Here is a 244,261-nt window from a genome sequence, read left to right on the forward strand (position 1 = left end):
TGATGGTGCTGGTCAGTGATTTTTACCATCATCCACTGAGCCAGGGTTGCAGCCTGTCTGGGTGGGAAGCTGCTGGGCTTGGGGGGGCGGAGCGTGAATAGCAGATGATTAAACCATCTTGTCACGCAGGTAGGAGACTGTATGTAATCCTCACCCTTTGGAAAGGAAAAAAAAAGCCTTTCTTGCAAACAACGCACCACAGAAACATACCCCGTCCCCAGCCCCCAGCCAGCTACACAGGGAATCAGAGTCTTACGACTTTTGACTGTAATGACATCTGGAATGTAAGGAGAGGTGGGAGGTTTAATTCCAGAAAAATTACAAGGTCCTTAAAAAGCCTTCACATGGAGGGCTCAGGCTAGCGTAAACAGGCTTTCTCCAGTTCAGTGGAGCAGTGAGCAGCCGACTCTGAAATTAGCTGGCTTCTCCACGGCTGTCCTATAGAAGGGATTTCTAAAGCTCAAAGAATTCTGTGTTTAAATGATCACAATAGGCTGCTGCTATCAGATTTTAAAAATAAATGCAGCTTTACCATGAACCTGCTCCACTGAGAAAAGCCAGGCAGATCAATTTTTAGAAGAGATCAATTTTTACAGTGCTGGCAACTTGGTGGTGTGGGCTGCTCGTGGGGGAGAGGGCTTGTTGCTGGGAAGAGCGTGGGTGTGTGTGGTTGCAGGGGCCGTGCCCGGGGAAGCCAGAGTCACCCCAGCTTCTGGTCCCCTCTGCCTCTCTCCAGCAAAATGTGTCCTCTGGTGATTGATTGGAGAGGAATGGTGGGAGACTTCTGCCCCATGTTGCAAAAAGAGCTTGCTTCCCTGAGCCTTAAGAGATCCCTGGCTTCAAGCAAGGGAAAGCAGGCCAGAGCATCCCTGGCTCCTGAACTGAACTATGTTCTGGTGCCTGAGCACTGGGGTTTTTAGAGACTGAATAAGAGACTGTCCAGTGGCTGGTGGGTCCCAGGAGGGCAGCTACTTTTACATCCCAGGAGGTGGCCCTTCCCAAACCCACCAAGGCATGTGAGCAAACTGAAGGGGTCACTCCAGCCCCTGGCCCTCAGTACCCAGCCTTTCTGGACCAAGTTGTGCCGGTGAGGCTGAAGCATGGTCCGCTTCAAAGGTGGTCTGGGGTGAAAGTCATTAACAAGGCCAGACATGAAAAGGTGCCCTGGGTTGCAAGTACTTACAGGGACAGACCTGTAGGTACTTGCAAAACAAAAAGAAGGTGAAGGTTTTTAAACCACTGTGAGCTAGTTGCCCCCTGCAGCCTCCCCCGGCCTGTCTGTCTTACCCAGACGCCTCTCGCCCTTTGAACAGAGGCAAAACAGAATTATAAGAAACCAGAAATCCCCCCTTCTATCAGGCTGGAAATGTGGCTCTAGCACTTGAAAATATTTTTTCCCCTCCAAATAGTGCATCAGGGACGTTATCTGAGGGGCAAAAATGCCTGCCTTGAGGTCTGTGATTTGGGAACACTGAGATGTGGAACTTGGACTCTGGCAGTGGATGGTCTGTGAAATATCTTTGTTCTTTTACTACCAACTTAGGGAACTGTTTGAAAGGGCCCCCCAGGGCCTCAGTCAGCAGGCAGAAGCCACTGCCTTCCTCTGATAACAGCCTCTGTGAATGTTCAGATTTGCTTTTCAGCTAAAGACACAGAGACATTGTGGATGTCACACACTTTCATCTTCCCTTTCAGTCCTACTGAACCCTCCCGGGGCTCGCAGCGTAGATGAGAGGAGCCTGAAAAATGCAGAGTTTGAAAGCTCCCATTTGTAAAAACAAAATGCTTCTAAAGACTCCTTTCCTCTCCCCAGCCACCGCCCCCCCACTTCGAGGACAGAATTGGACGCTAGAAAGGGGACTCCCGGTCTCCCATCCTCCCACTCCCAGTGAGTCTTAGTGGTGAGACTTGCTCTGGGCACGACTGCATCTGAATGTGCCGGGAAGAGGGTTGGGGGCCAGAGGGCAGGCAAGGCCTGGGACAGGGGCCCCAGGGTGTGTGCTCAGACCAGTTGTGGGAAAAAACTCCTTCCCTTCCCCTCCTCCCGACTTCCCCAGTGCGGCTCCTTCTGGCTGGCTTCCCTGTGCCCAGGGCAGCACACCCTTTCCCCTTCACTCTCCCTTGGTTACTATGGAAACAAGGGTGTCATTGATGTGGGCTGAGCTGGGGAACATGTCGGCGCACAGCTGAGAGTCAGCGATTATGCCGGCGGGTAGAAATGTACCAGGGTTAAGGTCCACAGCTCCCAAACTGCGGGACGGACGCCGTCCTGCCCCCTTCCTCCCTCCCTCTCGCTTCTCCCTCTCCTGGCTTTTGACGAATTCCTTTATTCCCTTCCGGGCTAAAGCAGTGGCTATTTTTGCGCCACTCCATGCCCCACCCTCGCTGTCGGCCGCGCCTTATCCGGCCTGGCCTGGAGGGTGACACCATGTCACCCTCGCCAGGACTCGTCCCTTGATTCCCGTCAGAGTTTGCTTTGATTTCTCTTTCCTTCTCAGGGGCCAGTTCTTACTTCCTTTTATTTTTAGCTCTTGCACTCCATGTGGTTTCAGGGTTCAGTCTGCTCATCGAAAAGTTCTTTTTTTTATAGTCTCTTTTGAAAATGATAGTCAAAGGAAGGGACGTGGTATTTGGTCATGTGGAAAATTCAATGTATAATTTAGACGTCTGTCAAAAATCCGACAAATAAAATTTAGCTGAAACCAAGGCAGCCTGGAAAGTGTCGTGTCCTTTGCTGGAGAGGGGAGAGGGCCTGCGGTGTGCTTGTCCTTTCAGAGGTCAGCATCCCTCAAGGTGCTTTCTTCAGAAGGATGTAACATTAACACCACGACCAACAATAAAAATAACCCTTTATTAAGCACCTCCTACATACCAGACCTCTCATCTACATCATGGGGCAGTATTAGTCCCACCTCACAGTTAAGCAAACTGAGGCACGGGCCTGGGTTAAGGAATTCACCCACTATCACAGAGCCATTAGTGCCGGCAGGGCAGGACCCTGGGTCTGAAGGCTGCGGCAAGTTGCCTCCTATGAAGGACAAAGACAATAACGGCCCGTTTCTCAGCCATCTCAGTCCCTGGCCTTCCAAGCCCACACCAGGGGTCTCCTCTGATCAGTGAGTGCTGCTCCTCAGGGAGGCGGGTGGTGGGGTGGTGGTGGTGTCTCTGTCCCAAGCATTGGGTGTCCTCCGTCCTCACGGCAGCACAGCTGAAGATTTTGTACCATGCTTTGCACAGACAGAACAAAGGGAGAAGTTAGGAAAACTGCGGTTGGCAAGGATGTTGGCAATTACCTAGTACCTAATACTGAATTTTCCTTTTAGAGAGGGTGCAGAGAGGGGAGCAGACTTGCCCAAAGCCACACAGTAGGAGGCAGAGTGGGCTCCGGTCCAGGGCTCTGCTCTCAGGAGAAGAGCTTGTCTTCCCTCTGGCAGCCTCACTTCAGTGGCCTTAGAGACATACCAGCCTGGCTGGCCCCACGGGCCAAGCTGTTGGCAGAATAGAGGGGAGCTGGAGGCAGGAAGAGAGAGAAAGTCCAGTGCTGCCAGGTAAATGGCGGGACACGCACACCTGAACTGCAAATAAACAATCATTTTTAATGTAAGTATGTCCCATGCAATATTTGAGACATAGGGACTTCCCTGGTGACGCAGTGGTTAAGAATCCGCCTGCCAATGCAGGGGACACGGGTTCGAGCCCTGGTCCGGGAAGATCCCACATGCTGCGGAGCAACTAAGCCCATGCGCCACAACTTCTGAGCCTGCGCTCTAGAGCCTGCGAGCCACAACTACTGAGCCCACGTGCTGCAACTACTGAAGCCTGCGCACCTAGAGCCTGCGAGCCACAACTACTGAGCCCACGTGCCGCAACTACTGAAGCCTGCGCACCTAGAGCCAGTTCTCCACAACAAGAGAAGCCACCGCAATGAGAAGCCTGCGCACCGCAATGAAGGGTAGCCCCCGCTCACCACAACTAGAGAAAGCCCACACGCAGCAACGAAGACCCAACGCAGACAAAAATAAATTTAAAAAAAAATTTGAGACATAATACTCATCAAAAGTCATTGTTTATCTGAAATTCAAATTTAACTGGCCATCCCAGTTTTTGTTTTTGTTGTTTTGCTAAATCTGGCAACTCTACCCAGAATGCTCTGCTGAATAAAGGCACAGTGAGATACAATTAAACTGTGTTCTCCGGAGTCAGACCCAGAGATCTATCTTTGCCCATCCATAAATCAGCTCTGTGATCTTGGGCAAGTTGCTTCCTTTCTTGGAGTCTCCCTGCCTCTTCATCTGTGAAATGGGACTAAAGTGGTAGGGAGATTTAAAAGAGATATAATGTCGATAAAGGTAGATGTAGGGGGCTTCCCTGGTGGCACAGTGGTTGAGAGTCTGCCTGCCGATGCAGGGGACACGGGTTCGTGCCCAGGTCCGGGAAGATCCCACATGCCGCGGAGCGGCTGGGCCCGTGAGCCATGGCCGCTGAGCCTGCGCGTCCGGAGCCTGTGCTCCGCAACGGGAGAGGCCACAACAGTGAGAGGCCCGCGTACCGCAAAAAAAAAAAAAAAGGTAGATGTAGGGCAATAGCTAGCACACAGTAGGGACACTGCACCTCAGTTTCTTACCCGTAAAATGAGGTAATCACTTACCCTGTGACGATTAGATGAAGTTATGGATGTCCAGTGCAGAGTAGGTGCTAAATCGTTTGTAGCTATTATAATAACTGGCAGACATTCTGGAGTCCAGGCCTTCCCAGGCCCCAAGACCTCTGTCTCCTCCCACCTCCCCTCCCACAGGTTGCAAAAGGGCCGGCAGCCTTCCTGGCAGTGCTGGCAGCCCCCTCCTCTCTCTGGGGGCTCCCAGGGCCGCTGCAGCCACACCTCCTGCAATTAGATTTGTAAGTGGGAACAGGCTCTTGTCAGAGGCTCCTGATTGGCTCCAGGCAAAAACACAGTTTAGCACTCAGTCAAGCTGCATTTCAGGGCCTCTGTCTCTCTCCCCTCCACCTCCCCCTTTAATTGCAATCTGTTCGGTAATTTTCTTTTCCAACACTGCAGAACTCAGAGAAGCTGCAGCGCAGGAGCCGGGCAGGGAGGAGGGCAAGAGAGCTGCTGCTCCCTGCAGTGAATCTGCTGGTCCAGCACTGTGTCGTGTGTGTCGTGTGTGTGTGTGTGTGTGTGTGTGTGTGTGTGTGTGTGTGTCTAGAACCAGACACACGTGGGTATGTGGGGATACAGCCAACAACCAGGCCCCTGCAGGGTCAGACCAGGGCACCCACTTGTACCAGGCACTTGGCAGTTATCATTTATTTAATCCTTGTAACAACATGGATAACTGTAGGCATTACCACTCCATTTGAGGACAGGGCTCACAGAATCTGAATCACTTGCTCAAGATCACACCAGAAGAATGGGGCGGAGCTATAATTTTCACCTGGGCCTGTTTGACTGCTGGGCCCCAAGCTCATACCATGATACCTTTTCCCCTTCTGGCTTCTGAGGTCAGAAAAGGAGCTGAGGAATCCTCCTGAACACAGGAGCAGGGAGAGGTTTCTTTTCCCAGAGTGAGTGGCGGTGTCCCAGGGACAAAAAGCCTTCGCTAAAGAGATGAAGTCCTAATGACAGAAATGCAGAGAGCAAGCTGAGTCAAGGAGGGGCAAGTTTTGTGAGATAACTTGTGTGGATACCTGAAGCTGAGAGATGCAAGGGTCGGGGGCAGAACTACCCCTTAGCTCAGGGAACTGCTACTCCTGTTACTCATTCACTGATTGGATCCCTTCAGCAGTCCTACGAGTTAACCATTTCTACCCCTTTCCCAGTTGAGGAAACCAAGGTTCTCAAAGGTTAAGTCACTGGGGCTTCCCTGGTGGCGCAGTGGTTGAGAGTCCGCCTGCCGATGCAGGGGACACGGGTTCGTGCCCAGGTCCGGGAAGATCCCACATGCCGTGGAGCGGCTGGGCCCGTGAGCCATGGCCGCTGAGCCTGCGCGTCCGGAGCCTGTGCTCCGCAATGGGAGAGGCCACAACAGTGAGAGGCCCGCGTACCGCAAAAAAAAAGAAAAAAAAAAAATAGGTTATGTCACTGGCCTAGAATCACACAGCTAGGAAATGGCTTAGCTCGGGTTCCCATCAACTGGAAAGACCATCTTTCCCCAGGGCACCATCTTGACTAAACACAGGGCCCCAAACATCAGGGAGCAGCGGGGACCGGGGCTCCCGGAGACCAGGCCAGAGGCCTACCTCTCCCTCTCACTTTGCCACCCGCCTCTTCACGATCCACCAGACCCTTCTGCAGAGCCCAGAGGTGGCTGCTGCTCTGGAGGCCACCAGCAGGGGGGGCAGGTGGTGGCTGGCTCCACCCTGGCAACAAAGGAAAGAGGTTGGGGAAGCGGTCGCCCTTTGGGCCTCCCTTCTCCCCCAGGGCTCTGCGGCCCCCACCAGCGCCCTGGCCCAAAAGGAGGAGAGGGAGGGCTGCAGCGAAGGGGCGGCAGCCCTGGGAGCCCACTTACACTGCTGGAGGGGCGAAAGAGAGCAAGGGCCAGCTGCCGAGTCACACACCGACAGCGCCCGCCCTGTCTTTCTTTGCCTTGTTAACGAAATGCATGTTCCTAAGACTGGACAAGCCTGCCACCCGGGCCACTGCTGACCCACATGGGAAAGGATGCCCCGCACCGGGGTGCACGCCGTGGCACTAGCTGAGGGCCCCTCAGCCCGGTGCCTTTGTGTGGGGCACAAGCTGTCCAGCCATACTTGGTGGCCCTGCCTATTACATCAGCCAGACCTCTCCCCGGGCCCGGCTCTCAACACTCACATCCCCAGCCCCGTCCCCAGTCCCTCCTGGACGACCTGCTCTGGAGAGCTGGTGCCCACCAGCCTCCTTTCTTCAGCTTCCCTTGCCGCCCAGAAGGCAGAATCCTGTGCCATTGTGCTGGCACGCCACTCCCAAGCCCCTCAGATTCTGTCTGGGGGCACAGGGCTCTCCAGTATGAATGGGGGCTCCCCTGCAGCCTCCAGATGACAGGGCCGAAGCACTTTTCCTGCCTGGATGCTACAGATGGCCTTTGAAGAGGAAGGGATAAGGAGCTTTGGCTTATAAGCAGCAGCCCATCCCGGGGCCAGCGGATGCAATACAGCCCAACCTTCCCCTCAACTCCCCCAGCTCCGGTGTGGGTTCAGCCTGGATTTCGTCCTGACTCACTCCCTAGGCCCCTTTCCTACCCTGAGACCTCCAGATCTGCCAGAGCAGCAGGTTGGGAGGAAGGAAAAGAGGGAGGAAGGGGCATCCAGGGGCTGGGATGCTGATCCAGGCCCGGGGGGAGGTGTCTGCACAGCTGCAAGCAGCCCCCCTACCCCCGGTCTGTGAATGGGCACATCACCCCCTCCCACCCGCCTGCCACCGCTCCTGAAACAGTTGGTCCTAATGAGCGCAAAGCAGGCAGGGCAGCTGTGTGCATTATCCATATGCATGGGGAGGTGTATATTTATCCTCACGTCCCACCCCACCCTGCAGCTGCTGCCAACCCCTATGCCAGGAGGGTGAGTGGGCACGAGCGCCCAGGCTGCTCAGGGCCCTGGGCCTCCTCTCCTTCCAGCCCTCCCTCCCCAGCCCACGCCCACAGCCTTCACTTGACCCATTTTGGAGGCAGAAGTTTGTGTGTGTGTTTGAGAGAGAGAGAGAGAAGAGAGTGCACACATCATTTCCCCAGTTGGTGCTTTTGATTTCCTCTGAAGTATCTTGATTGCGGACGTACAATGGCATCTTGCTGCCAGTGCTCCCTCAGCAGCTTCTGGCTCTGCGCCGCCTCCTCCCCAGGGCCGGGGTTTTCTGCTGACTCCGGGGCCCGCGGCTGGCTGGCAGGGAAGGAGCAGGCCTGATCCCGGCTTCCATCCCTCGGCCTGAGCAGCAGGACCTGGAAGCCTAGCCATGGTCCTTCCTGCTCCTGGGGCTGGGGCCAACCTGCACCCTGATCCCCCCACTCAACCTCCTCTTTCACTTGGACCTCCCGTTGCCTCCTAGCTGGTCCCCTTGCCCTCCACTGCCTGGCCGCTCAGGCCCTTAATGCTCAGAGCCATTGTTCTAAAACTCAGTTCCCCTGCTCAGATGCCTGCAGAGGCACCGCTGCTGTGGGACACGAAAGGTCAAACTGTTTATCCTGTCATTGAAGGCCGCTCTGGTCTAACCTCAAATCTTTTTTGTGGACCTGTCAATCGTGGGCTCTCACACATACCCTGAGCTCCAGATGAGCTACCCTCGCTGTCCCCCTACAAGTCCCCCACAATTTTATCTCCCCACCTGCGCTCATAGCCACCTCCTCCCTGGGGTGTCTACCCTCCCTCCTGTGCTTTGCTTACCCCTCCTTTAGGGCATGATTCAAGTCCTACCTCCCCAGGAAGAGAGCCCGGTAGCCTCTAGCCCACACGGCTCCCCTGTAAAACTCAGAGCCCCTGACAGCCCAGGCATTTGGCATTCATTCATCCATCCATCATTCATTCCTTCGGCAGATATCTCTTGAGCAGAGGCAGCGCCCCTGCAGTGCCTCATGTCCTGGCCTGTTCACTCTTGCCTTTCTGACCTCACCACTCCCTGCTCTGCCCCTCACCCACCCTTCCAGCCACTTGCCCACTGCTCTTCCTGAAACAAGCATCTTCTGGCTCCAGCCTTCGTTGTTGTTCCCTCTACCTGGCACACTCTTGCTCCAAATATCCCCAGATCTTGCCTCCTCACATTCTTGAGGTCTCCACTCAATGTCACCTTCTCAGCAAAGCCTTCCCCGACCACCTCCATTTATAAAAACTGCCATGCCCCCTCACCCCTACTGACAAGCCCTATCCCCTTCACCCTGCTTTACTTCCCTTTATAGGACTTATCATCAGCTCACATTTATTGATTTCTTGCTTGTCAGCTGTCTCTTCCCCACCAAGTTATTAGCTCCAAGAGGGCGGAGTTTGTCTGTTTTGTTCACCAGTGTATCACCAGCATTGGAATAGAGGCCAGCATTAGAAGGACATCAATAATTATTAGTTGAATGAATGAATGAAACAGGTAACGTCTTACGCTCTGAAAAATATAAAATGACTAATATTTCATGTCCTCCAGGGGCACACAGTCTAATTGGGCATGCAGCCTGTAACCTGACACAATTAGTTAAAATACCAAGTGAGAGTGTTAAGTGCATGGGAGTGAGGCTGGCCCAAAGGAACACGAATATCGTGATAGCTGTCAGTGCCCAAAAGCGGCCTACGCCAGCACCGTCCTGGCATCTCACATGCATCATTCATTACTCTTCATACCCCCTCTGGAGAGGGGGGGGGAAGAATGCACAGAGGAGGTGAGACTCTGAGGTTCAGTAGGCAATCCAGGCAGAGGGATCAGCAGAGCCACTGGGGCATGGAACCACACGGGCTGCTGGAGGACTGACTCTAAGCCTATGATCTGATGGGTGGAGCCCGGGGAGCTGCAGCTGGTAGAGGTGGCGTTTGGTGTGGCTGGAGAGTCCCTATCCATTAGGCCATGAGCTGCCCATTTGCTCAGTGCCCTGCAGCAGGCACACATATGGAGAGTGATGACAACATCCGATTCACAACCAGGCAGCCAGGGCACCCACGTGTCAAGTGACTCACTGCCATTTTTTCCAGGTGGGCTAGAAGTTCACACCACCCTTAATGCTTAGTTCTTGGAAGCCTGCTCCCTTGTTCCACTTCTTACCTGCAATTCTGAGATGTTGCCCATACCACCTCTAGACCCCATTCTACAAACTGTTGAAAACTATGCCACACCCTACCCGCCACGTCACCCTCTACTTGCCTCAATGTAAATAGTGAGAAATAACTTATGGCACTGAGCCGATGGGTTCTCTCTCAAGAAAGACCCAATTGTTGAAGATGTAGTGCAAAGAGAAGTCATAAATATCCCAGTTTGCTGCAGTTGAGAGGAATTTACCACACAGCAATTAAGGAAAACTGGTTCTCTGTAGGGGAAACATTCAGACTCCCAATGCAGAATTCTGGGGTAAGTCCACTGCCAAGTCCCTGAATCATAAATGCCAGGGACAGGGGATTTTAGGGAAGAAGTCCTGGGCTCGTAAAGGCCTCCCTCACTCAGGGGATGTGATTCTCATACACAGAAGAATATGGTAGAGGCCAAAGCTCTACCCACCAGATTTCTGTTGGTTCTCTGTAAGAGCTTTCATTGTGGAAGGGGTGTCTCGAGGTTGTACGTCACTGGAGGAATTCAGACAGAGAGTGAATACATCCTTCCTTGGAAGGGAAGCAAGCCTTTGGGGTGCAGATGGACAGGGTAGAGTACTGGGGGGAAGAAAGAGAGATATCGAAGGAGAAGCTGATGTGCTTAAGGCCAGGTCCCTTCCTGACCCAGGGCTATAAACCTCTCACCAGGAGCCCCCAACCCCAGCTGCCTCTGCCCTCACACTGATCTGTTTCCCATTCCCTGCAGCTTCCAATGAAGTTTCTAGACTCTTAGCCCTGAATCCCAGCATGCTGGCTCTTGTCCCAGCATTTTGGCAGAGTATAGGGAAGAGGCAATCCAAGGGTGCCCTCTATTTCCTTCCTTGCCCCTTTAAATGGAAGAAACTGGATTCAGAGGGTTCTAGAACCAGTGCCAAGATCCTAGGTTCCAGAGCCCACTGTTTCTAAAGCACCTCCAAGGAAGAGATTTCCAGCATCCTGCAGGGAGAGCCTCACCTCGGAAGAGGGCTAGAGTGTGGTGGGGTCTGTCCAGGGATAATTTTCTTCCCCCCCTTACCCCACAGCCCCCATTTCCTTGTAGGTCTAGAGCACTAGGTTGGGGAAGGACATGTCCTAGACCGTCCCCCAACCACACACCTAATTTACATAAGGCAGAGGTGGGATGGGGTAGGAAATCCCCCAGGGGGCTAGTCTGGTCCTGAAAGTGTTCATGGGCTCTCCCCACCCACCCTCATATGGGAGCAAATGAAGGTGTCTGAGGAAAGGCATGGTGACAACCACAGGGTCCGAGTGGGTGGATGTGAACGGGGCCTGGAAGAATCCAGAAATTAGGTTAGAACGCGGGAGCTCGACCTCCAGAGAGGGCCCTGGGGCGCTGACACAGCGGCCTCCCCGTTCAGGGTGTTCCCCGCTGCCCCATCTGCCTCCCCCGCCCCCAGGGTGCCCTTTGAAGCCGGGAGGGGGCTTTGATCTGGGGTCTGCCCGACTCTCAGCTGGCCGGCCAGGTGCGCTGGGGGAGGGGCGGAGGGGCCGACCATCCCCCCGGGCCTCACCCTCCCCGGGCCTCACCCTCCCCCGGCCCCCTGCACCCCGCCCCCTCCCCCCACCCCGGGCAAGGAGACTGTTTCCGGCTGTTGCAGGAGGGCACCCGAGCACCCCGACTCCACGCCTTGCAGCTGTTCCCCAGCTGCCCGGCCCCACCCCAAAGACAGCTGGGAGAGAGGCTGGGGGTGGGGAGCGGGGCGCAGCTGCTCGGCTCCGGGGCTGGGACCGGGGAGGGCGGCGACATGAAAGAGCCTGGACCCGCCGGGGTGGCGGGCGAAGGAAGCCCCCAGGCGGTTGCCTCCCTGCGGGTTCCGCACATCTGGCCCACAGGAGCCAGGGAGGGGGGAGACGCGCTCCGCTCCTGACCACCCAGCCCTGCCTGGAATGGGGAGGAGCGTCGCCTGCCCGGAGGGCGGGGGACGGGAGGGCACAGCCGGGCGGGGGCTGCGAGAGCGGTATCTCGGAGTCTGAGCGGTTAGCCGAGGGAGGGACAGGGCGCGCCTGTGGCTGTGAGGTGTCTTGAGTGTGCAGGGTGAGGAAGGCCCCCACGCCTTCTCCAGCTGGCCCTGTTCCTGGGGGCACCTCCAGCTTTCCTGGCCTCCTCTGCCCCTGACCCTTTTGGGAGGTGGGTGACAGCTGCTCCTACAAAGCCAGGGACAGCTGGGTAGCTGGGGACAGCTGGATGGGGTGAGCGTCTCCCGGCTTCCCTGGCTGCCCAGGCACTCCAGGCCATACTACACAGTTAGCTGCTTGGCCTACAGCCTATGTGCCTGGGTGTCTATTTGCTGGGATGGGCTTTCAGAGCTGGAACCTGGTGGGATTCAAGCTCATCCCGCTACCACCAGTCTCCCCTCCATATCCCAGTTTCATTGATGTACCTGGAGAAAGAACCTCTTCCATCAGCTAAAACAAAACCAGGCCAAGTGGGAAAGAAATTGGGCAGCTTTCTGTCTTGGCTCCCAACTCCTGGCACAGAAGATGTCCCAGGGGTCCTGACAACCAGAGAAAGCGACAGTGAGTCAGGAGCAGATGTGAGTGGAGTTAAATGTCTATCTGTCCACCAGCACCTGGCCGCAGGCATCCTTCCACCCTGGGTTGGAAGGGCACTGTGCTCCAGCCATCTGCCTCCCCTCAATAGCCCCAAACAGGTGCAGGGGAAGAGAAAGGGGCAGGCCAGCTGTTGTCATCATGCTCCTGGCTCTGGCTCCTTGCCAAAGTGGAGAAGGGGGAGAAGTGAATCAAGGGTCCACCCACCCCCACACTGAGTCATTTTCTACTCCCACAGGATGGGAAGATGGAGGCACTAGACCAACACTTTTGTCTGGCCAGCCCGACTGGCCGGTGGACATGGACAGACCATGTCCTCCAATTTGAGCGCTTATTTTTCTGAGAAGAGGGGTGACTAAGAGTCGGTGAGGGTTGGACCCCTGATGCAGGACTTACCCATAGTTCCCTGTCTTGCTCTAGGCTTTCTGGGGTGGGAGGCATTCCGGCTCAGATTCTACCCAGACAAGGGGAAAGAGAATTAGGCACCCAGGAAAGGTTGACCCTCCTACTTTACATATAAGCAGATCCATGCAAAGTGTTAGGCAACAAACCAGAGATCCAGCAACCCCCTCACACCGCTCCTGCTCCAACAGAGGAGGGCTTGGTGTGCCCCAGCCCCTCCTTCCAGCCCACGGGTCCCTGAGACAAGCAGGTCCCTGGCCAGTCCCTCATGGCAGCACTTCTGAAACCCCAGGATGTGTCAGAATTACCAGGGGGTTAAAAATGCAGATTAGTGGAAATTCCCTGGTGGTCCCGTGGTTAGGACTCCGTGCTTCCACTGCAGGACTGCAGGGAACATGGGTTCGATCCCTGGTTGGGGAACTAAGATCCTGCATGCCGTGCGGCGTGGCAAAAAGCCAAACAAACAGGTTCCTGGGCCCTCAGTGATTCCCACTAAGTCCAAGTAGGGCCCCAGGACTCAGCCCTAACAAGCTCACAAGCATGCTACTCTTTGAGAAGCTCTGCCAAAGGGGATGAGGGTAGGATGTCTTTTTCACCTTGTTACCCTAGCACTGTGCCTCCCAGAGCACAAGATTTTCCTGCCTGCCCTCCATCCATGCTCAGGGGCAGGGGCTAGAGCCCAAGTTACCAAAGGAAGCATGGAGCTGAGTGACCCTCCCCGCTCCCCTCCCCCAGTGGGGGCCAAGGCTCAGTTAGACTAAATTCCAAGAAGATAGGGTCTGCTCCACTTCTGTGCCCTTGGCCCTACACAGTGCCTGACGCTTAGCATGTGCTTAATAAATATTTGTGGACTGAAGGAGGTAAACTCTGCAAGACTCATAGAAAGGTATTTCTTCCTTTGTCTGTCCTTGCTAAGAGCATGTTGGCAGAAACTCAAAGGGATGCCGGGGCCCATGCGGCCGGGGGCTGGGCCTAGGAGGCCCTCAGCAAATATTTGCCAAATGAACCCAAGGCTGAGACAGACGTAGTTAGTGCCTGATGAACTGACATTCACAGGCCTGGAACAGGCTAAACCCCGGAGAGAATCAAGGCAAGGAGGGCAGGGGCTTCCATCCCTAGAGGGGCCCCTCCCCACACCAACGCCTGAAGACCCCAGGCCTGGGGGAGTTAGGGGTAAGAGGCGAGGCAGGGAGTGGGACTGCGCCATTATGTTTATTAGAAGGTTGGATTTCGGTGTGTGCTCTAGACAGATTACAGAATAAATACCTGCGCCTTGAGAACAGGAAGTCCACGATTCATACAAAGTGCTCACTACAGGAAGTCGCTGTGTCAAAATCCAGGCAAGGACCCAACTCCAGGCAGCCCCTCCTCTCCCGCTGACCTCAACAAGGGCTGTGCTATGGTTTTTTATTTTATTATTTCTTTTATTTCTCTTTATTATTATTAATATTATTATTATTTGCTTTTGCTGTGGTCACTATCATTGGCAAGTTTCCTTTCCCCTTTCCTGGACATGGGGGTTCCTGTCTTTAAGATTCCATTCTGAGGCTGAAGGTGCCAAAAGCTGCTTGAGAAGTGGCCTTTGAACTCCGTCTGGGAGGATGGTGAGAAGGAAGCAGGAGAAATCATTCTTGGTTTAAAAAAAAAAAAAAAAAAAGCCCCACAATCTACAGGTCATTCCCTATTTAGTCAGTGATCAAACTGCCCAAAAGAAAAACAAGAGGAGAAGCAGGCCAGTGGACACTGGTCCCTCCTCCCAGGGCTGGCTGAGGAGAGTTGGAAACTGCCCCTACCCCCAAGGCTTTAGGGGAAGCTGAGGCTCCTTCTAGCCACGGAGCTGGGTAGGGGAAGGAGTGGAAGAAAAAAGGAGAGACAGAGAGAGAGAGAGAGCTCAGCGCCTTGAGGTAGACGCTTTCCCAACTCCAGAGCCACCTGTGGCCCCGGCCCAGGCCAGCTCCCACTGTCACCTCTGAGTCCAGGAGATTCGTGATAAAAAAAAAGATCAAAACAAGCCCCAAACAAAACAAAATCCAAAAGGAAAAGACTTGGGGAAATGAAGGAGGAAGGGAGGGAGGACAGGAAGGTAGAAGGGCAGGTCTCTGGATGCGTCATTCCCGAGCCACTGGGGGCTGAGGCGGGGAGATTCCCCCAGCGCCCCACCGCCCGCGTAGCGTTAGCTCGTCACGTAGTGTTTGGTGGACGGCTGCCCATACACCCTGTAGAAATCCTGGTGGCCAGGCTGCTGGGAGGCATCGAGCCAGTCTCTGACCGCCAGGCTGGGAAGGGACTGGGGGACGGAAGGTGTGGGCGGGAGCGCGTGTGAGTACTCCTGTGAGGGCACTGTCCAGGGGAAGTGGCCGGAGCGGGGGTAGGGCTGGTGGCCGCCATGGTTGGCCACGGAAGAACAGTAACAGTTGTCCACAGAACAGACGAGAATCTTGCGGCCCCCATACTGGGGGAGCATGGGCTGCTGGGTGGCGGAGCCATTGGGATACTGCGATGGGGGGAACACAGGACTTGAGTGCACTGGTTGGGCGCCGCCCGGCAGGGCCACCAAGTGCTGCGTGGAGCTGCAGGGGCCCAGGGGCTGCCCTGACTGGCCCTCGCCGCTGGCTGTGCTCGCTGCCCCATACTGGCTGCCCACAGGGCCCGACGACGTCTCTAGGAAACTGGCCTCAGGGAAGGCCGTCGAGTGCTTGCGCTTTTCCGCCCCAGAGCTGCTCACACCACAAGGGTACAGGGGGATGCTCTGCAGGAAGGGCACCGGTGTGCTGAAGGGGCCTGTGGAGAGTTTGGGCAAAAGTCGGTAAAGCCCCTGTCCCAGGCAACCCAGGCCTCCTCTCCCCCGGGGACATTTTCCATCTGTAGGACCAAGCACAATACATCATGCACCATCTTGATGCTTGCTACTCCGTTAGAAAGCAGATACTACTATCATTCCCATCTTACAGCTGAAGATGCTGAGGCTCAGGGAGGTGCTACGGCTTGCCCAAGGTCCCACAGCTAGAAGTAGCAAAGCAGGGATATGAGGAAAGGTCTATCTGACTAGGCCAGGCTGCCTGTCAGAAGGAAGGTTCTGGCATTTACCCCTGCCCAAAGGGTTCTCTCCCTTTGATTGAGGATCCCACCCTCACCTTCTAGCATCTTCCGTAGCTGCTTCTCCTTCTTGGCCACCTCGTTCAGGAAGAGCTTGGAGTTCAAGTGGCCGATCTTAGGGGGAGAAAGGCTGCTGCCTGTGCAGGTCTGGGTCCTGGGGGCAGTGGACGGGGCATCTGCTGTGAGGAGGTATCACCGGTAAGCCCGCCCTACCTCCCCCCAGTGGGCCTGGCCCTTCCTGCCCTCCCGCACATGTGTTCCCCTGAGGGCTGGTTGCCATCTGCTCACCTGTCCATTAGGATTTTCACAGACTTGGTGTTCTAGAGGGAGAGAAAAGGGTTAGTCAGTGGGAAAGGCAGCATGAGAGAGCTGCCCCATCCTCTCTCTCCCCAGGCAGGGCTGACCTTCTGATTCTGGCCGGAGCGTGGCAGGGGCAGGAGGTGGGGTGCCTCCATTTTCAGAAGATTGAGCACTTGCTATGTGACAGACAACACTGTAAGTGCTTTCTATACATCTATCATCTTATCTAAACAACTACCCTAGGAGGAAGGTTCTGCAAGCACTCAATCTTTTACCCAAAATCTTTGGGGCAAGATGTGTTTTGGAATTTGGAATTTGGGGGACTTTAGAAGGGAAATATGATGCCCCTATCATAATATGTGATTACAGTGTAGGACACTGTAATCTAACACATCAGTGTTTCTGCAGCGATATATATATATATATATATATTTTTTTTTTTTTAGCCACGCCTCGTGGCATGTGGCACCTTAGTTCCCTGACCAGGGATCGAATCCCTCCCTTGCACTGGAAGAACAGAGTCTTAACCACTGGACTGCCAGGGAAGGCCCAGCAATATGTTTCAATATTTGTATCAAGTAAGGTCAATAAAGGCCATAAATTGCCAGCATCAGTTCAGGTCAATTTTTGCTGTTAAATGAGCTGCTAGAACATTTTTCTTTCAGTTTTCAGAGATTTTTAAAAATGTGGCATTGCGGGGAACAGGTAATAGATCTGTACTGTCAACCCCACCTTATAAGTGAGGGAGCTGAGGCCTAGGGAACATATATGACTTGCCCAAGGTCACAACGCTAGAAGGAACCGGGTGGGAGGGTTCTGAATCCATGAAGGCTGGCTCCAAAGCCCTGTGAGCATACTGGTGGAGGGAACCAGTTGGGGAGCAAAGCATCACAGACTCCAATTTAGAAATGCCCCTTGGGGCTTCCCTGATGATGCAGTGGTTAAGAATCCGCCTGCCAATGCAGGGGACACGGGTTCGAGCCCTGGTCTGGGATGATCCCACATGCCGCAGAGCAACTAAGCCCGTGCGCCACAACTACTGAGCCTGCGCTCTAGAGCCCGTGAGCTACAACTACCGAAGCCCGTGTACCTAGAGCTCATGCTCCACAACAAGAGAAGCCACCGCAGTGAGAAGCCCGTGCACCTCAACGAAGCGTAGCCCCCACTCGCCGCAATTAGAGAAAGCCCGCGCACAGCAACGAAGACCCAATGCAGGAAAAAAAAAAAATCTTAAAAATGCCCCTTGGGTCCCACCAACCGGTCCCAGGCCCAGCCCACCTTCATGAAGCTGACGTCCTCCGTCTTGTCGAAGAGCAGCTGCAGGGAGCCCAGCAGCTTCTTGGCCTCCTGCATGCGCTCCCCGAGATGCAGCGCCTGCGCTGCGTTCTCGCTGCAGAACTTGGCCTGGGCCTTGTCCAGGACCTCCACCGTCTGCCGCAGGTCCTCATCCAGCAGCTGGTGCAGCTTCTCGTATTGCAGCCGCACTTCCTCCTTCAGTTGGCTCACCTTCTCCTGCGGGCACCGGGGCAAGAGTGGGTGGGCAGGTAAGTACTGGGGACTTCTGGCTGCTGCTCCTGCCTGTCTCACATCCTGGATGGGGGAGTCTGGGACCCCAAAGCCCCAGGCTGCCCAGGGCTCCCAAAGGCAAAGTCTGACCTGCCAATCCCCCACTGGTAGCACAGGGCTCTGGACAGGTACCCTGGCACCAGTGGGGGGCTCATCCACTGACGGTTCATTGAATGACTGACCAAGGGATTCCTGCATAGAGCCGACCACGCAACAGATCCTAGCCCAAGGCCCAGTACCCAAGCCGCCCCCACCCTCATACCATGGGCTTGGGCTTAGCTACCTCCACCAGGCGCTTGTCTGACTCGAGTTTGTACAGTTGGTCCTCAATGTCCTGCTCTCGCTCCTCCAGCCGGTCCTGCTGCTTCATCAGCATCTTCTACAGAGACAGTTGGGGTCGGGGCATCAGAGGAATGGGTGAACACCATCCCTACCTCTACAGAACAGACTCATCCTATGGATCCTTTTTCCCAGATGACGTAAAATTTCTGCCCCCCAACCCCTTCTGGCTCCCATGCAATCCCAGGGGCCTGGTGATAACTGTCTGGCCCGCCTGTTCCCAGGACGAGAAAGCCTGGAATGCTTCCCACACATATCTAAACCATAAACTTTCTGAGGGCAGGGTCAGGCCTGCCTCTGTTGTAAGCACTTTTCCTGTATAGACTTATCTAATCATTCCAGTAATGCTATGAGATACATACTATTATTATCCTCATTTCAGAGGAGAGGAAACCAGAAAGGTTAAGTAATTCATCCAAAGTCACACAGCTAGTGTCAGAGCTGGAATACAAACCTAAATGACCAGGTAGTAGGGTCTGTTCTTATCCAAGTCATGCTGCCTCTCTCTGGGGAGCACCATCTTAGAAATGATGCCGAGGGTCACACAACCTTCCCGGGTCTCACAGGCCCTCTGGCCCGGTCCAGAGATCTCACCTGACGTTTGCCTTACACTTGGGGGGCATCAAGCCAGCCAGCTGCCCCCTTGCTTGCTCTTGATGCTGAGAGCTAAGCCTCTGAAGTCCTTGCTAACTCCCTCAGCCCCCCAGTTGGACCTGGGTGGAAAGGAAACTCTGGCTCTCCTAAGACCCAAGGTCAGTCTGCTGGAAGGTTCTGGACCATGCTGCTCTTCTCAGCCCTTAATCTTCTGTCTCTACAACCCCTCTCTTCCCAGACCTGCCTATCCCAGCTGTTCCAGCCGCCCTGTCATCCTCCCTTGCCAGACACACCTCTTCAAACAGGGTCTCTCTCCTGCCCAAGAGCCCTCGATGACCCCTCCTTCCAAACTCTGTAGGCTCTCTTACTTACAACCTGATTCTCCCAGCCAGGTGGGCTGGTATCCTGTCCCTGACACTGCAAATCTGAACTCCCTGCACCCAGCTGATGTTTTTCTGCAGCCCACAGTGCCTTCTCCCCATCCCTTGTCTATCCTTCAAAGCCCAGCTTAAGGCCCTGCTCCTCTAGGAAACTTTCCATGGCCCCTGCTCGGAGTCTGTGCAGGACCCTCCCTGTCCTGGCCATACGAGGGGCTGTCACATTCTGCTCTCCCTCTGTAGCTGTGCTGTCCAATACAGTAGCCACTAGTCACATGTGGCTATTTCATTTTAAGTTAGTTAAAAATAAATTAAATTGAACATCAGTTCTTCTGTTGTACCAGCCTCATTTCAAGTGCTCAATAGCTACATGTAGCTAGTGGCTAATGTACTGGACACCACAGACACAAAACATGACCATCTCACAGAAAGAGCTATAGGACAACAATATTCTATAGTCTGACCAACTGCAGTCTAATCTCCAAACAAAACTCAAGGCCTCTTGAAAACAAGGCTTTGCTGCTGTATTTTTCCACTTCCCTTCCTAGCCGGGACCCACAAAGGCCCCAGCACCCTACAGATGCATAATGTGTTTCCTGAATAAACCCATGGGTTTTGCGCACAAAACAAGGTTTGCAAAGCAGATTGCACAGAACCTAGCTCACAGTAAGTGTCCACTCAACAAGAAGTGGTTTTCTTCCTCTGTGTGGACCTCAAAGTGACCCTCAGGTTTGACCCATGACCCCCACTCCTGTCCACACTCAGCTGGCTTCCAAAAGACAAGCTGCCACCAATCCCTTCCTTATTCCCCCAAACCCCTTTACACATGGGGAAACCAAGGCCAGCCAAGAGAGTTCAGTGACCCTGTTTTGTGTTGGTGGCTACCCTAGAACCAGGGCCGTGGGGACAGGAGGAGGTAGGGGGTGAGGCTCTCAGATTCTGAGCTGGGAAAGCCTGGGGCAACCCCCCCAACAATTTGACCTTTCAGTGACCCAGGACAGTACCTTAAGAGACAGCCCTAGGAGATGTTGCCCTGCCCCGCCCCCCCAGCCCAACATGCACATGGATCTGCTGCCAGCCTGAGAGTCAGAGCCTGTAGAGAAACACAGCTGGCTGGGCGCAGGAGCAGAGGTAGTCACACACCCTCCCTTCCTGTGAAACTGCCCCCAGTCATGTGAAAAGGGCAGGCGGCACCCCACAGTATGGCCCACCTACACGCATACAACTGCACGCACACACACAAGCACATGCCATCACCTGGGTGAGACCCCCTCGGGCACACTGTCACACACACACAGCCCTGCACAGTGAAGGCTGGCCCTCCTGAAGGCCCCCGACGACTAAGGGAGGCCTGCCTGAAGGCAAAGTGGCCAGGGTACCACCAAAGGATATGACACCTTTTTACCTCCCCTGTTACAACTGGCCCTCAATTTTTTGCCTGCTGGCTGCCTCGTCCCCACACTCGGGAAGCAGTCCCTCCAATCTGGATGCATCTCAGGCTCCAGGCCACTCCTGCCTTCCCAGTGCCCAGGATATCCGAGAGCCCAGGCCCCAGCCACACACACACATCTGTGCACCAGGGTCTCCCGGCCCGACTACTTTTCATGACCAAACCCACTGGTATCAGAGTAGAGGTGCACCTGGAGCTAAGTCCCAGACGAGGGGCAGGAGAGAGGCAGCCCCAGAGAGGATCTCAGCCCCGCTTCCCTCGGAGGCCCGGAATGGGGCTGTTCACTCCCACCCTCCAGACCCGTGGGAGGCCGCTGTCCCATTCCCCTGCAACCCGGTCAGGGAGTTCATGGCTGACCCCTCAGGGCACAGCCAAGGGAGGCACTTCCTGTCCTGTCCTGGGGAGTGGGGCTCAGCCCCTTCCGCCATCTAGGCTTTTCTCAGATCCTTTCCTGGCAGCATGGCCACCCCGGGACCCTGAGGTGTCTTCCCTTGGCTTCCGGGTCCAGGTCCTGGTTCCTGCCTGCCCAGAGCCCTCTGGGGTGGAGCCCAGTCCAGGTCTAGCAAAGGCAGTGGCCACACTGCCTAGCAGGTGGCTGGGTTTCATTGGCCCTCCCCCAGCTCAGAGGCCATCGGGCTTCTCTCTCCACTACAGGGGGAAGGGAAGGACCAGGAATAGGAAGGAAACTGGCCAGGGAATGCCCGCCAGGGAGGGCTGGGAGGGGGGCCCACCATGGCCAGCTCGCCCTTGCAGGAATGGCGCTCCCTCGGGGCTAGGTGATCTTAATCCTGCCGCAGCCAACACCGGGGGGGGGGGGGAAGCAGGGGGCGGGGGGACACTGCTACCTCAGGCACTGGAAAATCGGGGTGGTGGGGAAGAAGGGAAATATCCACTTGCTGCCCCTTTATTACCCCTCACCTCGATTCCACCAGTGAATGAATCAGGTTGCTGAGAAGCTGGGAGATGGGGAACAGAGGAAGCAAGGACCCCTCCCCACTACCAGCAGCCTCCTTTCCATCCCAACCTCCCAGAACTACTGAGAGCTGAGGCTCCACTGTCCACCTGGGAAAAACCCACAGCTGAGAGATTTCCCAGCTTGATTCAGGGCAAGGCCTCTCAATGTGGGGGAGGGCACCTTACAAACTGCTCCCAGCCCACAGTGGGTCACCTGGATTGTGGCACACCTCAAGTGTGCAGGTACAGAGTGGAGACTAGAATGGTCTAGACTAGGAGCACTTGAGGGACCAGGCCTCTAGCAGGGGCAGGGGCAGTTGGAGGCCCAGCACCACGCTACACCTGCTGACCCAGGTGTGACCTGCTTACTCCTGTCCCTGTCCTTCCCCAAGGACCTAAGGCCTTCCACGGTCTGCTCCTGGGTCTGTGAGGGCAAAAGCATCAGGAAGACTTGGGGGCACACCATTCCCACCCCTCCAAGACCCTCATATCTGTCACCTAATGTTCTAGACTCTGCTTTGAGCTGCTCCCTCCAAAGCCCCTCCCAGCCTGGAGAGGGGGCAATCATGAGCCCCTTACATTCCCGCCCTGGGAAAGCCTCACTCACAGCCCTCTGGAGACTGACTGGCCAGGCCCAGCTGGCATTTTTGATGCCAGACTGGACTGGGCAGACGGGTAAGGCCATTGGGACTCTAGGCTGTATAAAAGTTAATAAATGATAATAATAAAACCCTCAAGTCAACCTTGAAGAGAAGCAAAGTCAGGAGGGAGCAGGGCCCCAGGATCTGGGCCAGAGGCAGACCTCAGGTTTGTAGATGGGACCAGAGCTGGGGCCAGCAGCCCCTGGGATGGGGTGGAGGCGGGAAGAGGGCGCTGGGCTGCTGGAGTACCTCTGCCTGCTGGGATCCCTGCCCAGATGACTCTCATGCCAGCTCCAGCTCTGGATGAAGCCCCAGCTCAGAGCTACCCCCTCCTAACCTCCTCCCCAGCTGCCAAAGCCGCCCCCCACTCTCCCACATAAGCCCTTGTCCCAGGAGTACGTCAGCCTCCCCTCTCCCTGGGCCACAGCACTCCCTCCTGGTCTCAGCCTTAGTTGTCCCCATGCCTCAGCCCCTACCTGGGGCTACCATGTGGACCCCCAGGCTGCGGGCAATCACAGACCGAGAGAGAAGAGGCTACAGAGAAGGAACCAGGGGCAAGGAGAAAGGCAGCACCTCGGAGGCAAGCCCCGGCAGACCCCAGAGAGGGTTTCCCAGCTGCAGAGTGGAATTAGCTTTTGCCATGCAGAGAGCACTGCTCTGGGGCAGCAGAACAAAGAGGCGAGAGAGAAAGCCCCCCTTTGTCTGTGTTTGAATGCCAGGCCAGCCGGGAAGGAAGGCTTTCCCAGAGCCAGGGATAAGGCCAGCCAAGGCTGCCTTCTCGGTCCAGGGCTGGGGCCCAAGCCGGGCTCCCCTTCTTCCTATGACCACCCCGAATGCCCACAACACAGCATCGTAGGATCCATCCGGGCTTCCACCTCCAAAGCCCACCACAGGCAACAAGCTCGGCGAAGGTGAGTCCCCTCCCCTCCCCAACACCTCCACCAGGTGAGAAAGTCACAGAAGACTCACACCCACCAACCAACCACCATCAGGCAGGCAGTCACACACTAGCGCCGTCAACGACAGGTATGTGTGCACCCTCAACTTCAACTCGCAGGTGAACGGCAAGCAGGGCACCCTCCTCTAGCTCACACACACACACGTGCACGTCTTCCCGACCCCAAAGCCACACACAAGACAACTCTGTAATTAAGTCAATCACTCACACTGCACCTTCACAGAGATACACACGTTGAGATACAAAAAAGTAGTCCCATGTGAGATGCACAACCAGACGCACTGGTTACACATGCGCACACACACACCTGCAGACAGACCTGGATGCAGAGGCACCCAGAGCTGCAGCAGGCAGAGTCATCAGCAGGGCGTGCATGACAGGCGTCTGGTCTGGCTGTGTCAGCAGGATCCTGGGGTGGAGGTGGTGGGCTGGGCCTCCGCCTCAGGCTCCTCTGTCCGGGGCCAGGGAGGAAGGCCAAGCCAGGCCCCCTCTTCCCAATCCTTCAAGATGGTCAAGGAAGGAGCAGCCACTTGACCCTCCCACCTCCCACCCCACCTCAGACCTCAGGATTATGGTCGGGGGCAGCGGAGAGCGGTGGGGTCCGTACTGCCTGAGTCAAGCTGCAGCCACAGCCTGGCTATAGCTGGGCCAGGGCAGCTCTCACTCCCAGAGCCCACTCGGAGACAGACACATGGGGTAGAGACCTAGGATCCCCTCCAGGGTCCCAGGGCAGCCCCTCCGGCCATGGACAATGTGAGCAGGATGACTTCACCCCCAGCAGCTGCAAACCCCAAACTGGTCAAAGAAGTGGGATCCTGTCCCCAGAGAACATCTCTTCTCAACTCTAAACCTTCGAGAATGCAAGGAACAGGGTCCTGGGAACATTTCCAACCTCAGTCTGGGGTACTAGGAATGACACAGAGGCACAGCTATGACCTGAACACACACACATACCCTGCATAGCCCTTCACAGATATAACTAGGCCTTATCTTGGATCTTCTTTCTATGTTGAAGGAGGTCATGAGACAGAGGTGCTCCCAGCTCATACCAGTCCCGAGTTCCTCACATGAACCCCTAAACCCAGGGGCTGGAAGAGGGTTTGACTACCTAGGGCCGCCACACCCGAGTCCACCTGGATATCCCAATCTTGGGCCCTTAGCCTCCCATAGCCCCAAGGGAGAACACATTTGGGGTCTAGGCATGTCTTAGAGTGGTCTCTGCGGTCTACCCAATGGGCATCCAGGCCTCATGGCAACGTGGCTTACACATTGGCTTCCCAAGGGCAGAGTGGGGCGAGGACTTCGAAGGCCTGACTCTGAGACCCCCTGCTAGTCCCCTGCTGGGCGGAAGCCCTACTTGCATTCCTGCTGGGCCCCAGCTCTAGGCCGCTGCACAGGTGGGTGCTTTGAGTATGCGTGTGGAGGACCACCAGGGGGAAATTGATCAGCGTTTCCTATTCCTAGCCAGTAGGGCATTTCAGCAGCCCCTGCCCCTCCCCGGGACAACGGAAGAGGAAGCACAAGAAGCAGAGCTGTATCTTAAGGTGTGTGCCAGGTTTCCATGCTTCTGCTCCTGCATCTGGGATAATTCTGTTGCCTTCATCCATGGTACCAGCAGAGGCCCTTTAAGACAGACTCCCTCCCACAAGGGAAAAGAGGCCCAGGAAAACACCCCTCCCCATGGCTAGCCTAGAGAGGATGGAGCGCAATGGGTTCTTCCATTCAGGTTCTTTGTGGCTCACCCCCTCCCCTGAGGGTGGGGCCCCTCTTCCTACTCGTTCAATAAGTCCAACTCACAGTGAGTGGCACTGGGCCATTGAAGGGTTTCCAACTCCAGTGCCCTGGGACACCAGAGAGAGTCTGGAGGGCCTGGGGTAGGGGAGCCTGGAGAGGGACGAGACTCAGGCTGTGGGGCACAGATGCTGAGCGCACAGAACTGCACATCTGGCTGTGATGCAACCCACTACTTCTGAGCCTGCCCACACCAGGAACAGGAACGAACACAAGAACACACACACACACACACACACGCACGCACGCACGCACGCAGACGCACACACATGGAGCTGCTGACAAAGTTCAGGGCCTGCTTCCATTCAGTTCCTTCCATGAGCTGGGGGATCAGGGACCTGCCGGTAGGAACCCCAGGGTATACTCTGCATATGTGTGCCACCCCCATCCCCCAACTATACAGACAGGAGACAGGTGCATTTGAGGGCAAAGCAGACAGTCTCAAAGACACTCACAAACACAGACTCACATCTGCAGACACTCTCTTACTACCAAATCAGGTAAAATTGTGCTTTCTCCCCCACCTAAATGAAAGACACCTGAGCACTCCAATACAACTAAGGGCAAAGCCGTGGGTGCAGGCACACATTCACTCATCACCCTGGTTACTGTCCCCTCTTCTGTGCCTTTCAGCCCCATCTCCACCTTTCCCTTCCTTTCATTTTCCACTGTCAATCCCAGGACAGAGAACTGGACAGCCTTCCTTTCTCCTGCCTCTGCACTTTTCCCAGCCTCCTCCCCAGCCCTTGCATCTTTATTAATAGCAGCATCTTCCCAATACTAGGGAAAGTCTGGGCTCTGCCTGCCCTGGGTGGGGGGCGGAGTACACTAGGGGCTCATTTGTTCCCCTAGGCCTCTGCCTTTTCCAACCCTGGTGGTGGGGGAAGGCTCTTCTCTCCATCCCCCACCCACACTTCCTTTAAGAAACCAGAGGCTCTGTCCTGGCACAAAACCCCAGAGCTAGCCCATCCGATTAGAAACTAATTATACAGCAAATTTTATTTGTTATCCCTGCCCTCAGCCTGTAGCAACCCTCCTGCCTTTTGTTAGTGGTATGTGTATGTTTTTTAATTGCTGAACAGTGACTCATTCTGACTGGTCCCCCCTACAGGAAACAGCCCCCATCTACAACCGTCCCCTGCTCAGAGCTTCCTCATAACCAAGCTCCCCACTGGCCTCGACTAGCGTCCAGGGGCCCCCACCCATAAACACTCCCAGTCCTACCAAAGCCCAACCTCACCCCCATGATATCACACCCAGGCCCCAAGCTGGGGCTTGAGATGGCTCAGACAGTCTCAGGCCAACCCCTTCTTTCTGGTATGACTCAACCCTGAAAGCCAGGGGACCTGGGAGGAACCCAGGAGGAGCCCCCCTCCACTGAAGGGGACGGAAGTATTGCTTCAGTCCAGCTCCAAAGCCAGGCCAGCCCCAGAGGCCTGAGGGGGAAGGCGGTTTTGACATTGGCCGCTGCTACAGGGTGTATACAATGGGAGGGGATGCGGTTCCGTAATCACCCAGCCGGCAGCCCAGGGGAGCCAGCTGCCTGAAACCAGATTGCAAGGCGGCTCAACCTTAAACCCACAGGATTCTTTTTCCATCTTCCACTTCCCCTCCCCAAATGTGGGAGGGCTGTGATAGAGGGCTGGGCTGGGAGAAAAGCGCTCAGGGTGATGAAGACATACTTTAAGGTGTGTTCATGCAGACGCGTGCAATACGCACAGGCACACAGTGGGCAGAGATTCTCACACATGGAGAACGGGCTATGGGGAATAATCCGAATAGCTGAGATGCTGTCCAGTGATGCTGTTGGCTGTCCAGGCCTTGGCCAGATAGATACCAGGAGTTCTGCTCTCCCTCCGCAAGCTCCCCCTCCAGCCCCCCGCCCCCCCCATGTGTTTCCACTAGGGCTTGAAACTAACATGGCTGCTTTTGTTTACTTCCTCATTGGTATGCCAGCATCATGGATCATGTCAGCCACAGCAGCGGCACCAGGACACTCATTACATAAACAGCAGCTGGAGAAGCAGGACCTGGGTCACTCCCTTTAGTGACTTCCCGTAGGGCCTACGGAAACAACGCCGGGGGAGGGAGCTGCGCGCAAAACAGAAAAGCAACAGCCAAACTCTACCCCTGACAGCCCCACACCTCAATTCTATAAATGCCTCACAAGATGCCCCCCGTGAGCACAGGTGCAGGAATTTATCAAGTACCGATCGGGGACCCTACTTCCCAGGACCTTGCCTCCAAACTTACAGAGTAGGAGTTTGGAAGGGAACCTCTGGCCTGATGTCACAAGAGTCAGCCTGTCCGGATGGGTGATCCCCAGGCGGTAGGGAGTGTGTGTATGTGTGTGTGTGTGTGTTGTGCGTGTGTGTTGTGCGTGTGTTTGTGTGTAGGGTACTTGCCCGGATCTCATTCCTCCGGATCTCCACGTCGCACACCGAGTGTCCCTGATGCGCACCGCTGTAGTAGCAGCAGTACTGGCACACGGCCACCTGCTCGGCCTCGCAGTGGTAAAGGCGGTAGGCGTTGTGTTGCGGGCAGCTCCAGGCCCGCACGTCGTCCGCCTCCACCAGGAGGTGCCCGCGGGCGGTGGAGGGCTGCTGCAGGTGCGTCTGCACGTGGGACTGGCAGCAGGGCGCCTCGCAGCGCAGGCAGACCTTCTGCGCCGGCAGCGGGGGGCCACGGCGGCAGAAAACGCAGTGCAGCGCCGCCGGCGGCTTCTCCACGTGCAGGGCGTTGAACTTCTCCACGATGTTGGTGAGCTTCAGGTTCTTCTCCAGGCCCGGCTTCTGGTTGTAGGCCTGGTTGCACTCTGGGCAGCGCACCAGGCCGCTGTCCTTGGCCCACGCCTCGCCAATGCAGCCCCGACAGAAGTTGTGTTTGCACGGCAATTGCACCGGCTCCACGAAGACATGCAGGCAGATGGGGCAGATGAGCTCCTCCTCGAAGCAGTTCTTCCAATTCTCCGCCATAGCGGCTGCGGGCAGGGGGCCCGGGCAGGTCTCCCCAACTCCCCAACTCTGGGGGTCCGTCCGGTGCCACTACAGGCCCACCAAGCCCTGAGCTCCGGGCCCCGGCGGCCCCGAGAGTCGCTCAGTCACCAGCGCCTTCCGCGCGCCCGCCCCCCAGAGGAGGGAGCCTCGGTCCTCACGCAGCGCGCGCAGCCGGCTGCGTCTCCTCCTCCTCCTCCCGAGCGCCTAGCGGGAGACCGCGGACTGCGCCAGGGCCGCGGCCGGGGCACCAGCCCTGGAGGGGAGTGCCGGGGTCCAAATTCCATATAAGAGGCCGCCTCCCGATCGGCGCGGCTAGGGCAGTGGCGGCCCACGGCCTGCACTCGGCCCCGCGGCTGACATTGGGGCGCGCCCCAAGGCGGACAGAGCCCGGGAGCCGCACACTTCCTCCAGCGACGGCGGCGGCAATGGTGGCTCTCTCCTGGCTCGCCGGCGCCGCGCCTCCCTCGCCTCGTCCAGGGTCTGAGAGGCCGGAGAAGCGAGTGCGGCCGCGCCAAGGACTGCTAGATCCGGACCAGGAGGGCGAGGCAAGCCGGTCCCCGGGCCGCGGCGCGGGCGCCCCCCGGCTGGCCGGCCGTCTGCGGGTGCGAGCTGCGGGACGCAGGCGGGCCGACTCCGGGGCACTGCGTGAGCGCAGGGGCAGTCATTCAGATGAAATTCCAGTCCCCGGCCAGAGACACCAGCCCGCCTCTGCCTTCCTCCTCCCTTCACAAATAGAAACGGAAGGGGGAGGGAGAGAAGTGGGAAAAAAAAAAACCAACCAGAAAGGGAGGGAGAAGAAGCCCCGTCGGTGCTCCGGCCTGACCCCCTCGTCGCTACTTCTGCGCTCCCCCGAGGCCCGGCGCCGGGCGCCCCCGCCGCGAGAGACCCCGCTCTCCGTCTCCGCGCTGGGCGGGCGCCCCGGCTCTGCCGAGGAAAACAAGGATTGATCAAACTAGAAAGGAATTTTTCTCAACTGCTAATGAACAGGAGGCTCGGCTCCCGGCCCTCCCCTCCCCCCGGCCCTCCCCCTTCGCCACCCCGGCCCCCTCCCCCCCCACTTTCTTTTCTTCTCGGCCTCTCCTCCGGCCTTCGGGGCTGCGGTCGGAGCCAGCCCGCGGCGGCGGGGCCGGGCCAAGCCAGTCGAGCCGGACTGCCTCCCTCAGCGCCCAGCCATCTTGGGCTCCCGGCGGCCGCCGCAGTGGCGGCCGGGGGTTCGAGCGCGCTCGCTGGAGGGTCCTGCGGCGTTCTTTCTATCTCTCTCTGTTTTTTTTTTTTTTTTTTTTTTTTTGTGGTGGGATTTTTTTTAAGGGGAGGGCTGGCAGCCTCCCTCAAATTAGGAGAGAGAGAAGGGAGAAAATGCCAAGTCCCGATTTCTCTCCACCTCTGCTCCACCCACCCCGGTTCTTTCCAAAATATAAAAAAAGATTAGAATTGGAAGAAGTCGGCAGAAAGGCGAGCGCCCGCGGCCCCCGGCTGCTGCCCAGGCGACGCGTCCGGGGCGGGCCCGCGCCAGTTGCTCCGTCGGTAGGTCCGTTTGTCCGCCCGCTGCTTCTCATCTGGGGAGGGCACTCCGGGCAGGGTTTCCGCAGCGGCTGTCGCCTCAGAGCTTTATCCTCAGATCAAAAAAAAAAAAAAAAAAAGGAAGAAAAAACCCCCCAACACTCTCATCACAGCCACCTTCAGCCATCTTGCGCGTATTATTATTTCAGGAATAATCTGTTTAATAAAAATAGCTGCGTCTCTAGCCCCCTCCCCCGCATCCTGGGCTCCCCGCCCCCTTTTAATAATGATCTCGATAATAAAAATGATCTGCGAGCCGGGCAGTCCACGGCTGCCTTTTCCTGCCTCGGCTCGCTCGGGTTTCGGCTCTCCTTCCCCCAGGAAGGGGACGGGGGTGGGGGTGCTCGCCGCTGGGGCTGGGGTGTGGGGGGTGCGTCCCTGCTGCCCGCCAGTCGGCCGTCTCAGCCTTAGCAGGGAGGGAAGGGCGCCCTGGCAGCTACCGCACCGTTGCGAGGACGGCAAGCGGGGGAGGGGCCCCGACTCGCGGGACCGGCTGGAGGGATGCACAGAGGTCCCCGATCTTCCCGCCACGGCCCGGCCTCGGAATCTGAGCCCGGGGATAGGGAGGATACAATGGGCTCGGAGCAGAGTGCGGCTGGCAGGGTGGAGACGCGGGCGGGCAGCGGGCTGCGGTGAGCCGGAGTCCCGAGCTAGGGCGGAGAGAGGCGGAGGGTGGTGTCCCAACATCAAGGCCGGTCCCGCTACTCTGCAAGGGGAGGGCGGGGAGACTGGGAGGGGGAGGCGAGGAGAAAGCAGCAGCGCAACAGCGGCGCCTGTAATCAGCACCCGCTGGTTCTGCCCACCCGGCACCGGAGAAATAAGCGGACGCGGAAGGGGGGAGGAGGGGGCGGGGAGTATTGTCCGGAAGTGCTATTACAGCTGCTGGGGCGCCCGGCTCCTCCCCTTTTCCCTATCTGGAGTTGGGGGCTGTTCCGGAGATTGTTCCTGCTATTGGTCTCCAAACTGAGGCTCCGCCTCTTTAAGGCGGGGCAAGCCGTGGGCCTCATGTGACTTGCACTAACTTTGTACCTTAAACATTGGGCATGGGGGTTGAGTTTCCGCGCTTCTTAAAAGGGAGATGATAACATTGCGGGGTGGGACCACTTTTTTCTGGGCCTCTTCACCCATAGCTTTTTTTACCTGAGAGGGAAAGGAGGGTTTGTCAGTCTGCTCATCTGTCAGATGGAACTGAGCAGTGAATTACAAAGGTTCACTGTGCAGCAATTTCCCGATATCCTCAATACTTTCCCCTATATTTCTTTTTTTTTTAAAAAATACGTTATTTATTTATTTATTTTTGTCCAGGCCTCGTGGCTTGCGGGATCCTAGTTCCCTGACCAGGGATCGAACTCATGCCCCCTGCAGTGGAAGCACGGAGTCTTAACTACTGGACCACTAGGGAATTCCCTTCTCTACATTTCTAACTTAGAACTACCAAGCAAAATATGCATTATTATCTCTCTTCAGTTAATAAGGAAATGGAGGCTTAAAAAACTGGGGTCAACCGGTCAGTTAGCAAATATTTAACAAAAGCCTCATGCACCAGGCGTTTTTCTAGGCCCTGGGGATTCCCTGGAGAACACGTACCAAACTTTTTTTAAAAATTAAATATGTAGGATAATTTCTGTGATAGAGAGTACGGGACTCACACAGTACTCTCAGAAAAAGTGACATTTGAGCTGAGACCTGAATGTTCAGGAGGGGTCGGGCAAGTGACAACCTGGGAAAAGAGTGCTTCAGTCAGGAGGAAAAACAAATGCAAAAGCAATGAATCAATCAGGCATGTTCCAGGGCAGAAAGAAGGCCTGCGGTGAGGGAGAATCCAGGTAGGGACCAGAATACACAGGGTCATGGTAAGGAGTTTGGACCTGAAGCTGGTTGTGAGAAGCTACTAGATTTGGGATATATTTTGGAAGTAGAGCCAATAGGACTAGATAGGATATAGACATAGGGTGAAGAGGAATCAACACATAATAGTAATGGGGTAGGAATGGGATCAAGATGTGCTTATCACTGTATATATGTAGTATATCCTTCTGAACTTATGATTTGGGCCTCAACAAGAGGCTGGGTGGTGGTGCCATTTACTCAGAAGGAGACAATTGGAGAGGATTAGGTTTGGGTGGGGACATTTTAAATAGTTCTAAGTTAAGTTTGAGTTGGTTTAGCTATCCCAGTGGAAACGAAATCCTAGAGGAGACAATTGTATATACAGACTCAGAGGGGAGGTTTGTGCTGGAGATTATGGATTTCAGAGTCATGAGCGATTATGTTCTAAATGGTAGGGACGTCCCTGGTGGCACAGTGGTTAAGAGTCCGCCTGCCAATGCAGGGGACATGGGTTCGAGCCCTGGTCCAGGAAGATCCCACATGCTGTGGAGCAACTAAGCAAGCCCATGTGCCACAACTACTGAGCCTGTGCTCTAGAGCCCACAAGCCACAACTACTGAAGCCCACGCGTCCTAGAGCCCATGCTCCACAACAAGAGCAGCCACCGCGATGAGAAGCCTGCGCACTGCAACAAAGAGTAGCCACGGCTCACCGCAACTAGAGAAAGCCAGCGCGCAGCAACAAAGACCCAATGCGGCCCCAAAAAAATTTTTTTTAGAAAGGTATAACTGAGGGCTTCCCTGGTGGCGCAGTGGTTGAGAGTCCGCCTGCCGATGCAGGGGACGCGGGTTCGTGCCCTGGTTCGGGAAGGTCCCACATGCCGCGGAGCGGCTGGGCCCGTGAGCCATGGCCGCTGGGCCTGCGCGTCCGGAGCCTGTGCGCCGCAACAGGAGAGGCCACAACAGTGAGAGGCCCTCATACCGCAAAAAAAAAAAAAAAAAAAAAAAAAAAAAGGTATAACTGAGATTCAAACTCAGTTCAAAATGACCCGAGGGTCCCTGATCCTTCCATAAAACCAGTGAGCTTCTCTTCTTCAGGACCTTCAATCTCCTTATTCCTGATTGGGGGGTGGAGGTGTTAATGTGGGCCCTTCAAGGACACAGCATGTGTCTTTTAGTACTTTGCATCCCCTTACATGGGAGGTCTTATGCTGAATGAATGATGCATGCATGCATGTCTGAGTGAATAAACAAGGAGAAAGTGGCTTTCTAGCCCTAATCCTCAGTTCCATGCTCTAAAGACAGTGCAAAGAAACAAGGTCTAGATTGGAGCTGTTGGAGTGTCCTTCTCTGGCCTCCTCACCAAAGACCTCCAGGATAATCTAAAGGCTTCCACTCATTTCTCACCTTTCTAGACGGCTCCCCTTTACTTAAACATCATACTCTTCTGATTTTCTTCACATCTTTCTAACCACAGGCTTCTCCAATTTCCGTCTCCTAAATGTTGGCTGCCCTCCATTCTCTTCTCTTACTAACCTATACCTGCTCCCTCATTTACTCCTAAGGCATTTTTACTGTCTATATACTGATGACTCCCCAGTCAGTCTCCCTTAGATCCTCACCCTCCTGGGTGCAGACCCATGAAACCAACTGTGCTCTCCACCCAGATGTCCCACAGATACCTTGAATTCAATGTACTGGAAACTAAAATCTTCATCCTCTTCGCTTTCCAACCTGCTGCCCCTTCAAAATGTTTGCAAATCTTGACTATTTCTTAACCTCTCCATTACTTCACCACAAACTCTTGCCTAATTATTTCAGTAGGTCCTAACTGGTTTCTGTTTCTGCCCTTATGTCCTGGAGTCAATTCTCCACAGAGTAGCCAGAGTCATCTTTGAAAAGTATGTCAGATTGTGTCACTCTTCTGCTCACTTTATAATTGCCAGCAAGGTCCTACAGGATCTGGCCTCTGTGTAAGTAATCTCCTATTATCCCCTTTCTCTCACTCTGCTCCAGCCCCACTGGCTGTTGCTCAAATACACCTGGTGTGTCTCCCATGCCCCACCCTTCCAGGCTCTTCGCAGTTGCTCCTCACTTTGCCTGAACCAGTCTTCCCCTAGATATCCCTACTGCACCCTTCTTCCTCTCATTGAGATCCTTTGTTCAAGTGAGCCTAGGCAGTGAGGCCTTTCCTGACCTCTGTATTTAAAATGTGCCCCTCCCCAAGCCCTACCTCCCCTCCTCTTTTGCGTTATTTTTTTTCTCCATAGCACATAGCTCTATGTACTATGTATTCTACTTTAAAAAAATATTATCTTCCATTTCCAAAATATAAGATCTGTGAAAGGGGTTTTCTTTAATGCTGTGTCCCTGATGCCTACAGTGGGACCTAGCACGTAGTAGCTGCTCAATAATTATTTGTTGACTCAATGAATGAATCCCATTCTCTCCATTCCTACCACTTCTACCCTAATCTAGGCTTGACTGGTCACCTTGCCTCCAATCTAGCTCTCTTTCAAAATGTTCTCCATCTAGCAGGCAGGGGGATGGTCCTACTGTGAAAGCTGGATGACTTAAGCCATGTATGCTAGGCAATTGGAACTCCACAGTTTCCAAGAAGAGTTTTGGGGCTTTGCCCCTGTTGTTCTGTCTGCCTGGAGAGCTTTTCAAAGTATAGCCCCACCTTCTTTTGCCCAATTCATCCTTAAGCATCAATCAGGTTTTGACTCCGATGTCATTTCTTTCAGGAAGGTTTATAAATCTCCCCAGACTGGGTTGGACACCTTCTCTGTGTTCATATCCTAGCATAGCCCTTTAATAAACTGTTAACCCTAACTGAGCAATTACTATGTGCCAGGCATTTCATGTGTATTATCACGTATAATCCTTGCCAAACCTCTGTGAAGTGAATATCCACTTTTAGAAGAAGAAACTGAGGCACAAATTAGTTAACCTGCCTAAAGTCAAACTGATAACAAGTGGTGGAGCTGGGGTAGGATCGAAAGCAGCTTACCGCCTTCCCCTTTTAGGTCTCTTGCAATTGTTTCCAGGCCCGTCTTCCCCCACTGCACTATGAGCTTCTTAAGGCCAGGCCTGTGAAGAGTCTCCCAGCATATAGCCGAGTGCCTGCCACACGTTTGTTGAAAGGACAAGTGAACATATTTTCTAGTTCTTACCATTCCCACAGTGTTATCGTAGTGGCTCAATAATGCTCAGGTGGCCTTCCTCTGGCTTGTCAAGGTTAAGACCCAGAAGCTCCATTCTCCCTCCTTTTGGTGCTTTCAGCACTGAGACGGCGTGTGGGGTGGTAGTGGGTGAGATTGGCAAAACAGAGGAACAGCGTCGGTTCTTTTAGTTCTCTGGCCCCAGTAAGGCCACTGCTCACCTCACAACCCCCTCAAAGTCTCCCTTGCCCCTCAAGTTCCTCAAAAAGCTGCGCTCACACAAACCATGGACACCCACCAGCAGTCTTTTTTGCCCTTTCCCCACCCTGCCCTCAGCTCTCCCGCAGAGACTTCCTGCACTGAGGAGGAGGGGCTGGTTAGTCCCACCATAGCCCATGGAAGGGTCCCTAGATGGCCACCCTCCCAGGCCACATCCTGCCCTGCCCTACGGTCTTGGGACATTCCTCTCCCTTCTGCTGCCCAGCTAATCCCTCCCCTCACCCCACGCTGGCCTCCCAACCTCAGAGCCTGGCAGGCTGGGTTGAGTCACTCATTTCCAGCATGCATTCTCCTTCTGGTCAGGCCAGTTTGGCAAATCTCTCAGGCTCCCCAGACCCATGGCCTTGGAGCCTGTGGGTCCCCCTCCCTAGGGCCCCTGATGCCCCAAATAGGGCAGAGCAGACTCCTGGAGGAATGTACAGGCTTTCGGAGGAGACATTAAAGATCACATGGACGGTTTCTCCCCTCCTTAAACCTAGGGACAGAGTCTCTGCTCTGGGTCCAGGAGCCCTTTTCTTTCCAGAAACAACCCCAGCCTACTCCTGTCTCCCAGAACCACCTAAGCACAGAATCTCGCTATTCTGTTTTCTTTGGGGCAAGTACTTCACCCTGACCCTGGGTCCTTCCAGGCTAGTCAGATGAGGAGGATTAGATAAGCAACCTGCCCCCAGTCTCCAAGGAGAAAGGGGAAGGGGTGTGGCCTGGGCCACCCTGGGATAGTCAGCCTGGCTCCAGACCCTCCCAGCTCCCTTGCTCTGACTGCCAGAGGGACTGAGGGCCCCAGACAGGACCTGCCCCACTGCTGAGGAGGGGCGGGGCAGGGTGGGGGGGGGGCAGCCATAGTTCAGCAGGAGGTCACAGAGGAAGGAGGAGTGACCTCCCCCTGGGGCAGGTCCCACAGATACAGCTGCATCTCAAAGAGGACAGGGAGGGGAGCTAAGAGACCCTTCACAGGAGCCGACTCCTTCTGCCCCCTACCCTCTTGTGGTGCCCCCAGGACCTCTGCAGAACCCCCTCAGTGCTACAGCTCCATCCTGAGGACCAGAAGAAAAGGGCCCTGCCATTCCCCAGGAAACACAAGCAGGCCTAGTAGGAAGGGAAACAATGCGTGAGGGCCCAGAGCAGTCCTGCGGCTTCCTGGACCCTGCCTGGGTGTAGACCTACTCCTGCCCGCCTCTAAGGCCCCAGGCTGTTGCCTTCTCCCCCTCGAGCACCAGGCTCTGCTCTGCCACACCAGGCCCTGGAGAGAGAGAGGAGCTGGGTGATCCAGGGAAGGAAGATCCACCTGCCTCCTCACCCAGGCCAGGCCCAGAGGATTTAACAGGAAGGGTAGGCTGGCCTCTGTGTCACCCAGTGGGCCAGTTCTGAGGCTGCCCCTCCATCCTCCCCCCAGGCCCTGGATTAGGAGGTTGAAGTTAGGTGCCTGGTGAGGGGAGTGCTGTCTCTTGCTCTCGCTGAAAGGGGCATAAGGACCCTGCATGAGCCTCTCCAGCCCCCCAGAATGGCAGCTGGGTCTGTGGTCCTCCTGCAGCCCACACTGGACCTGAGGGGCCGTGGGCTCCTGCCTCGTATAGCTGGCAAACAGCATGGGGGAGCCCCTTCTTCTCGGAAGCTTCAGCCACAGGGACCTGAGGAAGGCCCACCTTCCCAAGGGAAAAGGGGTTTTTGGTGAGAGGTGGGTAGGAAAATGAAGCGGAAGAGAGGGTCTTGACCCACACACTCATCTCCCCAGACTGTGTTCTACCTCCTACCCCCCTGACCTTACAGGAATTCAAGACCAGTGAAAGAGAGCCTGTACCTGTGAGGTCATTTCTGCGTGACTGAAGAGTCACAGGCTGTGTGATCCTGCTTCCCTGGCACCCTCTCCACTCCCAGCATCAGTCTTCGGGGCCTTTCCACATCCTGGCTTCTTCTAAGTGGCTGAGTCCAACCCACCCCCTCTGGCAGGGCCCCTTTCTTTCTTCTCCCCTACTCCAGGCAGCCAGAAAGGAGCACAAGACCCAGGCACTTCTGCAAATACGTTTAATGCACTTAGATTACACAGAGGAAGAGGGGGCAAGAAGGAGACGACATCTAAGTGAGTCACCCAAAAATTCTTACAAAAGTCCCAGGCTGGCTGCAGCCCCCAGGAACCGAGTCACCATTGACATTAGAAACTAATATAAAATTTTACAAAAGTCTGCTCATTGCAGCATTCAGGTACTTGTACAAAAGGAGGGCTCTTTCTACAGGGCTCCTGACTTACAACAGGGACCCAGGTACCTCACCTGGCACAGGGACCTGGAAGCCAGAGAGGAAAGACAACCAGATAAAAAAATACAGTCAAGGGAATTCTCTCCTGATCTGCCCCATAGGGGCCCGACCTTCAGGTTTTTTCCTTGCTCTCAACTCAATCTCAAAACCCAGTCTCAAGACCCTGTGTTTATTTTTTAAAATAAACTCTCCCCAAGGCTTCCCAGCCCCTGCCCTGAAGCCTCGCCTTGGGAAGTGAAGGGCGGAAAGAGGCACCAGCTCCTCAGCCAGACCTGAGACCTTGCAAGAGCCTCTCCAGCCCCACAGAATGGCAGCTGGGTCTACGGTCCTCCTGCAGCCCACACTGGACCTGAGGAGCCGTGGGCGTCTGCCTCGTGTAGCTGGCAAACAGCATGGGGGAGTCCCTTCTTCTTGGAAGCTTCAGCCACGGGGACCTGGAGGGACGGGGTAGGATGGGGCAAGTTTCGAGGAAGCCTGTGGAAGAGGCAGATTTAGGGAGGGAGGCTTCTTACCTCCCCAACTTACTATGAGGTCAGGGCTCCCAAAGAGCTACAGGGAGGGAAAGAAGGGGTCCATCTAGTGAGCGCCCATCATATGCCAAGTGCTGTGCTGGGCATGCCCCATGGTCAGCCTCGCTTCATCCCCAGTGAGGGTCCCCTCTCACCAGCCAGCAGCTCAGTGGAGGGCCCCCTCCCTGAGAAACCTCTGGAAGGCACCACCGCCTAAGGGAAAGGAGGTCTGGTGGGCAGAGATGGCGAATGTTCTACCTCTCCCCCAGAGCCCATGCACTGTAGGGAAAGGAGGTGGAGGCTGGTCCCAGCCGAATTTTGGAGGTTCCCCACACTGACAGGGCAGGAAGGGGCCACAGGCTTCACAGGCTCATCATCTCGGAGCTCCCCTGCTTCCCTTCTGCCTCCCACACTGACAACAAAACTTAGCTCAGAAAATAGCCCCTCCCCCCAAGCCAAACCAGGCAGGTAGAGGCAGGTCCCCAGAAAGAAAGAATCTGTGGAGAGGCAGGTCAGGATGGCAAGCAGGGAGGCAAGCCAGTGGCACCTCTTTGGCCATGAAATGTCTGAAGACAAGAGCTTTAAAGGCAGGGATGCTGTGGTGGGTGAAGGCCAGGAAACGTCCTTCTGGAAAAAGTCCTCAGAGCAGAAGGCACAGCTGCTGCCAACATCAGGTCCAGAGGGGCTTCCATCTTCGGCGCTTGTGTGTGTGTGGGGGCGTCTCTCCCAAATGCCAGGCTGATCCGCCGTGAAGCGCTGAGTTTGATGGGGTTAACCAGGCAGCCCTGCTGGTGTAGGCAGAGAAGGAACCAGACCCGAGTGGCCCCTTGGAAGTTCAACAGCCTGGCCACTACCCTCATGGCCCCTGGAGGCAGCTCTTTGGCTAGACTGCTCATCAGAGGCGTCCTGCACCCCGTGGGCCTCCTTGGCACTCCCGGTGGTGCCTGTGTGTGTGGTGGCTGCAGACAGGGACAGGGCACGGGCCTGTGTGCTCCATGACAGACAAAAGGACTTTGCTTTGGAAAGGCCTGAAGGGTGATCTCAAAATAGCCGTCCCTGGAGTTGGGGGTAAGAGGGCACGAAAGGGGTTTGCTGATTCCAGGTCGAAAGTGGGAGAAAACCCAAGAAGAACCCCAAAACCATGGGCCAGAGATAGGTTGGCTATGAGACAGGAAGACCACAAGATCTGCAATACTGGGGTGAGGGACCAAGGACCGCGAGAGGCCAGGATGCAGGAAAGGAGACAGGACGAGGGGTAGAGAATGAAGGATGAGAAATGAATGGATGCAGGGAGGGCGGGAGGGCGGGAGAGTGCAGCGTTTGCAAAACCGAAATGAAAGACATGTTGAGAGGTTGATTTTTCTGTTTTTAATAAGCCAGAGTCCTGCAGCCTGGAGGTTGGGAGGCCCAGGGGATGAGGAAATGGGATGGGAGTGGCAGAGAGCTGGAGACCCAGGCCCTGAGTGGCAGGTGGGGATGGTCTGTGAAACGCTGGGCTTCGCCCTCTCTCAGGCACGCCTGGTTGGGAGGAAAACGCCTGGAAGGTGAGGCCGCGGTCACCAAGTCTCGGAGGCCCGGATGATCCTTGAACTTTGTGGGGACCCAGTCCAGCTGGGAACCAGCAGCAGCCCTTCCTGGCCCCAGCTAAACTGGGCTCAAGGCTGCATGGGGGAGTGCCTCGGCTCCACCAGGCCCAGCTGGGAAGAAACGCCTCTCTGCGAAGCTGGCTCCTCCAGGGCCCCGGACTGGCAGGCGAACACTGACACCTTCTCTGGTGGCAGCTCGGGGAGATGGCCCCAGGCCCTTGTCTGAGAGAATGAGAAAGTTCAAGTGGAAATAAAGTTCTGTTTAAAAAACATTATATAGATGGCTTCTGGACATCTTTGAAGAGCAATAAAATACCATCCGGTTTCTACAAAATAAAATAAGGAGGAAGAAAACCAAACACGATCGAAGGAATCGTCCCATGGCCAGAGGAGCTTGACTAACAAAGGCTCCCCAGAGTTGAGCTGGGCAGCGCAGGCGACCACTCCGCCTCCCTCCTGCTGGGCTGTGTGGCAGAGGGTAGGTGAGAACCAGGCCTGTCTCCACCTAGGAGCACATCAGAGGTCCGGAGGCACATCTCAAAACGGAACCTGTGGCAGTGGCAGGAGGGGAAGGTTGGCATTTGCCCAACTGTGGCCCACCCGGGCCAGGGCCTGGTCACATGGCTTGGCCGGCTGCCGGGGGAAGCCCCCGAGCTGCAGGTGATGGGGGGGGCCTGCGGCCTGTGCGTGGCATCCCAGCGGGCTACGGGCGCAGTGGCTGCGTGGTCATCCTCACACTTGTCCTTTTCTTTGTGGGAGTCTCGTTTACGCAGTTGTTACACTGGAGTCACCGGGGAGCAGCTGGGCTCTCCCTTGGCCCCTGCAGGGCCCAGCCCAGGCTAGTGCAGCGGACTGTCAAAGACCACGTCAGGTAGGATGGAGACTTTGAGCTTCTTTTCGGGCCAGCTGTACTCTTTGGGAAGTTTGAACTGTGGGGGGGGCGGAACAAGCACAGAGCCAGAGTATACATGGTTAGCAGAACCCACTGTCTTCTTCCCACGCTGCCTAGAGAGAGGCCAGGACCCTCACCGAGGCCCTGTCCCCTGGGTGCTGGGGGCAAGACAGGCCACTGGTTGCCTGGCTTCAGTCACCAATGCTAGACCCAGGTGGGCGGCTGGGGTCAAGCTGCTGGAGTTCGCTGACCCCTCCTTTCCCCTTGCCCTGCCAATAATTAACTGGGGTTGGAGGAGGCTTGTTTTCTAACTCTTTCTTGACTGTGCTGACCTCCCTCCAGCTCACTTCCTTGGTTCTGCCTCAAGCATGTAAGGAATCTGCTCCCTGAGGCCCAGGGGCTAGAGGATGGGGGGCAGGGGAGGGTGCAGATGCTACAGGGAAGTGGCTTGAGGTCTGGAACTCTGCGGCCCTGTCCCTGCCATGGCTTCTTTCTGAGGCTCGTGGGGAAGAACGCTGGAACTGGCCCTCTGTAGCCTTTGCCGAAGGGTCCCCAGGGAAGGAGGTCCTGGCTCAGCCTCGGTGGGTGCCGAGAAGCAGGGCTAGCGTGGCTTAAGGTGATTTCTTGGGCCTGGTGCATTCTCGCGAGGAGTACACCCCCATCCTGCCCGCCCCCCCCCGTTCATTCTCACCTGCTTCCCAGGGTTACCAGCCTCGGAGAAGTGCCAGCAGTGGCCAAGGAGAGCCCAAGCTCTTCCTACCCGGCTCCCGGCATCACTGACTTGCCTACGGTTGTGTTTCTCGAGCTTCTGGTAGGGGCAGGGGAAGAGGCTGACCTATCTTATTCCTTCTGTATGCTAGGACCCTGCATGGGTCCTACGGTGCTCATAGATGCTCCCCGATTTAGGAGCAGGGTCTGCCTTTTATGACTCCCGCTGCCCCGGGGGCCAGGCAAGCAGACAGGCCAGGCCGGGAAGGAGGGAAGAGCGGGGCCTTCAGCCTGCCTAGAGCTGGTGCTGGCAGTGATGCGCCTGACACTTCCTGGCTGGCTCCCTCTCCCTCCCTCTGATGGGGGACTGTCCAAGCCAGGACCAAAGTGGAGAGTAGGGCAGGGTGTGGGGACAGCCTCTGGACAGGAAAGAAAAAAAAAAAGTCATTTTTAGTGACCTACTTTCCTAAGCTCCTCCTGGCTCCTGTCCCTCCTGCCTGGACTACCCCCCTTCCACCCCCTCAGCACCCAAGCTGAAAGCAACAGTCTGGCATGGTGCCATCCCTGTGCGACATGGCCTCTCCGGAAGCACTTCTGGGCAGCTGGCTCTGGTCTGACTGAATGGGAGCCAGGCTTCAGGGACCAGTGACTTGCAGGGCTTGACTGGCTGGCACAGACTGGGTACTTGGTGACTTCTGAATGTATAAATGAGTTAATTTATCAAGCCACATCCCAGAGGAGAGAGAAGACACTATCCCATTGGGGGTGACCTCAGGCTCTGAGGAGTTCCTGTTCACCTGGAGACCTGGACGGGCCAGTCCTGCCCTGTGCACTGTCCTCCACCCCGTGGACGTCTGTCGGTGGCCTCCGTGTCCTGGCTGACTCGGCCCTGGAAGCCCCGGCAACTGGAAGCTCCAGGCCTGGCTGAAAGCTGGCTCCTGCCTGGCTTCGCTCTAGCTTGGAAGCCTGGCCCCTGGGAGGTGAAGGAGCTCTCCCCCAAACACGCTTCCTGGCACAAAGGGAGAAGGAAGGGTCTGTCTCTGCCCCAGGGCAGGGGAGGGCCCAGAAGAGGAGCCGGAGGACAGCCAGCTTGCTAACGTTCCATTAACCGATCGGGCAGGGCACCGAGGCCAGGAAGGCTCAACCCGCTGGGGTGCTGCTTGGTAGGAGGCCGGGGGAGGGGAAGGGACTTTCCAGGATGAGGTAAATCCCCACGAGTGAGGATACTGGGAACAGGGAAGAAAAACAGAGGGGATTATGGGCTCCATTCCTATACCCAGCAGAACAGCCAGGGAAAGCACAGGCCCCCACCTGGCCCGCCAGCTCGGCTAGGGCGGGAAGAGGTGGACCAGAGGGGAGAGCTCATGGCCAGAGAAGGGAGGAAGGAGAGTGGCTCCTGGGTGGCCTGAGGCAAGAGCCGGAGTCCCTCGCTGCCCACCAGAACTCTCCCGTGGAATGTTCTCTGGCAGCAGGCGTGGGCTTTCTGTTCAGAACCTGCCAGGGAACAGCAGGGGCTGAGGAGGACTCTGTGCTCCTCAATGAGGAGCCTGAAGGCCCTGGCTGCCTCTTCAATGAGGTTCTCAGGAGCTGGCAATTCAGACAATTTGCTGGGTGTCCTTACAAGGGCTGGCAGTGGGGTAGGGGGTGGTTCAGGGAAGAGAAATAAAGCCATTTAACATCTCCTTTCCAGCCTATCTCCACACGTCAGAGAGAGACACACACACACACACACTCCGGGACCGGAACCTGCCATCAGAGAGAATCAAACAGCTTACTTCCTCTGGAGAAGTCAAATCTTCCAAGTCCTCCAACATTTTCTCTACAAACTCTTCAGTCAACAGAATCTGGGAAGAAGGCACAAGACAGGCTTTTATTATTTGTTTTAAATATACGGTCTTTTTGCTAACTGCCAAACTATGGACCTTTCTTCAGGCCATTAAGGAGCTATGAGGCCACTGCGATGTGTTCTAGGGACACAGGGAAGGGCCTGAGGCCTATCCCCGACTGTCACCCACACGCCCACCACCACCTGTCTACCACATCAGAGGGACGGGGGCAGAGGAGGAAGGACATCAGAGGACAATGGGAAGCAGGGGGGGGCATCTGGAGAGATGGCGGCGCTGGTCCCAGAAGGGACACGAGAACGGGTGGGGAGGAACCCCTATTTTGGCAGTTCGGGCTTCCTGTGCACTGCAGTATGGTAGAGGGGAGACAGAAGAGCCGAGGGGCAGAGAAGAGAGATTCCAACACTGTCCTTGCCCAACCAGGTTCACTTGGTAGGACAGAAGGGATCTGTCTGGATTTGGAATACAAGCCTCGTCTGGAATCTGGAAATGCCCCGGAAGGTACATCCAAGAACGTCTGAGCTGCAGAATTTGGAGATTGTACACCAACCTCTCTCATTTTACAGAAGGGAAAGGGACTCCTTAACTCCCACTTCCATCCGTGGCCTCCACCTCCTCTCAGACTGGAAGCTCCCAAACCCCTGCCCTGCTGGCCCCATTCAGCCACTGAGTTCTTCAAGCTTTCCTTTAAGAAACCTCTTCTCCAGGGCATCTCCCAGCTATCCCACTTTGCTGCTCTAGTCTGGTGTCTTGTGGCTTCACGCTTTGACGTAGAGGACAGCCTGGTCCCACTATGCGGCAGGCACAACCACCACCCTCACCCCCTAAAGCAGTTTTCACAGTTAGCAGCAATGCTCAAGGGTACCCAGGGCTTCCTCAGCCTGGTGGGCCGTCTTCTCGACTGGCTCCTCTGCCCAGCCTGACCCCTTCCGCTACCCCTCTACCCCCGTGCTGGTCAACGGGGCCCCCTGACCTCGGCAGCAGACCCTTCTGTCGCCCGGACTGTGGCTCTCCCCGCCTCGTTCTGCCTTCTCCAGCAGCCTGTGAGCGCCCGGGGTGGGGGTGGGGGGACGGAGGAAGAGAACAATGAGTGGAAGACCAAGGTGAGGGGCTCCTCTGAGGAAAAGTCCCCTATGACAAGGAGGAGGATCCAGGACTTGAGAAAATACCCATCAGGTTTCCCCTGGGAGTTGTCCACTCTGATGAGAACTTAAGTTTCAACATCTGGAATAGAGTCAGCTTGTGAGATCAAGTGAAATGGCAGAGAAAGGAAGGCGAGCAAGCAGGATCACTGGGCACCTCACAGGACGGAGGGCTCCGAAGGAAGGAAGTTGATGGGCTGGAGGTGTGAGCAAGGAATGAGAAAACTACCCCAAGTGAGCGGGTAAAACACCACCACATCAGGCACCGTGCTAACTGCTCATATATCTTATCGCCTTCCAGATGAGGAAACTGAGACACAGATAGGTTATGTGATTTGCCCAATGTCACGTGGCTGGTGAGCAGCTGAGACAAGATCAGGTACCGGTCTTGTCTGGACTCTAAAGTTAGTGCCCAAAGCACAGCTTCCAAATCCTGAGGTCTTACCCTCATTTACTGATCCTTCCACTCGTCTGCCCATCCATCTATTTGATTCCATAAGCATTCCCTGTGTGCCTCTGCTAGACCTGGCCCTGGGTGGAGCCTCAGGAACACAAGCATGAAGGCAGTCCATTCCCCACCTGGACAAGTACCTTCCCGCGCTTGACAGGGAGCCAAAGGTCATCTCCTTCTCAGGCTGCAAGCCCACAGTCAGGGACAAAACAGCTCCAACCACTGGCCCACCACTCCTCACCAAAGTTTCTGTTTGAGGAGCTCAGGCTTCAAGTGGAGACAGAGACAAGGTTTAGACAGGCAAAGCCGGTCCAGGGAAGTGCCCACCTGAGGTGCCCCCTCCCACCTTCCTCCTGCTTCCCCAAGGCGGGACTGGCTGGCTCCTCTCACAGACTACCGTGACCCCTTCCCAATCCCACCCTGATCCTCCTCCTCCCACAGCTGGAGCCCTTGCTCCTCCTGCTCTTATCCCAGGGCTCCCCTCCCCACTGCCCCCCAAAGCCCAGAGTCTCTCTACCAGTTATCACCGGTCTGCTCGACTAGTACAAAAGTCACAGTCACAGTTTTGGCATTGCCGGGGCCTGCTGCTATCTCTGCAGACGCTAGCACAAACACAAGCGTACCTAAAACCCAGTTATATTACAACGGCTTCAGTCCGGGCCAGGCTGAACGGATTTCTAACCCACAGAGACGTCGGAGGGAGGACATGTCTTCCAGAGAGGTAACTAGGCCTGGCACTGTAGCTAGTGCTGGGGCTGAGATGGGATTGTGGGAGGGTTCACAGGGACGGTGACCATGCAGGGAGACTCCAACCAGCTGTAGAAATGGTAAAGGTAAACCCACCAACACTGAGTTCAGTCCTAAGCCAGTTCCTCTGACAAAGGTCTGGAACTGGTGGTGGAGAGAGGGTGAGTTATGGTGGCTTTTGGTACGATCTGTGTGTGGACTCATTTTATACTCAGCTGGGGGAGGGGATGGTAAGACCGAAAAAGGGGACAAACCCTAGTCACTCCTCAATGTTCACTTTTGGTGATTTGTTGGTTCCTGCTGGAAACTTCACATTTTAAAAGAATTAAACGGGGGAAATTATACATGAGATCTGCATGATATTAAGGGTGACATTCCCTGCAAAGAAACACGACAGACTGTCGTAGCTCCAGGCACCTAATTTAATTTCCTTTGGGAGTTAAACCTTAGAAGCTTGGATTGAACAAACAGGCCCTGTTCTTTGTATATTTCAGACCTGGAGCTGAGAATGTTAACAGATCTTATCAACAGGACACTGGAGATAGACAGCTATGATGGAGCAGCTCCTGGGCGCTCTCACGAGGAACAGACTCGCCGTTGTGATGCAACTGTGGGAAAAGCCTGTGCAATTCTGGGGCTTCGGGTTCTTGAAGCTCCCTGGGTCCCCATGGAGCTGCCTGGCTCTGCCACAAATAATAACAGGAAGGGTTATGATAATGACAGTGAGTGGTGATGATAATACGGCCAACAGCAGAAGCAGTGCCTCCCTTGTGTGCCAGGCACTGGGCCAAGTGCTTGACCGGTATCATCTCACTGAATCCTTAGGGCAGTCCTGCAAGGGAGGTAACCAGCATTCCCATTGTGCAGATGAGCAGGCGTGGAGAGGAGACAAGTCTGGACTTTAGAAGAACAGTGATCTGACCTCATGGTGGTAGAAGATGCTCTTTTCCTGTCTGGGGAAAGTACCCCAATTCAAGAAGCCTTGTATGCTCAGAGCTGACTCGTCTCTCTCTCCTCTGATGGGGGAGGTGGAGGTGACTTTGGCTTCAACCAATGGCCTGGAAAACCAACGACACATCTCCCGGCCACCTGCTCAGCTCAAGAGGGCTGGAACTCTGGGCGTCACAGACATGCAGCTGCTCAAAACCAGGATGGCCAACTGGAAAGGAAGGCAAACCATGCCCCAATACAGTTTCCAAGTGGGGACAGCAGGTCAAATTTCCAGGTCAGCTTGGTGAATGTGTACATAAGATGACAGTTACACTAGTCCAGAAGATAGCAGTAATGAAAATGGCACTCATCGATGATAGTACTCACCAAGGGCTGGGCATAAATGCTTATGTTTGTGCACAACCAACCCTTGGAGGGAGAAGACTCTCTAGTGAGACGGGAAAGCCCCCCAAGCAATCTGAGCAGCAAACTCCCCTAGAAGGATTTTGAAAACACAGAGATACCAGGCCCCATCCAGACTTTCTGAATCCAGACCTTCTGAAGCTGAATAGCTCAGGCAAGGCCAAGGCATCTGCATTTTTTTTTTTTTTTTTTTTTTTTTTGCGGTACGCTGGCCTCTCACTGTTGTGGCCTCTCCCACTGCGGAGCACAGGCTCTGGACGCGCAGGCTCAGCAGCCATGGCCCACGGACCCAGCCGCTCCGCGGCATGTGGGATCCTCCCAGACCGGGGCACAAACCCGCATCCCCTGCATCGGCAGGCGGACTCCCAACCACTGCGCCTCCAGGGAAGCCCGGCATCTGCATTTTTAAAAGGCAACCCCTCCCTCCAGGAGATCATGGTGGCGAGAGTGCTGGGGAAATACACTCACAGGGGAAGTGGGTTTGGGCACAGTTTTAACCAATACAGATGAGTTAGTGGCTGCAGCTCTACTACCAGCTCTAACTGGTGGAGCTGGGAGGGGAGCAGTGGCTCCCTGCCCCCAACTCCCAACCTCCACCTTTGATGAGGCTTGGAATACAGGCCAGCAGCTTACTCCAAGGTGCTCACACCCAGTGCCTTAGGACAGCCTGGCTGGTTGGTGAAGATGGAGGATTGTCAACAATCTCCCAATTCCCCAGGCCCCAGCAAGTTCCAGAAGGAACCTGAAAAGTGATCTTTCATCAGTGCTTGCTCTGGGCAGGCCTGGCTATGGGACAGGCAGGGGCCCAGCTGCTGTAGATCTGATTCAAATGTCTGCGGTCAATGATATTTCTGAGTCTGCAAACAGCACTGACAATGCCCACTCCTTCCCCTTAGTATGACAATCCACACTTTGTCTGGGGCCTTGTTTGCTCTTCGTGTTGACACGTTGTTCTTGCTTCCCAACAAGTTTGGCTTTCTTTTTCCTTCCCTTTCCTTCTCTCAGGGAAGGAGATGTGCTGTTTACGGGGCAGAGCCTGCCATGGAGCTGCTCTGGCACTCACAATGGCAGCAGGGGACACAGGACCAGGAAGCAGGCCAGTCTGCGCCCCCCAACCCCGACCGGCCAGACAGAAGTGAGAAAACAGCCCAGAGGACCCCCGTCCCCCAGGCTCGGAGGCAGAGGTGTGTGTGGCAGCTACCACTGCAGTGGTGGCACAGGGAGGCCACCTTCATTTCCTGTCCTTGCTGGGCGGTGAGGAGTTGCCTGAGGCGGCCAGGAGCAGGCTCACACTCCCCCTGCTCTGGCTGGCTGCCGCTGAGGGCAGAGCGGGCCGTCACAGTCCTTGCCCTAAAGGGAGGCTGCTGTGCTTCCCTAGGCACAGTGCTGGCATTTAAACCCTAACGGCTGTACCCTGGACACTAAGGTCCCCATGGCAGCCCAAGCAAAGGTCTCCAGGGGGACCAGGTCGTGGCTAGGTTCACCAGTGGAAGGAGAAACAGCAGAGGCACGGAAGAGGAGCTGCCCAGGGCCTGGGTCAGGGATCGCCAAGTGTCTTCCACACAACATCCAAATGGGTGCATGGGGACAGGAGAAGGCAGCGGTTTGTCCAGAGGACAGTGGTGAGTCAGCCGCTGGGCTGGGAGGAGAGCCCAGCAGTGACTCCCCAAACCTGGCCTGGAGAAGCGAAGCCCACTTGAACAGCTGCTGGGTGTCTTCTCCCAAGCCCTGGGCCTCCCATCAGGGCTGGTAGGGAATGGCTGGGAACGGGGGGCCACCTGGGTGAGCTGTCAGACACCACACAGCTGAGAAAGCATTGCAGGGCTTAAAAAAATATTCTCATATTTGGTGATGTGACCCCTGTGTGACCTCTGGGGCCGACTTCTCCCCCTTCAGATCAACCTTGGCTGGGGACGGATGAACGACTCAGCTCTGGGCCAGGCTCCCACTTAGAGGCTAACAGCCCGGTGTTGACAGACTCAAGGGAGAGAGGCTTGTTAAAGCCACTGGGATGAGGAATGCTGGGGGAAGGTGTGCAGGAGAGGACGCTGGCAGGCATCCCCCTGGTCTGAAGACCCTCCTGTACAGCCCTGGAGCTGGTGGACAGCCTTTACCACCTCAGAAAAGATAAAAACAGCAAATGGTAGGGCAAACGGAGGAGTCCGGTGTCAACCTATGGAAACTGGAGAGCCTAAGGAATTGGAGGATTCCTGCCTCTCCAGCTCCTCCAGGAAGCAGGGAGTGTCCACTGTGCTTACTCTGGGGTTGCAGACAGCCCTGACTTTCTGGGCTGGGGCCTTGACGTTCCTGGGGCTGGAGAGATGGGGCAAGGAGGAGCCTGGAGGGCAGGTGCAGGCCCAGGAGCAGGTGGGTGTGGAGGCCTGTCTGGGGCCACTCCACAAGCTCCGGAAAGGGCCCAGATTCCCTCACTTTCTGCCTTTTTCTCTCAGGCTCTCCTTTGTCTCTCTTCTCCCATGTGGGGTGTCTCTGCCATGCCACTTCCCCAAGAGATAACAGGCCTGGGCTGGAGGCCAGAACAAGGTGCCAAGGCTGGGAGTGAGGGCTTCCAAGGCTGTTGAAGGCTGATGCAAGAAAGTCATCCTAGCCCCTCCCAACTCCTCTGGGACCAACAGGGAGTGTTCAAGCAGCAGCCAAGAGAACAGAAGTCTGGGTCTCTTCAGTCCTGGGGTTGCTGCATCCAGTTCCTTCCTGATGCTCTGCCCCCAGCAGGCCTGGGTACACAGGGGTCAGGGAGACACCCTGGATCCCGGAAGCATGAGTGAGAGAGATTCCTGTAGGAGGTGAGGGCAGGCCTCTCTGTTGGAGTCTCCCTCCAGAGGAGCCTGGGGTCCCTCTTGGCCCAGTGGAGTGGGCCCTCACTGGTGACTATGAGCCTGACCCCAGGCCTCCAGGAGGTCCTCAGACTCCCGGGGAGACAGGCAGCCCCAGAGGGAGACACAGAGGCCCACAAGTAATTACAAGCCCAGGTTCCCACAAGCTAGGGAGCTGCCTGTGACCACAGTGGCAAGACCCTAAAGAGGAAGGCGGGCTGCCAGTCAGATGCAGAAAGTGCTGACTGCTTTGGGGGCGGGGCGGGGAGGAGGGCTGGTGTGGGTGTTGGCTTCACAGCTGAGGACCGGCTGGCCTGGGGGCAGTGGGTTTCCCAGGGCTCCCTGGAAAGGGCCTTGAGAAACCCCTTGGTGAGTTAGGGTGTGTGCCCGGGGAGCGGGCCCCAGCCAGCCTTCCCGGGAGCTCCCCTGTGAGCTGGCCCCTGTGGTGGACCACACTAATGAGCCCATAACACAGGCCTTTGATTAAGCAGCTCCCAGCACAGCAACTTTATTGAAACATGCAGAGGCCAGCGGCTGGTTCCCACAGCTCCCGTTCCCGGGGCAACGGCGCCTGGGAGGGGACCATGTGCTGGGAGTCAGCAGGGCGAGTGCTCAAGCTCACTGAGGGGCTGCCAGGGAGGCAAGGGGGAGCAGGGCTGGAAGGGAACACCAGTAGCCGGAGGATCAGGGGCTTGGGAATCAGGGTTGGGCCCAGACCTTTGTGGGGACTGGGGGGCCACATGACATCTGCCGAGTCCTCTGGAGGCCCAGGTCCCCAGGTTGCTGAGAACTGGAGATGCTGACTCCCCCCCCATCTCTGCTGGGGGCAGGAAGATGTTCCAAGGGGGATGGCGGGGCTCCAAGGACAGGTTCAGAGTTGAGCATGTGAAAGGCAACTGGGTGAAATTTCTTCTTGAGCTTGGGGAGACTCTAGTTCCTACTTTCCTAAGGAAATGTGCTTAACCTTCAATACACAAAAGTGCTATCTGAGGACACTTCTGCTGAGACCTGTCAACACACTGTCACCTGCTAGGAATGATGACCTGTGACCTCTCAGGGGCTGGGGGTCTCCTACACGGTCCCTCGTTCCCCACTCCTTCCCAGCTCTGCCCAGGCAGAAGGCCTACCCCCTCCCTGCTCTCCACAGAGGCAGCCCGGTGCCCTGGGACACGCTGGGGCTGGGGGGAGGCCCTTTCCACTTGTGCTGGGCTAATTTCAAATGTTATACTTCAGAGCTTTTGCTACAGCAACTACCAACAGCACATGGACAGAAATCTAATGTTACCAAGTGGGACTTTTAAAATGTATTTATAACTTTATGGTTCAAAGTAATTTTGTTATGAAACAATGTAATAACAACAGTGGAAAAAGGCAAGATAATTTATGGAACACAATATCCCTAAAGCACCGGCTTCCATTTCTACCTCAGCTTAGTCTGGGGAGTGTGGTTGGTGTCCTTTGTTTGCCGTTTGTTTTAATTAAGGGTTAGTATTTTGGTGGGGAGGGGCAGGGAGGAACTGGCCTGAGGAAGAGACACAGACACTCAGACTAAAAACATGCCTACATTAATGCTATGTACACTTCACAGACCCCCACAGACCAGGCTAAACCTGCAGAACTGGCAAAATTCTCTTCCCCTTTACAGTAATCCCTCCGCCCACCCGCACCCTCCACCATACACCACAAACAAGGCAGAGTCACCTGTTAGATCAGGGTCAGATTCCTTTTCTGAGAGAGGTAAGTCTACGAGTGTTCCTCCTCCAGTGCCCCCAACAAACAAACAAAAAAGGATGTTGTTCCTCTAATACATCCGGGAGTGGGAATCAGGGTTGGGCCGAGTACCCATTAGAGACCTGGACGGGGCCGGGGCTGGAAGGAGGCCTACGGCTCTCAGGCCCCAGCACCCCGCTTGGCAATGGCTTGAAGCTGTGCTCCAGCCAGAACAGCAAAGGAGGGACAAAGTATTCCGGAAAAGCCAGCAGGTTTCTGCACAGAGAAGCTGGGTGTCCATCAGGAGGAAAAGGAGAGCCATTAGATGGGGGAGGCTCTGTGTGCCAACGCCTGCCCATCTCAGCCCAGCGCCCGGTCCAGGTCCAGATGCCCACTTTCTAGGAATTCTGGTGGGCTTTCCATATAGCACGAGAGTGGCTTCCACACTTCCTCCCATCCTGCTTCACCCTCCCGCTTCCTGTTCCTTGGTTTACCCAGTGTGCAGAAAGTCTCACATCCCTCAAACCTGAATTTCCATGGCAAACAGAATTATCAACAGCCAGGGCCTGGAGAGTTATCGCTCCTGCCTCAGGGTAGGGGGGAGAGGCCAGGAAGTGCTTCTGGAGCTGGTGGGCTAGGCAGTAGCATCCACACTCCACATGGCATCTCACAACCAGCCCCTCAGGAAGAGGAGCCGCCAAGAGCTGCCAAGGGAGGACCGGGAGGGGGCGGGCACAGGAAGAACCCACGGAAAGGAGGGAGGGAGAAGAAAAGGAGCCTTCTCACTTGTAACCAGGGTCCATGAGCTGCGTAAGGGTGCTCTTCGGTGGCAAAGGCGCCTTCTACTCCCGTGGAGACAAAGGTGATGGCCATGTCACCTGTGATACTTTTATATGTAAAGTGCCGTCCGTGCAGGAGCCTGCCCCTGGGGGTGGGAACAGGAGACAGTGAGAGCAGGCCTGGCCAAGGCTCAGGGACTGCGGAGGCTACACTCCCCGGGACGGGCTGTCTGGCAGATGCCCTCCTGACCGACCATCTGCCCACTAACAGGGGCCTGGAACTAAACACGTTCATCTCAACACCTCCCAAGAGAAGCCTCTTACGAGTTCTCTACTGTTATCCTTCCAAAGTGCTCAAGGCTAGCAGATACTAGAGCAGCATTCAAAGCGCCTGAAAGGGGATGGGAGTCCACCTCCTTCGTGTCCTGGTGAGGAGACTGAGGCCAGAGAGGCCAGTTAGTACTGTGCCCAAGGTCAGGCCCAAGGCTAAAAGGGGGATCGTGCCCCACCTTTGTTTGGAGGGTGGGGGTGAAGAAGCACCTAAACGAATTTCCCACACCCTGGGATGATGGCCTAGTGCCCTCACAGCACAATCCTGTGTCCGGGGCACTGTCTTCCACCTCTTCCTGGCTCCCCACGAGATTTAAATGGCTACCAAGGCCACATCTTTAAAAAAAAAAAAAAAAAAAAAAAGCTGAAGCCAAGTGGGGTCACTCTGAGGGAGCCACAAGAAGTGACTGTTAATCCCAAGTCTGGAAATACACCTGGGGGAAGGGCAGGCAGGGGCAACCAGTGGGGCAGAGAGATGCCAGTCAGCAAAGGAAGCAAAACCTGCTCTTGGCTTTCTCACGTTGTCTCAGATTAACCCTTCACCAGTCTAAAGGCCCTGAGCCTGGGCCAGAGAGGGAGCTGGAGAGGAAATCGTTGGGGTCCTGGGGGTGGTGGTGTGGGGGCCTGGCCAGACCCTGATCGTTCTGGCCACTTGCTCTCATTGCCCTACTGGGCAAGGCTGGTTACCACACAAGGTCCTTCCTCAGGCTCCAGGGACAGTGAGGACGGTCCAAACCAGTGCAACCCCTTTCTTCCTTGTCACTGCTGTCTGAGTTTAGAGTTATCCTTGCTGCTTCTCCTGCTATAAAAGTGAGGGTGGAACCCCTGAGGGCTGTAGAGGAAGCCAGCTGCAACAGGTTCAGCCCTGTGCAGCATCCCCATGCAGAGAGCTGAATTCTGGCCACAGGGGTGGGTTTCTGGCACTGTGGACAGCAGCAGGAGGGACACAGCTGGGCTTCTGGGTCCCTCAAGGAGTCTGCTGTGCGGGCCACGGGGTTTGGAGAACTGAGTGTTCTCCATGGAAAAGCAGCAAGGAGGAGAAAACAGAGTCCCACCCATCAGATTCAGGGGAATCCACTACTACCCCAGTGCTACTGGGGACCCTGCCACCCCTGCCTCTGGGCTGGTGGGATGGCAGGGCATCTGAGACTCCCTAGGTCACTGAACCTTCGTAAGGGAGCAGGGCTGGGGGACGCTTCTCTGGACAAAGGAGCGCTCTCCAGCACGGTGAGGGCTACGGGAGGGTTCAGGGTCCACAGGCTCCCCCAAAGGCCCAAGACGGAGCGGACTGACTAGCTCTCCTCCCCACCTGGGCCCCAGACTCTGCCTCGGTGTAGGGGGCAAGCACAGGCCTGGTGGCTCCTTGAGGCCAAGTTGTCTGCTGTGAGGCTTACCTTAGGCAGAGAGGAATGAGGGCTCCTGACTCCTGGTTGAATTTCAGATGTACGCTCTCGAGCTGCCGCGTGCGGATCAGCTCATGGGGAATAATGGCCGTGGAGCTGTCACTTTCCAGGCTGTCTTTGCGGCTCCTGCGAAGCAAGCACAGGAACAGGTTCAGCACAGGGTGAAAACTGCAGGACAGGAGGCTCTCAGGCCAGGCTCCTGAGGGACGACAAGGATGGTGATTGATGATGAAGATAACAGCAGCCCCCATTTACTCACTACACGCTCGCCGAGTGCCAGCCCTGCGTGAGGCACCTCTCGCTGATTACTCCTCACGGCGCCCCCGTGAGGTGGCCACTATTATTATGGCCCTTTTACAGACAAGGAGCCGTGGATCAGGGAGGTGACCTAACTTGTCCAGGTCGCACAGTGGGGACTATGGAGCTCGGATGTGGTCGCAGGTAGGTCTGGCTCTGAAGCCTCATCTTTGGCCAACACTCTGTATAAAAGCTTATGTCACAGTAGCTTGTTCTTCCCTAAGATAGCAGCAGGGGCTTCTGGGAGCCCTTCTTCCCCTGCCCTAGAGCCTCAGACCCCAAGGTCTCCAAGGCTGGGGTGCTAGAGTGCCAGAAGACATGGCTCCGAGAGCTTCCTTCCTGCTGACCCTGAAAAGGCTGCCATCAGAGCAGGCTCAGAGCATGCACACTCCTGCCAATGGCCAGCAGCTGCTGTGACATACACATCCTTCATCCAACAGGAAATGACACAGTCCTCATCGAGGGGTGGAAACCAGGCTCTCAGGGGTCAGATCAGTGAGCCTGGCTGGGCAGCAGGACCGGGCCACCACCCTGCTGGGCTACGAGGCCCCGGGAACCCTGGACCAGATCCTCCTGACTGTGGTCCCAGCCATGGCGAGCTGTCACTGCTGCCTCACGCTCCCTCCTGTCCTGCTCCCCACCCACAGCTGGGCCACGGGGTCCCTTTGCAATCTAAGAGTTGCTCTTTCAAATTCAGCTGCCCCCACTGACAACCTCTCCAATCTGCCTCAGCCAGAAATGAGGGTTACCCACTGATCTCATTCAAAAGGCCAGATCCTAGTTTGGACTGTGAATCTCAGAACAATTCCCCAAGTGAACAAAATACGGGGTGAGAAGCTTTAGTTATTTATCGTTGAAGCGGCAATAGCCAGCCAGGATGTCTGGGCTCGACAGTCGCACAGCCAGTGGGGGCCCAACCTCCTTACACACTGGGGGGCTGAGCGCTGGGGCCTGTGGCCCAATGAAGCACCCCAACACTCAGAGCACCTCCCCAGAGGCAGGATGGAGGGTGACATCAGAGAGCACAAGTCCCTACTGAGGCAGTGGTTTATAAAGCTCCCGAGGTAACGGGGACCATTCCCACCAGTTGGGTGGATCCACCCTCAGATGTGGCATGTGACTGATCTTTCACAAAGTGGTCCCTTCCTCTGGTTTCCAAAGCCAATTCTGAAACTGCCCTTTGCCCTAGTGTCTCCTTTGACAAACGCTTTCACAAGACCTGTGAAGGAGACAAACATGCTGGCCAAGAGGGTCACAGAATTTCAGGGCTGGAAGGAAACTCTGAGGTTGTTTAATCTACCTCTTTTCTTTACAAAAGAGAGCTGGTAATGCATCCAAGGCCACAGAGCTGGGCTGTGGCAGGCCACCGTGGGAGCCTAGGACCTCTGACCAGCTCTCTTCCCCTTATACCCCGGCGGCTACGCCTCCCTTCTGAGGAGGGCAACACCAAACACCACCCTCGGGGCTCGGACAAGAACAGGACTCAAGAAAGACAGCAGCCCTCTTTGGTGGGGCCTTACTCTCCTCCAGAGTAAGGAGTCCATAGATTCACTCACTGAGTCCTCACAGCAAGGACTCTACACCAGGTAGATTCCTCTATAGTTAACACTTCTTGTACAGGTCAGGAAACCTGCGGCTCAGAGAAGTGAGGTGATAAGCCTACAGTCACAGAGTGAGTTTAAGAGGAAAAGTCAGGGTGTGACTCTCACCATCACTTCCCTGTGCTACCTCTGAGACACACCACCATGCTCCCCAAAGGCCTGGCTGCCAGGTGGGGCCTCCGAGCCGGTGGGCCTCTCTGACACAGGCAAAAATGCTGATGAATAGCAACTGGGGGTGGGAGCAGGGGGGTTGGGAGAGCAGAATCAACAGCACACAGGGCTAGAGATGTCTCAAGCTGGAGGGAAAAATAAATTGTTGAAAGTCAGCTAAAGTCACCTTGGTAACTGCTACAACACACTCACCCAGAACGAGGACATCAAACCCAAGTGCAAACAGCTTTAAAGAAATGGAAAAGAACTTAATCATCTGAAGAATTAATGTGACAAGTGCCCACATTTACACCTCCCACCAACCTTCAATCACTTGAAAACGTACTTTAATCTTTTAAGAGAAAAAAAAAATTGCAAAACGCTAGATCTGCAGTCCTGGAGCTTGGGTATTTCCGGCATGCTGCTTCAATGGAAACGCGGCTGCTCCACATACACACACGCAGGAGCCCAGCTTTTTGCTGATTTGTTTTTTCTGGACATCGATGCAGAAGCATGAATTATTTGTGTGGGCTGGGTGAGGTATTAAATCTGCAGCCGACACAGGTTTGCAATGTTTTGCATGGTTGTCAGCTTAATCTTAGTCATAAAAAAATAAGTAGTGTGCTCGCCAGCGTGGCCTAATTTTTCAGCTGGGCTGTTTTCTCCCTGAGTTCCTAGCAGAGGGTAAGGCAGAGGGCTGGAAGGGTTGGAAGGGAGAATGGCTCCTAGGGAGGCATGGAGGCCCATAACCGCTGGGGGCTGCTAGGAAGATGGGGCCAGGGGATGAAGGATGCTCTGGGAGGCAGAATGGCTAACAACATAGGTTTGGGGTTTGAGTCCCATATGACCTTGGGCAGATAACTTAGCCTCTCTCTAAGCTTCACTGTCCTCTCAATGGGAAGAATAACAATACCCTTTCCTTATAAGGATTAAATGAGATGACCCAGGTGAAGCATCAAACAGTGCCTGGGATATAGTAGGTGCTCAAAACGTTAGCTGGCTGCCTCTAGAACTCTATCTGCTCCTCATGCAGGAATGTCGATAGCTTAATAGAGACTTATTTGCCTTTACCCTGGGCCCAGAATCCAACCGCCTCTGGCCAAGCCAGTCCCCCATTCTGAGCAAAGGTCCTTGCCCTGGGCTTGGAAGAGGGGACTTCTGAGATGGGGCAGCAGCCACTGTGGGCCCTGGGCAACCGCTGGTGTTCTGGGAAGGCCCAACTACAGGCCAGCAAAACCCCTTGAGGCCTTTGTTCTGCTGAGAGACATGCTGGCTGGACCGCCTTCCTCCACAATGAGCACAATCAGCCTTCCTGCAATTCTCATCTACTGGTCCTCAAGTTGCCGAGAATTAGTTTAATCCATCCTCCATGACAGCCTTGTAAATCCCCGAGGCTGCTCACAGACCAAGAGGAGTTTCTCTTTTCCAGTATTTGTAGCCCCAACTTTCAACTATATTCTTAAGATAAGGTCCTGAAATCTTCCATTCATCCAAGTCGCTCTCCCTTGGATTCACTCTAGCTTGTCAAAGCCCAAGTGTCATGTCCAGAAGTGAAGTGTCATGTGTGGAAATAAATACAGTATGTGGTTTAACCAGCAGATCACAGAAGGGCTGTGAGCTTTCTTGTTTGGGATACTTTATTTCTATTAAAACTGTCATCAAATTGTCTGTTCTTTGTAACCTCAGCATACTACCAACTTATACCACACTCCCTCTGTCAACAAAATCTCCCCCAGGCTTTCTCCCATGGACTGAGCTTAGACCTCTTCCCCCCTAGCTTGTATGTACTCTAGATGATTTGGAGCTTAGAACAGAAATCTGCATTATCTGGCTAGGGTGTCAAGCAGTCTGGATATTTCTGAAACCTGACTCTGGCACCCATCATGTTGGCACTCCCCCCGACTTCACATCACTGACAAAACTGATAAACTTGCCATCGATGTTCTCATCCCAGGCTTTGATTAAATAGTGAATAGGACAGGGCCAGGCAGACAAGCTGACAGACTGACATCATCACTCTTTGGGTATGCTCATCCAACTGATTATAATCAACCCAACCATTCCATCACTAAGCCCCTCACCCTCCTGGATGCTCTGTATAGACACTTCTCTGTCTTGCCAGCAGTGATGTCAGAAGATACTCTCAAAACATCTTGCTAACCCCCACCTATACAAGGTCTACAGCACTTCCTTTATCTACCAAATAGAAATAGGTTAAGTGTTTCTAAAAAGGCAGTGAGGATGGTCCGGCAGTTCTGACTCTTTGTGAATGCATGCTGTCTCTCAGGCCTCACTGTTTTTCCTTAGAGAGTGTTCACAGCCTACTCGCCGAATAATCTAGCCCAGAGTTTTCCCTGTGAGTTGACACCAAGCTCACTAGTCTAGAGAGTGCAAGATGCTTTTTGCATCTTGAAATTTTTGAGTGCTTTCAGTCTGTCAACACCTCCCTCCCATTCCCTCAGAGATTACTGACAACAGCTTCCTGAATCTCATCTGCCAATTCGACTGGTATTCTGGGGTGCAATACATGTGGACCAGGAGATCAGAAATCATGGCTTCAATCCTCTTATCGATGCCCGTATGACTCTTCCTAGTCTAATAACCATTCTTTTTGAGATGGAAGCACAATAGAAGTAGAGGAAATTTTTGCTGCCTCTCTGCGTCTGATTAACATTACTCTTTTTTTTTTTTTTTTTTTTTTTTTTATGCGGTACGCGGGCCTCTCGCTGCTGTGGCCTCTCCCGTTGCGGAGCACAGGCTCCAGACACGCAGGCCCAGCGGCCATGGCTCACGGGCCCAGCCGCTCCGCGGCATGTGGGATCCTCCCAGACCGGGGCACGAACCCGCGTCCCCTGCATCGGCAGGCAGACTCTCAACCACTGCGCCACCAGGGAAGCCCCAACATTACTCTTATCCAAACAATAGGGCCTAGGTTTTCTTCTTCTTGTTCCAAACAGAACTGTGAAAAACAAAGTCCTTTTTGCTGATAATAGCCTTTTTTTGCAAGACTTAATTCTTCTTGAGTTTCAGCTTTTCTTGATCCTGTTCCTTAAAGTGTCTGTTGGTATAACATACTTCTCTCTCCAGCTTTTGTTCAAATTCTTCAAAAATATTCTGAGTTATGTAAAGAATTCTCTACATATCTCTACTGGTCCCCAGAAGTATTACACCTCTTTTTAGTTTTCAGGGGACTTTCTGCAATAATAGTATTAAGGGGTACCTTTAACTGAGTGCACACTATGATGCCAGGTCCTATGCTAAACCCTTTATATACTTTATTCCTTTCATTTCTGTAACAACCCTATAAATAGGTATTATTTTTCCCATTTCACAGATGAAGAAACGGAAACTCAGATACTTAAATAACTAGTCCAAGATCACACAATGGGTAAATAAAGGGCTGAGACAAAAACCCCATGTCTTCCTGACGCCAGCTAAAGTGTAACCACAATATTTTTCCTTAAGAGCCTCCCATCCCTCTGAGTGGTCCTTCCTTCTGGGGTTTCAAAGGCCATGAAGACACAGCTGTTTTTTTTTTTCCCTGAACTCTTAAAAGAATTGCTTCCTAGAAGCCATGGCAGGGCTTCCCAAAGGGAATTTGATGGAATTTTAATTTAAGAGAAGCTTCTGGAAGAGCAGATGTGGCAAAGGCTGGATGCAATACACTGCACCTCAGATTAAAGATTCATAAAATGTTGGCATTTCGAAGACTCTGAGGAGGACTACAGAGGGCAAAGGAACCAGTTTCATTTGGTGTAAGCCAGTCTCTTCCAACCTTAGCCACAGGAACCCCTTTTCACTTAATCCCCAACCGACCCCCCTAAAAGGCTGTGGGGACCCTCCCTCTGGGGACCACTGGTCAGGCAGTGCTCTGCCAAGGCCCAGGGTTTTCCCTCCTGAACGCTGCTCTGCCCAAGCGCTCTTTCCCAAGGCCCTGTCACTCCCACTCCATCAGCTTCCTTGCCGGTCAGAGTCAGGTGCACAGCCGAGGCGCCTCGTCATTTCCTTCACCCCAAGACAGACGCTCTCAGGAGGCCTGTCAGACACTTATACGATGCTCACCTTCAGCTCTCAGCCTGATGCCGGGGAAGCTGAAGTTCTTCTGAGTGACCAGGGCTTGGTGACCTTGGTGCCAATTTTGTGATTTCTACCTGGAATTTTGTGTCATTCTTTCTTTTCACTGTGCAGGGCAAGCTGTAACAGCTCCTACAATATCACTTCTTTGACTTTGTTTTACTTTTCTTTTTTTAAAGTTGAAAGAGCCAAATAGTTCTATAAGGTTCATTACAATAGTCAGCAGTCTTCCCATTCCCTACTCCTTGGAGACAGTCACCGTCATCTCTGTTAGCTGATTCTTTTGGTATTTTCCTCAATACCTCTAATATACTTTCTTTCTACTTCCTGGTATTCCCTTTTCAGGCCTTATCTACTGACTTGCTGCTACAGAAGACGAGCTTCTAGCTCCCTTCCATCCCACCCTCCCACCTTCCCAAGATAACTATATTGTAAGTTTGCTTGGCTCAGTATTAAGTGTTTATGTTATTATACTAATGCTATTTACAACTGAGTCATGTAGTATAATATGGTTACTTTTCCTTTCTAGTGTGATTTTTAAATATATATATATATTTATTTATTTATTTATTTTATTTTTGGCTGCATTGGTCTTAGTTGCAGCACACGGGATCTTTCACTGTGGCGTGCAGGTTTCTCTCTAGTTGTGGTGCCTGGGCTCCAGAGCACGCAGGCTCAGTAGTTGCGGTGTGTGGGCTTAATTCCCCTGTGGCATGTGGGATCCTAGTTCCCCAACCAGGGATCAAACCTGCATCCCCTGCATTGGAAGGCGGATTCTTAACTACTGGACCACCTGGGAAATCTCTAGTGTGATTTTCTATTTTCCTTGTATTTAATAACTGTATTGGATTTCTATGTGTTTATTGCTAATTCAATCCTAAACTAATGACCGATGGCCTACAGATTCTCCCAAGACTTTCAAATAGAGCAAATATTTATCAATTTTATCTTCTTTTTTTTTTTTTTTTTTTTTGCGGTACGCGGGCCTCTCACTGCTGTGGCCTCTCCCCTTGTGGAGCACAGGCTCCGGACGCGCAGGCCCAGCGGCCATGGCTCATGGGCCCAGCCGCTCCGCGACATGTGGGATCTTCCCGGACCGGGGCATGAACCCGTGTCCCCTGCATCGGCAGGCGGACTCTCAACCACTGCGCCACCAGGGAAGCCCAATTTTATCTTCTTTTTAAAAAATTTGTTTATTTTTGTCTGCGTTGGGCCTCCGTTGTTGCGCGCGGCCTTTGTCTAGTTGCGGCGAGCAGGGGCTGCTCTTTGTTGTGGTGCGTGGGCTTCTCATTGCGGTGGCTTCTCTTGTTGCGGAGCAAAGGCTCTAGGCACGTGGGCTTCAGTAGTTGCAGCACACGGGCTCAGTAGTAGTGGCTCGCGGGCTGTAGAGCGCAGGCTCAGTAGTTGTGGAGCGCGGGCTTAGTTGTTCCACAGCATGTGAGATCTTCCCGGACCAGGGCTCGAACCCGTGTCCCCTGCATTGACAGGCGGATTCTCAACTACTGCGCCACCAGGGAAGTCCCTCAATTTTATCTTTTAAAGACACTTCTCCAGGGGCTTCCTTGGTGGTGCAGTGGTTAAGAATCTGCCTGCCAATGCAGAGGAGATGGGTTCGAGCCCTGGTTCAGGAAGGTCCCACATGCCGCGGAGCAACTAAACCCGTGCGCCACAACTACTGAGCTTGCTCTCTAGAGCCCACGAGCCACAACTACTGAGCCCATGTGCCACAACTACTGAAGCCCACGGGCCTAGAGCTGATGCTCCACAACAAGAGAAGCCACCACAACGAGAAGCCTGCGCACCGCAACAAAGAGTAGTCCCCACTCGCCGCAACTAGAGAAAGCCCACATGCAGCAAAGAAGACCCAACACAGCCATAAATATAAATAAATAAATTTATTTATTTATTTATTTTTAAAAAAGAGTAGCCCCCGCTCACCGCAACTAGAGAAAGCCCATATGCGGCAATGAAGACCCAACACAGCCAAAAATAAATAAATTAAATATCATTAAATAATAAAAAAAAGGACATTTCTCCAGAGGATCCTTCCAAACGACTCTAGTCTGAACTGTCTGCCTTCCTTTCTTGTGGCACAACTGTTGTCATGAGATCCCCCCTTACCTCCACACTGGTGATTCCTCTCGCCTCTTTCTCATGTTGGATCCTATTTCCTGCTCTCCGTATGTCTTCCTCACTCATTTCGATGGAGCATATCCTCTAGCAGATTTCACTTTTTTAGTATGCTTCTCTCTGACCTGCCACCCTCAGGGGTTTTCAGGCAAATTAAAACACCAGTTTTACTCTGTGCACTGGTATAGAGACTTGCAAGGCCTTCTTTCGTTATTTTTTCCTGTGAATTGGCAGGCAACTCCTCCACTTTTATGTTCTTTTACAGGCAGTACCCAGTGGTGAAGAGGTCTGGATCTGGATTCAAACAACCCAAGGTTCAAATTTTGGCTCTGAACTTTATTAATCTTGGCTCATTGACCCAAAATAAGTTATACAATCTATCTAAGCCTCCGTGTTCTTGTCTGTAAAATGGGGACAAAAATAGCCTACAACACAGGGCCTGGCACATGACGATACTTAATAAAAACTGCTTGCTTGGGACTTCCCTGGCGGTCCAGTGGTTAAGACTCCGCGCTTCTACTGCAGGGGACACGGGTTCAATCCCTGGTCGGGAAGCTAAGATCCTACATGCCGTGCGGTCAAAAAAACAAAAACAAACAAACGAAAAAACCTACCTGCTTGGTCACAGAAGTTGTCCAGCCTAGGATTCTTCCTGTACTGGGAGCACTGAGGAGTGGTTTGTGGATGGCTCAGAGGCACGCCTCAGTAATTCATCAATTGATCTAAATCTTTCCATGTCTTTCTTTTCTACTACCTGTCTATGTAACGCATCCTATATTTACACTTCCCACTGTTTGAGGGGACTTTTTACATATCCTAACATGCCTTCTCTTTCCAGTGTCAGGACAGACTCCTGATTTCTAGTGCTGCACAGTTTATAGTACAAGCCCCTGTTCACCCTACCCACACTTCACAGATTGACAGAACCATATCCATGTTTCCTCTCCACCCTGGTCTCTACAGACTGAAAAGTCTTAATTTTTCCATTTTAGCCTCAGGGTATTGGTCACATTCTATCAATGGCAGCAGGTGTGGAAAGGAGAGGAGCCCAACCACCGAGACTCCTTTTAGCCACAATCCCAGCCCTGTGACAGTGATGACGTCTGCACTGGCCACACGACTTGGGGCCTTTTCCTTGGGGATGCCCGGGAGCAGGAACCAGGGCACCCGGGTTGGCAACTATTCAGAAGTGAAGTGGGTTTGGCCTGCTGAGCCCAGCTCAACCTCTGGCTTCTGCCTCTAGCCTGGGAGATTATTCCTTTTGCTTTCAGATTGCTGACGAAAGCTCTGAACTTTCCAGAGAAAGAACCACTTGCAGGTTTCCCTTCAGGGCAGGACTGGGACAGGGTGTGGGTGTGGGTGAGGGCACCAGCTCACCTCCACAGTTACTGCTACCAGCTGAACTTGGAAAAATTCTCTGATGAGGATGACACACGGAGTAAAAGGCCTTAAAAGGTTATTGGTAAACACCAACAACCGAATGATGAAACGCAGTATTTTCACTGTGAATATTCCAAGGATGGAACGTGATGACAGAACAGTGGGACGGCGTGTGGGTGAAGAAGACAGAGTGAGGAAAACTTGTGTTAAGGTTGGTGGATTCCTTCATCAACTATTAACTCCTCTGGGCACCAGGGACCGCCACCCGCAGCCTTGCGGTCTGACTCAGGTGGGAGACTAGGACCCCTGCTCTCCTGAAGGAGCCTGCTCTAGCCAGAGCCCTTGGCTTCCTGGTTTCTGAGACACTGAGTCATTTCCTCTCTCCAGCTCTCACCTTTGAGCCTTCCTTTTCCCTTCCCTGGAAAAGTGACTCACTACTGAAGTGTTGGGTGACACTGAGGATCAAGGATGGGCGATAAAAATACTCCCGATTGTGCAACTTGAGGAAGAGAGATGCAGTCTGGATTGAGAATTCAATGTGCCGGCCATGACCTCTGAGGCTGGGGTGTTAAGGATGGCCACTGCTTCACCTCTTTGGGCAAGTAGAGCAGAGAATGTTCAAATTCAGAAATTCACCCAGGCAGGACTTCTGTGGAGCTCCTGTTCGGCCCTTTCAAATGTGTATTTCTGAGACAGGCACATAAAGGCAGGCACTTAGCAAGACAAATGTGGATCACAGAGGCCTGGGCTCTTCCTCCCATCAGCCCTGTGGGGCCTGGCTGGGGCCCTGAGAGCAGGGCTGTTTCTTCTTGGGTTTTCTCTCCAGTGAAACAACCGTACTTCCCCAGCAGGGGAGTGGTGAGGGGCGCCAACATGACACACTCGGGCTCCAGGCAGGCCACTGCACTGACATGATAGAGCCCTTTGAGCAGGGTTACCCAAGACTGCCCTGCATGCAGGAAGTGATGGCAATAGCCCAGCTGTTTTCCCAGATGGAAACTCACCTTCCTTCACCCAATTCACTGGATGCAAACGACATATTTTCTTCTTCTAATTAATCTTCATGGGTCTCATAGGCTGAGCAAAACAAAACACAATTTTCTCTAAAGGATGACTCTTTGGCCAGGTCACAAGCTATTCAAGATGGGAACAGAGGCAGCATGGCTACCCATCCAAAAGGCTAAAGAGATGGGAGCAGAGACACTCATAAAAGTGGAGAGAAATATATGTGTGTTTTGTGTGCATGTTGGGGGAAGGGTGCAGCTGAAAATGTCACAACAGGAGAAATCATGCTACAAAACCTTAATTTTCCAGAAAATTAAGGCAACAAGCAAAAAAAAAAAAAAAAAGCCTTAAAAGCTGCTGGTGCAATTCCAGAAGACTGAGAAACTTAGCTCAGCGAAGACAGTTTGCTTTTTTTTTTTTTTTTTTGCGGTACACGGGCCTCTCACTGTTGTGGCCTCTCACCGTTGCGGAGCACAGACTCCGGGTGCACAGGCTCAACGGCCATGGCTCACGGGCCCAGCCGCTCCATGGCATGTGGGATCCTCCCGGACCAGGGCACGAACCCGTGTCCCTTGTATCGGCAGGCGGACTCTCAACCACTGCGCCACCAGGGAAGCCCTAGTTTGCTTTTTAAAGGTGCCTCAACTACAAAGTGTCTCTCCCACAGCCAGGAACCTTCCCCACCAACACATGTGCACACACATGCATGGGCCCTGCCCCTCTTTGGGGGGGTGATGTGACCCAGAGAGCTCTCTAAAGGTCCCCCAACCTCAATCAGTGACTCACTGGCAGAAGGAGGAGGAGGTCCTGGTACACTGATGCAGGTTCCCAGCATCAGAGCAAGTTTACAGAAATGCAAACCTCCCCACGCAATGCACCTGACCATGCACATCCCCGGGGTCACTGTGGGGAGGCTGGGAAGCAAAGGCCAGACTCCACAGAACAGTCCATGTCTAACCAGGCAACCTCAGACAGAGGATGCCAGTGACTTTTTCTCCCTCAACCCGGGTCCTTATATTTTATTTATTTATTTATTTATTTAATTTATTTATTTTTTTGCGGTACGCGGGCCTCTCACTGCTGCGGCCTCTCCCGTTGCGGAGCACAGTCTCCGGACGCGCAGGCTCAGCGGCCATGGCTCACGGGCCCAGCTGCTCCGCGGCACCTGGGATCTTCCCGGACCGGGGCACGAACCCGTGTCCCCTGCATCGGCAGGCGGACTCTCAACCACTGCGCCACCAGGGAAGCCCCCAGGTCCTTATAAATGTCGGCAGGCACAGTCCTTAAGCCAGGCTCCCCTCAGTGGCACAAAGGAGTTGCTTCCCAAACTCACGTGGGCAGGCCGTGGGAAGGGAGGCGCCAGCAAGCCGAAGGAGGCTTTTCTCAACTGATCATCTTGGGAAAAGCCAGATACAAATTTCACGGCTGGAATGCAGGGGTTGTGAAACGCTGGAAGAAGCCCCAAAGAGGGCCAAGGACTCCCCTTCCGGGAAGGCGGTGGGAGGAGGGTTGGCAGGGGGAGTGGGAGAGGAGCAGTTACCCAGAGGGCCCTGCCTTTCTGGGAAGCAGGAAGTGAGGCCTCAAGCAAAAAAAAAGAAATCCCCTAGCCCTGAAGTGGTGGAGGGGCCAGAGATATACAGTTGATTTTGTTTCTGAACATGAAGAAAACAAGGCCTTGTGTTAAAAAGTAATTCTGGTATAAATGAGACAATTATGACACATCTTGTTATCTCTGGGATTTGGAAGCACTGAGCCTGGCGGCATGTCTTCCCTAGAGTTAAATACAAAGAGTAAGCTTCTAACACGGGGCTTTAGCCTTGTCCTCGGTGCCAAGGGAGCAGTCTCTACTCATGCTCTGACTAGTTAGAGGAGGTCCACCTATGAGGGTGAGAGACACAGTCTGGGGTGTCCCTCACGCGGTCCCTGAGAATGGAGTAAGGAGGACCACACCATGTTAATGGCTGAGGGACTGCCCTAAGTGTCACCCGTTTCTCACCTTGGCCAAGTTACTTATTAGCCTCTCTGTACCTCACTCAGTTTCCTCATCTATAAAAGGGGGATAATAAGATTTTCTACTTCACAGAGTGACTATGAGGATGGTATAAAGCACTTGGAACATTACCTGGCACTTGCACCTGATCAGTGTTAGTCGCCATTAAGGTGGGAAAAGATCAAGTGCCTGATTCCCTCAGGTAGGCCAGAGCCCAGCTGCTAATACCCAGCCTCCACTGGCTCTTCTGAACCTCTGCTCTATCTCCACAGCCTTCTCAAACCACGCTCAGGCCCATAAGACTATACATCAGAGCCCCAGCCCAGAAAGCCTGACTAAAGGAAATCGGACACGAAGACACAATAGGGCCCATGCCGGTCACTCCCCGACAGGGAGAGGAGCAAACACTAGCGCCAGCACATTTTGGGTCGGCTTTCTCAGTCACAATCCATGTGGTTTATCTGAAACCGGGTCAGGTCCCAGGGTGGGCAGCACAGATATTACAGTCGTGCGTGCTAATCTGAACTGAGGCCGCCGTCATCGATCCTGAGGTGACAGGGAGCTGGAGACTTGAGGGAGGGTTGGAAAATGTTCTTGGCAAAGGAGGAACCATTTCTCAACCAACTGCTAACAAACTGGTAACCAGCACTGACAACCTCAGAGGAGACATTCCGAATCCCTTCAGACTGCAGATTCCAGCACCTTGGAGACGCGACTGGGTCCTTGAGCTGCAGGGAGGGGAGATGACCCCAGATGGCTGCACCTCTGATCTATTCCCATCCATCTCTCTGCAGCTCAGCCAACTCAGGCCAAAGAGTGGAGGCTGCAGCCTCTGCCCTGTGTCTACAGATAGCCCTTGGACCAGATCCGATGCCCCACTGCCCAGTAGGCTGAGTCTGGGCTGGATGTCTGCATCCAGGAACCCTGTGTGCCTTACAACGTCTGGGGGTGCAGCAGCTGGAAGTACGCCCTAGATTGGGAGCGAGATCTCAGACTTGTCCCAGATGTACAGTAGGGGCAAGTGGGCTGCCTCCACAGAAGCCCCTGCCCTTCTGCCCAGAAACCCAGACCTTTGGAGGTGGAAGGGCCATCTGGACTGAGACTATCACAAGTTATGGGGCAATCTTCTTGAGCCTTTAAGCCTTCAATTACCTCCCGACCTCCCATCAGTGCCAACAGGGCCCAGAGGAAGAGGCCAAGCTCAGGGCATGCAAGGAGTATGGCCCCGGGACAGGGTCCAGACTCACAGGTGGAGAGTTTCCAGATGCCCCACGACTCAGCCTGGCCATCTGCTCCTGCCAGGGGAAGATGGTGCCTTAAGCCAACTCCTTCCAGGCGGCTGGCTGCAGAAATCCACTGGCTGGAGTTGAAAGCTGCTTGGAGGTGGCAGTGGAGGCTTCTCCAGGCTCTTGCAAAAGAGCTCTACTCTCATGGCTTCTGGAGGGCAGATTCTTCAGGTGGGCCACCTTGGGCCGCCAGAGGAACTCTCCCCACTCCACAATCTGCTCCCAGGTTACAGCCTCGACTTTAACCAGCCAGGCCTCCCCTGTTCCATCCCTGTCAGCTTCTTCACCTGCCCGTTAAAACTCCAGGGCTCCTTCAAGGCCCATCTCATGTCCTTCTTCCTCCAAGAAGCCCTCCCTAACTACTCCAGATCATGCTGACTTGACCCTTCTGTAGCACATGAGATCATTACCATTTCTGGGGATCGTGGATGAGCAACTGGAGCTAGAATTCAAAGGAACTATTTCCAACAAATTACATCCATAGCCAGAATCATGCCAATTAATTAACTGTTTCAGTTCATGTGCCCCCAAAAGAGCCTACACCTCAGATGGCCCTCTGGGTCCTGAGCCTGCCACACAGCAAGTGTGTAATAAAGACTTCTTAGAAGAAGGACGGATCACCCTGGTCTTGCAGGAGTGGTCCGCCTCCCTGTTAGCCCAGGGCACAGCAACTTCCTCTCTGGCAGGCAGGGTTCCTGCTCTGGGCTGCCAGCTCCCAGGCATCCCCTGCCAGCAGCTATTCCCTAGAGTTGCCCTGGGACTAAGGGCAGAGGGGGGTACCCAGCTCCAGCTCTGCCCACCATTCGCCCCCGTCAGAGGAAGAGAGGTCAGCAGGAAGTGGATCTGACCTCTGGGGTGGTCACAGTGTCTCCTAAGGGCTATAGGGGCTCTTGGACAGACAGCAGAGGCCTGCAGAGGACTTCCCTTCCCTGGGCCCCATGGAAGGGAGGCAGGAAGAAGGGCCTCAGCAGCAGGCGTCCAGTCCGGGGCTGGCCAGACAGGGAGGCCCCTGGGGTTGCAGCTATCAGCCGGAGACCAGGCTCCAGGAAGGAAGGAAGGGCAACTCTGGCCGAGGCCGAGATAAGGAGGGGAATCGTGCTCAGCACAATGGGCTCCCACAAGGCTGGGAGGCCCCAAGTCAGCTTTTGCCCCAACTTGGCCTCCCATCTGCTCACACAGCCTATGTAAATATTTACTGTTGTTTATATTTCTGGTCCGCTGCGTCCCCTCTGAGGCCCTTACAACCCACAGATCCGTGTGCCCCAGAGACCCTGAGTCCATCCAGCAAGGCCTCTGGGCATTGTTCCCTCTCATGCAAGCCACAGGGACAGGCCCTGAAGGACAGAACTGCCCCCTTGTCCCAGTCCTGGGACACTGCTGTCAGGAAGCTAGACTAACCCCTCTGTGGGCAGCGCACTTACGGGGCCCGGTCGTGGGTGAGGCCGTTCTGCCGCTGGGGGTTGATTGGCGGAAGGACGGGTTTGCTGTTGATCTCAAGTCCTCTCCTCAAGGTCTCCCGGATCTGCTCCGTGTCTGCAATGACACCATTAAGTTACCTGATGGCCCTCTGGGCCCCCAGCATCCCCATCCCTGTCCTTGGACCCTGGCTCTGCTGATGTGCTGGGGAAAGGCCCCCACGGAGGCTGGTCCTGAGGCCACTCCAGGCATCAGCTGTGCGATCTGAGTGCAGCCTGAGGACACAGGGCAGAGACGAGGCATCGTGTGCTCTGGAAACTTCTGGTCTGAAGAGCACCATTCTTGAGGAAGACAAGGAATGGCCTCTGAGCTGCAGAAGGGCACTCTCCAAGGCAGGGCTCCCCTCCACTGTCCTTTCCCATCCTGTGTCACAGGCCCTAGGCTTACCCCTAACATGGCTCCAGACAGGGACTCACAAGACAGCCACTGCCCAAGACCACCCAGGGATTCTACCACTTAATGGATGCCAGGAAGGGCTGCGAGCGCTCTGCCATGAATAAGCAGGCGTCCCTTACACAAGTTCCTGGGTTCTGGGTGGTCCGCTGGTATCTGGCCCTGCCACCCCTTCCCCTTGGGCCGGGTCAGTGGGATACTGAGTCATCTCCCCACCTCGGTACTACCCCAGGGAACCCTGCCTCTCCACGGGTCTGCCAAGGGCCAGGAGGTGACAAAGGAGTCCCCTGGTTGAATTATTTCTTTGCAAGGTGCTTTTCGGGTCTGTGGGGTGAAGCTTACTAGTCTGGTCCCCTATGTTGAGATTTTCGTCTAAGATTTACTTCTGTGAACTGCAAACACACACAAAAAAGCAAATTAACGTTTGTTGGTTAAAGGGTGGGCTTAGAGGATGGAGGTGATTATTAACTTTTCTAGTGTTTGGCTTGTTATAGTGGCATGGATCTTTTATAATTTTTTAAAAAATAGCCAATGACGGTTGAAATTTTGGACAAAACTGTGAATCCCTCCTTAAATTAGCTCTTTTGTCAAAAGCAACTGAATGATTCTAATAACTACACTCTCTCAGAATCTCCCCAGGGCTTGGCACATCATTAGAATAAGCAGGAAGGAAAGAAAGGGGTCAGATATTTGCACTAGGGGTTTAAGTTGTTTTTTATGGAAAGAAAACCTTTTATAAGTGCGGTCACATGCGCTGGTATTTTATTCAGGATTCTAGGTATCTTACTCTTCAAAAGGTCAGAAAAGGTGGAAGAACTGAAAAAGGGAGTAGAAAAGGCAGCTGTAATTACGTCTGTGTAAATGGCCGCTTTTCTTTTGGAGTTAGTTAGGGATGCCCTTTCTTAAAAACCACAACTGTTTCGCTAACCAAGACCAGCATGGTAAGCTTCCAACAGGGGAGCCATATCCTCCTTCCCCAAGGCCCCCTGACAAAATGTAGCAGGTAAGGGTGCCCTGTCTATGCCCCTTACATTTTATCTGCAAGAGAGTGGGGTGGGGAAGTGTGCAAACTGGCCTCACACTCAGGCCTCTCTTGTCTGAGGCCTGGGAGGGCCCAAGGCCAGAGTGATCCTCAGGTCTGGCATGGCTTTCAGGCTAGAGCTGGGCCCTGTGTCAATTCTGTGGGTGGCCGATGCTTGTTCTCTTGCACTTGGGTGGACTATAGCTGTTTCCTGTAACTGTTCTAGGGCTTCCACTCACCTCCCTGACCTCAGATAGCAAGGGGCAAATCTAAAACACAATGGTCACTGCTGGAAGTGCAATCTGAAATACACACAGGAAACACAGGAGAAACGGGTCAGTAAAGCTCCCTTCATTCCACCCTGCTGAAGACCTCACTTGCTGTTTAAATCCTGCCAGGAAATACTGAAACCCAGCCTGGGGAAAGGGAAGGCGACAGCTCCCACCTTTGCCAGAGAGCCGCCGGGGCTGAGTGCCGATGCAAATGCTCCGGCTGTCCTCGTCGTCCTCGGGGGGCCGGCTCAGGTCATCCCAGGCACACTTGGCGCTGACACCGCTCAGGTTGGACCCGTCCGTCTCAATGCCTTTGTCAACTCTCTCCTGCTTGGAAAGAGCCAAAGAGCCGGAGTTCCTTCAGCGAACCAGTGGCCCAAGGTCACCATCACCTTTCCCATGTTTACTGAGCCCTGGTAAGAGCTGAGCACAGGACAGGTGCCAGAGGAGCAGGGTCTCTGACCGTATTCTGCCCTGGTTACTAACGCGTGGGTGGCGGTCTCTGCCAGCCACGGGTCTCCTCCAGGGGAACCAGGAATTAGGGGAGCCGGGAAGAATGAAAATCCCAAGGGAAGCGTCTCCTCTCCCATCAGCCTTCCAGTAAAGTGACTGTCATTACCCGCTTCAGAGCTCCGACTCTGCCCACCCTGTGCTGGCCCGTGGAGCTGATGTGGCAGAGCCAGGAACCACCCTCCTGAGGAAAGGCACAGTCCTTCCTCTCCTCACTGATCACCCGGTCGCTGCTCCAGAGGCCAGGGTGGAAGCTGGCCACAGGCGGGAGAGGCGGGGACTCAGCCCAATTTCTCCGACTCCATACCTGCAGTTTTCTCTTCCAACAGCAGAGGGTGTGGTCACACAGGGAAGAGTCCCCAGAGAGCAGAAGGGCCGGACCTCCCCTTGCTGCATTGCTGACTTGTTTGGCCAAGAATTCTGGATGGAGATTCTCTTCCATTTCTTAGACTGAAACGGGGGCCTGGAGGGCAGTGACCATCTTTAGACCCCACCAGAGGCCCTGCCTTCGCACAGGCCTTGACACTTCTGAGTCCAAACACTCTCCAAATGGCCTCAAGGAAGAGCTAAACACAAACACCTGGGATTTCTGGTAAAACAAAGTTGTGATGTTGGGCTTTGGATGAAAGGTCATCTGGGAGGCTCCCGCAGCCTTGTTCATAAACAGTCATGTAGGCCAAACAGAGCTCCTGAGTTAGTACTTCAGTAAGGGTCTGCTCCTCCCTGTCTGGGGGACCTTCTCCCCATGGCTCCACAGGCTCCAAACAGGCCTGCTGCTCGGCCAGGGAGCCCATCCAGGGAAGCACAAGGTAAGTTTACAGAGGGTCCTTATATTTTGAGACCAGTCAGCAGGTGGCCCTGGCCCGATGCCTCCTTCCCATCAATCCCATTCTCCTCTCCAGTGCTACCAGCAGCCTAGGCAAAGCTGGGGATTCTGAGCAGAGGCGTGGGAGGCTGATGACAGGGAGTGGCTCTCTGTGCTCTAACCAGGGGCGTGTGAGCCCTAGTTTGCTTGGGGTGGAGTCTACGCTTTTCCCTCTCCACTGGCCACCCTGAGGCGCCTCACCTAAGCAAGGAGCTCAGGACACCTCTTGGCTCAACAAGCTCAGCCCACTTACTTTACGAGTAAACAAGAAAGGGTGAGGACGCAGAGGAGTTCAGAGCCTTGTCCACGCACACAGCTGGCTAGTGGTAGAGCCTGGAGCAAAGGACCAGGAGCAGCTCTGAAACAAACGGTCCGCAAGCAGGCCCCAGGGACACAGGTGAGCACACAGGAGCTCCCACTGGGTGCACAGAGCCCCCAGGAAAGGAAGCTGGACTTTCTCACCAAGGTGCCCCTGCTTGCTTTTTTTTTTTTTAATATAATCCTTCTCTTTATAAATTTATTTATTTTTGGCTGTGTTGGGTCATCGTTGGTGCGTGCAGGCTTTCTCTAGTTGTGGCGAGCGGGGGCTACTCTTTGTTGCGGTGCATAGGCTTCTCATTGCGGTGGCTTCTCTTGGTGCGGAGCACGGGCTCTAGGTGTGTGGGCTTCAGTAGCTGTGGCTCACGGGCTCCAGAGTGCAGGCTCAGCAGTTGTAGCGCACGGGCTTAGCTGCTCCGCGGCATGTGGGATCTTCCCGGACCAGGGCTCGAACCTGTGTCCCCTGCATTGGCAGGTGGATTCTTAACCACTGAGCCACCAGGGAAGCCCCCTGCTTGCTTTTAAAGAACACTAGGCGCTCTAGGTCCTGCTGGCTGGCCTCAGGGGCGCCTGAAGACTAGGGAGGAGAACTGTTCTCAGCATGCAGAGGAAGGATGGGCTGCTTACCCTAGTAGCTTAAAGGATCAGGTGCTTTCTTAGCACTTGGCACTTAGGACAGGGGCCAAACAACAGCCCATGGTGCCCCATGCTGGATCCCATTGTGGCTGCAGAACAAGGGCTTAGGGAAACATAGCCTTCGTGGTTCCTGGTTTTTGCATAAGCAGAAGCTACAAAGAAACCAAGTTTAAAGTACAGATAACAGAGGATATCCTGGCAGCAATTGGAAAGCTGCAGTGTTCAAGGCACTAGGAAAACAGAGGAGCATCACCTGTGAATGAGCAGGCCTTCTGCCCAAGAACTCCCAGGTCTGCAGTAAGCAGCCCAGGGACTGCTGGCTACATGTCCGCCTGCTACCTCTCCTGGCCACCTCCCACCCTTCCTAAGGGACATATAACTCCTGGCAGCAGCCTGTGGCCTACCAGATTTTCACAGAGGCATAAAGTGTTCAGAGATGGCAATGACCTGCAATGGGCAGGGGCAAAGGAGAAGGAGGCAGGCACATGCCAGGCACATTATTAGCTGTCTGCGGTTCCTGCTTCAGGAGCTGCCAATAAGAAAGGAAGTTATGCTCTACGTGGCTTTCAGAATTCACCTTCACACAGAGTGCTGCTTCTAAAAAATCCAAAGACAACGCTGACACTCTGTACAGGTGGGCCACAGTGAGTGAGAACTGCAGGCCTGTGTGTATAGAGATTTCCTTTTATATATGAAGGGATGCCAACCTAGCCAGGGGAGGAGCTCGGTGTCCAACTACCCAAGATGAAAAATGTATCCAAAAGGGGGATGGGATCATTAGACCAATCAGCGCTCCCCGCTGCAGCTGGGCTGTGGGGTCACTATCACCTGTTCTACTGTTACAGGGTGGCGGTGGCAATGGGGTGGCTTCCTGAAAGAAACTCTGTGTTCTTCTAAGAAGGGGACCCTGGCAGGATGAGTACTGGGCAAGAAATATCCACTATACTAATTTTCTTTCCTTGCTAGTGATCCGATTTTTTCGTCAGGTTTATTGATGTATAATTTGCATTCAATAAAATCAATCCTTTTAAAATGCAAAAAAACATATGTCTAAGACAAGTTTTCCTGGCCTGAAATCTCTGCTCCCTTATGTGCTCTGCAGAATTCAGAGGACAAATTCCAAATCATGCCATATTTCTACTCACTCACACATAAAGCTCCTCCGTTTTCCCAGGATGAAAGCCAGTGTTATTTGGAAGAAGCCTAGGCACAGTGTGCTAGAAAGGTTTTCCTCACTCAAGACATACTTGCAGGTGTGGATCGATCTCAAATATGGTCTCTCCCCTCCTCATGTCAGTTATCAGCCAGGGGCCGCCAGCGCTGTGGACAAGGAAAGGGGAGAGGATGGTAACTGAGGGTCTGGGGCTGATGGCTGGGTCTACAAGCCTGCCCTGTTTGCTGCCCCCAGCCCAGAACACAGGGGATTGGTTAGTGGCCAGAGACAGGGAGAGTGATCAGGAAGCCCCAGTCTGAAAACCCAGAGCCTGAAAACCCAGAGCCTGAGCAGCAATGTAAGGGGGCACCCACATGTGGAGAGAAGGAGGGGTTCCCAAGCCCAGGCCCGGGAACCCCGCCCCCATCTCATAGTGCAGTGATGTACTCACATGGGTACTGTCCGCAGCAGCTCCAGGATGCCCTGCCCATTCCACTGCTGGGCTGCGTGGAGCTCCTCGGTGCAGACGCCAACAATCTGAGACCCCGGGACAAAGATGCCATTGTGCATTAACGGCCATTCCTCCAACCCACCCGGAAGGTCAGCTACCCAGGCTCTCTTAGTATCACCCAAGTTGGGGGACCACAGGCAGGATCTGTGCTCAGGGGCTGATGTGTCCAAAGTGGGATGGTTCCCTTAGGAGGGAACAGTGGCCTGGCTAGCAGATGGATGGGTCCACACATAGGGCACTGAGGTCTGACCCTGGCCCTACTGTGATAGCTCAGGGGGCTGGGCGACACAAAGCCTAGCCCTAGACTGCAGAAGAGAAAATCAGGGCCCTGCCAACTCAGGATGGGTCCCCAGCCCATGTCTCTGGAAGCAGGGGAGGTCCAGGGAGATGCTCCTGCCCAGTCTAGGATCATGGGGGTTGTAAACAGAGGAGAGTGTGAGACCCTTCAAGCTTAGAACGATGACCAAAGGGCACCAGCAGCTCGCAGAGAAGCTCCCTTCCTTATCAGGGGCTGAGCCTTTGAGTAAGTCTCAAAGGAAACAACTGAACTTTCGCACAGACCCCACCATGATAACAAGCAGCCTGGGTGCAGCTGGGGTAGGTGCACGTCCCTTCCGGGTAAGGGAAAGTCCAGTCCAAAGCTGCCTGCTGGGAGGTCCTGTGCCTGTGGCTGTCTGGGTCTTCCCGAGTTCGCAGAAATACCCTCCCTGCTATCCACTCAGTACAGCCATCCTTTCCTACCCAAATGGCCCCTGCCCCTGCCCCCTTACCCCATCTCAGCAGGTTAAATCAGGCTATCCGAATCTACCCGACAAACCATCAGAGGGACTAGGAAGTGGAAGAAGACCACAGGAAATCTCTGTTCCCCCACTGCCCCACCCAAGCCCTCCTGTCCTACCAGGAAAGGCTCAAGCCCAAGTCCAACCTGTGCCTCACCTGGAGGAAGGTAACCACCCCAAACGGTGTCTGCACGGGCTGCATCTGCGGGTCCTCTGTCAGCAACATGTGCTGAATTCTCGACTCACTGTTATCCAAAGGGCTATGCCAAGACACGTGGTCCCCGCTGCAGAAGGTGTTCTCTGTGGACAGACGTGAGGGTCCTCAGCGACCGAGGCCCTGCAGCCAGGCCTGGAGCCCGACCCGGGGTCTCAGAAGCCCAGGCTGGGAGGCTCCCCAGCCTTCCAAGGTGGCCCCTGTGAAGGAGGGGACGCATTCACTTGGATGGGAGCAAAGAGCATGGCTACTGCCCCCAAACCAAACACGTTCCTGCTCGCCAATTCTGCCGGCCTTCAGTGGAAGATGACGGGCTGCCAGTGTGGCTGCTTGCTTGGCCTGGCAAGTCCAAAGACTTCTGGCATCTTTGTTTCCCCAGCACCTTCACTTATTCGGGCGGCAGGGGGGCAGCCACAATCGGGTCCGCCAAGAAAGAATAAAGTGCTTTACTGTTGGGACCATCCTGGCCAGAAGTCCACAGGGAGGCTGGAGGGCAATAAAACCCTTCACCTTGGAAAAACATACCAGGATTTCTGTGCGGCTGAAATAGTGTTCAAACAGGAACTTCCTGCCTTGGAGGGCTTTTGAGATCTGTCACCAGTATCTCACAGGTAGACAGATTCAGGGAATAGTTCCTCATTAGATGGAGGTCTGACTTTGCCTCACACACCTCGGCCTAGATGTGCAACCCGGAGGGGCAGCTGTTCCCATGAGGACACAGGCATTGGACCCAGGCTGCCCAACAGAAACGTGCAGATACGGCCACCCTGTAGATCTCACTGTTGCCCTTCACACCGGCCCGCTGCTTTTTTTTTTTTTTTTTTTTTTTTTGCGGTACGCGGGCCTCTCTCTGTTGTGGCCTATCCCGTTGCGGAGCACAGGCTCCGGTCGCGCAGGCTCAGCGGCCGGCCATGGCTCACGGGCCCAGCCGCTCTGCGGCATGTGGGATCCTCCCAGACCAGGGCGCAAACCCGCATCCCCTGCCTCGGCAGGCAGACTCTCAACCACTGCGCCACCAGGGAAGCCCAGGCCCGCTGCTTTAAAGAAAGATGTTTAAGGTATCACAGCCACAAGGGAAAAACACCCGGGTGCTATGATGTCTCCCAAACCCTGGACTCTCGTCTTGGGTGTCCTTCCACAGGTACTCTGCATTTACTAGCCTATAAGCATCTATAGGTCCTCTCCATTTTTTTTTCTTCACACCATTTTGCACATTTCTTTTAAAATTATGTATCTTGGAGATAATTTCATATCAACACATAAAGAGTTACCTCATTCCTTTCTTTCCCCAGTTTTATTGAGGGGAAATTATTATGTATAATTGACACTTAACACTGTATTTGTTTAAGGTGTACAACATAATGATTTGATATATGTATATATTGTTAAGTTATTACCACAATAAGCCCATCACCTCACATAGTTACAAATTTTTTTTCTTGTGATGAGAACTTTTAGGATCTACTCTCTTAGCAACTTTCAAATATACAAAACAGTGCTGTTGACCATAGGCCACCATGCTGTATAATTACCTCCCCAGAACTTATAACTGGAAGTCTTTACCTCTTAACCCCCTTTACCCATTTCACCTCCCCCTCCCCCACCTCCTCTCCCCTCTGGCAACCACCAGTCTGTTCTCTGTACTTATGAGCTTGGTTTTTGTTTTCTTTTGTTCGTTTGTCTCATATATTTTTTAGATTCTACATATAAGTGATATCATATGGTATTGTCTGTCTTTGTCTGACTTATTGCACTTAGCATAACATCCTCAAGGCCCATGCATGTCCCAAGTGGCAAGATTCCATTCTTTTTTATGGCTGAGTAGTATTCCATTGTGTATGTATACCACTTTCTTTATCCATTCATCCATCAATGGACACTTAAGACTGTCTCCATATCTTGGCTACTGTAAACAACACTGCAGTGAACATGGGCGGGGTGTATCTTTTCAAATTAATGTTTTTGTTTTCCTCAGATACACCCAGAAGTGGAATTGCTGGATGACATAGTAGTTTCTGTATTTCATTTTTTGAGGAACCTCCATACTATTTTCCAAGTGGCTGTACCAAGTTACATTCCCACCAACAGTACATAAGTGTTCCCTTTTTCCACGCTCCCACCAACACTTGTTATCTTTTGTCTTTTTGATGACAGCTGTTCTAACAGGTGTGAGGTGATATCTCACTGTAGTTTTTACTTGCATTTCCCTGATTAGTGATGTTGAGCACATCTTCATGTACCTGTTGGCCATTTGTATGTCTTCTTTGAAAAAAGGTCTATTCAGTTCCTCTGCTCACTTTAAAATCAGATAGTTTGTTTTGGCTACTGAGTTGTATAAGTTTTAATTTTTTTGTATGAGTTATTTTTATATATTCGACATGAATCCTTTATCAGCTGTATGATTTGCAAATATTTTCTCCCATTCAATAGGTTGTCTTTTCATTTTGTCAATGATTTCCTCTTCTGTGCAGAAGCTCTTAGTTTAATGTAGTCCCACTTATTTATTTTTGTTTTTGATGTCTTTGGGGTCAAATCAAAAAAAAAAAAAAATCACTGCCAAGACCAATGTGAAGAAGCTTACCCCCTATGTTTTCTCCTAGGAGTTTTATGGTTTCAGGTCTTACGTTCAAGTCTTTACACCATTTTGAGTAGAGTTCTGTGTACAGTGTAAGATAGGGGTCCAGTTTCAATTTTTTGGATGTGGCTGTCCAGTTCTTCCAACACCATTTATTGAAGAGACTATCCTTTCCCCCATTGTATATTCTTGGCTCCTTAGGTGTAAATTAATTGACCACATATGTGTGGGTTTATTTCTGGGTTCTTTATTCTGTCCCATGGATCTATATGTCTGTTTTTATTTATTTTATTTTTAAATTTTATTTATTTATTTATTTATTTTTATTTATTTATTTTTATGGCTGTGTTGGGCCTTCATTGCTGTGTGCGGGCTTTCTCTAGTTGCGGTGAGTGGGGGCTGCTCTTCGTTGCAGTGCATAGGCTTCTCATCGTGGTGGTTTCTCTTGTTGCGGAGCATGGGCTCTAGGCACACGGGCATCAGTAGTTGTGGCACGTGGGCTCAGCAGTTGTGGCTCATGGCCTGTAGGGCACAGGTTCAGTAGTAGTGGTGCACGGGCTTAGTTGCAGCGCACGGGCTTAGTTGCAGTGCACGGGCTTAGTTGCTCCGCGGCATGTGGGATTTTCCCGGACCAAGGCTCGAACCCATGTTACCTGCATTGACAGGCAGATTCTTAACCACTGCACCACCAGGGAAGTCCTATATGTCTGTTTTTAATGTCAATACCATACTGTTTTGGTTATTATAGCTTTGTATACTGTAACTACCTCAATCTTTTTTTTTTAATAATCATGAAGTAAGTTTGTATATTTCATCCTGAAATAGCTGAAACTGTCAACTACTTCATCCTTTATATAGCTGTATAGTAGTTCATTGTCGTCTGTTACTTATTTTATTTATTTATTTATTTATTTATTTATTTATTTGGCTGCATTGGGTCTTAGTTGCAGCACATGGGATATTCATTGTGGTATGCGGGGTCTTTCATTGTGGCGTGAAGGGCTCTTCGTTGCAGTGCACAGGCTCTCTAGCTGTGGCACACGCAGGCTCTCTAGTTGTGGCGCACGGGCTCAGTAGTTGCAGCACATGGGCTTAGTTGTCCCACAGCAAGTGGGATCTTAGTTCCCCGACCAGGGATTGAACCCATATCCCCTGCATTGGAAGGTGGATTCTTAGCCACTGGACCACCAGGGAGGTCCCTGGTCTATTACTTATGATCTGGGAATTTCAACGGTTGAGATCTCTTCACTTTTTATCAATATTTAAAGTAAGGCACATCTCCAGGCAGAGCCAATCATAAACCCCCAAATTTCCCAATTTCTGCTTGGCCCACTCCTCCCAGATTTTTTCTCCTTTTACAGTAGTGTGTGTCTACAAGCAGCATGCATGACCTGCAAGTAAGAAAACAATATAACAAGTAAAAAGACTGAATTAGTAATTAAAAGCTTCCCCCACAATAAAAAGTCTAGGCCCAATGGCTTCACTGTAAATTCTACCAAACATTTAGAGAAGAATTAATACCAATTCTTCATAAACTTTTGCAAAAATTAAAAGAATATCTAACACTAATTCATTCTATGAAGCCCTGGTACAAAAACCAGACAAAGGCACTGCAAGAAAAGAAAGCCATGGATCAATATCACTTATGCATAGACACAAAAATCTTCAACAAAAATACCAGCAGACTGAATACAGCCACATATAAAAAGGGTTATACACAATGACCAAGTGAGATTTATCCCAGAAATGCAAGTTTGGTTTAACATTAAGAAAAATCTATGTTATTTACTATATCAATAGAATAGAGATTTTTTTAAAAATCACATGATCATCTCGATAGACAGAGAAAAAGCATTTACCAGAAAAAGCATTTACCAAAATCCAATACTTTAAAAAAAAAATGAATTTATTTATTTAGTTAGTTAGTTTTGGCTGCGTTGGGTCTTTGTTGCTGTGTGGGGCTTTCTCTCTAGTTGTGGCGAGCGGGGGCTACTCTTCGTTGCGGTGCACGGGCTTCTCATTGCGATGGCTTCTCTTGTTGTGGAGCATGGGCTCTAGGCGCACAGGCTTCAGTAGTTGTGGCGCGTGGGCTCAGTAGTTGTGGCTTGCGGGCTCTAGAGCGCAGGCTCAGTAGTTGTGGCACATGGGCTTACTTTCTCCGCGGCACGTAGGATCCTCCTGGACCAGGGCTCGAACCCGTGTCCCCTGCATTGGCAGGTGGATTCTTAACCACTGCGCCACCAGGGAAGTCCCAAAATCTGATACATTTTAATGACAAAAACACTCAAACTATGAATAGATGGGAACTTCCTCAACCTGTTAAAGCGTATCTACAAAAAACCTACAGCTAACATCACACTTGATGGTGAAAGACTGAATGATTTCCCTCTAAGATCAAGAACAAGACAGAGTTGCTGCCTCTCACCACTTCTATTCAATGTGGTGTTAAGAGGTTCTAACCAAGGCAATAAGGCAAGAAAGAGAAATAAAAATCTGGATAGACTGAAAAGGAAATAAAACTATCTCTATTAAAGATGACATGATCTTATACATTGAAAACCCTAAGGAATCTACTTAAAAAGTATCAGAAAAAAACAAGTTCAGCAAGATTGCAGGGTACAAGAATAATATACAAAAGTCACTTGTATTTCTATACACTAGCAAGAACAATTTGAAGATAAAATCTATAAAATAATTCCAGGGACTTCCCTGGTGACGCAGTGGTTAAGAATCCGCCTGCCAGGGCTTCCCTGGTGGCACAGTGGTTAAGAATCCACCTGCCAAACTGATTCACTTTGTTATAAAGCAGAAACTAACACACCATTGTAAAGCAATTATACTCCAATAAAGATGTTAAAAAAAAAAAAAAAAAAAAAGAATCCACCTGCCAATGTGGGGACATGGGTTCAAGCCCTGGTCTGGGAAGATCCCACATGCCGTGGAGCAACTAAGCCCGGGCGCCACAACTACTGAGCCTGTGCTCCAGAGCTCGTGAGCCACAGCTACTGAGCCCGTGTGCCACAACTACTGAAGCCCGCACGCCTAGAGCCAATGCTCCGCAACAAGAGAAGCCACCGCAATGAGAAGCACAAGCACCGCAACGAAGAGTAGCTCCCGTTCGCCACAACTGGAGAAAGCCTGCCCGCAGCAACAAAGACCTAATGCAGCCAAAAATAAATAATATAAATAAAAATAAATTTTAAAAAAAGAATCAAGTTGGATCCCTTCTTTAAACCATAAATAGAACTTAATTCAAAATGGATCACAGGCCTAACTATAATAGTTAAAACTCTTAGAAGTAACATAAGAGTAAATCTTCTGACCTTGGATTAGGCAATATTCCTAGATAGATACCAAAAGCACAAGCAAACAAAGAGTAGATAAACTGGACTTCATTAACATCAAAACCTGTTGTGCTACAAGAAAGTGAAAAGAAATATAAATTGAAACCACAATGAAATAACCACTTTACATCCATTAGGATGGCCATTATAAAAATAAAAAAATAAAACAAACAAAACCACCCAGAAAATAACAGGTATTGGTGAGGATGTGGAAAAACTGGAACCCTTGTGCAATAGTGGTAGAGATTTAAAACAGTGGAACTGCTTTGGAAAACAACTTGGTGATTCCATGAAATACTAAGCATGGAATTACCATATGACCCAGCAATTCCACTAAGTATATACCCAAAAGAAATGAAGACATGTCCACACAAGGACTTGTATCTGAATGTTCACAGCAGCATTATTCATAATAGCCCAAAGGTGGAAACAACCCAAATGTCCATCAACTAATGAATGAATAAATAAAATGTGGTATATCCATACGATGGAATATCATTTGGCAACACAAAGTGCTGAAGTACTGATACATGCCACAACATGAACAACACAGCAAAAACATTATGCTAAGTGAGGAGCCAGTCACGAAAGGCCATGTGTGATTCCACTTATACGGAATGTCCTGAGTAGGCAGATCTATGGAGATAGATTAGTGGTTGCCTAGGCCTGGGTTGGTTAAGGGGGAATCGGAAGTGACTGGTCTGGAGTTGCTTTTTGGGGTGATGGTGTCACAACGGTGAACTCTAAGATATGTGAATTATATCTCAGTAAAGGTGATTTATTAAACGAATAAAGAGCGTGCAGTAGGCGCAAGGGAAGAATCTTGCGGGAGAGGAAACGTGGGAGAAGCGAGGCCCTGGACTGTTACTATCACTTCAGGTTAAGCAGCCTGGCCCAGGAGAAACCTAAGTTGTGATGCGCAGACATCACAGCATTTTATAGTCCAAATCACCGCAATGATCACCTACTCCAGCATGTTCATTTTCTACAAATGAGGAAAGGATCCTCAAGACTGCCCAACGTCATGGAGCAAGCCAGTGAGGATGGGCACAGTGTAACACTTCTCAAATATTTTTTGTTTTTTGAATTTTATTTATTTTTTTTATACAGCAGGTTCTCATTAGTTATCTATTTTATACATATTAGTGTATACATGTCAATCCCAATCTCCCAATTCATCCCACCACCATCACCCACCCCCGCTTTCCCCCCTTAGTGTCCATATGCTTGTTCTCTACATCTGTGTGTCTATTTCTGCTTGCAAACCGGCTCCTCTGTACCATTTTTCTAGGTTCCACATATATGCGTTAATATATGATATCTGTTTTTCTCTTTCTGACTTACTTCATTCTGTATGACAGTCTCTGGGTCCATCCATGTCTCTACAAATGACCCAATTTCATTCCTTTTTATGGCTGAGTAATATTCCATTGTATATATGTACCACATCTTCTTTATCCATTCATCTTTCGATGGGCATTTAGGTTGCTTCCATGACCTGGCTATTGTAAATAGTGCTGCAGTGAACATTGGGGTGCATGTGTCTTTTTGAACTATGGTTTTCTCTGGGCCTCCTAAACTTTTGAGTCATCCATAACACCTGTTAGGATTTTTGACATATCTATGTACACCTGTACTGTCACCTACATGTATTTTCCCCCCTAAAATTGACTCACTTTTTTTAACCTAAACAAACTTACTTTATTTTTTTTTTATTTTTTTATTTTTTTTGCTGTACGCGGGCCTCTCACTGCTGTGGCCTCTCCCGTTGCGGAGCACAGGCTCCGGACACACAGGCTCCGCGGCCATGGCTCGCGGGCCCAGCCGCTCCGTGGCATGTGGGATCTTCCGGGATCGGGGCACGAACCCGTGTCCCCTGCATCGGCAGGCGGACTCTTTTTTTTTTTTTTTTTTTTTTTTTTTTTTTTTTTTTTTGCGTTACGCGGGCTTCTCACTGCTGTGGCCTCTCCCGTTGCGGAGCACAGGCTCCGGATGCGCAGGCTCAGCGGCCATGGCGCACGGACCCAGCCGCTCCGCGGCATGTGGGATCTTCCCAGACCGGGGCACGAACCCGTGTCCCCTGCATCGGCAGGCGGACTCTCAACCACTGCGCCACCAGGGAAGCCCGGCAGGCGGACTCTTAACCACTGCGCCACCAGGGAAGCCCCAAACTTACTTTAAAAGGAAACTTCATTATAAAAAATAAACGGAAACTTCATATCACTGTACTAAATAATAAGGGAAATAGAAAATCAGTGTTGCTCACCATAAAGTGGAAGATAACAACTTCAAAATAATTCAATGAAAAAAAATGTTATTAATTTATAACTGATACTGTTGCCTACCTAACATTGTTAAAAACTGAAATGAACAAGAGGTAAAGAGCTGTTAGAGGTTTAAGGAGTCATACCAAACTGACAAACTCAGCAGGATTGAATCAGAAGGGGGAAGACAGTCCTCCCTATTCATGTCACTGAATGCCTTGTCCAGTTATCACTTAAAGTCTCTTGCTGGCTTTGACAAACCCTGGCAGACTGGTTAACCTTGCATTGGGAAGGCCCCGTTCCTATTTGCCTCTGCCCCTTACTAGCTGTGACCCTGGGCAACTTACCCAATCACAATCTACAAGCCTGTTTCCTCATCTGTAAGCAGGAAATAGTGTGCCTACTCAGTGTGTGCTCCACGTTATTACTCCTGTACTGGAATACAGTATAGCTACTCCCATCCAGGTCCCAGTCCCTTTACCAGAAAACAGGACCGGCCACAGAACCTGTAGCTAACAGCAACTGCCAGTAGGTGGCACCATTGCTCCTGGTTTAAGGAAGAGCTGGGCCAGTTAGCTCCCTCCAGCGCCCCACCTCTAGCTGACTAAGGCTGGAAACAGGGAAGAGGCTACAAAGGTTTGGAATCATGACCTTTCATTAACCAGAAATAACATCGATTTAAAAATACATGTTGTACCAACCCACACTGTTGAAATGAAATACGAATGACCAAAAGCTACTATGTACAGACAATTTGGGAAGGGGCTTAATTTAGGCAGCTTGGAGACAGGCCCCAGTTGCTGTTCCTGGACCAACACACCAGCCTGCGGGATCCAGAGTGAGTTAAAGGCAGGAGGGGGAGGACAGAGTGTTAACTACCCACAGAAAGGTTCAGAGAGCATGTAGCTAACAACCTCCCAGCCCTGCCTGGTGGGGGAACCAGACTTATTAGCTCTGCTATGGCCAAGAAATGGTCTTTCTTAACAATGAAAGAGCCTTGGTCACAGTTTTCAAGCCTGGGACAAAGCCACAATGGGCTCATTCTTGAGTCCAGCCTGGTCTTTATGCCCCGGATGCTCAGCCCCATTCTGTGTGGAGCCACCGCGGGGGTCTCAGCACTCAGGCCCAGCGCCCACCCCGGGAAGCCCTCAGACCCTTCAGAGGGGTTTTCAAATGCTAATGCTGCCTCGGTTGGAGGCCCAGCTGTTCAGTCCAGTGGTCAGAGGCGCTCGCTCCCTCTCCCTTCCTCTCTCTGGTTCCCTGAAGGGTCCTTACCAAGGTATTAGGATGCAAGTCCCTGAGACCCCAACCCAAACAGCACAGCAGAGGAGCCACCAGGGCTGTTCCAGGTGAGGCCTGCAGGCTTACTTCCCATTCTCTTCCTTCTTCCTCTGAGCTCTGCCTTCCAGTACCATGAGAAACTTCCCTCGGCTGCAGCCTGTTTGGCAAATTCACACCATTCCACGGTGTCAAAGAGAGTCCCAAAACTACTAGGTTCAGTTCTGCCCCTTGCTTTGTTTAAAGAAAGGTTTCATCACTCAATGTCTCTTTCCCCATTAACAAACAACTCCCTGGCAAGAACTCTTAAAAGGTGGGGGTGCCGTATGGCTGTGCAGATCCTAACTGACCCCTCGAACTGGCTGTTCACCCTACCCCACTTCCCAAACATCCAGCTTTAGTCATGGTGGTTTGAAGTTGGACTGTGCGGGATATAAAAAGTTAGCAAAACCTAGGGAAATGGGTTGCAGAAGAAAACAGCTATTGTTCGCAAAATAATCAGTGCTGCCTTTGAAACACTGAGAAACAAGTGCATTCTTCAAGAGTTCTTAATTCATCCCAGCTCTGGAGAGTGACTGTCTGTCTCCATTCTGTGTGGAAGGACAGGCCCAGTGGTGTTTCACACAATAGCTCAGAAAGCAATGTCCCATCCACAACGTTCCATCTCCGTGGTCAGAATCCATATGCTTGGTCAGAGGAGAAAGGGTTAATGTTGTCTTTTGGAGCCCCAAAAAGAGGGTTTCTCATGGCTGACGCTTGGAGGTCCATGTTTGGAGATGGCTACCTGCATTCCAGAGACAGAGAGCAAGGGCAGGAAACCCAGCTGAACTGTGCCAGGTGTCAAAGGGGTGGTGGTGAGTCTGCAAGAAGCGTTTTAGGGAGTGCAGGAAAATGGAAGGTGGATCAAAGCAGGTTGGTAGACTGGAGTCTGCCAACTTTCTTTTTTTTAAGTCTTTACTGAATTTGTTACAATAGTGCTTCTTCTGTTTTATGTTTTGGTTTTTTGGCTGCAAGGCATGTGGGATCTTAGCTCCCTGACCAGGGATCAAACCCGCACCCCCTGCACTGGAAGGCGAAGTCTTAACCACTGGACCACCAGGGAAGTCCTGGAGTCTGTCAACTTTAAGGTCAAACTTCTCAACAATGGGGTAGCCGTCACCGTCTCTCAAGAAGCAGTCTCCATCCCTCTCACCTTCTTGGTGCTCACAAAACACTTTAACAACAGAGGCCTAAGTGTCTTATATGAAGACACAGCGCTGGTTCCTAAGAGGGCTAGGCAGTTTTTCCCTGAAATGCCAGATGTTCCAGACACGCCCCCAGCAACACAGACTGCTGAGAGGGGAGGGTCAGGTAGCCTGTCCTGTCTCCAGAAAGTACCAGGATGAAACCAACACCCCAGGCGGGAAGAATCCGGCAATGGCCTCACCCCCCACTTCCTGAGAAGGCCCACTGGGGGCTGCTGCAGCTGGGCCCAGAGAAGGCTTCCTCTGAGACTGGAAGAGAGCCCCTTCAAGTCAACTGAAGGCCCATGTACTGAACTACATTTACAGGGGCAGAAACACAAGTCTGCAGAGGCACAAGCAGCCTCTTGATACCCCAGCAAGAGGAGACAACCTGGAGGTTTTGCTGAATGAACCAGGCCTGGCCGAGATGGTGGAGGAGGTGAGGTCCAAAGACAGTCCTGTGGGCCTCTGCCCAGTCCAGATACAACTAATTGAAGCCACTTAGTCTGCCCACTGCCCCGCTGAATCCCCATGTAATCTTTTTTTTCCCCCCCATGTAATCTTTTTTTCCCCCCCCCATGTAATCTTATCCAAATTTCTAAGCCCAGGTGCTTTCTCCTTGCTCCAAGCCAAGCTATGGGGAAAGGAATGGGGTTGTATATGCCTCATCTATTTGTTTCATGGTATATTTCCAGAAAAGAAGAGCCTACAAAATTTAAGAGGTCATAGGGTGTAGACAGACTGATGTCACTGCCACAGATTACATTTCTGGAGCCTTTTAACACACTCATGAGATGCTATGTTCATTCTGGGGAGGGGGTGACCCGAGGCATCACACAGAGGGCACTGCCCTCACTGTCTAGCGCCAGGACTCCTCTACCTCCACCTGACAGCACCCACCAAAGGAAGGGCAAAGACCACCTTCTTGCCGGTTAAGATCAGTGCTCACCTTCCCCTGGTAACTGCAACTCTCCTTCCTCCAGGGATCCAAATAAAGCCGTGAGTGAACACTTCCCCGCCCGCCTGCCCCGACTCCCCAGCCCCAAGCCAAAGCTAAGAGTTCAGTTCAGAGCCTTGTAGCCACGGCCCACCCTAGGAACCCTGGATGGCAGCTGAGAGCAATATGTATGTATATCACATAGGAGCAAAAAACAAATCCGTCCCAGGTAATTCCCCTTTAACACTTGAGTGCTGTAAGGAGAGAATAAAAGTGCGATGCTCTGGAGCTTAGAGGCTGCGATTGGTACAAAACAACAGAATCTGGAGTCCGTGCCCTTCTCTACACACATGCACAGCAGACAAGATGCTTGTAGGGAAGGAGATCTCAGGAGCGTGACTACACAATCACCCCACTGCAGCGTTTCAAATCAAACTCTCCCAAAGAAAGGCCGAGACAGGATTCTTTCTTCAAGAAAGAAAGAAAAAAAACCCCACAAAACAAACAAACAGCGTGTGGAGGAGGGAGAGAGACAGATTCTCTGTCCCTGTGTTAATGGGCCTTCGTGGTGAGCAGGCAAAGCTCTTGGTAGCTGAGTGGATGGTGTGGACGGTGGCCCGTTGCCAAGCTTTTCCAACCCAGGCAAGTGGTGGAAGCAAGGATTAAAGCCCCCTTCCACCTTTTAAAAGTCCTGAAGGCAGTTTCATGACTGGAAAAGTGAATCTGAGTGTTTGGTTAGAGAGCGTCCCTCATCTAGTTCTGTGTGATATCAGTCTGGCTCAATGTGGCTGCAAGACACAGCTCGGGAAGTGGGCGTGCTGTACGGCTTGATTAAGTAAAGAAGAGCGAGAGGAGACGTGTTTGTTCTTACAAAACTGAAGGGGAACTGAAAGGATGTTCCTTCTAGGTTTTGCCCAGAATCAAAGGAATTGCCAAGGATCAGAAAGCCAGCCCAAGGAGACTCAAAACTGTTTCCCTATGTATTTTCTCAACAACCTCTGGCCCTCCACCTTCCTCCCTCTCCCTCAAAGCCACAGACACAAAGGCAAATGGTGCAGGGGAAGGAAGATGCCTTTTATAAGCAGAGCTCAGCAAAGCTACTGCAGGGAGGGCAGGAGGCTGACGGGCTGCTGGGGGCCCCCAGGGGCCTTACCCAAAAGCGAGTCTCAGGACTGGCTCTCTACCTGGCAGTCGTGATGCCCCCAGAGTCTGACTGTGGATCCCAGACACTCGCCTTGTGTCCGCACGCACAGGGCCCTGGCCAGACACCCTCATTCTCCCCCTGGTGATGGTGAGGACCTTGACTGCAAAGGGAGCTTGTAGGGATTTATCCGCCACGGCTCGCAGCTGTCACTAGTCAAAGCCTGTTCCTTCACCCACTATGGGCCATGCCCTCCTGTAAGGAATTCAGGGCCTTGCTCACCACTTCAAGAGAGTCTTGAGTCCTAAGCTGGCAGATGCTTCCACTTGTCTTTTAAAGCAGCTCCATCTGTTTGGACACCTGTCAGTATGGAAAGGAAGAGGCTTCTGCCCAGAGGCCTGTAAATGGGCAACACCCGCCCGTACTCCTCTCACTCTCCTGAACCGCACAGAGGACCTGCCACCCACACGCAGGGAAGATTCCAAGCTCCTCTGCTCTGAAAGCCAAATTAACTAAAAAGGTTTTAAACTTGCAGCACCTACGTACATTTCAATCCCTCAAAATGCCAAGAGATGATTTGGAGCTTTAAAATCAAGCACTCCTTCCACCTTTTTCCTAAAGAGACTACTATTTAAATCCACAAGAGGGCTTCCCTGGTGGCGTAGCGGTTAAGAATCCACCTGCCAATGCAGGGGTCATGGGTTCGAGCCCTGGTTCGGGAGGATCCCACATGCCACGTAGCAACTAAGCCCATGTGCCGCAACTGCTAAGCCTGTGCTATGGAGCCCGTGAGGCTCAACTACTGAAGCCCGCATGCCTAGAGCCCATGCTCCACAACAAGAGAAGCCACCGTGATGAGAGGCCCACGCACTGCAGTTAAGAGTGGCCCCCACTCTCTGCAATTAGAGAAAGCCCGCGCGCAGCAACAAAGACCCAACTCAGCCAAAAAAAAAAAAAAAAAAATCCACAAGAAAATCCATTTAGTTGCCAGGCGTATGTAAACTAGCACAGTCACTCTGGAGGGCCACGTGGCATGGCAGAATCTATTAATAAAAAAGATACATTCGGGGCTTCCCTGGTGGCGCGGTGGTTGAGAATCTGCCTGCCAATGCAGGGGACACGGGTTCGAGCCCTGGTCTGGGAAGATCCCACATGTGCGGAGCAACTAAGCCCGTGCACCACAACTACTGAGCCTGCGCGTCTGGAGCCTGTGCTCTGCAACAAGAGAGGCCGCGACAGTGAGAGGCCCGCACACTGCGATGAAGAGTGGCCCCCGCTCGCCGCAACTAGAGAAAGCCCACGCACAGAAACGAAGACCCAACACAGCCAAAAAAAAAAGATACATTCCCTTTGACTTAATCATTCTACTTCTTAGCATCTATCCTAGAACAAAATGTGCACAAGGAGGAATGAACAAGTATGCTCACAGCATCTGTGCACTGTTTGTGATAATGGAAAAATGGAAACAACCCGAATGTGCATCACCAAGAGAATGGTTAAATGATGGCCTAGCCATACTACCAAATCATAGGCAACAGTAAAAAAAGAATTAGATAAAGCTTCATGTATTGACATGGAAAGATCTCCAAGACATACTGTTACTTGAAAAATCCAACTGTGAAGAACAGTACAGTTTCACTTACGTTAAAGAAGGAAAAAAAAAACAAACCCAAATCATTTCTTTAGGTATCTAGAAGAAGGTGAATACACAGAAAACAATGTCTGGATGGTCATACAGATATGTTGCTCCTTTTAGGGAAGGGGCCTGAGATTGGGTCGTGTGGTCAAGGAGGACTTTGACTTTATCTGCAGAATCTGAATTTTTAACCTCCAAAATGTATTTATGTATTATTGGTATATTTTAAAAAATAAAATTAGAAGGGCTTCCCTGGTGGCGCAGTGGTTGAGAGTCCGCCTGCCGATGCAGGGGACACGGGTTCATGCCCCGGTCCGCAAAGATCCCACATGACGCGGAGCGGCTGGGCCCGTGAGCCATGGCCACTGAGCCTGCGCATCTGGAGCCTGTGCTCCATCCGCAACGGGAGAGGCCACAACAGTGAGAGGCCCACGTAGCGCAAAAAAAATAAATAAATAAAATAAAATAAAATAAAATAAAATAAAATTAGAAAGAACTCCTCCTTGATACCTCGGGCACGCAGCTGAAACTCCTTAGCAACTCCGGTAGCCACCATACTGGCTACCACGCCACTCACTCTGGGTGTAGTGATACAGATCTGGACTGGCCAGGAAGCTAGGAGGCCACCCTTGGCTCACATCTAACATGTCACCAGTGGCACTTTCACCATCTAAGCTTTTAAGTTCTTAAACAAATGCCCCACCTTCTCCTAAATTAATCAGACTGGTGATGCTGGTCCTCTTGCCATAGACTTCAAACTTTTGCTGTTACTTTATTTTTCTTCTTCTCTTGGTGGTTATGGTCAGTTACATAAAAATCCCCTTTCTTGGGCTTCCCTGGTGGTGCAGCGGTTAAGAATCCACCTGCCAATGCAGTGGACACAGGTTCAAGCCCTGGTCCAGGAAGATCCCACATGCCATGGAGCAACTAAGCCCGCGAGCCACAACTACTGAGCCTGTGCTCTAGAGCCCGCGAGCCACAACTACTGAGCCCATGCGCCACAACTACTAAAGCCCGCACGCCTAGAGCCCGTGTGCCGCAACAAGAGAAGCCACTGCAATGAGAAGCCCGCGCACCTCAACAAAGAGTAGCCCCTGCTCGCTGCAACTAGAGAAAGCCAGCACGCAGCAATGAAGACCCAATGCAGCCAAAAATAAAATAAATTTTAAAAAATCCCCTTTCTCTCCCTTGCAATTTTTGTTCTTAGTCCTATTTCTATACACTGTACATTGTTTCTTAGGAGCACTTCTAGCATTCTTACGGCTCAGGATTAACATTGCCTTTGAAAAATCTAAAATCTAAGATCTGTAGACATAGCTATAGACCAACAACCTGATAGGCCCAGGTGAAGATGGCCACACATACCTGCTATTCTCATTTTTTAGGGTAGACAGAGGTGATGCACTTTTGCTCTGGAACAAAGCTGCCTTCATATCTCCGAGCATTTCTGAGTCAAAAAACTTTAGCACAGACCTCTTTTTGCCTAAATTCCAAAAAGGAAGGGCATTTTGCGCCTTTGCAGAAGTCTGGAAATCTGGAGGGACACACTACTCTAGGATATACCTTTTTGCTTTGTTGTCATTTTGCGTTTGCTTTGGGAGTGGAGAGTTGTACTCTTGGCACATACAGGCTAGGGAGGTGCAGACAAAACAATCCTCTTTGTTTTTCCTTCAGGAGAGAGGATGGTGAAGACAGGATGTGGCTTCAGAACCTTTCAGGGGAAGAACCTGCCCTGGCCTCACGTACATAAAGCATTTGGTTTCCAAGGAATATGAAGAGAGAAACCTTCAGGAGCCAGGTAAGGAGTTAAGTAAATGAAAGTTATCTCAAGTGCTACCCTCATTAAAGAAAATGTCTACCCTCATCCAGACTATGAGTTCAAATGTAAGTGAGAGTGGACCCATTCAATAGCAGGCCGGGGGTGGAGCTCAGTGTTTCACCCCAATACTCTCAGGAAGAAGCCATCACCGAGTGAGTCACTAGATTCAGTCTGGTGGCAGGGGAAACTGATGGACCAATCAATCAAACCAATAAACTTCACCCTCTTCCCAGCCACCAACCATGGTGAAACAGGAAAAAGGAAAGCATGTGGTATAGAGGTGACCTGAGTACTACAGAACACAGTTTCCAAGGAACTCTCTTACTTAATCCACTAGGACTTGGCCAGCCCACCATACAGCTTTGTACTTCAAACCTCTCCAAAGTACATTAAAAAAATTTTTTTTTTGCCACTTCTGGTCTGAAACTTAGGCTTTAGAAACAAACAAAACTTAAGGTGAATTTCCAAACAAAGTAGAGAAAATAATACAATAAATTCCCATATACCCATCACTTGGCTTTAGTAATTATCAACTCATGGACAGTCCTAAATCATCTATAACCCCCGCCGCACAACTTCCCACCCTAACCTCACGTGGTTATTTTGAAGCAAACCTCAGATATATCATTTCATCCATAAATATTTTAGTATTGATCTCTAAATGGTAAGGATGCTTTTAAAAAAAATAACCACAATTATAAGCATCAAACCTAAAAACTTGGACAGTAGTTTCTGAATATTATCAAATATCAAAGTTATTGTTCAAATTGACCTTCCATAAATGTGTTTTACAGTGAGTTTGTTCAAAGTACTATTCAAACAAGGATCACACCGTGTATTTGGATGGTTTACTTTTTAAGCCTTTTAATCTCAAAATTGTATTCTTCTTTCTTTTTTTTTTCCTTGTTGAAGGAAACGGGTTGTTTGTCCAGTAGAATTTCCCACAGTCTGAATTTCGCTGTTTGCATCCCCATGCTGCTCTGTCCCTTGGTGTTTCCTGTAAATACCAAAGGTTAGAGCTAGAGGTTGTGATGTTAGCAGCCAATGATGACAATTGCCTAGATCTAATATTTCATTGGAAAGTTCCAAAAACGATTCTATCATTCTTTACAGTTTGTAAGCCGCAAATCGTCTCTAAAGTTACCTTGAGGTAATTTTTACAGGAAAGGCAGATTAAATGTGTGGTTCTTTTCCTTTATTTGCCAGTTTTCAGAATAATAAATTGTCATATCTTCTAAAGATGATCAGTGAGGTTTTTCTGTTGTTTGTTTGCCTTTTCTTAAAAATTTATTTTTTGAAGTATAGTTGATCTACAATGTTAATTTCTGCTGTACAGCAAAGTGATTCAGTTATACATGTGTATATATATATATACATACATATATATATTCTTTTTCATATTCTTTTCCATTATGGTTTATCACAGGATATTGAATACAGTTCCTGTGCTATACAGCAGGACCTTGTTGTTTGTTTGTTTGCCTCTTTAAGTATTACTATGAACACATAGATTTTAATATATCTGCTGTGTTTCAATCACTGCAGTTGTTACTGTTATTAATACTTATGTTGTCCCCTCTTTGATTGGTGGAAGTCTTTACAATAGACTCCTGAGTCTGTTGATATGACTTTCACAGTCTTTGGTAGCTTCCTTGTTTTCTAGTATAAAAAGATGTTGTAGGCTCGTCTTGTATATTTTCTGCCCCAGATCTGGAATCAGCCACTTCTCCAAAAAGCCCTGATTTCTTTTAATGGGAAATAATATATAGTGACCAAGATCTGGTCCTAGAAGTGTCTACTGCTACTGGATTGATTATTGTTTCCAGACTCTGTTAATGAAGAGATAAAATACACTTTTTTAAAAAAAGCATATCTCAAGTTTATCCTGATATTTTCAGTTAAAATTTTAGAATACAGCATTTTAATTTATTTGATTTTATATTTGTATTTTTTTCTCTTATGCTGAAAATATTGGTTTCTAACATAATTATTTGCATTATCCTATTATACACATATATTAGTTTCAGAATAATAGTACCAATAGTATTATGAACAATATGAGACTGAAAACAGCTTTTTTTTTTTTTTTTTGTCTTTGTGGTATATCTATTAGGGATATAAAGTCTGTTTTAAAATCTATGTGTATTGGTTTTTGGGTTTTTTTTTGCAGTACGTGGGCCTCTCACTGTTGTGGCCTCTGCCGTAGCAGAGCACAGGCTCCGGACGCGCAGGCTCAGCAGCCATGGCTCATGGGCCCAGCTGCTCCGCAGCATGTGGGATCTTCCTGGACCGGGGCACGAACCCATGTCCCCTGCATTGGCAGGCGGACTCTCAACCACTGCGCCACCAGGGAAGCCCCTATGTGTATTGTTATGACATCATTTGGATATGCTGTGAATTTCATTTGCTTCATTTTGCTTTTAATTTTTAGGAAATGTGGCAGGCCAACTTTAAGGCAGCCCCTGTGATTCCCCACCCCCCTGTTCACATCTTGTATTCTCTCCCTTTGAGCATGGGCAAGGCCTGCACCCTACTTCTTGCCGAGAGAATATGGCAAAAGTGAAGGGATTTAACAGATAATTAAGATCCCTAATCATCTGATTTTTAAATTTTTTATTTTTACTTTTTGCTTGTATTGAAATATACATAAAATAAAATTTACCATCTTAACGATCTTTAAGTGTACAGTTCAGTACTGTTAAGTACATCCACGTTGTTGTGCAACCAATCTCCAGAACTCTTTTCTTGCAAAACTGAAACTTTGTACCCATTAAACAACAACTCCCCATTCCCCCCGCCCCCAGCCCCTGGCAACCACCATTCTACTTTTTCCTCTGTGAAGTTGACTACTCCAGGTACCACATATAAGTGGAATCATACAATATTTATCTTTTTGTGACAGGCTTATTTCACTTAGTTAGCATAATGTCCTCAAGGTTCATCCACGTTGTAGAGAGTGTCAGAATTCCCTTCCTTTTTAAGGCTGTATAATTTTCCACTGTACATATACACTACATTTTGTCTATCCATTCATCTGTTGATGGGTACTTGGGTTGCTTCCATCTTTTGGCTCTTGTGAATAACACTGCTATGAACATGGGTGTACAAGTATCTCTTGGAGACTCTGCTTTTCAATGCTTTTGGATATATACCCAGAAGTGGAATTGCTCAATCATATGGTAATTCTATGTTTAATTTTTTGAGAAACCACTGTACTGTTTTCCACAGTGGTTTTACATTCGTACTAGCAATGCACAAGGGTTCCAATTTCTCCACATCCTCGTCAACACATTATTTTCTGGTGTTTTCTTTTTTTTAATAGTAGTCATCCTAATGGATATGAGGCCCAATCAATGATTTTAATTTAATTATAAGGGAGATTATTTTTGGTGTACTTGACTGAATCAGGTGAAAACCCTTAAAAAAGGACTGTAGACACACACACACACACACACACACATCAGAGACTCTTTCTGCACTGCTGGCTTTGAAGAAGCAAGCTGCCTTGAATCCTACAGCCATAAGGAAAGGAATTCTGCCAACAACCTGAGGGAACTTGGAAGCAATCCCTCCCCAGTAGAGCCTCCAAATAAGGATGCAGCCTGCAACTACTTTGATACCAGCCTTGTGAGACCCTAAGCAGAGGGCCCAGCAAAGCTGTGTCCAGACCAATGACCCAAAGAAACTAATAATAAATGTGTGTTGTTCTAAGCCATTAATTTTGTGATAATCAGTTTTATAGCACAGAAAACTAACACAGGAAAAATGTTCATTTTGGTTTTTGTTTTATAATTTTTTTTTCAGAAGTAAGACATCTTTTATTTTTTCAATATTAGGTAGTAATGTCATTTCCTCCATTATTGATATGCATTAGTAATCTTTAAGCAAAACAAAACAAACAAGACAATCTTCTCATCTAGAAATCTTCTCTATAGTATTACACTTTCTTACTCAAATTTCCTCAATGCTTTTGTAGAATATAATGAGGACCAAATTATACATCTGGTTATAAACTATCAAATTTATATAATGTGAAATATAGATCAATCACAATCTGTTTATAAGGACTATTTTGGTAACATTATAGTCTTTTTTGTTTGTTTATAAAATTCACATCACTCCAAAGTCATAAATCTAAAAACAAAGTATATTCAGAGAAGTCTGGCTTCCCATCCTCTGCATTCTGTTCCCTCCTTCTCCTATAGATCACCATTTTAAAAATAATATGGTTTACACTTCCACTTAAAAATATATAGAAAAAACATGTTTTCTTATACAAATAACTTATGGTACATACTTTTCTCCACATTGCTTTTTTTTTTTTTTTTTTTGTGGGCCTCTCACTGTTGTGGTCTCTCCCGTTGCGGAGCACAGGCTCCGGACGCGCAGGCTCAGCGGCCATGGCTCACAGGCCCAGCCGCTCCGCGGCATGTGGGATCTTCCCAGACCGGGGCACGAACCCGTGTCCCCTGCATCAGCAGGCGGACTCTCAACCACTGCACCACCAGGGAAGCCCCTCCACATTGCTTTTTTTTTTTTGGCTGCTGCACTGTGCGGCCTGTGGGATCTTAGTTCCCTGACCAGGGATCGAATCCGTGGCCCCTGCACTGGGAGTGCAGAGTCTTAAACACTGGACGGCCAGGAAGTCCACATTGCTTTTTTTTTTTTTTCTTTTTTAAGATTGCAACGGCCATAGTTTTATTTTGGTCACAACATTACCGTATATTTGATTCTGCATCCCTGAGTATTCAACAACTTTTTAGGCTATATGAAAAAGAAACTTCTTTGCTTTGACTCGTTTGCCCCCATTTTAAGCAACAACTCTGAGGACACTGCACAGGAACTGAGGCAGTTCCACTGGTTATCCTCATCAACGTCATCATTATTACCGCCAAATATTTTATTGCACAGATAGAATGATGAGTATTCATATTCCCAAACATAACGTCTTAATGTATATTGAAATACCTGAAATAGAATGGTTGGATTTATACATTTTTAAGAGACATCTTGCTAACAGAGTGTATTCTACTTACATAACCAAGATCATAAATCTATAAACCATGCTGTATGAATTACAAGAAAGATTGTAACTGTACTTTACTCTGCGGCAAACTGACTATATTAGAAGCCCCAATTAATACCCTCTCCGAATTCATATATTTTAACTGTAACTTTGTAGACCTTTCCCTCTCTGACCCTAGGTTTGGACAGGAGGCTTACTTTGGCCCATGGGACAGCAGCAAACACAAGCAGAGGCCTGACAAAGCATGCACACATTTCCACGTCTTCCCATGGACCCATTGCTGTTGTGAGAAGATGCCTGCACTAGTTATTACAAATATGTAATGTTTCAAATATGATTAAAAAATGCTTCAATTAGTAGCTATTTGTGAATATCTTTTCATATTTTTGCTCATATGTCTGGGATTCCTAGAAGTGAGATTGCTGTATCAAAGGGTAAATAGATAAGCATTTTGCTAGACAGTGATATGTTCTCTTCCACAGAGATAGCACCATTTTGCATCCCACCCTGAATGCATGAAAGTGCCTGTTTCCTCACAGCTTGGCAACAGGGTATGTGATCAAACGTGGATTTCTGCCAATCTGACAAGTGAGAAGTGGTATCTCAGGGTAGTTTAACTTGCATTTTTCTTATTATGGGACGGCCATCTTTCCTTTCATGTGTTTATGGGCCATTTGCTTGAAACATCAACTTTTAACCCAGAGAGCTTTTTGGTTGGCCTCACCTCTGGCAACCCCCAAAAAGATAAATTAATAAAACACTGACTTCTCTTAGCTTTGTCACTGGCCACCATGGTGTAAGGTGAAAGCAACACTCAGCACTCATTGCTTTTCTTCTACCAGATCATGGGAACAAAGAGTCACCCCAAATGCATTATATTTACCCTTCTGTCCAAGGCAAAAACAGAGTCTCAAGTGAAGAGTCTCTGTGTAATCGTACTTCTCTTTATTTTCTGATGCATTTTCCTTTGCTGTGTAACCTTAAACAAGTCACTTAACTTCGCATCTGTTTCCCTATGTAACAAAACATAATAGTATCTACCTTGCAGGGTAGTTTCTAGAATTAAATAAAAGAATTAAAATATGTAAAAATTGCCTTGAGGTGAAAGTACTGTACAAATTAAGTAGCGGTTACTCATTTGAAAGATTCTACTGCTGGAAAACACGGCCACTGTTGACAAGAAAAAGAATGAAGGCAGAAGGGCGCAGTGGGAAGTGAGACCCTCAGAGTCTACCCACTGTGGCAGAGCAGACAACTTCCTCAGGGCGCCAGGATTCTAATTTTCAGCTCAGGAAATGAACCCCCCCTCTTCCTTAGTTTATATCAAGAAACACAGCTACAGTATTTATGGCGTTCTCAGAGATCGCCCAGCTGGGTCAGACCAAGAGGGTCCTGGGACAGAAAGCACAGAGAGGGAGGAGGCAGGCTGTTTGCAGGAAGCCAGACCAGAGCACAGCAGAGCCAGCTGGAAGCTGGATTAGAAGAAAACAAGCATGTCTTAAGTGGCCTCTGGGTTCAGTGGTTTGAGCTCCCAGATCACCAACCCCATAGCCAGCACTTGAAGCCTCTCTTCTTAAAGCCCGACTTCACCAGGACAGCTTCAGAGATGGTGGGTCTACTACCTCCGGAGACCTACCCATGTTAGGAGATGCTTCCACATCTCAAAGAGTAGTCACCACCTTTCTAATCCTCTCCTCTGGATAACAAAGAAAAGTCAAATCCCTCTTCCATATGGCAAGACCTCAGATATTTTTAAAACACCTGTGTGGGTCATACATAGTTCACCACTCTCCACACCTCATCCCACAGTCTTTTCTTCTTCAAACCAAAAATGTTTCCAGTTTCCTCACTTACTTACTTACTTACTTCATTGATTGATTGATTGTCTTGCCGGATCTTAGCTCCTCAAACAGGGATTGAACGGGGCCCTCGGCAGTGAAAGTGCTGAGTCCTAACCACTGGACCGCCAGGGAATTCCTTCCAGTTTCCTCACTTTTAAAGCCATTCCTCACAGACCACAGTTTAGAGTTCTTTGGCCAGTCTGAAAGTCACTCTTCTCTGGATACTCTCTGAGTTGTCAATGTCCCCTATAGCATATGGCACCCAGGAGGGACTGCTGGGTTGGAGATGGAACATGAAACAGAAACTTAGTTCTGAGTACAAGTGTAAAGACCAGACCTCCAGCTATCCAAGTGTCTGCCCAAGTACTTCCAAAGTTCCCTACTCATCAGATACAGAAAGTAGGCTGGGGATAACCAATTTTGGGTGATCTGGTTATTGGAAGAGGCAGCAATAAATTATGAGTGATAACAGTTTGGTACTTAGGCCAGACTCCTTGCCAGGACATCTCTTCCTGCTTGAAGGAATGGAACAGGGACTCAGTCATGAGGGTGAGCTTGGAAGTGCATTTAGCTGGGCTTTCTGAGCCATGGTGTCCGCTTAGCCTATATGTCCCCAGTGTCAAAGAACTCCTTTAACATTAGAATAAAGCCAGCCTTGAAGTTACCAACAACAGGAAGACTCCTGTGATTCACTTTGTGGGCCTCAGAAGCTACAAAGTCCTTCCTCAGTGTCTGGGCTGCCAAATGACCACGACTACAGGTGAGAGAACACAGTGGCAGTGATGGCCAGGGGCCACCCAGCCTTGTGGAATCATCTTCACGGAGGATAGCTGGGCATATGTACCAAACTACAAAATGTGCAGATCTTGTGACCCAGAAATTTCACTTCAGAAATTTCTTCTGGGTGTCAAGGACCCAAGATGTCTGCCTCCTGCCAGAGTTCACACGGATGAACACACCCCACTGTGTCCACCACCAGATTTTGTGACCCCAGGGAGAGCCACAGCTGCCCCCCGCCTCCCCCAGAGACCCTCCAAGACCAGCAGAAAATAATCAAATTCATCAACATCAAGAGTCAATATCCAAATGGGTCAATAGCATAAAGGACCTTGAACACTTCAACTGCCAACGTTATCCTTTCCAGAGCTCAAGTCCAAATTCCTCCAGGACAGGGTGTGCAGGAATTCTGAAATTCCCAACAAACCTAGCTGGGTAACCTGGGTGTTTGGAAGAACCAGTTCCAGGCAGCACAGGCAAAACCAGCCTAGACATGAGTTCCAGTAAAAGCAGCTGTTTCACCAACTCTGAAGGGGCTCCTTTATTTTATCTTCTGATTTTTCCTATTTGGAAAAATCTCTGCTGCTGACAACGTCCAATCTGATACACTCCTCTGGCCCGCCTCAAGAAACATGTACAAGGAAAGGCCCACAGAGAAGGAGGTGAGGACAGAGTCATCACAGAAGCTGAAAATGCAAGGTTTAGAAAACCCAGAAAACACTTAAGTGAGTTCTATATGACTGAATGATTTCTTGTACCCTAAAGATTAGGCAGGGTCTTTTCCATGGCAAACGCCAGAGGAATATGTACGTTAGCCAGAAAAATAAACACTTACTTATACCAAAAAACAGAGAAATTTATTCTGAGATCATTGAACATGGTCACCAAGATGTACATACATAAATGTTCCTTAGAATATTGTTGAAAGTGGGGGAAAGCTGGAAACTCTCTGAAAGTTCATCAAGAAGGGTCTATTTATACTGGAGGGGTCTGTTATCTTACTATGTTGATACTGTGATATAATAAAAAATACATATTTTGGTTTTTGTCCCCAGCTCTTAGAGCTCTTAAAACCTTTGTCATTTCTTAAGTGATAAAGGTGCTAGAAGCATCTTTTGTTCTTGGTCTTTGACCCCAGTTCTTGACATAGAACTCCTAAATCCCTTGGAATTTCCTGAATTGATAGAAGCATCTTTTGTTCAATAAGGTGACTCTTGGTGGGCTCCTGGATAGCTGCGGGAGGGGGGCTGGTCACTGAAAGGACCAAGCCATGATTAGAAGCTTGGAATGTTCAGCCTCCCCGCCCCCATCCTCCATGGAGGGGAGAGGCTCTGGAGACCGAGTTAATAAATGATCATGTCTATGTGATAAAGCCTTGATAAAGATCCCTGAAGTATGAGATTCAGAGATCTTCTGGGTTGGTGACCATGTGCAGGTGCTGGGAGCATGGCACACCTGGAAAAGGCACGGAAGTTCTGCACCCCTTCCCGCATACCACGCCCTATTCATCTCTTCCATCTGGTTGTTCCTGATGAGTATCCTTTTTTTCTTTCTTTCTTTTTATTGAAATAAAATTGACATATAACATTGTATTCGTTTCAGGTGTACAATACAATGGTTCAACACTTGTATATATTACAAAATGATCACCACAATAAGTCCAGTTAACATCCTTCACCACACACAGTAACTAAATTTGTTTTCTTGTGAGGAGAACTTTTAAGATCTACTCTCTTAGCAACTTTCAAATATATCAATACACTACAGTACTATTAACCATAGTTCCTATGTTGTACATTATATCCCCATGACATTTATTTTATAACTGGAAGTTTGTACCTTTTGACCACCTTCACCCATTTCACCCACTCTCCACCCCTCTGCCTCTGGCAACTACCAATCTGTTCTCTGTATCTATGAGTGTTTTTTGGGGGGAGAGGGGTGAGATCATATATTTATTTGTCTTTCTGTCTGATTTATTTCACTTAGCATAATATCCTCAAGGTCCATCCATGTTACTGCAAATGGCAAGATTTCCTCATTTTTTATGGCTGAATAATACTCCATTGTGTATATATATATATATATATATATATATATATATATATCTATATATATGCCACATTCTCTTCATCCATTCACCCACTGATGGACACTTAGGTTGCTTCCATGTCTTGGCTATTGTAAATAATGCTGCAACTGAGTTGTATCCTGTTAAAATGAACCAGTAACCTGAGTTCTGTGAGCTGTTCTAGCAAATTATCAAACCCTAGGAGGGGGTCATGGGAACCCCAATTTATAGACAGTTGGTCAGAAGGACAGTTGACAATCTGGGACTTGTGACTCGTGTCTGAAGTGGGAGCAGTCTTATGGGATTGTGCCCTGACTTGTGGGATTTGACGCTAACTCCAGGTAAACAGTGTCAGAACTGGGAGCACACTTCTATTTACTAGATGGGATGCTCCCCAATTAATTAATCATTGAATAAAGCCAGTTAGAGCTTTAAAAAAAAAAGTGTCAGAACTGAACGGAATTGTAGGATACCTAATTGGTGCCTGCAGAAAACTGGAGAATTGCTTGGTGTGGGAAAACTCAGACATCTGTTCACATAAGGAAGTAGGGTAGTAGAGGAAAACCATGCATTTTCCTTTCACTATTATACAGTGGGACACCATACAACCACTACAAACACTGCTACTGATCTCTATTCACTTAGACTATGACATAACGCTGGTGAAGAAAGCATGCTAATACAGTACAGTATTGTTAGTAAAATTGTCTATTTTATGTGTAGAGACATCTCTAGAAGGATGGTAAGCAAATATTAAGAGTAGCTATCTCAGGGGCTGGGATTTAGATAATGTTTATTTTTCATTTTCGATTATATACTTATTTAAATTACAAAGCAACAGAGTTTTTTTTATAAGAAATTCAAACAACAGACAAGTGTATAAACTGAAAAATGAAACTCTTTTCTCATCAGTCCCATTTCTCAGATATAACCACTATTCATGTTTGACTTGCATTCTTCAAGATTTTCTTCTTGTAGAAGCATATATAATCAAAGTCACACTTTTTCCTTTTTTTAAAGTAAAAATGCAAGCCCACTCTACCCACTGTTCTGTGACTTGTTTTTTTCATGTTTTCCACATTACTTGGAGTTTTTTTTAAACATCACTTCTTGGTTTTTTTTTTTTTTTTTTGCGGTACGCAGGCCTCTCACTGTTGCGGCCTCTCCCGTTGCGGAGCACAGGCTCTGGATGCGCAGGCTCAGCGGCCATGGCTCACGGGCCCAGCCGCTCCGTGGCATGTGGGATCTTACCAGACCGGGGCACGAACCCGCGTCCCCTGCATCGGCAGGCGGACTCTCAACCACTGCGCCACCAGGGAAGCCCTAAACATTACTTTTTAACTGGAAAAACAATAAAGTTATTTTTGTTTGAGGGAATGAAGGTGCATCAGCCAAAACAGATTACAATGCATGTATGATCTGAGTGGCCCAGTAAACAGACACACAGGACAAAGGCTTTCCAAGTTCAGGTCACCAGGCTGGCCGGTCCAGGTGGGGATCCAGACGTACCCAGACATGCCCAGTAGGCCCAGGAAGTTGATAAGTGTCCTGTTCTCCCTAAATCTTCAAACCCAAAGAGGGACTGTTAGAGCTAGGCCCAGGGCTCAGGAAAGCACAGACACTGGGCTGCAGCCTGTCCCTGAGATGCCTGCCCTGCACCAGTGCAGTGCCCCAGGTTGCAGCTTCCACTGGGCCAAGCCAGACAAGGCTGAGGATGGCTACCCCACTGATGCCAGCAACACAGCCACGTACGGCCTGGGCTTGCTGCAACCACTCCTGAAAAGCACCCAAGCTCCTTGCTCTTTTCCTCCTCCGGTTCTAGTTTCAACTGTCATATTGCTGGAGAAGGGCTCTGTGAGGGGTCAGAAATGCTGCTGGAACCTCATCAGAGCTCCGCGGGGAGGAGCAGGCCGGTTGCCTGGCCCCTGTGTCCTGGAGAGATACCAAACAACAAGGCTGTCACCATGTCTGCCCTGAAAAGCAAGAAGACAGGCCTGGCTGCGGAGACCCAATGCCAGAGGGGCCAGAGCAGAGCTGTGTCTGGCTTAGGAGAGTCATTTTTCTCCCCACTGAGAGAGCTATGAAGAAACCGAGCAAGAAAGCAGGACCCCTGCACTGGCCCATCAGTGCATGGCATTCAAAGCTATTCCAGTAACCGCAGCAGGGAGCACACCCTGAGGTGGTGACTGGCCCTGTGGTACTGGCCTGGGACTGCTTCTCGGGGCTCACCGTTCCCGACTCTGAGACGTTCTTTGAAAAATTCAGTCACAGTTATCCATCTCATTTTTCTTTTCTGATCATAAAATCCATGCTCTGTGCAGAAAATTCTAAAATGGCTGGAAGGTACCAAAAGGAAAATGTCAATAACTCATAACCCCATCACCCTAGGATGGCCTCTGTGAGTATTTTCATGAATCTCCTCCAGGCATCTATATGGACATGTACATATTGTTAACAGGGTTAGGACCCAACTCTATATAGAACTGTAATGCGCATCTTTTTTGTTCTTTTAAGCCTGTTTCCTTTTTGTCCTGCAATATACTTCTTAAATGACAACATAAATAATATTAACTGTTTCCATGTATTATGCCAGGTACTGTATTAGGGACACTGAATATATTATGAAGTAGATATCCTGATTACCCCATTTCACAGATGAAGTAACCAAGTCTCGGAGATGTTCAGTTTTGACCCACAGGTGCCACAGGTCCCACATGGCCAAACTGGCAAGCTGCCTCTTGGGCTCTTGCCCCTATCCGTGCTGTCCTTCAGCCCTTTCACTGAACATTCAATTAGGAGCCCCTTCAAGTTACCAGAGGGCTTTACCTCCTGCAGAGGTGCTGGGTCTACTCCTGACGCATGGGCTGCTCTGTTCTACTGGCCAGAAGCCCTCACTGCCCCCTGCAGGGAGCATCCCTGAAATTCAGGTGCTAGAGACAAAGGAGCCGCATTCTGCTGAAAGAGCCAAACAATTAAGACTCCCTAGGGGGCCAGAGAAGAGAGAACTAGTCTGAGGGTGAATATCCTAGCTTACTGCCTTTATCAAATACCTCCTTTCTGAGAAGCAGCTCAAAACATTTCATGAAGTTCTCCAAGTAAGATACAGACCCATGGAAGATAAAGGGATCTGCCTCAAATTCTTCCTCCCCCAACAAACCTCTAGGTACTGTGATCCCTCTGTCCTAGGCCACCGCACAGGCCCCAGCTAAAGCGAGGCATCTCACAGGGCCTCTGGATCTATCACAGAGATGGAAGGATGGTCACCTCTCTACTTGGATAGTTATTCAGAAGTGGAAAACACTCTGTCAGAGGTTGGCAGATTTTTTCAGTGAAAGGCCAGATATCAAATATTTTAGGCTTTGAGGGCCATATAGTCCCTGTCACAACTACTCAACTCTGCTGCTGCTGCACAAAAGAAGCCATAGATAATACATAAAGGGCATGTCTGCATTCCAATTAAATTTTCTTTACAAAAACAGGTGTCCATCAGGATTTGACCCACAGGCTATACTTTGTCAGCTTCTGTTTTTAGGATTTAAGTCTTCCCTAAAAACACTAAGATTTAAATATTGGATAAATTATAATTTACATGCAAACCACTTAAATTTTAGGCCATAAGACCATTTCTGAGGGGTTGATCTGTTTTATTTCAGTGGAATAGAAATACAATCTTTCAATCACTAATCGAAGATCTTGAGAAAGTACAGAGAAACCAGAGATTGCTTTGCCTTATAGTTGGTAAGTATTACTAACAGATGAAAAGGAAAATATTTTACAGATCCATAGCAACCAGAAAAGAGGATAAATCCGGCTGAGGGAAAGAAAACGTCAGGAAAATCAAAAAGAGTATGAGGAAGAAAAATGATATTAATAAAACCAGGCAGCTCCATTTGGCTTTAGTTAGCTAACTGGGGCAATGGAACCAGGAAACGAGAGAACTCAACAGCTCTCATTGGTAATGATGGAGCATCTCCTTTCAGAAAACTTTACTTGAGGCAAAGATAGAAAGATGGAATACACCTGGGACATCTAGAGAGAAGCAAGCTGCTGGTGGGAAACTGAACTGCAGCCTAGCAACATCTCACACCTGGGGACATGCTCCAAGTGCCTCACTCAATCTTCTGACTTCCTTCACTCACTTGCAGAGCAGGCATGAGGAAGCAAGGCCTGATCCACTTCTTGAACCTGGAAAGAGAGCCCTGTGGTGTGTTGCTGGGCACAGGGAGGCAGAGGCTGTTGACAACCCCTGAGAGAGAAGAGGGGTCCCCCTCCTTAGGCTGGGGAGCTTTTGCAGAGGCAGGCTGGTGGCAGGATTACACTGCAGTAAGGTCCCAAGGATTAGAATAGCAGGGCTGAGAAGAATCCATGACTCTGACGCTGTGCTCCAAGGACTGCAGCGGCCCCAGCACCTTCTAGGGAAGGGCCACTCTAACAATACAGGCAGAAAAAAAGCTCAGAACACCTCAATTCCAAACACATCTTAATTTTTTTTTAAGTGTTTTCACTCCCCAAACTGGTCATTTCCCCTTCCTCTTTGAAATGCTTTTGTAGCTCTCCACTGCCCTTAGAATCAAATCCAGACTCTTCATCAAGACTTTGAGTCCAAATGCAAGTAAAAAGCCCAGCACTTTTCCATGCCTGCCAAGTCTCCAGCTTTTCCTGAGCCCTTTCCTCTCTCTCCCTCCGGTTCCTCATATTCCTCAAGCTCTTTCTCTCCTCAGGGGCCTACACGTGCTGGTCCCTCTGCCAAAAAATTCTTCTCCTCATTCTTTGCCTTTAGTCCTGTCCTTGCCCAACTCTACAATCTAAAATGAGTCCACCACTTTATTCTTTTGAAGCACCCTGAGCTTTCCCGTTCTGCAATCTTATGGAATCAAATATTTATTCACCTGTGTTTTCAGTGTCTCTCTCCACTACCTACGGGAAGGGATCCTATCTGTTTGTTCCACAGGGCTTACCCAGCATCTGACAGAGTCCTTGGCATGTAGCAGGTACTTAAATAAAAAACACAACTAATAAAAAAAGTGCTCCTTTCCCCCAAGGCCTCTTGTCATTTAAAATGGATCACTGGAACTTCCCTGGTGGTACAGTGGTTAAGAATCCACCTGTCAATGCAGGGGACACGGGTTTGAGCCCTGGTCTGGGAAGATCCCACATGCCGCAGAGTAACTAAGCCCGTGCGCCACAACTACTGAGCCTGGGCTCTAGAGCCCGACAGCCACAACTACTGAGCCCACGTGCCACAACTACTGAGCCCACGTGCCACAACTACTGAAGCTCACGTGCCTAGAGCCAGTGCTCTGCAACAAGAGAAGCCACTGCAATGAGAAGCCTGTGCACCGCAATGAGGAGTAGCCCCAGCTCGCCACAACTAGAGAAAGCCCGCGCAGCAACGAAGACCCAACGCAGCCTAAATAAATAGACAGGTAGATAGATAGATAGATAAATAAATAGATAAAATGGATCGCTGGAGGCTCAGAGGCCACAGCACGCAAACCAATGCTGGTTAGGGTGGCCCTGGAAACTAGCTCCTGCCACTCACTAGCTGCAGGAAATTCTCCAAGGCCCACCACCTCTCTGAGCCCATTTCCTCATCTGAAAAGTGGCAACATCAGTATCTTCCTCATCTAGCCACCTACTGCAGAGGTTAAATAAGAGAATGTAAGTGCTAAGGATGGCTTGGTGCTCAATAGCTACTGTTTTATTTACTTACTTTTAACTATTAAATTTTTTTTTTAAATGGAGGGCTTCCCTGGTGGCGCAGTGGTTGAGAGTCCGTCTGCCGATGCAGGGGATGCGGGTTCGTGCCCTGGTCCAGGAAGATCCCACATGCTGCAGAGCGGCTGGGCCCGTGAGCCATGGCCACTGAGCCTGCGCTCCACAATGGGAGAGGCCACAACAGTGAGAGGCCCGCATACTGCAAAAAAAAAAAAAAAAAAAAAAAAAAAAAAAGGACCTCAACAGGAAAAGACTAACTGCCTTAGTAATTTTAACTTTAGGAAAGGTAGGAGGAGGTAAAACTCAAAAAAACTCCATAATTCATTGGGGTTCTTTAATAAAACTTGACCCACTGTCAAGTTTCTGGAAAAGTCTCTGACTTCAGGCAGCAGGGTGTGTCCCTCACCACTTCCAGCTTCAGACACAGGAAGCATGATGGATGGGTTCCTGTGCTAAATCTAAACAGTATGAGAACCACATAAGAGCTTGCTCGCTTTCCTAACCCCAGATGCATGCCGTTTAACATGTATTAACAAGCTTCCTCAGGCCAAGTAACCTAAGAAAGGGGATCAATTCTCAAGGACTCAGAAGACAACTTGGTTGCTATAAAAACAATTTTATATAACAATCATTTTGTTGTTTGTTGAAAACAATATAACATTTATGGATGATCACAAAAGTATTATTACAATAATATAATCATTCATCTGCAATGGCTGTTAACATGTAAAATGTTCATTTCCCTTAACCTAGCAATCCAACTTCTAGGAATTTATCCCACAGAAATACTTAGGCAAGAGTGCAAAGACATACATCTACAAGGATGCTCACTGCAAGTTTGTGGTAGGGAAAAATTAGAAACCACCCAAATGCCCAACACCAGGAGAGTGATTAAAGTAAAGTCTATCTAGATAATAAAGTGTACAGTTAGAAAGAATATACTGACATGGAAAGATGTCCAAAAGATATTAAGTTAAAAAAAGCAAGTTGAAAAACAGTATGAAAAACATGGTCCATTTTTATAAAATAATGATAATTCTATATAGATATATGCATTGAAAAGAAAATCGAAATAGAGAACACTAATGTTTCCTCAGTGGGGGAATGAATTATGAAGGACTTTAACTTTGTCATATATTTCTATGTTTCAGGGTTTTTAAAAAATATTCATTTATTTGGCTGTGCTGGGTCTTAGTTGCAGCATGCGGGGTCTTCATTGTGGCGTGTGGGATCTTTAGTTGCAGCATGCAGGCTCGTAGTTGCGGCATGCGGGATCGAGTTCCCTGACCAGGGATCGAACCCGGGCCCCCTGCATGGGGAGCGCGGTGTCTTAACCGCTGGACCACCAGGGAAGTCCCTATGTTTCAGTTTTATAATGAGCAAATATTTCTTTTATAAACGGGAAAAAGAAAGAAAATGTAAAAAAAAAAAAATCTCTTGTTGGCATTAGTCTGTCCATACCACAGAGTTCAGGATGCTCAGGCAGCACCCTCCCCCCAATCTCCCTGATTGGGCCTGAATCACAAAGTGAGCCGACTCAGCACATGTCATGAGGTTGCCATTAAACAGCAGCAAGCAAAGGCACTTGAATTTCCACCGTGTCAGTTACAAGATTGGGGGGCCACATTTCTCCTGAAACTCAAGTGAAATTGCCTTGGAATTTGTGGTTAAGGCCTACCAATGGCAGAACTGAGAGCAGGCAGCCTCTCCAGCCGAATTCTAAAGCACAGCTCAGAAATCAAGCCCTGCTGAGTTGGGGAATGGCTTATTTCTAATGAAACCCAGAGGGTAGGGGGCAGGGGAACAGTCACTGGCAATCTGAGAAGAAAAAATGAGCTGATCAATAAAATTAAAAGGGAATGGGTAAGTAAGAGAAACTGGCTGCAAAGTAAGAAGGAAAGAAGTTGAAGTGTCTACTGGTGAAGTTACTGATGTATTTACTGCAGAACTTACCAAATGATTCATGACAGTGGCTGGATTTGGTTCTAAATCTATGTAGCAGGTGAAACAATGACAGCTACCCTGTCACATTTTCTTTCCACATGACACTTTTATACTGGCCCAGCATCCTGATCAATATGCAAGGATCCTCTGACCCCAGGTAACGCTTGGGGCTTCTTGGGTAGGGGAGCAGATATTGTTTTGCCCACCTGGTGGCTATTCCCCTTCTTACTAAGAGAATCCCACTTTTCTTCCTCTGCCTTTCCTTGGCCATGACTTTCAGGGAACAAGGGCCCATCCCCAGCCCTAGGAGGTGGATATTGATTGGTAAGCCAACATGGTTGTCTCACTTTCCTGACATAACTCTAGCTAATGAGATGCAAGAGGAGATCAATGAGGGCGGTTCTGTGGAGGTTTTGATTGGTCTTGAAAAGACACACAAGACACAGGGAGCTGAGCTCGGTTCTCTGTGATGACCTAGATGGGTGGAATGGCGGGTGGTGGGAGGGAGGTCCAAGAGGGAGGGGATATATGTACACATATAGCTGATTCACTTCGTTGTACAGCAGAAACTAACACAACATTGTAAAGCAATTATACTCCAGCTAAGAAAAAAAAAAAAGAGACTCGGGACAGAAGTGTCTTTTTTGTTACTTGCACACTCTGTCAAGTGTGATTCTAGGATGCTAGGGATTGCGGCAGCCATCTTTGGAGTATCAGGGAACCAGTTTAAAAAGTCAATCCAGGGCTTCCCTGGTGGCGCAGTGGTTGAGAGTCCGCCTGCCGATGCAGGGGACACGGGTTCGTGACCCGGTCCGGGAAGATCCCACATGCCGTGGAGCGGCTGGGCCCGTGAGCCATGGCCGCTGAGCCTGCATGTCCGGAGCCTGTGCTCCACAATGGGAGAGGCCACAGCAGTGAGAGGCCCGCGTACCGCAAAAAAATGAATAAATAAAATAAAATAAGTCAATCCAAAGTGCTGAGGAAGGCAGAGCAGGAAGTTAGAAAGAACTCAGGTCCTTAACAGCATCACTGAACAGATGACAACCATCCCTGGAACTCCTCACCTCCAGATGACTCGCTCTGTAAGATAAGAGCCCTTATTGTTAGGCCATTTTAGTTAGGGTGTTCTATTACTTGTAGTCAAAACCATCCCAACAGATACAAGACAGAACAAAAGGTGTCTGCTCCACCTATGCATTCTCTAATGATTTGACTTCCAAGCATAATTGCACATCACAGTTCCTGAGGCAGGAGATGCCCCTAAAGCCTTGTGAGAGCAACTGATTTTGCCTACCAAGGACTATACCTACAGGTTTTCTGCCAGTGCTTTCTACCCTTTGCTTTAGAGGACTTCTCTCCCACTCCGTGTAGTTGGAAGTGAGGAGGGGGAAGACCTTAAAAGTAAATCCTGGTGCTCCATCTGGACCACCCCCCCAACCAGGGGTTGGGGGGGTCCTATTGATCTAGACAGAACTAATCTGGGTCCTTCCCCAGGACTGACGGAGGAATGTTGGAAGCAAAAAGCCTTCTGCCTGCTGGGACTACAAACTGGGAGAACTGGAAACTCTGGCTGGTCATGCTCATCTTTCCTGGCACGTGGGAAGAGTCAGTCTACAGTACAAGACCAACACACAAGTCGGAGCCCTAAGGACACTGTTCGAACGTATAGATCAAGCCATGCCTGAAACCCTGGACATCCCAGTAACCTGACCAATAAAGTCTGTTATTATTTCAGGTAGTTTTTGTTGGGCTTCTGTCATTTGCTCATGATTAGAAGCATCCCGACTCAGATAAACACTAACCTGCCTCACCCCCACATCCTGACTCCTTCACCTTCTCTGGATACTCTTCTTTCCCAGGCCTCTCACATTTCCACTTCCTTTTCTCTACTGCTCAGCTTCCCACCTCTGAGCAAACCAACCAAAAAGTGACTGACCTCCAGCAGGTCGGGGCTAAGTTACAGAACCTGTCCAAGTCATTCTTCAGAGCAAGCTTCAGAGGCAGCCTCATGCAGCCCCAGGCTGGGCGTGGGCATCACCACTCCCCATCACACCACCCCCACCCAGAGTCTCGTCGTCTCTTTCCCTTGCCTCCCACTGCCCTGATGCTGTTTCTAAGTCTGGATGGTAAAGCTGTGGATGCTGTTTAGACCTGGAAAAGCAGGTCTAAGCATTCCACTTACTAGATACTGCTCAGCATGTTCTCACATGCAAATGGGCGGGGTCCTCCATGGAAGTCACTGAGTTTAAGGTGGACAGCCCAGGTGAGGCAAGACCACCACACAGAACTATGCTGCTAGGTATACACGTGTAGGTCTTCCTATCTATACATCAAACATGAAATACATGTTCTGTGTAATAACATATGTGTAACCCTTGTAGAGTGTAACCACTTGGGACAGAGCAACGCCCACAGGGCAGGGTCTCTGCAGCATCAGGAGAGTGTGCTCTGCTCTGAGAGAACTGGAAAGGCCTAAATCCAGACTGACGAGAGAGTTACAAAAGGGGGCAATTATTCACACTATGAAAAGATTCTTCACCTTAGGAAGAAGGATTTACTTACAAGGTCCCACTAAACTGCATGGGCTCTATTGCATATAGAATAGGATTTGATTTGTTTAAGACTTTACAGGCACTGCCAACTACATAAATCAAGGACCCACAGTTGAACTGAATTTGCTTTTTGCCTTTACAAGGTGATATACAAAATGAGGTAATTTTACCTCAGGTGTGTCACTATTATTGATTTTCTGTGTGAGAGAAAGATAACGGCACCAAATATTATCATATCAGCTGAGGCAGGCATCTGATACAGGGACAAGCAATGCATCTCCTTCCTATCAGCGTTTCCTGTAAAATGGGGTTTTAATAACACTGCAAAAAAAAGACCAAGGTACCCATCTTCTCTATTCACATAAGGTTTTTGAAGACTGAAAAATAATAATAATTGTGGGTGATACTTATATATCAATAGTACTTACTATGTATCAGGCACTGTTCTAAGTGCTTTGCAGGTATTAACTCATTTCATCATCTCAATAACTTCATGTATAGTTACTATTATTATCTCTGCTTTACAGCTGAGCAAATAAGTTATGTTGCCCAAGGTCAGGAAGCAGTAACTGGCAGAGCTGAGGTAAAAATGCAGGCAGTCTGGGCCTAGGGGCCATGCTCTTAACCATGATACTACTGTGTCCTCCTTGGTCTAGCAGTAACATGCAAGATGGTGAAGAGTGCCAGGGAGAGAAGTGGAAACGGGGGCTACGTAGCCTATAGCTACCTACCTAACTTACCAACGAGCTCAGGCACACTGGGCTGAGGACCCGCACTATGCAGTGAAACAGGAAGGGTGGAAGGAAGGGAGGCAGGGAGGGAGGGAAGGGAAGAGAGAAAGAGAGAAGGGAAGAAAAGGTAAGAAGGTGATTGAGAGGAGGCACAAGGGAGGTTTCTGGAGAAACAGCCTGTTTCTTGATTTGGGTGCCGCTTACATGGGGTGTGTTTAGTTTGTTAACTCTGAGCAAGCTGTACTTTTTATATACATATTTTCATGAACAAAAGTTAAAAGATGAAAGTATGGGTTTAAGAGGATTTGGGTAATATTACGAATGGCTTTAGCCCTCCTCTATTTATTTTCCAAATGTTCCAGAATGCCCGAGCAAGGCATGCTGGAGCTCAGAGGCTACGTGCACAAGTGCAATCACCCATGTGGATGATTCTCAAACCTCATGGTCCAGCCTGAGACATGTAGCAGCCCAAATATCAGCTGAGCCACCAGCGACACGGTATCATGGTTAAGAGACTGGCATTAAGAACTACAGCGGCTGTCCTTTGCACTTACTAGCTGTGTGATTCTGAACAAGCTACTTCCCCTCTCCGTCCGTCTTCCTTTCTGCAACTGTAGAGCTGGTACAACAGTGCCTAACTCACAGGGCTTTACTGCACATTAAACGAGCACTTACAACCGTGCCTGGCACATAGAACACACTATTAAATTTTAGCTCTTGTCCTCACTATTTAGGCTCATAGCCATGGTCTTCTCTCTTACATCAGTTGCCATATACTTTACTTCATCATTTTCCCATTATTTAAATAATTACTACTCCCTGCCATGTTTCAAAAAGAAGTTAAGGAAGATTTGTTTTAGTTATTATTCAAGTAGTACGATCATATTATGAAAATCTGGAAAACAGAAAATCAGGTATTATAGTTTTGGGAGTGTAGTCATCCTGCTGCTGCTGTGAAATGCCTGAAGTGATCTACAGGCACAAACTATAGCTGTTACATTACAGACACCATAAAAGGGCCTGTCGCAGCAGACGGGAACTATGGAGCCACACCAGTCAACATACACTCAAGAAACAGCCACAACTTTTTATTCTCAAAATTTTCAGTCTCATAGAAAAGTTAGAAGGATAGTACAATATATCCTTCACCTCCACACATCCTTCACCTAGATTCACCCTTTAACATTTTGCCACATTTGCTTTCTCCTCTGTCTCCCCCCGACACACTTTTTTTTGCCAAATCATTCGAAAGTTAAGTTGCAGACATCATGTCATTTTATTCATAAATACTTCAGCTTTTATCTCCTAGGAACAAAGACACTATCCTTTATAACCATAATACCATATCACACCCAAGGAATTTCACAGTTACACAGTACTGTTATCTGATACACAGTCTATATTTTTTCTAATTGCCCTAAAAATAACCTTTTTTTTCCCAATTCAGGGTCCAATCAAGGATCATACATACATTTAAACTGTCATGTTTTCTTTGCTCTAGGACAGCCCCAGCCCCTTGCCATGTTTTCTTTTAGAGCATTGACATTTTTGAAGAGTCCAGGCAGCTGTCTTGTAAAATATCCCACAATATGGATTTACCTGACTATATGCTCAGGATTCAGTTCAGGTGAAACATTTTTGGAAAAGTGCTACATGGGGACTTCCCTGGTGGCGCAGTGGTTAAGAATCGCCTGCCAATGAAGGGGATGGGTTCAATCCTTGGTCCGGGAAGATCCCACGTGCTGCAAGCAACTAAACCCGTGCACCACAACTATTGAGCCTGCGCTCTAGAGCTTGTGAGCCACAACTACTGAGCCCACGTGCCACAACTACTGAAACCCGTGCACCTAGAGCCCGTGCTCGGCAACAAGAGAAGCCACCGCAATGAGAAGCCCACACACTCCAACGAAGAGGAGCCCCCGCTCGCTGCAACTAGAGAAAAGCCCATGTGCAGCAACGAAGACCCAACGCGGCCAAAAATAAATTAAATAAATAAAGTGTTACATGGTTGGTGCTTTATATTTCACAGTGTAACATGTAAGGAGGTACATAGTAGTCATTTGTTCCATTTTTGTGTTGCTACATTTGATCATTTGGTTAAGATGATGCCCACCCAAACTTTTCCATTGTAAAGGTATTCTTTTTCTCTTTGTAGCACATAAGTTATCTGTGGAGGGATTCTTTGAGTCCTTGTGACTATCTTATACCCCAACAGTCTTTTTTATCTGATAGTTTGACATCTGTTGATAATGTACCTGAATCAATGATCACAACAGTGTTGCAAAACAGTCACTGTGATGTTTACTGTGTGGCTGAAATGAACCCTTGCAAATCAAATCCCGTTTTTCTCCCCACTTGCATTATTATTTCAGAACTATAACATCAGAACTATTTCAGAGGTTCATCTGCTTGACTCCACCTGACAGTGATTCATAACACCTGTTTTACATTTCTCTGATCTTGATCCACATGAGCAGGTACATTAAGTGCAAACAAACATATAAATGTACTGGCTTAAGCACTGGGCAGGAAGCTACCTGTCTATACAAGCAAGAGGTTGCCTAGTCTTCAGAGCCCCATTTCCTGTAGTAGATCAAATTCCATGTCAAGAAATGTCTATTTTCCAGGAGCTGAAATAGGTCAGTTGGGAGAGCATTAGACTGAAGAAAGGTCTGTTTTCTCAAAGACAGTTCTATATCGGCATCAGTTTCAGGCATCAAAGAAGGGAGAGAAGGGGACACAGTGGGTTCAGGCAGTAGACTCCTGGCACAATCTTCAAACATTAAAAGATTGTGCAGGGGACTTCCCTGGTGGTTCAGTGGTAAAGAACCCGCCTTCCAATGCAGGGGACACGGGTTCAATCCCTGGTCAGGGAACTAAGATCCCACGTGCCACGGGGCAACTAAGTCCACGCGTGTGCCACAACTACTGAGCTTGTGTGCCTCAACTAGAGCCCACTTGCTGCAAACTACAGAGCCCACGCGCCCTGGAGACTGCGTGCCACAACTAGAGAAGAGAAAACCCGCAAGCCACAACTAGAGAGAAGGCCGCGTGCCACAACGAAGAGCCTGCATGCCGCAACGAAAGATGCCCCATGCCACAACTAAGACCCGATGCAGCCAAAAATAAATAAACAATAAAACTTAAAAAAAAAAGATTGTGCAGACCTAGACGCTAGGATAGAACCAAATCACATGAGCCAGCTGCTTCAAGCAGCCTGCTTCCCCTGCCCCTGTGAATGATACTTCTTCCCGTCAACAGTCCTTTAGAGTCCAAACAACATCCCCAGACCAGCTGCATTAGAATCCCCCGGGAAGCTGGTTAAGAAACAGATGCCCCAGTCCCACCTCTGACCAACTGAATCAGAGCCCTCCGGGAGGGTTTGGGACTCAGTGTGTTGAGATCCCAGAGGATTTCATGAGCAGCCAGGTTTGGGAACCCTTGCTTACAGAAGACCCACTGTAGCCTCCAAAAGGGTACTATCCCATAGGCCACACAATGGTAGATGGTAGTTAAGGATCAGTCCCATTACATGATGGCCATCCAGCCAACAACTGACCCCCAGGGGTCTGAAACGAGGGCAGAGGGTTTCAACCTAGATGGTCAATTGCACCCCCAATTTATAGCCTACTCAAGGCTGAAAAAAAAGTCACTATACTCAGAGAAGTTGCCAGATCTGTGGTTCTCCAAATTTAGTCTCTACCAGAGCATCTGGGAACATCACCCCCCAAAGATTCTAAGTCAGAGATCTCCTCTGGGGCCCAGGAACGTGTGCTTGCAACAAGCTCTCCAGCTGATTCTGATGCAGGGGTCCAAGGACCATACTTTGAGAGACCCTGGCTGAGATGCTAGTCTGCTCCTATCTACGACAGTCAAAGAGCAAGAGCTGGATAAAACTGTGTTGGCTTTCATTTGAAAACTACTTACCAAACCAAAGAAACAAAATATAAAGTCATATGGGAAATGTTTCTGAGCAATTAATTAACCACACAGAAACATTCAGATGATATGAAACCCTCCATAAAAGGTACTGAATTCCACTCCAACATTTCATCCCACTTGAGGACTATAGGCAGGCTGAGTCAAGAGCATGCGACCAAGGCTCCCAGCACAAAGTCCCCACTTCAGGTTCCATATTAGCAGTCTCCAGAAGGGCACCAGGGGCACAGGACCATCCCCTGGAGGGCACTTGAATCATCTGAATCAAACAATATTTCTGACTGTCAAGGTCTTGCCTGATTCCAACTTCCCATTCACGCTGTGAGGGAGCAAAAGCTCAAGGCACTTCGTTCTCTCTCTGCCCTAATCCTCTACTGTTAACCCTAGACTTAGCCAAGATTAACATGTGTGCTCATGCCCCAGAAATGGAGGTGGCTAGGCCACTGGCATCAGGGAGGAAAGAGTGTGCTAATTGTGGGAAAGGGGCAGACAGAGAAAGTGTTGGTCAGCTCCATGCTGAGCTGGCCTTTGGCTCGCTGGGAATCAGAAGTATGGCTGGCAGACTGCAACCAAGGTTCAGGGTGTCAGGGACTCCCGCTGCAGGAGGTCATATGACATATCCTTCCCTCCCATGGCCCAGGCAGCTTTCCACGCAGGAAACGCCAGGAAACAAGCCACCCTTATGGTACAAATGCGGTATAGCACTCCCAGGAAAGGTCCTTCCACGGACATCAAAATATACCTTCAGGTTCCCAACCCAAGCAGGCTCATGGTGAAAGGACAACCACACCAGCCAACTCCTGGGGCTCTTACCTGACTGGAACACATATCTGGCCAAGCCTTGCATTAGTTCTGCTGGCCATGTTGGGGGCGCAGACTCCCCTGTTTCTCTCTTCAGACGAAATGTCAACTCAAAGCCAAAACCACTAGGTCCATCTGTTCCTGTGAATCTGGAAGGAATAAAAAGCAAATGTTTTTTGTGTAACTACCTTAGGGAAAACACTGTTTTGTTGTCTAAAGTTCTTCCCCTTTTTGGGTAGGCTCGGCATCCAAACCCCCTAGTCGGAAGAATCTTGAGCCTTGAGGGGAGGAAGGACCTCGATAGCCAATACGCAACCAGAACTCGAGCCTTGCCCTCCTGCCAGCTACAGCACATGTGTGTGACCTCAGCCCCACCAATCAAATTCCCCTGCTGGTACCCTGAATTACGAGTTCCAGGTTTTGTGGCTCTGGAACATTCCTTTCTGTATGATTGAGTTAAAACCCTACAAAGGGAGATGGGTCACTAGGGCAAAGGGAAGATTTCCAATACTGAAAATAACCCTTTCTCACACTCTTTATTCCTTCAAGCTATTAATAAGCACCTACTTAGTTTGCTAAGGATATATGTCCTACTGTATACCCTATGAGGATGAGACCCTTTCTCCACTCCCACCTCCACCCTGCCCCACAAGGGGACAATCCTTGGGCTAAACTGGCTGGCCTCCAAACTCAGCATTTGAGGATGGGTCCCAAAGCAGATTCCAAATATCCAAATACTGGGAGGGCCCATGATCTTCCTGAAAGCCAGCACCCCACATGCACTCATCAATCAGCACCTGCTCTTCCTGAAACCTGGCACCCCGTGTGTACTCTTCAATCACTGGAACCTTGAGGAAGCAGAGTTTGCCCTCCCTTCCCATCCCCAAGTGGCCCAGAATGATGATGGCCACAAACATCATAGGGAGATGAGGCAGGGGAGCAGTGTCTGCCTCCCCGTCTGCTAGGAAATGCCCAGGAGGCTGAGTCTCCACGGGAGTCCCTGAAATGGACTTCTGCCAGAGAGGGAAATGATGCGGATTACAGAGCAAGGCTGGTTGGTGGTGGCACCTTCTGGGGTGAGGGAAGCATTCAGGGAGGGGCTCCTGAGAGTTACAGGAGGCTTGCCAGCATGGGAAGGGCTAAAAGTTAAACTATGTTCATGATATAATTTTCAGTAATTATATCTTCTACAAACATGAGCCACAATGATTATACACATTTAAACTCCTCAGCATACAAATACAAGCCATAAAATAAGATGACAGCCAACACCTCCTTGAGAGCCAAGCTACCGGAACAGGCGGTCAGAGGGGAGAATGCTGAAGGGGCAATGATGCAGTCAGTGCCCAACCCTGGGATTCCATGTGGCATCTTTCCTCCATCATCACCATCATCGCCCCCAAGGGGCCAGGCCGGGAGACCGGGCAGAAAGAGGTGCTAACGTCTCAGAAGCTCTGACACCAGGGCTAGCCCTGCTTGTGTACCCGAGTTGGTCCAGCCCTCCTGCACTTGCTGCAGTGAGGAGCTCACCTCTGATAAGCTAAGTTCTCTAAAGGACTGAAAAGGAAGCCTTAGAATCACTATTTTCTCTGAGTATCTATAATTGTGGGAGGCACACTCCATTTTGGGGTACACTCCTAGAATTTTGGAGACCGGGCGAGAAGATGCTTGGCAGGATGCAGTGAAAGCTATTTTCTTTCCTTGCTGAATTGCCCTGTTTGGGGGCAATTCTATGCAGAAAGGCTGAGGGAATAGCTAAGCAAGCTGAGGCTGTAAGAGCTGCCTCCCAAGGGCTATAGGCTTGCGAGGAGTATGAAAACCTGGGGTAATGCAAGACTGACTTGGAGTTAAAACCCTACAAAGGGAGATGGGTCACTAGGGCAAAGGGAAGATTTCAAGCAGCCGCCAATTAGAGGCAGCTTTGTAAAATGTATGAGACCATTACTCCCCGGCTTTCATCTCAGGCCAAGAAAAATACATGATTTCTAACCGCAAAAACTTGAGAAACAGACTAAAAGAAACATGCTCCTCAGACTGCGATGGGGTGAACCCTCAGATGCAGAGAGAGTAACCACATGCATCCAAGCAGCACCGCCTCTCTAAAGAGGGCTGTGCACACACACACACGCATGCATGGGTGTGCATGCACGCACATGCATTTCTACACCATCTGCCTCCACCCGGGCTGCTTTCTGGGCCAGCTCTGCGGTGGGCAGGCCGGCCCTCACTTGACTGGCTGAGACGGACAGGTCTGGCCAGATGGTCTCCACCTGCGTCTGATTACCACCCACCAGGCTGGCTGGATGCAACCTCTAAACTCTGAAACATGAGTTTGGAATGGCCCAGCCTCAGGATAAACACACAACCTGGAGCCTGTCAGAAGGCCTCTTCTTCAAAGCAGATTGCTCAGGCAATAGCCCAGTGACAAGGTCATTCAGTCTTTAAGGTCCTGGCCTGGCCTGGCCTGGTCTGCATTCCCTCAAGTGAGGGCTCCTCCAGCCAAAGCAGATTTATCTGACCAGACGATGAAGCCCCTCCTGGAGAGCGGCTGTCTCGCGCATCCTCCAAGAAAGGCAAGCGTAAGAGGAAATCAGCATGTGCTGCAGAAGGTGGGATCTGGGTCAGAGCAAAGAATCTTTCTAACACCGAAGGCTGCTAAAATACTGGCTGGTGGTAAAGGGGCCCAGTGGAATTTCTTCCTACAGAGATTCTTAAAGGAATATACTACAGATCCTCCCCAATCTGGCAGGGAGGGGTTCTAACTGTCTTGTTGCAGAAGGATGGATGAGACGGCCTCTCAAGATTGTTTCCAGCTCAAGAACTTCTGATCCTGCGCACTGAGGTGCTCAAGGGAGAAGCTGGCTTTGTCCCAGCAGTTTAGTGAGCCTAGGCAATGACTGTGCCAGCCTCAAGAGTAACATTAAACCTGCCAACAGGAAAAACATGTGCCTTGAATCCTAACATAGTTGTGCAACCACTGGAACCTGCCCAAAGGTCTCCCCCAAGGCACCTGATTAAGAAGGTACCAATCAGACAAATAGGAACCTGGGAGAGACTTTCTAGAGTGTGGGTAAGCAGAAAAAGCTGACCTAAAAGTTGGCATCTCATGCTCAACACCATTAATTATTAGGATAATTCAAATCAAAACTACAATGAGGTGCCACTTCATACCCTCTAGGATGGCCAAAATAAAAGACAGACAGTAACAAGTGTTGACGAGCATGTAGAGAAATTGGAACACTCACACTTTGCTGGTGGGAAGTAAAATGGCAGCGCTGCTTTGGAAAACAGTTTGGCAGTTCTTCAGAAAGTTAAATACACCATATGACACAGCTGATCCTCTCCTAGGTATATACCCAAGAGAACCAAAAACATTTTTCACACAGAAACTTGTACACTAATGTTCACAGTAGCATTATTCATAATAACCAAAAAGTGGAAGCAACCAAAATGTCATCAACATAGAAATGGATAAACAAAACATAGTATATACATACAATGGAACATTGTTTGGCAATAAAAAGGAATGCTGTACTGATTATTTGCTATAACATGGGTGAACCCTGGAAACATTATGCTAAGTGAATGAAGCCAGATACAAAAGACCACATATTGTATGATGTCATTTATAGGAAATGTCCAGAATAGACAACTCCATAGAGACAGAAAGGGGTTGGAGAAGGAGAGAATGGGGAATGACTGCTAATGGGTATAGAGATTCTTTTTGGAGTGATGGAAATGTTCTGGAATTAAATAATTGTGATGATTGCACAACCTTGTGAATATACTAAAAAGCACTGAATTGTACACTTTAAACGGGTGAATCTCATGGTATGTGAATTATATCAAAAAAAAAAAAAAAAGCTGGCATCTCAGATACACCTAAATGCTAGGGGAAGCAGGGCCAACCATGTCAAGTACACCAGGCCTTTACCTGACTCTATCTACTAATAGCCACTACAACTAACTGAATACCTACTAAGTCTGAGGCCTTGTACTAAGCACTTTTCTGATGCCATATTATTTAATTCTCCAACAACCCCGTGACTCAGCCATTGTTATCCTCATTTAACTAACATATGAGAAAAAGACACTTGAGAGAGTTTAAGCAATGTTCTATAAGTCACACAGTAAGCAAGTGATGGACTTCAGACTTGAGGTCTGCCTGACTCCAAAGCCCATCTTCTCATTGCTGTGTGACCTCAGGCAAAATATTTAACCTCTCCATGCCTCAGTTTATCCCCATCTATAAAATGGGGATAATAACAGTAACAGTAACTATTTCAGAGTTGTTGTGAGGATTAAATATTCGGAAACCACCTGGAACACTATAAGCATTATATCACACTAAGTGAAAGAAGGCAGTTACAAAAGACCATATGTTATATGATCCTATGTATGTGTTATGATAAATAATATAATTTGTAATATATTATATATTACATAAAGTGTCAAGAATAGGCAAATCTATAGGACCAGAAAGTAGATCAGTGACTGCCTCAGGCTGAGGACTAAGGACAAATGCAGAGTCACTGCTAATGGGTGTGGGGTTTCTTTTGAGGGTGATAAAAATATTCTAAAATTAGTTTATGGTGATGGTTACACAACTCTTGAATATACTAAAAACCACTAAACTGTACACTTTAAGTTATGATGGTTATATAACTCTTGAATATACTAAAAACCACTAAGCCGTATACTAAAAACCACTAACCATACACTGTATGGTAGGTGAATTTTATCTCAATAAAGCTGTTTTTAAAACCTGAGGGGAAAAAACCCCAAAGAACTAATAGTAAAAAAATTCACAAACTATAGCTATAGATATATTCCCCTTAAGCATACAACAAGATGGTCAATCTCACTCATTTGCAACTCAAAAGCAAATTAAAAAAACAATGATACCATTATCACTTATCAGATTGGCAAAAATTTTAATGTATGACATTACATTCTATGGATGAGGCTGTGAAAAACGTATTTTCATATGTTGCTGGTGGGGATACAAATTAGTACAACCTTTTTGGAGGGGAAGTTAGCAACACCTAACAAAATTACATATTGTTTACCTTGTTTTTTGGACATGCTGCACAGCTTGCAGGATCTCAGTTCCCTGACCAGGGAATGAACCTGGGCCATGGCAGTGAAAGCCCAGAATCCTAACCACTAGACCACCAGGGAACTCCCATCATATTGATTACCTTCTGACCCAGCGATCCCACTCTAAGAATTTGTGATCCCCAAATACTGGAAGCAACTAAATGCCCATTCATAGGAGAGTGGTCCAAAGAGTACTATGCAGATATAAGAAAGAATGAGGAAGAGCTCTACAAACTGATATGGAAACTGTTAAGTAAAAACAACAAAAGAGGGCTTCCCTGGTGGCGCAGTGGTTGAGAGTCCGCCTGCCGATGTAGGGGACACGGGTTCGTGCCCCACTCCGGGAAGATCCCACATGCCACGGAGCGGCTGGGCTCGTGAGCCATGGCCGCTGAGCCTGTGCACCCGGAGCCTGTTTTCCGCAACGGGAGAGGCCACAACAGTGAGAGGCATGCGTACCGCAAAAAAAACCAAAAAAACCCCCCCAAAACAACAAAAAAACAACAAAAGAGTACTATAGCATGCCACGTTTTGAGGAAGAGAAAAGGGAAGACAGAAAAATGTACATGTATCTGCTCATTTCTGCGAAAAGCAACATAGGAAGGATAAATCAGAAATAAGATTGGCTATCTACAGGCAACAGCAATAGGAGGGAATCAGGTGGGAAGTACTGTGGGGTGTGGGATATATGAGTGTATGACATTTCTCTGAATATACATTTTTTTGGATCAATGATAATGCTTTCACATACTCAAAATAAACAAGGATGGAGGAAAATGCTAAATGTAATATAAACATAAATTAGTGAACTTAACTGTACTTCAGATGAACAATATAACCACACTGAAGAGGGGAAAAAAAGAAGCCACCCAAGTACCTTATGTACACAGTATGCTGACCATATGTCATCAGGCTAAAGGCAAAGAGAACAGTAAAATACTGAACCCTGGTTAGTAGGTTAACTTTTTGCAGTGTTATGAGGTGGTAATTCTGAAACTACCTTCTGTGTAAATGTACCGTGGATAATGAGAGCCAGGTTTCTCTGTCAGAAATGTTAAAAACTGGTAAACATGTCAAAGTTAGAAATACATAAAAAAGGATGGACAGAATGAGCCTCATAGATATAATTTTGGAATTAGAGGTATCAATATGGTATTTAATAGAGGGATAGATATAGAAATAGATAAAGATGTGGGTGTGGGTGTGATATATGTGTGTGCATTTCCTAGCTCTCTCCACTAAGTGACACCCCAAAAGCAATGATAACTCCTAGCACTCAGATTTTGGTGCCTAAATACCATCTGCCATTAAAAGAAACCAGAGCTCACTGGAGAAGTGGCTGAATCTAGGGTTGGGAAAGCACGAAATGAGCCTGGAACTTTTTGTTGTGCCAGAAGGTAAGTAAGTACTTGAAGAATGATGGGAACATGTCAAAAGTAGAGAGAAGCCAAACTGAAGGGCTCCCACTGGCCAAATCTAGGACAATGTGAGCATCGAAACAAATGGTATTAACAAATTATAACCTATTAAAGTAAAAATCCATGACTCCATACTGATTGTAATGGACCTAGTAACATTGGCTCTATAGATTTTGGACTTACCAGCCTCCATAATTACATGAGCCAATTCCTTATTTTATGCATATATGAGGGGTAGCAGCTTTTCCCTCATGTGTTTGTAAAAAGCCTTTTCTGTAAATATATTCTGTGGTATTTATAAGAGTAAAACATTTAGAAACAATCTAAATGTTCTACAAGTAGGGGTATTATCAGTTCTGGTGCATTGTGTGGTGGGACATTACATGGTCATTAAAAATGAGATTTTTTTTTTAAGAAGTTTATTTTCTTTCTTTTAAAAAAATTTTATTTATTTATTTATTTATTTTTGGCTGTGTTGGGTCTTCGTTTCTGTGCGAGGGCTTTCCCTAGTTGCGGCGAGCGGGGGCCACTCTTCATCACGGTGCGCAGGCCTCTCATTGTCGCGGCCTCTCTTGTTGCGGAGCACAAGCTCCAGATGCGCAGGCTCAGTAATGTGGCTCACAGGCCTAGTTGCTCCGTGGCATGTGGGACCTTCCCAGACCAGGGCTCGAACCCGTGTCCTCTGCATTGGCAGGCAGATTCTCAACCACTGTGCCACCAGGGAAGCCCAAAATGAGACTTCTTGAAAGCAGGAGGACTAATCCCTGAGTTTTGAGAGGCAAAGGGTTTTCCACCTCTAACTGGTGAGGAGGAACAGGAAGTATAAGTCAGAACCCCACTCTATATCCTCTATTGTTTGCTGTTCACCTACTGCTAACTATAAGATAAAAATATAAATAACTTTTTTAAATGGTCATGAAATTGGAAACTTTGTGCATTACTTGTGGGAATATAAAATGGTGCGAAAAAAAAAAAAAAAAAAGGGCTTCCCTGGTGGTGCAGTGGTTGAGAGTCCGCCTGCCGATGCAGGGGACACAGGTTCGTGCCCCGGTCTGGGAGGATCCCACATGCCGCGGAGTGGCTGGGCCCGTGAGCCATGGCCGTTGAGCCTGCGCGTCCGGAGCCTGTGCTCCGCAACGGGCACAACGGGAGAGGCCACAACAGTGAGAGGCCCACATACCGAAAAAAAAAAAATGGTGTGGCCACTGTGGAAAACAGTATAGTGGTTTCTCAAAAACAATAAATAGACATAGATTAAAGATTAAACACAGATTTATCAGATGATTTAGCAATTCCACTCCTGGGTATATAACCGAAAGAAATGAAAGCAGGTACTTGAACAGATTTTGTACACCCATGTTCACAGCAGCTTTATTCAATAGCCCAAATGTGAAAATAACCCAAATGTCCATCCACGAATGAACGGATTAAAAAAAATGTGCTATATACATACAATGGAAAATTATTTAGCCTTAAAAAGGAAGGAAATTCTGACACATGCTACAACATGAATGAACCTTGAAGACATTATGCTAAGTGAAGTAAGCTAGTCACAAAAGAACAAACATTATATGATTCCACTCACATGAGGTCCCTAGAGTAGTCAAATTCAGAGAGGCAGAAGATAGAATGGTGGTTGCCAGGGGCTATGGGAAGAGGGGAATGGGATGTTATTGTTTAATGGGTATAGAGTTTCAGTTTGAGAAGTTGAAAAAGTTCTGGAGATGGATGGTCGTAATAATAATTCCACTAAATACATCAAAAATGATTAAAATGATAAATTTCATGTTATGTATATTTTACTAGAAACAAATGGTTTTTAAAAAGCATGAAACAAAACTTACTATAATGTGTGATCCAAAATATTTGACACACACAATGTAAAAATATATGAGAAAAATGAAGAAAATGCAATAAAATTATTGAATATTATAGTGGCTATCACAATACAATTTTTCTTTTTCAAACTTCTTTGTATTTTCCAAGTTTTCTACCATTTATACCCAGTCTAGACTGTAAACCCCACAAGGGCAGGACTGTGTCTTGTTCACTACTGTATCTGCCAATCTAGCCTGCCAGGCTTCTCACAGAACCTGTTGGCTAAGTGTCCATACTGGACACTCATGGTATGACAGGAGAGTCCTGTGGTTAGTGCCCACTTTTTCTAGGGGTGGCCTGGATACTTCCACTGGTATCTGAAGCAAGAAACGCTGGGCCAGCTAAGAATGTCACTGACCTTGTGAAGGTGGTACCTCTGAAGTCAGGTCTACAGACCGTGGCTCAGTCTCAAGCTCAGTGCTGGTGTCAGAAGAAAAGGAAGAGCGGACCATTTTCCTCTGGAGACATATGGCACAGGAGGCCAGCCCAGTCCAATTCCAGAATCAAGACTGATGTCACTTCATTCCCTACAAAAGCTCCTGTTGTCCTTCCTTCCCTACCCCCTGGTTCCAGGCTGGCTGGAGAACTGGGTAAAACCAGGCCTTTATCCTGGGGCTGGTCTTCCCTTCCAACCAGCCCTCCTCCTTGGGATCAGGCTTAGTTCCCTGCTTCACTGAGTTGGATATTCTCTCCCAGAAGAATGGAGCCTCTAGGTCCCATCCCAGGGGAATAGACAGGAAAGCTTTTCCTTTGGTGTCCTCCCTCCAAGTGCACACACACATCCCCAGCTGGACCCAGCGATTACGGAAAGAACTGAAACGAAGACCTCCAGTAGCTCTGGGGCTCAGCACAGGAGGCTGCCTATCTCTTCTCCACAAGCTCTCTGCCTCCCAGGGCAACAGCAAGCAAGTGCAAGGACCATATATCCAAACTCCAGCACATGCTTGGAGCACCAGCTGCCTTTACTATTTGCACCAAGTTGCCTGAGAAGGTCACTCTGCTCCAAGGCCCTCAGTGCTGGCCCAAGCCCCATGACGCCCTGGGACTGGCCACTACTCTGCCCCTTACACCCATGCAGAGAATAAAGAGCTGCCTGGCAAACAGAGGGCACCACTGGAAACCACTTCACTAGGGAAAACAGAATGTGAGCATTTCCCCATGCATGGCCTCTATCTGTCCCCTAGGGGACTTTCTAGGTGAAGAAAGAGGGGCAAAAGCCAGAGCCCCGCTTTCTCCAGGGCTCAGCTCCTGCCACCTCCTTACCACACATAGTTTCCCCAGGTAACCTCATAAAATGGTTTCCAACATCAGGTCTGTGTTGAGGATTCCCAAATCTATCCCCAAGCAAAGGACCAAACCCAGACACCGCAAACTCAGTATATACAAATCTGAACTATCTCCCCAAACGTGATCCTTCTCCATCTTTCTCTAACTGAAGACGAGTACTACTATGGTAGCCTGTATAATGGCTCCCCAGATATACACATTCTAATCTGTGGAACCTGTGTATGTTACCTTACATGGCAAAAGGGACTTTACAGGTGTGATTAAGTTAAGGATCTTGAGATGCTAGATGTTATCTGGGTGAGCTCAAGGTAACCATACAAGTCCTTAAAAGTGGAAGAGAGCGGTAGAAGAGTAGGTCAAAGAGATGTGACATGAGGACTTGGCGTGCATTGCCAGTTTTGAAACTGGAAGAAGGGGCATGAGCCAAGGAAGGCATGTAGCCCCTAAAAGCTGGTAAAAGAAATGGAATATAGCCCAGCTGACACCTTGATTTTAGCCCAGTGAGACCCATGTCAGATATCTGACCTCCAGAACTGTAAGATAATAAATGTGGTAATTTGTTATGGCAGCAATAGGAAACCAGTACAGCCACTAAGCCAGAATCCCAGGAGTCATCCTCCAGCCCTCCCTGTCCTCCTGTGCAGCCAGGCTGGCAGTCACTGAGGTCTGTTGACACTTCCTCCTCCCTCCTCAGCAGCTCTCACAACTGTTCTCTTCTCTCCATTCTCACTGCCACACCACGGGGTGGCCTTTTTTTTCCCTTAAGATAGAGTCGATGTACAGTATTATGTAAGTTTCAGGTGTACAACATAGTGATTTACAATTTCTAAAGGTTATATTTCATCTAAAGTTATTATAATATGTTGGTTATACTCCCTTCATCCTACACTTGGATGGCCAACACTGCTCTTCCTCGCTGATCTCCTGCCTCCTGCCCTATTCAGTTCTTCACTCTGATGTTCTCAAAATGGGATATGATGTACCTCTCCCCTGCTAAAAAATCCTCCAACGCCCACCCCCACTCCAAACCTTCAGGGTAAAGTCCAGACTTCTCAACAAGACCACCGGGAAGTGGGTCCCCCTCACCTCCTCGGCCTCACAATGAATGAATGACTGGCAGATCCCTGACACACTAATGACTTCCTCACCTCTGAGACTCTGCACAGGTTGTTCCCTTTTTCTCTGCCCTCTGCTCATCTTCAGGAAGGCTCAGGTGTTACCTTCTCTGAGCTGGGTACCTGTGCTGAGTATCTTCGGTTTGCTCTTCTAGGTCCATCCCCACCGTGGCAGACAGATCCTGAGGTGGCCCCCACGACCTCTGCCTCCTGTGTTCATGCCTTTGTGGAATCCCCCCTCCAGCTGACACTGATTGCCCAGCTGACACTGATTGCAGCCTTGTGAGACCCTAAGCAGAACACTCAGCTAAGCTACACTTGGTCCCCTGACCCAGAGGAGATGTGAGATTATGTGTGCTGTTTTGAGCTACTAAATTTGTGGTAATTTGTATTGCGGCAATAGAAAACCAACACACCCACCTTGCTCTCTGCCCTTTAAGGCTGACCTCTGCGGGGCTTCTGAGCCTTCTGGCTTCCACTTGGGTTCAGCCAGTGGAAGCCCTAAAGGAAATCAGAGGGAGGAAGGAGAGAGAGATCAGGGCTCCCTCCCTTTGAGACTACCTGAGGCTGGCCATGCTCCTCGACTGAAGGTTAGTGCTGAAGGTCACTCGGAGGAGGGACACTCTACACAACTCTTTCCTCCTAGGCTCTCAAATCTCCCTCCCTCCTCTGGTCCCTTCAGCACTAGGAGAGCAGCAGCCAAGCCAACCACTAGCCCTGCATTACTGCACTATCCTCTACGGTACCCTTCCTTTATAAACAAGCCCTTCCCCAGTTATCCTACTTTGAAGGTACCAAACTCTTTCTTGTTGAGACCCCAACCAATATAGGGCACCTACCACTCTTCCTTACTCCTGTGCAAACCACCATCACAGGACCCTCCTTGCTGTACTCTAACTGCCTTCCTAGCTCTCCCACTAGGACTGGATTTGCCCCTTTTTGCACCACCAGTGACTGGCAAAGAAGTGCTCAGTGAAGGCTTGCTGAACAAGGGAACAGAGTGAGACTAAAATATTTACTAACTAGACTAAATCTGAGAAAAGAGGCAAAGTTTTACAAGATTTAGAATACTGGGCAAGGGATAAGGAAGCAAATGCCAGCCCAAGGTTATGAGCTGAAGGGCTTAGGCAGAGTGGTGAGCCGGCCCAGCAGTGCAGGGAAGCTGGGAAGTGAGGAAGGGAGACACAAGAGATTCTTAGTCTTGGGCTCCTGGGCTCTTTGAACCCTCTGGAGGTCCCAGGGTGGACTTAGGGAAGAAATTGCATAAAAATTGTACTACCTTAGGGTCCTAATAAGATGCTAGAGAAGAGTCCAGTGACATAGGCAAGCATACGGGCAGTGGAGCTCACCTGAGCTGACACAAAGCTCAGCTCCACCACTTTCTAGCTGACCCTTGGGCAAGCTGATTTCCATGTGCCCTGGAGTCTCCTCACCTATTAAACTGGGAGAAGAATATTTGCTTCATAGGGCAGTTGGGAGGCTTTTAATGGATGGCACAGTGTCCAGCACCAGCAAGTACCCAAACAGAGAAGCCAGTATTCATCCTTCCCTTGCCTAGTGCTCAGTAGAAGCAGTCCTGCTCATCATTTCTCCCTGAGACAACAGCAGATGCCTCTAGCTTCCCTACCCTCTAGACTCTGCAGCTTAATCAGCCCCATCCTTCAAGAGCTGCCTGGATCTTCCAGCTTTGCCCAAGTTCTTGACCTTGGATCCCTCAAACCAGGCCCAAGATTCTTCCTGACTGCTTCCATGCTTTGAGTGACAGCCATTACAACAGAATTCAGTAAACAATTACAAAATAAACATTTGCAAAGATTATGTTTTTATTTTGAAAAATTCACAATTACTGATACTTCATGAGCTGTTTTGAAATGGTGTTTGGTGACTACACAAGTACTATTCGAGGTAATAAAACTTTGTAAAATTCTTTTCCAGTATGTTTATATGGTAATATTCTGATAGTTAAGATTTTTAAAACACTTCCAGCTATATTATATTAATTTTGCCCAATCTTAAAGGAAGGGAAAAAAAGGAAGAAAGAAAGAAAGAAAGAGAAAAACCATATCAGCTGAGACTCCGCACCCTCACACTGAGCTGGGATTCTCATGAGGCTACAATGCAGGGCAGGCACCTTTGAGTTTTAACTCTGAGTAGCAGATACTCTGTCTACTACAACCAGACTCGTGGAATGCATTTGCCTACTCAAGTAGATGTTTCCTGAGATCCCTTGCTGGGAGCCAAGTACCATGTTCCCACAGCATTCCTCAAGTTTAAAAACAGTAGCTCCCAGGACTGATTTAGCTGAGAGCCCAGCTAAACAAACTACCTGGCTCCCAACACTTAGGGTGGCTTAACTCTATCCTGGGCTTTCAGTGAGCAAAGAGCTTCCCAGACTGAGAAGTGAATCTAAGAAAAGCACCAAGCCAAGAGCAGCAGACGCTTTCTCTGCAGAATGGTGAAAGCTGATCACCCTCCCCTACTGGAGACCGACTGTACCTTCTTTCCTCTACTCCCATCCACCACCAAAGAACCCAAAGGTCAGTCCCCAGAGGGATTCCAAGCCTGCCCCGTGCTCTATAGGAATTCTGGGCCAAGGAAGAGCCTGGTGCTTGAGTTTCTTGGCATCACTATAACGGCCCCCACTCTTGGCTTTGGGCTAAAGCAGCATCTATACAAAGATCTTTAAAAAAAAAAAAAAGACAGGCTAGGCCAATGGCGGCAAGATCACAGTCTGATTTGGGAAGCGAGGTGCCGTCTGCACACAGGTGTACAGCCTGGGGGCTTCTTACAGACCCAAGAGCCAGGGCGTTCTGCCCAAGGAATTCCTGTCCACCCACTAGCCTCCAGGATTCTGGGAAGTCGGCCACCCCAGATCGAGACACCTGAAAGAGGGTAATGGGAAGAAACAAATCTTTTTCAGCATCTCAGTTCCCCAAGAACAAAGATTGTACTTATTGTGTGCTCTGTACATGGGCACAGCATGTCGCAGCTGAGCAAATGCTAAATGATAATAATATTCCCATTTCTGTCCAAAGAGATAACCAGGCTGAGACGTTCAATGACAAACAGGATAAGACAGTATTGAAAAGCAAAGAGCTTTCCTCTTAGTCACTGCCAAAGTTAGACTCAAATATCTTAATGGTATTTCCTTTGAGCCACTTTGCTGTTTCCTTTTTAGGGAAATAAAACCATCACTCAACTCTGTTCTCTTGCCTTCACACCAGTGCTGAGTTCCCAAATTACCAGAAAAGTTTCCTAAAACCCCACTCCTGCCCCCATAAAATCATCCCTTTGCTTCCCTCATCAGTCAACAGATAACAGATAATTTGTTGAATGTCACGTTCTTTGTATTGTCTTCAAACTCTCCAACCTCATCTTGCTCCACTGTCCTCTTCTTACCAAGCCCCAAGCATACTGGCCTTCTTTCTGTTCCTTGAACACCTCAAGGTCCTTCCTACCTCAGGGCCTCTGAACTAACAATTTTCACTACCTACAATCTTCACACGGTTGGGTGACCAGAGCGTTGTACAACTCCAGGGAGCACAAGTTGCACTGAATAATATGAACGGTGCCCCTAGAGTTGCAAGACGTGACAGCCCTGGCTGCCACTTTGTCACTGAAGTCTCAGTTCAAATGTGTCTTCAAGGAAAAGCCATCACTGATTACCTGCTAAATGCAACCTCTCCACCCACCTCAACCCCTACTTCTCCCTGGGTATCTGCAGCACATCCTCCCTGCTTTATTTTCAACATGGCACCTGCGCTATCTAAAACTGTACTTATTTTTACATGTTTTTCCTATTAACATGTAAAATCCATGAAAACAGAAATCTTGCCTGTCTTGCTCCCATGACAGCCCCAGCATTTAAAAGGTAATGTGCACTAAACACTTCAGGAAATCAATTAAGGGATTATCATATACCAAGCACCGTGCTAGGTGTTGGGGGTTCTCCCCCACCCCAATAAAGCAAACTTCCAACATTTTTACCAAAGTCACACACCTCCTCCCAGAGAAAGGCTCTGACTCCTATGAAAATGCCCATGGAGTATCAACCCTATTACAAGTACATGGGTCCAAACTGAAGAAATCCCCGAGTGAGCTAAACGCTCAGACTTAGTGCTGGGCCAGAAGAATTCTTTGCCTCTGCTGTGAGAATGCTTTCCCAAAAGCCAGAGAAATCTCAAAGCAAGGTTTTTTTAGTTTTTCATTTATTCATTCCTTCAACAAATATTTGTTGATGCACCGGGGAAACAATGCATAAAGCTGGTATACATCCTTTCCCTAAGGGAGTTTACATTCTAGTGGGAAGGAGGGCAGACAGACAACAAACAAGCCAACTAAGTAAAATAAGGTAAACGGTCATAAGTGCTTTAAAGAAAAATTAAGCAGGTGATAGTGCTTCATGGAGGGGGGTTCAGGGTTCCCATTCTAAATAAGGAGGTCGGGTAAGGTCTCACTAAAAGGTGATATTTGAGGAAAGACCTAAGGAGGTGAGGGAGTAAGGCATGAAGCTATCTGAGAATAGAACTTTCTAGACATGGGGAGAGCAGGTGCAAAGGCCCTGAGGCAGGAGACTGCCTGGAACTTTGGAGGAACTGCAGCAGACTAGAGTGGGTGGAGCACAGTGAGGAAGGAGAGCAGCAGGGGATGAGGTGGATCAAAGAATCTTGGCAGCAATGGCCTTTGGCTATTACTAAAGTGACACTGGAGGCCACTGGATGGCAGAGGAGGGGCATGGTGCGGATACTGCCCCAAGCCACAGAGCTGGCATAGAACTAAGGGATCCACATTAGCAATGCTCCTGTAAAGCTCCAACCCCAAAGGCTCCCTGCTCATCTACTGCCTTCCTTCTGGACCTTTTCTCTGTGCAAAACCCCTGGCTACGGGAATGAAAAATTGCCAGACTGGCTCCAGGAGGGCGGGAATCCAGCATGTCTGCAACCCGATATATTGAAAAAGCTAGAACGGGAAGAAGAAGGGGTTAGGGCAAGCCATGGTGTTGTCTGTCAGGTTTCACTGTTTTGTCCTCTAACCAATCAAGCTTTTCAGAAGCATTTAGGAGTCAGATCCATCACAGGCAGAAAGTGCAGGCAGCCAGCTTGATCCCCTGGGACCGGCAGCCTGGGCCAGGCCCCATTCTCTAGTAGTTACCCCTCCCCACAGGCATGGCTTCTGAGCTCCTAACCTCATGCTGAAAGGCCTGAGATCAGAGTAAGGGAAACTGGTGGTCAGAGGCAAGGCTCCAAGCATCTCCAGGCAGCACATGGAGGTCAGCACTTGAAAAACAAAAACATCTTGACTGGCCTCATTATGGCAAAGCTGGTTCTATGACGGGGACTCAAGAAGCCTGAGTAACACAGGAGGGAGTAGGAAGGTAAAGGACCTCTGAAGGCCACCAGCTTATACTAACCTGCTAGTTAAGGGCCTGGAGTCCAGTGAACCACATCCCTCTGAGCAGCTGCTATGAACCCATGTTCTCACTTACAAATGGGGAAATGGCCCAACCCCAAACACAGGCCTGGCCTCATTTCTGAGCCTCAGGACTCCTGCTCGCAAAGAGCCCCCCACTAGGCCTCAAGGGACAGACTGCAGAAAAGGAGGCAGGGAGGTTCCGTGTGATACCTAAGGTTCTGAGGCGGTAACCAGCCCACCTCCCTGCACTGTTTCCCTGCTCAAGGACACTTCAGCCAAAAGACTGGAGGCTCCATGAAGACCAGACCAGACCAGGAATATGCTTTTCATTACTACATACCTCATGCCCAGAACTACCCCAATAATGACTATCCCTGTAATGAGTGAACGGCTGACCCTCCAAATGAAGAACACAGGCCAGTGATTAACGCTGGATGGGAACCAAGTGTACCCACCCATCACCTGGTAGACCCAGTGCCAGGAAAGGACAGCAGGCCATCCTTTCTCCTAGATCCACTGATCAGATCCTGCTGCAAACAGACAGTATTATTATATTATTGATTCCTACGTATGGCAGAAAGCCTCAAAAGTCCTAAATGGTAGCTCATTTATTTCAGGCAACTACCTGAGAAGGATCTTATCTATCTCTTGGCAATTGTGCTTATACTTGTGAACCTTCTGTATAACTTGGGTACCAGGAACCTGGGGCACTCTGTAAGCCCAGTCTCAGTCTTCTGTATCCACACACCCAAGAAAGGGAGAGACAAGGAGGCTTGTGGTGTTAATTTCCAAGTGACAGTGATCACCAAATCTAATCACTGATCGACTTTCTAAGGGGCAAACAACAACAGGAACAACACACACTCTCAGGACTACCACCACCATGCACGGTGATTTGCATTAAAAGGATGGAGGTATTAACTGAGAGGTGGGTGGCCAGCACAGTTGGTACGTATACTACCTCAACTGCTCTTCACTTCCGTGAGAAGTCAAGCAGCAAAAGAAACGGATGTAGTTAATGCAACATGACAATGGGTAGGAGCCATCATCCCAAGCAAAAGTGCCGTTTTCAGAATTTGGAAATCCTAGCAGCCGTGGGCCAGATGAATTTAGGAAATAGCATGAGCCAAGTACTAGGGAAGCCTTGGAAGATGTTAGTCTCAAACTGAGAAACTCACATAAGACAGAAGCCCTGCATACACTGGGCACAGCATCACTCACAATGAACTGTTTACAGAAATCATCATGAGGACAGACGTAGGATCGCAAACAAAAGGTGACAGGATTATGGATGATTTTTTTTCTTCCTTCTCTAATTTCCAACATTTTTGGTAAAATGGTTCAACTGTCTGTCTTTGTAAATGAAAAAAACGCAAATTTATAACTAAAAAGTGACAACAATAATGGATGGAACAGGAAAAGTACAGGCCAGCAAAGTTTTGGACTTTAAAGAGTCTTCTTGATGCTGGTTCAGCTAAAACAGAGAGTTTGAGGTCTGGCTGGGGCCTCAAAGAGCCTGATGTACTCATTTCTCATCTAAGACAAGATTAAGCTTTCCAGGGCCTGCTGTTGGACAAGTCTGCACACCAGTCTTTGTAGTGTCTGTACTGGAAGGCATATCAATCTTGAACCTTGGGATTGAAGTTGTAGGCTACCAGCCTACCCAGTACCAGCTACAGACTTTATGAAAGACGCCATCACCATCACTAGGGAAAAGAAGGTACAGAACACACGGGCCAACCCCAGGTAAAACCCACCGAGACGGAGGGATTCAGATGTGGACCCAGTACCTACTCAAGGGAACTAACTCACTTAATGGCTGGAGAAGTGACCAAAAGGAAAATATGCCAGAAAACACTGTCTGAACCCATGATGTAAGAAAAAGGGGTTTTGTGTTCGGGGGGTAGAATGGGGAGGGGGAGGAGGTGAAGAACAAAAACAAAGATATATCACTGGAGAAGAGATACAGATGTCAGATAAGCATATGAAAAGATGCTCAACATCATGCGTCACTGGGGAATTGCAAATTGATACAACAATGAGATAGCACTCCACCCGTTAGAATGGCTAAAATCCAAAAAACTGACAATACCAAATGCTGGTGAGGACACAGAATAAGAGACATTCTTATTCATTGCTGATGGGAATGCAAAATGGTACAGCCACTTTGGAAGACAGTTTGGTAGTTTCTTACAAAGCTAAAGATAGTCTTACCACGTGATCCAGCAATTTTACCCAAATGAGTTGAAAACTTATGTCCACAGAAAACCCACATATGAATGTTTATGGCAGCTTTATTCAAAATCGCCAAAAACTGGAAGCAATCAAGATATCCTTCAATAAGTGAATGGATAAACTATGGTATATACACACAATGGAATATTGTTCAGTGATAAAAGAAATAAGCTATCAAGCCACAAAAAGACATGGAGGAACCTTAAATGCATATTACTTAGTGAAAGAAGTCAACCTGAAAAGGCTATATACTGTATGATTCCAACTACATGACATTTCAGAAAAGGCAAAACTAAAGAGACAGTAAAACCATCAGTGGTTGCCAGGGGTCTGGGAGGAGGGAAGAAAGGATAAAAAGCACAGGGCATTTTTAGGGCAGTGAAACTATTCTGTATGATACTCTAATGGTGGATACAGGACATGTATTTGTCAAAACACACAGAACTATGTAACAAAAAGAGTGAACCATAATGTAAACTAGAAGGCATTAGCTAGTAATAATGTACCATACTAGATCATCAACTGTAACTAATATACCACTAATGCAAGGGAATTAGTAACAAGGGAAACTATAAGCAGAGGAGAGAAAGGGTATATGAGAACTCTTTGGGCTGTCTGTTCAATTTTCTATAAACCTAAAACTGCTCTAAAATATAAAGCCTATTAATTTTAAAAAACCATTACAGTAAGTCCCCTACATACGAACCTTCAAGTTGCGAACTTTCTAAGATGCGAACGTGCGTTTGCATGTCTGATCACGTAAGTTAGTTCACCTGTCTGGTGTTATGTGTAAAAGTTTGGTACCTAGGCTAACTTTGTTGGACTTACAAACAAATTGGACTTATGAATGTGCTCTCAGAGTGGAACTCGTTCATATGTAGGGGACCTACTATACAGGAATTAAAATGTTTTTAAAAATGTGACAGTCTGCATTGATATAAGGACAGAGGAAAAATATATCCTCTGCTGGTTATGTCACTCTGCAGGGTGACAAGACAACTTTATTTCAGAATAAAAATCCTTCCCATGTTGGCCCTACAAACACCTCAGCTAGAAGGTATGGGTACTCCCAGCTTTGAAGTGTTCCTCATTTCTATACCTCCTCCGCAGAGGGAATGATCAGAGAGTCCACACATTCTGGGCAACATATGCTCTGGGTTGTGGGAATGCTGGGCACATCCGTGACCACACAGGAAGCATGACCATGTGAACTTGACATCCAAGCCAGAAGCATCACCTTTGTGCTCTTAAGAGCAGACTTTCCTGGCAACTTACTAAAAATGACCACAGTAAGGCTGCAGAAGCCTTGACTTGAATTTGACACAGGACCCTATCACCTACCCTCTTGCCATGACCCGACAGAACTCTTTCTTCTCTACAAAGTTGCTTCAACACCCAGCTCAACATTTCCCCTACAAAGCTCTTCCTGCTTAACTATTCACACTCCATTAATCCAAGATACCTTTGAACTGAGGCGCACGATAGTAACAGAGGTCCAAGGGGGGACCTTCCTCCACACGCCCACACAGGTAGAGGAAGGGAAGGGTGAGGACTGTTGGAGCCAGAGTGCCCAGGTTGATAGCCCAGCTCCAGCATTCCCTGGCTGGGTGATTATTTCCTTAACATCTCTGTGCCTCAGTTTCCTTGTAAAATAAGATTAATAATATCTACCCCATGGAGCTGTTGTAAGGATGAAATGAATTTATATAAAACACTTAGAATAGTGCCTTGCACACAGTAAGAGCTACAAGTAGTTTGCAATTATTATTACATGTTTTAATGAAGCACTGAGGACCACAGGGTGAGGGGAGACAGCCACAAAGTCACAGAAGTCAGGCAAAGCCTAAAGTTGCTTCCAGCCCCAATCCTCACTGTCGCCTTCTTTCCCAGGGACTCTGCCGTCTCTTATCAGGCAGAGCTTGGGTTTTTCAAGGACAGAAGCTCGGTATGACTTCTCATTGTCCCCCACCCAAACACATCACCTTCTCCAGTGTTCTGCCTGTACTGGGACTCAATACAGCTCTGCTGGTGGGGTGTGCCGCGCAGCCTGGTGCTCTGTGGAGAGCTCGGCAGCAGGTCAGCGAGCTTCGAAAGTATGTGCAGGGGTGAGGAGACCATTCCCATGGGGCTCAGGTCAGAGAGGACAAGACCTCCCCACACACTTCTTAGGACCAGACATCAGAACGGAGCTACTGAAACAGGAAATGTAGTTGACCGGGAGACCTCAAAGGCAGGACAGAGGAATGAATTTAGGAGCCAAAGGCCAAAGTCCTGAGTCAGGACCTCTGAGTCAGAATGCTGGGCAAAGGAGATGCTGGCAAACCCAGACCCAGAACACGGCAGGTGTGAGGACCAGCATGCATGGGAAAAGCTGCGGCGTGGAATATGGGAGTCTAAAAGGGTGGGCTGGCAGGGAAGAATCCTGGGGCTGAGAGATCTGATCACGTCAAACCCATAAAGGCTTCCAAGTTTCTGCCTCTCTCTGCAGGAAGAGGAGGAACTCTCCCAATGCTGACAGCCTGGCAGTCACTCCTGAATAATCAGGCCTCTCGGACTTTTAAGTCAGTTTGACTGGGCCAGCTCAAGGAATCTCTTCCCAGCTGCCCCCTTACTGCTGAAGGACTCCTTGAATCAGAGAATTTAGCATCTCTACACCATGGAGGAAGAGAGAATCCATGCTGCAAATGAAATGCTTTACGAAGGATGAAGGCACACACCCACACAGATCTGCTAGGAACCCCACAATGCCTCAGGTCTTCCTGTGGTTACAAAAGAAAAGGAATTCTCAACATTTCAAAATTCAGAGATTTGGGGCCTGAAATCCAGCCCAGAGTGGTGGTTTCAGCCTCAGGGAGAGCTCTATCCCCACTGCTGGCCCTTATTCCCACCCCAGGCCAAGACCAAGGGTGCCCCACTCTTTCTAGGTAGGCCAGGCCCCCTGTCCTTAGCAGAAAGCACCACCATTTCACACAATCATCCTGAAACTAAACACCTCTGAGATGAAAGACAGAGGGAGGGACCAAAGCTTCAGGGAGGCCTGCCTTCCAGTGAACCTACAAAGCTCTTCCTCGGCCTGCTGTGCCCAGCTAGGGGGAGGGCTGGGACCTGCCATCTGTGGGTGGTTTAGAGAGGAATTCCACTTGTCAGTCTCCGGAGAGCTTTGGAAAGAAAGCAAAGGCCAACTAGAGGAGAGACCACACTCCAGGGCAGGTATGTTATGGCAAAGGCAGAATCTCCACTGGAAACCCCAGGGAATGAAATGGCATGTTAAAAAGTTCCTGCCAACCAAGCTTTGAGGAAGGCAAATTAGCATTTCCCAACTGCAGGGGACCAAGGCCACACAAAACAACAAGTGGAAAAGTTAATCTGTATCCAGTGTTTTAATAAATAACTCATTTAGTGCAGAGCCCAGATGGGAGAAACCCAAAGGGAAAAAGAGGTTATCCACCAGCCCAGCAGAGGCAGCCATGGGGAGCCAGTCAGCAGCAGTTCCAGGCCCCAAGGGAGCAAGAACAACTCTACACTCCATGGACATACCTGCTAAGAGGCCAGCGTTTGTGGGGCAGAGCCCAGGTGGACCATGGAGGTAGAGCTGAGGTGTGGGCTCTACCCTGCGGAGCTGCCGGCCTGCAGGCCAACACCACACAAAGGCTGTCTTTGGAACCAGCCCGGCGCATACAGCAGATGACCTGCGCGGTGGAATCCCACCAGGGAAGTCTGCCTGAGATCACAGACACACTCTGCAACTAGCCAGCCTCCTGGGCCTTGGTTAGGCCCCCTGTAGTTTGGGTCTAGCCAGGGCTGCTGGCAGGACCGGGGCCAGCCAGAAATCCTCGCGGAGAGTGGTGCTGAAGCCCCCCTCTTCCACAGCTCTGCAAATCCGCACATTCCAGTCCACAGCTGCCTGGCCACAAAGGGAAGAGCCAGAGCTGCAGTCTTCCGACAAGCACTTGGCAGCTGAAGCTCAGCTGTCTCACACCCCCCAAGCTGGGGGAAAGAGCACCAGGACAGTCTCTGCTGCTGAAGTCAGTTGGCGGTGGCCTTAGGGTTCCTAGAAAAGCACGCTCATCTCCCGTGTGGCTGCCCCGAACTGCAACTTGTTCCATCTCTCCAACTTTAGAAACAGCCTCTTAAGAACCTTTAATCCAAACAAGTGCTCTCTTGTCCTATTTCCTTTAACGACTGTGAATAGGGAAAGAATTTGGATGGAACTGGCCAAACCAGGGCTCATCCAGTCAGCTTACTCTTCTCCCCTCTCCGGGCTACCAGGGTGGGGCTGCTCCCCTTCTGCTCACTGAAGCAAGCCTGCCAGGAGCAAGAAGAAACGCAGGGGACCCCTAGGCTTCTGCCTGTCCCTGTCCTCAACAAGCTGTGAGGATAAAGAAAGATCTTAATGGGAAGAAGTACACAGTAGGCATTTAATAAATGCTGTTGACTGATTACAATGGAAGGGCAATACAGAACAGTAGCTAAGAATATAGGCTTTGGGGTTGCTAGAACTGATTGTCAGTTTACCACCTGTGCAGTAAGTTCCCTAAGCCTAAATTTCTACATCTATGAGCAAGAGGTAATAAGAATTCCTTATGTCATAGAATTACTATGAGGATAATATAAAGTGATAATTTTATATAAAGAACTTAGCACTAAGGACAGGAATAAAGATGCAGATGTAGAGAATGGACTTGAGGACACAGGGAGGGGGAAGGGTAAGGTGGGATGACGTGAGAGAGTGGTATGGACACATACACACTACCAAATGTAAAATAGCTAGCTAGTGGGAGGCAGCCGCATAGCACAGGGAGATCAGCTCGGTGGTTTGTGACCACCTAGAGGGATGGGATAGGGAGGGTGGGAAGGAGACACAAGAGGGAGGAAAAATAGGGATATATGTATATGTATAGCTGATTCAGTTTGTTATACAGCAGAAACTAACACAACATTTTAAAGCAATTATACTCCAATAAAGATGTTAAAAAAAAAAAAACTTAGCACTAACCTGCAATATAGTAAAAACTAAAAAGAGGGCTTCCCTAAGTGGTGCAGTGGTTGAGAGTCCGCCTGCCGATGCAGGGGACATGGGTTCGTGCCCCGGTCCGGGAAGATCCCACATGCCGCGGAGCGGCTGGTCCCGTGAGCCATGGCCACTGAGCCTGAGCGTCCAGAGCCTGTGCTCTGCAACGGGAGAGGCCACAACAGTGAGAAGTCCGCGTACTGGAAAAAAAAAAAAAAAAAAACTAAAAAGAAAAAGGTTGTTTATATTACCTTAAAGACAAACAATGCCCTGTACATTGAAAGAAAGCATAGAACGTTTTATTTATATTTTTTACACTTTTTAAAAACTGAAGTATAGTTGATTTACATTGTTGTGTTAGTTTCTGGTATACAGCAAAGTGATTCAGTTTTATATATATACGCTCTTTTTTCATATTCTTTTCCACTATGGTTTATTACAGGATATTGAATATAGTTCCCTGTGCTATACAGTAGGACCTTGTTGTTTATATTTTAGATGTTAGGAGACCCTGCTGCTCTCATTAACTTGCTGTATGGCCTTTGGCAGGCTACTGTACTTTCTAAACTGCACAATTTAAGGGAGATGGACTAGATAAGTGTTTCCCATTTGTCTGTGACAAGAAATAATACTGAATCATACTTTTAAAACAATTCCCTTCTCAACTGTCTTTCAATATTTTTAATCATAGCTAGGGCCAGGTTCTATTTGGTGTTAGCATGTCTTTTCTAATACCTCGCTCGTACTTACTAATCTCTTGAACAAAGAGAAAGCTGGCCTCAGGCTTAGCATCTTCTGTGACAGTCCACTGTATTAAGCTAGAATTTAATAATATTGCTTTGTTATCACTGTGTTTACTTCCATAACTACCTTTAAATTACAGCAAGTGATATTGGTTTCCATATATGGTAGTGATTTAACTTTTAAAAATATATTTATATCAGGGGGGGTTAATTTAAAGAAAACATAAAGTAGGTAATATACTACAGGTGGCAAAGGTTACGAAGGCAGCACTAAAAATTTTGGAAATACTGGGCTAGAAGATTTTGAAAGCTCCTCTCCTTTCCAAAACGGAATGTTTGTGCCCTAGAGGTGTCAGACTGCAGATTTCACCCCAGCCCTTTCCTACAAGGTTCCTCTCAAACTTCACTTCCTCCCTGGAGCTTCTTCCAATCCAGCAGCCTGACTACAGGTCACTCGCTCCACTGTGCTCCCAGAACATGCTCTACATCATGGATTGCAGCATTTATTTACCCAGCACTGTAACTATCTCTTTACATTTATCCTCCCTCTACATGTGCTCCTTAAGACAGGAATTTTGTCTTGGCATCTTATCTCCAAGACATCTATTATGGTGCTCTGTGTCCAGTACAAAACAGGACTCCAGCACTTGATAAATGCTGAATAAATGAAACAAGGCTTCTGCCCTTTTTTTTCACTGAATGAGAAGTCAAAGGCAGTGTAAGAAGAATGTTGCCAGAGAGTCATTTGCCATAATTCCAATTCAACACCTCTTAGCACTTAAGCTGGGTGATAGAACACTCAACTTTCTGACCTCAGTTTCAAGCCCTAAATTATATGAGAATCCATGAATCAGTTTTAAAGAGGGCTCACCACATGAAATGTTTGGAAAAGCAAACTTTTCTTCAAGAAACTTACCGGGATCGAGAAGAGACCAGTCACACCAGCACAAGGCCAATTACAAAGGTACTTTTGACTTCTGCAACATAGACCAGAACTGGGTAAATATCCAAGAACATTCCTTCCACATCCTTCTAGTGGCAGGTTTTAATACCAGAAAATACTAGGCTCGAGTGTGGGGTGAAAGTCCAAATGGAGGTCTCACTATTGTCATGAATGACATCTGAATATCAGAGTGTTTTACCACATAGAAATGACACACATATATGAGGGTACTGCTAAACAAAGAAAGGCCCTTTTTCAAATTCAGAGGTTGCCGTTTCTGAAATATGGGACTTCCTCAACTATGTTCTTCATGTCATTTGGGCCTTAGACTCATACCTCATAAGCAGGTAGACTGTAAGAATCTTTAGGCCACATAGAAAACGGTATTCTTTTAACTGGAATAAATCTGTCAACGAAAAGGTACAGGCTAGCTGCACTAAATATCCTCTGCAGGTTCTTATTAAAAATATAAATTAAAGTCCAGCATAGTCCCTCTACTCCCTGCATCTGTTTGCTATTCTATCTCCATTATTAATAATGCAATGCAGGGTCTTGATTCAGGCAAGATTAATTCCCTGTTCCCAAAGCCTTCGGCTGACATTGCAATGGGTATGTTTGGAAGGCTATAAAGGCAGGCCCAGGAATTGCTCCTGACACGTGATCAGTGAGGAGATGGGGCCTGGGCCTCCAAGCTTAACAAGAGGAGGTTGGGTTGGGCCTGTGATCAGAGTGGTGGTATAGCCTAGTGGTTAAGAGCTCAGACTCTGAACAGCTCAATTCAATCCTAGCTCTTTTACAGCCTAGAGGCGTGACTTTAGACAATTCATTTAACCCCTCGAGGGACTCAGTTTCCCCATGTATAAAACAGAGATAACAAAAGAACCTGATAAGATTGTAAAGCATTTGACAGGATGATGAAATATAGTAAGAACTAAAACAAAGACAAAAAAGAAAAAGACTATTATCATCTTCTTCCTCATCATAGCATTATCATCTCCAGAATCAACCTCTTAATGCTGAGGCAAGGCAGGAAGAGCCCTGCTACTCTTTCAATCTACACACGCTAAGCAGCCACCACCAAGATACCAAAAAGATGGTATAAGAGGCAAAAAAAAGATAGTACGCAAAACAAAAAACAGAAAAGGACATAATAGAAAGAGAAATCATGGACTTCCCTGGTGGCACAGTGGTTAAGAATCTGCTTGCCAATGGAGGGGACATTCCTGGTCCGGGAAGATCCCACATGCCGCGGAGCAACTAAGCCCGTGTGCCACAACTACTGAGCCTGCGCTCTAGAGCCTGCGAGCCACAACTACTGAGCCTGCGTGCCACAACTACTGAAGCCCGCGTGCCTAGAGACTGTGCTCCTCAACAAGAGAAGCCACCACAATGAGAAGCCTGCACACCACAACGAAGAGTAGCCCCTGCTCACCGCAACTAGAGAAAGCCCACGCCCAGCAATGAAAACCCAACGCAATTAATTAATTAAAAAAAAAAGAGTATGGACTCTGGAGCCAGACTGCCTGTGTTAGAATCCTGGCTCCACCACTTCCAATCTGTGTGACCTTAAGCAAATGATAGAATCTCTTTGCGTCTCACTTTCCTCAACTGTAAAATGGGGCAAATATTAGTACCTACCAGTATTTTAGGGTTGTGGTGAAAATAAAATTAGTTAATACACATATATATAAAGTAATTAGAAGAGTACCTGTCTCATAATCAATGCTTAACTGTTAGCTTTTATTATTACTGTTGCTATTTTTTCAACTGACAATGTTTAACTTAATATTAAAATGTGTTTAAATTCAGTGATTATAGAGGGAAGTAGGGGAGGCAGGTAGGAATTAGAAGTATTACAGGGCAGCAAATGGAAGAAAGACTAGGATAAAAAATGTACTGCAGGGGGCCTCCCTGGTGGCGCAGTGGTTGAGAGTCCGCCTGCCGATGCAGGGGATACGGGTTCGTGCCCCGGTCTGGGAGGATCCCATATGCCGCGGAGCGGCTGGGCCCGTGAGCCATGGCCGCTGGGCCTGCGCATCCGGAGCCTGTGCTCCGCAACGGGAGAGGCCACAACAGTGAGAGGCCCGCATACCGCAAAAAGAAAAAAAAAAAAAAAAAAAAAAAAGTACTGCAGGGACTTCCCTGGTGGTGCGGTGGTTAAGAATCCACCTACCAATGCAGGAGACACGGGTTCAAGCCCTGGTCCAGGGAGATTCCCATATGCAGTGGAGCAACTAAGCCTGTGCGCCACAACTACTGAGCCCGCGAGCCACAACTACTGAAGCTCGCGCGCCTAGAGCCCAGGCTCCACAAGAGAAGCCACCGCAATGAGAAGCTCCTGCACCACAACAAAGAGTAGCCCCTGAAGGCTTCCCTAGTGGCGAAGTGGTTGAGAGTCCGCCTGCCGATGCAGGGGACACGGGTTCGTGCCCCGGTCCGGGAAGATCCCACATGCCGTGGAGCGGCTGGGCCCGTGAGCCATGGCCGCTGAGCCTGCGCATCTGGAGCTTGTGCTCCGCAACGGGAGAGGCCGCAACAGTGAGAGGCCCGCGTACCGTACCGCAAAAAAAAAAAAAAAAAAAAAAAAAAAAGAGTAGCCCCTGCTTGCTGCAACTAGAGAAAGCCCACGCACAGCAACGAAGACCCAACGCAGCCAGAAATAAATAAATGTACAAAAAAAAAATGTACTGCAGCTGATCTGAGCACAGATAACTGCAGGTTAAAAGGAAGTAGGTAAGATCGACAGAGAGATAGAGATGGATATAGTCATGATAAAGCAAGTAGAATAAAATGTTAACGGTAGAATCTAGGTAGTGGTACATGAGTGTTCACTGTAAAATTCTTTCATCGTTGTTTCTTGCTTAAAATTTTTCATAATAAGCTAGAGGGGAAAAAAGGAAGTAGACCTAGAGGAATCAACCCAAGATCTGGGTCATAGCTGTGCTGCCTGTCATTTGAGCTCAAACATCAGAAAAAGCTTGGAAAAACCTGATGGTTTTGGAACTCTTGCTCCCCAACACTTTCCTGCACCAGATGAGCAGAGCTCAGGTGATGACCTGGACCACCCTGGCACAAGGAGGTACAGGCAGAAGGCAGAAACCCAGATGTTCCATGTGAGAAGTGCCAATCTCAAGGGACTATGACATTATCATCTCTGCTCAGGAAAACCTCAGAAATAAGGCTCAAGGCTAAGGAACAGGGAGATGGAAGGGCAAGTGTACACACTCACTCATGGACTCTGTTGTCGCCATAGAGATCACTCAGGCCAAAGCTGATGTAGTGCCAGTGCTCGGGGATATTGGCCGAAGGGCTCCCCACATTCCTGTACATGCTAACATAGTCCAAGGGGTCTGGGCCACCCAACCTGCAAAAGACAAAACACAGGAGTGTCAGTGTGAGCCTGAAAGCAGACAATGAGAAGTTGAGGGGCTCTACCTTACAAACCTAAAGACCCCATCCTAGAGGAACCTGGGGTAAAAGATAACTAAAGGGAGGCCACACCTCTCCAGGATAAGACCAAAGGGTGGGCAGCTGGAGGCAGCCCAATTCCATAAGCACAAGAGGCTCCCTTCTCCTATCTCCAACAGGTAGACTTCCTTCAGAAATAAAACAACAGACTTATTAATATGTATAAAATGGATCACTAATAAGAACCTGCTGTATAAAAAAATAAATTAAATAAAATTCAAAAAAAAAAGAAATAAAACAGACTGACTGGTTGACCCTTTGGCTTCCTCCTGTTTCAAATGACCAATCCCAAGTGGGATTGGCAGGGATTATCTCTCTTCCATGGTGCCTATAAACACGCCAAGCTTCAAGGCAAGAAGCGCATCAGTCAATCAATTGGCCTCTGTTGAAAGACCATCCTGATCATCCCCAATGGGCATTGTTACTGGAAGCAGAGGCTCAGCTCCACTCCTGCCTCTTAGACAGCTAATTCCTGAAAGACTATATTGTGCCCTATGTTAATTACAGTTTGTTCTAAACAGACCCAATGCCTCCAGACCCCAGCCCGCACCCTCCAGACCAAAGCTGGTCTTTTATCATGGAAGTGACAAAAGCCAAACTTAGGCTAGCTCGGCTCTGCAGAGAAATGAAGCAGAAACCAGGCTGAGAGCCCTATGAGCTCGTGCATCTGGAAGATGATCCCGGGACACAGCTGCCTCTAAGGTAGAGGTGGAACATTAAATGATTTGGGGCCTCTGAGACCCACATTAGACTTCCCCCATAATTCCAACAGAGAGGCAGTTGAGGAAGAGATTCACCATTAGCTCACTCTGAGGATTTAATTCAATAAGGGTTCCCTTTAGTAGAGTAATTAGTGTTCTTTTAAAAAAAAAAACCTGCTTTTCTTCAGAATGGATAAGGAAACTTGGTAGACTTGAGAAACAAGACTAAATGGAAACCATCAGCAGAAGGAAGTCTGCATTTAGCCCACAAACACTGCACTTGAGCTGCCTCGGACATCTGACTTCCACAGACTGCAAAAACTTTGCTTGCTCCTGGGACAAGGATGGCGTACACTTTGCATTTGGGATCGTATGCTGAAGGAATGCCAACAACCAAATAAAAGACATGTTCCATGTATGTGATCCCAGCAGGCATGCCAGTACCATGCAATTCAAACACTATTTAAAACCAGTAGGTCTGGTTTCAGCCTCTTTTGCCAGGATGTTATTTGCCTTTGTAGAAATCCCTATTCTCTGCTAGGAAATGCTAAGTTATTTATAGGACTTGTAAGAAAGTCGCTACAAATAGCTTAGAATCTCAACTGAGTGGATTAGGAAAAGGGACAAATCTCCATGTCTTTCCATAACCCTGCTTTCACCAACTCATCTGACTAATTCCACAACCAGTTAGATTTAGAAAAGTTTGTCGGGGAAAAGAGGAAAGAAAGGGCGGCTACCCCTGCAAGGACCTCATGATAACTGCAGAACCCTGGAACAGGTGGGAATGATTACAGGCTCCATATCTGCCCATCCTTCAGCCTAGGTCCATCCAGAAACAAGGGGCAAAACTGCGTCCACTCTTCCATGCTCCATCTACCACACCCCTGGCAGCCCTCGTTGTCGCCAAGTCTCCCAAAGGGTATTTCATCAAAGAGAGAGGCTTTGCCTTAAAACTCCAACTGCAGAGAATGACCAAGAGTCAGACAAAATCAGCCTCATCTCTAAGCACAGAGAGTTCTGTTATACTCACTCAGAGACCTGATGGGAAGCCAATGAGTACGTGGAAAATACATCTTAGAAAAAGATGTTATCCCAGGACCCAGATCATCCCTCAACTTAAGTCCCTGAACACCTGACTTCATTCGTTCCACAGGGAGGTTGCCAGAGTGGAGTGGCCCTAGGGCACTGGTTCTACTTCAGCAACCTGATCACTCATGTCTCAGCTTTCGACCAGGATGTCCCTGTTGGCTAGGGACCACTAGTCAAAGAGCCACCCTTCTGTCACAAGAAAAAGAACCCCAAGGTACCCTGGGCTACAGCCAAACTGAGGCAGCCTCAGTCAGCCATCCTGTTATGAAAACTGAAGAGGGACTGTGGGATCCCAATTGTGAGGGTTATCAGTAAATTACTTTCAGGATCTTAATTATACAACCCCCTCCAAATCTTAGAAAGAACCAGTCACTGAGCTGTTCCCTCTCATATATTTCTGCATCTAGGCAGCATTTCTAATTCCACAAAGTGCTACACAATCCTTTTTATTTGTCATTAGATGCTGGCTCATCTTTTAAGATAAGTCCTGGCCTCGTTAAGACACTTGCAACAAGATGAAAAAAGAAAGGTTCCTGGGGGGATGAGGGGAAAATAAAGAGTTCCCAAACCAGTCTTAGTCCTTTGCACCTGTTCAATACCTTTTACACACAACTCTATCCTTCATGGCCACTTGGGTGACATAATAACAGTTGCCCAAGTCTGCGTAGGGATTTCTCCTTATACTCAAATGAGGCCTGAACAAACAGCACGGCAGTGGCAGGTCCCCTTTTTCTCATGACACATCCCAATAGAGTCCATCACTATACATATTTAAATATAGTGGTACAATATATTTAAATATGGGTGATTAAGTTATCAAGAGCTGCTTTGTACTCAGAAGCTCTCTTGAAAAACTCCTCTCAACCAAAGAACAGTGTGCCTGCCAGAGAGAACTGTACCACTGGCCACACCTCCTCCTGGCTACCAGACAGAGGCAGGCTGCTCCCGTGGCTCTCCCTAAGGAGCAGGTGGCTGCTCCCCAGACCCTTCACACTGTCAGCCTCTTCACATCCTCCCATAGACACAGGGAGCTGGCCTCAGCCCTACACAGCCTAGCTTCTGCCATCTCCAGAAGAAGAAAGAGGTTGTCACAGAGGAAAAAGACTCACTCTCAAAGGGAAAGGTAACCAGCAAAGACATCCACTCTATTTACTTCCCCCTTTGAGTGTACCTCCCCTTTGGCCACACCCCAAGCAGCTGCCTGAACAGAATTTCAGGAGTCAATGAAGGGGCTCATCTAGTACAGTGCCGGCACGAATGTGGTTTTGGACAGATTCAATTAATTCTCAGTCAACTTTTGGTCCAGAAAAACCATGAAGAAGGGTCCCTATAACACTTGTTTTGCCCAGAGGGGGCAGGAAGAGACAGGGTGCAAAAGAAATGGGAAACTAGAAAAGACCATCCCCTCCCCAGGGGCTGCCCATCTGTACACAGGTCTGATCTTAACAGAGCTACTTGAGCATTACCCTCAGCTTCCCTGAGGCACTGATGCCTAAATCTGGAAGCTCTGGACCACCAAGCTCCTCTTAACACATCACTGCAGGATCCTCCGTGTCCAAGTCCCAGGTCTTCCTCATTTACTGCAGTCTCCTTCAATTCTGAGCCAAACCACGGATCTCCCTGACCCTGTCTGCCTCTGTTCTAGCCAGTGACCTAAAGCAAAGCAGCTGCAGAGCCAGAAGCAGCTCTGCATGGAGAAACAGAACTGTGCAGAGTAAGCACAAAGTTTATCAGGAAAAATTGCTCCGCCAAACTTCAAACGCAAAAGCACTGCACTGATAAGGAATGTCTGAGCTCATCGGGAAGGGATCAAAAAGTGACCTCCTCCTCATCCCTTCACAAGCACAACGCTCACAACTTGCTCCCCTCCTAACCCACAGACCCACACCCGCCACTACCCTGTGCAGTCTCGTGCCCTCTGAGCTCCTCCAGCCGCGCGGCTCCAAAGCCTTCTCAGATGCTCCCCAGGCCCCGCCTCGCCTCCCCCATCCCACTTCAGCCACCGCCCCCCGCCCCGGCTTCCCCTCGCCCACTAATGACCCCCTACAGGCGCCCCCTCCTTTCACCACGTTTACAGTTCCTTCTCTCCTATCGTTCCCTCCGCCGCTCCTACCCACACCCCCAATTCACTCTATTCTCCTAATCCCAATTAACCGTTCATTCCCCTCCTCCCTCGCTAACCCTTCTCTACCCACAGGCTTCTTTAACCCCTTTGTCCCCATTCCTAACTTGAGCCTTAACTTCTTCCCTCGCAGCAGAAAGCCCTTCTTCCAAGTGCTTTAACCATTCTCCTTCCCCCTCCTATTCCCGCACAAATGACTTGGCCCCAGCGCTTTAACCCTTCTCAGCCCGCCCCTGTCCGTCTCCCCGCGGCCCAAGGCATACCAGTACTTGACGATAGCGGTAACCTGGAGCGGGTTCGGCTGGTCTGGGTAAAGACGGCGGCACTCTCCGTAGATGGCGTGCAGTCCCGGGGGGAAGAGCGAGGCGAAGGCCGGAGGGGCTGTAGGGCCAGGGGCCGGGGGCGCGGTGGGGCCGGGGGCGCAGCTAGGCCGCAACTCCGCCATCGGGGCGCGTAGGGTGCTGGGGGGACCGGGGAGGGCAGACGACGGGGAGAGCACTGACGCGCCAGCAGGCGACCTCCCTGGGTGCGACTCCCGGAGGCGATGGGGGTGCTGCAGCGAGGTCTAGGCTTCGCGCCTGCGCAAGGCGCACCGTCCGCCCAGGCCGTAGCCGCGGCAGAGACGGCCAGAGGGTGCCTCGGGGGCCGCGGGGCGCTCAGGGGGCGGGGCTCCGGCCTGCCCTATTCCGGCATCCATTGGCTAGTGTCTGTGCCAGTCACAGGTGGGGAAGGCATGAGTTGACAATAGGTCCCGCCTCCTCTCCCAGGGTTGCGGGGGGTGTCCCAAGGCTCTTGGCCTCCCCCTAGTGTTAGGAGGAACCCAGGTTTAAATAGAGATATTGGGGCATCCTTCTGAGGTGCTAGGGTCCCATGAAAGCACTGGGAAGTGCGCCGACAAAGGGTTTGTCACTGTTATGGTGACACGCTGCTCAGAAGGATTTAAACATGTATTTGACAATGACTTCCCAGGTGGCGCAGTGGTTAAGCATCCGCCTACTAATGCAGGGATACAGGTTCGAGCCCTGGGCTGGGAAAATCCCACATTCTGTGAAGCAATTAATCCCGTGCGTCACAACTACTGAAGCTTGTTCGCCTAGAGCCCCAGCTGCGCTAGAGAAGTCCCCACTCGCCGCAACCGCAACAAAGACCCAACACAGCCGAAAGTAAATAATCTCTTTTTTGTTCTGTTTTAAGCAGAGGTATGCAGGTTGCCTTGAGGAACACCAATATTCATTATCTACTGTGAACCTGCCCCTCTCCATTACCTTTGACTCTCTGTAACTGGGAAATGTTTTAATTCCTAAGGCACCGGGTTGGGAATTATTTTCCTGCCTACAATAACTTTTCATACAGTATGTCTTCCACTCAATGATCTTGAAGAAATTCCAAGAGAAAGGGATAGAAGAGAGTCCTGACTACTGCTGCTATTAACTAAAGGTTCCCTGCAACTTGAAGGGATGGAGGAAATAATTTAGAGAAAAATGCACTGGGCTCATTAGAAAACAGTGACACATAATCTCTCTTCACTTCCATTTTCTCATCCATCAATGTCAATTCTAAATCCCCATGAAAATTAAAGATATACTGTTACTGAAGCTATTAGATGAACGATGTTTTAATGACCAAAAGATCATCTATACCAGTAGTTCCAATTGCGAGTCTTCAGACCAATGTTAGCATGTTGCCAAGTTTACACCTATCCAGGAAAAAATGAGAAAATCAACCAAAATGTATTTTTTTCAAAAAAGCAAATTTTATGCAATATAAATTATTTTCCTTTGTTCTGGGAATAGGTTCCTCCCCGTGTGTATTAAAATTTCCTGTCATTAGAGTGTGATGGTAATAGATGTTTAGAAACTGTTTATTTTGTAATAGATGTTTATTAATGTCTTATAGACCCATATGAGAACATGGCAACCTCAAATTGTCCAGGGTAGGGAGTGGAAGGACTCATCTGTAAAATCCAAACATCCACGAGTTACTGATCAATCCAAACCGAACCACAGACAAGTACTCAGGACTACATATTTCAGCATGCACTGCGAATCGCTTCAAAGGGACTACATATCCGGGCATGCAATGCAACCATCAATTGGCGTCCCCGTCTACTTATCTACGGAGACTACAAAGCCCAGGGTACTGTGCGTCGGAAACGCGACGCCCCGTCCCTTAAACTAGGAGGGCCTCCAAAGCCGCCTGGCTTTCTAACTCAGGTGCAAGGCATGCTGGGTGTTGTAGTTCTTCGGAAGCGAGGTCGGGCCGCTCCCTGGCCGCCCTGTACCGGCGGCAAGACTGCGCATGTGTGTCAGTGGCGTTAGCGGCGGACCAGGCTGGCAGTTCCTTCCTCAGGAGAGATTCCTCTGCCATGGAGTCCTACGATGTGATCGCCAACCAGCCTGTCGTGATCGACAACGTGAGTTGCATCCCCCTAGCGGGGCTTATGCTCTCCTCCCCGAAGGGATCGCTTCCCGTGTTTCAGTCTGGGCCGCCGGCTCTTTGTCACTGGCCCGGCCTGTCAGGCGGGTTCAGCCGCCGCCGCCTCCGTCCTCCCCCGACCCGTAGTCCGCAGACAGGGCGGCCAGCCGGCCAGCAACCATAGGATGGAGAACCTTGGGATGGATAAAGGGAAGGGTTATAGTCCAGGCAGGGTCCTCGGGCCCTTGGCTCGAGGGGCCTTAGCCTCTCTGTGAGCGCCCGGCGCCCGCCCCTCCCCAGTTTCCGATAACTCTATTGGCTCCTCTGGCTCTCCATCTTGACCGATGACCCCGCCTCTGGGCCTGGCAGGATGAGGGCAGCCCTCTGCAGTGATTGGCTCCTGCCCCTGTCGTTCTTCCGGGCCGCCATAGTGTTTCGCCTCTCTAAGGGGCGGTGCGGTGCACGAGGGCTGTTGGGATTGGTTTCTGGGACTCCCAGTGGTGCGGCCTGACTGGCTAGGGCCCGCCTGCTGGTGGAGAAGGGCTAAGTTTCCTTAGATTCCGAGCGGCCCTGGAGGCTTGGCGGTGTACCTGGGTGGGGCCCGAGAGTCTGGTGCCAGAAATGGGCTTAGGATTTCAGTTTTTTCTGTGATTATAAATTACAGAGTTAATAAAAGTCGAAAAGAAAGGAGAGTGACAAAGCAAGCAGGGAGGTACCTTCCTCTTCGGAACGCCTAGTTTCTGGGGGAAAAAATTACTAAACATAATATTTGCCAGGCGCTCTAGCGCTTACATGGGGGTTTCACATACACTCGAACTGGATCCTTACAAAAACCGGGTGAATAGTTGAGGCAGGAATTTTGGTCCTCGTTTTACAAGTGTGAAAACTGAAGCGCGAAGAGGTAAAAGTGAGCCCAAGGTCGCACAGTGTAGGTGCCCTAAATCCGGTGCTTTATCCATTACTCCTCTTGATAGCACCCCACGCAAATGCATCAGTAGTGACAAATGGAAAGAATCTACATACAGCTCTTATTTTTGGCGGAAGGAGGCAGTTGTTAAAAAAAAAAAAAGGATTTCTGTCTTCCACTCAAAGGTTTGGTCTCACGGAGATTGGTTGCTACCTTTCTAATCCCCTTCTAAGTCTCTAAATCCCTCCATTGAGGAAAAACTGCCAATTCTGTCTTAAAGTGACTGTCACATTCGGTCCGTTGATTCAGCCCTTGGGACCTTGCGCACTTGCAAGGTCCTTTCATTTGCATCATCTCATTTAAGCTTCAACACTGATATGTAGATAGAACTTGAAATATGGAGAAAAGTGAGGCTTGGAGAGGTTAGATAATAGTATTCAAACCACCTGGTTTATGAATTAAGGATCCAAGACTCAGATTGAGATTGGGTTCTAAATTCCTCACTTTTTCCAAGGAAAGGTGCTTCTTTGGTTAGCTTTCCTTCTTTCCAGGAAGGACGTTGAGCTCAGTGAGACATCTCATGTTGGGGAGCGATTTTTTTTTTTTTTTTTTTTGTCTGCTTCATTAGACTGTTAAAACCTGGTGGGAAAAAAAATGGTATTCCTTCGTTTTTCATTACTCTCTCTTTCCCCACCTCCCTCCCACATACAGTATCTAGGGCCTGACACCACTATTGGATTTTTAATTTTACTGATGGGTGGGGGGATAAATGACTGAATATCTCTATCACGGTAACAAAGATGTCCCTAAATAAAGAAAGGATTGTGGGGGGGGGGGAGCCTAGTTAGTTACTGCACAGGGTTGAGTAGGACTCCTTGTTCTTGATTTTGATTTTCAGAGAACACTATTGCTATCTTCAGCCAGTTTGTGTGTGCTTCATCTGCCTTTTTCTTAGTTTTAAAAAGAAAAAAAAAAAGAAATTAGCAATCTCCTGTTTTCATCAGCAATGCAGAAGGAGTAGTCTGCCCATCCCACCAGATCCTTTGCTTCTGGATTTGTCGGGCAGCAATTCTATCTCCATCCGCTTTCTTTAATGTCACTTAAGCGAATGCTTCTTAGTTCCTTCTTTCTCTTTCTTGGTAGTGTATTTGAAATGCATCAAAACAGTGGTGCATTTTCAGTTTTAAGACTTAAGGAATAGACTTGCTTTTTTCTGGGAAAACATTTCCTTTATTATGCCAACAATCCCACCAAAAGGTAAAATAGGAGAAACTTAAGTAATTTTCCCACTAGGATTTACTGAGCATCTGCCACAGTTTTAGATATGGGGCCTCAGGTAGTTCTTGCTGTTTGATATTTAGAGAGTTTTGTTTTGTTTTGTTTCAAAGTGAAAGATGGATAGGAAAAATCATTTGAAATATTTGAGTCAACTTTATATTTTGAGAATGTGTCTCTAGCAGATTCAACAGCTCCATAGCTTACCATGCTGCCACAATTTTATTTCTGGGCTGAAGAGAGTGTAATTAGGGCTTCCCTGGTGGTGCAGTGGTTAAGAATCCTCCTGCCAACGCAGGGGACATGGGTTCGAGCCCTGGTCCACGAAGATCCCACATGCCGCAGAGCAACAAAGCCCGTGTGCCACAACTACTGAGCCTGTGCTCTAGAACCCACGAGCCACAGCTACTGAGCCTGCGCGCCACAACTACTGAAACCCGCGCGCCTAGAGCCCGTGCTCCACAACAAGAGAAGCCACCACAATGAGAAGCCCACGCACTGCGACGAAAAGTAGCCCCTGCTCGCTGCAACTAGAGAAAGTCTGCGTGCAGCAACACTCAACACAGCCATAAATAAATAAATAAATAAACAAACAAACAAGCATAAGTCATTCTTCCCAAAGGCATATCATAGATAGTAATACAAGAAAGAGGAGGGCAGCTCCCAGGCCACATTCTGAGGACCACAACACTTTGATTAGAATACTATGTTTATTCTGAAGCTCAAATCTTTGTGAAGATCTCGAAGGTTAAGTTCTTTCCTAAAATGGATCAACATTCTGGTCAATTTTAAGATTGTCTTCATGACCATACTGTGTGGGCCTAAATCAGGAACAATACCAGATCTTTACAAGTTCTTCAAGCTAAGAATTTAACTGTTTGGGGGGAATGTTATGCTGCTTCAGCCCCCTTTTTGAAAAGTGGGATACTCTCAACACACAGAAAAGTTCAGAGAAGTATATAACAAGCACCCATGTAGCATGTGTCTTCCACCCAGATTTAATAAATATCATTTGCCATATTTGCTTCATTTTTTTTAGGAAATAAAACGTTACAGATATAATTGAAGCCTCTTTGTACCCATCTACAATCCCATCCTTTCTTTCTGGTCCAGACATAACCCCAAAAGCAAACCGTCATCATAAAATTGATGTGCTCCTTTCCATCCATTATTTTATGGACACTTGTATTTTATAATGTGTGTGTGTACAGTATTTATGTTTTGAATTTTTACTTAAGTGTTATCATCTTATTTGCCAGCTCTCCTTATTATAGAAAATTTCAAATATAAACAAAAGGAGGAAGAACAGTATAACAAACATCCACATATCCATCACCTAGCTGAAATTGTTATCAACTCTTGGTCAATCTACATTCCCACCCACTTCCCTCTTCCACACTCTTTTATTTTATTATTTATTTATTTATTTATTTATTTTTGTTGCACCAGTTCTTAGTTGTGGCAGGCGGTTTCCTTAGTTGTGGCATGCATTGGGGATCTAGTTCCCTGACAAGGGATCGAACCCTGGCCCCCTGCATTGGGAGTGCGGAGTCTTCCCTGTGCCAACAGGGAAGTCCCACGCTCTTTTAAAAACATAACCAATATACTATTATCAAACCTAATAAAATTAATAATAATTCCTTAATATCATCAAATATCTAGTCAATGTTCAAATTTCACTAATTGTCTCTTTTTTTAAACAATTTATCATCAGCTCTTTTTTTTAACATCTTTATTGGAGTATAATTGCTTTACAATGGTGTGTTACTCTCTGCTTTATAACAAAGTGAGTTAGCTATACATATACATATATCCCCATATCTCCTCCCTCTTGCATCTCCCCTCCCAACCTCCCTATCCCACCCCTCTAGGTGGTCACAAAGCACTGAGCTGATCTCCCTGTGCTATGTGACTGCTTCCCACTAGCTATCTATTTCACATTTGGTAGTATATATAAGTCCATGCCACTCTCTCACTTCGTCCCAGCTTACCCTTCCCCCTCCCCGTGTCCTCAAGTCCATTCTCTACATCTGTGTCTTTATTCCTGTCCTGCCCCTAGGTTCTTCAGAACCATTTTTTTTTTTAGATTCCATATATATGTGTTAGCATACGGTATTTGTTTTCCTCTTTCTGACTTACTGCACTCCGTATGACAGACTCTAGGTCCATCCACCTCACTACAAATAACTCAATTTCATTTCTTTTTATGGCTGAGTAATATTCCATTGTATATATGTGCCACATCTTCTTTATCCATTCATCTGTTGATTGTCATCAGCTCTTAAGATCTGCTGATTCACTTAAGTTTAAGGGACACTAGAATTAGCTGAGGAAATGGAAGTCAATATATTTATGTAACACTGTCACTTGTGTGACTTTCAGGCTGTTGGTTATACAACTGCAGCAAGAATCCATCCGTAGTTTGACAGAGAGAGTGAAGAGGAGGTGGCTTGCAGAGATAATCTCACTGTTCAATTATGTGTATTTTGAGAGCCACAGATGTGCTTCACATCAAGCTAGAAAGCACGTCTAGAATAGGGGTCTCGAACTCAATGCCTGCAGAGGCCAAGCAGATACATTAAAAAGGTCGGGGGGGGCCGGGGGGAGAAGGTAGCCTTAACAACAGTGCGAGGAATCTGGAAGGTGCATTGGGCACACCTGACCAAAGGGCCAGCTGCTTCTCATTTCCAGCCAGTTGTCCCCATGTAGGAATGCAGTCCCAGTGTTGCCATATCTTCTGATTTTTCAAGAGAAATCAGAAGTATTAAATTTCATGTGCAATCTCTAATTTTTTAAGTGTTAGAAGTTAATGTAAAAGTAGTTTGTGGTCTATGGAGACAGAAAGCAGATTAGTAGTTGCCTATGGCTGGGGGTTGGTGGTGGTAAGGATGGAAAGTGGCTGCTAATGGATACAGCGTTTCTTTGGGGGATGATGACAAAGTTTTAATATTAGATTGTGGTGAATGATTGTACACTCTGTGAATACACTAAGAACCATTGGATTACACACCTTAAATGGGTAAATTGTACGGCATGTGAATTTTATCTCAATAAAGTTGTTTTTAAAAAACTACCTTGTGGGGGACTTCACTGGTGGCTCAGTGGTTAAGAATCCGCCTGCCAATGCAGGGGACACAGGTTCGAGCCCTGGTCCGGGAAGATCCCACATGCTGCGGAGCAACTAAGCCTGTGTGCCACAACTACTGAGCCTGTGCTCTAGAGCCCAAGAGCCACAGCTACTTGAAGCCCGCGCGCCTAGAGCCCATGCTCCTCAACAAGTCATCTCAATGAGAAGCCCGCACACCACAACAAAGAATAGCTGCAAATAGAGAAAAACCATGTGCACCAACAAAGACCCAACGCAGCCAAAAATAAATTAATTAAAAAAAAAACTACTTTGTGGGCCAAACAAAATATGTCTTTGGGCCAAAATGGGCCACCAATATCCTAGAATCTGAGGCTCCACCTCTCAGCGTCCTCTTCCCACTTGTAAAATGTCAGACAAGCCTCCTTCCCAGCATGTCAAGAATAATCAGTGCTTAGGATAAGGTTGCCCAAGCCACAAGGCCTATAGCCAGCAGGTACTGGGAGAGCCTTGCTGAAGGATTTGCTATTTGTTTGCCTGCATCAGAAGGAGAATTGTCAGTGGTGGCTGGCAGCAGACTCGAGTCCCCAAAATCAAATGTTTAATGAGACTACTTTTTCAAGTAGCTTCTAAAAGGCATTTGTTTACTTGGCTTTGCCAGAGTGAATAACAAAGAGAGTGGCAGCTCATTTGCCAGGTATACAGTTCCTAGTTACAAATACTGTTAAAGAAATTGACATGACCCGGAAGAAATTGACATGCCCCTTTTATATGCTCTTATGGTATGGCTTGCGCAGAATAGAGGCAACTCAGCCGGCTCCCCCATCCCCACCCATTCTTCACCCATTCTTCAGCTGGCCTGCCAGGCAGCTCGTGTAGCTGCAGGGACAAGCTGGGTCTGGTTCCACCTTGTGCATCATTCCCAACAATGCCTTTGCCTTCCCTGTACCACCTCTGCCTGGGGCTTCTGGTATTCCAGCTGCTCATTCAGGTTCCATACTTTAGGCTTCATCAGCTCAGTCATTTGAGCTTGGTTTTCATTTTAGTCAACCAGCATCTATTCAAGTACCTTGCACATGTGAGATACTGCTGATATACAGAGTCTCTGACTTCAAGGAATTTGCGCTGAAAAGAGACAAAAGTGGAAACCATAAATTCGAATAGAAAGCAGAATGAGGGGACTTCCCTGGTGGCCCAGTGGTTAATACTTCGCCTTCCAATGCAGGGGGAGCGTGTTCGATCCCTGGTCAGGGAGCTAAGAGCCCACATGCCTCATGGCCGAAAAAAAAAAAAGAAAAAACATAAAACAGAAACAATATTGTAACAAATTCAATAAAGACTTTAAAAAATTGTCCACATCAAAAGTATATATATATATATGTTTTTTTTAAAAAAAAGCAGAATGAAATTTATGCTACCTAGTAAAACAGGTAATGGTGATTTGGGGAGATAATAGGAAGAGGATAATTAATTCCAACTGGGGATTATTCTTCAGGAGCAAGGTGGTGGTATTTGAACTGGGCCTGTTATACTCTTGCTGGGAAGGATGGAGAGAAAGAAAAGAACCTAACATCTTAATCCGCCTTGCCACTCAGCCTCCAGTCCTTTTGCTAGTAAACTCAAAATCAAATATCCAGGAAAATCATCTCTTAAAAATATCGGGCTTCCCTGGTGGTGCAGTGGTTGAGAATCTGCCTGCTAATGCAGGGGACACGGGTTCGAGCCCTGGTCTGGGAAGATCCCACATGCCGCAGAGCAACTAGGCCCGTGAGCCACAACTACTGAGCCTGCGTGTCTGGAGCCTGTGTTCCGCAACAAGAGAGGCCGCAATAGTGAGAGGCCCGCGCACCGCGATGAAGAGTGGCCCCCGCTTGCCACAACTAGAGAAAGCCCTCACACAGAAACGAAGACCCTACAAGCCCAAAATAAATAAATTAAAAAAAAAAATCTAGGAACTTTCCTGGCGATCCAGTTGTTAACACTCTGCGCTTCTACTGTGAGAGGCACAGGATCAATCCCTGGTCAGGGATCTAAGATCCCGTATGCCACATGGTACGGCCAAAAAAAAAAAGAAATCTAGAGTCTGAAGCACAGACTCTAGATTACTTTTGTTTTCAACCTCTACCAGGAGATCCAGTTAGTCTGCTGGCATCACCACCCCCAGATGAAGGCAGTGGGCAATTATTGGAAGCTTGAGCTTCCAATAATTCCCAGAGTTCCCAGAGTTCTCTTGTACAGTGTTCTTTTCACTAGCTGTGCTGCTGTCCCAGAGCCCTTGGGTTTGCAGTAAGATAGTCTTTTCCTCCTTCCCGGTCTTTGAGCTCAGTTTACAGCTGCACCTTTTCCAGGCTCCTTGCTGTTCTGCCCAGGCCAATGAGTTTGCACATTGTCTCCTGTTTTCTCCTGTTGGCAGAGGTTCCTGCTGTCTTAGAGAACTGGCTTGCCCTGCTCTCCTCCCATACTGCTTTCCCCGTCCTTCAACCACTTCTTACCTCCTCCCTCTGTCTTGCTACGATCAGGCACCAGGATGACCCATCTCACCCCACCCCACCCCCTGCCCTTCTCCTATAGAAGAGCAGAAGTAAGAGACAGAGAGAGATCCAGGGCTGTTGTCAGGAAGCCTTTGGTACCAAGGTAACCTTGGCTAGTTAGCTCTCCTGATGTGTTTACTGCTTGCTGTGTAGGTCCTGGAAATATCAATATTACACTCGCCCCAGGAGAAGTGGTCAACATGCAGCAGGAAAGGCTTGCCCTAATTACACTTGCAGCTGCAAACTGTGTTGGCGGGGGTGGAAGGACGAGGGTATCAGGTGTGGTGGTAGAAGAATTAAGAAGGAAGAAAACACGGTGAATCTCAAGCAGTATCAGGCCTCGACATCTGTCCTGCATGGAGTTGATGTCCAGAGTCAATGTTTACTTTGGCTGGGCCCGGGTGGTACCAGAGGTGATGGTGGGAGACATCAGATTCTTCTCAGACAGTGCTTTAGGGCTTTCCTGCTCTTTACCTCAAGAGACCAACAAGTAAAGGAAAGCATAGTGAAAAAACAAAACAACAACCACAAACCCCCCACAAAGCATAGTGGTCTCCCCCTGTAGTCAGAACCAGACAACGTGTGTCATATTGGAGTTAACTTCAAGTATGGCAGCGCTCGTGGTGGTGTCTGTCATAGAGGCCTTGGAGGGCAGGGATAGTTTGGGTCTGAGCTGGGAAAGTACGTTAGAAGCGTTCCATGGTGGTATAACAGAATCATGCGCTCTTCCCTCCTTGGTTATATTCCTAAACTTGGCTGCTTTGGTGCTTCTAGTCACTTTCCTCTTCTCTCCTCGAGAGTTCTTTTTTTTTCCCTTTATTAATATTAATTTTCCTTTTTAATTCCGAAAGTAAAACATGTTCAATGTAGAAAAGTCAAAGAATACATAAAAATCAAATAATATTCAGAGTGTGCAATAGAAATGCCCCTCACCATCCCCAGCCCCACTGCCCTCCCTTTGGTGTGCGTTCACTGTTCAGATTCTCATACAAGTGGATATAGTATACATAAGTATAAGGTCTCTCTCTTTTTAAAGTAAAGATGGAACCATATTATACATACTGTATGATATATATCTCCTCTTGTTTTTGTGATATTGTGACTTCTCTTTCTCTCTCTCCTCAGGGATCCGGTGTGATTAAAGCTGGTTTTGCTGGTGATCAGATCCCCAAATACTGCTTTCCAAACTAGTAAGTCATTCTGTAGCTTAGTCAGAAGCTTGGGAGGCTTGTCAGCTTTATTATGGTGTCAGCCCTCCATCTTTTAGGGAGAAAGGATCTCTCATTTGGGTCAGTCTTGGTACTCAAAACAACAAGCAAGGGACAGGAGCTGGCTTTTGGAGTAAGCAGACAGTTGCCTTCAGGGTACAATCCGAGAGGTGAATTTTTTTTAATTTGATTTTATCTGATGCCAAAAATGTTATCATTGGTGACTCGTTGCTTTGGATGACCGTCTCTTCATGGAACCCTCTTCTTAAAATTCTCCTATCACCCAGGATGGGGTTTAACATTAAACCATACCTACCATCCTAGTGAGAATGAGTTTTTGGATTTTTTTAATAAGTTTATTTATTTCTATTTTTGGCCGCACTGGGTCTTCATTGCTGCGCGCGGGCTTTCTCTAGTTGCGGCGTAAGGGCTTCTCATTGCAGTGGCTTCTCTTGTTGTGGAGCACAGGCTCTAAGCACGTGGGCTTCAGTAGTTGTGGCACGCAGGCTCTAGAGTGCAGGCTCAGTAGTTGTGGTACACGGGCATAGTTGCTCCGCAGCATGTGGGATCTTCCCGGACCAGGGGTTGAACCCGTGTCCCCTGCGTTGGCAGGCAGGTTCTTAACCACTGTGCCACCGGGGAAGCCCAAGAATGGGTTTTTTTCTCAGCACTTTCTTCCTAAGGCAGAGAGATTGCAGGCAGGAAAAGGGCATGGGTGCCTGGGAAAGGGGCTCAAAGCAGTAGAAAAAGGAAGAAAGGCCATCTGTCAGTTACATCATAGTTTTCCTTAATAGGAGGCAAGGGCAGGAGGCTAAGGAGACAAAAACTTTTTGAGTTAATCAACCTAAATGAATTCTTGTTTCCCTGTCTCTATTGATCTGCATATATACTGTGGAAAAAGAAGAACTAGAGGTATTGAATCCTCCAGATTTTGCTTTAATAACTTATAAAATAATATAAATATAATAAATATATGAAATACAAATGACTTAAAATAATAAATACAAAAAAATAAAATAATACATGTTTATTATAGAAATTGTGGGAAGTGCAGAAAAGTAGAAAGAGGAAAACCAAAATCAACTATAATCTCATTCCTCAACAATAATCACAGTAGAATTGAGTATATTTCTTCCCATCCAAGGACGTGCATCAGTACGTCCTTCCCGTGTTCTGTCATATGTTGTGTCATGAAATGAAAAGTGATGGTCCTCCCTGCTCTCTTTTGTAGTGTGGGCAGACCCAAACACGTTCGTGTCATGGCAGGTGCCCTCGAAGGCGACATCTTCATTGGCCCCAAAGCGGAGGTAATCCCCAGTCCTACTGAAGAAGCCTCAAGCCAGCAGGGGACCTTCATTGTTCCCCACTCGGGCAGTGTCCCACAGTGGGACATGGCCACGAGTAAAAGGAGCAATTTCCTCTTGAACTCTCCCCTTTCACTCTCTCATTCTAGAGTGAGTAAACCTAGTTGGTTTCTTTCTCCCAGGAACAGCCTCTGGTTTTGGAGAAAAAATATCTGGAACCCCACTTTGGGAAATAGAGACCAGTCTAGAAAAGAGGGCTTTCGCCTTCCTTCTGTACTCTGTCACTACATTGCCAATGATTAAGTTGACTGGCTTCGTTATCTTTTTGGCAGAAGTGATTGGGGGGAGATTCTAGCTGGGATACCCTGGGGATAAGTTAATTAGCACAGTTTGGCAGTTAATTAGCACAGTTTTCCTCAGGCAGCTTCTAGAAGCAGAACAACAGAATCATTGTTGCCAACCTTGGTTGCAAACGCCAGGAGATTGTGTCCTGGAACCAGGCAATGAGGAGGGTGCCACCCAGCGGCCCACAGAAATGCAGAAGCCCTCTGCTTTGCCAGCTGGTTGGTTGGGCACTGAGTACAGTTCGCAGCATACAGTTTAGAGACTTGGAGGCTGGGTGGCCCACCCTGAGCTGTGGTTGAGGACTGCAGGCCCTGGAAGTGCAGGGCCCACCTGGCAGCCCTGCTGAGAGGCTGGCTGTTGTTGTAAGTGCTGCTCTCTGCCCCCAGGAGCACCGAGGACTGCTCTCCATCCGCTACCCCATGGAGCACGGCATCGTCAAGGACTGGAACGACATGGAGCGCATCTGGCAATACGTCTATTCTAAGGACCAGCTGCAGACTTTCTCAGAGGAGGTGAGGGTCCTATGTTCAGGGTGCCCCTGCAGGGTTTGCAGAGCAGGCAGAGCCCCTACCCCGGAGATGAGGCGGATGACGATGAAAACTGCCACGAGCGTTTGAGTCTTATGTTCTAGGCACCAGGCCATGTGCTTTCCAGACATGTTTGCATTTAATCTTCACAGCATTCCTATGAGATACAGGTAGTATTATCTCCATTTTATAAACAAGGGAACAGAAGGTCAGAGAAGCCAGGTGGTGTTTTTAAGATCACCCAGTGAATAGGGTAGTAGAGCTGGGATTCAAACCCATGTCTTTCAGACTTCAGAGCCTATACTCTTTACCTTCTAAGAAAGGAAGTCTCAACTCAGAAACACAAAAGGAAGGTGCATACTAGGCTTATCAGAATTTCCAGGGGAGGGATATATTCCATTTTTTAAAAGTACAGTCAATATTGAAATTTAATTTTCTATTTTGAAAAAAATTTTTTAACTATTATTTTTATCGTAATAATTCCAAACTTAGAGTTTAGCAAAACCTTGACAGTTGGAGCTATACAGTAGGTACAAGGACCTACATAAGAATCTTGGAAGACAAGGAGGGGAGTAGGGGATGAGGACGGAATGAGACTTTAAAGGGGGTGTGAATTTAGAAAGCTGAGAAACTGACTTGGGTGGGGATAGGTGACAAGCCCAGTTTGTCCTTTTTTTGGAGAGAGGCTGACAAAGGTCGCCTGAGCTCTCCAACCAGCCACACAGTACGAATGAGGGGTGGGAATCTGGCCTCGCCCTGATTGCCGTCTGGGCATCTTTCACCAGCATCCTGTGCTCCTGACGGAGGCGCCTTTAAACCCGCGGAAAAACCGGGAACGAGCTGCTGAAGTTTTCTTCGAGACCTTCAATGTGCCAGCCCTTTTCATCTCCATGCAAGCTGTGCTCAGCCTGTGAGTAGCAGCTGGCTGGCTAGCCTGGCCCCTTGTGGGGAAAGCAGTCCTTTGGCAGAGTCGAGGCTGCCTCTCCTTTGGGTTGGTTCATAGTCACCTGAGCATCTCTGCCAGGGAAGGTTGGATGGTGGGAAAGAGAGCATCGAGGCTGCTTCCCAGTCTCGTAACTGCCTGCTGGTTTGGTGTCAGAGGCTCTCCACTCAGCCTGCTGGGAAGGCCATGTGCTGCAACAGCTCTCCCTGCAGGCCCCTCTAATGACTTCGGGTATTATTTCAGGGCCGTCTTGTGCCGGGTGCTATGCAAGGCTGGTGATAGAGTCGTGATGAAAACCCCTCTGTGTTCCCTGTTCTCACACCCCCGTCATTCTGTCATGCTCCCAACCTGCCTCACACCAGGGTTAGGTATATTGCCAAGATCGTACACTGGTGACCTACAGATGGCATGTGTTTGGCCCCATTAAAAAATTGTGAGCCAGCATTTAAAAATTAGGACATTTCCTATCAAAATCCAAATTTCCGGCTTCTCTGAAAAAATGGGAAGATCTGGTAATGCTGGGCCTGCACTCCTCTAGAACAAAATTCAGCTGGAGCTGAAATAAAATAGCAGCTGCACTTTAGATAGGGTTTGCAAACTTGACTTCACCACAGTCCTCTCCATTGCCTGTTGTCCTCCCAACACGAAGGCAGAATGTCAGTTGCTATTTATGAAACATTGTGGGGTTTTCCCCTCATATCACAGAAATATATGTCTGTACCCTTGTCCTTACCAAAAGAGAAAAAACTAAGGACAGACCTAGAGGGCCATGTGGGAAAAAGCTAGTTTTTTATGAAAGTGAATATATTATTTTCTTTTACTCATTCGCTTTTCCTGCCTGACCCCTGTAGGCATTTGAATTTTTTCCTCTTGTCTAGAGAGTAAAAACTGTCCCTCAGGCTGGGTCCCTGGAGCAGTTGAAGGCCAGGCCATCTCCTGCGGTTAGAAGGCCTGCTCTTCTGGGGGTTGGGGAAGGAGCTTGGAGAGGCTCAGCTCCTTTCCTTCAGACACTACAGGCTTGCTTTCTTCAGTACTCAGGCTGCCTTTGTACTTAGTCCAGTCGAAGGCTTCTGGAGAAGGCAGGCTCCAGCTTTAGTTTAGCTGACATTGAACTCTAGCAAGAAGTGAGTTTCTTCCCAGAGTGAGGAGGCAGGGGTTGGTGATGGTTTGCCCCCTTTGCTTCAGTTATGCCACCGGCAGGACCACGGGTGTGGTGCTGGATTCTGGGGATGGTGTCACCCACGCTGTGCCCATTTACGAGGGCTTTGCAATGCCCCACTCAATCATGCGCATCGACATCGCTGGCCGGGACGTCTCTCGCTTCCTTCGCCTCTACCTGCGCAAGGAAGGCTATGATTTCCACTCATCCTCCGAGTTTGAGATTGTCAAGGCCATAAAAGAAGTAAGTGTTGCCCCCATGGGCCCAGGGCTGGGAGAGGAAATGGGAACAGCAGCCAGGACCTCCATGACCTGAAGTGAAGAGCAGCGAAGCTCCTGTCCTGGGGATCAGGCTCTGCCCTCCCCAGCCAGGCCTCCTGGCAGCTGTGTGATCTCCAGCTGGGTCCCCTGACCCTGACGGATTCACCTTCCAAAGTGCTGCCGTCTTGTGGTAGAAAGGGAGCTGCCTCTATTTCCTGAGCTGGGTGATGAGCACACCCATGCTCGTATATTTAATGTTTTTTATACATTATGTACAAATTACGTACGTTCTTTTACATCCTTGAAGAAGTCAGAATACTTTTTTCTTTTTAGGTAAAATGAACCCTCCTGCCACCTATAGCTCTAGGAGACCTTGGAGCTGGGTAGGCAGTACCCAGAACCGTATGAGTAGTAGGAGAAAAACACCTGAGTCTGGACTAAAATTAGGGTGTGGTCTCAGAGCCAAATCCAGAAGGCTGAGTTGCCACGCTTGCCCACCAGGAAGGTGGAGCAGGTGAAAATGCATATCCTAAGAAGGAGCAGGGAGATTTCGGTCAGCCCTCACTGGGTGGCACTTAGCATATGCAGCTCTAACGACCTTTAGGGCAGTCACTGCAATGGGCAGATTTCTGCAGCAGCACATCACTCCCGGAGACTTTGACTGGGGAGGTGCCAGGTTTCCTGCCTGCCTGACTTGTGCTTGGTTCTGCAGAGAGCCTGCTACCTATCCATAAACCCCCAGAAGGATGAGACACTAGAGACGGAGAAGGCACAGTACTACCTGCCCGACGGCAGCACCATTGAGGTAGGCAGCCGGACCTCTCCCCTTAGGCCCCCCAGGCCCCAAAAGCTCTGGGCCCAAACCAAACTTTCCACAGGCAGGCTGGAGTCAGGTCCTTCATACCATCTGCCTGGAGCAGCATAGCTCTTGAGCTGCAGCATCTCCTGCAGAGCGAGGTGCTAGGGACTTTGCTTGTCGTGTGTGTGGGCGGGGGAGGCACCAGAGGCATTTTCCTAGGTCGGAATGGGACTAGGAAGGGTGAGGTATAGTGCTGTCCTTAACCACTTAGGCACAGTGTAGGGTGAGTTCCACCTCCCTGGACCTCCATCGATAGGAAGAAATTTCCACAAATGAATGAATCCATCTATTAAGTCTCTGGCTGGCAAGTGCCAGAGCTAGGATTACACACAGGAGCTTCCTCTCTGTAGTTTCCCAGGAGCCCTGTTTGTTCCTTTTTGTTCCCAGGAGCCCTCTCCTTGTTCTTCTTTGTGCCCTTGACGTACAGGGTCTTGCCTGAGCGTGGCCTTCCTAGCCACCTGGTTACTAAGCCGTGGGCAGAGGGCCCTCTTCCATTCCCACTCCCAGAGGGACCTCAGCCCCCACCCCAGCCTGAGAAGCTTGCGGCCCCCCCGCAGATTGGTCCTTCCCGATTCCGGGCACCTGAGCTGCTGTTCAGGCCAGACCTGATCGGCGAGGAGAGCGAGGGCATCCATGAGGTGCTGGTGTTCGCCATCCAGAAGTCTGACATGGACCTGCGGCGCACACTTTTCTCTAACATCGTCCTTTCAGGAGGCTCCACCCTGTTCAAAGGTTGGTCTTTGCTCTCAGCGCCCTTCCCCAGGAAGCTTCCACATACTGCTGGGCCCAGACGCCCAGAGAATTCACGTGAGATTCTCCTTTCCTGCCCATTCAGGTTTTGGTGACAGGCTACTGAGTGAAGTGAAGAAATTGGCTCCGAAAGATGTGAAGATCAGGGTAGGAGCATGCTGGGGGCGGGCACTGGGGCTGGGTGGAACTGAGCCTCCAAGGATCTGGAGGGCCATGTGGCATGGCCTCCCCTCCTGCTCTGCCCAAGTTTTTCGGGCACCGCCAGATGGCTCCCAGCTTCTACTCTGCTCCTGAAGCCCGCCAGAGGGGAGGACCCATCTTCACTCTCCCTCTTCACCAAAGGGGGCAGTTCTGATACCCAGATGTGGCAGGGTGCTAGGCTGAGGGCCCCACATGTGGTCTTTCAGGGAAACTGTAACACTGACAGGATACTGACTTTGGCTGCTCCCCCGTGACACAGTCTAACATCTTAGTGACTGCTGAGGAGAGCTGGCCTGCCTGAGGAAGGAGGGATCCTGAATGGAGGAGTGTGGTTCCTGCTGTACAATCTGCTTCCCACCAGCCCCCGACGGAGCCAAATCTTCCCCCAGATAGCCCCAGCTTCCCTGGGAGCCATAGATACTTAGGGATGCTGGGAACCTGTTTCTTCAGATGAGCAGGCTGGCCACAGTACCCCCCAGAGAGGCCACAGGGTCCAGCAGGGACATAACTTAAAGCCTGTTTTATTAAATATATCCACTGAAATGTATCCATATATCCACCGGCTCTCACTGGCAGTGAGAATTGGCCATAAAGGTGAGTAGTGGCAGGGAAAGGGAGAGGGGAGGATGGACGTCTCAGATTCCTCTTTCCACCCACCCCTGCAGATATCTGCACCGCAAGAGAGACTGTATTCCACATGGATTGGGTGAGTAGCTCTTCTGGGCATAAGAGCGGAACAGGAAGCAAATGCATTGATTACCCCTCACCACCCCATCCCTTTAAAGAAAAGCCTGGTCTGGTTTGGCCCCGGGGGGACTGGCTGGCTCCATGAATACCCACTCCCCTTCTCTGACATTGTTCCTTTGGATTCCCTCCACTCCAGGGGCTCCATCCTCGCCTCCCTGGACACCTTTAAAAAGATGTGGGTCTCTAAGAAGGAATACGAGGAAGACGGTGCCCGATCCATCCACAGGAAAACCTTCTAATATTGGGACATCATCTTCACCTCTCTCTGAAGTTAACTCCACTTTAAAACTCGCTTTCTTGAGTCGGAGTGTTTGCGAGGAATTGCCTGTGTGTATGAGTGTGTGTGTGGGTGTGTGGGTACGAGTGTGTGCGCATATGCGAGTGCCGTGTGGCCCGGGGATCCCAGGGATCCCGGGGCCCAGAAAGGACGATGAACTAGCCACGATGGTGACGGCCTGAGACCTGGGGTTGACCACTAACTGGCCCCTGAGAGGGAAGAGTGCTAGCAGAGGGCCTGCTCCGTCAGCGGGGTCTTTGGCTGGCTGTGTGGGACTATGTTTACTACCATAGGGAGACAGGGAGGGAGGTAAACCCAACCCCCGGGAGACCTTGCTGCTGCCCATCCTAGGCTGGGCCAGCCCCACCCCTACCCCACCCAGGGTGCCCTGCGGCCCAAGGCAGCTGCCGCCTCCCCTCGCTCATCATTCTGCTCTGAATGCCTCTTGATCACAGACTGAGGGCCAGGGTTGAGTTCTGTCTAGTTTTGTTGCAGTTTGGGTTTAGAAAGCTGGAAAAGCACTCCAGGAGCGGTTACTGAGACTTCGGTATCAGGAGGGGGCGGGATGCCCTCAGCTTCACCTGGAGACCAGGACCACACTGGGGCATTTGAGGAGGGCAGGAGTAGAGCTACTTCTGATGGGTGGCAGAGCTAACGCTCTAACCCGCAACCCCCATCCAGGGATCTCGGGAGAGTTTCGGGAGCCTGTTGGCCCCAGGCCCTTGCTTTCCATCCATCCATGGGCAAAGCCATCTTCGGTTTTCTTTACTGGAGTGTTTGTACAGTACAGGGACTGGAGTGAGGGAGCTCCCGGCCTCCTGCCCGCCAGTCACCCTGCTCACACTCACGTTTACAGCACCTAAGCTTAGCATGGCGTCCAGGGCCCCGCCCCTCCCTGCTCACGGTGGGCTGACAGTATCCACAGGCCTCAGGGCCGTTTCTCAAAGTCACCCCAGCCTCCTCCTTTCTCCCCCTTCCACTTGCTCACCACCCTGGAGTCAACAGGCGGGTTGCTGGTGGGATCTTCTGAAACAGGAGGTAGAATCACCCTTTGGCAGAGGCTGCTAGCAAAGGAGGGGTTTTGGGGATCCAGCCTCCTTAGGAGAAAGAGCTGCAAGTAAGTTGCTTTTTCCCACGCTAGCTGACCCGGGGGGACTAGGTTGTAGAGGCGAGACGGCCCCCTCTGGGCTGATGTGTGCCATTCTTGTCTTTGCACTTGTTTGGTTAGGGAGGGGCCAGACCAGACTGCCAGGAGCTGATGGGCTCAGGCTCACCTCCTCTGGTCCACTGGGGCCAGGTGCCTACCCTGGACTGGGCTGGCCTGGCAGTGGTCCCAAGGCTCTTCAGGCCAGATGGTGCAAAGCTGGGGCTAGCAGATATTCACCGGCACCCTCACCTGTGACACCAAGACCGGCCCTGATCCCAGACTCCAGGCAGTATTCTCCCCCATGCCGTCCAACGACCAAAGGCCCTGCCAGGTGTGGGCCGCAGCAGCAGGTGTGTGTGAAAGCGATGTGGCGACCCACAGACTGCAGTGTGCTTAACCAGCTCACCTCCCCCGCCCTTAGCCCAAGCCTGCCCCTCGCACAGCCTCGCACAAACCATGTTGCCTGGTGGGGCCCAGTGTACTTAAATAAACTCGTTCCAATAGACACATCAGCTGAGCCTCTGTCTGTAGCCAGTGCAGGGTGGGAGGAGGGAGGAGCTGTGGGCCCGGAATCTGAGGCTGTGACTGGGCCTAGTCTGTCCTCTAGAGGGCACCGTTGCACCAGCCAGACTTGGCCTGACCCTAGCCCAAGCCCCAGCCTGTCAGGTGGACGCAGAGAAGCTGGTGTTCACAACGAAGCCCAAAGACCAGGTCAGGAATGAGGGTCCCAGGCCTGTGCACAGGCCCAAGCCCATGGATGAGACTCCACCCCAAATGAGGGGGCCAGCTCTTCACATCTCTGAAGTCAGAAGCTTATTAAAATACTGTTCCCGGGGCCCACGTGCAGATACTCTGATTAATCAGTTCTCCATTTTAAACCTGTATACTTGGTGGGAGGGGAGCGGTTTTCCAGGCACTTTACAAATGTTAATCCATTCTTAACCGCTGTGCACACCCTCAAATAACCATTGGCCTAGAGCAGTGGTTCCCAATCAAAGTCAGTTTCGGGGCTTCCTTGGTGGCGCAGTGGTTGAGAGTCCACCTGCCGATGCAGGGGACACGGGTTCATGGCCCGGTCCGGGAAGATCCCACATGCCGCGGAGTGGCTGGGCCCGTGAGCCATGGCCACTGAGCCTGCCGGTCAGGAGCCTGTGCTCCGCAACGGGAGAGGCCACAACAGTGAGAGGCCCACGTACCGCAAAAAAAAAAAAAAAAAAGTCAGTTTCGCCCCTTAGGACACACTTGGCAATGCCTGGAGATGTCTGGTCGTCACAACTGGAGGGAGATGCTACTGACATCTAGTAGGCAGAGGCCAGGGATGCTGCTAAACATCCACAACAAAGAACAGCCCAGCCCCAACTGTAGTGCCAAGGCCGAGAAACGCTGACCTCAAGCAGAGGTTCTCAGTCCCAGCTGCACAGTAAAGTCACCACAGAGCTTTCCAAAACCCCAGTGCCAGGCGGTACCCAAACCCACGAAATCAGAATCTTGGGGAACAACTCAGACACCAGCATCTTTGCAAGCTCCCCAGCGACTCCAAGGTTAAGGACCTCTAGCCTAGAAGTGGCCACTCCTCCTTGCCCACCACGTCCAGCAGTGGTACATGGGAAACGCACTGGGGCTACAACCGCAGGCCTGAAAGCTGTTTTGCTCCCAAGGGCCCATGCGGCCATGGGCCTGCAGGCTCTCCCTGCTACCCCAGTGACTCTGATGTGGGTGGCCCCCCCACTCATCTCTGAAAATGCTCTCAGGCTGCTCTTATTAAGTAACGAATCCTGTTCCCCAACCACCACTCCCACACACAGCACAGACCTCAGGAGTGGGAATAGAAATGACCGACTTCGATCAGTCTGTGATGAAATGAACATCGCTGAGAGGCCAGCTGGGGGCGCGGGCGCCCTGCAGCAGCTAGGGCGTGCTACTCCACGCACAGCTGAGGCAGAGAGTTCTGAGAGAAGCCACCGCAAGGGGCAGGTGGGACTCAGTCAGCTTCCTCTGACTGGGCCAAAGTGGTTTCCGAGCCCACATAGGGCGCCAGCCCCAGCCAGGTAGGGGGATAGGCCTCTGTGCCCACAGCAACCCCACGTGACCACAGGGCGGGCCCCCTCCCTTCGTGATCCTCTTCTTCCTCCTGCCGCATAGGAGGAAGCGGGTCCCTGAGCACAAACGCCCCAACGCTTGCCCAAGCTGGGCCCGACAGCCAAGCAGGAACTTAGACCTCAGTGACGCTCCCTGCTCAGCCCCAGGAGCTCCCACTCCGCCATCTGTCCTCCAGGCTGCACCCCAGGAAGGTGAAAGAGGCTGGCCGCCCAGGGCTGCAGGTAGTGTCCTCAGCAGGGTGGCCTTGCCGCTCCCCTCACACCATCTTAACGTCCAGGGTTTGGGCCTGTGACAGGTTCTGACGCTGGGCTTTGACCGCGTGCAGGCGTCTCCCATACAGCGTGAACTGGGACCAGGTGAACAGCTGCAGCAGAGCACAGGTGATGGGCACCAGCACCAGCAGGTAGAAGCAGCCCTGGCGGAGCGTCGGGGCCTGTGGTGGGGGTGGAGCCGGGGGCTCTGGCCAGGGCTGGGCACTCCCCACAGGCGTCAGTGCGGGCTGCTGGAAGAGATCATGACCTAGGACGAGAGAGTCCGCAGAAAGAACAGGTCAGCCCTGGTCTCCTCCACAGTCCACGGTGCCGCATCTCACACGCCATGGGCACATGTCCAAATGGCAACTCTTGATTCCTCCCCCAGACTTGCTTCTCCCCTGTTCTTCTCTTCTTGGGGAATGGCACCGCCATTCCCCCAATAACCTCGAAGTCTTCCTAGATTCCTCAGTTAATTTCACCACTCCCCAACAGCCAATCCTTCACTTCCCCCAACTCCAAAACACAGCCCAAAACAAACACTTCTTTTCAGCCCCCGGCCCCACCTGCTCCAAGTCTCCATTGCCTGTGCCACAGCCTCCCTACAGCCCATCCTCCGTGCAGCAGTCAGAGTGAACTTTAAAGCGTGTAAATCAGACGAGGCCACTCCCCTACTTAAAAGCCACCCGATAGCTGCACTGAGAATAAAATTCAAACCCTGCCCAGATCTACAGAGCCCTCTTCACTTTTCCAGCCTCATCTCCAAACCACTCTTTTTTTTTTTTTAATAAATTTATTTCTTTCTTTATTTTTGGCTGCGTTGGGTCTTCGTTGTGTGCGGGCTTTCTCTAGTTGCGGCGAGCCAGGGCTACACGGTGCGCGGGCTTCTCACTGCGGTGGCTTCTCTTTTTGCGGAGCATGGGCTCTCGGCGTACTGGCTTTAGTAGTTGTGGCACGTGGGCTCAGTAGTTGTGGCTCGCGGCTCTAGAGTGCAGGCTCAGTAGTTGTGGCGCATGGGCTTAGTTGCTCCGTGGCATGTGGGATCTTCCCGGACCAGGGCTCGAACCCGTGTCCCCTGCATTGGCAGATGGATTCTTAACCACTGCACCACCAGGGAAGTCTGCCAAACCACTCTTGATAACTTGGGCCCACTTCCAGTTCTATCTGGGATTTGATGAGATCTTTGTAGACCAAATCCTTGCCATTCAGTTCACATCCTGGGTGTCACCTCCTCAGAGAGACCTTCCCGGACCACACTAAGCAGCTTCTCAGTCACACTGGCTAGTTTTACCAACACACTTATCACTACCTGTTTGGCTGTTTATTGCCGACCCTACCCCCACCCCGACTAGAATATAAGCTCCACGATGGCAAAGACCTTGTCTGTCTTATTTTGTTATCTCCCTCCCTAGAGGCACCTAGAGCAGCACCTGGCAGAGAAGGTATTCCATACATATTTGTTGAATGAATGAATGAAAGAGTGTAACCCAGTTCCTCTATCCACATGCAGAGAGGCAGAGGAGGGGTGGCAGCCGGGGGCGGCCCAGACCCAGCCTCTGTTGGCTGGTTGCCATTCTCTCCCTCAATGGACCCAGATCCCAGGCTGATCAGCTGGTACACCAGGTAAGCTGTGCTGCCTGGAGCCTCCAGAGCCCCGTGCCAGCCCCTGGGCTCTCACCTGTGTAGAAGCACAGCAGCCAGGTGCCCAGAAGTGGGGCGAAGGTCTGGCCTGGCTTGGTCACCAAGGCCACCATGCCAAAGAGAAGCGCTGAGGCCGCCTGCTTGCGGTGGTTCAGCACCAGGTCCTCATCCACCAGGTCAGTGACCACCAAGGTCAACAGCTTACAGGTGCCCTCAGTGAAGACACGGTTGCTGCCGGCGGGGAGAGAGCAGACAAAAATGAAGGGGTGGGACAGAGGTGTGGGGATGAAGGAGGGCAGGGCATACCTGGCAATGAACAGGCAGAGCAGGCCAGGGCGGTCGGGGCCGGCGCACAGCATGAGCAGGCTCAGGCCCAGCTTGAGCAGGAAGAGCCCACGCACCACAGCGTAGACGCCCCAGCGCCGGCACAGGGGCAGGAAGTAGAGATTGTTGAGATGCGGAGCGACATAGGAGATGCCTGGGGAAGGGGGTGCGGCCTCGTCAGGGGGCACTGCCACAACCTCCACAGCTGCCCACGGTTAGCCATCGGAATCAGAGTCTGCACTGATCCAACACTAACGAGGTTCAGGCTCCGTGCTAAGAGCTTCACACCCTTTTATTTAGTCCTCACGACCCTTTAAGGTAAGTACTATTATTATTCCTACTTTACAGAGAAGTGGAGGCCCAAAGAGATGAAATAAAACACACCCAAGGCCACACAGTGAATAAGCACGGTCACGACACACACCCAGGCCTGTCAGGACAGTAGTCCTCCCTGTGAACCAGCCACTGTGCCACTTCACCTCTGGGTGTCACCGCCACCCAGAGGACCACCATGAGGGCAGCCCTACCCCCTCAAACCCACAGAGGCTCCCTCCCTCCCTCTGGAAAACAGAGCCGGGGGCTGGAGGTGCAACCCCAGCACGGATTCTGCCCTCTGCCACCTGGGCCCCAGCTGGGGAGGCGGCTGTGCCTACAGCCGGGCTAGGGGTTCTGGGGTGCAAGCCTTTGTCCTTCCGGCCTGCCCGAGGCACCCACTCACCCAACAGGAAGGAGCCTGTGGAGAGGGAGATGTGGTCTGACAGCAGATGCTCCAGGAAGAGGGGGAAGAAGTTGCTGTTGAAGTGGCAGTGAAAGACCTGCAACCAACAGGGACAGTGAGGAGGCCAGGAAGAGGGCAGAAGCCAGCGGGTGGAGCAGCAGGAGCAAGGGCGGCCTCCACCCCATGTCCCTCGGTGTGGAACATGCCAGAACAAAACCTGAAACCAACTTCCTGTGCTCATCCAATTTTGCTAAAAGTTAGAAGGAATGACAAAATTGTCATTAGAACAATTAAAAGCTTTTTCTCTTGTAAAACCCATCAATGCTAAAACAAGCTTAATGACACAGAAACAATCTAGTTCTAAATTTGGTTGGCTTACATACTACATATGTTTTAGGTATGGCATGTGGAGTTTTAAAAGTCCCCAAAGGGGCACCTCTTTTTCATATCCTCGCTTTGCAGGTGAGGACATGGCTGCCCCGAGAGACTGAGACAAGCCTAAGATGACGCAGAGAGCCAGGAGCTCAGATGCTGCTAGAATCCAGGTATCTAACAGCCCAACCTGTGTTCCTGCCATTGAATGGCCCAGCCATTCTCAGGAGAGGCCAGAACTGATTTCCCAGCTTCTGAGGAGCCTGTTCCCTTGAGTGAGGCATTCGTAGCCATCCTGGGTGGAGGCACTGCTCCCGTACCTGCACCAGGTCCATGCCCACGAACCACAGGAAGTTCCGGTGGCGGGCCAGCTGCCGGAGGTACTGGCCCAAGGTGACGCTGCCCGCCTCCTCGCCGCCCAGAAGCAGCTCTTCTTCTTCACACAGGCTACGGGGCAGAGGGGAGTCAAGAACGGCCTAGGCTGGGCCAGAGCCATCCCCCACCCGGCAGCCATCCACCAGCCAGGGTCCCCAGCATGGCAGTCACACCCAGCAGAGTGCTGGCGGGACCCTGGAGAGCCAGAGCTGGCCACTCACCCGCCATCCACAGCCAGGGTTGGGCACCCCGGTTCCCTGCTGGCCGCCTCCACCCGCCACCTCAGCAGCCGTGTGGCCCCCACAAAGCCCAGCCCAGAGCCAGCGGCCAGTGCCAGGCAGAAGGCGCGGAAGGAAGAGAAGTCTTCTTTGTTCCAGAAGGCGTAGGAGGCAAAGACAGACAGGGAGCCAGCCGCACTGAAGAGGGAGCAGTAGAAGTTGAGGTGGGTGCGGTCGTGGGCTGAGAGGGCCAGGTCGGCCAGCAAGGCATGATGGTGCAGGTCCACGAGCGTCAGGAAGCCATCGTAGAGGCACAGGCACAGCAAGAACTGCAGGCCAGCTGGGGCCCAGGGCACCCAGAACGCCAGGAACGACAGCGCCAGCAGCGGCCCATGCCAGCCCAGTGCCCGCACCCGTGCCAGCACCACGGCCCTCGAGGAGAGCCTGGCGCCTGACCTGCCAGGGAGAGGGGCGCCGTTGGGAGATGCCCCTGCAGCCTTGGCAGGCCCCAGTTCCCCCTGCCCGGGGCCCAGAGGAGGGAACAACAGAGGCCCAAAGCATGGGACTCACACCAGGGTGGTCCCACTGAGCCCTGAGTTCAACCCCTGATTTGGGAAGCACAACTCACCAGTGGGTACACTCTCCCCTCTGCTCTCTTACCAGCCTGCCAGGGCTGACGGCCAAAGGGTGGTGGGATACCCATTTCTCAAGCTTGGGGGCAGTGATGGGCCCAAGCAGGGATGGGCTAAAGAAATCTGCCAGAAGCAGCAGAGAGTGTTTGCTGCATGGAGCCCCGTCCTGAGGGCCTGATAAGCCAAGCGGGGGTAAATTTCTCCCTGAGGTGAGCAAGGCAGCAGCCAGTCAAGGCCACTTCTTCAAACTGGACAGAGTCTGCCTGACCTTGGGAAAGGAGGAAGCCTGGACAACAGCTGAAAATGGTCTCCCTTTCTTTCCCCACCCCAAACACAGGCAGGGGTCCTCCAGCTCTGGGGAGGGGTAGGTGGGACAGAACCAGTTCTGAGCCATCCTCGGGAAACAAACCGGGGCTGGGAGCTGAGGAACTGACGGTCACTCAGCCAGCCGAAGAGGGGGTCATTGAGGCTGTTCCAGAGGAGAAACACCGTCTGTGGGCAGAGGGGAAACAGGCAGGTGGGCTCCAGGCAGCCTCCTCTCCAGAGCTTTCTCCATCCCAGCCTGCTCACCACCTCTCAAAGATGACCCCAGCTTTCCTTCCTGCAAACCTTTGCTCAGGTTAGTCCCTCTGTTATAACCCATAGCGACTGTCCCATCAAACTCCCACCCGTCCAGGGCCCAGCTGATAAATATATGTGAATATATTATAAATGTGCATACATAGAACAGTGCCTGGCTCATAAGACAGAGGCCAGGAGACCTGGCGTAATCCTCACTGAGGAGTCATCAAGGCCTCCAGCTCCAGCTCTTCTTGCTGAATCTCGGTGGGCAACCCGGCTTGCCCCAAGCTCCTGGCTCCCACCCTGGCTAGCTGCCCCAGCTCTGACCTACCTCTCCGACCCAGAAGGCAGCTTTGTTGATCTTGTACACTGAGACAAAGGTGTCCACGTAGTAAAGCAGGAACACGTTGTGCAGGACAGAGATGAAGAGGGCCAGGGAGCCATAGACCATGGCCGTGGGCAGGCCCAGCAGCCAGGCCCAGGGCCCACCCAGCCCCATGGCGGCCAGCCCAGCCTCAGCCCCAGGAGTACTGAGGAGCGCTCATGGCCACGGGCAGTCTGGCCATCCTTGTCCCTGGGGAAGAAGAAGCCAGTTAGCTGCAGGGATCAGAGCCAGCTGATCTAACCCCAGACCTCTGAGTCATCTCACTGAAAGTCTGCACGTAAAACAAAACTGGGGAATCGTCAATGATGTCCAGCTAAAACAATGCTGGACTAGATACCACTACTGGAGAGTAACCCAAGGAAACTGATAAAGGCGTGGGAAGAGAAGGCAGCCAGCCAGCAAGTGCTGAGCCAGGTCGCGTGCTAGAGCGCTGTGCTCAGTATCTTCTTTCATCCATACTTTACTCAACCTTAACGGTCCAGACATGACAACCCTGGGCTTGGGCACACACTGTGCCTACAGTGGCACCTCGGGCAAGCTACTTAACCCCAGCCTCAGTTTTCTCTTCTGTAAAAAGGAAAAGTGGATGATCATGGCTACTCAGAGGAATGTAAGGATTAAATGAGGTAACTCACAGAAAGTGCTCAATAAATGGATGTTAGTGATCTCATTATCATCTTTATAAAATCCCTACAAAGTATACAGCACTATTACAATATTATAGGAGAGCAACCCCAAGCTCAGAGATGTTAAGTAATTTGCCCAGTGTCACACAGCAAAAAAGTAGCAGATTTGAACCCTGACCTGTCTGGCTCCAAAGCCTTTTCTGCCACTTGACCTCCCAAATTGGGTTCCTATGGACTGCTGGGTAGAATGGAGAAACCTGCTGTGATGGCAGGTTCCATAGGGCTATACAAGTGATAAGATATGATAAGAGTTCACAACTGCTCACGCACTTTGATTCCGGAAATTCCACCTCAAGGAACTAACCCCAAGGGAACATGTACAGAGCTGTTCATGGCAGCAACGTTTATAAACAGCCAAAAGCTGGACACAGCCCAGGAACACAACAAAGGGACTGGCTCAACAAGCCTGATGCTCTCCACAAAGGCCAAGTACGTGGGCAACCTCAACACAGGGGAGAGAAACTCAAGAACATGTTACATGAAAAGAGAGAACAAAGGACAGCACGAGTGCCTACTCTCAACCAGGCCGACTCGTGCACAGAGACCAGCAGGCTAGACTGACCATGGATGGAAAAGCAAATAAAAGTCAGATTTTTATTAAAGCAGCGCTTCTCGTACTGTAATGTGCTTCCAAGTCACCAGGGGACTTTGTTAAAATGCAGATTTTGCCTCCATAGGTGTGGGGAGGAATCTGAGATTCTGCATTTCTAACAGGCTCCCAGGTGGCACCAATGCTGCTGGTCCGTGACCACACTTTAAGCAGCCAGGCATTAAGTCTATCTGTCTCTTTTTTTAGATTCAAAGCTATTGTTCTCTTTTCAGAAAAATAATCTCATGTGTGCTTGTCTGACCCCCAGAGGGAAGCTATGGGGGCTTCCTTCTCCCAAACTCCCTGTTCTGAGTTGAATGTGCCCAAAAGAGATAAGTTCAAGTCCTAACCCCCAGTATCTGTGAGTGCAAACTTATTTGGAAATAGGATCTTTGCAGATGTAACCAAGTTAAGATGAGGTCATACTGAGTTAGGGTGGGCCCTAATCCAATGACTGGTATCCTTATAAGGAGAGGGAAATTTGGACACAGAGATAGACACACAAAGGGAAGACAGCCACGTGAAGATGCAGGCAGTAATTTGAGTGATGCATTTGCAAGCCAAAGAACACTAAGGATTGCAGGCAACCACCAGAAGCTAGGAAGAGGCAAGGAAGGATTCTTTCCTAGAGCCTCCCTCTAGAGGGCACATGACCCTGCTGATGCCTTGATGTTGGATTTCTACCCTACAGGAACTGTGAGGTTGCCTTAAGCCACTCAGTTTGTGGCAATTTGTTACGGCAGCCCTAAAACTTATACACCTCCTCAGAGGCTTTCTCTTTGAGTCCTCGTGACCCAAGCCTACCCATGGGCTTCATTTACATTTCTGCATGCTTGCACGCACACATGCAGAACAGAAACTTCTGTTTCCCCATCAGAGTCAGGCCCTGGAGAACCGACTTCAGCCCCAGTCCAAATGTGGTAACCCCCCAGGCCCTGTTCTTGCCCCATGAGCAACCATGGTTCCCCTTCCCTGCCCAGCCTTCAAGGGCCTCTGTAGTCTGGCCACTTCCTGCCAGTCCAGCCCAGACTCCCATGGATCTTCAAGCCACCGTCTCCTCTGGCCAGGCCTTTGTTCTTGTTTTTTTTTCTTTTTAATAAATTTATTTATTTATTTATCCATTTTTGGCTGCATTGGGTCTTCGTTGCTGCGCACAGGTTTTCTCTGGTTGTGGCGAGCGGGGGCTACGCTTCATTGTGGTGTGTGGGCTTCTCATTGTGGTGGCTTCTCTTGTTGCAGAGCACGGGCTCTAGGCGTGCGGGCTTCAGTAGCTGTGGCATAAGGGCTCAGTAGTTGTGGCTTGCGGGCTCTAGAGCGCAGGCTCAGTAGTTGTGGCACATGGGCTTAGTTGCTTCGTGGCATGTGGGATCTTCCCAGACCAGGGCTCGAACCCATCTCCCTTGCACTGGCAGGCGGATTCTTAACCACTGCGCCACCAGGGAAGTCCTCAGGCCTTTGTTCTTGATGGTGCCTCCTACCAGAAGCACCCTCTCCATGTCTTCATCTCCATCTCACCCATCCCTCAGGAGCCAGCACCATGTCGAGGAGACCTGCTCCAACTCCTCGGCCCTCACTGGTGCCTCCTGCCCCTGCACAGCACTCTCCCACCTGCCCGCACTCCAGCCTGACTGTGGGGTTCTCCAGCGCAGGGCCTGTGTCTTCGCCCTCTCTCTCCCTCTCTGGACTCAGCCACTCCTGCTATAGGAGTGACTGGTAAGAAAGAGGCTCTGCAGGGAGAATAAGGACAGTATCTCATGGGGGTCTCTCTCAGGATCAATGGAAGCTGAGTGGCAATTCACTCAAGAGATCGGTATGCAGCCCCCCATCCCCTGTGCCAACCCTGTGCCAGCCCATGCCTAGTGGTGGAGCAATGAGAGAAGGAGGAGTGGCCAAAACTACCTGAAAGCAGCCGCTAAGTCTGTGAGAATCTCTCCCAGGCCATAATGATCCCACCTTGTCCCAGAGCCGGAGGATATCCAGGTGGCCTCTCCCTGGGGGCTTTGAGCCCCTGAAGAAACATTTGGTGGGAAATACTTTTTTTTTCACAGCTTTATTGAGGTACAACTGACATATAATAATCTGCATATAGGGGAGTCCCCTGGTGGCCTAGTGGTTAGGATTCTGGGCTCTCACTGCCATGGCCTGGGTTCAATCCCTGGTTGGGGAACTGAGATCCTGCAAGCTGCACAGCGTGGCCAAAAGAAAAAAAGAAAAAAAAAGACCCCCCCTGCCCCCAAATAATAATAATCTGCACATATTCAAAGTGTACAGTCTGATCAGTTTTGGCATAGGTATGCCTGTGAAACTGTCACCACAACTGAGATCAGGAACATATCCATCACCCTGAAAGTTTCCTTGGCAATTTCCAAGTAACATAGTGGAAAGAAGACACAACTGGAGGTCTCCAAAGTCCCAACTCCAACATTTCCTACCCGTGTGACCTGAAGCAATTTGCTAAACCTCTCCATGCCTGTTTCCCGATCTGCACGATGGGGCCAACCTTCCCAAGGCTAGGGTTAGCAGACCATGAGAAAATATTCCAACGCAATGAGCACAGGAAGTGCAGCGAGCACCCAAACTTCAGAGATTACTACTATCGAGCCTCCCAGACCCTCCATACCCACCACACAAGGATAGGGTGGGCTAATCTAAAGGTGCTTTGGGGCTGTAAAGCACCATGTACACCTCTGCTGCTATCCTTAACCCAGGTCACCTCCTCTGATTCCCCAGGGCCTTTCAGAACTCCCCTCCCTCACCTTGAAAGCCTTTGCCCAAAGGGAGTGAAACCTCCTGGCACCCCTACCCAGATGTCCAGTGGCCTGCCCTGGTTACTGGAGAAGGTGGACCCTACAGGCCAGGTCCCCAGCCTCCAGCAGCTGGTTCCCTGCACCCACGCTGGGGCAACAGTAGAAGAAAACCTCAAAGTGAGGTGAGATGGAAAAAGTATGACTTTTGCCATCAGAAAGGCCTGGGTTTACATCTCAACTGAACTTTCTACCAACTGTAACTGCAGGCAAGGTCTGAGCTTGTCTGAACCTTGGTTTCCTCACCTGTAAAATGGGAGTAACAGTGCCTATCTTTATAGGAATGCAGGGAGGATTAAACTATGTCTAGGAAGCCCGGAGCACCGACAGAAAAGTGCTCAGAAACTGGCATTTCCTTGGGCTCACTTATAACAGATCAGGGTACGAGCAGGGGAATATGCTGGTAATCAGGCCCCTTCCTGTGGTAGGGGAGTTTGAGAGAAAAATCAAGGCACAAGGGGGAAAGTCAGAAGAGGACCGCCTGCAAGGAGCACGGGCCCAGATGATGTTCAGGAGTACCAGAGACAGACCACTACCATGGACCAGATCTAGAGGCAAAGCAACCTGTCCAGGTAAGCCTCTGCCCGGGAAAGAATATGCAGGCTCACTCCAGATTCCACTCCTCCATCAGGAACCGCTTCCTCTAATAGCCCTCCCCACCCCCACTCCACCCCCACTCCACCCCCACAGAGAACAACAGCCCTGCCTCTCTGGGGAGGAAGGCTTGGGGCCCACACCAGCCTAGCTGCATAACCTGGCTGAGATACCCTGTAACCTGCAACCAACTCCACCCTCACCTTGGCACCTAGCAGGAGAGCCTGCTGGTGGCCCCAGAGCCCATCCCCCATGCCCCCCACTGGTATGGTCCCAGTTGTGTGGCCTTGAGCCAGCCACTCCCTCTCCCTGGGCCTCAGTCTCCTCATCTATAAAGTGGGGATGACAACGCCAACCTCTTAGATTGCTGTAGGGCTGAAATGCAAAAGATATATAAAGCACCAAGCCTAGTGCCTGGCACTTAGAAGACCCTCAACAAAATATAGCTATAGTAACAAGAGTTGTAAGGATTCATGAGGATAGGTGTAAAAACCAGGCATATCGGGCTTCCCTGGTGGCACAGTGGTTAAGAATCCGCCTGCCAACGCAGGAGACACGGGTTCGAGCCCTGGTCCGGGAAGATCCCACATGCCGCAGAACAACTAAGCCTGTGGGCCACAACTGAGCCTGCGCTCTAGAGCCCGTGCTCCACAAGAAGAGAAGCCACCGCAATAAGAAGCCCACGCACCGCAACGAAGAGTAACCCCAGCTCACCGCAACTAGAGAAAGCCCACGCGCAGCAACGAAGACCCAACACAGCTAAAAATAAATAAATTTTTTTAATGTAGCTATTCTTCTTCTTTTTCATGTCTCTGAAGTTTGGCTTTATGATCTTTAAAGAGTTGCAGTCAGTGTCCCCTTCTGCCAAATCCATGACTGAAGTTGTCTTTTCAGCACTCAACATTGATGCTTCTCACTGCTTCTCACTGCTTGTATATCCTGCCATCCACCAAATTCTTTTTTAAATGCCACCTCCAACCATTGTTCATGTTGTTCCTTCCACCTAAAACACCCTAGATGTAACTACATACCATTTCTCAGACATATAGGATATGCCTGTTTTTTTTTTTCCTTTTGCGATATGCGGGCCTCTCACTGCTGTGGCCTCTCCCATTGCGGAGCACAGGCTCCGGACGCGCAGGCTCAGCAGCCATGGCTCACGAGCCCAGCCGCTCCGCGGCATGTGGGATCCTCCCGGACCGGGGCACGAACCCGTATCCCCTGCACCGGCAGGGGGACTCTCAACCACTGCGCCACCAGGGAAGCCCGATATGCCTGGTTTTTACACCTATCATCATGAATCCTTACAACTCTTGTTACTATTTCCATCCTCATCTTGTAAGTGAAGAAACCAAGGCTCTGAAGGTTAAATAGCTGGCCCCAAATCACAGAGCTATTAAGTGCTAGAGCCAAAATTCAAAACAGGTGCTTCTGACTAAAAAAAAAAAAAACCTTAGCATTTCTCACATCACTAGGCCCACACCGCCACCACAATTGTATCAAATCCTGCTGATTCAAGCAAGGCCCAATTCAGGGGCACATACCTTCCCAAGGACACCAAGTCAGGTGTTCTCTCCCCTTTTCAGGTCCCTTGGCTCTGTATCAGGATCCAAATGTCTCCCTAACCCTCCTCCAGCCCCCAAGCTCCTTAAAGGCAGGGCCAGGTCAGACCTGCCCCTGATCTGGACTCCCAGCTTCCACCAGGCTCCTTCACCACACAGTAAGTGCTCAGTTAATACCTGCTGGGTCAATTTGCCCCCAAAAGGCCAATACGGACATCCCCAGCCCAACGGGAGAGCAGCAGCCATAGGAGGAGTGTCCTCCCCAGATCCCACTGTGCCCCTCAGCTCTGCATTCTGCTTGGCTGTGGGAGTCAAAAAGAGGCAACCTGGGGAACCCTGATGTGAAACATGGACAGCAAGGCAACAGGTGAGGCACGAACGAGGAACTGTGATAATAACAAAATGTAACACTTATTAAGCTTTCATCTGTGTGCTAAGGAAAATTGATACAATATGGGAAGAGAGCTCAGAGCAAAGCGACACCAGATCAGGAAGGGCTTTGGAAACTACACACAAGACCCTATCCTGAGGACAATAGGATGGGGGGCACTGGGAGTGGCCAAGTGACAGAATCAGATGTTTAGAAGGAGCCCCCGGCATCATGTAAAAACACTCCCCTCCTCACCCCATCAGGCTTCTGGGAGATAAAGAACCAGAAAATGATAGAAACAGTAGCAGCTCCCTGATTTCTGAACCAGCCTGTGGTGAGTAGGGGGCTGATGAATTTGGTAGAGGAAACCAAGAATGACAGACTGGGCCCCTGGTGTGAGGGGCTTCAGAGAGAGGGTGGGTGTTAGCTTCTGATTCCCTTCAGAAGGACTAGAGACTGTATGAGAAGCTATTAGTATGGAGGGAAAAAATCTACTAATAAGCATAATTTGGAGTTGGGAGCCCTGGGTCAAGTTTGAACCTTATCACTAGCTCTCTGAGTTTATTCCTACATCTGCAAAGCGGGAGAAAATTCCATTCCCTGCCTGTCCCAGGGGTATCAAATGAATTTCAAAGGTATTATACCCTACGCAAGTATTAGGTGTGTCCTTTTTTCAACAAGCAGGTGACCTCTGAATTGTCTTCTGTGTTTCCTGTTTCACACCCCCTTTATCTCCCTGCTCAGTCCCCCCACAGCAGGACCAGCCCTGGCAGGGCTGTTGGGGACGCCCACCCTGGAGGGGTGCCCACTTTCCATGCAGTGACTGATGGGCCCATCCTCATCCTCAGGCTGGAAATGAACTTCACCCTACTGGGGGAGGGACCTTCTCCCTTTCCCTCCCTGCTCCGCAGGTTACTACAGCAGCACTGGAGGATCAGCAACTTCACCCCAGGACCACGCAGCCCTCGCAAGCCACAGAGGAGTGTGGGAACAACCCAGGAGTTCCTTACTCAATAGCTGGCGCTGAACCATGTGGTGGTTCTCCAGCCTGTCTGCACATTAAAATCACCTGAGGAGCTGCTCAATAACTCCAAAGTCCAAGCCTCACCCCTGACCAATTAAATCGTAACTTCTAAGGATGGGGCCCAGCATCGGTGTTCTTTTAAAGCTCCCCAATTGGTTCTGCAACGCCACCAGGGTTAAAAGCCATTATGTTAATGAAATGGATCCCGGCCTGATGCATCATGCGACCCCAGGGAGTCCCTCTGCAAGAATTCCATTCTCACCCCTTGAGCCCAAGCTTCTCCCACGCTGCCCCGAGGCACTCTCTCAACCCACAACCAGATCACTTCAGGGACTCCCGCAAACAGCCCCCAGGACTCCCAGAGCAGACAGCATTCCTGTACCCTTCGGGTGTGTCCTTTGGGACCGATTGGCCCCCCCCAGTCCGGCCCGCTCCTGCCCGCGAGCCCAGGCCGCGGGCCAGCCCCTCACCGAAATTGTGGCAGGCGAAGCCTAATCCCGCGGCTGCCCGGAGCCAGGTGCCAGCCAGTGCGCCTGCGCGCAGGCCTCCAGCAGCTTCTCCAGCCTCTTCTTCCGCTCCTGCCTAGCGATTGGCTCCACGTGGCTCCGGGACCGCTGCTTCGGCAGGTGCTCTCGCCCGAGGATGCCGCCGCCATATTTGTTACGGGCGCTTGCCCTTAGGGAACAAAAAGAGGACGTGGACGCCAGCAAAAAACGGGCAGGCTGTCTGTATTCCTGGCCGGTTCACCCCCTCCCTCTCACTTCCACGAAGGCTTAATGTCATTTCAGTTCAAATCAACAAGGTTTTTTTGAGAGCTTCCCATCCTTTGCCCCGTCCTCCTTCTTTTTTTGCCTGTCGTGCGGCCGGTGGGATCTTTATTAACCCACCAGGGATCGAATCTGCACCCACTGCAGTGGAAGCCAGGAGTCTTAACCACTAGACATCCGGGGAAGTCCCCCACTCCTACTGTTAATTCGGAAAATGAAGAGAGCTCAGCACCTTCCTTCAAGCCTTGTGGTGTGACTGGATGCACAGCTGAGACAGATAAGAAGATGACAGTGGCACGACCTGGAACTCCCTGATGCTGGATTGTGAGCTCCTCAAGAGTGGACAGGCCCAGCTTGAGCTGTGGGCACCAGCGCTCAGGCCACAGGCACCAGGCCCTGAGAGAGCAACCAAGCAGCCCAACCTCTTCTCATTATTTTTTTCTTGTTTCTTTTCTTTTCTTTTTTTTTGGTTGCACCAGGTGTTAGTTGCGGCACGTGGGCTCCTTAGTTGTGGCATGCGAGCTCTTAGTTGCGGCATGCATGTGGGATCTAGTTCCCTGACCAGGGATCAAACCCGGGCCCCCTGCCTTGGGAGCTCAGAGTCTTATCCACTGTGCCACCAGGGAAGTCCCAACCTCCTCATATTAATAGTAATAGTAAAAAAAAAAAAAAGTAATAGTAAAATATAAGGCTACGGAGCTCTTACAATGTGCCCTGTGCTGTGTTAAGCACTCTACGTGCATTATCTTGTTGAGTCCTCACATAGTCATCCCTGGGAGGTAGGTGCTATTATCCCCATTTCACAGATGAGGAAACTGAGGCTGGGAGAGATTCAATGACTTTCACACAGCAAGCAAGAGGCCCAGACAAGTTGGAACCCAGACCTTCTGACTCTCAGAACAGGAGTCTTTCCTCTTCCTACCCCTGCCCAGACCCTGAAAGTCAAGTTTTGTTTTGCTCAGTCTAGTCTGGTGAGGATGTCCCATGTCTTCTCCCAACAGGCCTGTAAGCCTACTTAGATTTCTAGGCAATCAGACAGCACAGACTCCAGACTTCCTGTTTCCCTACACTGGGATATGGGGCCATGAGTGTGGCTTTTGGCTTCTGGGGTACCCGGGACTCTGTTCCCTAGCTCCACCACTACTTTTTTGGGGACGCTCTTTTTGTGAGCCTCTGTTTTACTCCTTAGAGGGGTTTTGTGGGCGTTAAAAGAGAAATAGGAGTGTAAGAGTTTTGTTGTCAACCGGAATATCATCCTCTGCCTCTTTCCTGACAACCTGGCAAGGGCCCACCCAGAGCAAACAGTCCAACACAAGAGCCCAGGTGTCCAGGAGCTAGAGTCTGTTCAACCAGTTCCTGGGGAGCCCCAGAGGCCCCATGAACCTTGCCCCCAGCGTTCATTTCCCACCAGTCTGTCTCACTTTCCTCCTCCCCAGTCCTGCCTTTTCAGACCCTCTTCTTACCTCCTAGGTCTCCCCTTGGCCACACACACATCACCTCTTTTCTAGACTTCAAGCAATTGATGAAACCCCTCATGCTCCAGAAAGCCCTCATGACTAGAAGGAAGATTACCATTTCTCCCCCATCCTTACCACTTACCCCCATCTATGCTTTACTGGCTGTGAGAATAGAGGGCAGGAAGGGCAGGAAACTGGCATTCAGCATAGAGTCTGGTACACTAGGGCCTCCATACATTGACTAAAGGAGTCCCTCTGCCGTTCCATCTCTGGCCAGCATGTGCCTTTATTTCAAAGCAACACTGAAGCTTTACTTAGCCCTCCCTGGGTATCCCGTGGGAGAACAGGAGAATGAGGAGAGCTGCCAAGGGGCTGGAACTGGATGTGACCTTATAGGAAAGACTTTGGCTCCTGTGTTGCACTGAATACCCCACTCTGAGTTCCCTCAGCCCTCTGATTTTATAGACAATGTAACCAGTTACCCTTTTTTGTCAGCACCAGGGCTGGGCCTTGTGATTATCTCTGATTTCCCTTCCCAGTTGTCAAGCACAGAGATAACTGGGAGGGGACGTGGGGTGCAAATGAAGATCATCATATCGCCTGCCTTCTTGAGTCATACCAGAGTCTCTGGATCGTGGGAGAGAGACATACAAAAACTCTCCCTGAAGTTCTCTCCTCCCTTGGCTTCTGACCTCTGTGATCTAGGTTCCACCATGCTCTCCTCCTACCTAACAACTCCTCCTCGGGCCCCTTCACCGGGGTACTTTTTCCCAGGGCTTTCTTAGTTGCAGAGAGGGTCCCCCAAATTTCCATTTTCAGAACTCTGCACACATTCACTTAAACTTCTCAGGCCATACACTATATGGGGTAAAAGGGACTTCAAAAACAAGATTGCCTGTTGGTGGGAATATAAATTGGTGCAGCCACTATGGAAAGCAGTATGGAGGTTTCTCAAAAAAACTAAAAATAGAACTACCGGACGTCCCTGGTGGAGCAGTGGTTAAGAATCTGCTTGCTAATGTAGGTGACACGGGTTCGATCCCTGATCCGGGAAGATCCCACATGCCGCAGAGCAACTAAGCCCATGCACCACACCTACTAAGCCTATGCTCTAGAGCCCGCGAGCCACAACTACTGAAGTCCGCGCACCCTAGAGCCCGCATGCCACAACCACTGAGCCTGCATGCTGCAACTACTGAAGCCCATGTGCCTAGAGCCTGTGCTCCACAACAAGAGAAGCCACCACAGTGAGAAGCCAGCGCACTGCATGAAGACCCAACACAGCCAAAAATAAATAAATTAATTAATTACTTAATTAAAAATAGAACTAGCATATGACCCAGCAATTCCACTCCTGGGTATTTATCTGGAAAAAAAAATGAAAACACTGTTTGAAAAGATACATGCACCCCCTTGTTCATAGCAGCATTATTTACAATTGCCAAGATATGGAAGCAACCTGTGTCCATCAAAAGATGAATGGATAAAGAACAAGTGAGCCTAGGGATTTCCCTGGCAGTCCAGTGGCTAAGACTCCATGCTCCCAATGCAGGGGGCACAGGTTCGATCCCTGGTCAGGGAACTAGATCCTGCACACTGCAACTAAAAGATCCCGCATGCCTCAACTAAAAGATCCCACACACCACAACGAAGATCCTGAGTGGCACAACTAAGACCCAGCACAGGCAAATAAATAAATATTTTTTAAAAAGAACATGTGAGCATATATATATATGTGTATATATATATATACACATATATATATGCACACATACACAATGGAATACTACTCAGCCATAAAAAAGAATGAAATTTTCCCATTTGCAGCAACATGGATGGACTTGGAAGGTATTATGCTAAGTGAAATAAGTCCGACAGAGAAAGACAAATACTGTATGATTTCATTTCTACGTGGAATCTAAAAAATAAAACAAACTAGTGCATATGAGAAAAAAGAAACAGGACTTCCTTGGTGGTGCAGTGGTTAAGAATCTGCCTGCCAATGCAGGGGACACGGGTTTGAGCCCTGGCCCAGGAATATCCCAAATGCTATGGAGCAGCTAAGCCCATGCGCCACAACTACTGAGCCTGCGCTCTAGAGCCCGTGCTCTGCAATGAGAAGCCACGGCAATGAGGAGCCCGTGAACCGCAACGAAGGGTAGCCCCCGCTCTCTGCAACTAGAGAAAGCCCGTGCTCAGCAACGAAGACCCAACACAGCCAAAAATAAATAAATTAAATAAATAAATAAATAAATAAATAAATATTTTTAAAAAGTAGTTTTAAAAAAAAAGAAACAGACTCAGATATAGAGAACAAATTAGTGGTTACCAGTTGGGAGAGGGAACGAGGGAGAGGCAAGATAGGGGTAGGGTATTAAGAGGTACAAACTACTATGTATAAAATAATAAGTTAACAGGATATACAGTATAACAGGGAACATAGTCAATATTTCATAATAACTATAAATGGAATAGAACCTTTAAAAATTGTGAATCACTAAGTTGTACACCTGAAATTTATATAACATTGTACATGAACTATACCTCAATTGCCCTCAAAAGGCATAGGTGGAACGCAACAAATTGGCAGCCATGATGACACAGTGTAATATGGGCCAGGGTAGCAGCTGTTCTGGTAACTTCACCTATTACCTTTCCTTCATGACTACCCCACCTCCCATCTCCAGCCTGAATATAAAACTGCTGCTGGATAGCTTCCCAAACGTCCCACCTGAACCCAGCACTCCCTCAACTTCCGATCACCCCAATTGTTTCTGATTTCCAGGATTGTCTTGACTACCCACCCAGCTGACCAAGCTAAAAACATGTGCATCCACCTTTACCCTCCCCTCTCCATCCAGGCAGTTATATGGAATCAAGTCCAGATGAATCTACTCCCATGTCTCTTTTCCATTCCCTGATCTTGTTTTGGTTGTCAGTTTTCCTAAACTAGGATGTGAACCTCCTCCAAGACTGGCTTCCAGACTCTCTCCATCGTCTACTTTGCCCACAAAAGAGCCTCTGATCGTGGGGGTCACTGATCAGAAACTACTCAGGTTGCTGAATTTTGAAATTTTTCATAATAAAATTCTGGGGGAAAAACAGTCAGGGTGTATTGTTGATGCAAGCAACAGAAGACTTCACTCCATAGTATAATAACCTAAACATTTAATCTTCTAAAGACTAACATGATGGTGCTTTGAAATAATTTTTTAAATGCCCATTTCATTATGTCTTTTGTGGTTAAATTTATATGAAGTAATGCAAGAGGGAAGAGATATGGGGACATATGTATATGTATAACTGATTCACTTTGTTATAAAGCAGAAACTAACACACCATTGTAAAGCAATTATACTCCAATAAAGATGTTTAAAAAAATTTATAAAGTAAACACAACCTGCTATCTGTATAAAAAGAGTCCACTCAAACTAGATTAAGTAGGAAAGGAATTTATGGGGAAAGGGAAATTGGATAAAGGTGATCAAAAGATACAAACTTCCAGTTATAAGATAAATAAATACTAGGGATGTAATGTATAACATGATGAGCAAAGTTAACACTGCTGTATGGTATAGCTGAAAGCTGTTAAGAGAATACACCCTAAGAGTTCTCATCACAAGGAAAAACTTTTTTCTCTCTTTTTGTGTGTCTATATGAGATGATGGATGTTAACCAAACCTACTGTGGTAATCATTTCACAGTATATGTAAGTCAAATCATCATGCTGTGCACCTTAAACTTATACAGTGCTGTATGTCAACTATATTTCAATAAAACCGGAGGGGGGAAAAAGGGGATTTATTGGCTCACGTAACTTCAAAGTCCAGGATTCAAACGATATCATCAGGACCCAGTTTCTCTCTCTGAGCTTTGGCTCCACTTCTTCTGCAGCTCTATGCTCAGAGAGATCTTCACCTCTGGACCCAGAACTGCATTCTTTCAGATCTCTGTCCAGGGGACAGAGCACTTCACTCTATGCAATTAGAGAACAAAACCCTGGGCTTGGCTCCCATTGGCCCAAATTGAGTCACATGGCTACCCTAAACCAATCACTATGGCCAGAAGGATGACAGTGATGATTGGTTTAGCCCTAAATCACCCAGGTAATTTAAGGATGAGCTAGAGCCAACTCCCCCAGAACCACTTTCCTGAGAGTAGATAAGGTGTGGGACCCAAAAAATCTGGGAGCTGTTACTGGAATCAGGGTGAATGAATGCTGAGAAACTCACAGCTTGGTCCTTATTTTTCTCATTTTTCCTGAAGACTGCCTCCCCAGTCTCCTTCAGCAAGCATGTCAGAACCAATATTAAAACACAGGCTTCTCACTGTCCCAGGCTCCAACTTGAGCTTGGTCTCACACTCTCCTCATCTCCCACCCAGGTATGAGCAGATCCCCATGGGGGAGAAACTGGCCAGTCACACAGGGTCCATCACTGAGCTCCAGGCTGGGGTGAGGTCTATAATAGGTAGTTTTGAACATTCCTCAAGTGCTGGGATTTGGAGGGGGGCAAAGTTATAAATGGGAGTGGGGAGGTATATTAATTTCCTACTAATGCTCTAACAAATAACCACAAACTTAGTGGCTTAATACAAATCTATTACAGTTTTGGAGGCTGGAATTCTGTCCCATAAACTAAAGTCAAGGTGTTGGCAGGACTGCATTCCTTTCTGGAGAGTCTAGGGAAGAACCCATTTCCTTGCCTTTTCCAGCTTAGAGGCTGCCTACATTCCTTGGCTCATGACCCCTTTCATCTTCAAAACCAGCAAGAGCTGGTTGACTCTTAGTTTCACATACTATGACTCTTCAGCCTCTCTCTTCCACATTTGACTCCTGTGATTACACTGGGCCCACCCAGATAATCCAGGATAATCTATTTTAAGGACTGCTAATTAACAATCTTAATACCATCTGCAACCTTAATTCCCCCTTGCCATGTAATATAACATACTAACAAGTCTCCAGGGGTCAAGCCATGGACATCTTGGGGGTGGGAGGCCTCCCCCAACAAAGGTCACTATGTCCTGGGACCAGTTCTTAAGTGGACAGAGGGAGAGGCTCCCTTCTTGGAGCTGTTGGGTAGGGCGTGTTAGATACATACCCTAACCTAGTCCTAGCTGCTGTTCTCACTAGGCCACTGGCCTGAATTAGACTTGAGAGAGTGGCTCAGTCAGGAATAAAGAAATGTGACATCACCAGGCTGAGTGTGGGGGACCTCCTCAGAGGGTAGCTGGGCTTTGGGGGATACTGAGAATCTAGAAGAACCTATGGGGGTTAGTCATGATGCTGCTTAAGTCAACAGAAGAAGGGGAAGGAAAGTATGATGGCCTGGCGGCCTAGAAACTGGAAGAGGGTATCCATTTTAATCATCCAGCAACTACTACCCACTGGGGAAGAGAGGTGGAAGGGCATGACCTGCAGCCAGAGGGAACTGGAGCTCAGACAGTGCTCAACCCATCTGAACGAAGCAACCTTTCTGGCTTCACCCAAGTGGATTCTGGGCTTTGGAATCATTTGCACTGGGTTCAAGTCCCACTGTGCCAGTTATAGACTATGTGAACCTGGGAAAGTGGCCTAACTTCTCTGAATCTCTTGTTCCTTATCTATTAAATGAGAATGATACCACCATGTTCTTCACATGGCTAATATGAATTAGAAGTTCTTTTTTAAAAAAGTTATAAGCTCTTAAGGAACATTCTAGAAGGGAGGACTGTCAGATAGTCTGAAAGAAGCCCTAGCATGGATTGGTGATTAGGCTATTGCTGAGAGCACAAGTCTTGAGACAGACACGGGGTTGAATTCTGCCCTTACCATAACTAGCTGTGTGAGTCTGGACAAGACACTTAACCTATGTAAGCCCCAGTCATGGAATGCTTTATTGTGTACCAAATCTGAGACAAGCAGCTTCTTGCTATGTAAAGTCAGAAAAATATTAGTACCTCATTCCTAGGGTTGATGTAAACTTGAGGTTAGATGCTCATAAGCAACTTGATTCAGTGCCTGGTGTGCAGGAGCTTCACTCAAATGTTAGGATAACTCAACCCACCTGGGTGGAAAAAGGGGATGTGGAGAACAGGGAGCTAACTTGACTGGAAAGGCCACTGGATGTCCTCAGCGAGGCTCACCCAGTGTAGACACAAGCTGGCTGGCTCCGGGCCAGCTCAAGGTGTTTCCCTTTGCCTGGAAACCGGGAGGTGTGGCTGAGGCGGGGCATGGAGGAGAGCAGCTCAACTAAGAAGTGGTGGAGAGGAGACCCGCTCTTGGATCTCTCTGGTTCCCCCAAATGCTGGGGACCAGCTCCCCAAGGCTAAAGGAGACAAGTGAGTAGGGAGCCACCTGGGAAGAGCATTTCAGGACTGGGGGCTTGAAAAAGGCTTGGGCCCTTCTTGCCTGCTGGGAGCCTGGGGTTTGGGTCCAGCCCTAGGACAAGAGATGAGGTGGGAGCTAAACTCCTTAGGAAGAGTTCCCGAACGGGCACACGTGCAGGGACCCCTGCTGTGAACCAGAGCCCCGGGTAACCAGGCCCCAGGGTGGGTGGTGGAGATGAGAACAAAGTGCACCCACACCCCACACCCCCACCCCAGGTCTGCACCAGGACGGGGCCCCAGTAACAATGCCGGCCGCCTGAGCTTCACACCATGTACACATACTGCTGCCTGGCGCCTGGGCAGAACGTCTGGCCTCTGCTGCAGCACCTCACCTACACCTACCTGCCCGCCCCTCCGCTGCTGCCCCCCATTCAGGCCCACAACTTCTGCAGCCGGCCCCCGAGCCTGAGCGCGGGCGGGTGGGCGGCTCCGCGGGAATACCACTGCTTCCACGCCACAGGCGCGACGCTAGTGGTCACGCCGCCCTTGTGGGCCTTCCCGCAGGCCTACGCCGCGGCCCTGCAACCGCTGTTCCCAGCGCCCGGCTACCCAGGGCCGTCGCTGCAGGAGCCCGCAGCTGCGGGGCTGGCGGCGGTCGAGAGCGGGACGCAGTGGCCGGAAGGCGGCAGCCTGCAAGCTGAGCTGCGCTGGGGGCGCGTGGAACGTACGCTCGGGCCGGGACTCGAGCTGCCGGACTTCGTGCGCCGGGAGTTGCGGCGAGCGTACGGCACGTACCCCCGCACCGACGTGCGCGTCACCTATCGCGGCGGCGAGTTCCTGCTGCAGGGCGCGCCGCGCGTGCGCGAGCCCGAGTACCGTACGGAGAAGCGAGTGGTGCGCCGGCCAGCCGGCAGCTGCAGCGGCGACAGCAGCCCCGCGGGGGAAGCGGCGGAGCGCGGCCGCCGGAAGAAGAGGAAAGACTTGAGCTGAGGGCGCCGCGAGGCCCGGCGGCCGGTCAGGGTGAGCACGCGCGCGGCTCTCCTCCTGCCGCCACAGCTGTGCGCTGGGGCTGGGTGCACCTGTCACCTCTTTTTTTTTTAACCACCGCCCACTTCCTGCACTTCCTTGATTTCTCTCAGGTTATTGCTGGATGGCGGGGCAAGGGCGAGAATGGATCAAGGACATCTCTGAGTGGGTGTCCTATTAACTCCTTCCTTCTACTTGGACTTGGGAAGCCTGCGTGTGTGTGGTGGAAGGAGGGCCTGAACCCTTTGTTTCCTCTCTCCTTCCTGCCCATCTTCTTCCCCTTTGAATCCTGCCCTGCAATAAGCCCCCACTTTCGCTTTTTCCTCTCCTCCCTCCAGCAGAGCTCTCCACACTCCCCAAGCTGAGGGCCCACCTATCCCCAGCTTGTAAGAAAAGTAAATAAATGAGTGAAGTCAAGTGTAGGCTTCAAGATCATTTTTATGCTTGGGGTTAGGGGTTTTTCTTCATCTGTGTAATGTGAGCCTTACTTTCCATCTTGGGGTACAAGGTGTTGGAGGTGAGGATTAGAGTGGACCTCTGGAAAAAGTGTGCTTCCTCACTGGCTGGGCCTCACTCTCCCTTAACCAGCTCCCTTCCAGCGCAAGAGGACACTCTTCTAGGTCCTGAGGCCCACCACCCCCAGAGAGATTCCGAGGGCATAAGCTATTTTGTTGAGGCGCGGATGACAAGCATGGCTGAGGAAGGCTGAGGAGGGGATCCATAATCAGATCCATAATGGCTCTGACATTTTCTAGACTCTGAGCCTCAGTTTCTTCATCTGTAAAAGAAAAAGAAAACCAACCCAGCCTACCTGGAAAATATACCAACGTTTAAATTTAAGATGAATGTCACTTCTTGTCTCCTGATTCTTGCTAACAGTGTTTAATAGGGTGAATTTGCAATAGTATAGGAGTTTGCTGGAGGGTTAGGCCACACATGCAATTTTAACTAAGGGTCTGGCCAGACCACCAGATCTGATGCCCAGGCTGTATAAATTTGGCTCCTATTGGAACTGCATTCACTGAACTTCCATTTGTGGTTGGCCAACAGCTACCTGGGTATACAGGTATGTTATTGAACTGTAGATCACTTGATTGAACACTGCTGTATTTATGAGCTTCCTGGAGAAGTTCTGTTAAACCTCAGCATTTGGTAAAGCTGTTTCTACTGATAAGTAGTTTGCTTTTATCTTTGAATCACCAAGGATCTCATAATTGATCATATTTTTCTATTTGCCCTGGTTTCTAGGGAGCCAAATTTGCTTAGCATCTTTTGTGTAAAACCTTGATCCTGAACTGTTGCCCCTAGTTTCATCTTATTTTCCTTTCCTTTCTTTTTTTTTAAATTATAAAGACACAGGGAGGTGTTGTAGTGTGATGGGTTTGCTGTGTGACCTTAGATGAATTGCTTAATGTCCCTGAACCAATTTCCTCATTGCAAATGGGGATGATGGTATTAGGACCTATCTCATAAGATTATTGAGAAGGTACTGTGAAATCCTGCACAAAAAATGTTTACCACAGTGCCTGTCATGTACTAAGTGCTCAAAGGGTAGTGTTTGTTTTTAAAAAGTAGTCTCCAATACAGAAGTTTATAAAATAGGAAGTTAAAATCTGTTCTAATATCCCTCACCCCCAAATGATCACTGAGGTACAATCTAGTATTTTCTACTATTTTTTCCTGTTCACCTAGTATTAATTACATAAAATGAATTGCACAGTTTTGCTTGTTACGTTATACATTAAGTATATCTTGGACATCATTTTGTGCCAATGCGCATGGAGTTACCTCATTCTTTAACAGTCATCCAATATTCTATAGCATTTGGATTCTTTCCAGTTTTTAGCTATTAAAAGTCCATCCAACAAATTTCTTGAGTGCCTTTTATTTGCCAGGAACTGTGGTAGGCCCTGAGGATACCATAGTGAATGAGACAGCCATGGCAGTTTCTGTCCTTATGGAAGATATTTAAGCTGAGATCTAAAGAATATGAAGAAGCTAGCCATGCAAAGAGAAGGGTGAGGGGAAGCCAGGCAGGAAGTATGGTGGGTGCAAACGTCCCAAGGAATGAAAGTTATCTTTATTCACTTGACAGGCATTTGAGAGCCCACAGTTTGCTGGGCAGTGTTCTAGGCACTGGTGCTACGGGAGAAAAACCAAACAACTCCCTGCCCTCATGGAGCCTACTTTAGAGGTGTAATGTAGAGAAACAGAGACTGACAACAAGCAAATGGGAATATATGACTTAATGTCATAAGTGATAAGTAATGGGGTGCTGTTTTCAACAGGATAGTTAGGGAAGGTTTCTCTGAAGAGGTGACTCTTGAGTGGAGACCTAATAAAGACCTTTATGAGCCATTTGAATAGCTGGGGGAGAAAAGCAAATACAAACACCCTTTGGCTGGGGTGTCCTTGTCCTCTGAGCGAGCGCGAAAGTGATAATTAATGAGGTTACAGATGAGGCTGGATCCTGTGGTACCTTGAAGCCATGTAGAAAATTTTGGATTTTATTCTTAGGGGATGGAGGGTTATGAGCAGGGGGAAATGTGATGAGATTTTTTTTTTTAAGTTATTCTGGGTACTGTGTGGAAAACAGACTATAGAGGGGCCATTTTGAAAATCGGGAGAGCAGTTAGGAGGCTTTTGAAGTAATACAGGCAAAAAAAAAATAATAAGCTGATGGCTTGGTCTTATTTGGAAGTTGTGAGGGTAATGAGAATAAATGTCCTTGAATATGCATCTTTATTCACATACACGAGTGTTAAATTGTGGAATCTGAAGTCTTAGAATTAGAAATCGAATCATTGAACAGTGCCACCCTAGCAGCACAAGCACAGCCAGTGCCTAGATCTTTGGTTCTAAATTACATTCTCCAGTAAAAGGAACCAGTCCCCTTGGGAAAATGGCTGATTCCAAGGCTGTGGCAGGGAAGGTACAAGATGAGACTGGAACAACTTGTGCCAGAAAATAAAGGACTGATCAAAAATGTCAAAAGAACAAAGGAGCCAACTTGAAGGGACTTCCACTGACCAAATCAAGGACAATTTAAGCATCGAAACAAATAATCACAGTAACAGATTATAACCTGCTGAATAAAATAAGGATCCCTAAGTCCATACTAATACTAACTAAAAAATACATATGAAAGGAAAGCTCTTCCTTATAGTAGAAGGAATAATGAAATTAGAAAATCACCATTCCCAATCATCAGAGTAATGATTGATTCAGGTGAGAATCATTTCTGAATACTAAAACTGATGGGTGAAAGTTTGATGAGAAACTGGATATTTATATAGTTTCAAATATGTTCCAATAAGATATTTATTAATTACAAATTTTAAAATAGTAACCTGAAAAAAAATAGTAACGTGATAATATAATAGGGAAGACTTGTGGATAACACTTTAAACCCCATTGCAGTAGTCCCTCTTAAAGTCTTTCTTACCATCTTTAATGGGTGTCTTAAAAAAATTTTTTTTTTCAATTTATTTATTTTACTTATTTATTTTTGGCTGCATTGGGTCTTCGGTGCTGTACGCGGGCTTCCTCTAGTTGTTGCATGCAGGCTTCTCATTGTGGTGGCTTCTCTTGTTGCAGAGCACGGGCTCTAGGCACACAGGCTTCAGTAGTTGTGGCGCACGGGCTCTAGAGCTCAGGCTCAGTGGCTGTGACGCTCGGGCTTAGTTACTCCGCAGCATGTGGGATCTTCCCGGATCAGGGATTGAACCCGTGTCCCCTGCATTGGCAGGTGGATTCTTAACCACTGTGCCACCAGGGAAGTCCCTAAAATTTTTTCTTTAACAGAGACAAATTGACATCATGTGCTCTCTGATATGTTAAACGGAAAAATATAACATCAGTTCAGCAGTAAGGCATAATCATGAGGAAACCTCAGATAAACCTAAATTGAGAGAAAATTGTTCAAAAATGTCAATGTCATAAGAGACAAAGGTTTCAGGTCAAAGGAGACAAAAAGAGGCATGAAAACTAAATGCAACACACGATCCTGTTTTGGATCCTGGACCAGAATGAAAATTGTTGTGAAGGACAGTGTTGGGACAAGTAACAAGATTTGAATGAGGACTATAGATGAGAGAAAGCAGCATGGCAAAACGTTAACAGTTGGTCAATCTGGTAGAAGGCTAAGCCAGAGTTCTTTGTACGATTCTGGCTACTTTTCTTTAAGTTTGAAATAATTTCTAACTAAAAATAAAAATAGCAATAATAAGTAAATTGAATCTCTGGATCAAAAAGGATACACATTTAAAATGTACTCTGTCACAGATTTTATGTTTTAATCTTAGAGAGTTGTCTGCATGCTGGTAAGCCTCCTCAAATCCTTTTTTGAAACAAGGCAGGCTTCAAGTAAATCATGAGTCTCATACCAAGTTAGGTGTGTTCTGAATCCCCTTCCTTCTCTATCGTCTCAGGTCCAGACCCTTGAAGTCTCTCAACTGCCCCCATCTTGGGACTACCCTGGTGGCTCAGTGGTTAAGAATCCGCCTGCCAATGTAGGGGACATGGGTTTGAGCCCTAGTCCGGGAAGATCCCACATGCCGTGCAGGAACTAAGCCCATGTGCCACAACTACTGAGCCTGTGCCCTAGAGCCCGCGAGCCACAACTACTGAGCCTGTGAGCCACAACTACCGAAGCCCGCATGCTCTAGGGCCCACGTGCCGCAGCTACTGAGCCCGCATGCCTAGAGCCCGTGCTCCGCAACAAGAGAAGCCACTGCAATGAGAAGCCCGGGCACCGCAACGTGAAGAGTAGCCCCCACTCTCCACAACTAGAGAAAGATCGCACGCAGCAACGAAGACCCAACGCAGCCAAAATTAATTAATTAATTTTAAAAAAAGAACTAAGTACATACCCCCCAAAATGCCATTCACAGGAATTTAAAAAAAAAAAAAAAAAAAAAAAACACTTCCCCCATCTCTGAGAATCCGCATTGCTCACATTCTTCCCCCAGGTCTTCCACATATGCCCTGGAAATGCCCAGAGACTGCAAGCAATATACCCCTATCCCCCAGCCCCAGTGAGGGAGGAGGCCCCCAATTACAGGCTTTTTGAAGGAAGTACTGCCACTCAGCTCAGTCCAACATGCCAATCCTTCCAAACCCCAGTGCTTGCTCCAGCCCTAGGATGTAAAGAAGCCCTGCAGGGAGCCTAGATGCTTCTTTGTTCGTTCTTTTCTTTGAACTTAACCCTTAGAAGCTTAGAACTCATAAAACATCTGGGCTGCCAGGGACTTTACTGTTCACCTGGCCCAACCTCCTCAGTTGACCTTACGCTGGGAAACCAAGGCCAGAGAGAAGGAGTGACTCACCCAATGTCACACAGTAGGTGGGAATCCAGAGCTTCTAGATCCCAGCAGGGCTTGGGCTACCAAACTCATCTTGATGGCCTTCTCCTCCTGGCCTCGCCACAGCTTTACCCAACCCTGGCATCTGGTCTAGAGCCCTTTGCTCAATAAACCCTGACTGACCAATTTTAAACCCTATCCTACCTCCCAGCTGGGTAGCTCACATCCTACTGAAGGGAGGATAATAAGAATCATAACAGGGAGTTCCCTGGTGGCCCAGTGGTTAGGATTTGGTGCTTTCACAGTGGAGGCCCAGGTTCGATCCCTGCAGGGAACCATCCCGCATGCCATGTGACATGGCACAGCCAAAATACAAAAAAAAAAAAAAAGAAGAATCATAGCAATCTCACACACTTAACTGAGAACTTACTAACTATGTGCAGGCACTGTGCTAGACCCCTGTACAAAAACTATAATTTAATCTTCGCAAAAACCTTGATGTGGATATAATTATTATTCCCATTTATAGACAAGGAAACTGAGGCCGATAGAAGTTAACAACTTACCCAAGGGTACATACAGAGAATACACCTGGGAAATCTGACTGTAGCCTTAACATCTAGGCCAAACTTCCTCTTCATACATGAGACACACTCAGCAAAACACAAGGAACGTTTATTGAACAGCCACTCTGTGTAGGACACGGGACTAGACACTATGGGGCTCACGAATCAAGCCCCACTGGAAGCGGAGTGCGGAGGATTTGTAGGAGATCGTATGCATCATTGAGGGGTTGAAGAAGATTCTTGTAAGATGCATCTGAGAGAGGCTTTGAAGGATGTATAGGATTCCAACAGATAGCGATGGAATGGAGGTGTCCCAGGAAGAACTGGGGAGGGATCAGCGTGAATAAAAGCATGGCAGCAGGAGCAGGAAGTAGCAGGGTTTCATTGGAGGACAGGTTATAACCAGGGAGCCATGGAAGATCAGGCTTGAAAGCTAAGTGGAGGCCATACTTTGAAAGACTTTAATGGCAAGGTGAGGAGTTTGGGGGAGCCATTGAAGTCTTTGACAAGAAGAGTAACTCGAAGTTCTTAAACGTTCTGGCAGGTGGCAGCACGTGGCTGGGACGCTGTGAGTCTGAGACAACAGGTCCCCCATGACCTCAGTATTGACGGTACAGCACAGCCGGGCACCAGAACGGAGTCCCAGGGGGCATTTGCTAGAGCTCACAGCTATGGGATTCAGTTCTCAGAGCCGGATGGCCCAAGTGCTCTTAGCCTTGATGCTGCCCTCCTGTGCTCCCTTCTGTGAATTTCCCCCCATTCCCAGGATGTGTCAGAAGAGGAACCTGGGATCTCAAGATTCCTCCTATCCCATCGAGGGTCTGAGCCTGGAGCTGAAAATAGGGGCCCATTGCTAGGGAAAGAGGTAAGGGTTCTCTAAATTCTAACAGGATACTGATGTAGGATATGAGGGGAGGGGACTCAGGGCTGTGGTAGGGATTCCGTGGGTACTGCAGAGTCAGACCCGTCATCTCCTGCCCAGATATGCTCCTGGTGGGGCCAGATGTGGACTGGATGGGCAAGGGGCTGGGGGAACAGCCAGAACATGTACACTGAGAAGGGCATTTCTCTAGAGAATGAGTGGCTTCCTGAGCCAAAGAGGACCCACAAAATGTGGATCCCCAAGATAGAGAGAGGTCCAGGAGTCCCAACTCCCTGAAAATCCCTCCACCTGAAGTGAAGATCTGAAGTACCTGGGATAGATAAGGGAGCAGAAGAGAAAGACTTCCCTGAAACACACATTGACTTTCTGCAGAGTTAAACTGAGGGCTGGGGTGCTATTCCCATTCACAGGGCAGACCTGCAGCCTATCCCTGGAGTTGGAGAGGCAAGCTGGCAGGCTCAGGAGTCACCCTACCCCCACCCTGCTTGAGTTGAGAGAAAGGGGTCTGCACTTACCCATGAAGCCTCTTCTCTCCCTCCTGGAGCTGGATCTACAGTGATGCTCCCAGAGACTGCTCCTTAAATAGGGCCCGCCCCAGCCAACTCCCGCCCCCGCCCCATCCTGGCTCTTCTGAGAAAGGAAGAAGGTGTGGGAGGGCCAGGCACCCTGCCCAGAGAGCCCTTGCTGACCTCAAGCAAGAGTGGGGACCCTCCTCTTCCCCCCCCACCCCATCTTTCAAAGCATTCCCTTCCTCACCTCAGTCTCCGAGTCCCTCCCACCCCTTGAGACCAGCCAGCTGGGTTCTTTCTCTGCTCTTAATGTCTGGGAAATCTCTTTATGCCTAATTCAAGCCCAATTTCCTCATTCTGAGGTTGGATGATGGGGAACTGATGTGCTAGGGGAAGCTTCAGCGCAGGCTTCTGGCTTCTCCCATCAGCTCAGGAGACCCAGCATCTGTTGCAGAATTCATTTGACAGAATGGGGAGAGAGGAGGTATCGCTATACCTCCTTTCACCTCATGTAGCTTCAGGCACCATCCAAAGCATAAGTGGAGTTTGTTCCCATCCTGTGGAGAGAGATTGAGACCTGAGGGGACAGCAAATCAGGAGCTTAAGGTCCAGCCTGCTGTGGAATGTCGAGAAGGACAAGTGTTCCCTGGATCCCCTGCCTTACAGTTTGTGTGTGTCCTTGTGCCTGTGGTGGTCCCTCTCCTCAGCCCACTCTCTGTCCTCTGACTCCAAAACCTAACCCTTGCTGCACAGAGTTGAGACTCTCCAGGGTCTGAACTGGGAACTGAGGGGCTCCCTCTAAATGGTCTTTCCCATCATCCTTCCCCGAAAACGCAGGAAGTTCTTTCCCATGATAATATGTAGCTACATCCAACTGCTATTCAAGAAACAGGCCGTGGGGGAGGGGGAATGGTATGCCTCAGGGATGGCCACAAGGGTCCTGAGCCAGGACTAGGGACAGCTCTTCTGAGGAAACCTGAAAATTCCTGTAATGGAGGTAGTAGGGAGAGGAGAGTCATCAGTATTGTGCAATAGAGGGGGAGGGAGGATAGGGGACTGGGGGAGGGGAGCGATGGCCAAGTCTTTAGAGGGCTGGAAGCTATCCATCACCCCTTTCCCAGGGGCCTGCTTGGCCAGAGAACAAAGTGGCTGTCACCCCACCCCTCATTAACCCCAGCAGCACCAGGCTGGCAGCAGCAGTGCTTTTACGGGAGACACGTCGCCAAAGGTGCTCCCTCCTTCTTTCCTCCCCTTTCCTGCCTCCTCTCCCCAGCAGCCAACATCTTGCTCTCTTTGAGGCCAGAGGATCCTGGGGGGGGGGGTGGGAGGCTGCTGTGAGGGACAGGACTGGAAGAGGGAGCAGTGATCCCCTTTTGCTCCATATTTTGGCACTGCCTCAGTCCTTAGGGAAGAGAGGATGGGACTTTCTACCTTGGACTGTGAGCTCCTGTGGATAGGGATAATCTCAGGGTCCCCAGCGCCCTACAAGGGGGACTAGCCCTGAAAAGAAGCTCATCGCTGCTGATCGGGGATGGGAGAGTTCAGCCTTGAATGGAACTCCTTCCTTCATGACCCATTAAAGGGTTCTTGGGAAGGGAAGGCTATGGGCTTCCCCACAGGGTAGCACCGGGAAGCTCCGTAGCAGGAAGAGAAAGAGGAAGCTGAGGCCTTACAGGGTACTGGAGTTCAGCCGTCCTGTCCTAAATGAGAAGCCCTGCCAACTCGGGCATGAAGTTACTGGGGGTGGGCATGGCCTGCAGGCCGTCGTGGATCTGCGCTCAGGTGGATCCTCGCTCAGAGCACCTGCTGCCCCCCCTCCCCCATCCAAACCAGGCTCCAGGTCCCAAGACCCAGGCCCTGGTAACCCACACTAATCTTGGGGAAACATCGCTGTTAAGAGAATACAAAGGAGAGATAGACATGGCGGGTAAGTCAGCACTTAAGAGTTGTTGGGTGACAAGGCTTGAATATAGACTGGACACGAAGGGGGAGAGACACGGGATTTGGGGAAGAACACTGGGTCTAGGAGTAGGGCCACCAGAACCAACCAGGGAGAGACAAGGGCGGGGTGGAGGTGGGGAAGCTACAGGATTTGAGGGCGGAGATTTGGGGGCGAGGAAATAAGACGGATGGGAGGACACTGGGTGGGGTCACAATGTTCTCCCGTCTGGGCAGACGGCAAGGCACTAGGAGGGGATAACAGTCAGTCACTGAGACTCCACCCACTGGCTGGATCTCCACGCCTAACTCCTCCGTACCCTCAACAAAAATGGCCGCCGAGGGAGCTCGCCCAAAGCTCTGAGACAAATGAGAATGGTAGCAGAAGCCCCGCCCAGTTGTGGGCATGCCCTTCTTAAAAATGGCTACCACAGCGCTTCTGGAAAGAAACCGCTCTGGGCCCCGCCTTTGATCTCGTTGGTGGGGCTGGGGGATGAGAGCTGCACCGCGCGGGACAAGTCGCCGGCGGCGCCCGACGGAGCAGGTGATTTCCCCTCCAAGCCCCGGCCCAGGGCTAAGAGAGTCGCGGAGAGCGTTGATCCAGGGTACCCGTCCTGTGTGTCTCCCCACGGTACCCCCGGGGCCCGCCGGAACCCCATCTCTGATTCTCGCCGTGGCCTGTATCAAGGCACATCCTAGCTTGCTCAGGCCTCCCTCATCATGTGTCCCTCAGGGCCGCAACCGCATCCCTGTGCCCTCGGGCCCACTATTCTGGATGCTTATAGGTACTCCGCTAGCTCGTTTAGGGAGCTCCTGCTTCAGGGGTGGGCCATCCTCGTGGTCCCACTTCCTGTATTCCCCCCTCCCCCCATTTGTGCTCCTGCCTGACTTTGGGTGCCGGAATCCCTTGTGTACCCATCGGTGTCCTTGGCTCCTCTAAGACCTGACTTGGGGGTCAGGGGACAATGATGTGCTCTGGAACCTGCGTTATGGGACGAGGGCCCCAGGAGCTGGGCTCCGTAGGGGCTGGGAGAAGCAGTGAAGACCTCGTTTCTAGACCCTCTCGAGTGCCCCAGACTTCTTCCACTCTGCTTCCCAGGATTCCTCCTCCCACATGGCCTTCTGCTCTCCCTCCACCTTGGGCGTCTCCCCACCCCAAGGGAACAACATGGTACTCCTTCCCCCAGTCTCACTTAAACTTGTCCAGGGGGCTTTTATGGAACATCTGGAAAGTCCAGGCCTGTGCTTGTTCCTGGGGATGCTCTCAGGCCAGCTGGGGGCAGTGAGGATGGGGCAGTCAGGGTTGGCTGCAGGAAGGAAGTGAGGCCTGCAGAGTGAGAGGCAAAGGGAAAGACATTCTGAATGGGGAGAATGGTGTGAGCAAAGATTCTGAGGTAGGCAAGAGGGCCAGCCAAACAGGAGAGGATCAGATTACAGGCTGGGGACTGACCATTTGCATCATGAAAGGTGGTCTAGTGTAGTGGTTAACAATGAGCCAGACCGCCTGGGTGTAAATCTGCCATTAACTTACTGTGTGGCCCCTGGGCAAGTTACTTAACCTCTCAGTGCCTCCATTTCCCTTTGGGTAATATCAATATGATATATTAGTATCTATATGTTAATGTAATTGTGAGGATTAGGTAAGTTAATACATGTAAAGTGCATAGAACAATCCTTGATAGATTGTAAGCAGTCAGTAAATGCTAAATATTTTTACCTTCATCAGAGGTGTTTAAACAGGACTCATGACAGGATGACAATTACTTTTTTTTTTTTTGCGGTACGCGGGCCTCTCACTGCCGCGGAGCACAGGCTCCGGACGCGCAGGCCCAGCGGCCACGGCCCACGGGCCCAGCCGCTTCGCGGCACGTGGGATCCTCCCGGACCGGGGCACGAGCCCGCGTCCCCTGCATCGGCAGACGGACTCCCAACCACTGCGCCACCAGGGAAGCCCGACAATCACATTTCATGGGTGCAGCTAACCAGTGAACCCTTATTTGGAGCCCCCAGGAAGTAATGGGGCTCTGTGGGCTATATCCAGAATTTGAAAAGTCTCACGGAAATCATGTTCTTACCCTGGAGAAGGCTGGCTGCTCAGGCTGCAGCTTCCCCAGCTTAGGGACTGTGGAGGAGAAATATTAGGAGAAGCCTCTGGGTAGGAAAGAGATGCTGAGGAAGCCTAGGGGGATGGAGAAGGGTGACAAAGAAGTGGCAAGCTTTGAAGGCTGGGTGAAGTTTGGGCAGCCCAAGAACAGGAGGAAGGAGGATGTTCCATTAGGAGACAAGCTAGAGCAAAAGCTCAGGGCAGGAAGACTTTTTATTTGGGCACAGTGGGGTGTTTCCTAATAATAACTCCCTGGCTCTTGGACCTTGGTTAGAAACCTAGGGGCATCAGACACATCCCTGAGAGCTTCTTCCCTAGAAGCTTTCGTGCAGCATCCGTGGACTTTTGTCCCAGCAGAGGTTGGCAGGCAACTGCTAGCAGGCAGGATTGGTATAACCCAGGGTGGATGTAGGTCTCCACAGGGGGCTGACCTCTTGGGGGAGCTGCATGATGGGATCTGGTATGCCCTGTCTGAGCCGTTCTCTTCCTCCCCAGGGCCTATGGTAGGCTCTGGAGCAAGAGGCTGTCCCCCCTGGTAGGATAGGTCTTCCCAGTTCTGCTGTCCTAAGCGACCCCTGTGCTGTCACAGTAACTCTGTGTTACCAGTCAGGGGACAAGGGAGCTGCGATACTAGATGGTAGCCCTATCTCAACCCAACTGGAGGTCTTGACATCTCCCCATCCCCTGGAGTAGCTCCCAGAATATACACTCACTCAACTGGGTGCCCTGGATTTATCTCCTGACTACAACAGTCAAGCCAGGTGACTTTGGGCAAGTCATTAAACCCACTGAGCTTCAATCTCTTCATTTCTAAAGTGGGGAGTAACTGTTTATTGAGTGTCTACTTCACAGGAGACACTGAGTGTACATTGATGAATAAGCCAGGAGTGTAGTCTCTGCCCTCATGAAACGTGTGGAAGAGACATTAAACATTGCCCCAATAATGTTTTAATTATAGCTGTAAAAGGTACTGCTAAGTAAGGAAAAGTGTAGTCTGCAATGAGGGTGTAAGATAGAGGAGACCAAACCAGTTCTAAAGGGTCAGGGGAGCATCCCTGGAAGGAAATTGTAAACTGAAACCTGAAAGGTGAGAGGAGTTAGCAAGTGAAGGGGTGGAGGTGGCAAGTTGCCCAGGCAGAGGAAACAGTTTGTGCAAAGACCCTTGCTGTGAAAAAGCTGGAGTGCTGGCAAGCTGAAAGCAAGCCGGGGTGGAAGGGAGTGATCCTTGGTGGGGGCGGGGGGGGGCAGTGAGGCTGGAGAGATGTAGGCAGGAGTAAGGCCCTGAATTGAGGGCCACAAAAAGAATCTGGACTTATCTGAAGGGAAGCAGGAAATCACTGACAGATTTTAAGCAGAAAAAAGTGTGATATTTTGGTAATATTGTACAGCCATGATCTTTGTAGAGGATAGGTTGTTGGGGGAAAGATGGTAGTGGGGAGAACATTTAGGAAACTCTTGCAGTTAAGGCAAGAGTTGGAGCCAAGTGGGAGTGGAGATGGAGACAAGTAGATATGTTGAGGGATAATGGTCAGGGCATGGTGACTGATTGGATGTGAGAAGGCAAGGGGTAGGATGGTCAGTGATAATTCCCGGACTTGTGGCAGGAACAGCTGGGTACATGGACATGCGTATACTGAGGACAGCCTTGGAAGAATAAAAGACTTGGGAGAATGTCAGTTTGGGACATGTTAAGTCATCCCCACAGAGGTGTCAGAGAGGTAGACGTACAAGTGTGTAGCTCAGAGGAGGAGACTGGACTAGAGGATTGGACATTTGGGAATTGGTGACATGGAAGTTGGCACAAGATGTGGGCCCAGATGAGATCTTCCAGAGAGAGACAGTGCAGACTGAGGAGAAAGGAGAAGCAGCTTTGAGCCTGAGCTTTGCTGCCACATTTAGGGGGAAGCAGAGGAGAGGGGGACAGAGAAGGGAGCCTGGGAAGAAATGGGCCAGAGAGGTAGAAGAGAAATAGGAGGATGTGATGCCTCCTAGACCAACATTGGTGCTACTTGAAAGGGCAAATATTAGGTGAAACTACAAGAAATTGCCTTTTTCTTTTCTTTTTGAGATCAAAAACAGGTAATATTGCAAAAAAAAAAAAAAAAAAAAAACCACACACACACACACACAACTTTGAAAAAGAAAAAACAGGTAATATTGGCAAGTTCATATGGTTCAACCTAATGAGACCAAAACCTGAAAAAGTAACTCAGCCCTTAGCCTGAGAAAATTCAGTAGAGCGGAAGCCAGACTGAAGTTGGGGAGAAGTGGATAGAATGGAGAATAATAAGGGAATAGATTCAATAGGACCTGGTGATTGATTGATTGCAGCAGGGGTTGAGAGACGGTGAAATCAAGGGTAACCCCCAAGTTTCAGGTTCGGCAGCTGAGTGAGTCATGTTAGCCGGTGAAACAGGAGGAGGTGCCTGTTTGGAGGGGGAGTACACAGATCAGGAGGATATGGTGAGTTGGGGGTAGGTGAAGTTTGAGGTGCCCCTGGGTCTTCGGAGTGGGGTAATGAGCTGACATTTGGACTTGTGGGTCTGGAGCAGTTCTTTACCACCTAGATGTTCCTGACTACCAAATACAGACTTTTGGGAGTCAAAAGCATGTAAGTAGGAATGAAATAAGTCAATAAGTATTTATCGAGCACCTACTAAGTGCAGGCATTCTTCTAGGTGCTAGGGCTATACCAATGGATAAGACAAAGTACACCCCCCCAAACTCCCTCTTCTTGAAGCTTACATTCCGTGGGGGAGGACAACAGGCAAATAAACATAAAGATAACATGGAGCTGTAGTATATGCTGTATAGAAAATAAAGCAGAGTAAGGGATTGGGGAGTATGGGGAATGCCTAATTTTGGTCAGTTAGTCAGGGAAGGTCTCTCTATGGAGGCAACATTTGAGCAGAGCCCTGGCAGAGGTGAGGGGGATGAGCCATGTGGATATCTGAAGGAGACAGGTAGAAAGAAACTGGGCAAGTCTGAGGAATAGCAAGGAGGCTGCTGGGGCAGGAGTGGAGTTAGCAAGGAGGGAGTGGTGAGGTTGGAGAGGTAAGCAAAGGCCAGATCTTGTAAGGCTCCGTAGGCCTTGGGGCGGAGGATGGAAAGTCCTCCGTAGATAGGCCCAAGCTACTGGAAGGGCAAGGACCTGGCAGGAAGAGAGAATTCATGAAAGGCTTCCCCTTCTATCTGGGCCCCAGAGCCAGAAAAGCCCCTTTGTGCAGAGGGTGGGTGGCCCATTCTGGGTGGGGGAATGGCTGTGCTCAGTCCTGAGGCCTGCTTCTTGGGGGGCTGGACAATGGGTCCCTTGTGGTTGGACTTGGGGGCCAAGTGGCCCTCTCAGTGATGGGATTCCTCAGCCAGGAGGCATGTGACCTCAAGACCTTGGCTTCTTCCCAGAGGGTCTAGGCCTACTGTTGGGGAATGGGGTGGGGAGATGGGGAGAGGTCAGGGGGAGGGGGGAGGGAAACGTCCACTCTGGAAACTTTCTCCTGAGACAGCGTCCTGCCCTGTCTCAGGCTGGAGGAGGTGGAGAGATAGGCAGGCAGGGGGCTGTGGCTCTGCTTGAGGGAGCGGGGGAGGGCTGAAGAACTGGAAGCTATGGGCAACGTCAACAAATGGTTTCCACGCAGGGCAGGAGGGAGGAGCTGGCCGCCCCTGGACCTGGTGGGCAGGGGCAGGCAGAAGAGGGCCTGACAAGCCTCTGTCTTGTGTCCCTTCAGAAGAGGAGAGAGCATGGAGCTGGAGAGGATTGTCAGTGCAGCCCTCCTTGCCTTTGTTCAGACGCACCTCCCAGAGGCTGACCTCAGGTAGAAGCTGCTCTCCTAGAAGGGTCATGCTGGGGCCAGAGTTGGAGCTGCTGGGCAGTACTCTGGGCCCTGGCCGATGGAAAGACTGGGGTGGGAAGTACTCAGCCCTATTCCTCAGGTGGAGGAGGGCTGGTTATGATTTGCTGGTATGGCCTTAACCTCTCATCCTGTTCCTGTCACCCTTGTTGAACAGACGGGAAACCAAAGCTCTGAGGGGGTCGGGGGGTGGGTGGGATACTCTTCTGGGCTTAAGGCTTGAGGTCTGGCTCCTGGACCCCATGAAGCCCAGGGCTGGAGTCCCAGGCTAGGTGGCAATGCTGGAGGTAACAGGGCTTGTCCTGTCCCCCTCCTGCAGCGGCTTGGATGAGGTCATCTTCTCCTATGTGCTTGGGGTCCTTGAGGACCTGGGCCCCTCAGGCCCATCGGAGGAGAATTTCGATATGGAGGCCTTCACTGAGATGATGGAGGCCTATGTGCCTGGCTTCGCCTACATCCCAAGGTGGGGCCTGGCTGGGACCAAGAGAAGGGGGAGGGCTGGCTGATTGTGGAGGGTGGGCAGAGTTGTCCTTTTACCGCCCTCCTTGCCTTTTCAGAGGTACAATAGGGGAAATGATGCGGAAGCTCTCAGGGCAGTTGAGTGGTGCCAGGAACAAAGGTGAGTCTGGGAATTGGGCACTTGGGTGGCTCAAACCCCCATCCCCCAAAGCCCTGGCAAACCTGTTGCTCTTTCTGCCTCTTTAAGAGAACCTGAAACCACAGAGCTCTGAGGTCCAAGGTCAGGTATCTGTCTCCCCAGAGCCTCTGCAGAGGCTCAAAGAAGAGATGATGTCTTCTCTGACTGCTGCTGGGGACACTCAAGATGAGGTACTGGTAGAGGAGGGTACCGACGAGGGAGCTAGGGCCCTGGAAAGGAGGAAGTATTGCCTCTTGGCAACATTTATGCCCACAGGCATCCGGTGCTGAGGAGGAACTGCTGCCAGGGGTGGACGTACTTCTGGAGGTGTTCCCTACCTGTTCGGTGGAGCAGGCCCAGTGGGTGTTGGCCAAAGCTCGAGGGGACTTGGAAGAAGCTGTGCAGATGCTGGTAGAGGGGAAGGAGGAGGGGCCTGCAGCCTGGGATGGCCACAACCAGGTATCCTCTGCTAGACGGCCCCCCAACCCCATGTAACCTCAGCTATGTTCCACCTTAGTGTTAAGCCCCCGCCCCTAGCCTATCCCCATTTGCTTTTCCTGCTGGTACCCTAGGCCCTAGACAGGCTTCCCCTCTCTGCAGGACCTGCCCAGGCGCCTCAGAGGGCCCCAAAAGGATGAGCTGAAGTCTTTCATCCTGCAGAAGTGAGTCTGGTCTGGGCTGGGCTGGGCTGGGCCGGGCCGGGCCCTTAGAGGGTTTTCCTAGGGTGGCAGGAGCTTCACCCAGCCAGTTTTTGGCAGGTACATGATGGTGGATAGCGCAGAGGATCAGAAGATTCACCGGCCTATGGCTCCTAAGGAGGTGAGACGGTCACAGCTCCTAGGGTCGTGGAGTGGGTGCAACCGTCTCCTGGCTTCTGCTACTCACTACCTGATTGCCTGACAGGCTCCCAAGAAGCTGATCCGATACATCGACAACCAGGTAGTGAGCACCAAAGGGGAGCGATTCAAAGATGTGCGGAACCCTGAGGCTGAGGAGATGAAGGCCACATACATCAACCTCAAGCCAGCCAGAAAGTACCGCTTCCACTGAGGCACTCGCCAGACTCTGCCGGAGCCGTCTAGGCTCAGATCCCAGAGGGATGCAGGAGCCCTACACCTCCACACAGGGCCCACCCTAACTCCTGTCCCCCGTCTTTCCCTACTTCCTTGCTCCACAGTGTTAACCTCCTCTTGGAGCTGCCATGGGCACAGTAAAGGTAGCCCCAGGAAGGTGTGAGTGCATTCTGGTCATTTCACAGCTGGGGTGCTGGAGTACTGTGTCTGTCTCTCCCAGCCTCACATCCCCTATCTCCAACAGGGCAGCAGCGCCAGGCAAGAAGGGGTAAAAAGCTCTTTATTTGAAGCTCCAGGGTAGGGCAGGGCACTGGCCTCTCAGCCGAGGCCCCCACAGTTCAGTTTCCCTACGGTTCACAGTGAGGCCCCGCCACACAGTCCAGCTGTGCCCATCGGCAGGCGGGTCAGACCTGCAGGTTGACAAAGGGTGCAAAGCCTGCCATGTCCTGTAGCAGCACCAGGGCCTGATGCAGCGGAGGCTCCACATCGATGTCCACGCCGCGCTTCCGCAAACGACTTAGGCTGGGCTCGGCCACATGGTGGCAGTGCCGCACCCGCAGCGAGCGCAGCGCGGGGCAGTACTCGGCCAGCGTCCTGGGGGAGGAGCCGGGTGAGGTGAGGGGCGTGAAGCCGCTACACCCACGGTGGGGGAGCCGGCAAAGCCCCTGTCTCCCTCCAGTTCGGGGCATACTTCTTCCCTCCGTACAGAAGGGAGGAGACCCGATTTGGGGTCATACACTTAATGCCTCCAGTGAACCGGAGACTTCCTGTCTCTGAAACAGGGAACCTGCTTCTCAGCTGTGCCCAGGATTGCAAGGTTTTCCCTTTGTTGAAGAACAGCTAGAAATCTGACTTTTGTACTCTGTATGTGAAATCTCCCAATGTGTAAATACTGGTTCAAAAAAGTTTTTAAACTGTGGGCTCTCTGGCCTAGGCATTCCTTAGAGGCCCTTCCTATTCAGAATGGGGGTGCCGTGGTAGCAGGAAGATACAGAAACCCCAGTTCTGCCTTTCGACAACTACAGCCCGCCCCGACCCCCAGAGGCTAAGTGATTGCCCTCCTCCCGTCCCACCGACCCCAGGCCCAGGCACCTGACACCGTCGCTTCCGACCCGGAGGCAGCCGGTTAGGTCGAGGTGCTGGAGTTCCGGGCAGTTGCGAGCCAACTCCTGGACGGCGACGTCCCCCACATTGGCGTTGACCGCCAGCGAGAGGCTGCGAAGGCCTGCGCCGCGCCTCTGCGCCAGGTACACGATGGCTTCATCCTTGAGCTGTCGGCAGGCGGTGAGGTCCAGCTCCTCAAGGGCCGGACAGCGGTCAGCGAGGCCGCGCAGCGCCAGTCCATCTACCCAGTCACAGTGCGCGAGCGAAAGGCGCTGCAGGCGGGGGCAGCCCTCGGCCAGCGCCCCCAGCGCGCGGCGGCTCAGTTGCCCGCAGCCGGCCAGCGCCACACTCCGCAGCTGGGGATTCCGCGCCAGCACCGGCACCAGATCCTCGTCCGACAGCCATTCGTGACACGGCGCCAGCGCCAGCTCCTGCAGCCCCTCGGCGTCCCGCAGCAGCCAGGCCAATGCGGCCTGCGGGATCTGCGGACCCACCTACGGGCGGGGAAGCACCTCGACTCTCAGCTGGTTCCGGGGGCGGACGCTGCCTACCCGTCCCTGAGGAGTGCTTTCCTGGCAACAGGTCGCCCTCGGGGCTTGCCACCTGACCTCCCAAGAGAGACCCTACGCGCCCTCTGAGTTGATTCCCGGTACTCGCCCTTTGAGAGTACTTCTCGCTGGGTGGATCGCTTCCAGGTCATTCCTAGAGGCCCAAGGGGGATCCCGAAGGGTAGACAGCGGAGCTGGGGTCTGGAGGTTCAGGGCTGGGGACTGGGGGTTGGAGGCGGGGCTGGAGCCGGGGCGGGGGCAGTATCCAGAAGGGGGCGGGGCTCCGGCCCCAGGCTTACCTGAGCGGCGTCGAAGCGGCGCAGCCCGGCCAGGTGCAGCTGCACTAGCGCCCGGAAGGCCCGACTGACGCGCTGCAGCCGGAGCAGCTGGCGCAGCGGCACACGGCTCAGGACGTGTGGGAGCAGTACGTCTTCCCAGGGCAGGTCCAGGAGCCTGCGGGCAAAGGGGCGTTGGCGGCGGCGTCCCCGGGTTGCTGTTACCTGCGAGTCCGCCTCCGTTATGCTCCTAAGCCCCGGCTCCTAAAAGCGACCCCCAGACCCGGCCCTGGTTCAGCTCCCCTCCCCCAGGCCTTTTTTCCCTCTCTCGGCCCCTCCGGTGCTCGGTACCTGACGGCTCCGGGCTCTTGCTCCCCTCCGGACTGCTCCATCGGTGGCTCCATCGGTTGTCTACTGCGCGTGCGCAGTAAGGTCTTCTTGCTTTGGCCTGGAGCGGCCGCAGCAAACCCGCCTACTTTGGCTGTAGAGACAGACCGATTCAATCGAGTGCCGGCTCACTGAGGATCCTGTCTGAAAGTGTTCCGGATGGATCCCGAAACTGAAGGCGAAACAGGCCGGTGGTGTAAAGTTAGACCTCGCCTTCTCCGCTACAGGGCTTGAGACCCGAGGCTGAAGAATGCGATGGTGCAGCAGAGACTGGCTTTTTTCGTTTTGGGCCAGTGGCCGCCTCAAAGTGAAGTGATGGGAGGAGCAGGCAAAGCCAAACGTATAAGGGGCGGGGCCAGGACTGTTAAGGTTCTGGGCCTATTTTCTCTGCCCTCTGATAGCGTTTAGCGAGTTTGAAAAATGGGGAAAAACTGTCCAGGCTCTTATTGCCTGGCACGTAGTAGATGCCCAAGAATTGCTGAATGAATTGAACAGGGAAAGCTAGAACTTTTCTTCCTTCATCAAGCAAACTTGCCCAAACCTCCCATCCCTGGTTAATTGTGAAGTACAGAGCTATCCAACCCCTTCCACTCCCGGAAGATTTGTAACGGGTTTACACCTTGGAGGGAGAAATGTAGGGTCGAGAAGAAGGACTGTATCTCCAACTGGGTCCCTTTCCTTTACCCAGGAGGTCTAGAGTCCTGAGAAGAATAAGTGTTCAGGTCAGCCCCCCAGGAATACTGCTTATCGGTTGGCCTGGGGGTTTAGTTGTGGGGTCTGGGGCTGGGCCTGCCCTGGGGCAGTAATCCCCTCCCACCCCAGAGCTCTGAGCTCAGACTCTGGGTTGCCCTCTCACTGCGTCCCCAGATCCTAGTTCAGAGTCCGCTCCAGGGAACCTCTGGAGCAGTGCTTTCCCCATCATCCATTGGCGGGGAGGATGTGAAGGAGGCCGAGGGCTACTGCTGTCCCAGATAGCTCCCATCCCCCCACCCCCCCATCCCCCGCCCCAGCAGGGTTGCACTTTCCCGTCGTGCAACCGTTTCACCTGCCTCTTCATAACGAAAAATGCTTCCCATCCATTATCAGGGCTTCGGCACCTCTACAAGGTGGGCATGTCTGTTCCGTCACTCCACTTTGAAGATGAAACCGAGGCCCTGGAGAGGCAGCACCTTGTCCGGGATCAAGCGAGTCGGGATAAAGAATTCAGGCATCCTGGTTTTCCCCGAATCCCTTTCACACTCCTCCACCCTCCCCCACCCCACCCCCACTCCCATGCTGCGAGAGGGAGTGAACAGCAGCGGGGAAGGACCAAGGAGGGTCAGTTTGGGTGAGGGACTTGCTCCCTTTTCCTCCGCCTGCTTGGGGAAGGGTAGCTGGGAGGACAGATTTGTGCTAAGATAGAGTCAAGTGGGCGCGCACCACCTCGGGCCGCGCGCCTCCTCCCCATCCCAGCGTTGTTCCAGCTTCTGCGCCTGCGCAGTGCGACAAATCTGGCGCTGTCCCCTTCAGCACCACGCCGAGCCCGCGCAGCCCCTCCCCGCGGTGAGCCCCGCGCACCCCCGCCTCGCACGTTCTTGCGCCCCCCTGACCACTCGAACAGACCCCTTCTTCCTTCCGAGGTCACCACTTGCCTGCCCTGGAGTTCCCAAGGAGAGCAGTTGCCCTAGTAACTTTAGCGGTGCTTTCTTAAAATAGCCGGGCCCGCTTCTACCTTGGCCAAGGGCACAAGGGTTGCCTGTCTCCCACTTCCTCTAGTCCAGGCGTCATTCCGTCTAACCTCTTACCAGACGGGCAGGATGCCTAACTCAGGCAGCAAGGAAGTTCTTTTTGAAGTCTGACTAACATCCCTCCTGCTGCATCCGGGGCGAGTGGTCAGGGTTGTGTCTCCTGAGTCCTAGTCTTAGAACATCCGGAGGGTTTGAGGCAGTGCTCCCTAGATCTTTCTTCCATAAATTGATGGTCTCCTGGATTTAGGGGGCGGGTCCAGTCTACACTCGTACCGTGTGCTGGCGCGGCCGCGTGCTCGTGGGGGCGGGAGCGCATGTGGCATGTAACAGGTCATGTGGCAACCTCCTAGGGACACGCGTGGGGTCTGGAGCGGGACACGCGTGTGCAGCTGGGTCCTGCGTGCGGCTCGGGGTGGTGGACGAGCGGGACGTGGACACGATTGGGGTGGGTCATGTGAGGGTCTGAAGAACAGACCAGAGGTTCCATACGTCCTCCCCCTCCTCAGGGGCGGGTCTCAGGTTGGCGGGATTGCCCAGGGGGGACCTAGCGTCGAGAAGGGGGGCCAGCCTCCGGGGCTCAGGGCCCCGGGAAAGGGCGGGGTGGGGGGGAGGATTAGCTCTGAGCCGCGCGTAGGGGGGAAGGAGGGACTGAGAGGCGGGCGGGCCTGGAGCAAGCGGGAGCAAGCGGGAGTCGCGCTGCCTTCACAGCTGAGCTGGGCCCAGCCTCTCCCCTGCCTCTCCTCGGCCCCAGCTCCAGGCGAGCAGCGGTGAGTACTGAGGCGGCTCGAGTCCAGGGCTGCACTGGGGGTGCGCTGGGCCCCGATTAAGCTTCAGAAACCTGCCTGGCAGGTTGCTGCTCCTGACCCTTGCCCCTACGCTGCATTGCCACCAGGGGCCCCTTTATCCCTTTATGGTCCTTCCTGGGTTGGACAAGATCTGTCATACGCCTGGCGGGTGGAGAGAGAGATGGGGAGAGGGTCTGGTTCAGCCTTCACCCTGCCCCCCCACAGAGACCAGTGACTGGTGGGGGTTGGGGGAGAGGGTGTATGTCCCTGTTTATGGATGTGTGTGAGGATGCATCTGTATGTGTGTGACTGTGACCAGTAAGTGTCTGTGAGTGTCTGATATGCCTGTGTCTCTATGTGCCTTGGAGAATGAGGGCCTGTGTGTATATTTGGGTATCTCTTTGTGTGTTCCTGTTTGATTGCAGTGTGTGTGTAAAACAAGCATGTGCCTTTCCATTACACACATATTTGTTATGACTGTGAGAGTGTATGAGGGTGTGTCTTTGAGCAATGTGTGTGTGTGCCTGTGTCTGTGTCTGCTGGAGGATGTTGTCTATGAATGTGTTAGCTGTGTACCGATATTATTTGTCCTTATGTGTGTGTGTGCATGAGTATGTGTACCTGTAAGGAGAACAAGAATGTCCCTTTCCCATTCAGCATGTATGTAGTAGAGGAGGAGCCTCTGTTCAGGCCTTTTTCTTCCCTTTCACCTATGCCTCTCAGCCCCTCATGTCCCTATATACCACCCCCATTCTTCCTCCCTCTCCTTCCAGGAGGCCTGAGTTCTCTCCCCCTGAGTGAGGGGCTTCTATAGAGAGAATGTGGAAGGTCCATGGCTGGGCGATGATGATGGCTGGCTGATACTTCTGGTCCTGAGGGTGGGGTAGCAGTCTTCCCCCTCCCCCACCAGAAGTAGTTCCAAAATGCCACAGGAACTCTGGGCTCACTCAACTTCTGAAATACCTTCCTCTCTCCTCCCAGGGTGATGCTTAGAGCCCCCAGGCAGAAAGGAGAGGAGCCAGGGGCCCATTGGGGGTACGATTCTTTTCTCTTCGGGCCTCCATGGAAGTAGCCCCAGCAGGAAGACTGATCACCAACCCCAGGGGTGGGATCAATGATGCCATATTCCCAGCGTGGGCTAGACCCCTGGTGCTCAGTGACCCCAGCCAGCTTTCCCTTCCCTGTCTCTGCTCTCCTGTCCACCCGACTCCCCAGCAGTTCACCCCCTCCTCCCCTTCCTCTCTTGCAGGCCTGTCTGAAGAGTATGCTGCCCCCTCACTCCCCACCTGGCCTGGCCATCCCTGCCCCCCCAGCCTGACCCCCGGCCCCAGCATGGCCCAGGGTGCCATGCGCTTCTGCTCGGAAGGCGACTGTGCCATCTCCCCGCCACGATGCCCACGCCGCTGGCTCCCCGAAGGCCCAGTGCCCCAGAGCCCCCCGGCCAGCATGTATGGCAGCACAGGCTCCCTCCTACGGCGGGTGGCAGGTCCAGGTCCCCGAGGCCGGGAGCTTGGACGTGTGACAGCACCCTGTACACCCCTGCGTGGCCCCCCTGCACCCCGTGTCGCTCCCTCACCCTGGGCACCCTCTTCACCCATTGGGCAGCCCCCACCAGGGCCCCGGAGTTCTGTGGTCATATTCCGCTTTGTGGAGAAGGCCAGCGTGAGGCCACTGAATGGGCTACCTGCTCCCGGAGGCTTGAGTCGGAGCTGGGACCTGGGTGGGGTCTCTCCTCCCAGTCCCACCCCAGCCCTTGGGCCTGGCTCCAACCGAAAGTTGCGGCTAGAAGCATCCACATCAGACCCACTCCCAGCTGGAGGAGGCTCAGCTCTGCCTAGCAGCCAGGGCCTTTTACACGGGCCACCAGCTCAACCTCAGGTTGGAGCAGACGGTCTTTACTCCTCTCTCCCCAATGGGCTGGGGGGACCCTCTGAGCACCTGGCCACATTATTCCGAGGACCTGCTGACACTGGACTCCTTAACCAGGTATTTGATCTCCCTTGGGCTCCCTGGAACCCCAGAGACCCAACAAAGGCCAAGGCTTGTCTCCTTGGTGGTTTTGGGCCTATCAGCTGTTCACTCTGAATCCTTCAATCTGTGCTAAATCTCCCTCTTTCTTGCCCTCTTTGTTTGTTCTTGTGTCTGCACCTCTGTCCCTGTATGTTTTTCTTTCTGTGTTTCTGTCCCATGTTCTTGTGTCTTTGTGTGTCTGGCTTTATCTCTGGGTGCCTGTGTCTATGTCTCCCTCCTTGGCTTAGGGGGACCCCTGGTCCTCACCCAGAGAAGTCTCCTCTCATGCCCGGAGAATCGCGCGAGCCAAATGGGAATTCTTCTATGGCTCTTTGGACTCCCCCAGCTCAGGTAAGGCCTGGGACTGAGGCAAGGGGAACAGGACAGGGCCTTTTCCAGAGCAGCCATGGCGGGCTAGGGAGCCTTCATTTAAACTTCCCCCTATTCTTTCCTGGGCTTCTGAGTTGGCTAATGCCTCTCTAGGCCTCAGTCTATCCATCTGTGTTATGATAGGGGGTTGGGGGATGGCAGCTAGGTTGGGCACTTGGAGGAAGCTGGGTAGTGGAGGGAGGGGTGGCAGGATGTCGAGGGTCATTCCTTGGAGTAGAAGAGAGGCTGGTCTCCCTCAGGCCCCTCAAAGCTGTTTGATAAGAACTTGATTTGAAATGAGCTCCACTGGCACCAGGAACAAGTTGAGTTTGTAGCAGGAGGAATGGTGGCTAGACAGTGAGAGAACTTCCTGCCAGTTTGAGGCAGTGGGGGAGAGTTCCTTCTGAGAACAGAATCAGGACAGGGAGCTGACCTGAATAACCTCCTGACCGGGATGCCTGTGCACACTGCAGGTGCTAAGCCCCCAGAGCAGGCCCCCCCATCTCCACCTGGGGTGGGCTCAGGGCAGGGCTCTGGGGTGGCTGTGGGGCGAGCAGCCAAGTACTCCGAGACGGACCTGGACACAGTGCCCCTGAGGTGCTACCGCGAGACCGACATCGATGAGGTGCTGGCTGAGCGGGAAGAGGCTGACTCGGCCATCGAGAGTCAGCCCAGCTCTGAGGGCCCGCCTGGCACTGCCCGCCCACCTGCCCCACGTCCCGGCCCATGCCTTGGCCCTCGTTCCAGCCTGGGCAGTGGCAATGAGGACGAGGATGAGGCAGGTGGGGAAGAGGATGTGGACGACGAGGTGTTTGAGGCCTCAGAAGGGGCCCGGTGAGTGGGGGAGTGGGAGAGGAAAGTGGCTTGCTCCTTCCCACTGGCCCAGAGCCAGAGCTGGGCTCAAAGGGACCGGAATAGAGACAAGGGTGGGGCCGGGAATGTCAGGACAAAGCGGTGTGCTGACAGGGCGCTGTAGCACTCGGGATTCCGGACAGAGGCCTGAGGCCTGGCAGGGTGTCGGGGGTGTGGGGACCATCAGCAAGAGCCCAGGAGGGTAGGGGCAGCCAGGATAGAGGAGGAAAGGGGTTCTAATGAGGGCCAGGGGCAGAGTGACAGGCTGAGGTCAAAATCAAGCCTGGGGGCACGGGAGCATCAGGCTAGATCCTGGATCCCGGCAGGAGAACGTGGAGGGTAGGGGCCTTCCTCTCTGTCTCACACCCCATTGCAGCCTGGAGCCTCATCTTCTTTTCCTAAGATGTTGCCAGAAATAGAAATGGGATGGCAGGAGGGGAGAGGATCAGGGAGAAGGAGGAGAAAGGGAGATTAACAGGGAGTGAGAGAGGAAGGGGATTGGGTGTTGGGTATGGGTGGGGCTGGGGTGCTCCAGGGGCACTGAATAGCTTGGCAAACCTGTGGTGGGGACCCCGTACCCGGGTGGCTCTTTTCGGGGGATGGGAGCCTGTGAAAAGGGGATGATAATCCCCTTCACAGAGTCGGTCTGAAAGTTCAATGAAATGCTACCTGAGAGCTGTCCTGAAGGCCCCTGATCAGAGATTCTCCTCCCCGCCCCTGCAGGCCAGGCACCCGAATGCCTCACTCCGGGCCTCTCAAGTCGCCTCTGCCCTTTCTACCTGGGACCAGCCCCTTGGCTGATGGGCCCGACTCTTTCAGTTGTGTGTTTGAAGCCATCTTGGAGTCACACCGGGCCAAGGGCACCTCCTACACCAGCCTCGCCTCGCTGGAGGCCCTGGCCTCACCTGGCCCAACCCAGAGCCCCTTCTTCACCTTTGAGCTGCCTCCGCAGCCCCCTGCCCCCAGGCCTGACCCACCTGCTCCTGCCCCACTTGCCCCTCTCGAACCGGATTCTGGTACCAGCTCTGCTGCTGATGGGCCTTGGACACAGAGAGGGGAGGAAGAGGAGGCAGAGGCTGGAGCCAAGCAGGCCCCAAGGAGGGAGCCCCCTAGTCCCTGCCACTCAGAAGACAGCTATGGACTGGGGGCAGCTCCCCTGGGCAGGTGAGTGATTCCTTTGGGTCCTCAGACTTGAGGCCCCAGGGCCCAGGGCCCCAGGAACAGTTGCTCTAAGGGACAGAGCCTGAGTGTGAAGATGTAGTTTATATTCCTGACCCCTGATAGGGGTGGTTAGGGGATACAGATGTGTTTTCTCATTTGGAGGACTACTTCCATTGGCTGTGAGTGGTAGCCCCTCACAGCCTGCCCCCTTGGTCTCAGATCCAGTGACTTGTGAAACCATGGTTTAGGATTGAAGGGTCTCTAGAGGACACCCTCCTCTTTCTCTAGAAGGGCCCTTCCCTCCCCAGACAGAGCCTCTAACCTGCTTAGAATTCTTCTGATCTTACCCTCAGCCAGCCTGGAGGTTTCTCCCAAAGATGCAGCCACCAGCTTCTCCTTTTGCTTCCCTCCCATGTCACCTCCCCCTTCCAATCTAGAGTCTCTCACCCTTCTCCAGAACGTCCTTTCACCAGTCTAACCTTTCTGCTCTCCCCTCTGCCAGCTACCCTCTCAGTCACTGAAGCCATGGCAACAGGAGGGGGTGGCCAGGGAGACAGCGTTGCCTAGCAACTAGGAGTTTCCGGCCTCTGTCTCTGGGGTGACAGGTGGCTTTGTGAGTAGAGCAGCCGGGGTGGGAAGGGGAAGGCAGGAGGAGACAGGGGATGAGGAATTCACTCTGACCCCCAATACCCCCTACCCCAGAGCCTGCTTCTTTGAGGGTGTAAGAGAAGGACGGGAGGAGGCTCCTCTCCCTAAAAGGCGGGAAGAGGAAAGACATAGGAGCAGGAAAGTGTCCCTGCTGCCCTCACATCTTTGTCTGACCCTCCACTGTTCCTCCCCACCAGTCCATCTATCCTATCTTTGCCCATAGTCTCAGACACAGAGGACTCTGTCCTGAGTAGGTCCAGTGTGGGGATGGGGAATCTATGTCTAATGGCAAACTTAGGGAGCTTTGGGGAAAGCAGCCAGAACTCCCAAAGCAGCAACAGGGATGTGGGTTAGATTTGAGGCAGGACTTCCACAGAGAGGTGGTAATGATGGAGTAGGCTGATGGAAGGAATCTCCTTCTCTGGAGAAAAGAAAAATGCCTTCCCCATGTCCCAGTCTTCCCTCCTCTGTCTACTGGGTCTGGAGGCAGAGGAAGGAAAGGATCTGGATGGCCCCCGAGGGCTTGCCCCACCTCTGAGCTGGTGTTCTACCCTGGCAGTGAACCGCCCCTGAGCCAGCTCGTGTCCGATTCGGACTCAGAGCTGGACAGCACAGAGCGGCTGGCCCTGGGAAGCACAGACACCTTGTCCAATGGGCAGAAAGCAGACCTGGAGGCTGCGCAGCGCCTAGCTAAGAGGCTGTACCGACTAGACGGCTTCAGGAAGGCGGATGTGGCCCGGCACCTGGGCAAGAAGTAAAGGCACTGGGCTGGGATTGAGAATGGGGGGAAAAGGGATGCATCCTGCGGGCAGCACCTCCACATCCCCTGTATCTAATACCCCCAGGTCTCTAGGTAAACCCCACCTGGCCCCTTGACACTTCCCCTTGAGACTCCACCTGTCCCTCTGCCCTGCCCACAGCAATGACTTCAGCAAACTTGTGGCTGGCGAGTACCTGAAGTTCTTTGTCTTCACGGGCATGACTCTGGACCAAGCTCTCAGGTGGGTGTCCAGCCCTTTGAGGGCAGCGCCTACTCTCCAGGCCTGGTGTGCAGGGCCTCAGTTATGCCTCCTCTGAGCCCCGTGACTCCCCTAAACTGCCCTGAAGTCACCCTTTCCCAAGCTGTCTGGGTATGGCCAAGAGCCAGGGCTGCCTGGTAAGGGGACCTTGGGTAGAGGTGACATGTCCCCTCTTCCCCCCTCCCCAGGGTGTTTCTGAAGGAGCTGGCCTTAATGGGTGAGACCCAGGAACGGGAGCGCGTGCTGGCCCACTTCTCCCAGAGATACTTCCAGTGCAATCCTGGAGCCCTGTCCTCAGAGGGTGAGGAGGCCCGGGGCAGGACATTCCTGGCTGGTCACTGAGGCAGATGGGCACTGCATCTGTGCAAAGCAGCATGAGTGTGTATGCAGAAGTACCCGAATGCATGAGCTTGCAGGCATGCAAGCATGCATGTATGCAGACAGTACTGGCACGGCTGCACAGATGTGGAACTGTGCATGTGGGCAGGTATAGTGCTAGGTAGGGTCTAGTGTGTGTTGTGAAGAGGCACGTGGCAGGTGTGTTTGCATGCCGTTGTTTGCATACATGTGCAAGACAGTGCTTGGCCTGAGTAGGGATTCTATTTGGTCTGCATAACTGTGTGGGGCCCAATGGCTTGCATAGACACAGAGGCATGTTGATGTTGGGGGCAAGCAGTGGGCTGCCCCCAGAACCTTAGGGAGCTAGGTAGGGTGACCTAAATAGAAGGAGAGGTCCCATCTGAGGGATTTACTGGAAGAGAGAGGTCTTTGCTCCAGAGGGGTTTGCTAATGGGGTCCGGGACTTACAAAAGTGTGGTTGTGAGCCAAAGGGGTTCCTGAAAGGGGGCAGGGGATGAACTGGAAGATTGAGGAAGATAGATGTGGAAGAGTCCCTGCGAGGTGGCCAAGGCTGAATGTCAATTCTCTCCTAGACGGTGCGCACACGCTGACCTGCGCCCTCATGCTACTCAATACGGATCTCCACGGCCACGTGAGTAGGGGGGCTGGCGGGAGGGAGCCTGGAACACCCCGCCCAGAGACTTCAGGGCCTGGGAGGCGAAGGACTCCCCAAGCTCAGAGGCCTCTGTGCCCTCCATTAGAACATCGGGAAGCGCATGACCTGCGGAGACTTCATTGGTAACCTGGAGGGCCTCAACGAAGGCGGCGACTTCCCCAAAGAGCTGCTCAAGGTGGGGGGTGGGGCGGGGCGGGGCAGAGGTCTTTGGAGGGGAGGGACAGGGGACCTGTCAGCAGGCCTCCGAGGGAGGGGCGGGGAGGGGCCTGCCACCACCCAGTTCCCGCTGTGGAAGCCTGGGCTCTAGTGACTCAGCCTGGGGACCGCCCCCTCCCCCAGCCCCCACAAGACTGGCTTTCCCGGAACATGCGCACTCGCAGTCCCAGCGCACAGTGGGGGAGGGGGGAGAAACAGTTCTCGAAAACACGTGACCAGCAGGCCCTGGACCCTGTATTTTGGCTTCGTTAGCGCCCCTCCTTCAGTGTTCACTGAGGAAAGGGGTGGGGGGTCTCTGCAAGGGCGGTGGGGCGCGCATAGGTACACCACTTCCCTCCCCGCGCCCAGCCCCCGCCCCACGGTGTACAGCCACAAAGGCCTCTCTGGTACCGCTGCACTGGAGGGACCCGGAGATGGGGGCCCTGAGAGGGACAAAGGCTTTCCGGGGTCCTGAAGCCAGTTAGCACCAAGCTGGGACTACACACTGCGCTTCTGGCTCCTTAGTGGGCAGGCCCCGCGCCCAGGCGCCAGATCCTGAGGGGTTAGCTACACTGGAGCGGGTAGGATGGGAGGAGGAGGGGGTGGCCTGGACCTTGGCTTCACTCCTCTTCCAGATCGGGTGGCGTTTTATCCGAGAAGGCCTGCACTCCCTTGAAACCCCCAGAGTTGTCAAAGGGGTCTCCCGGCCACCGCATACATGTGACAGTACAGGAGTGTCCTGGGGCGTGTCTGTGAACGTGGGGTGTGTTGAGCTTCTGAGTTTGGGAACGTATCTTGAGTAGGGCCGTCCACTGTGAGGTGGGGGGGCGTCAGTGAGTTGGGGTGTATGCTGACTTGTATATGTGACTTAGGGTCTGTGAATCATAGGGCTTTGTCTGACTTGGAGTGTGTTTGTGCTTTAGGGCTTATGATTTAGAGTGTGTCTGTGTTGGGGTGTATATCTACGAATTGACTATCTGGTTTATAACAGGTGTCCATGAGTAGGGGGTGTATGTCTGTGAGTTAATGACTGTAAAATTTGAGGTGTACCTCTGAATTTGTAGTGTTTGTGAGTTGAGGTGAATGTGAATTGGTGCATCTGGTTAGTTGGGGTGTATGTAAAGTGGGGTGTTTGAAGGTGATTATATACTCGGGCATTTGAAGTATCTGCGGGTCGGTGAGTTGGGTAATTCCACGGCTGTCTCCATCCCGCGCCGCTGTCTCTAGCCTCGTGGCCCCTCCTGGCTCTGTAAAAAAGGGCCGCCAGGAGGCGTTCCGACCTTTCTCCTCACCACCGCACCCTGACGAGCCAGGAGAGCGCTCCAGACCCTACAGGGACAGCCCACCTCACAGCCCTAACCTCCCAGCACCTCTAGAGCAGGCCACCCCGCCCCACCGGCCCTCCCAGGCGCCTCCCCCGTGACGGCGCGCGGCGGGCCCTCCTCTCGGTCGGACGCCTCCATTTTGCGCCGTCCCCGCCCCTCGCCCTCGCCCTCCCCTCTCCGTTGACGCCCCCCCGCCCGCTCTCGCCGAGCTGCAGAGCAGACCGCGTCGCCGCCGCCGCCGCCGCTGAGCGCTCCGCGCGTCGGTGGGAGCCGAGCCGGGCCGGGCTCGGGCCGGGCCGGGCCGCTCGCGCCGGCTGTCGGGGGAGCCGTCCGCGGGCCGTCCGCGGCCGAGGCCGGACGGGGGCATGGCCGGGGACCGCGGCGTGCCGGCCGGGCCAGCATGATCGGTGTCAACAGCATCCACAGCAGCGCCGGGCGGCTGCGCTCGCGCTCGCTGTGCTCCGTGCGCTACGGGCGCACCCACCGCGGCGCGGAGACCCTGTGCTATGGCTGGCCGCAGCGCTCGCGCAGTCTCAAGCCCGTGCTCTACACCGACTTGGTGGTCAGCCGCCTGCAGAGCCGCAAGAAGAAAAAGGCGGTGAGGGCGGTGGGGCCGCGGCCCACGCCAGGCTGGGGGGCGACCGAGGGGGTTGCTGAGGGCGGCACGCGACTGAGGGGGCGGCTTGAGGGAGGCGCCGAAAGCATCGCAAGCCGAGGAGGGAGCCCGACACGGACAGAGCCCACGGGTAGCCAGGGGTGGGCATGGGGTGGGGGTAGGGCAGAGACCCTCGGACCAAGTTGGGGATCGCAGACCAAAGGGTCTTTGGGCCTTCTAGATGAGAGCATGAGACGGAGCTCACCTGTGGGGTTTAGGAATTTTCGAAGGAAGACGTTGTGGGCCAAAGGAAGTGCCGAGAGGGGCAGGGGATGAACTGCAGGGCTGGAGACAAGGACCGCAGGTTGGCTTTCGGTGGCCACTTCACGTCCTGGCCCGAGAGTTGGAGTGTGAGGGCTTAGGGTCTGCGCCTTGCTGAGTTTGGTCGGGGTGGTGCTGGGAGGGCTGAGTATGCACCTGACTGGGTTGTGCTGTGTATGCACCTGACTGGGTTGTGCTGTGGGGTGGAGGTCATGGTGTACCTGCCCCCGGCCAGGTCAGGGTGTGCCCATGTGGGGTGCTTGGCTAGCCTTGTGGTTGGGTATAGCAGTGGACAGTGAAAGAGTCAGAGACCGTGTTGTGTGGGCAGCGGGGGGCTGTGTCCCATCTTGGAGAAGGTGCCGACGTCACCACTGCATCCAACTCCTCGCACGCAGGCATCACACGCCACACGCTTAGCCGCACGTGCTGGGGACACACCCACTCACGGACAGGCTGGTGGAAGCGCCCCCACAGTGGGAGGCACTGGTGTGAACCCTCGTTGCAGGCTACTCCCAAGAAGAGGGGTCCCCTATGCCACTACTGGAACCCATCCTCTCCTCCGACCACCCCAAGGCCCCTGCAGGTCCCCCAGGCCAACTGTACAGAGGCAAGTGACTGGTTCGGGAATTCACAGGGAGTTTGGAGTGTGCAGGGTTTGGAAGCTAAAACTATTGTCTTTTAGACTAGTGTCCACTCTGCAGGAACATGAAGTATGTGCGTGGGCAGGGGGCTGGACCACTCTGGCATTTGGCTTGGTGGGGCTCTCTGGGTTGGGCGAAGATCTCAGCTTGCACTGGGGATGGGAGCCATGGGAGTGTGTTCTCTGTTAGCCAAGGAGGGAGGTGACAGGTAGAGTCCTGTTCCTGGGCCTCAGTTTCCCCCTATGCCCTGTGTGGGTTTATCCTGTCGAAATAGGCCAAAACACATGGTTGGGGAAGGGAGAGCTTCTTAGGCTGCTCTTTTCCATTCGTTCTGGGACTGTGCTTCCCCCACCCAGGTTCTGAATAGGATGACTCTTAACAGTAACAACAACAGCAAAGATAATAGCCGTTGCTCTTTATCGTACATAAACCTTACGCCAGGATGTCCTGTGTTAGTTGCTTGCCCTATGGTAAACACGTACCGGGACTTCCCTGGCGGTCCAGTGGTTAAGAGCTCCCAGTGCAGGGGTGCTGGTTCTATCCCTGGTCAGGGAACTGAGATACTGCATGCCGCGTGGCGTGGCCAAAAAAAAAATAAAACGACCATGTGGTGCTACGTTTGTTCTTCCCATGGAGACTTGTCCAAAGTCATGCAGCTCAAGTGGCAAACCTGGGCCTGGGTCCTAGTACCTTGTTCTAGAGCCTGTCAGTCATTACACCCTGCTGCCCATCGCCACCCCCAGTTTTGTCTCCTCCCCCAAACTTGGAGGGAGGGCTCTGAGCTCTGGCATTGGTGCACCTCCCCCCCCAGGATTGACCCCCACCCCCCTGGTTTGTTCCTTCCTCTGCAGGCCTTGTACAGCTCCATCAAGAATGAAAAGTTGCAGTGGGCCATGTGAGTCCTGGGGCATGTGAGGGGGTGGGATGGGACGTCGGGAAGGGGCTGCCTGGAGAGGTTGAGAGCACTGAGATGGGCCGAGTGAATCCTGGCGCTGTGGAGCCGGGGAGGCGGGTGAGAGCACGGGAGGCAGTGAGGCTGCCTCACTTCCTTTTTTGGAGGTGCCCGCCTGGACGTGGGGTTCTGTGTCTTGTCTCTAGCTGGGTTGTTATGACAAGCTGGGTTGGGGTGGGTGGCCATTGTCAGCTGGCCGGGGATGAGGGTGCTGAAACAAATGGGGGGAGGTCTCTTGGCACCCAAGTGGGAAAGTAGAAGTCTCTGGAGGTAGGGCCCCGACCAGTAGAGGGAGAGCCTCCTCCTGGGTCCTAGGGAGCCCAGAGTGTCACAGAATTGTCTACTCTTGGCAACCCCAGTGGAAACAGAAAGACTCAGAGTTAAGTCTTGGAAGAGTCTAGACTGAGGGAGGAGGTCTAGTTTTAGTCTTGAGTCCCCCAGTCTGAGGTAGAGCCCTCATCTAAACGGTCAATAGATCACTCCTACTTGCTGGTATCTGCTGAGAGTCCAGCCGCTGCTCAGTTTAGCTGGGAGCTCCCAGTCTGCAGGAGAGAAGACCTTAGAGGAGGCAAAGCTCAGGACTGGGGTACAGGGGGGATCAGGGAAAGCTTCTGTGAGGATTGGTCTCAGGGCAGGCCTTGACAGAGAGGAAGCATTGTTTGGGCAGAGAAAGAGGGAAGTTGGTATTTGGGAGGCCAATGTGTGATGGCTGAAACGAGTGTGGGGTGAGGAGACCAAGAGGAGGCAGGCTAGCTGGAATGGAGAGCGGCAGGAGAGAGACAGTGTTGGTGAGGAGGTAGTGTAGGCTCCAGGTGGAAGGCAGTAGGGAGCTACTGCAGGTTTTTGACGAGGGAGTGACAAAATAGAATCAGATTCTTTAGATGATAGCTGACAGAGCCTGCAGACCAGGAGGTACTAGGAAGCTCCTTCTGCCACCATTTAGCCAGCAAGCTACGAGTAAAGCCTGGTGCTGGGTGTGGTTGAGAAGCTGATTCAGACCTGTGTCTGCTCTGGTGGAGAAGGGAGTGAGGGTGGGGGGTGGGGTGTGTGTGTGTGTGTGTGTGTGTGTGTGCGTGTGTGTGTGTGTGTGTGTGTGTGCGCGCGCGCGCAGAAATGGAGAGGATGGGGCGCCGTACACGTGAGGGGAGGAAGGGACAGACGTGGCCCTACCCTTGGGAACTCTAATCTGGGGGCAGAGACATGCTGCCTCGAGGACCCCTGATCTGAGTGGGGAGGTACAGCTACACCCTGGTGCAACCTGGTCTGAGCCCGGAAATGTGGCTCCAGGAGCCTCAGGCTGAGGGGAGCCACGCCCTATGAGAGGGGCAGTCCCCTCAGCCCCTTCTTCACAGACACTGGAGAAGCTTTCCTGGGTGGCAGAGGCCGGGCCTGAAGGGGGGGTCGTGGCTCCACGGCCAGCCCCCTCTGAGGTGATCACACCTGCAGAGACGAGGAGGAGCTGAGACGCTCTCTGTCTGAGTTGGCCGACCCCAACCCCAAGGTCATCAAGAGAGTCAGCGGGGGCAGTGGCAGCGGCTCCAGCCCTTTCCTGGACCTGACTCCCGAGCCTGGAGCCGCAGTCTACAAGCACGGGGCCTTGGTGCGAAAGGTGCACGCAGACCCTGACTGCAGGAAGAGTACGTGGCCAGGTGGGGAGGCCTGGGGGATGGATGGGAGTGGGCCTGTCTCAGGCCCCCCTGAGTTGTCTTCCTTCCCCCCAGCACCTCGGGGCAAGCGGGGCTGGAAGAACTTCCACGGGATCCTCAAGGGCATGATCCTCTACCTGCAGAAGGTGCGGGGCCAGCTCAAGGGGCTGGGGCTGAGCTGGCTCAGGGGAGGGAGTGGGGGTGGGGCGGGCTGGGCTGGGACTGTAGCCAGGACGAGATGGGCACCCCACAGGAGGAGTACCAGCCTGGGGAGGCCCCGTCGGAGGCTGAGCTAAAGAATGCCATCAGCATCCACCACGCACTGGCCACGCGTGCCAGTGACTACAGCAAGAGGCCCCACGTCTTCTACTTGCGCACCGCTGACTGGCGGGTCTTCCTCTTCCAGGCCCCGTGAGTGCCCTCCTCCTGCCCATCCCAGACCCCTTCACTCCACTCCCAGCTTGCTCCCATCCCTTGTCCCTGGATTGCCTCATTCCTTCTCAGGCCAGGACTGGCATCCCTGGATGGAACCCTGGGCCCAGATGGCTGTGCTGTCTCCCCAGGAGCCTGGAGCAGATGCAGTCCTGGATCACTCGCATCAATGTGGTGGCTGCTATGTTCTCCGCACCCCCCTTCCCAGCTGCCGTCAGTTCCCAGAAGAAGTTCAGCCGCCCTCTGCTGCCCAGTGCTGCCACCCGCCTCCCCCAGGTACCCCCAGCTCTGTCCACTTGATGCCAGCGGGACGGAGTGAGGCAGGCCTAGGCCGACTGCACTCCAGGCCGCTGTGAATGATACACGTAGATGTCCAGTGCACCAGGACATGGGCCGCGGGGGGGCGTGCAGAGGCTGAAATACTGTTGGGTAACCCAGACATGGTGCTTTGTTCATCCAAAGGATGGGGCACCTTTTCTAAAAACTTGCACAAAGGCACTGTCTCTGCCAGAGTGACCATGCTCCCCTGGCCTCTAGGAGGAGCAGATGCGGACCCACGAGGCCAAGCTGAAGGCCATGGCAAGTGAGTTGCGGCAGCACCGGGCTGCCCATCTGGGCAAGAAGGCCCGGGGCAAGGAGGCTGAGGAACAGCGGCAGAAGGAGGCCTATCTGGAGTTTGAGGTGAGCCTCCCGGCCCGGGCACCTCCGTGGCTCCTTGCTCCACTGGTGGGACCTCTGTGTCCCCATACAGAGGCTCAGACCAGTGATTCATGGCATGGACTCTAAGAGTGGGACTAGCTGAGTGACCCTGGGCAGACTGCTTAATCCCTCTGAGCTGCAGTTTCCTCTTCTGTGGGACAGGGACAGCATTCCATCCCCACTAGGGAAATAAAATGAGATGATGTCTGTTAAGTGCTCAGTTTTGCCAACTCTGGTAAAGGCTCAAGAAACATTAGCTGTTACAGTTGACAGTCTAGAGAGAGCCCAGAGAAGGTCACCAAACCACCCAGGGATCATGTCACAGTCAGTCCTTGGGGGCTTTTGGGGCTTCAGAGGTAGGCAAGAATGTGGCATCTCCTAGCCTTCTTTGGCGGTCCCTCCCTGCTCCAGATGGGGGTGGGCTGGGCAGACAGCGGACAGCAGGCTCATCCCTGCCCCTCTGCCTCAGAAATCTCGCTATGGCACATATGCAGCGCTGCTTCGGGTCAAGCTGAAGGCGGGCAGTGAAGAGCTGGATGCGGTAGAGGCAGCACTGGCCCAGGCTGGGAGCATGGAAGACGGACTCCTCCCTCCTCACTCCAGTCCCTCCTCGCAGCCCAACACCTCCAGCCAGCCCCGGGCTCAGTGTCCTGGCCCAGAGTCTCGCGCAGGGGCAGGCAGTGGGCGGTGGAAGCCCTGAGTTGCGGGTGGGAGTTGGGGGGGGGCGGTGCCCACCAGGCACCTGCATGACAGGGCCCTGCCTGAGCCCGGGCCGGCCTCGGGCCACCTGGGAGGGCCCCTCGGTCCAGGGCCTGACCGCGCCGGACGCGGTGTCCGGGGCAGGGCAGGGCTAGGGCACGGGCCTCAGGAGCCTTAGGCTAAGGGCCCCTCTGAGACCCCCTTTTTGTGATAATGTTTTGCACTTTTTCGTACAGGGGACTGGGATGGGAGGGGCCCGGGCCCCTAGACTTTTGATGCTTTTTTTTTTTTGTGGGGGAGACCTGACGTTTCTGCTGAGACACCCCACCCCTGACACCAGCAATCGCCCTCCACCCTGGGGCCTGGCTCAGACAGAAGCCAGGAGTTGGGGCTGAGCTGGTTTTCCCTCCCTCTTCCATGAGGGCTCACCCGCTCTTTCCAGAGGTGGCGGAAGGGTGTCCACGCTGAGGCCCTATGCACAGGCCGGGGGCAGCATGGCCTTGCTTTCCCTCCTTCAGTGGGCCCTGCCCTTTGTATAGCCTCCACCTCCATTAAAACTGCTCTAGACTTGCTGGCTGGGCCGCCTCCTCTCTCCAGTGCCTGGCCTGAGGCCAGGATAGGCATTTGGTTCCCAGGAACAAAAGTCACACACATCAGGGGCTGCTCTAAGTTGGGGAGGAGGCCACGCCCCCTCCCTTTCTCATGAGAATCTTTTATTTGCCCCAACTGAAGGGTGGGCACGGGGTGTTAAATAAGAACTGGAATAGGTGGGGACACTGTACAGAGGGGCCCAGGAAGGGGGCTGGTGGGTGGGCAGCAGTTCAGTGCACCTGAGGCTGGGGATGTCCGTGGCAGAGCCCTCCTGGTGGCTCAGGAGGGGGGCCCAGCTTCTCTGCTTCCTGTTCCACCGACTGGCTCCCGTATGCACTGTCCTCCTTCACCTCTGCTGGGCGAGTGGACACAGGGAAGGGCATAGGGAAGAGTCAAGGCCTCAGGCCTCCCACCCTCCAAGCCCAGATCCACCTTTCAGGTAGGGCCCCTTTACCTGTGCTAGGCAGCTTTTCTCGGGTCTCAGGACCCCTCAGCAGCCTCACTCCCTCCTCCAGGCCCATGTCAGACAGGGCATCCAGCAGGCCCGCCAAGTCCCCACCAGCCAGCTGAGAAGAAGGAAGAGGCATGAGACTTGAGTTATGGTTAGGGTGTGGTGTCCCCAAAGAAGCACCAGAGATCTGAGATTGGGGCATGGAGCACGGGACGGGGACCGACTGACCTTGTAACTGCGTAGGAGACTGCCGCTGGGTGAGGCTGTCTTTCGATACGTGTCCACCAGACTGCGCAGACCCAGCCGTTCTGCCAGCTCTGCCCAGCTGCCCTGGGCTCCTGGCCCATCTAGCAGATGCTCCAGGTTCTGTAGGACTGTATCCTCGAGTGGCATCTCTGGCCCTGAGGGGGACACACACATAACGTGTTAGTTACCCCCCGGAGATGGGCAAAAACACAGCTGAATGCCACCTTTCTCACATGGTAACCTGACAGATAAGGCAGGAAGGGCCACTGGGGGCAATGGACGGAGGACAGGGATGGAGGAAGGGAGACCTCCTTGAGTGGCCCTGAAGAAGAGACCTCTGTGAGCAGGGGTCTGGGGTCTGGCAATGGGTGGGGAGATCTCACCTGCAGGGCTAGGTGGGGTCAGGGGGGGCGCCATGGTGTCCTGAGCAGCATTTAGCAGCAAGGTCTTCACCTGGGGAGACAGCCTCAGCCTTGACTACCTCCCATCACAGTCCTTAAACCCAGGTACCAGATACTCAGGACACATCTATAAACCCAGCTGCCCCATCCCCTGGTACTTCTAGTCCCAGGCTGGCCTCACCTTGCTGCTGCGAGTGAGGTCAAGAGGTGTGTGGCCCCGAAAGCTGCCTCGGGTGTCCCTCTCAGGGCCCTCAGAATCTGAGTCACTACCAGAGGTGGGGGGCGAAGGCAGTGGGCACAGGGGCTCCTCGTTCTCTGCGTGGATGTCGGCACCTGGGTGAGGGGGTAGTCATGGAGAGGTACAACAGGAGCCCACATTAAGGATGCAAAGCGGGGGGACTGGGAGGCCCCCCTTTCCTTCCCCCCAGCCCTGTTCATATGCCCCTGAGAGTGAGACTGACCAGCCTTCAGAAGGAGGCGGGTGAGGGTCGGGGATCCCAGTCCAGCTGCCAGGTGTAGGGGTGTGTTTCCCGCAAAGGTACGGGCATTCACGTTGGCCCGGAGCTGTGGGGTGCAAAGGAGTGGTTGATCACAGCACCGACTGATTGGCTGTCCCTCCGCCACACCCTCCCCATCCCTAGTCCCTCCACACCCTTGGCTCCATGCCTTCCACAATCCTCAGTCCCACCTTGGTGACCAGATGGGTGACCAACCCCAGCTCCTCCATTTCTGTGGCTAGATGCAGGGCTGTTCGGCCCCCCTGCCGCTCTGCAGCCTCCACTTCAGCCCCGTGGTCCACCAGCAGATCCAGGCACTCGGGGCTTCGGGCACGGACCGCCAGGTGTACTGGGTACAGCCCTAGTGACACAGGATGCTCAGCCTGCAGCTGTGCCCCCAATGTGACCCCTTGACCATCTGACCTCGATGCCTCATGTCCACTACAGGCACTCACCAGGTACCCTCCCTGGTCCCCACCCTTGCCCGCTGGTCCAGGTGATGAACTCACCTTCGAAGTCTGGCACATGCAATAGTTGGGGCATGCTGGGAACCCCACTCCGCAGCAGGGTGCGCAGCAGGTCAGGGGCACTGGCACGTGCCCGAAGTGCCAGGTGCACGGCTGAGTCTCCATGCCGATCCAGCAGTGCTGGATCTGCGCCCACCTGCAGCAGGAAGCTCACCACGCTGGTCTGCCCGGTGATCACTGCCAGATGCAGGGGCGTCTGGGGAGGCAGGCAGAGTGAGCCAGGCCTGCTCCTGGCCTAGACCCACCTGACTTCCAACCCCTACCCCCTCACCAAGAGATGCCCCTCACCTGGTGCAGGTGGTTGGTGAGATTAACAACGCCGAGGTGAGGGGCGTGGTAGATGACGTGTGCTATTTGCTCAATGACGCTGGTCTGCCCGTGGATGATGGCCAAATGCAGCGGCCTGGGGGTTGGGGAGTGAGACTCTGGCCTAGCAAGCCCAGCAACTCAGCATCCTTCACTCTCAAAACCCCGCCACCTCCACAACCTCTCTCCCTCGGCCCCGTCCAGCCCAGACATCTCCAAGGACATCGCTGCACCTGAACTTAATACTTCCGAGCACCTTTTGCGCTAAGTATGTACTATTATTGTGCCCCTTTAAAACTGAAGTGTGCAGAGATTAAGTATCTTGGACAGAACTAGAGCATAGCGAGGCCAGGCTTGAAACCGGGTGTGTCCAACTCTAGAGCCCTGGCTCTTTTTAAGTCCCTTTCACGCCCCGCACCTCACGGCCTTCCACTCGCGCCAAGCCCAGGACCCCGCCCGCCTGGCCGCCCGCCCTCCCACCTACGTGTCTCCGTTCTCGTCCTGCGCGGTCAGCAGGTGGCGCTGTCCCGCCAGCAGCGCGCGCGCGTCTGCCGTGACGCCGTAGTCGAGCAAGGCTCGGGCGCTGCGCTGCGCCAGGCCGAACAGGCGCGCGTTGTATTCCCGGGCTGGGGGCGACAGGGGGTGTGGGCGTGGGCTAGGTCCCCACCCGCAGCGTCCCGACCGCCCGGATTCCCGAGGCCATACCTCGATGCAGCAGCTCCGGGGCCTGCTGTTCGCGCTGGAGGGTCCCGGCGGGGGAGCTCGGCTCTGCGGCTTCCTCCCCAGCATCCACGCTAGGCGCCTCGGAGGCCATCTGCGCCCCGCCCCCGCCTCCCGGGTAGCAGCCCATTGGGGCCGCACCGGACTGGTAGGGGCTGTAGGCCAAGGAGGAGGAGAAAAAGCCGAGGCTGCCACCTGTGGACACAGGCAGGACTGTGGGGAGGGGGCACCAGGAGGACTCTTCCAGATTTCTTCCCCCACAACTTTTCTCCCCTTTACCCCTCCCTCATCCATTCCCCTTCCTGCCACCAGCACTCACCTCCTCCTCCAGCTCCTCCATAACCCCCAGCCGGGCCCCCAGAGCCTCCACCCATGTGGGAGCCACCCCCAAAGGGCTGGGAGAAGGTGGGCAAGGCTTTCCTCCGCTTCCGCTGCACCTCCTCCTTGTCTGGGGGGAGAGGCAAATGAGATGTTAAAACCCCAACTCACGCCTTGCCTCAAGAGCCCTGTCCCATGTTTGGTAATGGCCTTTCCCCTGAAAGCCCTCAGGCTGGCTCCCAGTGTCACCTCTTCCTGGGACCTTCCCTACTGCTGATTTGACTCATGGGTCCCCTGATCTAGTTCTTGGGACCCTCCAGCCAAGCCCCCACCCTCCAGCCCCCGTGGGATCTTCAGCCCAGCTCCACCTTCCACCAGAGGATAATAGGTGAACTGTTTGGAGTCAGAGACATCCCCCCCACGCTTGCGTTTCAGTTGCAGGAACACAGTTACAGGACGCTCAATCTTCATCTTGTGATAGGGAGGTGTCCGGAACACAATGGCATACTATGGGGAAGGAGAACATAAGGTGTATTAAGGCCTTGGCCTAGTTTGGGCTCAGGCCCAGCCCTGGCCCTAGGGTACCTGTTTGTGAACATCTGTAGGAGAGAAGTCCCCAAAGGCCTGCCATCCATTCTCATCATCCTCGTAGAACCGAACCTCAATGTCATCTACAGGGGAAATTGAAGTTTGGCCACAGCTCCTAGTAGAATCTCCAGGGCCATTTGTCCTGAAGCTGTCCTGGTCCCCAAGCTTGATACCCAACATCCCTAGCTCCCAGCCTAGGCTCCAGCCTCACCTTTCTGCACCTTGTCACAAAGCAGATAAACCTCATCTCCACCCCGCACAGAGCCAGCTGTCTTGTCCATTCGAGAAATCTTCAGGTTTGAGGCTCCAGGAGACTCTATGGAGATGGGATATCAATTACTTGAGAGGATATAATAGCCATGGTCCCAATTATGGAGCCAGGGGCTTTGTATTATCTGAACAACCCCAAGAGGTACAGGAACTGCTAGTATCTTCATTTACTCAAGATGGAAGCCATACTCAGAGAGGGGAAATGACTTGCTCAAGACCACTCAGCTCATACATGGTGAGGCCAAGTTCAAACCCAGGCCTATCTGACTCCACAGTTCAAGGTTGCCCTCCATGCTCCCTCTGGCGCCCAGGCCCCAGGTGATCAGGATACTCACTGCTGTCATGGATGGGCTGAGAGATAACTGGCTTCAGGGGCAGAGAGAAGGAGCCATCACTGGCTCGAAGGAAGGCAGAAAAGCGCAGCCGCACAATGCTCAGATCCATCACCTTCTTTAGCTCCTTGGCCTCCTGCTCCAGCTCCCGACGCTCGGCCTCTGGGCAGCGGGCACACATGTGACCCCTGGACTCCTCCTCCTTCTCTACTCCTTCCATGACCACCTCCCATGACTCCCTCCATCTCCTCCATACCCGTAAGGCCCTGGGGCCTGGAGCGAAGCCGCTGTCTTTGAAGTTTTTGTATCATAATCTCCATCATGTTCTTCTTGGTCACATGCAGGACACCCAGGTTGTTAAATCTGGGTAGGGGAGGGGAGGAGTCAGAGGCCTTGCAGGCAGTTCTTTTCTCCTGAGGCACCCTCCCCACTGCCAGGGCTCAGCTCAGCCCTACTTCCTCTAGGAAGCTTTTCTAGTTTTCACTTGGGGCCTTGGGTTCTAGGGCCAACCAGGGTCTCTCCCCTTGGTCAGATGCTAAGCTCACAGAGGTGGGCTGGGGCCTAGAACTGGCAAGCAATGAGGGGGCACGCCAGTGGGGACCAGGGGTAGGGGGCACCTACTGGGCAGTCATGTCCTTGGGCCCCACAGACACTGCGCAGACCCCCAGCTCCGAGCATTGCTTGCCCACCAAACTGTGGGCGTGAGCACGAGGCGGGTCACTGTGTGTTACCAGGTCCACCTCGATCTTGGCCGGTCCCTCGTAGTTACAGATCTGTGAGGGGTGAGGGCTGTCAGTAATGCCCATGAACACTGTCCACTAGCCCACCCTCCAGCACTATCCTGGCTCACCTTGACAGTGGGATAAGTCTTCCGACCCTTCTCGCTGGAGGCACCTGGCAGTCCTCCGTGGGAAGGGCCTTCACAGCCATATCGAAATCGGAAGCCTCGCTGAAGGTGCCAGGGCACAGTGACATTGTGACCAGGAGAGACACCACCCCCCCGTCCCCCCGAGCCAGCAGTGACCATAATGACTGGATGTGTGTATCCTGAATCACAACCACACCACTGTGATCATCAGCAGCTACCCATCCCAACCCTAAGTTGGTCTGTGTCAGTTACCCTACCTGTGGCCACCCAGCTGCAACTACCCCACTCGCCCCCAAAGCTGAAGCCATCCCACACTATCCCTTCTACTCGCTCACCTGCTTAGGCTGTTCCACGATCACCAGGTAGGGGCCATCAGCTGGGGACAGAGGGGCCTTGCTGAGCCAGGATGTCTGAGCCCATTCCCAAGGCAGAGGGCACATGCTCCTCCCTTCCCCTCCCTCCAAGACAAGGGGAGGTCAGGGGACTTACTAACCTGTCTCTGGGGCTGGCTCCTTGGGCTCCACAGTGGACGGGTTGAATTTGAAATCATCATATTCAATGATGCCATCCAGACCCTGGTTTGGAGACAGACTGGGGTGGCAGCTGATTCTGAGCCACCCCCAGAACCCTCCACCTCTCAGCTCTGTAAGCCCTCAGGAATGACTCCCTCTCCTCCCCAGGCCCATATGAAAGCTCCTACTGTAAGCAGTTTGTAGACAGACTGACTGACAGGCAGGGTGAGATAATCTGAGGACATTACAGGTGTTGGGGAGTAGATGGCACTCCGAAAGACGGGCAGACAAGCAGACAGGCACGGGGGGGCAGACGGCCGGCTTTGGGGCCAGGCGGCGTGACTCACTGGGTCGTAGCAACTGTCCATGTCTCTGGGCTAGGCCCGGCTCTGTCCGGTGGCTTCGGCGGGTCCTGTTCCCCAGAGTTTCAGGCGCCCGCCTTAGGTGGGGAGGAGTGGCGGGGGTAGGGAGAGACAGATCAGGACAGGAGTTGGGGGAAGAGGGGGGCCCAAACTTGGGGGAGGGTCCGATCTCCTCCAGCTACCCGTCCGGGTGTGGCGGGCAAGATCCGGTGGAGGGCGAAATCTGGAGCTGGGCTGGGCCGGCCCGGGGAAGGGGCAGGAAAGTTAGAACAGCTTAGGAAAGTCCCGAAAATACCACGGGGAGGCGGGGCCGGAGGGGGCGGGCCTGGAAATGACGCCACTGGCCACGCCCCCGAGGCGGGAGGGGCGCGAGGTCTTCTCGCTGGCCTGCGGGCCCCCGCAGCATCTCTACAAGCTGAGGAGCGGCCAGACCCAAAGAAGGCCCCGCGGGGTTGGGGGCCACCTCCTCCCTCCAGAGCAGGCGTCAGGGACTGGAGGGTCTTTCAAGGCCGGGGGAGGCTACTAGTCCGGGGCCAGGCCCGCCTCCCGTCCCCTTCCCCTCCCCCGTCCTGGAGCAACCTCGGGATTTTCTACTCCGAGAGAGGCCACGGCTGATTCACCCCGGGGGGTTTTGGGGGGATATTCCTACTGTAAGAAGGCCTTCTCCCCGAAGGTCTGTAGGCGGGGGCTCTTCCCAGTCGGGGGCCCCGGGGTTCTGCCCCGAGAACCGGCCTCTGGGGCCACGGGAGGAAAGGTGTCTCCTCCTTGGGATGGGTTCCTCTATTCCCTCTCCCCGAAACATCTGTACAGCTGTTGATTCCCACACCGCACCTGCTTTGGGGGCCCACGCCCACCCCCAGTCCCATAGCCGTGTGTAATACATGTATGTGTCTGCATCACAGGTTTACAAGTGTGTTTCGGCCCATGTGTTTGTGTGTGCATGGTGTGAATATGCGTGTACAGGTGAGCGTCCTTAAACTAATCAGTGTGGACACATGTCTGAGCATGTATGTAAGGGCACAGGTGAACGTATCTTTGAGTTTCTGCGTGAAGGGTATGGGTCCAGGCACCTGTGCACGGGTGAGTGTGTTTTGCGTGTGCATGTGTGTGCGAGTCTGAGTGCACGGACGACCCTGTGCACCCGCCGGCATATGTGTAGATGTACGTACGGCCCGCGTCTTTGTACAGGGATATTGATGTGTATCCGCGTGTCTTGTTCGTGTGCGTTCTCTCTGGAGTGTGCAGATGCCGCTCTTAAGCTCTGGGGCTCGGTCAGCTAAGGGCCCTCCTCCTGCCCTTCCCGGCGTCCCGCCACCCAGGGGTCTGAACCCAGCCACTCACCGCGGCGGCGGCTCCGGTTCCGGATTCTCTCCTTGCCCGACCCACTTCGGACGGGTCGCGGCACCTCTCCAACCACCAGGACTCCAGCCGGGAAAGCCCCTTTTCGGCCCCCGGGAGGGGGGAATTCCCGTGACGTTTCCGTGCGTCACTCTCCGTGCCCTTTTTTATTGGCTGAAAGTTTAAGTCCCGGACTCGCGCAACCAATCAGGAGTGAGTCAAGCAGCCCCTTAGAGGAGAAATATTCGCGCAGCGCGGGAAGCAGGAGTGAGAATGCCTCTCAGGCGCTGGCTCCGGCCTGGGGACAAGTCCGCTGCGGGATCCGCTGACCGAGTGCCATTCTCCAGTCGAAGGACCCGCTCCAGTCTCCTCACACACCCAGGCCTGTCCCAGCCGGCTGGCAGCCCCCGCTGCTGCTCGGCTTTATGGTGCGCCTAATGCTTGGCCACTTCTGAAGCCGGGGAACCCCAAGGGGAAGCTGGTTTGCCTCAGCCCTCTGGTCCCCCGCCCGGAGCGGGGCCCCGCTGCCGGGAAGACTTAGGGGAAGAGGAAGGAAGTTGATCTTGCAGTCGGTTCCAGAGTGCCATCTGGTGGCCCCTCTGGAGCCGCGAGGAGACTCCGTAATCTTCTCTTAATCAGTCTTCCCTGGAAGAGACAATCTGTACCTAAAACTTGTTCTATAAATGGCAGGTTAACAGCTGGCCAGACTTTCAGACCTGAACTCAGGTCTGCGCCGCGTAAGAGAAATGAGTTGTTTATTTGGGAGACTCAGGCCTTGCTCATCGATCACGGAGATTTGGAATATTAGAATGGAAAAGGTATCCAAAATTAATAGTTCAAACTTCCTCCGATGTAGGAAATTGCCTTTTATACAGTTTCCAATGTCCGCTTCGACCCTTCTAGTGGCAGCAAGGTCAGTACAGAATTTCACAAAGTACTGAACTCCGAGGCTGGACATTTCTGGTTGGTAGAACTTTTTAGGAGGTGCCATGAGTAATCTCCATTCTTGGAGGCGTCCTCCCTTCGGCTCACCGAGGTAGAACACAGGCTGTTGTTTCAGATCTTTCCTGCAACTTGCCCCTGACCTTAATAATGGAATTACAGGCCTGCAGTAGCTCTGCATAAAGGGAGACTATTATGGCCCTTGATTTGGGCTATTTCCTGTCACTTCCCCCTCTTCATGTTGCCTGCAAATGGAATGTGCCAGATACTGTGTTAAGATACTTTAGTGTAGGGCTTCCCTGGTGGCGCAGTGGTTGAGAGTCCGCCTGCCGATGCAGGGGACACGGGTTCGTGCCCTGGTTCGGGAGGATCCCACATGCCCCGGAGCAGCTGGGCCCGTGAGCCATGGCCGCTGAGCCTGCGTGTCTGGAGCCTGTGCTCCGCAACGGGAGGGGCCACAACAGTGAGAGGCCCGCGTACCGAAAAAACAAAACAAACAAAAAAAGATACTTTAGTATAAATTCTTATTCTTCCTCCCAGCAGCACTAGGAGGTAAATATTACCTTTACTGATAAATTAAGGCTCAGAGAGGTGAAGTAACACAACCAAATACACAGCTAGAAAGGGACAGAGTGAGAATCAAACCCAGTCTCTTAACTCTAGGACAAAGCTCTTTCCCCTAAATTTGTATAAAACAAAGCAGGCCTTTCCACCGCACTGTGGGCCTCCAAATAATTTGTCAAAATCCAGGGATATTGTCTACTACCTTCCCCTGGTAAATCAGACCCAAAACCGTTAAATTAAAATGGAATGAGGTTAGATTGGTGTACTACAACTTAGTGAACCTGTGCTAGTTACCATTGATTACAACTGTCCTTTCAAAGTGCTCATAAACCAACAGCTGAAATTGGCATGAACACTTCTAGTCTCCAAAATTTCTCTAAAAGCAACCCTAGGGGTTGAACTATTCTTTTTTATTTTATTGATTGACTGATTGATTGATTGGCTGCATTGGGTCTTCCGTTGCTGTGCGCGGGCTTTCTCTAGTTGCAGCGAGCGGGGGCTACTCTTCGTTGCGGTGCAAGGGCTTCTCACTGCAGTGATTTCTCTTGTTGTGGAGCACAGGCTCTAGGCACACAGGCTTCAGTAGTTGTGGCACATGGGCTTCAGTAGTTGTGGCTCACGGGTTCAAGAGCACAGGCTCAGTAGTTGTGGCACACAGACTTAGTTGCTCCACGGCATGTGGGGTCTTCCCGGACCAGGGCTCGAACCCATGTCCCCTGCATTGGCAGGCAGATTCCTAACCACTGCGCCACCAGGGAAGCCCAAGGGGTTGAGCTATTCTAATTCTAAGATTCTGAGCTGTAATTTCTTTCTATTTATTTATTTATTTGTTTGTTTATTTTTGGCTGCATTGGGTCTTCATTGCTGCATGCAGGCTTTCTCTAGTTGCAGCGAGCGGGGCTACTCTTCGTTGCAGTGCGCAGGCTTCTCATTGCAGTGGCTTCTCTTGTGGAGCATGGGCTCTAGGTGCACAGGCTTCAGTAGTTGTGGTGCATGGACTTAGCTGCTCCGCGGCATGTGGGATCTTCCCGGACCAGGGCTTGAACCCATGTCCCCTGCACTGGCAGGTGGATTCTTAACCACTGTGCCACCAGGGAAGCTGTAATTTATCTGAAGATTTAAAAAAAGAAAAACCTTTATCATAGAAAGTTTCAAACATATATAGTGGAGAAAATAGTATAATGAATCCCCATGTACTCGTCAGCTCCAACAATTCCCAGTGTTGTCCTGGAGATTTTAACTGACTCGAAGTTTATTGTTAGTTGCTATAGCTTCATCTATCTGGACTTAAGAAACCTCTTCATTGTTTGTTTTCACTAATTTCCAACCTAATGATTATCTCTGTTTCTGTACCCAGGCCTAGCACTACTGCTGGCCCAGAAGAGAGGCACCATAAATTCACTTCATTCATTCAACAATAAATAGGGAGGGCCTATTCTAGAAATCAGTGTCCCTATTTGAAGACAAAAATCAAATGGTTGTATAATATGTCAGTTGGTGATAAGTGCTACAGAGAAAAATAAAGTATTAAGAGTATAGAGAGTGACAAGTGTTTTCTGTGTAGCAGTCAGGGAAGTCTTCTCTGATGAGGTAACATTTGAACAGTGACTTGAAAAAAGTGAGGGGGTGAGTTATGTGGATATCTGAGGGAAGAGCATTCCAGGTGGAGGCACCAGTAGTGTAAACGTCTGATACAAACACATTTGGTATATTTGAGGACCAGCAAGAAGTTTAGTTAGGTAGGTGAGAAAAGTAAGAACTTTGGATTTTATGCTGAATGAGATGGAAATCCATTTGAGGGTTTTGGGCAGTGGAGTGAAAATGATATGACGTGTTAAAAGTACCCATTGGGCTGCTTTGTGGAGAGTAAAGGGTAGAGAGTATGGGACTAGAATGAAGGAGGGAGACCAGTAGTCCAATAGATGGTGGCTTAGACTTGGGTGGTAGTGGGTGAGGGTGGGAGAAGTAGTCACATTCTAGATAGATTTGAAAGACAGAAGCAACAAGACTTGCTGAGGGATTGGGTGTGGGATATGGGTGGTGGGGTGTGGGCATTGGTATAAGAACCTAGAAGAGAAGAGGGGTAGTTGTACATAAAGTCAGAGTGATGGATGGTATTTAAAGTTTCGACAGTGGACATCACCCCACGATTGAATGTGGAGAAAAGAAGTTGACAAGCACTGAGCCCTGGGGCATTTTTTTTTTTTTTTTTTTTTTGGCAGCGTTGGGTCTTCGCTGCTGCGCGCGGGCTTTCTCTACTCTTCGTTGCGGTGCACTGGCTTATCATTGCGGTGGCTTCTCTTCTTGAGGAGCACGGGCTCTAGATGCAGGGGCTTCAGTAGTTGTGGCTCATGGGCTCAACAGTTGTAGCATGCAGGCTCTGTAGTTGTGGCTCACGGGCTCAGTAGTTGTGGCTCGCGGGCTTAGTTGCTCTGCAGCATGTGGGATCTTCCAGGACCAGGGCTCGGACCTGTGTCCCCTGCATTGGCAGGCGGATTCTTAACCACTGTGCCCCACCACTACTACTTTTGAGCTGAGAAAGTATCATAGGAAAGACCATGGGGTTTAGAGTGAGACAGACCTGGGTTTGAATCCCAGCTCCCTAACTTCCCAGGAATTTGGCCTCTCTGAACCTGTTGCCTCATCTGTAAGAGGAGTAAATACCTCTACAAGGTTGGGTAAGCAGTGCACTTAATACTGACATATATTGGTGCTCCAACAATGTCACTTCTCCATGTTAGGGTCTTACAAGTCTCTAGCTTTCCTCTGGACTTTTTGAAACCTGCTATCCTAGAGTTCTTATAGGAGACATCATTAAGACCAGCATTTCCCTTCAGATTATTCTATTACTTTCCCACAAGTTTTGTCACTTCCACATCATCAGCCATTCTTTGTTGGTCAGAATTAAGGCCTGAATATTAGTTCTTCTTGTAGTTTCCCTTGCCTGACAGAGACAACACTGTCAACAACACAAGTCACGTATGTGTGAGTTGATCTTTCTATAACAGAATGAGACTTCCGACAAATGTTTTTCTTTGCTTGCCAGCGGGGAGGGTTCAGTTTGCAATTACTCCAGCTTCTTTCCTAATATTTGCAGACCGAGGGATACAGACTTTTCATATTCCTTTGTTCATAGGATGGCCTTCAGATTTCTATACAGTAGTCAATGTTGTTTCCCCCATAGGGAAACAGAAGCTTCTGAAGGCAGAGCTGTGAGGCTCAGAAGGGAGAACAGAGATGTTATAGCTGAAGCCAACGGCCCTAGTGTTAACCTGACTGTAGTTCCGGGCTTTTCTGCACTCATACAGAAATGTGCAAAGGAGGAGTGCAGTCTTACTCCTAATATTCCCAGGGGCAAGGCTTCTAGTTAGTGTGGAAAGCAGGCATGGTCTCGACTACTTGCAGAAGGAAGGGAAGAGGGAGAAACTAGTGTAAGAGCTGCAGGACTCATGTCAGTATTGTTCCACATCAGGCTGTTTCTATTTCCAAAGCACCCGAGGGAGGCACTTACAGACATCCAGACCCAGCAACATCCACGTGGTTGTGCTGAGCAAAGGGAAGCCCAAGGTGCTGAACTATTACATAGACATCTGGGCCCAATGAAGAGGTGAGTGCCCCTAACTCTCCATGAGGGAGGCCAGCTGGTAGTACAGCAGGTACCACTCTCTGCCCTCCCTTCCCCCAGGGGAAGAGACTATGGTGAAGGAGGATGCCAAGATGATGGAGATGCTTCACTTGGGAAAGCTTAATAGTATTCTGCATCGCACCCACAGTACCTCACCCCTGTAGGGGCCACACTGCCTACCCCATACACACTCCCACTTGTCTTACCCTGACGCAAAGGTAAAGAACGGGAGGGGTTCTCCAATCATGCTGCAGTGACTGGGATAGACGGAGGCTGTGGGATGGGAAGAAATTTTCCCTCCTCAGTTCTGGGCGAAAATGAATGCCCTGTGTCCAGAAACACATGATCACAGCTATGGGCAAGATAGCCTCCCACCCCCTAAGCCCCATGGGCTCCTCTGTGCACCTGGGACTATGAGGCACATCTGAGGGAAGACTTCTGAATAACTACAGCTCAGCTCTGGTTCATCTTCCCTTTGACCCCAGCCTAGATGGTCACGGTTAT

General features: G+C 51.1%; 9 protein-coding genes across 18 annotated transcripts; 4 read left to right on the forward strand and 5 right to left on the reverse strand.

Moving 5' to 3' along the window:
- Positions 1 to 14,331: 14,331 nt before the first annotated feature.
- TRIM8 (tripartite motif containing 8) lies at positions 14,332 to 28,782 on the reverse strand. The gene is made up of 6 exons (XM_081251545.1): positions 27,168 to 28,782; positions 17,942 to 18,037; positions 17,371 to 17,604; positions 16,081 to 16,112; positions 15,831 to 15,946; positions 14,332 to 15,477 (listed from the first exon to the last, which is right to left on the reverse strand). The coding sequence occupies exons 1-6, from the start codon at positions 27,735 to 27,737 to the stop codon at positions 14,870 to 14,872; spliced, it is 1,656 nt and encodes a 551-aa protein (XP_081107671.1). The 5' UTR covers positions 27,738 to 28,782; the 3' UTR covers positions 14,332 to 14,869.
- Positions 28,783 to 36,598: 7,816 nt separating this feature from the next.
- On the reverse strand, positions 36,599 to 150,058 carry SUFU (SUFU negative regulator of hedgehog signaling). 3 transcript variants are annotated; one of them, XR_014015381.1, is made up of 13 exons: positions 149,592 to 150,058; positions 145,178 to 145,312; positions 116,819 to 116,955; positions 75,133 to 75,275; positions 74,137 to 74,222; positions 73,780 to 73,852; positions 70,377 to 70,533; positions 68,463 to 68,574; positions 53,120 to 53,254; positions 51,403 to 51,541; positions 42,314 to 42,382; positions 37,900 to 39,867; positions 36,599 to 37,277 (listed from the first exon to the last, which is right to left on the reverse strand). XR_014015381.1 is itself a non-coding variant. In XM_081228670.1 (12 exons), exons 1-12 carry the CDS (start codon positions 149,771 to 149,773, stop codon positions 39,778 to 39,780), a joined length of 1,458 nt encoding a protein of 485 aa, XP_081084796.1. In that variant the 5' UTR covers positions 149,774 to 150,058; the 3' UTR covers positions 36,599 to 39,777. The 3 variants fall into 3 exon arrangements, 2 of the variants coding, with proteins under 2 accessions (XP_081084796.1, XP_081084797.1); XM_081228670.1 differs by having other exon boundaries at positions 36,599 to 39,867; XM_081228671.1 differs by having other exon boundaries at positions 36,599 to 39,867; positions 70,377 to 70,530; positions 149,592 to 150,057.
- A 1,560-nt stretch (positions 150,059 to 151,618) lies between these two features.
- On the forward strand, positions 151,619 to 169,773 carry ACTR1A (actin related protein 1A). Its single transcript, XM_081245701.1, has 11 exons — positions 151,619 to 151,741; positions 160,667 to 160,731; positions 161,981 to 162,056; positions 162,785 to 162,910; positions 163,711 to 163,835; positions 165,054 to 165,270; positions 166,000 to 166,092; positions 166,704 to 166,878; positions 166,982 to 167,043; positions 167,763 to 167,803; positions 167,981 to 169,773. The coding sequence occupies exons 1-11, from the start codon at positions 151,694 to 151,696 to the stop codon at positions 168,081 to 168,083; spliced, it is 1,131 nt and encodes a 376-aa protein (XP_081101827.1). The 5' UTR covers positions 151,619 to 151,693; the 3' UTR covers positions 168,084 to 169,773.
- Positions 169,774 to 169,890: 117 nt separating this feature from the next.
- MFSD13A (major facilitator superfamily domain containing 13A) lies at positions 169,891 to 185,096 on the reverse strand. 4 transcript variants are annotated; one of them, XM_081245661.1, is made up of 8 exons: positions 184,945 to 185,096; positions 176,792 to 177,034; positions 176,309 to 176,391; positions 175,271 to 175,723; positions 174,995 to 175,121; positions 174,303 to 174,399; positions 173,298 to 173,738; positions 169,891 to 171,887 (listed from the first exon to the last, which is right to left on the reverse strand). In XM_081245661.1, the coding sequence occupies exons 2-8, from the start codon at positions 176,957 to 176,959 to the stop codon at positions 171,625 to 171,627; spliced, it is 1,632 nt and encodes a 543-aa protein (XP_081101787.1). In that variant the 5' UTR covers positions 176,960 to 177,034; positions 184,945 to 185,096; the 3' UTR covers positions 169,891 to 171,624. The 4 variants fall into 4 exon arrangements, with proteins under 4 accessions (XP_081101787.1, XP_081101786.1, XP_081101789.1 ...); XM_081245660.1 differs by lacking the exon at positions 184,945 to 185,096 and having other exon boundaries at positions 173,298 to 173,491; positions 173,567 to 173,738; positions 176,792 to 176,987; XM_081245662.1 differs by lacking the exon at positions 169,891 to 171,887 and adding an exon at positions 171,956 to 172,694.
- An 8,241-nt stretch (positions 185,097 to 193,337) lies between these two features.
- On the forward strand, positions 193,338 to 199,081 carry LOC308624134 (uncharacterized protein C10orf95 homolog; the record flags this gene model as incomplete). The annotated part of the gene is made up of 2 exons (XM_081247102.1): positions 193,338 to 194,027; positions 198,464 to 199,081. One exon carries the CDS (start codon positions 193,338 to 193,340, stop codon positions 193,995 to 193,997), a length of 660 nt encoding a protein of 219 aa, XP_081103228.1. The 3' UTR covers positions 193,998 to 194,027; positions 198,464 to 199,081.
- A 4,558-nt stretch (positions 199,082 to 203,639) lies between these two features.
- Positions 203,640 to 211,054, forward strand: CUEDC2 (CUE domain containing 2). 3 transcript variants are annotated; one of them, XM_081249797.1, is made up of 9 exons: positions 203,640 to 203,837; positions 209,062 to 209,148; positions 209,504 to 209,647; positions 209,742 to 209,803; positions 209,891 to 210,012; positions 210,098 to 210,280; positions 210,422 to 210,483; positions 210,580 to 210,640; positions 210,725 to 211,054. In XM_081249797.1, the coding sequence occupies exons 2-9, from the start codon at positions 209,075 to 209,077 to the stop codon at positions 210,869 to 210,871; spliced, it is 855 nt and encodes a 284-aa protein (XP_081105923.1). In that variant the 5' UTR covers positions 203,640 to 203,837; positions 209,062 to 209,074; the 3' UTR covers positions 210,872 to 211,054. The 3 variants fall into 3 exon arrangements, with proteins under 3 accessions (XP_081105923.1, XP_081105924.1, XP_081105922.1); XM_081249798.1 differs by having other exon boundaries at positions 203,640 to 203,776; positions 208,972 to 209,148; XM_081249796.1 differs by having other exon boundaries at positions 203,640 to 203,776.
- Positions 211,055 to 211,162: 108 nt separating this feature from the next.
- FBXL15 (F-box and leucine rich repeat protein 15) lies at positions 211,163 to 213,659 on the reverse strand. 2 transcript variants are annotated; one of them, XM_081249774.1, is made up of 4 exons: positions 213,173 to 213,659; positions 212,846 to 212,999; positions 211,987 to 212,492; positions 211,163 to 211,304 (listed from the first exon to the last, which is right to left on the reverse strand). In XM_081249774.1, exons 1-4 carry the CDS (start codon positions 213,223 to 213,225, stop codon positions 211,175 to 211,177), a joined length of 843 nt encoding a protein of 280 aa, XP_081105900.1. In that variant the 5' UTR covers positions 213,226 to 213,659; the 3' UTR covers positions 211,163 to 211,174. The 2 variants fall into 2 exon arrangements, with proteins under 2 accessions (XP_081105900.1, XP_081105899.1); XM_081249773.1 differs by having other exon boundaries at positions 211,166 to 211,488; positions 213,173 to 213,653.
- Positions 213,660 to 217,014: 3,355 nt separating this feature from the next.
- On the forward strand, positions 217,015 to 230,871 carry PSD (pleckstrin and Sec7 domain containing). The gene is made up of 16 exons (XM_081242545.1): positions 217,015 to 217,706; positions 217,979 to 218,081; positions 218,573 to 218,933; positions 219,675 to 220,115; positions 221,320 to 221,514; positions 221,681 to 221,761; positions 221,968 to 222,080; positions 222,712 to 222,770; positions 222,880 to 222,969; positions 226,723 to 226,766; positions 228,270 to 228,460; positions 228,545 to 228,615; positions 228,723 to 228,880; positions 229,033 to 229,177; positions 229,439 to 229,582; positions 230,070 to 230,871. Exons 1-16 carry the CDS (start codon positions 217,053 to 217,055, stop codon positions 230,298 to 230,300), a joined length of 3,081 nt encoding a protein of 1,026 aa, XP_081098671.1. The 5' UTR covers positions 217,015 to 217,052; the 3' UTR covers positions 230,301 to 230,871.
- Positions 230,872 to 230,968: 97 nt separating this feature from the next.
- On the reverse strand, positions 230,969 to 238,738 carry NFKB2 (nuclear factor kappa B subunit 2). 2 transcript variants are annotated; one of them, XM_081242481.1, is made up of 23 exons: positions 238,630 to 238,738; positions 237,274 to 237,365; positions 236,908 to 236,989; positions 236,750 to 236,790; positions 236,397 to 236,495; positions 236,168 to 236,319; positions 235,803 to 235,909; positions 235,550 to 235,708; positions 235,156 to 235,260; positions 234,942 to 235,027; positions 234,725 to 234,863; positions 234,358 to 234,486; positions 234,024 to 234,233; positions 233,803 to 233,944; positions 233,301 to 233,415; positions 232,995 to 233,208; positions 232,677 to 232,846; positions 232,450 to 232,552; positions 232,170 to 232,321; positions 231,971 to 232,040; positions 231,570 to 231,742; positions 231,345 to 231,456; positions 230,969 to 231,242 (listed from the first exon to the last, which is right to left on the reverse strand). In XM_081242481.1, exons 2-23 carry the CDS (start codon positions 237,292 to 237,294, stop codon positions 231,121 to 231,123), a joined length of 2,703 nt encoding a protein of 900 aa, XP_081098607.1. In that variant the 5' UTR covers positions 237,295 to 237,365; positions 238,630 to 238,738; the 3' UTR covers positions 230,969 to 231,120. The 2 variants fall into 2 exon arrangements, with proteins under 2 accessions (XP_081098607.1, XP_081098606.1); XM_081242480.1 differs by lacking the exon at positions 238,630 to 238,738 and having other exon boundaries at positions 237,274 to 237,649.
- Between the last annotated feature and the right edge of the window lie 5,523 nt (positions 238,739 to 244,261).

This window comes from Mesoplodon bidens, assembly GCF_964165515.1.
Source record: "Mesoplodon bidens genome assembly, chromosome: 1".
Classification (NCBI taxonomy): domain Eukaryota; kingdom Metazoa; phylum Chordata; class Mammalia; order Artiodactyla; family Ziphiidae; genus Mesoplodon; species Mesoplodon bidens.

What these genes read in the sequence shown, in the direction of transcription:
- TRIM8 (XM_081251545.1), bottom strand. Translation starts at nt 27,737, where the DNA reads ATGGCGGAGAATTGGAAGAACTGCTTCGAGGAGGAGCTCATCTGCCCC. An exon ending in TCCGGAGGAATGAGATCCGG is followed by an intron (nt 18,038 to 27,167) that starts GCAAGTACCCTA and finishes CTGTCTCTGTAG; the next exon opens with AAGATGCTGATGAAGCAGCA. An exon ending in CAGACAAGCGCCTGGTGGAG is followed by an intron (nt 17,605 to 17,941) that starts GTAGCTAAGCCC and finishes CGGTGCCCGCAG; the next exon opens with GAGAAGGTGAGCCAACTGAA.
- SUFU (XM_081228670.1), bottom strand. Translation starts at nt 149,773, where the DNA reads ATGGCGGAGTTGCGGCCTAGCTGCGCCCCCGGCCCCACCGCGCCCCCG. An exon ending in GGGTGGTTACCTTCCTCCAG is followed by an intron (nt 74,223 to 75,132) that starts GTGAGGCACAGG and finishes CCGGGGTCTCAG; the next exon opens with ATTGTTGGCGTCTGCACCGA. An exon ending in CTCATGGACCCTGGTTACAA is followed by an intron (nt 42,383 to 51,402) that starts GTGAGAAGGCTC and finishes CCTTCTTCCCAG; the next exon opens with ATTCTGTTGACTGAAGAGTT.
- ACTR1A (XM_081245701.1), top strand. Translation starts at nt 151,694, where the DNA reads ATGGAGTCCTACGATGTGATCGCCAACCAGCCTGTCGTGATCGACAAC. An exon ending in ATGCAAGCTGTGCTCAGCCT is followed by an intron (nt 163,836 to 165,053) that starts GTGAGTAGCAGC and finishes CCTTTGCTTCAG; the next exon opens with TTATGCCACCGGCAGGACCA. An exon ending in CCGACGGCAGCACCATTGAG is followed by an intron (nt 166,093 to 166,703) that starts GTAGGCAGCCGG and finishes GCCCCCCCGCAG; the next exon opens with ATTGGTCCTTCCCGATTCCG.
- MFSD13A (XM_081245661.1), bottom strand. Translation starts at nt 176,959, where the DNA reads ATGGGGCTGGGTGGGCCCTGGGCCTGGCTGCTGGGCCTGCCCACGGCC. An exon ending in CACAGGCTCCTTCCTGTTGG is followed by an intron (nt 173,739 to 174,302) that starts GTGAGTGGGTGC and finishes CCCCTTCCCCAG; the next exon opens with GCATCTCCTATGTCGCTCCG. An exon ending in GCTGCTGTGCTTCTACACAG is followed by an intron (nt 171,888 to 173,297) that starts GTGAGAGCCCAG and finishes CTCTCGTCCTAG; the next exon opens with GTCATGATCTCTTCCAGCAG.
- CUEDC2 (XM_081249797.1), top strand. Translation starts at nt 209,075, where the DNA reads ATGGAGCTGGAGAGGATTGTCAGTGCAGCCCTCCTTGCCTTTGTTCAG. An exon ending in GGCTTCGCCTACATCCCAAG is followed by an intron (nt 209,648 to 209,741) that starts GTGGGGCCTGGC and finishes TTGCCTTTTCAG; the next exon opens with AGGTACAATAGGGGAAATGA. An exon ending in CTGGGGACACTCAAGATGAG is followed by an intron (nt 210,013 to 210,097) that starts GTACTGGTAGAG and finishes TTATGCCCACAG; the next exon opens with GCATCCGGTGCTGAGGAGGA.
- FBXL15 (XM_081249773.1), bottom strand. Translation starts at nt 213,225, where the DNA reads ATGGAGCCACCGATGGAGCAGTCCGGAGGGGAGCAAGAGCCCGGAGCC. An exon ending in CAAGAGCCCGGAGCCGTCAG is followed by an intron (nt 213,000 to 213,172) that starts GTACCGAGCACC and finishes CTTTGCCCGCAG; the next exon opens with GCTCCTGGACCTGCCCTGGG. An exon ending in GTCGGAAGCGACGGTGTCAG is followed by an intron (nt 211,489 to 211,986) that starts GTGCCTGGGCCT and finishes CTCCTCCCCCAG; the next exon opens with GACGCTGGCCGAGTACTGCC.
- PSD (XM_081242545.1), top strand. Translation starts at nt 217,053, where the DNA reads ATGGCCCAGGGTGCCATGCGCTTCTGCTCGGAAGGCGACTGTGCCATC. An exon ending in GGGGCAGCTCCCCTGGGCAG is followed by an intron (nt 220,116 to 221,319) that starts GTGAGTGATTCC and finishes CTACCCTGGCAG; the next exon opens with TGAACCGCCCCTGAGCCAGC. An exon ending in AGGCCTATCTGGAGTTTGAG is followed by an intron (nt 229,583 to 230,069) that starts GTGAGCCTCCCG and finishes CCTCTGCCTCAG; the next exon opens with AAATCTCGCTATGGCACATA.
- NFKB2 (XM_081242481.1), bottom strand. Translation starts at nt 237,294, where the DNA reads ATGGACAGTTGCTACGACCCA. An exon ending in CAGGCCCCAGGGCCTTACGG is followed by an intron (nt 235,709 to 235,802) that starts GTATGGAGGAGA and finishes CCCGCTGCCCAG; the next exon opens with AGGCCGAGCGTCGGGAGCTG. An exon ending in TCACCCATCTGGTCACCAAG is followed by an intron (nt 232,553 to 232,676) that starts GTGGGACTGAGG and finishes TGCACCCCACAG; the next exon opens with CTCCGGGCCAACGTGAATGC.